Source organism: Triturus cristatus, chromosome 4_1 (genome assembly GCF_964204655.1).
Source record: "Triturus cristatus chromosome 4_1, aTriCri1.1, whole genome shotgun sequence".
Classification (NCBI taxonomy): domain Eukaryota; kingdom Metazoa; phylum Chordata; class Amphibia; order Caudata; family Salamandridae; genus Triturus; species Triturus cristatus.
In genome coordinates, this window is record NC_140585.1 from 172,448,771 (window position 1) to 172,712,893 (window position 264,123).

The 264,123-nt window shown below is 46.4% G+C and overlaps 1 protein-coding gene across 1 annotated transcript; it reads left to right on the plus strand.

Moving 5' to 3' along the window:
• Positions 1 to 18,297: 18,297 nt before the first annotated feature.
• On the plus strand, positions 18,298 to 165,151 carry LOC146853828 (membrane-spanning 4-domains subfamily A member 4A-like). The gene is made up of 7 exons (XM_085651816.1): positions 18,298 to 18,425; positions 45,365 to 45,509; positions 52,979 to 53,098; positions 57,304 to 57,360; positions 78,774 to 78,890; positions 113,151 to 113,288; positions 164,698 to 165,151. The coding sequence occupies exons 2-7, from the start codon at positions 45,378 to 45,380 to the stop codon at positions 164,908 to 164,910; spliced, it is 777 nt and encodes a 258-aa protein (XP_085507942.1). The 5' UTR covers positions 18,298 to 18,425; positions 45,365 to 45,377; the 3' UTR covers positions 164,911 to 165,151.
• Positions 165,152 to 264,123: the final 98,972 nt, after the last annotated feature.

A 264,123-nucleotide genomic window follows, 5' to 3' on the forward strand; every position in this document is an offset into this window, starting at 1 on the left:
ACTTTCCTACGGTTTGAGTATCAGTCCTCCCTGTTTCAGTCACTTATAGTGACTTGTTTCTTGAAAGGACGCCACCATTTGTTCTCATCCAAACCTACCTTATGCCCCAATAGGACCTAAATTTAGTCCTGACTTTCTTGATATGCTTGCGATTCGAGCCCCTGGACAACTGTCCACTCCATCTGTTATTGATCGCAACGTTCTTCCTGGTAGACATAACATCAGTCAGGAGGGTTAGCGAACTGTAACCACTATCAGTGCACCTTCCTTACACATCTTTTTTCCCAGACAAACTGGTTCTGAGAACATGTGCCTCCTTTCTTCCAAAGGTCCATACACCCTTTACATAGATCAGAACATCACACTACCTAACTGCTTTGCTCCAACTCATCCTCCCAAAGAAAAGGAGAGACTCCACTGAAGAAGAGAATTGTTGTTATAAATTGATCATACAAAACAATTCTGGGTAGACGATCAACTCTTCGCTGAGTTTGTCGGGGCGAAAAAGGAAAGGCTGTGCAGAAACAGACCTTCTCGTAATCGATCATGCTCTGCATTAAAATTTGCTACACACTGGCCAAGATGAAACCCCCTAAGAGCTTGCGGGTTCATTCCACCAGAGCACGCTTTATTGCTCTGTGCTTCTGGCATGAAAATGTCACGAAAAGTAACTGATGTCAGTGAGCTGGGGTGGCCCCTATATTTGGCCTGCACTCGTCACTTCCTGCGGAGAAAACACTAATGCAGAGCCAAACAACGCTGCCTGCCGGCACAAAGGGGTACTGCTTGGAAAGATTCCTTTTCATTTTGGCACTGGAGATTATTCTAAAGTAAGGAACATGTGGCTAGAAAGAGTCTCTACCAGATATTGTGTTACTGAAGGTAAGTAACTCTTCCTTTAACTCTGTAGACTTTCGTCGGAGGGTTACCAGCCTAAACGTGAGGTATACGTTCCTCAGCTGCATTTTATTTTCTCACTTCTTGCTTTTATTCTTAGCCCATGGCTAACTGAGGTTCATAACAGATCTGTTAGGGACTCTGTTCGGAAACATGCCTTCGTAGTATCTTTATTGAAAAAACTAGTGGCAATCTCCCTTCTCCCCTACCCCGCTAAGATTCAGAAAAAAATTATCAATTTCCAGTTTACCCATTATTTGGAGGGCAATAACGTGTTAGACTTCCTCCCAAACGTGATTTAAAAGTGTACTATTTCAGCTCTGCCGGCAGTGTTGTACAACATCAGGCTCCGGGGGAATGAGGGTAAATCTACTACCCTCATCCCCCTAGACCTGTTTGTTGCGTTTGATACAGTATTCCAATATTTACTGTTGCAAAGACTACATGAGATTGGCTGTTTTCTACTAACTTTATGTGGTTTTGCTGTTTTTTCAGTCATCGTTCACAGACATTTCAGCTGCTGCCTTTCGAAGTCTGTGGCGGTCAACTATGCCATTCCCCAGGTCTTGTCCCTGAGTCCCACGCTCTTCAATATCTATAGGATCACTTTGGCTGGCATTGTGGGACCCTGGGGATTAGATATTATTTCATATGCAGATTGTTAAAAATGGCCCTTTTTTCAGGGTTACCCCAACTTTTTGACTTACCATTCCTCTTTTTCTGATCTCGCTTTTATTGGCTTTAGGACTCTGGGAACTTTTTCACTGCTAACCAGTGCTAAAGTGCATGTGCTCTGTACTCTAAACATGGTAACATTGCTTATCCGCAACTGGTAAATTAGATTTTCTTATAAGTCCCTAGTAAAGTGTGTTACAGTTACCCAGGGCCTAGAAATCAACTGCTACTAGTCGGCCTGTAGCCTGTGCCACCCACTTAATCAGCACTTTAAACATGGCTCAGGCCTGCCGCTGCTATTTCAACCTTTCTTTTTATTACATATCAGTCACCCCTAAGGTAGTTCCTAGGCACCCCTGTGGGCAGGATGTAGTGCATTTAAAGAGTAGGAAATGTACTTTTAAGTTTTAGATGTCCTGGTAGTGAAATACTCTTAAATTCATTTTGCACTACTGCAAGTCCCATCTCTACCATAGGATAACATTGGGACTGCCTTACAACATTTTATTGGTGTAGTTTCCAAATGAGACAAGATAGTAAAATCAAAACACAAACCAAGGCTTGGAAGTCCTTGATATAAAGCGAAGATTCTACACATCGGAATTAATTCCTCACACTTAATATTTTTACCTGATGCTCAGAAAACGTTCTCACAAGATAGTAAAATCAAACTTGATGCCTCTGGACTTATGGTGAAGTTGGTCTTTAAGTTGCATTCTGAAAATACCACTTTTAGAAATTTGTCATTTTCATACTTAAACCATTTGGTGCCTTCTGCTTGTCTCTAGAATACATGTCTGGGATGGGTGACAGTGTGTTTCCTGCATTCCCTCTAGACAGACACACACAAAGAAAGAGTAGGTGCGACTGTACAGCAGTCTCCATGTGATTGGGTCATCCTGAGGCAGGATAAGAGGGAGGAGCTGACACTCTGCACCTGAAAGGGCTAGGTACTATCTGCACAAACACAGTTGCATACCCCTCACCCCTTGTAGTGAGTCTGGGTCCAGGGCAGGAAAGGAAGGGTCTAGTGTACTTCAAAGCATCACTTTGAAATCTCGCTACTTCAAAGGCAAAAACCAGTATAAGTACTGAACCTCTACCACCATGACTTTAGTACAGTTCTGTAACCAAGGAACATTCTGCCATGAAGAAGAAGGGCTGCTGTGCTTTAGGAGGGACTGCCACTCTGTCTATTTGCTTTGATGTGTTGGCCTGCTGCGTGCTGCCTCTTGCCTAGGAATGAGAAGGACTGTACCTGCTCTCTACATCCGTGAACCCAAGTTTCTCCAAGGGCTTACTAGCTTGTCTCCTCTTTTAATGTCTCAGGGCCATCAAATAATTCCTTCAACTTTGCCTCAGCTGCTGAACTCTGCCAACTGCAAGCCCTGCCTTGCCAAGAGGTGCCAATCCAGTCATGGAGCTTGAAAGTGGTCCCTGCAGCTGTCAACAAAACCCATACATTGTCGACTTTCCACCAACAGGAACCGGCGCATTTCCTTCGCCGACCACGCAGCTCTGCTTCGAGCACATCCCTGGATGGCTCGACACCGACGCATTGCCTTTATCAGAAGAAGCTCGATCACAACGTGAGGCCCGACTGAGAGGTTTGACAAGGATGCATCACCTTCAGTTCCTTGGAACTGACACATCTTGCACTCGCCAACTACGCATCCTCCGGTAAGGTTCTGCTTTCAGCAGAACCTGCGTGGCTCCTGTATCTGACCCACACTACATCACTGTCAGCTGGACTTTTGGTTTTACCTCTGTCCAGCGCGACCTCAAGTAATCCCTAAGCGCTATTTGTTTCTAAGCACTATATTGCAGTTTAATCTTTAAAAATGCATATCTTAAGACCTACTTATTGGATTTTTGTCGTTTTGGTCTGTTATACACATAAAAATATTCTTTGTGTCTAACCTGGTGTGGAGTAATTTTATTATGTTTTCACTTTGTTACTGTAATTAAAGTGTTGCACAAATACTTTACACATTACCTCTTGAGTTAAGCCTGACTTCTCTATGCCAAGCTACCAGACGGTGAGCACAGAGGAATTTCTGCTGTGTCTCTGACTTGCTCTGACTAGGGCTAGAGCTCGTGCTTGGACAGGGTGTATTCTCTGTCAAGCAGAAACCTCAATTGAAGACACAGATGATGGTCCGTTAATTGTTTACATTGAAGAGAACTGCAAAACTACTAGAGAGAACCTTGTGGGTTGCCTCATTGAAGTAGCAGGTTGGATGCAGTCTCATTGTCTAAAGCTCAATGGAGAGAAAATTGAGATTTTACTACTTGTAAAGTCAACAGCTTTTAGGATAATTCTTGGTGGCATGCTTATTTTGGCCCTGTCCCAAAGTCCAAAAAAGCAGTGAAGAATCTGGGCTTCATGATTGATGACTCCCTTTCCATGAAAGACCGGGTTAATGTGGTGTATGGTTGTTTTGGTATTTTGCTTTTACTTCTTAAGGTTTTTTATTGGATTCCAATTCATTGGCACAAAACTACAGTCTAGGCACTCATCACGTGTTGGCTATACTATGGTAATGCTTTATATGTAGGAATAGACGATTTTCATTTTACCTGCTTCCAAATCATTCAAAACATGACTGCGCATTTGAGCGGCAAACTTCCTGCTAGATCCTTCACATTGGCCAGCCTGAATTCTCGCCATTGGCTGCCTATATTCAAGAAAGCTGTTTTTAAATTGCTCTGCCATGTGCATCAGGCAGTCTATTCTGCCGGTCATGTGGCTCTGAGAAACAGAATCTGTTTCTATAAGCTCTCTAGATCATCAAACCAGCCTCTCACCCTTCGAAGACGCATCACTAGGGTGCGTATGGGATGATGCTCCTTTACTAATTTGGTGGCCACCCATTGGATTGCTCTCCTGCTTAAAACTATACTGGACCTCTGATTAAGCAGCATTTTGGAAATTACTGAGAACCTGGTTGTTCACTTTATAATTGTTGTAAGGAGATGCCTCTTTTCGTATGGTCACCTCCAAGGTTTCTGACTGATTCTGCTTAGTTTTGACTCTGAGAGCACACTGAGGCCTGCTAACCAGACCAAAGTTCCCTGACCTTAAAACATGTATATTTGATTGGCTTATACTCAATTGGCATAAGCTAACTTACTTCGAAGTGCCTAGTATATGATGCACTGGATATCCAGGACCTATAAGGGTCCTGGATAGGACCTAGGGGGTGTTGGACCCGGCCTCGTAGAATGGCCCTCCGTGCCCCCGCACCCCCGAAACCTGGTGCCTGCAGCCCCAGCCCACGGCCCAGCCGGCCCTTCTCACCAGGACACCCGCACCAACCCCGGACATCCCCGTCCATGGCCTCTCTCCTTTCGGCCACCCCGGGCCCGCGTGCCCACTCCATGCAACAAGATGGCCGCCCGGCCCCAGCGCGACCCGGGCCTCGAGGCGCCACTCCGGCTGGAGGACATCACGCTTCCAGGGGATGAGAGAGGGAGGAGCAGTTTCTATCGCACCTCTGAACTCCCCTGGGACGATGGGTTTCGATCGGCCCTCCGGCCTCCCTGCGGGCTGGCTCCGTACCTGCTGGGTGTCTGGGACTCCTCCCGACCCGGCCCTGAAAGGATCAAAAGACAATAGCAGGAAACCCCGACCAGCGGCCCCCAGGTGACGAGACCCCTGCCTGCACAGACTCCGGACATCAAAGAGGGGTCGACCTATAACAAGGGGTGCTCTGAGACTGTCCGGCAGATTCGACGCTGGAACAACGAGAGCCTGCGACGGGTGCATGGCTCCTGGAACTGAATCCACCTAAGCCTGCTGAGTGACTCGCGGCTTCCTGAAGATCGTAAGACCTCCGAACTTGTGCCTGGCCCTGCTGAGTGACTCGCGGCCCCCTTGAAGATCGTAACACCTCCGAACTTGTGCCTGGCCCTGCTGAGTGACTCGCGGCCCCCTTGAAGATCGTAACACCTCCGAACTTGTGCCGAAGCCTGCTGAGTGACTCGCGGCTCCTTGAAGATCGTAAGGCCTCCGAACTTGTGCCAAAGCCGGCTGAGTGACTCGCGGCTCCTTGAAGATCGTAAGATCTCCGAACCTGCATCTGAGCCCGCTGAGTGACTCGCGGCAACCCCCCAGACTCTCACGGTCCCGCCGGACCCCGACTCCGACCACGTATCCCCCAGCTCGAGGATTGTGAGCTGTGCGCCGGATCCGTCCCTGCTTGAACCGTTACCTGAGACTGTCCCGCTACCCCCTACCTTTCCGAGACTCTTGAGCCCGTGCTCACTTTGTACATATTTGCAGTGATACCTATCTGATAAAGCTTGTTTTCTGAGAATATCCAGTGTGGTCACTCTGTGTCGTGTGGTGCCAAAAGTACGATCCTAGTTGCGAGATTCCTCCCCCTGGGGGATCTCCCGCCAGTGCCCGGCTACGATACTACACGGGTGGGACTCAGGGTAGTCAGGACCCCCTTCCGGGCTCCTCTGAGGTCACCGTCTAACATTGGTGGCAGCGGTGGGATTCGGGCCCATCACCTAGAGATCGTACAGTGAACAACGGACGCACGACCAACAAGGATGGCAGAAGGAAGCGCCATGAGCTCCACAGAAACCAACGCCAACAGAGTGTTCCAGGTGGAGCATCTGGAAGAATACACACACAAAGAGCTAAAGCAATTTTGCAAAGAACTTAAAATCGCTACCACTGGCCTCAACACTAAGGAAGACTTGCAGAAAGCGCTGAAAACTTGGGTGGAGACCGGGGCCTCCCGCCCGGAAGGCACGGGGGAGCGCCCCGACGAAGCCGAACCCCCCCCAAGGGAAAGCAGCGGCAATCAGGTGCAAGGCGTCGTACCAGACGGGGGACTATCCCCGGAAGAACTCGCGGACAGAGAGAGAAGCCGCAGTCATGAACTCGAGTTAGCCAAACTCAAAATCGAGGGCGAATTGAAGTTAGCGGAGAAAAAGCTAGCGGTAGAGCAAATGCGCGTACAAGGCGAACTGGAAGAAAAGAAGCTCCAACGGGAGCACGAAGGAAGGAAGCTCCAACTAGAGCACGAACGCAGCTTAAAGGAACTCGAGCTCAAGGCCCGAAACGAGGATGGGAGGTCCTCGGGAAACCGAGAGACGACCCCCCTAGCGGAACAGAAGGTCCACATCCCCAAGGATGTGGTCAAGGAATATTATAAAAACGATGACATTCAGCAATGGTTTCGGGCCTACGAGGTCGCCATGACCTCCCATCGGATCCCACAGAAGGACTGGGGGGCAGGGCTGTGGGGGCGGTTTCTGAGCGAAGGAAGGGACACCCTGCTCGACCTTCCCCTCTCCCTGCAGACCTCCTACAGCCACATGAAAGAGGCTCTCCTCACAAGATACGGCCTCACCCCAGAAATGTACCGCCAACGGTTCCGGGACTGCAGGAAGATCCCGGGCACCACTTGGGTGGAGTATGTAAACTTTTTTAGTCGGGCCTTCGATGGGTGGGTCAAGGGCAGCAAAGTCACCACCCTTGCCGAACTCACTGATCTCATGTTATGGGAACACCTGGCTGCGAACTGCTTCATAGAGCTACGTCAACATCTGCTGGATAGCAAGCTCACAGATCCCCGGAAGCTGGCCGTGGAGGCCGACCGCTGGACCAACACCCGGGTCTCCCGGGGCATGGTAGGAGAGTACCCCCGAACCAGTCAGGGACCACCCCGCCAGAGAGGAGGAGGGAACCAGGGAGGGCCGAGAGAGTCCCAGCCTAGTCCCCCGAAGACACCACCTCCACCTTTCCCGGCGCCCCCCCCACCAGTGACCGGGCCCCCTGGGAGACGGGGACACCGGGTGACCGTCACATGCTTCCGTTGCCAGAAACCCGGGCACTACGCCAATGACCCAGAGTGTCCCATGGCCACCCAAGTCCCCCCTGCGAGGCAGATAGCCAACGTAGCCCTGGGGGAGGAGGTTGAGGAAGCCGAGGAGTGGGAACCCGCAGCGATGGCCCTAGTATCCCTGGGGGATAGGGAAATGATCCCTGGTAGCCTCCTACCCTCCAACACACAGAAATATGGGCAGCTCGTCAAAATCAATGGCCACCAGGTAGAGGCCCTGCGGGACACCGGGGCCAGTATCACCGGTGTCCTCAGGCACCTAGTCCCCGAGGAACAGATCCTCCCCAATGTCTTTTGCCCCGTGATATCAGCAGACAATAGGGAAAGTATGTGTCAGGTAGCCCTGGTGCCATTTGAGTGGGGAGGGGTGATAGGAAAACTCAAGGTGGCCGTAAGAACCTCCCAGCCGGTCGACTGCCTCCTAGGGAACGACCTGGAGAGTTCTCCCTGGAAGCATGTAGAGCGCAAGGCCCACCTAGGAATGATGGGACTCCCCGAGTGGGTGTGTGCCACCACCCGATCTATGACAGCCCGACTCACTCCCCAGAGAGAAGTCGAGAGTACCCCGGGCGAAGAAACCAGTACCGTCCCCGCCGAGGGTCCTCCCGTTCCCCCATCAGAAGGGTCCGTCGCCGGCGACGAACCCGCACCATCCGACCCCGCCCCGGTCCCCGAGTTGGGGGATCTACCCGAGTTGGCCCAGTGGCGCCACGAGGGCGGGCCCACCCGGGAAGAATTTTGCCGGGAGCAAGCCACTTGTCCATCCCTGGTCGGGCTGCGGCGCCAGGCCGAGGGCCAAGCCGCAGGTGACCAGACCGGAACGCACCGAATCTATTGGGAGAACAACATCCTGTATAGTGAACAGAAGTCGGTGGAGCTGGGATCCGGACGGGTACTGGTGGTACCCCTCCGCTTCCGAGGTTTCCTCCTGGGCTTAGCCCACGACGTCCCCCTCGCCGGCCACCTGGGTCAGGACAAGACCTACAGCCGTCTTGTGACCCATTTTTATTGGCCTAAGATGAAAGCAGCGGTAGAGGCACACTGCAAGTCCTGCCCCACGTGCCAGGCCAGTGGGAAGAGTGGGGGGAAGCGCAAGGCTCCCCTCCAACCCTTCCCGGTCGTCAGTACCCCCTTCGAACGAGTCGGAATCGACATCGTGGGGCCACTGGACCCCCCCACCTCCCAAGGTCACCGTTTCATCTTGGTCCTAGTAGACCACGCCACCCGCTATCCGGAGGCCATTCCCCTACGCACCATTACGGCCCCCGTGGTAGGCCGGGCCCTGATGGGGATCTTTTCCAGGGTGGGTTTCCCCCGCGAAGTCGTGAGCGATCGCGGCACTAATTTCATATCACGGTACATGACGTCCCTGTGGCAACAATGTGGGGTGTCCTATAAGTTCACCACCCCGTACCATCCCCAAGGGAACGGCCTAGTAGAAAGGTTTAATAGGACTTTGAAAGGGATGATCGCTGGCCTAGAAGAGCCCCTCCGGCGTAAGTGGGACGTCCTGCTCCCCTGCCTCCTGTTCGCTTACCGGGAGGTCCCCCAGAAGTCCTTAGGGTTCAGCCCGTTTGAATTGCTCTATGGACACCCCGTCCGAGGTCCCCTCAGTCTAGTTAAGGAAGGGTGGGAGGCAGCACCCCAGACCACTCCCCGAGATGTGTTCCAATATGTCCTGGCCCTCTGGAACCAGACCAGGAAGTTCCGAGAACTGGCCGAGGCCAACCTGGAGGCGAGTCAAGAGGAAATGAAGCGCTGGTACGACCAGAATGCTACTCTGGTCGAGTTCCAGCCGGGCCAGCAGGTGTTGTTCATGGCCCCCGTGAAGCCTGGCGCCCTCCAGGACCGATGGACTGGGCCCTACAAAGTGATTGAGAGGAAGAGTCAAGTCACCTACTTGGTGGACGTCCAGTCGCCTCGGGATCCCCTCCGGGTCCTGCACGTGAACCGCCTCAAGCCTCACTTCGTGCGGACAGAACTGAGCCTCCTGCTGGCCACCGATGACGGGGCCGAAGATGAGTCGGATCCCCTCCCGGACCTCCTGTGTGTCAAGGAGCAGGGTGGCTCCGTGGAGGGAGTGAACCTCTCCCCAGCACTCACTGCCCAGCAACAAGCGGACTGCCGCCAGCTCCTAAGACAATTTTCCGACCTCTTCTCCCTGACCCCCCGGGTCACCAACTGGTGTGTTCACGATGTGGACACCGGGGACAGCCCGCCGGTGAGACACCTAGCCTACCGGGTCCCTGACCGGGTCCGATCCTGCATTCAAGCTGAAGTTGCGAAGATGTTGACCCTGGGGGTGATCGAGCCCTCTGACAGTCCCTGGGCCAGCCCCGTGGTCCTGGTCCCGAAGGCAGCGGCCCCCGGTGTCGCCCCCGAGCTCCGGTTCTGCGTGGATTACCGGGGGCTCAATGACATTACCCGAGCCGATGCCCACCCCATTCCACGAGCCGACGAACTCATTGACCGACTAGGGGCCGCCCGGTTCCTCAGCACTTTCGACCTCACCTGCGGATACTGGCAGATTGCGCTCACCGAAGGGGCCAAGGAGCGGTCTGCTTTCTCCACCCCCGATGGGCATTACCGCTTCCGCGTGATGCCCTTCGGGATGAAAAATGCCCCGGCCACTTTCCAGAGACTGGTGAATAGGGTCCTGGCCGGGCTAGAACAGTTCAGCGCGGCCTACCTGGACGACATCGCTGTCTTCAGTTCAGAGTGGAGTGAGCACCTCCAGCACCTCCGGAGAGTGCTAACCGCCCTGCGCCAGGCAGGCCTCACAGTAAAAGCCAGCAAGTGCCAGATCGGGCAAGGATCCGTAGTCTACCTGGGGCACCAAGTCGGGAGTGGCCAGGTCGCCCCTCTACAGCCAAAGGTCGACGCCATCCTGGCATGGGAACCACCCATCACCCAAACGGAGGTCCGAGCCTTTCTGGGACTCACGGGCTACTACCGCCGATTCATTCGAGGGTATGGCAGCCTTGTCGGCCCTCTCACTGAACTTACGTCTAAAAAACAGCCAAAGAAGGTGCAGTGGACGGCTGCCTGCCAGGAAGCTTTCGATGCTCTAAAAAAGGCCATGTGCACTGCCCCCGTCCTCCAGGCTCCCGACTACGCCAAGGAGTTCATAGTCCAGACCGATGCCTCCGAGCATGGCATTGGGGCCGTCCTGTCCCAAGTGAATGATCAAGGCCTAGACCAGCCCGTCGCCTTCCTCAGTCGGCGGCTGCTACCCCGAGAACAGAGGTGGAGCACCATAGAGCGCGAAGCCTTTGCCGTGGTCTGGGCCCTCAAAAAACTACGACCCTACCTGTTCGGCACACATTTCAGAGTCCAAACTGACCATCGACCCTTGCGATGGCTCATGCAGATGCGAGGAGAAAACCCCAAGCTACTGCGGTGGTCAATCTCCCTCCAGGGAATGGACTTCACCGTAGAACACCGCCCTGGCACGGACCACGCCAACGCTGACGGCCTCTCCCGGTTCTTCCGCTTCAGCGAAGAGAACCCCCCAAGGTGATGGGCAGTTCTCTCCGGCTTTCAGCTGGGGGGGACGCATGTTGGACCCGGCCTCGTAGAATGGCCCTCCGTGCCCCCGCACCCCCGAAACCTGGTGCCTGCAGCCCCAGCCCACGGCCCAGCCGGCCCTTCTCACCAGGACACCCGCACCAACCCCGGACATCCCCGTCCATGGCCTCTCTCCTTTCGGCCACCCCGGGCCCGCGTGCCCACTCCATGCAACAAGATGGCCGCCCGGCCCCAGCGCGACCCGGGCCTCGAGGCGCCACTCCGGCTGGAGGACATCACGCTTCCAGGGGATGAGAGAGGGAGGAGCAGTTTCTATCGCACCTCTGAACTCCCCTGGGACGATGGGTTCCGATCGGCCCTCCGGCCTCCCTGCGGGCTGGCTCCGTACCTGCTGGTTGTCTGGGACTCCTCCCGACCCGGCCCTGAAAGGATCAAAAGACAATAGCAGGAAACCCCGACCAGCGGCCCCCAGGTGACGAGACCCCTGCCTGCACAGACTCCGGACATCAAAGAGGGGTCGACCTATAACAAGGGGTGCTCTGAGACTGTCCGGCAGATTCGACGCTGGAACAACGAGAGCCTGCGACGGGTGCATGGCTCCTGGAACTGAATCCACCTAAGCCTGCTGAGTGACTCGCGGCTTCCTGAAGATCGTAAGACCTCCGAACTTGTGCCTGGCCCTGCTGAGTGACTCGCGGCCCCCTTGAAGATCGTAACACCTCCGAACTTGTGCCTGGCCCTGCTGAGTGACTCGCGGCCCCCTTGAAGATCGTAACACCTCCGAACTTGTGCCGAAGCCTGCTGAGTGACTCGCGGCTCCTTGAAGATCGTAAGGCCTCCGAACTTGTGCCAAAGCCGGCTGAGTGACTCGCGGCTCCTTGAAGATCGTAAGACCTCCGAACCTGCATCTGAGCCCGCTGAGTGACTCGCGGCTCCCCCCCAGACTCTCACGGTCCCGCCGGACCCCGACTCCGACCACGTATCCCCCAGCTCGAGGATTGTGAGCTGTGCGCCGGATCCGTCCCTGCTTGAACCGTTACCTGAGACTGTCCCGCTACCCCCTACCTTTCCGAGACTCTTGAGCCCGTGCTCACTTTGTACATATTTGCAGTGATACCTATCTGATAAAGCTTGTTTTCTGAGAATATCCAGTGTGGTCACTCTGTGTCGTGTGGTGCCAAAAGTACGATCCTAGTTGCGAGATTCCTCCCCCTGGGGGATCTCCCGCCAGTGCCCGGCAACGATACTACACGGGTGGGACTCAGGGTAGTCAGGACCCCCTTCCGGGCTCCTCTGAGGTCACCGTCTAACAGGGGGCCACCAACTAGGATTTCAGCACTGGCTGTGCCATCCCTGGTGTGACAATGGTAAAACATGTCTCCCAGTCTGCCACTGCAGACTGGAAGGGCAGTTTTAAATTGCTAGTCTGAATTTGCCATTTAGCTGTGCTAAGTGGTGAAAGGTGCAACCAAAGTTGATACTCCAAAGTATCAAACAACACATTACATTAAGCCCGACTTGATACTCATGTTGAACTTCATGTTACTTGTTGCAGTGTGCAACTTTTACAAAGCCCCCACTTTACTGCACCGAGTCTTCTGTGCTCTCAACTTTTGTTTTTAGGGTATGTCGTCCAAACAGCTTTCTGTCCTACTGGAAAGATCTGCAAACGACTCCCAGGAAAGGACACAATAGAAGCCTGCATGGGAGAGAGGTGTTATCTCTCTCATTCAGGAAGACGCATAGGTGATAGCCCAAAAGGTGAGTAGCAAATGAGAAGCCACCTCTGATGGGTAAATGGCCAACACTTGGGAGAGAGGCTGCTCTATTTTCCATGTAGACAGGCTGGCGCTAGGGACAGGGAAGGAGAAACCAGTTGCCAAACCGGTTTCCCAGGGGCATGTAGCCCCTTTGGTAGCCATACTTCTGGATTGGGCTAGTTAGCTCTGTATGCCAAGAGAGGGGCTCTGCCATGCTAGAAGTGGGCAGAATCCTGGGATAGCCAGATTTCACACTTTGCAGGAAGGAGGGAACCTGATAGCACATTTACTACCAATCACATCATACCTTGAGGGCATTTTCTGAGTACAAAAAGGGCACCCCTGGCACTCAGAACTCAGATCTCAACAGACTGGAAGGAGGGACCAAGAAGGACTGCCCTGCTGCAGCAAATACCCAGTGAAGAGAGGCTGCACCAGCCCGGACAGCACCTGCTGCACCTGGTTGATAGCAAAGGAGGAAGGACTGTGCCTGCTGTGTCCTGCTTGTGGAGAAGTAATTTCCTGAGCTCAGTCAAAGCAAGAGACTCAAGGGGCCGTTGTCTGTCCTCCTGTTTACAACATAGGACCATAACAGCAGTAGAAGCCTGGGGCGAGTGGAAGGCTAGATCACCAGATCACTGCTCCTCATCTCCGTGCCCACCAGAGACTAGGGCCCGACTCTCCAAAGTTGCACCCAAGTCTGCTAGACCCGGGAGATTTGCCGGAGTGCACCTTGGTATCCCGAAAGGCAAGCTACAGCCCAGAGAAGGATTTGGCTGTGACCTTGACACCGGACAGTTAGTAACCCAGTCGCGACTAGATTTCTGCCAGATTGAGGGGACCTCAAGAGACAATGACCCCTGTAGCCAGGACCAACTCCCCAAGCCCATGAACCGAGGAGTAGTGAAGGAAGCCTCCATCGACCGTGTCACATCCATCGCATCCTTGTGAGGAAAGCTGTTTATTATATGGTTTGGTTGCAAGACCACATCATATAATAAACTCACTACGTGTACTTGACCCAGTTAGACTTGTTTGTAAAACCTTAGCTGAACCCTGTGTAGCTGTGGCTGTATGCAGTCTGGCTTTATCAAAGGAACAAGTGCAAAGCATTAAGAAGTACAAAAACAGACAAACAAGTAGGAAACAGGACACAATAAAAACCTGACAACAATTTATAAAAATAGGTTGTATTTTCAACTTCAAATAGACACTTCAATGCCAAAATTCCACAGGAGTGTTCTGAGGAACATCACTACTTTATCAATCAACACAATAAATCATTGTAATGGACTGTGCTTGTGGTCAAACTTTGGTGAACTTTTATAAAGTTGTAAACTATTATTCCAGCCTCCTTGGGGAGACTAACTCTGGCAGGGAGCAGGTAACAGAGGACAAAGAGGTTCGGTTGAACAGTCACTTCACAGTCAAAGCAGGCTCCAGCCCAGTGCCAAGCTCTATGCATGACCTGCCATAGGCTTCATGGGAGTAGTTCTGATGCAAGAGTTACAGGAGGCTGAATATGCTAAAGGATGTTGATGATGCTGATCCAGGGATACGGTCAAATTGGGGCTACTTCTCTGGCCACTGACACAGTAGGGTGACTTTGACCACAGGATTACTCGATGTCTGATTGAAATCCAGCCAAAATATAGTTGCTGCTGGTCTCTAGTTACAGGGCTCATGCCCACACTTACAGGCCTCTTCTTTTACAAACCACATTCACATGAACGTGAATTCTCATTTGTGTTTGTCCATTTTCTATATAATTCATTGTTCAGAATCTGGGGGTTTCCTTATGAGTGGGCAGGGCTTGCTCTAGCAATATAAAGGTGCTCTATTAGGAGGTAGTGTTGTCGAGCAACCTTAGGCTTATCAGAGAGAAGTGTGGGAAATCTGCAAGTACACACAATAGTCAGTAAATGATCCACACCAATTTATAAAAATAACACATCTCTGTATATATGTTAAGGCACCAGAATCAATACGATCAGGTAAGCATGTTTTCAAAAGAAATACTTTTGCAATTAAAGAGTAGACACTTAGGGTATTTGCCAGAGGTTGCAATATTATCATACGGAAGGAAAACAATTACAGCATACAAGTTCTTTGCAGCAACTTATGAGACCAACCTCCGGGACTTGAGAGTTGTATGGGGCAAGGTCCAAGGCAGCACCAGCTGATCACCTCCAGCGGCACGAGGGCGGCCGGGTGTAGTGATGCCAGACAGCGTCAGATGTCCAATGCAAGTCAATGGGGGTTGGTCTTTGCTAACAGATGCTGCCATATCGGACTGGAAGGCCAGTCGGGCTGAACCAACTGGAAGGTTTAAATCTTGCAATGCGAGGGGATGTGGGGATACTAATGGTTCTCCTCTCCTCATACCGGAGCGGCTGGGTGTAGACCGTCTTTAAGGTGTAGCGTTTTCTCGTCTGGGAGCCCTCGCGGTTGAGGGGGTCTGCACGCTGAGGCTGCCGGCAGCTTTGAAGAGTTCACAAGGGGTCAAACTATGGTGGACTCTGTCTCTGAATGCTAGGGACTACTATGACACAGTTGGCCCATGCTGACTCCACCTAGGGGGCTCGGGTGCAGTGGCGCTTTGCGGCGTCGGGTTTTGTGGTACCGGAGTCTCACAACTCCGTCTTTGGCAGCTGCAAGATGCAGGGGAACAGTCCTGCTATTCCACTGGAGTTGCTGTGTCTTTGGAGAAGGGCTGGCAGCCCCCCTAGGCTTTTGGGGGATCAGCAACTTGCAGGGCAAGACGACTTTGGTGCAATTGCCAAGAATAGGCGAACTGGCCAGCAAGCCTAGTGCCAAGTCAGTTGCTTCTTCTGCAGTTCTTGCTTTCCCTGCTCTTTGGCACTTCTTCTTATTTTGGTCAGCAGGATCTGCTTTCCTGATGCCAGGGTTCCCCTAAATACTAAATCTAGGGCCAAAAGGGGTGAATAGGGTAGTAGCCAATGGGCTACTTACCACTGGGATCACTATGTCTCCTAAATGACCACTTCCTGGAGCGGGCATAACCCTGTCCCAGAATTCCTATGTTTACCATCACCAAGTTGGTCGCTCTGGGAAAGGTTGCATCCACTTCAGGTAGCCCAGTTCAGGGGTAGTACTAGCCTGAGGGTGGGCACGCCTGTCTTGCCTAGTTAATTTTCCTGCCTGTCCAGGCGCCAAAGGGCTTTGGACAAAGTGGGTCAGTTTATTCTCCTGTGAGAGAAGTCAGATTAGCACTCCAGAGGCAGTGGGTCCTTTGAAGCTACCCTGCCTTGGAATGTGGGAGGAGGTTTACCATACCCCCTGCCCGAGCAGGCTTGGTTTGTGGCCCCAGAGAGCAAAGGCCCTCACCCTTGGGGTGAGAAACTTGATTCTGATGGCAGACTGGTTACCCAGTCAGTCAGCACACCAGTTGGCTGGTAGGTTTTCAGGAAGCATCTCTAAAGTGGTCTCTGGGCGGATGTATGACTAAACCCAACACTGGCAACAGTGAGGGTTTATGAATATGAGATTTTTGACACCAAACATCCCTATTTTCAATGAAGCCTTCGCATAGCTGAGGAACTCGTTTCTACCAGTGTCCAGCACATGCTTGTAAAATGGCTTCCCTGTTCACATGTACTGGCATCAATCAAACTGACCAGCACAGGGGCATACCTGCTCATGTGGCGATGCCCTCACATGTAGTATAGTGCATGCACCCTGCCTTAGGGCTGTAAGGCCTGCAGTGGGGATGAATTCCCTATACTGCATGCAGTGTCAATTGCATGTCCCACAGACTGTGGGCCGCCATGTCATGTTTTAATTTTTGTCTGCACTAAAACACTCAGCCCGCAGAGGCAGTTTGCATGAGTTTGGTGCAGGGGCCCTTAGGGTGGCACAGTTCGTGCTGCCGCCCCTAGGGACCCTTTTTAGTACCTCGGTACCAAGGGTACCATTTACTAGGGACTTTCAGAGGGTAACCAAGGTATTGCTAGTTGAGGAAAACAATGGTACAGTTTTGGGAAACAGATCTGGCATTGGCGAGCTGGTTAGCAGGAACCCAGTGCACTTCAAGTCAAAGACACATCAAATGCCAGGCAATAAGTGGGGGTGGCCATTTTGAAAAGGGCACTTTCCAACATTCTTCATACAGGCATTAGTCTGTCTCTAATTACTTCCAATTCTAAAAGGCTTTGGAACTGAGACAAAAAGAGAAAAGTGGTTTGCCAAAGACCACAGAAAGAGGTAAAGATGGGTTCAGAACTAATAGCTCCTGTATGTTTAGTGGCATCATAACAAAGGTAAATTTAGTGAATAGTTTACAGCCATATGTGATAATGACGTCAGGTAAGGAAGTGGGTGTCGCCCCTGAAGCCCATTTCGCCCCTCACAAAGGAACTCAGTCTGCACCCATGAGCAGTGCAAAGTGCATTTGTGAAAGAGCTTCTCGGCGCTTTGTGTTTTTGGGTGCTGTGTCAGACATCCTCTTGGGAGCATCCTTTAGGCAACAGGAGAGGAGTGTTTTGCTGCTGGGTTAGGTATGCAGAACTTTGGGAGGTTTCACAAAACTGAAACAAGCCCCTCAATGTTACCAAGTCTCGGCTACCATCTTGGCTCAAAGGGGCAGATTTACAAGCCCCTTGCGCCACTTTTGCATCATTTTTAACATGGGAAAAGTGACGTGAGGATGGCGCAAGGGGCTTCTAAATAAGCCCCAAACTGTATAAACAGGTACCACACTCTTTCTGATCTGTTTTGCTATTCGAGAGGCAGAAAATGTGAACATCGCCTGGGCAGAGGTCGTACATCAGGTCATACATCAGTGAAGCTGCGTCTGAACTTGTGCCACAGAGATTAAGCTCTTGATCGTCTCGATCCAATCTCCCTCCTGGCCTGACCATCCCTAAAACCTCCCCCTTGTCAGAACTTCTGTATGAGTAACCAGAGTCGGTGCTGCTGGAAGGTGGGCTTCCGAAGGTGCACTGCTCACGAGGACCTCGAACAGTAACAGCGGGTTCCATTCCACGACCCCCTCCCCCCTCCGAGTGACGCAAGCACGTGATTTACCATGGAATCGATCTGGTGGAATACCCCACCAGGTGGAGTTTCCATGCCGACTGCACACAGATTCCAAGAATTCCACAAAGTGGTAACATTATAATAGGAGTGGGTATATAATTATATACCTGGTGCCGTTTCACTACTTCGCTTTACTTAACTATTGGGAATGAAAATCGATAAATTGCTAATTCTGTGATCTAGAATAGACTTTATTATCTCGAAAAGAATACTTTAGTAAGAGTTTTTCCTCTATTGGTTTTGTGTGTATGTGTTTGCGCACCTTTGTAAATATACCCGGAAACAGATCTATGCCCGCCTTTTGTGAGTGTTGGCAGTACAGATGTGGTGAAATGTGAGATCTAGAATTCATTTTTAACGGGACTTCCCCATCCTTTTATTCTGTTGAAATGTCTGAAGCTGCACTCGGCACTGTTGTTACTTTCTTCATCTTGACTGCGCCCTTTCAGAGTTATGAAACCAGGTTCCTGCCAAATGGGAATTAGTGTAACGTCTCCCGGGGGTAACACGGTACTACATGTTCTCGCCCACATGTCGAAACATCCTGTGTTCACCCACTACAGAGTCTGTGGTAACCAGGCTCATTGGAGCAGACAGATGTGCAGCTGAAGGAGGTGTCAAGGCAGAGCCGGTGGCCACAGGAGATGTGAGTACAAGAACTGAAGTCCCTTAAACTATGGGCAATGACAAAGCCAATAGGTATTTTTCTATTTATTAAAAAGCACATGTTGAACTTGATACGGACAGGTTTTGTGCAGAATTTTGTAAGACTGTGTGAGAAAATGGAGTTCTATTTCAATACCATTTTGCCTGGCTTTTGCTGCAACTTTGACCTGCAGTCCAGGTTCCCAGTACCAGTGTTCTTTCCCTAAAACTGATCCACAAATGGTCCTAGTAAAAGGTACATGGGTACCTAGGGCATTGGGACTGGGGAGGATCCTCCAGGGATCCCTCACCTAGGCCAATGCAGACTGCCACTGCAGCATGCAAGGCCTGGTGCAGACAATACCAAGTAAACATGGCACACTGCCTGAGTGCCATGCCAACTGGCACTGCCCATGATATAGGTAAGTCACCCCTCTAGTAGGGCTTACCAGCCCTAAGGCAGGGTGCACTATATCACAGGTGTGGGCATATTTGTATGAGCACATATGCCTCTACAGTATTAGGGTCTATTCCTTAATATGGGAAGTGCCAGTGAAGCCATAGAGAGTACCTAGGCTGGAACCTTGACAACTCGAGTTCCACAGCACCATGTTGGCTTCAATTAACCCAGGAGTGTTTGGTACAAAACAACTCTTTGTACTAAATCCACTCGGATGCCAGTTTGAGTTGTACTAAACCATGTACTCAGAGGTGCCCCCTGGAAACCTACCGACCCTGGTGTGGTCATTGACTAGCTTTAGGCAGCCTGCCACAGACATATATGTTTCTGGGCCCCTGGGTGAAGAGCCTCTTCTCTCTGGGACCAGAAACAATGCACATCCTGGGCGGAGGTGTCAAACCTCCACATCCGGGATGGGTACATTGCTTTAAGGAGAAGCTTCAAAGGCCTGCCGCCTTTTATAATGCAACCCCCAGCCTCTGCAGCTAGAAGCGGATGCCAGGCACTGGTTTACACCCCCACTTTGGGCGGGAAAGCCGGCGAGAAGCCTTAGAAAGAATAGGATGGGTGCCCACCTTTGTCAACTCTGTCCCTCTGGTGGAGGAGGCGAAGTTAAGCACACTTTTCAGTCTCCTCTATCTTGAAGATGAGGGGACTCCTCCAATCACGACTAGGACTATTCCCCCCTCCCACATGAGGATAGCATAATAGAGGGTGTAGTCACCCCAGGTGAGCTGCCCATTGGCTCTATATGTTACTCCCTTAAAACACCCTTAAATTTAGTATTCAGGAGGCTCCCTCAGACTTTCAAATGAGTTACCCGTGACTTCAGAAGAAAGACAAAGAAGACACGGCTCAGTGAAGCCTGAAACAACTACTTACTTGGTCTGTCTCCGCTTCCAAGACTCCTGAGAAGACGACGCCTGCAGCCAGTGGCTTCCAGAATCTTGAGGAAGACTGCCAGAGCTTCTGCCCACAATAAAGCAACTCTAGGGACTCCAGTGCCCTGAGGATCTGCAAGTCCTGCCCACTCTGCACCCGACGCCTCTGGCCCATGCCCAGGTGGAACACTGACCCAGGACAGGTTCCCCAACAATCCTGACCTCTCGTCCAGCATTGGCTGACCCCCCCAGGACTCCATGATGACGCCTGCAGCCAGAATCCAGATGCTCTCCCTGACAGCGACCTGCTCCGGTAAGAAGACTCCGACATCGAAAGGCACCCATGCACCCAAAGTACCGACAGTGCCCCTACGGACCCCTATATTTCTACTTACCTCTGCTGTCATTGGTCTCCCTTCTGCAACCTCTGGTTCAACACCTGCAGCCTGTTTGTTGAAAGCAAAGTCTCTATTGAAAAGCATTGGGCTCCCAACGATGAAATTGCACCCTGCGCCCGGCTGCCGCAATGCCGCTGGTGGTATATATTTGGTGCTGCTTTGTGCCACCTCCCCCTGTGCTTGATATAATCCCCAAAGTTTGGCTCCTGCTATCTCAGTCACCATTCAAACACATTGAGCCAAACTCCGATTTTGACTTCTGCACCCGGCTGCCCCTGTGCCGCTGGTGGTGCAGTTTTGGCACTCACCTGACCCTTGCCCCTTGCTGACTTTTGGTCCCGAAGACTAGAACTGTAAGTTACGTACTTACCTGTATAACCACATTATAGTTTTCCTCAATAGGATAACATTGAACTGTTCAGAAATTGCACTGTCTACTTTTGAAAGTGAAAAGTATTTTTTCTTAAAATCTTACTTACTTTATTGCGAAGATTTTGGTCTTAAAATAAAACACAAATAAAGCTTATTTTTATAAAATTTTTGAGTCGTGTGTCAGTTATTGGTCATGTGTGTGCTGTAAATGACTTACACTCCTCTGTGCTAGGCCTAAGACTGCTCGACCACACTACCACTAATAGAGCATTTTGGGGTTTGCTTTGAGCTCTGTACCCTTTTGAGGAGTCTTTGGACCCTGTGCATGGTATGCCCACCTAGTGGCATACCATATACACAGCCAACTTCCTACAGTGTGTGTGTGCGGAGAGAGAGAAGGATGGTGCACTCACTACTGTTTCTTTGGTGAGGAGTAGAAGTGCTAGTGTGCGATACGCGTTGAAGGGCCGGCTCAGGGAAAGTCGCTAATTGTCCTTTGCTTTAATGGGTCAATCTAGTGAGGTTTTTGTGATTCTTCCTCTTTGCACAGCCTGCCCAATGAAGTTTCATTACATTTTCTTTTAAGGTCCAATCCAGTCCAGTTCTGTTTATAGTTCTCCTCTAAGGCGCACGTCCAATGAAATGCGCTTTTCCTTCTTGGACAATATTCTATAAAAGCCCGCCCGGTGAAGTTTTGTTTCCCTGACATTTTATTTAGTGTCATTCACAGAACTTTTTTGAACAAAGGATTTTGGCAATTGAGGTCCTGTTCATACTGGTTTTCTGAAACTGCCACAGCCAGTGAAATCGCAGTTTTTGAAAGAACCTGTCTGGCTTGGTGCTAGTTGTGTGCTTTAAAGGGCGTGAGTTAGAGACCAGTGTACTGCGCTAAAGCAGAAGAAGGCTGAGTGCTGTGCTGCAAATCAAGGCTTATAGTGACAGAGAAGGGTCTGCGTGATGAGAGATTGAGTATGTTGTGCACAGTGGTGGAATCCACTGTGAGCTCTGTAGAGTGAGTAGTGTAGTGTGAAAAGTACATTATCATTGTAGTGTGAGTATTTTAGTACAAATGTAGTACAATCAGGGGCAAATGAATAGAGTATTGTGAGCTGTAGGCATGAGTGGTGCAATGCGAGGGTAGTATGAACATAGTCCCAGGTGTTCGGTGTGACTGCAGCCAGGGCACTGCATCGCTAACAGTGGAGTTTATGCACTGAGTTGAGTCCATTGTGAGCAGTTAAAGGAGTCAGTGTGAGCTGTGCAGTGTCTCTGCATACTGAGTGCAGTCTCCGTGCTTGTCCGTGTGTGTTGTGAGCAGTGTAGTGTGGGTAGCTCAGTGAGCACGGTGTTACATAGCAGTGGGGCACTTGACAGGGTCAGAGACGAGCATAACGTAAACAAGTGATAGGAGAAATAGCTGGTTTGTGGACGGTAAATGCATTGTAATGTAGTGCTCTTTCAAAAGGTGTGTCTTTAACTTTTTCCCAAAATGGAGCAGCGTTGAGGTGGTCCTGATGGACATGGTGATGTTGTTCCAGATTTTATTTGCAGATATAAACACAATCACCATAGAATACAATCGATAGAAAAAGATTGCTGCCTTATTTTTTGTTTCTTACACCTCTTAGTCTGCAGTCTGATGGTGTCCTGGCTGCAGGCATGCTCAGAGCCACCAGAGATGGTGAGCTTGTCTACAAAATATAGAGGGTGCTGGTTGTGATGGCTTTTTAAACGATGCAGCTGGTTATGAGATGGTGGAGGCCATGGAGTGCCAGCAGGATGGTGTTCATATTTCTTCAGGCCATGGATGAGACATGCTGTGGCTTGGAGGATGCTTTTGAAGAGTGCCAGGATGGAGTTTGGGAGGTCTTGGAGCATGGCGTTATCATCCAGATACAAGTATGAGGACTTGAACAGCAGCTATGAAATTACTTTCTGTAGGAAACAGTTTCACATTCTTTAGAAGAGAGAGCTGGTACATGCTGCTATGTTTTCTGGCAATTTGTTCCTCGAGGGTGCAGTTGATGGCCTGGGTGAATCCAAGTGACTCCTGTTTGCTTAATCTGTCTGAGCAATGCAGTATCAGTGAAGTGTGAGCAATGTCATGTGGTCAGAGTAGCATAGGCAGAGCAGTGGGAGTGTATATCATGAATCAATGTAAATTATGCAAAAGGGACCCCTCGCACTACAGATTTGTCAACAATTTTACAAGGCAGTGTGATTATTTCGCGTCTCTTCTTACCAACGTTTGTTGGAAATCTTACTCCACTTTCAATTTATACATATCCTCTCACTAGTGTACCATGCATTTTGACATAACTTATAAGTACCAAAATTCCAACTGACATTGAATGCTCAAATTAGAGATGAAAGGAAAAAGAAAACTATACACTCTAAAATACAGAAAAACTTTTCCTTGTGGACTTGTCAGTCCCCAAAAGTGGATTAATAAACAAATACAAGACAGAAATTCACATAAATGATAACTAAAGACCACAAAGGGCAACATAAAACCTTACATAGATGACATGCCATGTCTGTACATATATTGATACTTTCTTAGGTTATTTAACGAAAACATCATACATAAGTGTCCAACATATACAGTGCTCTTTTCTTAATGACCAAAAGAAAGTCATCTAGTTAAAGTGTCCCATATGTAGTGGAGTTTTATTGTCACAGTATTGGATTAGTATCACAGGGGGTATATATTATTACCCTCCAATGTATAGTCCTTCAGGTACCTAGAGGCCCAATAGGGTCGGGGCACATAATGCTTTAAATGACCATAATATTGGGAGGTATGAATCCTCTCTGTCTGTCCCGTGGTTGTTCTTCACATTGTGTAGATGCTAAGTACCCTTAGAACCTTATTTACGCAGACCCGTTTCGACCTTTTGGGTGGGCCTCTTTCATGAACGTCTTCCTCCGAGCTTTGTGTTGTTCGGGACACTGTAAATGAAGCATAAAAGGGGGGGGGATTTTATTAATACATTTTATGCCATGGTGTTTAGTAACCAATGGTGTCCCTGAATCAAAATTGTACTGTATCTGTGCTCAATTTTTGATCAATGGATGTCACCTCTGGGTGATCACAAACTATAGGTGTTGCTGCCATAAGTTCAACCTCTTGTTTGAGTATTGCAGAAAAGTGGGATAGAAGATGGGCTCTGTTAGGCATCAAGGTGTTCTTCCAGTGCATGTTCATTGCAAAAGCAGGTTAGAGAAAGGGTCTTACATTGTGCATTGGAGGCTTGTGTCCTCCTGCATGAAAGTTACCCTAGGGTGAGGATACCGCGGGGTGGGGGAGATCAGTCGGCGCCCGGTGCTGGTGAGGAGAGAATGGTGTGTGGGTAAATCTCAGAATGTAACTCATCTTATGCAGCCCACCATACTGTACAAAAAAAGCATTTGAAAATATTAAGGAACTTCCTCCATACTTGGTGTACTCATGGAAATTGGTTTTGGGGACGGGCGCTGGGTGAACAACTTCAGTAGGCGCTCTGCGGTCCAATGTCATACCGCTCCTGTGACTACTGTGAAAGGAATGGTAAACAAGAAATCAATGCCTGCTCATGACTCGTGTCACAAGCCTCTGATGTATAGCTCACATGGGGCCATAAGGGCCGTTATTTAGGGGTGGGCGGAATTTGCGAAATTAACTTTCGCAAATTATCGCGAAAATGTTTTAAATTATCGCAAACAAGCGGAAATATCGCGAAGATGCGGAAGTTTTTTTCCGGCATGTTCGCGAGATTTTCTGCATGGTTGCGGGTCGCCAACTTACCCATTTGGTTGCTTGCGGGCGCGGCCATCTTGTTTTGAGTTGTCTCGCGGTGCATGATCGCGAGAAGAAAGACGTGATCGCGCGACGCATGACGTCACTGCGGGTGCGAACTGTCGCGAGACAGCGCAAATGGCTAAAAACAATACAACATCTCAAGGAGAACGCGACCGGATCAAGAAAACTTGTCGGCGAACGCAGGGATTCAGGTAAGGCGATCGCGCGCGCGCGAGAATGTATTATTTTACAGCGCGAGCAAGAAACAAATTATCGCCAAGCTGCGGAAACCGGAATTTTTTACATTTTCGCACTCTCCGTGGCACGCGAAAATGTAAAATTATCGCAATTTCCGCGAACGGAACGAAATTTTCACCCAGGCCTACCGTTATTGGTGTTAATGTTGGTATTGACCCCACCTACTTCTTGTCTGACGGCCTCCCTCCTGGTTCGTTTGGTCCTGTTTGACCCAGCCGTCTCATTTCTCTATGGTCTTCAAATGCGCCGCCGGAAGGTTATCCCACGGATCATGGGAAATGTAGTTTAACAACCCATGTGCTGTTGGCAGTGTTGCCAGACTGGGCTGTTTCCCGCACAAATGGGCGACATTTTTCGCCTTTGTGCGGGATAAAACAACCCTGGCAGGTTGTGTAAAGTTGGGCGACATTTGCCCTTGTGTGTGCAATATTTGTGGTTTCTGCAGCGCCCACAGAGAATCTGTAATAATCAGGGCCGTCAGTCATTCATAGTGCGAACGCGCTACTTATAACGGTCCTGCTTGTTGTTGCTGGCCTACCCCAGAGAGAATGGACCAATGATCTTTCGACAGGAAGGCCTGTCATCATTTTTAAAAAAGTTTTAAATCATTCAATTTGCCTCTTGGCGTAGGCGCGGCTGACTCGGAGTGTTGTCCTCGAGAGAGGAGGAGTCAGGAACGTCAAGGCAAGGACTGGTTGGCCTACCCTTCAGCCTGCTTCTGTTGCGCATGGGAGTCCCTAGGTTTATTAAGGTAAGATTAGTGGTCGAAGTGTCCACATTTCCTTCTCTGCTGCTGTCAGCTGCCTCCCGCTCTTTCTTCCTCTTCCTCTTATTCCCTCTCTTTCTGTCTTTCTCGCTACTCCTCACTCGCTGAAGCTGTGCTTGAATAACCGTCTCTTATCCTCAGTTTCCTCTACTTTCCTTCATTCGCTCCCTTGTGAAATGGATCCAAAAAAGAAAGAAACACTTTCGTTGGAAATGTTCCTGACATTTTTCTGTTCCAAAGTGCAGCCACGGGACAAAGAGAAACAAGCATTTGCAATGAAATAGGTTTCACATTTGCGAGAGTTTCAGCTATTTGCATTGTAAATGACAATGCCTTTTTTTAATGTGTTTTGAAAACCTGCAACAGGTGTGTAAACACATAAGCAAGGACTATTAGTACAAAGTGCCTGTTTACAAACCCCTTACAGGTTTTCAAAACACTTAAATAAAAGGCATTGTCATTTACGATGCCAACAGCTCAAACTCTCGCAAATGTGAGACCCATTGCATTGCAGTGGAATAATGTCGGAGTCCATGACTTGTCAATTGTTAAGAGTGGTTGAAGGCGGATAGTTTGAGACTCGCTTCTGATAAGATATGGGGTAGTAAACTGCCCTGGACAGCAATAAGAGCGGAAAGGGGATATAAATGTCAAATCATGGCTCTTCTATAAGCTCTGTGTGAGCTATACAAATACCGCTTATATGACCTCTATTATCGTCACACAAAAAACAATGAACTATGACCAGGTATAAACTAGATTATGGGCAGTTGCTGTAACTCCGTGGTAGAACTACCTTTCGCATCACCTCAAAGGGGTGTCTCTGCTTAAATCTTGCGACGTGATGATGTACTTCTGGTGGTTCGGAGTCACGCCACTGCGCTCTGTCTAGCAACATATTGGGGCTTATTTACAAGGCCCTTGCACCGCCGGTGCGTCACTTTTAACATGGGAAAAAGTGTTGTACGGGTGGCAAAAGGGGCTTGTAAGCACGCGCTGCCCAGGCTCAACCTAAAAACAGGTTCAAAATACAAAGAATAAGTAACTAATTAAAGCATTAAAGAGTGGTCGCAAAGTAGCCAGATCGGTTTTTATTCAACACAGCGCCACCACTTTACAGAGTTTGCCACTGAAGCGCTACTTTTGTTTTCTCATTGTTTTCCCAGGGTGTGGAAGTGCACCATTCCTAGAGGTTCTGAAATACCTGGTTGATAACTGAAGTGGAAAACGTTTAATGTGATCCTTATCAGCTCTTATCCTTATTTTAGTTTATAAAATGTGTACTGCGGCTCTGTGTTAGGAATGTCTTTTTAAACCATACTGCTTACATTTTGTAAGGATTTAAGCAATGGACATAGAAATAGGCCCCTTCCGGGCCCGAGAGTAATGTGCTTAAAGTTGAAGGGAAAAACACTCTTGATTTCTGAATAATGAGTGTAAAATTGTTGCGGTAACCATGTTGTTTCTACTTATATTTTGCATGCTTTACTTAATCTTGCATTCCATATGAGGGTTTGCACTTTCCAGGATGTTCTTACTTGTTTTTCCAGGCAGCATAATACTCTTGTGCATAATTTGAATTGAGTTTCATCCAGGTGTTTATAGCGGGGCACAATTGGTTTGTAGCTGAAGGCAGGGCGAGTTTCTTTCGGTGGGGCAGTATGGTTTACAGTGGGGGAAAGGTTGTGGCCCTAAGGCCAGAGCTGCCGAATTTGGTACTGGTGAACCAGGTTCAGCCTTCATGAACAGTCCACCAGACCACTCTCCTGAGGGAGCACATTCCCATGCTAGACCTTAGAAGCCCCAGCTAGACCTTAGAAGCTCTAGCTAGACCTTAGAAGCTCTAGCTAGACCTTAGAAGCCCTGGTGTCTTAGCACCTTGAAGGCCTGTCCACCACAATCCATACTGAATTTCACCTCTAGTCTTGCAGGCAGGCCTACGAAGCAGCGCACCCTAGAGCAACAATGACTCTGTCATTGAGGTCACAGGACCCTGGAGATTAGTCCGCCTCACCCATTAGTACCTCTATTGGCCTTGTTTCAGCAAGAATAGTGCAACTCACCAGGGATCGACAATGCAGGATTTGCCTGCACAGCAAACTAAGGGGCTTATTAACAAGAGAATGGCGAAGGGTGGCGTTAAGCCAATATTGCTAATGCCACGCTCCGCCATTCTGAAAATGCTGGTATGTGCCCTATTTACAGTGGTACAGTATATCCCTGCATTTTCTCTAGCACTGGCACTAAACTTAGCTGCCTAGCGCCAATGCATGTACACTTGCACCATAGTACAAGGGTGCCAGCGTGCAGGGAATGATTGTTTATGTGCAGGAAGGTTTCCCTTCCTGCACATAAACTATCCAGAATGGCGTATTGTAACTTCTATGTATGCTGCATTGTGCAGCATACATAGAAGTTGCAAATCATCATTTTTTAAATGATAGTTTATGTGTAGGAAGGGACACCTTCCTGCACATGAACAATCATTCATGACGATTTGCTGTTTTTATATGTGCTGCGCAATGCAGCTCACATAGAAACAGCAAGAACAAGGAGAAATTAAGCATTTCTCCTCTTTTCGCCATGTTAAGTCCAGGTTTTCCCTGGTCTTAATTTTGGCACTGCCTCCTATTTACGCCACCCTTGTAAATAGGGGGCAGGGTCAAAATCAATGGGTGTTGGGGCAGAACAAAGACCAGCCTTACAGACCCTCTTCTTGTTCAGGTCAGGCAGGAGCTGGACATGTGCTAAATGCGCAGACTCCTGGCTGCCTGAGCTGAACTTTGCCAGGCTGACAATTGCACAGCCCTGTGTGCGTGACCTCAGTGTGGCAAAAGTGCCTCAAGGGCCTCCTCCTTCTTATGAAGGGGAGCTCCACTGATTGCCTCGGACCTGGGCGCTTCAGCATTAAGCCTTGAAGTGCCCAGGGCAGAGTGTCAATCAGTGGCACCTAGTCAGAGAGTGGGGTGGGGTCAGCAGTCTCGCTGACCCCATCCCACTCTGTGACGAGGTTGGGCCTGATGCCTTTCAATCAGCCAATGAGGGAAGGCAGCAGCCCCAACCCTCGTGGGACCTCTGAAGCTTCCCTCTCGGAGAGCTGACGTTAAGGTAAGTTTTATGCGTTTTTTTACGTTTCATGCGTGCATGTATTAATGTATGTGTCTCCAGCTAGCACTATATAATACTCTCAAATAAATTAATAAATGTGTTAAAGTTGTGAACGGGTATGTGTGCATTTGTGAATGCATGGGTGTAAGTGAGGTGTATTTGTGCCACCGCCCCCTCCCTGGTAAAATTACTATCCGCCACAGCTTTTAACACAGAGATCCTTTTGTTAGTTGCAGCTAATATGTCACAATCCTTCTAATATAGCACAGTGAGGTACGACCCAATATCAAGAAACTGCATGCAAACTGAAGAGCATTACTTTAGTACCTTGTTTTTATCCTCAATCTTTTGTTATTCCAAGGTTGCTAAAAAGGGTGACTTTAAATAATAAAGACTTATTAGCACACTCAACAACTGCATAGCGCTTTCATCCTGACTGTGTGTTTCTGCAGACCAAGTGCTCTAATATATAATGACTACAAGTGTGCATGATATGACTCCTATACATTGTAACCATCATTTTGCACATGCATAGTAGTGCTTTAATTTACTATTGACATTTATATTACCATCGCTTCATGAGCTCTCCTAAAAAGCTAAGGATTGGATGGGCATTTAGTCTGAACACCTTAATGACCCAGTTGCAGGCACTGTGAGAAAGCAGTACTGCCTTCAGTCTTCGGACTCTCAATCGTGCCTATCATAAGTGTCTGCTCACAATCTGAACTCATCCAGTCCTGAAGGTGACTCATTTCACAATTTTTACTATAAAAGTATGTTTTGTGAAAATAAAACTCGAGAAGCACATCATCTGGATAAAGCAAATACTTTTGGGGAACACTGCATGAAGTAAAACACATGAAATGTAAACATGGACTGCTTTGCTGGCATGGATTACCTTAGGGTGTTTGCAGTCATTGCTGAGATTTTAAATTAAGAGCATGAATAATTAAATCCCTGGCTGTGTGATAGGAGTAAAGGAGCCTCATGAGAGGGCCCATGCCAATGGTGGGATGGGTGTGAGACAGTGCTACTGATGAAGGGGGAATGGAGTGGGATGGAACACCAACAGTATCAGTAGATTTGCGGGAGTGTCAGTGTTGAAGGTGTCGCCAAACGTTCTGGGAAATTCAGTGATTTTCCTTTCTGCTCCAACAGCCTTTTGTTCACCCTTCTGCTGCTTGCCAAGACTAGGAGCTTTAGTTGAGCACTTGCTGCAACACAATTAAAACAACAATGTCCTCTATACTTTTTATTGCAAGAGGAAGTGGTCACGGTAAAGGACTTTGGAACAGAGGGCAGGGAATTCACATTCATTTAAAAAACACATTTCTAAGATTATACATATCCATTAAATATCTTGTTCAGATTTAGCCAGTTATTGATCATCTCCTGCATCGGAAGATATGTTTATAGACTGACAGGAATGTTTTTTGTCTAGTAAGTGAGTTCATGGTTGCCTCTACTACTCTATGTTTTATGTACCCCTTGTATTTTTGCTAATTTGTATATGTTTACTGTGCAGAAATATTCCCTATTTCTGACAGTTCATTTAGGCCATACTCTGTCATGCGTAAACCAAGTATCATTTGTGCTTCTCAACTTATCAATATAGGTTCTGCATTTGTGGCTCTCACATGTCTTAATACTGTCCATTTTAGATCTGACAGGGGGTGGCTCAACTCCATATAATGTTGTACCATGGGTGCATTCAAGGTCTAGCCCCGGATGAGCGACTTGTATTGAACGATACATTCACGTATCTCTTGATTTGTTTTCCCAACGTAAGCCTTTTCACAGGGCAAGTAACACAGTAAACAACGTTCCTGGACTTACAGTTTGTGAATTCCGTAAGCCGGATCCTGATTTGTCTGTAGATGAACTCTTCTCCTTCAAGTGTGCTCTCACAAGTAAAACATCTCCCACATTTATGGTGTCCTCTCACTGGTGGTAGATTCAACATGGTGCTCAAGGTAGGGTTCTTAGTCCTACCCCTAACCCTCAGGTGATGAAGAGCATATGTACGTCTGCATATGCTTATGTGTGTGTGTACATGTGTCAATATACAAAAGTACCTCTAAGTGAATGAGTAGTGCACATGATCTTATCATGTGTATGTATGTTTGTGGACGTTTGTGGGTCTGGGTGGCATCAGGTGAAGTGGAGGGCATTACCCTGGCTATCTGTGCCCATCTTTGACATATTGTGCTCATTCTCAACAATATTCTGCCCATCTCTGGCATGATCACAGCTCATTCTTGACATATTATGACCATGTTAGTGAACATTATGTCTATTCCTGGCAAATGGTGGCCCATCTCTGATATATTATGTGAATTCTTGACAAAATTCAGTTTATTCCTGCCGTATTAGTGGGCTATCCTTGGCATATTAAGAGCATTCCTGATGGTGGCAGCTTAGCATCATGTTACTCTGGACAATGGCTCACTTAATCTCCCCAACGGCCCCCAGCGCCTTGAAACCCTTAAGGGTGCAATATGTTCGAGCTTTACAAATAGGAATTATTATTATGGTGATTCTGGCACAATTATATCCCTCAGTTTATTGCAGTTATTCTTGATGTAATTTTAACTATCCTTGTTGTTAATGAAAGTCCTTGTCATAGGATGGACATTTTTGTGATGTGTGACAGTAATACATGGGTTAATTTGATAAAAATGGCAAGGTAATGTTTGAGGACATAAAAATAAGTTTTGTTTATAGAGAAATAAAAATAAAATATTTAATTTAGAGGGGCTGTTCTAATATACCCAAATAAAAAACAACTGTGATTTATGGTAACGCTTCTGTATTTTCTGAAACTGCGCTGAATAATAGTATTTCTGAAGCATAATTAAAGCTGATATTTGAGTGATAATTCATCCTGAATTATGGGTGGCTTATTGGTGATATTGGTTTCTTGGCACCGGGGGGCGCTCACTTACATATCAAAATGACTTCTATCAGACTGTCTGCCAGATATGATGTAAATTCTGTGTCATTGAGTATTTAAGACTTACCTAGCTATGGTGTTGATGGGCTGTAGTTGTGAGGTTTCCATAACTTTTTTTTTAATCAACTTAACCAGTCCAAAAAGATTCTCAGTCATAACAAATGACCTGGAAAGATGGGATAAAAAAGTAAAATGAAAAAAAATCTTAAAGTTATTTGAAATATGTCAGTGTAGCATTTTATACTCAGAGTTTTGAACAGCCCCTTATTTTTACTGCTCTTTAGCCAATGTGTAGGACATCTGAATAGTTAATCATGGTATGTGAAAACAGAGCTGATGAAAATGCAATACTTGTGTGAGGGCCTTTCTTTGGGTCCTTGGAAGATAATTATTACACCACAACTGTTTTTCCGTGATAGATTGTGCATTGAAAAACGGCTTGTGAAAAAGCAAAACAAGCAGATTTCAGCGTGGTGAACAGTGAACCCAAATGCTGTACCTCGTGTTCAGTGGCAATATTTGGAATAGGAGGAATTAGTCAGTGGCAGCTGCTACAGAACAGGGTGGTGAGTCAGGTGGAGGGTGGCTAAAAAAAATCACTTACCTAGTTACGTTCGCAGCCTCTCCACTGTCCTCTTCTCATCCTCCTGACTCACAGAAGCAGGAAGCTTCCAGGCTTCCCTAAGCCAATCAAGACGCTGCTGTCACAATCATGACAGCAGCATCGTGATTGGTCTGAGCGGCCTGTTTGGCCACTCATACAGTGCCTGGGAACCTTGGGACAGTTCTCCACCCAGCTGTGCAACACAGCCGGGTGGAGAAATGCTAAGTGCTAAGTGCACATGATGGGTTGGCCGGCCCAAGACGGCTGGCCAAATCGTCATGCACACTTAGTAGTGCCTGTACCACTTCTCCTCCTGTGAATCAACCCAGCCCCGCCCCGCCCCAACCTGGCTCCGTGCAGAAAAATAACATGATAATAGCAATGTGTCTTGTCGTTTTATTTTTCCTTGTAGCACTGATCTGAGAGCAGTGGGGTGCCGCTCCTCCACCTTAGCTGCGGAGCCGGCACTTGAATTAGTTGCACCTTGTAAATGCCTCACCCCAGGCTATTGGTGTGTGTTAGACCTGGCACCTTGGCGTGGGTCTCCCTTCCACTTTTTTGCTGTTGCCTCATGTGTTTTTGCTGGTTATAGATGCTTTGGGCACTGTGCCACTGCTATTCAGTGCCACAGTGCAAGTGCTCCCTATGGTAAATTGATGTATGGATTAGTGACTTCATGATTGGCTGGTTTGGTTTACTTGTCAGACCCTAGTGCAGTGCACTGAGTGTGCCAAGGGCTTGTGAACCAAATGCTGCTGGTGGGCTTGCAGCACTGGTTGTGCCACCCACAGAAGCAGCCTATAAAAGTGTGTCTCAGGTCTGCCATTGCAGAGCCTGTGTGAAGTCTGGTACTGCCATGTTGACTTGCCAGTCCCTAAACCTTCCCTTTTCTTCATATCAGACACCCCTATGCTAGGCCCAAGGGCAGGGTGCATTGTAAGTATAAGGTAGGACATGCCCTGGTGTGTGTGGCATGTCCTAATAGTGAATTACAGCCACATTTGTTTTTCACTATTGCAAGGCTACCTGTTCCCCATAGGCCAGAATGGCCAGTTTGATTATAACATCCTATAATCCTAACTGACCCAGGGAACATGGTAGAAATTCGAGTTTAGTATGCCTGAACTCAGAGTGATAAAATACAGTTGGTTTTAAATTACAGTTGGTTTTAACATTCTGTGTTTGAAAATACCACTTTTAGAAAGGGCTGTGCCTTCCCTCCCCAATGCAGGCTCCACCTCCTGGGGTGTGTCTGATGTCCCTGGCCTACACTGTCAAAGGAAAGAAGGAGTCATGTAGACAAAGTGCTCCAGGACTGACCAGAACTGGTTTGGACTAGGCAAAGGCCTCTATGACTTCAGAGAACAAAGAGAAAATGAGTGTAAAAGGGAGATCCAGACCCCAGAACCTTAAATCACTTTGGGAAACAAGAAGAACCTTTGCTGAGGAGAGGTACCAGAGAAACTGAGGAAGAGACTATCCCTAGCTGACTGCAGTTTGGGGGATTGGGCTGCAGTGGTTGCCTGACTGCCACAGAAAGGAGAAAGGAACTTTGTGCTTTTCAAATCAACTTGTGAAGGATCTCCAAAGGCTTGAAATAGAGCTTGCCTCCTGCTAAAGTCTCAGGGACAACAGACTTCACCAACCAGCTCCCCTGCCTTCCCTTGCTGGGAAGTTAAGGACCTGCTAATGAGCTGGGCCTTCTGAGAGACTGCGTGTCGCTGGGAGTGCGACTCAAGACTAAGAAGCGTGTCGCCTCCGTTGTCGTCGCATCACCGGAGAAGAGTGTCGCAGTCGCAGCAGACGCCGTCGCATCACCGGAGAAGAGTGTCGCTGCCGCAGCTGCTGTCATTGCATCACTAAGAAAGCGTGCCGCCACTGTCGCATTGCATCACCGAGGCGCCCCACATCCCTGGAGAAGACTGTCGCCGTCGCAGCAGACGCCGTTGCATCACCAGAGAAGCGTGTCGCAGGGCCTGTCGCGGCTCAGAAGATTCATTGAGTCGCTGCATGGCCGTCGGGCGTGCACGCATCGTTGTCGCATCAAGAAGAAGACGCCCTTTTGTTTCATTGCACCAGATCTTCATCGCATCACGGCGTTGCTGGTCGCATCGCCACGGAAGCGCAGTAAGAAACCGATGCATCACCTCCCCACGCGGAGAAGAACCGTCGCATCCCCTACACAGCAGTAGGGACCCGACGCATCACAGTTCTTGCGTGTAAGGAACCGACGCATCACCTTCCCTGCTTTGCTTTTGTTGTATAGCATTACGCATCCAAAGGTACGTTGAACTTAAAGTGTCGCATTTACCATCTTAAGAGAACTGAGGGCCAGATGTAAGTGGCTAAATACCGGTCGGTAACGCCGAAATTCTGTAAATTTCAGCGTTACCGACCGGTATTTAGCCATTCCTAATGTAGGTAAAGAATCGGTAAATAAGGAATCGGTAAATACCAATTCCTTATTGCTCTTGCATTTAAGGAGTCGGTAATACCGAATCCTTAAATGCATTGTAGGAAGCACATTAAAGAGTGCTTTTGAGCCTTAAGAAATGGGTAATTACCACCAACTTCAAGTTGGTGGTAATTACCGATTTCCTTTAAAAAAATCACTTTTTTTGTTTTTTGTTAAGTGCCAAGTGGCACACATTCATGCCCTTAGGGCATGTGTGTGCGCCACATGTGCACACATGCACATTTCAGGGTTGCAACAGGATGTCCTTTTGACACCCTGGCACCCTTGAAAGTGCTCCCGCTATTAGCGATTCAGTAATACCGAATCGCTAATAGTGAATGTCTTCACATTCATTCCTATGGGCCTCCAAGCCTATAGAAATGAATGGGTAGGTATTCCTTATTACCGAATCTCAATTACCGATTCGGTAATAAGGAATATTAAGGATTCAGTATTTTTTACCGAATCTTTACTTACATAGGAAATACCAATTTCTTAATAGCGAATCGGTAAAATTCGCTATTAAGAAATCGGTATTTCAGATTTACCTACATCTGGCCCTATGTTATTTCTACCATTCTTAAAGTACAGTATTATGGATTTTTGTCGTTTGTGGTCTTATGTTAAGTCTATATAAAAGATACTTATTTACAACTTGTGTGGTGTCCATCTGTAGTGTTGTCACTGGGTTACTGTATGTGTTCACAAATGCTTTACACACTGCCTCTGAGATAAGCCTGCCTGCTCATGCCAAGCTACCAAGGGGGTGAGCAGGGGTTATTTTAGGAGTGTACCCCCTTACCCTGACTAGACGCAAGGGTCCCTATTTGGTCAAAGGTACCTACCTCTGCCAACTAGAGACCCCCAAATCTAACATTGGTGGTTAGCGGTGAGGATTCTGGACTTGCATTTGTGACTCATATACAGTGATTGGTGAAAACTAGTAGTGAGCGCAGACCAAAACGCAACCACATATGTTTGGTAGATTGTTTTTCCTGGGATTTTCTATTTTTGCAAAGAACTGCCAAGTTTAACCACCATGGATAAAGCAGCATCCATCACATCTGTTGATTATGATTGGAAAGAGGAGAAACTGGAATGCTACAATGTAAAACAGCTAAAGCACTTCTGCAGGAGATTTAAAGTTGCTATGACCGGTCTATCCAAGAAGGATGAGTTCCAAAAGGCACTGAGGGCCTGGGTGGAAGCAAGGAATACTCCTGAGAATGAGGAAGGGGATGAAAATGCAGATGAGCAGCTGGAAGGGCCATTGGGTCCAGGGGGAAGGAGAGCAACCTCCCCAGTAGGTAGCAGTGTTTCTGCCAAAGGCCTGTCCCCAGAGGAGTTGGAGGACAGAAAGGAGTGTAGGATGCATGAGATGGAGTTGACCAAGCTCAAGTTAAATGGGCAGTTAGAATTTGAATGGCAAAGTAGGAAATTGCACCTAGAGGAAAAGAGGATGCAAATGGAGCATGAGAAACGTTTGAGGGAGATGGAATTGAAAGCAAGGAGCTTAGAAATTACTCCCTCTGGTGGCAGCACACCGTCCATGCCTGTGGAAGCTAGGGTGTATATTCCTAAAGATGTGGTGAAAGAGTTTTAGAATAATGATGACATTGGGCAGTGGTTCAAATCCTATGAGGTAGCCATGTCTTCCCACCGGGTCCCTGAGAAGGATTGGGGAGCGGGGTTGTGGGGGCGGTTCCTTAGTGAGGGGCGGGATACACTGTTAGACTTGCCCTCTGAAGTCCATAATTCTTATAGCCACATGAAAGATGCATTGATGTCCAGGTATGGGTTGACTCCTGAATTGTATCGATAGAGGTTAAGAAATTGCAAAAAGTTGGAGTCAAGCACATGGGTGGAATATGTAACTTTCTTTTGCAGAGCATTGGATGGTTGGGTGAAGGGTAGCAAAGTTAATGATTTTGATGGGCTCTTTGATTTAATTGCATGGGAGCACTTGTCAAGTAATTGTTTACCAGAGCTATGCCAGCACCTGATTGATAGCAGGCTGACTAACCCTAGGAAGCTTGCTGAGGAGGCGGACAGCTGGATGAGCACTCGGGTCCACTAGGGTCACGTGGAAGACTCAGCCAAGAGTGGGCAGGGTCCCCAGCAGAAGAGTGGGGGGGGCAAGGGTAAACAGAGGGAGTTCCAGAAAGGGCCCCAAAGTAATTCCCAAGGTAACCAAGGGAAAGGTTCCCAGCCCGGGGCCCCGACAGATAGGCCTGTTCCCAGGAGACACATGAGGTGCTTTACATGTGGTGAAGTGGGCCATAACTCTATTGATCCCCGGTGCCCACAGTATGGAAAACAGCACCCACTGGTGCACCATCCCGGCAGATGGCGAGTGTAGCCCTGGGGGAGGAGATGGGTGCCCAAGGTGGGTGGGGTCCCGCAGAGATGTCCCTTGTCTCTTTAGGAGACTGTGAGGTGGTCCCCAGGACCCAAGTGTCTGATAACTTGCTATCAGTAAGAATCACTTTTTTATTTCTTTAATCAAATTTCGGACTTGGTCACTCTTTGCCTTCCAAGCCAGTAGCTTGCTGCAGCCTTACCATACTCATAATGTGCTAACTGACTGGCCTCCCACTTCTCCTTTACTCTATCTCTCAGAATTCCTGCTAAGTTTGCTTTTAAATCAATTAAATCTTCCATCTCTTTTTCACTTGCCCCCCTATTTCCTACGTCCACTAAGCCTGCCTCCAGCTTTCGAATCTGCTCCTCCAGATCCGAGACCCTACTATAATATAGTCGCCTTTTCTTAGCTGCCAAGGCTCCTAACCTACCTCGTAAGTAGGCCTTATAGGCATCCCAAACAATCTCTGTCTTAGCTGAACCCTGGTTTCTTTCAAAAAATTCGTTCATCTCCTCCTTTAAAACTTCCAGTGTCTCCTCTTCAAATAATATTGTTCGATCCAACCTCCAGATTGTACCCAATGTGCTATCACCTATTGTCAACCGGAGAGAAATAGCTGAATGATTGGATAGATGCACTCCAACATGTCCAACCTGCACTACTGAATCTACCCTCCTCTGGTCCACCAAGATATAATCAATCCGACATTTATGGTTGTATTTTTTTTATAAAAAGTAAAACCTAGCTGCTGACCAAACTTACATGTCCAAATAACACATAACCCCCACTGATTCATCAGCAATCTGACTCTATTCGACATCTTGGGATTTATAGCCGCTCTACTGTTTTCAGACCTATCTAATTTATGATCCAAAACTGTATTGAAATCACCTGCCATGATAATCTGACTAGGAAAGTTCAAAAGCTCCTTGACTAAATCCTCTAGTAGACCAATATCATCCTGGTTTGGACCATAATATCCCACCAAAATGAGGACCTGCCCAAAAACTTTTAACTTAACTATCAACCACCTCCCTGCTATACTTGAGGCCTTACCTTCTATTGAAATATTTAAACCTTGTTTAACTAGTTTTGCCACTCCTTTGGTTACTGCTGTCTGCCGCGTGTAAACTGCATGGGCCAGCCACCTTTGTGCTGAAAACAACTTCTTACTCTCCTCCTCCGTCAGATGAGTCTCCTGTAGTATTTCTCTGAGTTTTGCCAGCGGTGGAATGATGGAGATTGGACGAAAATTGTGGAGGTTAGCCTGGTCAGCCATTGTGTTTTTTTAGGATGGGGGTGACCTGCCTTGACTTTAGGGTAATCCGGGACTGACTCTTGAAGCAGGTAGGTGTTAACTATCTTCGTTCAGAGAGGGATTATGGATGATCTGATCTCCTTGAAGGGGTTCGGAGGTACGGGGTCATTAAATGGTTGGAAGGTTTCAGAGTAGCCGGGGCTTTTCGAATGGTGCTCTCATCAACGGTTTGGAATAGCCTCCAAGAGTCATTGCTTTTGGGTGGGAAAACCAGACGTTGTGGGGGCACATTCAACCCAGAGGATATAAAGGTGGCAGGTAGATTCTCACAGGCTGCCAGTAGTTCCAGTTCAATCTTTGTTGATTTATCACGGAAGAAGGAAGCAAATTCTTCACAGTCTGGCTGCTGACAGGGTCCTACGGAGGACGGAATAGGTGGGTTGTTAGATTGAAGCTTGATAAGTTCAAACAGTTTTTTGGGTCGATTTTTTGCTTTTGCTTGGTCTAGATGTTCCATGAGGTAGCTAGCTTTAGAGGATCTGATGTATTTATTATATAAGTTTCTGAGAGATTTCAGCTGAGCAAGATGGCCCATGGAGGGTGAGGATGTCCAGATACGTTCTGCTAGTCTTAGATTTCTTCGCTCCGTATTTAGGATCCTGTTGTACCAAGGTTTGGAGATTTTAGAGGGTATTCTTTTCAGTTGTAGTGGTGCCATAGAGTCTATTATGTTGGACAACGAGCGATTGTAGTGATCTGTGAGGTCATCAACAGCAAACATGTCCAGGGGAAGAGGCAGGATGCTGCCTGTGCGGGAGGACAGATCATATAGGTTAATGTTCCTCAAATTTCTTTGCCAGAGTCCAGGTTTCTGCAGCTCAGATTTAATGGTTCTCACCAGTTCAGATAGATTCAAGTTAAATGGAGCTGCTCTTGCCAATGACCAGATCTAAGGAAGCTCCCTTGTTGTGCGTAGGGCTATCACATTTTTGAATGAGGTTGAGGTCTGATATGAAGAATTTGAGGCTATTAACTGACACGTCATTTAGGCCATTCCAATGCAGGTTAAAGTCCCCCAGGAAGTTCTGGGTGCCGTGAGAGCCCACATTCGTTGAAATGATTTCCATGATCTGTTCTATAAAAGGGGAATTGCCTCTTGGAGGGTGGTAGAGCGCGTGGAATTTACAAGCATGCTTGTTGTTGCATGAGACCTCGAAGCACAGGTATTTGCACAATGACAGGGAATCAGAGTGAAGTAGTCTAACTGATAAATTGCTATGATTAATCCATGCGATGCCTCGACCAAGCCCAACCAATCTATCAAGCCTGATGATCGTATAGTTAGGGGGCACTTGAATATTGATTATCGGTACAACAGATTTGTTAATCCAAATTTCCCTCAGCACTAAAATGTCTGGATCATTTGCCAGGATGAGGTCAGCGATGTCTGCAGTGTGGCGAACTGCAGATCTGCAGTTGAGAAGCATGCATTTAGGCTGTGGTATGGGATAATCTGAGGAAATAGTGGTGGTGGGGACTATGGTGGGGTTGTTATTATTTAACGATCTAGTGTTAGCCGTAGGTACTCTAACCCAGCATGAAGCGCTGAATGAGATCCTATTGTGCATAGAGAATCTCTGCTTCCCTATTCTTCAGAATGAGTCCATAATAAGTTCCAGAACCTCAGTGCTTTATAGATGCAAGACAGAATCAAAGAAACACTTCTAAAGAATATTAGTTATAGTTGTATTTAGCATCAGAACCCCAAGATTTCTAGGAGGCAATCCAGGTACCATCTGATTTTGGAACATGCGTTTCTTTTCCCTTTTAATTAGATTTGACTCCTTGCTATATGATACTGACCCATTTGGTCCTTTCTTATTGGACAAATGGTAGATCCCTGTTTATATTGCCCTGCCTTTTTTGGTCCAATCTCTTTACCCCCACTGGTAGCACTGCAACTTGCGTCACTTCTCTCATGGAGTATTATGCCACTCACAGACTACCAACTTAAGTTTTTACTCGCTGAGTCTCAAGTTACCATTGCTAATATGAATCCAAATAACCTTGGCTCTAGGGGCGACTTGATGTCACTGATGGACTGTAATGCTTTTAACCCCTTCCCTGCGGGGGTAATTCCCCCATGGTGCGGGGGGAAGGGGAGCCGCGGTGCCGCTGTGCTCGTCACAAGCTCAGCTCGTCATGACTCACAGTGGAGCTGTGCTCATGACGAGCTGAGCTCCTCACGACGCCGCCCACTGATTTATTCTCCCACACAGGTGGGGAATTTATCGCGCGTGGGCGGGCCGCGGCCGTTATGACGAGCTCAGCTCGTCATGAGCACAGCTCCACTGTGACTCATGACGAGATCAGCTCGTCATGAGCATGGAAGGGGTTAAGATTATCTACCCTTCAATCGATCCAAGAGCGTGGCCAAGAGCTTTAAACATATTCTTCTAAAACTAAACTTGGAAACACTCATATTTGATGCTTATTATTGTGCTAATAAAGGAGCAGTGGTTACAGATCTTATCTTCTTCACGAACAGAAGAGCACAATGGAGGAGAGGTGTCACTGCACCCCTACAAATTATTACCTCTACGAAAACTCCACATGGGCTTTGCATCACCATAACTCCTTCACAGGATTTTTCTATGCGGAGGCAACGATCTCCCTATACATTAATGGAAACAATCTCATGCAATCTTCTGATCACAATCTAGAGAGCTTTGACAAAATCTTCATGAAGATCAAAAGCACAATGCCTAACAATGCCCATATCTCCTCTCATTGTCGTTACCTCCCACCACTCAGTAACTGAAACACGGGTATCTGCCCCTCCCTCTTCCATCCTATCCACAATGCCATCTCCTAACCCTCCATAATTGCTGATATTAGAAAACCTAGAAATTATAATCACTGCCCGGTATTAGTCAATAGCCCCAACTCGATGATTACACAGGCGACGATACTAGCACCTGTGCCGTTCTCAGACTCTCTTGAGCTGATCCGCCAACAACAGAGATTGCCTATCGATGTTGCATCTATTAAGATGCTGCCTAGCCTTCTCCCTACCATCTCACCCAGCAGTCTCTCCCCAGCCCTCCACTTCCAGCCTCTCCTTCACACAACACTAATGGTTCCCTTGGGCTGCAGACCTCCCTCATCACACCAGAGAGCACTCCCTCACCACCCCTAGCCCACACTATATTTCCATCCACAAGGATAAACCCTCTTCCCTTGAGGACAAACTTACTGACCTTAGTCAAGACCTTCAGTTAGTTAAAGCCAATCTCCAGAACTTTATACACATCGCCTCTAAGCTTGAGAGACACTTAAATCTTAACTTGACCTCTGGGGATAATAGAAGCCCCCACACTAATCATCCTGCTCCATCCACTAAGAAATGACCCAACATCTCTTACCATGTTTTAATAACTAACAGGAATTCATCTTTCTTGCTCTGGAACTTTCAACTCTAATACAATCCTACTTCCAGACCCGAAAGGGTCACTAAACACCTGTCCGATGTTGACATACACTCCCTTTTGCTCTCATATACCAATATTCATTATGACTTAACACCTCCGCAGAGCACCATTTAGACTACTCCCTCCAACCCACTCTCAATAACAGATCCTTGAACAAGCACAACCTTCTACAAATCCACATGACACAACAGGAGACATTAGTTACCAAATCTCATGTTAGATCTCTGCTCCTTAGTTGCAGATCGGCGGTAAAACATTCAGGTAACATCGCTCATCTCATTCTCACCCAAGACCTCAACCTCCTTATCCTTACAGAAACATGGCTCAATGATTCGTACCCGCCTACTTTTGACATAGTAGTACGACCCAACTAGAACATCATCAGACTTGATAGATCCAGTACAATGGGTGAACGCATAGCATGCATTTACCGCTCCATGCTCACCCTAAAACTATCAAAAATGGATACTATGTCATTATGTGAATATCTGCGTATAGCAATATGGAACAATAACAGATCTGTAAACTTCACACAATCTACCACTCCCTGAGTGAACAAATGATGGAGACCATCTCCTCTAACCCAGACCAACACATTAATCAGATCTTACTTGGAGATTTCAACATACACTGGAAGTACTTAAATGACCCTATTCTTAAAACCGTCAAGGCCTTCCTTACAGACCTTAACCTCACCCAATTTTGCAAAGGTCCCAAACACAATAGGGGCTCTACCCTTGATCTAATCATTGCTAAGGACAACATGATTCAACTTGATTCCATAATCTCTTGTGACTGGTCTGATCACTTCTTAATCTCCTTCCTTATTCTGGAAAATGTGCTATCTAGAAAGGTGCAACTACTTCAACACAGACAATGGTCCAGAGACCTTAGAGGGATTAAACCTACTGAGCTAATTGTTATTAGCAACAACATCCTACCTCCTCCCGCAAACATGATAAACACAAATTGCTTTTTCCGATCACTACACTAAATCCATGACAGACATAGTGGGCACTATTGCTCCAAAGCAATTTAGGAGATTACCAGGCAGACAGTCCAAACCATTGTTCAATGACAATCTAAATGAGTAAAGGCGTAATGTAAGGCTTGCTGAGAGAACGAGGAGAATCTCCCCATCTGGATCGTATCTCAAATATTTGAAGGCAGTAAGAAACTCCAACAAACACATACACACATTAAAAGCAGAATACTTCAGACTGCGATTAGATAATGCCAAAAACAGGCCTAAAAATCTTTTTTAAATCCTCAAACAACAAACGTCACTCTAAACGACACTCTGTTGACAAGGTCACACTACCAAATGGGAATGAGTTCTCTCCACTTCATCAATAAGACAAGGAAGAATGAATTGGACTTGTTACCCGCATGTCAGCTTTTGATCTGTATTGACCATCCCAGTCCTCTCCTGGTGCAACATCCAGTCAGCTCTCCTCCTGGATATTCGACTAAGAATAAAGCTACTTGGTCCTCCTTCAAAATCCCTGACAAATTCAACATATTCACAATAGCGACCTCTTTAAAACCATCTAACTTTTTTTATGATCCTCCGCCAGATAAACTTGTCAGAGAGCTCAGATTTTGCCTACTCCATTTCTGGTGGAAGATCATCAAAGCATCTCTTTCTCGGGGCATGGTCCCTGATAGCCTAATGATTGGACAGGTAAGCCCAATCTTAAAAGAACTGAATGCTGACCAATCTGATCCCAACAACATTCATCCTATCTCCAACATCCTGACTCCAGCAAAACCTTTGGAGAAATGCATACACCTACAATCCTGTGACCACATTGAACAATTCCAATTGCTAGACCAATACCAATCTGGTCATAGCACTGAAATGGCTCTAAAGCATTTTGTCAATGATGCCCTGAGATGGCTCGATCAGAATGAATCCTGTATACTTATACTCCTTGATCTCTCAACTGTGTTTGATACAGTCAAACATGACTACATGGTTGACCTCCTCACAAATAAGATGGGATATTGGGTCCCGTTTTAAAATGGTTCCCCTTTTTCCTTCAAAGCAGAACTCAGATAATCAAAATCAACCAATCATTATCAGACACTACACCAGTACCAATTGGTGTACCCCAAGGTTCCACACTCTCACCCATGATATTCAACCTGCTCATGGAATCTCTTACGGACATTTTGAAGAACTCAAACATCCATTACCACATGTATGCTGATGATACACAACTGTATCAAAACCTCTCTATACCTGAAGATATCAAAACACTGCACTGCACTCTGCCAAAAACCCAACAATGGCTGACACGCAATCACCCCATGCTCAACACCCTGAAAACGGAACTTCTTTTGATCACCCCTCACAATCTCTCGGCCCCTATAGAAGATTGGATCAAACAACTCACAGCACTCAACAACTTCCACCATATTATTGACTCTACTCGAACTCTAGGTATCCCTCTGGACAAACATCATAATATGCAAAATCATATCAGTGCAACCATCAGAGGAGCCAACCACCAAATTAAAATGTTAAGAAAACTCAACCTGTTTCTGCCCCCTATGGATTTTCAATTAGCAGTTCAATCTCTGGCCATCTCCTGATTAAATTACTCTTGCTGGCCTACCCAAGGCAAAGTTGGCCCCGTTAAAGGCCACATTGAACTCAGCGGCCAGAATCATAACAGATTCCAGAAGAATATTCCACATTACTCCAGACTTAAAACATCCTAATTTGGCTCCCATTTAAATTAAGAATCCAATTAAAGATTGCATGCATGATGCACAAAGCCGTCCATCACAACACTTCTGTATACTTGGCCAATAAACTTGAGTTATCTGGGTGGCAGGCACTCCTTAAGAAGCACCAACTCTCCTTTATTGAAACTTCAGAAGAGCAAAAAAAAGAAACCTTACAACTGCTCCTTCTCTGGCCTTGCCCCAGAATTTGAAACACTCTAGCTCTAGAAATCAGGACATACCGCTTGTCCGCCTACTTCAAAAAAGAAACAGAAAAGCTCTTGATGCTTAGATTCTTTCTCCAGGAGCGATGAAACTTCTTCAGCGTGGCTAGTGTTGGGTAGACTTCAAGTGGCTCTTAGAACTGTTACGCTAAATGATACACTGTATATATGTAACTCCATGGTTATTCCTTCTCCGCTTGTCATTAGTTTTTCTCCTTTCCCAATATTCTATGACTTTATGGCTATTTGTACAGGGCACTGACACCCGAATTGGGCAATGTTCACGCTATATAAAACGCCAAAAATAAATAAATGTGTTAAACAATCTGCAAACATTTAGTAGATTGGTAGGTGGTGGAGAGTCCCTTTAAAGCCGTTCAAGAAAAAGTTTTGCGCCCTAATGGCACCTGAAGGGACAAACTAGATACAGTATAGTCCCCATCCACTGATGCCCCACTGACAATCGCATGATCTATGAGTCGGAACTCTACCAACCTTCACTGCAGACACCAAAATCTCTGCACTTTTCCCAGTTCTTCTTTAACACAGCTTGCTTCTGGGCACAGCTGATAGTCCAATAACTGGAGACTCCAGGACCCCTGTACAGGGCTTAGTAGGTGTCACTGTTGTTTCGATTTTGCAGCATATAGAAAATACTGGCCCATGCATCACTTGCTGGGCTCCTAGTTAGCACAAAAAGAGAAGAGAAAATACAAATTGTTTTTAGTGGACGGAAGCTCTTAAATGGGTAATGTATGAACACCTTGTGATTGGAGAAATGGTATGTTTTATGTATATTTTGTATAATAACATTTCACCATAACTTTTGTTGACAGCTTCTTATTCGCTATGGCAGCACCAGCTGTGGTGACCCAATATATTCCCAATCCTAACTTCAACCCTGCTCATCAGGTGGCGAGTCCTTATCAGGGGCCTTATTTTCCAAAGAAGTTCATTAAAGGAGAACCAAAGGCACTTGGAGTAAGTACTGGGGATTTTGAAAAATGATTGTCTTCATCTACCATGGCCAGTTCTAAAATTATTTAATAACTCATCTAACACATATATGGAACTTGCTGTGCAAAGTTTTAGTTCAGGCAGACGCCAAGCATTTCAAATAAAAAATTATTAAAATCCTTAACTCAATATGGAGGGGACAGAGCAGACATGAAGTGTATTAATAGAAATCTAGGCATTTTTGTTGATGTGGTTTTCATGGTAATACCCTGTTAGAAAAGGGGTCTCTAGTTGGCAGAGGTTTGCCCTCTGTCCAACTTGGGGCCTCCACTCTAGTTAGAGTAATTAACTTGTGCTCACCCTCTTGTAGGTTGGCACAGAGCAGGCAGGCTTAACTCAAGAAGCAATGTGTAAAGTATTTGTGCAACACACACACACACACACAACCACACACAACCACACACACACACACACACAACCACACACACGCACACACATGCACACAACCACACACACACACACACAACCACACACACACACAACCACACACACACACACACACAGCCACACACACACACAATAAAAACACTGCAAACAGACTCCACATAGGTGTAGAATAAAGAGAATATGTATCTGAGTAAAACAAGACCAACATGACAAACTTCTAATAAGTGGAAGTCGAGATATGAATTTTTAAAGACTAAGGGGCCCATTAGGATCTCGAGCGGATCGCCACCGCCCGCATGGCGGTGGTGATCCGCCCGAGATCCGTCCCCGCCTGCCACCCATTTCCCCCCTGCCATATTACTATGGTGGGGGGACCGTGACGGACGGAAAGACCGTCCGCCGCTTTTCCGACCGATCAACAAGTCGACCGGGCTGAAAAGAGTTTAATATGGTGACGGTGTCTGTGAGACACCGCCAGCCATATTACTATGGGCGTGGAAACATGCCTTTCTGTGGTGGCATTGCCGCCACGGAAAGGCATGCAGGAATTGCTTGCGGGGGCCCGTTGCTGGTCCCCAGGGACTCTGGGGGGTGGGGGGTGCACATGGGGGTACTTATGTATCAGTATGCAGATGAATGCAGATAAATCACTCAGCCATTCCTTAGTGTGTGTATGTCTAGAGGGAATGCACAAAGTCTAGCTGTCACCCAGCCCAGATGTGTATTGGAGACAGGCTGCAGACACACAGAGAAAAGTTAAGAGCTGAGAAATGTCCATTTTCTAAAAGTGGCATTTCTAAAATGGTAATGTCAAATCCAACTTTACCACTAAAGAGGATTTATCACCACCATTCCAAAGATATGAAACATTAAGTAGTTACTCCTTTCCAATCAGGAATTACAGCTTAAGAGTGTTTTAAGGAACTCCCAATGCTAGCCTATAGAAGGAGTAGCCCTCTCGGCAGTGAAAAAATGAATTTATCAGTTTGTCACTGTCAGGACAAGTAAGACTTAAACGTGCATGTCCTGCCTTTTAGTTACAAAGCACCCTACCTTACGGTCACTTGGGGCCTCCCTTACGGATGACTTATGTGAAATAAAAGGGGATGTTAAGGCTTAGCAAGTGGTTTTAAATGCCCAGTTAAAGTGGCAGTGAACTGCACATACAGGCCCTGCAATGGCAGGCCTGAGACAGGTTTGTAAGGTTATACAATCTGTGCTGCTGGGTGGCACAATCGGTGCTGCAGGTCCACTTGTAGCATTTAGATTACAATCCCCAGGTATGTAGTATACCACTTTACAAGGGACTTACAAGTAAACTAAATATGCCAACTTTGCACACACAAATGTTACCAAGTTAACCATATTTATGGGGGAGAACATACACTTTAGAAGTGGTCAGCAGTGGTAAAGTACTCAGAGCCCAACAAAAAGATCACCCTAAAAAATGATGGGTCTAACACTTGTCTAACACGTGTCCCCTCCCAGCTGAAAATGAGGAGAGCTACCCAACCTCCTAGGGAGTTCTCATCACTAAGGGGGAAGAAACTGGACAGACTCTCAGCATTTGGTGTGGTCGACTCCTGGTCTTTGTTCCATCCTTAGTCTATACCCTGTAGGGAAATGGACCACCTGAACAATTTTGGATTTACACCCCTCATTTGCATGAGCCACCTGAGGGGCCTGTGGTCAGTCTGAATCAGGATTTAGTGCCAAACAGGTATTGCCTCAACTTCTTCAGTTCCCAAACCACAGCAAAAGCTTTTCTCTCTATTGCACTCTACCTTTGTTCCCCGGGGAGTAACCTCCTGGAAATGAAGGCTACAGGGTGGTCCAGGCCCTCCTCACTGAGCTGTGAAAGTACTGCCCCTATGCCATGTTCTGAGGTATCTGTCTGTACGATAAACTCCTTGGAGAAGTCAGGGGCCTTAAGCACAGGTGCTGTGCACATGGCTTGCTTTAGGGAGTCAAATGCTTTTTGGCATGCCTCTGTCCAAATCACATTTCTGGTCTGCTTCTTCGAAGTCAGCTCTGTCAAGGGAACAACAATGGTGCCATAATCCTAGACAAACGTCTGATAGTACCCAGTAAAGCCCAAGAATGCTCTGACCTCTGTCTGGGTTGTGGGGGCCGCCAGGCCTTGATAGTTTCTATCTTGTCCTGACAGGTTTGCACCTTTGCCCTGTCCACCAGGTGTCCCAAGTACAACACAGACCCCTGGCCTATCTGGCACTTCCTGGCCTAGATAGTCTGGCCTGCCTGTTGCAGGGCCTGAAGCACTTCCCGGAGGTGGAAGAGGAGGCCCTCCCAACTACCACTGAAGACAGCTACGCCATCCATGTAGGCAGATGAGAAGGCCTCCAATCCAGCAAGGACCTGGTTCACCAGCCTCTGGAAGGTGCAGTAGCATTAATTAATCCAAAGGGCATCACCCTAAACAGATAGTGGCCCTCTGGAGTGGAGAAGGCTGACCCCTCCTTGGCTCACACTGTTAGGGCGATCTGCCAGTACCCTGTTGTAAGATCAAAGGTAATTAAGTACTGGGCAATTCCTACCCGGTCAGTGAACTCACCCACTTGTGGGATGGGATGAGCATTAGTCTTGGTCACAGAATTTAGCCCTCTGTAATCTACACAGAACCTCTTTTCAGGTATGGTGCCTGGTGGGGCAGATCACCCCCAACTCCAGCATCTTAGACACTTTGCTCTTGGTGCTGGTCCTTACCTTAACCGACAGCCTGTAAGATTTATTCTTGACAGGGAGGTTGTCCCCTGTGTCCACAACTTGGGCACACAGGTGGGTAATCCCAGGAAAAAAAGAGAACAGAGAGGAGTACTGTCCCAACACTTGGTGGCAGTCTCTCTGTTGCTCAGGAGTTAGAGTGGGGGAAAGGATCACTCTTTCCAGAGACCCATCCTTCTCCTCTGAGGCTAAGAGGTCAGGGAAAGGTTCACTCACCTATTCCTCAGCCCCATCTGTCACCAACAACATGGTGAACTCAGACCTCTCAAAGTGGGGTATGAGGCAATTGATGTGAAGTACCCTGTGGGGTTACCTGGGTGTCTTCAGATCCACCAGGTAGGCAGCCTTACCCTATTTCTCAATCACATCATAGGGCCCAGCCCATCAGTCCTGAAGGGCACTGAGTTCCACGGGTTCCATCACCTACACTTTCTGTCCAGGCTGTAATTCCACAGTGGTAGAATTTTGGTCATAACACTCCTTTATCACAGCCTGACTAGCTTCTAAGTTGTCAGAAGCGTATTTCCACAACTTAGACATTTGGCTGCGGAAAGGCCAGCATGTAACTGATTACATCCTGGGGAACTTTCCTGGGAGCTTGCTCCCACTCCTCATTCACCAAACTGAGAAGTCCCCTGACAGGGTGCCCATAAAGAAGCTCAAAGGGACTGAAGTCCACACATTACAGTGGTACCTCCCTGTAGAAAAACAACAGGCAGGGCAAGAGGATATCCAACATTTTTCTCAGGCCCTCAGGCAGACACCTAATCATGCCTTTCAGGGTCTTGTTGAATATCTCCACAAGCCTATTGTTTTGGGGGTGGTAAGAGGTGGAGAACTTCTAAGTCACTCCAAACTCTTTCCATATTGACTGCATATAAGCAGACATGAAGTTTGTGCCCCTGCCCAACACAACCTTCTTGGGTAAACCCACTCGGGTAAAAATCCCCATCAGGGCCCTTGCCACCACAGGTGCAGTTATTGTCCTCAGAGAGATGGCCTCTGGGTACCGAGAGGCATGATCCACCAGAACCAGGTTAACCTGTGGCCAGAAGTAGACTGGGGATCCATAGGCCCAACAATGTTAATGCTCATTCTCTCAAAGGGGATGCTAATAACAGGTAACACAGGTTCTATAGAATGCATCTGAGGATGTCCCTCTCTAGGGCCAGTAAGAGCGGGGGACAATCCATGCAAAGTTCTTGTCTTAGCCTAAGTGTCCTGCCAGGGGTATCTTGTGATCAAGCTCCAGTAAGAAGGCTCTGTAGCATTGGGAGACAACCAGGGCCATTGATGCCCCTTGCACAGGAGCCTTAGACTCACTGTAAAAAATGTTGTCCTCCCAGTAAATGTGATAGCTCCCAGAGACATCACCTGCTGCTTGGTCTTCAGGCTGGTGCCTCATGTCCTCAAAGGTTGGACACTCCCTCTGTGGCCTACAGAACTCCTCCTTGGTGGGGCCTCCTTCCGCATGCCAATCAGCAGGTATATACAGGTCAGCAAGGGAAACCATGTCCTCCTCAGTGAGCTCCAAGGTGGCCACCGCAGGTGCCCCGCCCATCTTACTGATGGTATATTCATGGCTGGTTTCCCACGTCCTCTGCCTTTCCCCTTTTTATCAGCTGGCTGTGCCATTGTTCCAGGCTCCAGCCCCTTCTGAATCCCTTCCCGGGCAGCCATGGACCTTTTTGTTGCGCAGATCCAATCAGGTAACCCCAACATCTCTATATAAGCCTTGAGCGCCACTTCTTTCCAAATAGTGTGCTCAAGGTCATTACCCAACAAACAGTCCATAGGCATGTCAGGGCTCACAGCAACTTTCAGAAGACCTGAAAACCCTCCCCACTCAAATTGAACTAGGGCCACTGGATAGTGACCATTCCTGTTGTCAGCCACCACAACTTGGTGGAATGTATTTGGAATCACTTGCTATGGTGGCACCAGTGACTCATTACCAAAGTCATGCTGGCACCTGTGCTCATCAGTGCCTCAACCTTGTGCCCATTGATGGTGACCCATTGCCTATGCTTAGTAGTATTTGATGGCAAGTGGATTTTAGGAACCATCTAACTGTCACCCAGGGACACTCGGATAAGCTCTCTTAACTTCCCCCCATTAACTAAGACAAACTCCTGCCCAGCAGTATACTAGCCAGACCTGGGTTCTACCTCCAATGGGAGGGTGCTCTCTTTTTGGACAGTTGGGATCCTTTGGTAGTGTCCATACTCACTGCAATCATAGCACTTGGGAGTTTTGGCTGCTGACTTCTGTCAGGGTGGTTTGGTTTCTGGTGGCCAGATTGGGAATGAGAACCAGACCCTTTACCCTTTGAATTCTTTTGTGGACTTTAAGGGACTCCTTTTTTTGTCTCCTCCCTCTTTCCTCTGTCGGGGACCTTCACCAACCTTTTGGGAGCCCCCCCCAGATACCTACTTGGATGCTATGGTGTTGACCCAGAAGTCCATCTCCTCAGGAAGCTTCCTGGTGTCGGTCAGTTTGCTATCCACCAGGTGTTGGTGCAGCTCTAGAAAACAATTATCAAGCATGTGGTCCTTCAAAAATAAGAGGTACAACTCTTTACAATCATCCACTATGCTGCCCTTCATCCAGGCCTTCAGTGCCTTACCAGCATAATCCAGAAAATCCACCCATGTTTGTGTGTAGAGTTTGTGACTGGCCCTTAACCGTTGCCTGTATTTCCGAGGTGTTAACCCAAACTTGCTGACTAAAATGGTTTCCATGGCAGTGTAGTTGGTCTGGTCCCCCACCTTTAACGTAAGAACGTAAGGAGTGTGTCCCTCCCCACTGTGGGAATTATCCACCATAAGCAACCTACCCTCCCCCCGAGAACTCCTCTGGGACACTCTGCTGTTCTGAAGCCACTTCATAGGCTGCAAACCAGTTATCTATGTCATTTCCACGTTGTAACTGGGCACCATATCCTTTGGTATATGAAATCTGGACTCCTGTGAAGACACAGTAGGTATTCTGCCACTATTATTGTTTTTGCTGGCCCCCACTTGTTGGTGGCGGAACAAGGTGGTAAATTTGAGGCCAACCAATTGGCTGTTGCACATGGAGCAAAGGAGTTTCGAATAGCTGTTAAACAAAGGATGAAATGACGTTTATGGCATTGAAGTTCAAATGCTAGCATACAGGACCAAGAATTGATGCCAATAGAAGGTGAGCGTTGAAAGAATGGGAAAGGAAGGGCCTTTCATAAGAAAACATCTGAAGAAAGTATAACTCGGTACATGAAGTGATGGCTCTATATTTTAGGTGGTTTTGGTAATGTCACATAGACATTTTGCTAAAAGAAAGAGATATAGTTAATGTGGGAAAATGCAAAGTCGATGTCCTTAAAAATGATGGGAGCAACAAGAGTTGGCACATAGCAATGTAACCATTGTAGAGGCATCAAACAGTTGTACTAGGCACGTATTTGGTGTCCAAAAGAAGTGAAAGCAAAGCGCTTTATCTAAAATAGGTCACCAACCCCGCTCTTCAGTAGTCACTCCAACAGTCTAAAGCATTTCAAACTTACTGAAACGTCTGACACTAAAAAGGTGAATCTGATAGTACAAATTTCACAGCCAGTCTATTCCATCTCCAAAGACTATAATTACAACTGATTAAGGCCCCAATTACGACTCGTTTAATACATTCGGAGCTATGCTGAACTCCTGTTACTGCACATACTTAAATAATGAGTTTTGCCATTTAAACTGCATTCCCAAATAGGTATCAGTAGGTCAAATCTGCCTACATTTAGTGTGGGAAAATATCAGGTACATCCCAGGACATCTAGATTTTAGTGTAGCAAGCAAAACAAATATCAGGATTTTGAATGTATGTTAAGATGAATGTGACAATGATGACAGGAAATAAAAATATCAAAATAAACAGAATATATAGAAAAGATAAAGGAAATCTTTAAAGTCGTAAGCAATGAAAATACTGAGGAGCCGCGCAAATCAAGAGATGTGGGAAGGATGATAATGAGCAAAGTCTTGTAAACTTTTGCCAGTAAGAGTCGATGAAAGAGTGTTTGTGCAGAGATATATTAAAAACAAAGTACTTTGTGTGTTGAAGCAATAAAGTATGTGATGTCACTAGCATTGACAGTCAAGTTAGTTATTAATTGCAACTAGTTTTGAAGTTTAGATTCAGTAGTGCCTGGGCTAGTTGGAAAGTCACTGAGTTGGTAAAAGATGCTCCAGATCAGTATATGCTGAGTTCAATCCTTGTTTCTAACTTTCCTTCTCCTGCTTGTAACTTATTCATTCAATTCATTTTCGCTGTAGGCAATTCAGATCATGAATGGCATCCTGCAGATCTGTCTGGGATTTTATCTCCTCGTCACTCCCTTATCAAGGAATCCAATCCTCGTTCTTAGCGGAGTGACATTCTGGGGATCTATCTTTGTAAGTATGCATTTTTTAGAGGAAGACGCTTAACTCTGGGCACAATGAAACACGTTCTATAACTTATTTTGCAGCATTGTCTGTGGGAAATACCTTGTGTATTGGGTGAGGGGTGTGAGGCACGTGGATAGCGTGTACCCCGAACTCAGGATTGATAACATTGGCAAATTCACTAAACTCAACCAAGGGATAAATATGGGCACCTTTGAGACCAGACCAAATTCACTTAAATAAGGATTGGGTTGGTTGTTTCATAGCTCTGATTTCTCAGGACCTATGCCTTTCCTGAGGAACCAGAATGCAATTCACTAAGGAGGCAAGACAAGCTCAAAGGTATTAGCGTCTCTCCATGTTGAGTGTGTTCTTACGCACATGAGGTGACAGGAACATGAGTGAGGATGAGCGTCATTTATGAATGGAGACATGCTAGTTCAAAATTCTTTTACTGAATTTCATTTGGCATCATGGCCCAAATCCCATATGGAAGGACTTACTTGATTTGATTTGAATTTTGTAGAGTGTGACGTTCGCCCTAGGGCACCTTGGCGCTGCCTGTACAAAAAAGGAGGACCCATCGTCTGAAGTCTACAAAGAAGAGGTGAACAGTCATGTTTTAAGTGACGTTCTAAAAGCCAGGAAGTTAGAGATATTTCTTAAGTGTTCTGGCATTTGGTCCCAAAGGCAAGAGGTGACATCGGAAAATCTTCTACCTCCCCAAGAGGCTTTGTGAATGTGAGGAACCACAACTTATTTGGCTGTGAATGTCCGTGGTGATCTACTTGGAATGTACCAAAAAAATAGTTTTTAAGAAAGTCAGGCCCTTGAAGATACAATGCTTTGTGGGCAATGCAGAGTGCCTTAAAGGGAACTCTTTTTTAACAGGTAGCCAGTGAAGTTCTTCCCTGGGTTTGGAAACAGGTTTAAACTTTTTGATCTTTTTTAGATCCCTGACTGCTGCATTTTGCTGTCTTTGGAGTCTTCCGAAAACACACTGCTGGGCTCCAGCATAAAGGGTGCAACTGTAATCTAGCTTCAATATCTCTAGAGAAGTGATCACTGTCTTCTGTAGATCAAATGGTAAGAAAGGAAGAATTTTCCTAAGAACTTTTAGAATATGGAAGCATAAGGAGGTCAAATGATTAGTTTGGTCCCTGATGGAAAGCCGGTGTCACAATTATTCTGAGATTCCTTGTATTAACCACTGGGACTGGAAGAGAGCCCAGGGCTTGAGGCCATCAAGAATTGTGCCAGAAAAAGGTATCTTGCCCAAAGAGGAGAACCTCTGTCTTTCCACAGATTAATTTGAGACAATGGGAGGTCATCAAGTAGAAAATTGCACTCGTGCATTCGTTGAAGCGTAAGGCCACCTCTTCAATATTTTTTATTTGGGGGAACAATAATTTGAATTTCATCCATGTAAGACAGTGTGGAAAAGCCATACAACTGTATCAATCCCATAAGAGGGGCCGCATATATATTAAATAAGGTGGGACTTATTGAAAAGCCTTGCGGAACACCACAAGGCAGGGAGAATGACTTTGACCTAAAATCTCCAATATTGACCATTTGTTCCCTTTCATCTAGAAAGAAGCAAAGTAGCTTGAAAGCCAAGCTTTGGATATATTTCCGACAAGCGTTGTTTCAGAATTTCGTGGCTTACTGTGTCAAAGGCTGCTGATAGATTCAAAAGAACCATGGCAGCCTTATCTGCCCGGTCAAGAATTGCCCTCACCTCCTCTGAAACTGTGACTAGCGCTGTGACTAGTGCTGTCATCACACTGTGGGCTTTTCTGAACCCGAACTGGGAGTTATCCAGGATACCATTCTAATCCAGGAAAATTGAAAGTGAGTTGTTAAGATGTCTTTCTAGTCCTTTCGCTAGAAAGGGAAGTCTTGATATTGGGCGGTATTTTTTTTCTACCGCTGGGATGCGAGTTGGCTCTTTTAAAAGTGGCAAAATTGAGGCCTTTTTCCATTCCATATGTAAACTTCTGGATCTTAGGATATTATTCAACAGCAGGGAAAGTGGAGGGGCATTAAAGCCAGCTATTTTATGCAGCACACTGGTAGGGCATGGGTCCTAGGGGGCTCCAGACTTAGTTTTCTAAGTTCAATCATTCGTTTAGAAGAGATGGCCGGAAACTCACTAAAATTTGGTTTAATTTGTTCTGATCGAGTGATAGCTTGAGTTGAAAGATCATTCTTGTTGTTGACGATAAGGTCATTAAAAATCTCCTCAACTTTATTTATGAAAAAAGTCGCTAGGTTGTCACAAAACTGTCAAGTGGGAGGAGTAGTAGGAGAAACTGAGAGAGTAGAGAGGTTAGATACCCTTCAGAAAAACTACCTGGATGAGTTGGCCGCGGATCTGATTTTCTCTGCGAAAAAAAAGTTCTTCTCAGAAATAATCAGACTTTAATATTCCTCAATCTGTGATTTATATTTCTGTTTTCCTCTGGAGCATAGTTACTTCCCCAGCACCATTCCTGATGATGAGGTTTTTAAAAATTCTCTTAGTTTCTCAGAGTACCAAGGGGCTGATGGTCGCACTCCGCGATTTATAACTTTTTCTAGCTGGGCCAATTTGTTTTCTCCTTCTTGTATCTAGTGAAAATAATGGGAAGCTACAATGTCAGGGGCACCGGTAAGGGAGGGTTGGGTGGACACAAGGTTACAAAAGTCAGAATTGTTGACTTTTTTTCCAAAACCTGACCAATTTGGCTTGGTTGTTAGAATTCATGACTTTTGTCATTTGATTGAGACAAAGATTAAACTGAACTGCCATGTGGCCAGACCACTTAGACTATGGAATTCCAGAATCGATAGGGCATATGTATAAGCCCCTAGCGCTACCGCAACGTTATATGTATCGATGTTGTGGTGGCGATAAGGGCTGCGCCTATTACAAGGCAGCGTTAAGCCACTTAACGTGGCTTAACGCAGCCTTGTAAATAAGGCCCCCTTTCATGCTATGGTTAGCGTGAAAGGAGTGGTCAGTGGGTGTTGCGATGGGCGTTCCACTGCAACACCCATTCATTTTGACACTGCCCCCTATGTACAAGGGTGGCGTACATAGGAGGCAACACCAAAATTTAGACCAGGTAAAACCTAGTCTTAAGTTGGCGAAACAAGGAGAAATGCTTTATTTCTCCTCGTTTCTGCTTTTTCCATGTGTGCTGCCTTCTACAGCACACATGGAAAAAGCGAATTGCCCTGGATTGTTTATGTACAGGAAGGTGTCCCTTCATGTGCATAAACAATCCTTTTAAAAAAATTCCATTTTGTGACTTTCATGTGAGCTGCATGAAGCAGCACACATGTCAGTGACAGAATGGCATTTTAGGATTGTTTATGTGCAGGAAGGGACACATTCTTACACATAAACAATCTTCCCCTGCACGCAGACACCCTTGCACTATGGTGCAAGGGTGCCTGCGTTGGTGCTAAGTTGCTAAACTTAGCGCCATCGCAGGGGGAAACGCAAGGCTGCACCACATTCTTGTATATATGGTGCAGCCCTGCGCTTCAGAAGTGGCTCAGAGAGGTGTTAACCAGGAAGTCTAACGCCTCTCTCCGTCACTCCTTGTACATGTCCCCCAATGTTCGTAAATACTGGAACTATGAAACAAAAGAATTTCCGCTAATGTAAAACTTTATATACTAGCGAAATAATCACTGCTATTGATATCAGCTTTAAAGGTATTCTATTGCAGTCAAGAAGTTAAGTGTGATTTATTTTTTAAAAGAAACATATTGCTGCTGGAACAATTATGAATTTATTATATTACTGTTTAACACAGAACATGAAACAACATAACATAACGAGTAATTGTAAAGGGCATGTTCACCCAGAATGGTGTCTTGGAGCTGAAATAACAGATGTTCATGTTAGGCGTTATATAAAGGGGGTGGGTGACAAAAGAAATCATTTTTCATATTTTACTTTAATATAATAATAAATTATTATTATTGATCACATTGGATTCATGTAAAGCATACAAACGTTGTAAATTTCTTGCAGACCTGATTAATCATTCTGAGAGGCTTTTATTTTCAGCTCCCATGCTGCAACTCCTCACCAGAGTGCAAATAAGTAAAAATTAGTTATAGAGAAGTTGGCATCAGTTCCTATATGCTTGGTTGCAAAGTAATCAATAAAACGTGATTGTTCATAATCAATTCAAATTATTGTCTCCTCTTCCTAGTATATCATCTCTGGAGCATTGTCTGTTGACGCAGAGACAAAGGGCACCCGGAGCCTGGTGAGTTAAAATGCATCCTAGAACTTGACTTTAGCAAAGATGAGGGCTTCCTGGTTCCACGTAGAAGGTTTTTAAAATGTGAAGGGATTCTCTAGTCACATGCAAGTGTCTTAGGTATGGGTGTCCAGATGCAGGAAGGGGCTGGAAGCAGCACTGCAGTCAAAATACTGTATTCCCTCCTTTGTTCAGTAATGGATGAGTAAAATCTTGGAGATTGCTCGCTTTGGGCACTTTGTGTGTGTGCACTACTGTGCACTGTTGCAAATGCACAGGCCAGACTTTTATTGGACACACAGAGTTCCATTGTTGCATTTTGCAAGAGAATGCAACCGCGATCCCTATGCAACACTTCTATATTCTCATTTCAAAAAATCTACTTTCCCACAGGAGACATTTTGGGCCTTCTTTAGAGTTTAGCAGGCAGGATACTCCATCAAAACTGATGGATATCCCCTCTGCCTTATTAAAAGCGCCATAGGATACACTGCACGTGTAATAGGATGGACTGCACTTGTAATAGTATAGACTGTACTTGTAATAGGATACACAGTACTTGTAATAAGATACACTGCACTTGTAATAGGATGCCCTGCACCTGTAATAGAATACACTGCACTTGTAATATGATGCAATGCACTTGTTATAGGATACACTGTACCTGTAATAGGATACACTGCACTTGTAATAGGATGCACTGCACTTTTAATAGAATACACTGCACTTTTAATAGAATACACTGCACTTGTGATATGATGCAATGCACTTGTAATAGGATACACTGTCCTTGTAATAGGATACACTGCACTTTTAATAGGATGCACTGAACTTGTAATAGTATACACTGCACTTGTAATAGGATACACTGTAATTGTAATAGTATACACTGCACTTGTAATAGGATACACTGTACTTGTAATAGGATACACTGCACTTGTAATAGGATACACTGCACTTGTGATAGTATGCACTGCACTTGTAATAGGATACACTGCACTTGTAATAGGATACACTGCACTTGTGATAGTATGCACTGCACTTGTAATAGGATACACTGCACTTGTGATAGTATGCACTGCACTTGTAATATGAGGGGACGGAGGGCTAGATGTACGGCCATTCCCATTAGCGAGTCTCTGGGACCACTTCCTGCCCTTAAAAAATATTTTTGAAGCTAGTCACAAAGGGGAAGGGTTCCCATTTGCGACTCCATTACCACCCTCTTGAAGAGGATGGTAATTTGCAAATATTTTACCACCACAATTGCGGTCGCAAAACATTGGTACATGGCTTTGCGGTTGCTATTAGGAAGGGAACGCCCCTTCCTAATAGCGAGTCGCAAATCCTAATTAGCAAGTCGCAAATTAATTGTGACTCGCTAATTAGGGTTTGTACATGGCCCTTAGGTATTTTTGCATGCGCAAACAGGTCGCAAACCCGTTTGCACATGCAAAAAAAACGTCGTACATCTGGCCCGGGATATCTTCCACATTAGTAACAGAGCATCCTGTCTGCCAAACAAACTCACGCTGAGCCATTTGTCATATTTAGTCACTGCACATCCCAGGGTCTATTTGCCTTTGAAAATCAAAATTCAATATAATACTCTTGGCTTGTGACTAAATTCCAAGAGTAAGCAGGAGTAAGTCAGAAGTAGCTTGGAGCACTACAAAGGTAAGTCACATCTACTCATTACAACATCTTTGGGAATAGAGTCCATTTTTCCCACTTCAGAGAAACTGTATGCCTTGATAGTCCAGCACTTTCTCCCATCTGTGGAACTGTACACAAATCCTTGTTAAAAACACAGCTTCTCTGTGAGACAAAGCACTCCAATAAATCACAAATGCGCTCTTGAAGATAGACGAACTACCACTCACCACATTCCAGCTGTGTCTCCCAGCCAAAGAAATACTGTTTATTTTCACATTCTCGTTTCCCTCACAAACAAGTTCAGCACAACCCTCTACAGAATGAATTAGGACACAACTCACTGTCAATCTTAACTACCTATCAGCAAGACTCTGACCCATTCACCTATTCTTATGCTCTGAACCTAGCAGTATTTTGGTGTATGTATGCAATGTTTTTAATTTTATATATCATGAACCTAGCTGAGTAGCAACAACATGGTATTCAAGAATGGGGTGCTGCTGGGCTGGACTTGTCGTTTGGACCACATGGAAAAAACCCCACTAATCAGCAAACCAGTGGGCTCCTTCTAGGGGTGGATAGACAGATGGACGATAAGATCTCCATCCTGGTAAACTGTCCTGAGGATAAACACACAATTTTCTTATATACACTTATAGAATTGACTCCCCAAATTCCTGGAAATGGGTGGGTAGGCACTTTGAATAGGCGACAACGTACACAGCCCAGCTTCTGTCCATCTAGGCCATCTGTTGACCTACCAATCCACATATTAGGGAGGTTGCAAAGATGGTAGAAAAGGCGATGAATCAACAGCTCTCAAACTTTATTCATAAAAATCAGCTGTTGGTTACCACTCAGCTCTGTTTCAGAGCGGTCACAGTACAGAGACAGCTCTGATAACAAGCATTGGCATAGCCAATAGGTCTCGCCTTTGGGATCTTATAAGTGTTTAGCCATGCAACAGTTGATGTTGTTGCACCAAGGATATTGTGCTGCATAACTAAATACTTATAAGCTCCCAGAAGCGAGACCTATTGGCTATGCCAATGCTTGTTTTATTTATTTTCTGTAGTGTTTATATTTTACCTTTTTTGAAGATGGGATTTTAGGTGGTTCAGTTGCTACTAAGATCCTTAACATAAATTATATTAAAATATCGTATACATGTGTGGTGCAGATTAGCAGGAGGCAAAAATTAATTCTTCATAAAATAAACCATTCGTAAACCATTCTTTGCCTTCCACCCATAAAAGGCGTACAGGTCTGTTTTAATGGGGCCGGGCGGTGGTCAGAGCAGAGGGCTGTACATTTAAGGAGCGAAGGAAGTCGACGTCCTGTGTGCACTGGAACAGACTCAAACATCTTCTTCATAGATATAACTTTGATTTAATCGTATCGATGGAAACGGTGTGCCAGTACCATCTCTGTTCCCAGGGCGGGGAGGAACAAAACTTATTGAGCCCTTTGGCCCCTGTGGCGTCGCGGTCACCTACCATGTGATGCTAATAGACCCAAGGCCTTTGCATCTCTGTAAGGTGACCTTGGTGTTACGGACTAGGCTGCCAACAGCCACAGTGTGACACCTTCAGCCAGTGACCGCCTTTTATCCCGCAGTGCGTTTCTGTACGGGATTTGTGGTTTACATTATTAAATATTGCCTCAAAAATCCTTTCATGCAGTGCTCTTGGCTAACAACCCAGGATTGTCTAAAGGTATCACGCATAGCGTTGAGGGCCGCTGCAGTTATGTAGTTACTGGCAGCTTTATCAGAAGAGTTGTGCATTTTAGAATCTCTCCCCGCATTTTGCAAGGGTGCCCAAAAATTCTGTTATGCCAGTTTGCAACAATGCGCAGAGAACTCAACAACCATTGACACTTACTCTAAATCCAGAGCTCTAGTCCCAGGTCCATGAAAGCATAGTTTGCGGAGTCCACATTTTTTGACTTTGCATTCTGGGACTTGAAGTCCGGATTCTAAAATAGGATAAACAGGCCTACAAGCCCCGGATTGCAAAGCAAAAACTTGAACTGGATGAACTACTCACTCATGGATCAGGGTGCAGGAACCTTGATAGTTCTGCAAACCTTTAGCACAGGACAGCGCTCAGAAGGGGTCCTGGTTGTCTCTCTACATGCAAGACAGAGGCTGCCAGAGGTCAGGGATGCAGGACTCAGGGGCCGTTTAGGATGGGGGGCAGAGGGGGCATTATGTAGTGTGCCTGAGCTTTAGAGTGAACTCAGCTCTGATTCTATCAGAAGAGGAGGTAATATTCTACCATGCTAGTACAACCTGAACAAGAACCATCATATTACACAACAATCACTATACCTAATATTGTATCATTCCTCAGCAGATGCTCTCCGAGCCACACAATACTTGTGTGACATACCACATACATGCACAGCAGAGTGCATATATCCTAGGGAAAACATGGCTTCCAGTAATTGGGGAGTGGACGAATTTTACCAGGGTGAGCCCGTGAGCCTCCTCTCTAGAAGGGGAAAAATGCCTTTGGTCCGATTTACAACAGTGCTAAGAAACTGCAAGACCATAGAAGCAAGCACTATATAAATATGGAATTAATATATAGAATGGTGTGCGTGTATTAACGTTGCACACCTTAATATAGGTATGTGGCTTCACTGAGGAGCTGAACTTGCTCTGGCAGCACCCCACTGGTACTTTTAGCCTAAACTTTAAAAGATGAGGTATTACTAATAAAAAAGATCTTACATAGATCAAAGGGATGTGGGTTCTTCAAAAATGTGCCCAAAAGCATAAATCTGGCCCTGCAAAGGGGAGATGGTTGACACGGGTGGTGTGACTAGCACAAGGGCCACATTGTAAAGAGTGACCATTACAGATAACCAGCGGGATGCATTAGCAAAGCAGATTACCATGACCGTCCTGAAGTCCGCGTTTTAAACTGCAGATAGCCTGGTAAATACCACACCATTGGAGAGCCTGAATTTTTAGCAGCGTTGCTGGGTTGAGACTTGTATCCTGAATCAAGACATTGGTCTTCAGAGGTAATTGTACAGTGGGGGAAAAGTTCAGTCCCAATGCCCCTAAACGATAGTGCAGACTAACGGCTAGAGCAGTCAACCTCGAAGCTGGGGAACCGGGTTCGACTCTCGGCAGGGACGCTCAAGATCCTGTGATTTATCTCCCTGTGCCTACCAAAAAGGAATGTGTCGATCTGTAATGCAACTGGTGCTCAAGTAAAGTGCTCTGATACCTTCGTGTCGAGTTCGCGCTATATAAAACTCCCCTTCCCACCCCCCCAAAAAATAAAAATAAATTGTGCAATAGAGGAGTCGACGATATCTCCAATAAATGGGCTGTCCTGTAGCTCATGTTTACCACACCAGACTGACTCATTGTCACTCCACTGACCCCAATAAAGACACATCATCAGTTTTACAGTGTTTCGCCTTTAACATTTTGCTTAATTGATTAACTCACTCACCTCATCCAAGTAATCGAGGGGAGTTAAACAAGGACCGATGTTGAAGTAGTACTTTTGCTCCTGTAATGCTGGAATGACTTTAGGGCGGGTTCACTAGAGGCCCTCTCTGCTCGTGAAACAACCCACCTGCACCCATATACAGACGGGGCCAGGCATACACTCACACACCATCACATACACACATCAGCCCTGTTGCAAGGCAGGCTCTTCCCCTCTGACCGACTGCATTGGGCGCAACGCTTGGGGTGACACTGCTCTGTTAACCAAAGCGAATCACAAAGTGGTGTCACCCCTGACATCATGGTCCATACAGCATTCAGTGAGAGATGAGAGCTTGCCATGCATTGGGGTCATGGACGGCTGACTAGCGCGGACTGCCATCATACGAAGAGCCTGATGGTGGAGCAAATTATAAGTATTCCCATTGAACCCCACTCAAAGGGTAAAAGGAAATAGAGCAGTCACATCAGGACACAAAGCTCTCACCAGCAGGGCACAAGCAAGCGACCAATTAACCAGCCAGTCCAAGTAATGAACAATATCGCTACCCATACACCTCAGAAATACCAGCAGTACTGAGTGGCAGTGACCCCTCTTGAGCCCGTTGTAAATCCAACCAAGGATGGGGGCCCCCACACCCAGCATACAAATAACACCCACTTCCACACTGCCCTTCCCATATCTGTCCTTATGCTCTCAGGCGCTCTGCTAACTCCATCCTGGGCCACAACAGTCAGAGCCCCTGGGCAGACAAAATCAACAGCACTGGAAACCAGCACAAGCACGGCTGGCTGACGGCAGCAGGGGGAGGTGCGTGCCTCGAGCGACAGCAGGGGGGGAGGTGGGGGGCTGTGCGATTCCCTTGAGAGAGCAATAATTGCTACCATATGGTGGCGCTCGCTCCCACAAGTGAATCTCCAGATGTGCACGCGTTGCCATTGAAGGCAATGGAACGCGTGCACGTTTTTGGCTGAAAAGCCAAAGGTCTTTTTGCCTATGCAACGCATGCGCGCTGCGTAGGCGAGACCTAAAAAATGCCCATAGAAATTAGGATTACTTTGGACAAAGGAGGTAGAGCAGCCCTCATCCTGCTCGATCTTTTGGCATCCTTTGATACGGTTGACCACAATTTGTTGGCTTGACGTCTCGGGGCCATCGGGATCGAGGGGAGAGCACTTTACTTACTGGAATCTTTCCCTGCAGGGTGTATGCAAACAGTGGCCCTGGACCAATATGTCTCAAATCCCTTTTCATTTCCATGTAGGGTCCCGCAGGGATCTTCAGTTAGTCTAACATTGTTTAATGCTTATGTGACTCCCTTGACATCCCTGATTAGGTCTGTTGGCTTTGAATAAACATCTTATCTGGACAATACGCACATTGTGGTATAAATCTCTGCCAATGACAAGGGCACAGGCGAGAGATTTTATGACTGCATGTTGACCAGGTCTGGTGGCTCAGTGGACAAATGCGTCCACTGGAGGGGCCTGTGTTTGACCTCATGGTCGCAGATTCAAATCCTGGTGGGTCCACTCAGCCTTTGATCCATCTGAGGTCAATAAAATGAGTACCGATGGGTAACAATACACATCTGTTATTTGGCACCAAGATGCACTCTGCTGGGGTGATGCTATGAAGGAACTGCTGTCCTGTCTTGCTGACCTGCTGCCTGCTCTCCTTCTGGCAGGGAGAAAAGGACTGGACCTACATCTCTGGAACCCAGAGCCCCAGAGTAACTCTAAGGTCTAGCTGGCTGGCCTCCTGATCTGAAGCCTCAGGGACACAACAGGCTTCCAGCAACCTTGCATCTGCCCCTAGGCTCTGGTATCTGTGAGTATACCCCGTCAAGTGGAGCCACCCCAGTTGTGGATCCTTGGAAGTGGGCCTAAGATGCTGGACTGTCTCCGTGGATACAGTAGAACCTAAGCATTACCTCTGCTGCGCTGCGCAACCCCAAGCAGAACCGACTCATTGACAATAGTGTGTGGATTGGGACCGACAAGGAAACTCGCATCACCACCCTCAGCTCCTTCGGACCAACAGCTGTGCGACGCATCTTTGGCGCAGGTCCTCGCATACCCCATCAGCAGCAGCCTCTTTGACGATACCGTACTTCGCATCAAAGCCTTGCAGCTTTTCGGGACCGACGCATCACCCCGACTGTGCAGCGCATCCCCGATGCTAGACTTCGCATCGCAAGCACTAGTCGACGGGATCCCTGACGAAAATAGGGAATGACAGGAAACGCCTGTAGTGGTTACATATTAATGAATGATGTGCGGATAGCTGACCCAGAAACCATTGGACTAGGTGGTTGAGCAATAGCATAAAGAGTGGATGGTATGGCAGGGGCAGAAACTTAAAACATTGAAAGAGTAGCGAGGGAGGTTGTATATTCATGTGGTGAAGGCCACAAAGAACAGTGTGCACAGGATAGGTTTCAGGACTTTATTATAACGACTTTATTATGCACTGATAATAGAATCCAGCTCCAACAACTGCAAAGAGCTCCACAATATCTTCAAAGATTTGGCCACCTCCTCAGCAGCCACCAACACCATAACCCCATCACAGGATCTCTGCAACCTCTCCGACTTCTTTCACAACAAAATTCTCAAGATATATAGCAACTTTGACCCCCAACACATAACACCATCTGCCCACCAACTTAAAGTTTGACCAGCTGCTAAGAAACTGGAGCCCCCTAAACCCAAAAGACACTGCTGAAATCATGAAAACAATCTACTCAGGGGCGTGGTCTGGCCACGAACTAAAATGGCTGCTTGCTTTTGGAGCTTCGTCGAGAGACGGGCCCCGGATGGAGACAGTTGCTTCGGTGGTGTGACAGGTGTCACACCACCGAACACACCTACTGATGCCCGGCCAGGGATCTCCGAAGACCGCTGCAACCGCCAGCCCAACCTGACTCTTCTGTGACTGAGCAAGGCTGCGGGGCCTAGAGGCAGAAGCAAAGCCTTGGCTCTGGATTAGCAGCCTCACCCCTACCTCTGCAAGTGGTCCCCAGCTGCCGGCAGCCCAGCCCATGTGGCAAACCTGGTGAGCGTTGGAGACACATCGGGTGACCAAGGGCTTGTAGCCCGACCTAGACAAAGAACCCACTGTACCACAATCGAGGCAATGACAACTCATTTCCTAGACAGCCCGGTGCCTACACACAGCAGTACACCGACACCCATGGCAGCCGCAAGACCGCGAGGCCCTGGATTCGGGCCTACACCACGCGACTCACCGCTGGTAGGTGGGGGGCCATACTCCCCCCCTACACCTCACCGCCTCTCTCCTGCCATTCTGGGAAACGGGGACCCAGATAATAGGCGCACACAGGCACCAGAGTGAATGCCTAGGCCCAATTCCACCGCAGCACAGCAGCACTTTCCCCCACCATGCTACCCGGGCAAATGGCAGTGCATCTATGGTGTGGTGGGGGCCCATCGATCATCCGGCCCCCAGTCCCATCCACCACACCTCCTGAGGAGTCTAACTAGAGGTGGATTCAACCAAACCAGAGGCCGCAGACCCACGGATGAATCCTGCCTTGTCGCCCATGGCCCCACATCCTATACTTGCAGGAGCCCACCGGATCCCCATATAACCAAGTGGCATGAATCCACAGGACTGGAGTGACCCTCTATGCCCTACCTACGTGAGATAGGAGGATTAAATCCACTCTCCAGCCCTCTCATCCCCATGATTGCTGCAGAGGACCTTTCAATCCATCTCCTAGGGCCTCTAATGCCCCACAGACCACCTGCAGCCTCACACCCATCTGCCTTCCTGCCAGGAGGGCACTGCAGCAGACCTAGGTATATATGGGGCACCTATGTACTCTGCATATCTGACCAGCCTTTATGTTTGAACAGCTTGCCTGTTACGCTGGCAGTAGAGACCATAGCCAAAGAAGATAGCCTGAGGCTGGACCTTTCACGGTCATAACGAGTGGAGGGAGGCACTCCGGAAAAGAGTGCCTCAGCATAGTCACCATCCACTCATCCTAAAGGCCCTGATACTGCCTGCCTTCAAACCTCCCTGCCCAGGAGGCTATGCACTCACAGCAGCTAGGGACCTGCAGATACTCCACCAGCCTTAACATGCAGATCATCCAGGGGCGTTCCATCCTCCTACTGCCCGCCCTACAGCCATTGGAGGGCCTACAAGTACTGCTGACCTACAGTCTAAAACCAGGAGGCGCTGGTCAGTAGACACTATCCGGAATACCACCCCCTACTTGAGGCCGGACCTGTACCACGGGAGAGCTGAGTGCTCCAGAACGACCGCAGGCAAATGTCAGCTGGTACGGGCACGGGCAAAACTAAATGGCAGCTCCTCTTCATGGAAGATCTCAAACAGCCGCACACACTGGCAGCACTAAAGGGGCCCACTCCCCCCACAAAATCTGTGCCCAAGCCTCATATGACCACTGATCAGGAGAGTACCATGAAGCATATTCTACAGGGAATCTTGGTGGTGGGCCAGAGACCGGAAGGCATGGACGCTAACATATCTACCCTGACGGAGAAAACAAAGTCAATACGGCTAGACATTGTAGGATTTCAGACCCGCGTGGATGGGCTGGCTGGCCGGATGGAGGGTGATGGAGGGCAGCCTGGACAACATGCTGGACAGAGACCGAGAACTTCTCTTCCTCCGCATCAGGGGGGACAATGTCAGTTTTTTCAGATTTCCAGAAGCGATAGGGGGGTCTAACGTCAGAGGCTTTCTCAGAGACACTCTCCCAAAGCTCACGAGTGTCTCCTTTGAGCCTCCACTGGAAATGCAATGCGCTCACCGCATCGGCCCTCCACGCAAGGATCCTGTGGCACGTTCCTGACCTCTTATTGCCTGTTTCTTGCACCATGAGCAAGCTCGACAACTATTCTCGGTGGCACGGTGCCAAGGTACGCTCACATATGAGGGTCACGAAATATGCATGGGAGTGGATTTTTCCAGAGGGACCAGTGACCGCCGCAAGGCTTTTCTCGCCTTTGGCACAGTCTGCCCCAAATGGATATCAAGTATGGCCTCTTTGAACCCGCATGATTCCGCATCATTAAGGACGGCTCTCCAAAGAATTCTATGACCTGGAGGACCAGCGCCTTTTCTTGGACAGCTCTCAAATGCAGGACATGACCACCTCTTGCTCGTTAGCCGAGGCGACCCATAACACAGCACTTCCCCAACCCCACCTCCAGTGGACGGTCTCATACCAACAGTGGGTCCCAACATCGAGGCCGAGATCTCGACAGAGCAGCCTGCACCCATGGAGATAGAGTGCAGGCCTTCCAAGCGGTACCTGTCCTCACCCAAGATCAGGACAGGGACAAATCTCGCTTCCCTCTGAAACCCAGCCCCGCAACTGAATGATTGGCAAGGGACTTGTACTGTTGCCTCGCATTAGGAACGACCGGACCTGTGAATGTAAGACTGAGAAGAACGACGCCTGCCAGATGGCTGAGTATCACACCACCAGTCTTGCACACTTTGTTTACTGACTGCATTGATCATTGATATACCTGTTATAGGTATTATTGTTATCATTGTAATCTTTGTTTGATTCATATTGTACGCTTCGAGCCCTAATCTCCCACCATCCTCATCCTCTTTCTCATGAGATACCATCACTCACCCCTCTAGCATTCTGGACCTGTAGCTAGATGACAAATGGCACCAACAGGCCACTCCTCCCCCTGCATGCCCCAACCCGCCACTCCCCCTTCTCCAGGCACATCCATTGTCACCAAATACCCCTACCTGTTGCACTCTGGCCCCTCCACATCTGCTCACTATCTCAGGGAGCCTACAAACTGGAGGGCTAGGGAGTTACCCACCTCTCTACTTTACTGTACCTCTAGGAATTTGACAGCCTACTCTCTGTCCCTAGATGACAGTTGGAACTTCATCAGTCCTGCTCCACCACCTATAGGACCCCTGCAGATTCTCTGAGCCCCCTGCTCACATTGCTCACCCTGCCTACCTCCGCCAGCTTTTTGACCCAACTTTACCAGCGCCCTGCCGCCCAGATGGGGCCACTCAAATGGTACCTCTGCAAGCTTATACCAACGGTACACAGATCAGTGTTTGCAGTGCTGCATTTTTCTTAGTAGCAGTTACCTCTGATTGCTTCCCTTCCAGCCCCTCCACCCTCCTCCCCTCTCTTCACTTTTACACATATATTTACCCTCCTGATATCTGCACACTAGATACTGGTACCCATTCTCCATTTGACACTGACTGTTACACTTGAGCGTCCTTCCCCTGCGTGCCCGGGATATACCCATCCCCCCTTCCTTCTCCCAATTGTGTGACTCCTCACCTACCCACCCAATGTCCCCCCTATCCTGACAACTATTGTCCCCACCCATTCTTACCCCTCCTCCGTATCTCCAACCAGACTTAACTCCACCCCTACCCTTACAATATTGCTCCTGCTCGTAACTCTTGGCACTATCTCACCAACTAGCATGGCATATTTTAGTATAGTTAAAGTACAACCTCCTGTTACACCCCTCCTTCCTACACTTAATTGTTTAACATCCTCTCTGTAATACCACACGAGGGCTGAGATCCAGTCTACCACACCTGTCCCAGATATGTGTGCTTTTCACCTGCCGATGCTCCCACTCCTGGAACGTTAAGGTTCTCACGCACTACATCAAAAGAAAAAATTACTCTGCAGTCCAAAAGCGTACATATGGCTCTATTACAAGAGACACATTCAGATGCCCTGGAGTCTGACAAATTACGTCGAGACTGGGTAGGTAGGGTGATACACAGCAGTATAGCAGTAAAGACACCCTCCAACAGCGGGCCTCCCCGCAAATGCAGAGTTGCGATCCTGCTCTGTAAATTTCTGCCCGTCACTGTATCAAAGACATGATCCGACCCTGGTGACAGATACACATTTGCCAAACTGCACCTTGGAGATAACTCCTTATGCGTGGGATCTGTCTACACACTGACTGGGGCAAAACGGTTGTTCTTCCTTCATTTGAATCAATTATTAATGGAGATAGGAGCCTCACAATATATTATTGGTGGGGACTGGAAACTTGCACAAGACCCTGTCCTGGACTGAACAGGACCTTTAGACAGAGGCAATGACGCAGTAGGGCAATGATGAAAAACGTGATTTCGGACAACGGACTAGTAGATTACTGGCGACTAAGCCACCCAACAGACACAGAGTATACTTTCCCCTCCCCTGTCCAGGGCACGCATTCCAGACTGGCCTACATTCTCATCTCTCAGAGAACAGTCGCACTTGTCCAGGAGTCTCGAATACTAGAGGCGGCACTATCCAATCGTTCTCCAGCTACACTGTCCCTAGAGGTGGGTTTGGCTCTCCGGGACGCAAACCAAGGCGCATGAATATACAGCGTTACCGCACAACCCAGGGCAAATCCCAACTGAAAACTTACATCTCAGACAATAATAACTCAGTGCCCTCTCAGAGTGTACTTTGGGCTGCCGCGAAATCCACAGTTAGAGGTCAACTTATGAGAGCTGCCGCAGTAGCTAATAAACAGGTGGTTACCCGTAGGAAGGAACTGGAGAGGGACATTTCCTCTTATAACTGCCTCTACTCCACCCACCTCACCTTACATCACTGCAGACTCCTAGAACAAGCCTGGATGGCCCTTAACAGTCTTTTCACCTCTAAGGCCGAGTACGCTCGTCTACCGCTGAATAGGCGACATTAAAAACAGGGGGGAAAGGGCTGGGCAATTTCTGGTGGTCCAATAATGGCAACAGGGAGCTACCTTGGCCATTCCCACCATAAATTAGTCAGTTGGTGAGGTCCTTACCCGCTCCAAAGTCATTGTAAACGAGTTTGCCTCATTTTACAAAGCTCCCGGGGAGGCTTCCCTGCAGAATTTTACAGGTGGTCTGGGGAGCAGACTGTCGACACCTTGCACGCCGCATTCCAGGAGGCGGAGCAGACGTCCTCCCTAGGACTCCTATCCAATAAAGCGGTGATTGCCATCTTACCAAAACCTGGGAGAGACCCTCTACTATGTGGCAGTTACAGGCCAATTTCCCTACTAAATTGCGACATGAAAATCCTAGCCAGCATTTTGCCAGCATGTTTGAGTAAGGTTCTAACCTCTTTGATCCACCACACGTAGGTAGGCTTTGTACCAGATTGCTCCTCCAGAAATCATCTCCGCAACCTTGGCACATACCCTTTGGACAGCCAAGGACCTCCAGACCGATGTGTTGACTCTCTCCCTTGACTCAGAAAAGCGTTCAACCGCATTGAATGGGACTTCCTATTTGCTACAGTGGAACGCTTTGGTTTGGAAGACCAATTCATTGCCAAGGTGCGGTTGCTGTATGACTGTCCCACTGCCCAGAGACCCATTATTAGTCCAGATGAAATGAGTCTTCGAGAAATGGTCTAACCTGGGGTTCTTCACGTGGGGGAGAGTGCAGGTGATATGAATGGGTAAGTTTCTGCGCTCCACATACAGGCTTGGGATGCTCCTCATCCAGGTGCCTCTCATCATGCTACGCCTCATTGACTCCCAAATTCAATCCTTTGTACGGGGAACTTCGAAACCTAGACTAGCCAAGACCACACTGATGGGACGCTGTTCGTGCTGTGGCCTGGGCCTCCCATTGGTGGAGCATTACGCCTGTGCACTCCTAACTGGCATACATTTTGCCTGGTGTCCCTGACTCACCGAATGGGTCCACATTGAACGGGAAAAACTCTCTGCTGGCACAAGACTTTCTATTCTATATGGGGACCACCCTGTCAACAGGCCCTAGACACCATGTGCTACGCACTGTGCACAAGGCCTGGATGCATGCACACTACCTACTCGGGATAGACCCACGACTACATGAAAAAGGCAATGACGGTATACCCATTGACAGACATACTTTGTCTTGGACTCAATGGAAGGAAGCAGGCATTCAAACCTTAGATCAGCTCCTACTTAATGGCGATCTTAAATCATTTGATCAGCGAGATAGGAATTTGGCCTACACCTGAGACAAACTTGGCACTACATGCAAAAGCAGCACTACCTAAGTAGTTGCTTGGGCCCTCATCCCCAGTCCCTACAGTCCTCGTCGATAGTATTTTATCTGAATGTGTGGGGTTGCCACAAAAGAGTGATGTCGAGATTATATGGCACGCGCTCACCAACCTTTTCTTGCAACCCCTTTCACAAACTCTTCATGCCAAGTGGCACAACCGCCTACAGATCACCTATGAGGATGACGAGGCCCGTTGAAGTTCTGCCTGTCAAGACGTTACATGACTGGCACTGGACACAGACATAACTGAACACATCAGGACTTCTCCCCCATGAGAACTGCTGGCGATGTGTGTACACCCACTGCGATATAACACATATCATCTGTCCTACGATCCAACCCTTCTGGTTACACATCGGATCGGTCTTGAGTATCTCCATGCCAATACATCTACCACTTACCTCCTCAGTTATCCTCATCCACTACTTAAGAAACTCACCGAAACCCTCTCACCCACAGCGTGCCTCCTCGAAAGAGCCTTGGCCACAGCTAAGATATGTATTCTCCACCAGTTGAGGTCGCCAGTACCCCATCACAGGAGGCCTGGCTGGTGGCAATGATTCAAACAGCCTCACACAAAAGCGTCATTTACAACTTGCAGGACCAGACTGAGTTATTTTTACAGACGTGGGCACCCTTCCTCCGTGACAAGACCATTGACAGACGGATGTATGTCGTTACAACGCTCACTTTTACAACGCATGCACTTACAACGCATTTTTTACAACGCAACATCCACTACAACGCATTCCATTACATAGCATGACACTACAATGCATTTTTAAAAACTACCTTTACAACACATTCCATTACATCGCATACTACCTTTACAACGCATACCATTACAACGCATAATATTAAATTGCATTTAAGGTAAGTATTGGATAGTATAGGGGTAAAAATTACTATTCTAACTCCAGGGGGTGCAACAGTAGGGTAAGTGTTGGATAGTATAGGGCTAAAAATTACTATTCTAACTCCAGGGGGTGCAACAGTAGGGTAAGTGTTGGATAGTATAGGGGTAAAAATTACTATTCTAACTCCAAGGGGTGCAACAGTAGGGTAAGTGTTGGATAGTATAGGGGTAAAAATTGCTATTCTAACTCCAGGGGGTGCAACAGTAGGGTAAGTGTTGGATAGTATAGGGGTAAAAATTACTATTCTAACTCCAGGGGGTGCAACAGTAGGTAAAGTGTTGGATAGTATAGGGGTAAAAATTACTATTCTAACTCCAGGGGGTGCAACAGTAGGGTAAGTGTTGGATAGTATAGGGGTAAAAATTACTATTCTAACTCCAGGGGGTGCAACAGTAGGGTAAGTGTTGGATAGTATAGGGGTACAAATTACTATTCTAACTCCAAGGGGTGCAACAGTAGGGTAAGTGTTGGATAGTATAGGGGTAAAAATTACTATTCTAACTCCAGGGGGTGCAACAGTAGGGTAAGTGTTGGATAGTATAGGGGTAAAAATTACTATTCTAACTCCAGGGGGTGCAACAGTAGGGTAAGTGTTGGATAGTGTAGTGTAATATTATGCGTTGTAATGGTATGCGTTGTAAAGGTAGTATGCGATGTAATGGAATGCGTTGTAAAGGTAGTTTTTAAAAATGCGTTGTAGTGTCATGCTATGTAATGGAATGCGTTGTAGTGGATGTTGCGTTGTAAAAAATGCGTTGTAAGTGTAGTGCGTTGTAAAAGTTGCGTTGTAAAGGTTGTTCCCCTTGACAGACACCCTGCCCCAGGTTCTCCACCCCCTTGAGTCGTATTGAACTACATTGATTTGCGCAACTCACTATTGTTGTAAAACGGAATGCTTACTTCCCCTCCCCCTTCTAATTCATCCCCCACCCTCGGTACCTGCTTAATGAAGATGGCTGCCTCCCCTCCCCTCCCACCCTCACCCTCCCGCTCCTACCATACCTTGCCTCCCCCTCCCCAACATTTCCTCCTTCTTCCCTCCCTCCTTTCCCCCCCATTTCCACCCCACACCTCCCTCCCCCTCATGAACCGCACACCTCATCCCTCCTAGCTCTTCTTATGCTTTTACTACTCCCACCCCAACCCCCTTATTTTTGCCTTTTCGTCTTTCTTTCTGCCTCCACTACCCCCCTCATTTAACCTCCCTCCTCCCTCCCCAGACACGCGGACCCACTAAACTACACAACCCCCCCACGCTAGCACCAGACCCATCAGCCCTATCTTTTACCTCTTCGATCACGACACCACCCACCCTCCTAACAAAGCATAGGTGAATCACTGGCAGGAAGGACAGAGGGCCTCTCTTCTTTTCTCCTTGCTCTCCAACACGCTCTAGCCTCTGCCCCATCCACTGCCAGCACCATTCAACCCCCGGTGACCTTCTCACTTGCCCCACCACTACTCAATACAGGCGATGCCTCCTACTCAGGGTGCTCACCCCAACAAACTCACCCCCGAAAGCCCTAGACCCAACAGTCCTCGTCGTACATGACATATGGAGGCCAGACCTACATCAGAAAGACAGGCCCCCTTACCCTCCCCTTCCGGGTTACCACTATTGGATGTTAGTATCTCCTAGAGTATCTCTTAGTATCTCCCAGCTGTTCTTGGATATTGTCTCCCACTCTGTCTTCTGCTACTTCCCTCTTACCCCCCTCCCTTCTAAGCACTATGCATCATATCCTCCAGTCGATTACTGTTCAGAGTTCACACATCTAGCTGTTGGATGACACTCACCTATACTGTATGTCTCTTCTTTACTTAATAAACAATTTCAACACAATGCCATACCTGACTACCTCAACCACCGCCTTAACTTTCACCATCCAACTAGGCAACTTCGCTCAGCCACACACTGCCTTGTACAGATACAACACATTCACAGAAGCAAAACAGGTGGACTCTCCTTTCCTACATCACCGCCAAAACCTGGAGCAACCTTCCCCATCACATCAGGACCTCCCCATCTCTACTCGAGTTCCGCAAGAAACTTAAGACCTGGCTGTACAACTAGGACCTCCAATCAGACTACACATCTGCTCTAGCGCCGGATGTGCTATATGGTGACATTTTAAGCATTTCATTAGATCCATTTATATATTTTTTCACTACAACATATTTCCACTTCAGTCAAATTTAGCTTGTAATTCTGGTCAGAGGAAAATAAGAGTAATATTCTTTTACGTTAACCCACTTACGTAAAAACAGATGGAATTCATTTTTGTAAATCTTTAGGTCAATTGTTAATATTGTAAAGAAAGGAGATATGTTTTATTGTGTTGTAGGAATTTTCCTCTGTGATCAGTTGTCATGCCGCCACGGATCTCAATGAGGCCACTGGGTTCCAAGTGTCTCAATGACTGTTTACAGAGAGCAGGTGAGGAAAGTCCTGTAGCTGTGTTGGTGATGTATTAAACTTCAAGTACTCAACCTTTTCCAGTTTCCAGTGCTTACATCAAGCTGCATCCAGGTGCCCTATAAATTTACCCCCATAATGAAGTGACATCTTCAACTACAACAGTATGGAAACTGGGAGTAGAACTCGCCTGCTGAAAAGACTGCATTGGAATCAAGCTCTACATTCCAAGAAGAGTGCATGAAAGTGGGTGTTGTTAGTGGTGCACTTAAAAGGGTATATGCAGCAAAATGCTGGACAGCAGATACGTTTGAGAAAGGGACATTATTTTATTTGCATCTATAGAGGAGGTAGTACATGTCTTTATTTTGTGAAAAAGCTGTAAATCAACAAGAGCTTATCATGATAGCAAAGTAAACCAAATGAATACACAGAGCTACACATCATGTTACACCTACAGCCTAACACAATGACTCCCCCATCACCAAAGCTTGGTAAGAACATAAATGGAACAATATAACCATCCACAAAACACCTTGGCTTTGATTGCCATCACAGCCAAGTAATTGGAAACCATGTAAATGCACTTAGGTTGCTGACCCAAACCCCACTCCCTCTCAGTAATTCTTATTGTAATTTGTTTGAAATCAGATCTAAAAAAACTAAAACCGAAACTATTATAGAGTGGACTTGAATGAGAATGTAGTAACATAGTAACTACATAGGGTAAGCTTTTTGATCTTCGAGAAATGCATCAATATTGGAGAGAGGTAAAAAGTTCCCAGCCATGGAGCAGCGATGGAAACACCCTAACTAAATATTGTAGTTCACTGAAACAGAGTAACTTATAACTGACATATATTATTGCACCCCTTAGACCTGGACCGAATTACACAGGGACTAAAGGACAAACATCTTGAATGGGATCCAGCAAAGGTTAAAGTATGTTTTATTTGGAAGATGAATCCAATAACAGCAACCAAAAATGAGAGAGGTATGCTTACATTTACTATAAATCTACAATGAAAATGGTTGCAAAATAGAAAATAGTTTTTATAGTTGGGTAAGCATATTTTTGGAGGTCTAAAATTTGGAATGTTAATCTCATCAAGCCCGTATGTATGTAGTGCCTTAACAGCAAAAATATCATTTGAATTTCTTTTACTCTGAGCACTGATAAATCAATATAGCACAGATACAGATATGTTTGTTGGAACTTTCACCAAAGAATCCAAAGGAATGACCAAACATCACAACAGAAGCATGAAGATATACAATACTGAGGAACTACAACGATAGGAGCCTGGGTTCAAACTGAAACAACTACTTTGACACAGGACTCCCTTTTAAAAGATCTCATTGAGGGCGTGAACAGTCAGTGAGCATTCAAGGGTACAATGACATTGAGCTTCCACTATGAATGAGACACTCAGATGTGTTTACTGGGCACCAGTGAGAGGAGGGGGCATTATCTTGGACCTCGTGCCCCAGGGTGCCATGTTGCCACCAGGGCTGCTATGTTGTCATCAAACACAGTTGTTGATATATTAGACCACCAAGGAAATGTATATAGCCAGATATAAAGATCTGTTATGAAAATATCCTTGCCAGAATATTGTCTGGCACAAATATGTTTTTTTTTACTGTATTCGTTTGATTTTGTATCAAACAGTGAACACATTACAGGACAAGTTCAAGGACCACCCTTCAACAGCGGACAGTTAGAAGATGCAAGCAGGACATATCTCCTAATTCAGAGGGCAATGGTCATATTTTGTAAACTATATCACTCAGGATCTTAACACACAGGAGGCACAGTGCCTTCATAAGTGCAATGCAACATCATTTGTACCAATGCAATTGAGGGTTTACTACTGCGGACATAACAACATCCAACTTACTAATCACTGCATGAAGGTGTTGATGATGTCTAGTCCATAAAATTCTTTTCAGCACCCCCAGAGTTTCTCAAACTTGTGGGGCAGCCTCTACTTGCTTACAGCACTGAGCCAATTCGTCCTTGTGAGCTGTTGCTCTCTGCTCGGTATCAGTGAGGACACCCATAGTACTTTAAATATTATTTACAAAAAATATTTTTTAACCCCTCCATGGCTTACATCCAATGCGATGAATCTTTGCCGTTGTTTTGGAGAAGAGTAGAACCAAACATCACATAAATCATAATAACAATCACTAGTCTATTTTCAGTCAAGAAAGAGAGTTTGGTATAAGTTAAAGGTTTTTAGTAATCAATGTTTTTTAAATAAATCACTGTATTCGATCACAATATAAATTAATCAAGTTTAGTCATTAGACTCTTGTTAGAAGTCAATAATCAATCATTAAGCAATAAATTGGATAAAAAATCATTAAGTGCGTTCCATAAAGTTAAGAATCCCTATTCTAAGAATATGGGAGAAAGGTGTCAATGAGAACCCACAAATAGTGCTAGTTCGAGAGAGTGTTAGAAAAGCATAAAGCTTCAGTATTTAAGTCAGCTCAACTAGATCAAAAATATATCAAAGCAGGATGTCCCATAAAGAGAGGTTCTAGAAACTCAGTAGAGTCTCAAAGCAAGTGTCATTAGGCCGGAATAAAAATGTATCCGGAAAAAGAATGGTCTGGAAAGCTTGTAGTAACCTACTCTAGATACACGTACTTAACTAGACATCACATTCTGAAGCTTTGCAATTTCATCTCCTTTCATCTCCCATCAATCATTCAGCGTTTGATATACCCCTGGAACAGGGGCGGCTCTAGGCTCATGGTGGCCCTGTGCAGGGAGCGTAGGTAGGGGGCCCCGGAAGAGGGGGTCCGGGCGGGGAGGACTCAGCCGGAGGCTGCCAAATCCCTGCCAGGGGCCGCCACGAATATGTATTGTATCCGATTCCTCATGGCGGCCCCTGGGCTTTGGCGGCCCTGTGCAGGTGCACAACTTGCACATGCCTAAGGCCGCCCCTGCCTGGAAACACGGTCACTACTCATCTTCTTGCGATGCAACATTCCACAAACAGAAATGTTAAAATTGCAACTAAATCGTAGCAATTATGAGTTCATGTGGGTCTTGTCCAGGTCAAGTTTCCCAATTATTAAACTATATTTTTGACTTTCTGAAATATCAGGTTTATGCATTAGCTAAAAATGATCTTAGTAGAAATCGAAACATCTGAAAGGATGAAAAGAAAAAACACATTTCAGCACATCCGCTATTTATTAAAAGAAAAGTAAGTTAAAAAGTCAAGCTCGTGTTTTAAATGCTGCATCTTTATATATGAACTCATCATTACCCCATTAAATGGCAAAAACTAATCATGAGTTAACAGTGATCTTTGTGCAAATAGTAACATTCTGCAGAAATATATGAAAACATTACGCAACTATTATTTATTAAAAAACATGTTTTTGGAAAGCTCAAGAATTAAACAATTTATGCATGTTTTAGCATGATTAGTCAAGTCAGCTCTTCAAGCAGCGTTGCTTTAGCCATTTGAGGCCCATTTACGAGTAAATATGACTGTTAACTGCATTTTCATCCATCTAAACACATTATTTTATTTAAAGCTTATACGTTAATTCTGCACATTTATTATAAACTATATTATTTTCTTATTATTTTCAAAACAGCTCTCTCATAAGCAATACGAAAGACATGATATTGACTTCAGATGACAGTTCTGAACATGATATTGTAACGTACATCCAAACATGTGGTGGCAAACCATGCTACGATTCTTCCCTTAAAATAAATACAATATGGTCAACTGTTCCAAAGACTATGGTGAGATAGAGCTTGAGGTCTTTCACAAGTTGAATGTTCGGTTTCTCAGTGAAACAGACTTCCCTATTAGAGATACCTCAATTCTTTCCATTCTAATCATCATTCTTTCATTGCAGGTAAAAGGCAGTTTGGGGATGAATATTGTCAGCACCATCTTTGCTGGCATCGAAATAATTATTGTTGCAATCGATATGGGAATTGATTCACCCATTCACTGCCCATCTGAATTTTGTGTAAGTAAACCATATCAAAGTCAGATATTACTATAGTGGCTGGGGCTTTCGTATGCTTCTTTGTTCTTACATCAGCTTGTTTCATTATTCATTGTTTCCAAATTTTACATATTAAATTAATGCTAAGCTGTTTCGTTTAGAGCTGGGCGGATGTGGAGTATCAGCAAAAAAGCCATATGTACTGCTTGTCCTTCCACCCCATTTAGAGATGAAGGAAGAAGAGAGTTTGCACCAAACTCTTGACCTGCTGGCTTGTCTGTCACTAGGCTGGCAGGGATTAGAGACATGCCTTTGTAACGAATATGTGCCGTAATCCCGCAGTCTTTTTGTCCGCAGTGAATCACAACACGGTTGTTATAACGACCGCGTTGTGATTCCACATACCATTACTCCGCAAGTCGTAACAACGACTTGCGGAGGGGGGTGTTAGATGTTGGAATAGTATAATTTACTATTCCAACTCCAGTCTGGATTATTAGTAGTGATAAGTAGGGACTTACCACTAGTAATAAGGCCAAAAATATGATAAAAGGGTCAGTAAAGGTATCAATAAAGTATTCCCTGGTTCAACCCTTGGTAGCTGGCTGCGAGCAGGCAGGCATAACTTAGGAGACAGGTGTGTAGAGCATTTAAAAACAACAATACATTAAATAAGTAAGACAGAAAACACAATAAACACCAATTTATAAGAATAGATTATATTTTTATTAACAAATAGACACCAAAATGACAAAAACTCAATGTAGGGATCCAGAGATGTGAATTTTTAAAGAATAAACACTTTCTAGTGCTTTAAAACATATAACGCCACTCTGGGACATCTGGTCGTGTTTGACCGGATCTAAGGCAATGTTTGAGACCAACCGCAATGGAGCCCTACATTAAGCAGGAGGACTCAGTCAAAACTATACCATCTCACTTAGAATCTTTACTGGAGGATTTTTCTCTCGACTTCGAGCAGTCCCCTTCAGTTGGCTGATTTCTATGCAATGTCGTCTGATTTACTTTTCACAAGGTCTTGGCCAAATCCTGGAAGTCAGGAGCTACAGAGCTTTCGACAGGACAAACTTGAAATCTAGGTTGGGTCGCAGTCGACGTCGAGTCGGTCACCTTATGGAGCTTTTTCGCAAAAGTTCTCAAAACTTCACCAAACATCTGGAAGTCCTTTCAGAAGGTCTCCTTGTAGGTTCAAAGTGTTCAAAACACTAATCCAAAGGTCTGTAATCTCCTAGATGGTCTCTAGGATGTCTGGAATACAATTCCACCTGGAATACAATGCACCTGGCCAAATCCTTAAAAGTCCACTGGGAGAACTCCAGGATGGGGATCTTTGGGGATGGGATTCTTGGTGGAGATGATGCAGGTGGGCTCTGTTAACATGTATTTCACAGGGAGTCCACTCCACTTCTTAAACTTTCAGAGTCATGCAAAGTCCTTTTGGTGCAGAGTCCAACTGCGTGCAGCAGGTACAGTCCATATGAGTGCAGTTTGCTTGGTGCAAGCCAAGTAGTCAGCAGTCCTTGTTCTTCTTGTCTTCTTCAGGTAGCAGATCTGGGGAGCTATGCAGCTCTTCCATATTTATGCACAGTTTCTGGACATCAAGCAGGATGGCACCCCTGACCAATGAGATAGAAGGTGCAACTCATGTGTGGCATATACGTGACCCAGAAAGCATAATTCTCTCAAAATCCAAAATGGAGAAAGTCTCTCCAAAGGAGCTGGATCAGGCTGACCCAACCTACTGGTTTGGCTAGTCTTCCTAAACACTCCCAATCCATCCCTCTCCTAATCTAATTACAGAAGCTCCTGTGTGGCTGCGGTGGCAGGATGTGGGGGTGTTCCTGGACTTCCCCAAACTATCACTCTCCCTTTGAAGACCAGTTTGGCCACCTCACCCCCCTTCCTGCTCTCTGCTCTGCAACCTGTACTTCCCCCACCCACAGGAAAGTCATTGTTCCCCTGACAGAAAAATTTCACACCTTATTAAAGCAGTCTGGGAACAGGCTGGTCAATAATGAGAGAGCAGCTGGAACGCTGGATCTTGGCTCACAGAAACTTCTTTTCTATAATAGTTATTATACATCTAACAGTGGCAAGTTGTTGAATTTATCTTAACTATTATTTTGATACCTTGAAGTTTAATTTTACATGGCTCCTATCAATAGTTATGTGTAAATAAAATATTACAGTGTCAGCCTATGGAGCCGTTCTTTACAATGGAGAGAACAGAAATGGCAGTTTTTTACTCACTAGGGCTTATAAAACATCTTTTATAATGTCCCTGTTTATATTTACCATAGAGTATTTTAAATGATGTCATCATGAACTATGCTGATTTATATAACTGATAAAGTTCACAATTACCAACCATGATTTCTCATTATAACAGGTTTTGAGATTTGTGGCAACCATACAGTGCCTAAAGAAAGATCAATGTTTGTCTTGATAAAGATAGAAAAGTATTAGAACCATCAAAACGCGTCGATGCCCATTTATAACATAATCTGTGGAACAAGTCTACCTTATAATAATTGAATGTATCCAAGAGTAGTTCATGAAGTGTTCTGATGGGATATGTTAACTTGTGACAAAATATAGTGTCTTTATGTTTCTCTCTTACCAAACGGTGTTATTGTTGTAGATTTCTGGGGCCTAGTATGAGCATGTAACTTTCTATGAAATTGGACATTTGTATTCATTTGTTTTTAAACAGTGTTTTTTGTATTTTAACCATTTTTGTGATATAAATATTTTAATAAAATATATGATTTTAACAATAATAAGGTAAGTGTTGCTTGGGCTCTTTGAGGCATTAGGATGCATTAGTGCTGTGTTTTAGTTGTACACTCGCTCTATAGGGTTGAGCACTGGTTGAAGTGTTAACCTCTACCACTCCACCAAGGGAGTTTTCCTTTCCTACATACATTTACAAGGCACCATAGCCCTGGGGCACCTTAGGTGTGACTTATATGTAAAACTAAAGCAATTTGATACTTTGGAAGTACCTTTAATTCCAAAATCAAACTTGCAGAGCCAAGGGCAAATTCAGAGACAGTTACTACCAGTACCTAGCAAAACAAAACAAGCATTGGCATAGCCAATAGGTCTCGCCTTTGGAACCTTATAAGTGTTTAGCCATGCAACAGTTGATGTTGTTGCACCAAGGATATTGTGCTGCATAACTAAATACTTTTAAGGTCCCAAAAGCAAGACCTATTGGCTATGCCAATGCTTGTCTTCCTTTCACTCTCTCATGCCCTGGTTCAAAGACTGATGATGGAAAAGAAGTCATTCTCCAAAAACTAGTGTCTACAAACTGCAAACACACGCCCAAATTAAGCACTGAAATCATGCAATGTAATTTCAGAGGTCTCCCTGTAAACATCTGCACCAAAACCAACTGCCTCTTCAGAAAGAGCCTAATGGGGAAAAGTCTGTTATCACAAAGACTTTAGCACACCTAGCCTTTGCCACGAAGCGGCACAGCCACCGGGTTGGTACACCGTCTTTATACCATCACATTATAATACAAATGCTGACAGTATGCATGTCAAGACAATGAAATTAAGTGTTGTAGCTGACTACTGCACTGGTATTTTCCTACCTCAGTGCTAAAATTGACACACAACACCGGCTGAAGTAGAGGCCCTCACAACCCTGATAAGGAGGCCATCCCTGATAAGCCCTCTACATTTCAAGCGTGAGTCCAAAAGGTGTGCAAGGGTTAACAGAGCTTTTAAAGACTTTCCCCTCTCTTTTGGGTTACAATACAGGGTTTGCGCCAAGTTCGCCAGCAAACATACCTGTACTAACAGTTCCGTCGATCCTGGCATAAGTCACTCCGCCCCATCTCCGAATTTCCTTAAAAGGTGTAGCAGACACAGGTACCAAATAAAACCAGCACAAGCGCGCGCCTCGCGCGGCAGCAGGGGGAGGGGGCCTGCGCGATTCCCTTGCGGGAGCGTGCGACCATATGGTGCCACCATATGGCGCCGCGCGCTCCCGCAAGGAAATCGCCAGACGTGCACGCGTTGCCATTGCAAGCAATGCAACGCGTGCATGTTTTTGCCCCCAAAGCTGTGCCGATGGCATTAGGTCTCTCTCCTAAGCAGCGCATGCGCGCTGCGTAGGCGAGACCTAAAAAATGGGGGTGATCACGGCATAACGGATGCCTTTCCCACAGAGGGCTATATTTCAGCTCTTCGAGGAACATTTAATGGTAACTATACATTTTATAAACATGTGGAATTATCTGAACCAGGATTGTCCAATGAAATTTCAGGAGGGCTGGATTCAGGTAAGAATTTCCGAATATCCCCTGACTCTGTAAAAGGTTTTCAATTTAATTATATGTAATTTTATCTTCTATCGATATCCTGACCATATCTCCTGTACCTATTCACCATTGAGTTAAATCTATTTTCAGATGCAAGTTCTATATTATATATATTTATTTTGTTGAAAATGCATAGAAAGATACAAAGAGTACAAATGAATGTGAAGAAGATTTCTCAACTGAATGCAGCAATTAAAAGATGAGGAAATTTGTGCAGATTAAAGAGGCTTTGTTGCAAATACACAAAGGCTGAATGACCATGTACATCAATGGCAGAGGCAGGCCCTACAGTAGTTTCACTACCAGGACATGTACATCTAAACTGTACATGTCCCACCTTTTACATGTAATGTACCCTGCCCTCTGGGCTGTCCAGGGCCTACCCTAAGGGTGACTTGCATGTATTAAAAGGAAGGTTTGGACTAGGCAAAAGGTTTATTTTGCCAGGTCACAATGGCAGTTTAAAACTGCACACACAGGCTGCGATGGCAGACCTGAGACATTTGCTACCTAAGTGGATGGCACAATCAGTGCTGCAGATCCACTAGTAGCATTTAATTTACAGGCCCTGGGCACAGGTAGTGCCACTTTACTAGGGACTTACAAGTAAATTTAATAAGCCAATTGGGTATAAGCCAATGGTATGATCACTGGGGTATGCAGTTCCTAGTAAGTACAGAGTGTCTCCTTAGGTCAGTTAGGTTCCACAGAGTCTGCGGGGAGCATTACTCTGTACAAATGCCCTCACACACCTAGATAGGTGTCATGCTTCATCATTGGGCTTTTACTCCACGTTGGGCCGGTGCTGCAATGCCCGACGGGCACCCTCAATGGGGGCTCCCTTTCCCGGAGATCTTTTTATAAGCCGCATGGTGAAGTGTGGGTGTGTGGGTCAAATAGTAGATTGGTGTATGTAAAGTAAATATGTGAAAGAGTGAGATACAAATAGCACAGGAGGTACTCTACACAAATATTTTAATGATCGAGTCGTACTGCCTATGTTAAAATACGTGGTGCTACGTACTAGAAGTGATTATCTAAGGTAGCTGAAGGTTGACATCTTTCAAGCCTAATTTAGTCATGTGAATCGTCTAGCGGGTTTTCTTCAGGACCATAAAAACAAAATCTACACAGTGACTGGAGTTTCGATATATGAATTCATTTGTGTTACTCCCAGCCACCTATACTTCTTTATGTATCAATATAAGTAAATCAATTTTTGAGAAGACCCACTGACGGTATAAATCAGGACTACTCGAGTATTTTGACTGGTAGCACGCTTATTAGTGTGGAACTTCTGTATATCAGCACACTGGAAGACCTACTCACGCTGGATTTCCGAGGTTCCCGGCATGAATAGGTCTTCCAGTGTGCTGATATACAGGAGTTCCATGCTAATAAGTGAAAAATAACTGAAAAATAGCTTCAACTGGTCTAGACAATTGCTCTGCTCTCAGAATCAACAGGGATCCCCAGTTTAAGTGTGAGTCAAAAGGCAGCCCTAAATAATTAAAACTCACTACTTGAAGACAGTGGTGCTGTCTATAAAATGGGGTTAATCTTCAGATCTAGAGTGGTCATAAACTCAAAAAGTCATCAATTGCTCTGTGCATACTGTTTGCCGTCCGACGCCTTCATCTGCGTATAAGAGGGTTGGAATTAACCGATTATCCCCCTCAGGAAATCTAGTTTCTTCTGTAATAGATGATCTTCTAGGCCATTAATATAGATGAGATATAAAAACAGGGCTAGAATACAGCCCTGGTGAACTCCCTGGTTACAATAGATGGATTGTGTGCATTCCCATCTCGGGCCAAAGCAAATCTTAGGCGAGGTGCCCCAATGAAGACGGCATTATATTATAATTACAGCCTCTTCCACCCCGAGATTTTCAAGAATCACCCATAATTTGAAACTATTAACTGTGTCAAATGCACATAACAAGCCCATAAATGCTAAATCTAGAGATATTTTGTGGCTCTGGTGTAGTTGCCAATTAATAGGGAGAGATTCAGAAATTGTTCAACAATGCCTAAGCCTTGTCTAAAACTGTATTACACCTCAGAAAGAATATTATTTGAGTTGGCCCACTCCTCCAAATTCCGCTGAAAGAACCCTGCCTAGAATCTTTACTGTGAAATTCAGTAAAGATATTGGGCGATAACAGTGTTGTTCCTATCTTCCTTTTTAAAAATGGGGACTATTATAGCTTCTTTCCACGTTTTATGTTATGTTCTGTTAATATAATTTACTATAGCGCTCTACTCACCCGGGGGCATTTGGCGCTGTTTCAGAATCCTGACCGGAAGTGTGTACCAAAATGAAATCAAAATAAGTGTGCTTTTAGTAATTTCCTAAATTTACCATATGTAGGGATGGATCGCAGGGTTAACGGAAATTTGTTCCAGTATTTTGGCGCAAAATATGAGAAGGCCTTGCCCCCATGCGTGTTTGGCAGATACGAGGGACACACAGTAAGGCTTTCTCGTTGGATCTAAGGTTTTGAGTTGGGGTATAGGCTGTTAACTTTTTTTGAAGGTAAAATGGACCTTTGCCTTTTAAGTTGTTGAAGGTAAAACAGCAGATCTTGAAATGGGAGCGTTTCTTCACTGGAAGCCAGTGCAGTTCCCTTGTTAGGGGCGCTGAGGGAGTTCCAGAAGGGGGCTTCAGAGTGAGCTTAGCTGCCATGTTCTGGATCACCTGGAATTTGGAAAGCAGTGACTCATTGGCTTCTGCTAGGAGAGCATTTCCATAAGTCAGTCTGCTAATCACCATGGCCTGGACCAGCGTTCTCCGAACTGTCATGGGGAGAAAAGGAAAGATTCTGCGCAGAAGACGTTGATTGTAGTAGAAGGCGCTCGTTGTTGCCGCGATCTGATCTTTCATCGTAAGAGCTTGATCTAGTTTTATGCCTAAATTCGACCAGATGGAGGAGGCTTTACCCATCAGCATAATCTCTGGATTGGGCTGAAGACAGTTCTCCATCATTCAGCTGGAGATTGCTAGCACTGATGGATAAAGTTTTTTTGCTGTTATCAGGTCTTGGCCTAGAGTCAACATTAGCTGGGTGTCATCAGCGTAAGATATCATCTCAAAGCCAAAGTGTTCTGCAATCTTTGCTAATGGGGCCATATAGATATTGAACAAGGTGGGGCTCAAACATGAGCCCTTGTCCAATCTCATTTCACATGATGAGTATGGGCCCTGGATGACGGTTTGCTGTCTACCTGTTAAGAAATGCTGAAGCCAATTTAGTGCCACACCCTGTACACCGATTTCCTGCAGCTTTTCTAAAAGCCTTGGGCGAGAGATGGTAACAAAGGCTGCAGAGAGAACTAATAATATCAGTATTACAGGTATTCCTGCATCAACCCCCAATCTCAAGGAATCGGTCACGGCCAGAAGCGCCGTCTCTGTACTGAACCTAGGGCGAAAGCCCGATTGTGAGAGATCAAGAATATTGTTGGACTCAAGATAAGATCACAACTGCTTATTTATTAGGCCTTCCAGCTGTTTGCCCAGAAGAAGTAGCAGGGATATTGGGCGGTAATTACCAAGAGATTGTTGATCTAGCGTTGCTTTCTTTTAGTATAGGCTGTACATATGCTGCCTTCCATTCTGTCGGTATTTTACCTGTTTTTATTGAGCGGTTTAAGATCTCCTGGATCATTGGGGCGCAACAGGTAGCCAGAAGAGATATTATTTTTGGTGGGCAGAGATCCCAGAGGGACACAGACTTGGCTGTAGCCAGCGAACTGTGTATTTCTTCTAGTGTGGGAGGCTGGAACCTGTCTAGTGTACATAGGGGAGCTTCACGTGGAGGCTAAAGGGCCAGTATTCGCAGCTCTAAAAACATTCGTGAGCAGAGGGGCCCATAACTCAATGTTTATTTTTAACAGGTCCAAAGGAACTCTGCCTGGACACAGAGCTTTCAACATTGGCTGATCTTAATGGCTATGATAAAATCATTAACACTGATAGTGTGGCTAAACTGGAAGGCCGATTCCATGTCTCTAGCAGGGAGAACCTTATTGTAAGTAAAGTACTCAACCCAGGGTCTAGCCGAAATTAGACCGTCTATCTTATAGGAAGGCCCTTCTGTGAAAAATACACGGGTCACAACCTCCCAAAAAAGTATTGCATCTCTGGAGGGCCCTGCAGTTAAGTTGTACTAGGCGAAAGCTCCTAGTTCATCCTTCCTATCTCTCAGAGCAACTTTATAGACCGTAGGTGTTATTCTAATATTCCCCAAATTGTTCAGGAAACCCTTTAACCCGTTCTGTGCCCATGACGAGCTGGACTCGTCATGGAGCACAGTCGCGCTGTGCCCATGACGAGTCCAGCTCGTCATGACACCCACCCACGGGGGAAGCACTGGCACTCCCCCGTGAGTGTTCGATTTTTTTTTTTTTACTGGGAAGGCAGGGGAAGACCTTCCCCTGCCTCCCCCCGGCCCCCACCCCGCGTCATCAATGACTCAGTCACATTTCCCACCTCCCAGCATTCCCCTGGGTCTCCCGGTAAAAATGGTGCCTCACTTGTGTGGGAGGCCCAAGTACCCGCGACAGGCAAGGGCCCAAAACGTAGTGATGCGACATCAACATTGCCTATCCCAAATGTCGCATCACTACGTTTTGGGCACTTGTCTGTCGTGGGTACTTGGGCCTCCCACACAAGTGAGGCACCATTTTTACCGGGAGACCCAGGGGAATGCTGGGAGGTGGGAAATTTGAGTGAACCCGGTGATGCCACAACTTTCCCACACAAAAATGTGTGAAAAAAGTGATTTTTTCAGCTAAAATTGAGGTTTGCAGGGGATTCTGGGTAAGGAAACGTTGGGGGATCCACGCAAACCATACCTCTATGGAAGTCCCTGGGTGTCTAGTTTTCAGAAATGTATCGGTTTAGTAGGTTTCCCTAGATGGCCGCCGAGCACCGGGCCAAAAACCCAGGTGACCCCCCTTGCAAAACCAGGTCGTTTTGAGGTAGACAATTTTCATGTCGCCTCAATACGTTTTGGGGCCTTGCCTGTCGCGGGTACTTGGGCCTCCCACATGAGTGAGGCACCGTTTTTATCGGGAGACCTGGGGGAACGCTGGGTGGTAGGAAATTTGTGTCAGCCCGGTGATGCCTCAACTTTCCCACACAAAAATGTGTGAAAAAGGTGATTTTTTCAGCTACATTTGAGGTTTGCAGGGCATTCTCCGTAAGGAAACATTGGGGGATCCACGCAAGCCATACCTCCCTGGAATCCCCCGGGTGTCTAGTTTTCAGAAATGTGTAGGTTTGGTAGGTTCCCCTAGGTGGCGGCCGAGCACCGGGCCAAAAACCCAGGTGACCCCCCTTGCAAAACCAGGTCGTTTTGAGGTAGGCAATTTTCATGTCGCCTCAATATGTTTTGGGGCCTTGCCTGTCGCGGGTACTTGGGCCTCCCACATGAGTGAGGCACCGTTTTTATCGGGAGACCTGGGGGAACGCTGGGTGGTAGGAAATTTGTGTCAGCCCGGTGATGCCTCAACTTTCCCACACAAAAATGTGTGAAAAAGGTGATTTTTTCAGCTACATTTGAGGTTTGCAGGGCATTCTCCGTAAGGAAACATTGGGGGATCCACGCAAGCCATACCTCCCTGGAATCCCCCGGGTGTCTAGTTTTCAGAAATGTGTAGGTTTGGTAGGTTCCCCTAGGTGGCGGCCGAGCACCGGGCCAAAAACCCAGGTGACCCCCCTTGCAAAACCAGGTCGTTTTGAGGTAGGCAATTTTCATGTCGCCTCAATATGTTTTGGGGCCTTGCCTGTCGCGGGTACTTGGGCCTCCCACACAAGTGAGGCATCATTTTTACCGGGAGACCCAGGGGAATGCTGGGAGGTGGGAAATTTGAGTGAACCCGGTGATGCCACAACTTTCCCACACAAAAATGTGTGAAAAAAGTGATTTTTTCAGCTAAAATTGAGGTTTGCAGGGGATTCTGGGTAAGGAAACGTTGGGGGATCCACGCAAACCATACCTCCCTGGAAGTCCCTGGGTGTCTAGTTTTCAGAAATGTATCGGTTTAGTAGGTTTCCCTAGATGGCCGCCGAGCACCGGGCCAAAAACCCAGGTGACCCCCCCTTGCAAAACCAGGTCGTTTTGAGGTAGGCAATTTTCATGTCGCCTCAATATGTTTTGGGGCCTTGCCTGTCGCGGGTACTTGGGCCTCCCACATGAGTGAGGCACCGTTTTTATCGGGAGACCTGGGGGAACGCTGGCTGGTAGGAAATTTGTGTCAGCCCCGTGATGCCTCAACTTTCCCACACAAAAATGTGAGAGAAAGGTGATTTTTTCAGCTAAATTTGAGGTTTGCAGGGCATTCTGGGTAAGGAAACGTTGGGGGATCCACGCAAGCTATACCTCCCTGGAATCCCCCGGGTGTCTAGTTTTCAGAAATGTGTGGGTTTGGTAGGTTCCCTTAGGTGGCCGCCGAGCACGGGGCCAAAACAAAAACCCAGGTGACCCCCCTTGCAAAACCAGGTCGTTTTGAGGTAGGCAATTTTCATGTTGCCTCAATACGTTTTGGGCCCTTGCCTGTTGCGGGTACTTGGGCCTCCCACACAAGTGAGGCACCATTTTTACCAGGAGACCCGGGGGGACGCTGGATGGTTGGAAATTTGAGTGAGCCCGGTGATGCCACAACTTTCCCACATAAAAATGTGTGAAAAATGTGATTTTTTCAGCTAAAATTGAGGTTTGCAGGGGATTCTGGGTAAGGAAACGTTGGGGGATCCACGCAAGCCATACCCCCCTGGAAGACCCCGGGTATCTAGTTTTCAGAAATGTATGGGTTTGGTAGGTTTCCCTAGATGGTCGCCGAGCACCGGGCCAAAAACCCAAGTGACCCCCCTTGCAAAACCAGGTGGTTTTGAGATAGGCAATTTTGATGTCGCCTCACTGCGTTTTGGGCCCTTGCCTGTCGCGGGTACTTGGGCCTCCCACACAAGTGAGGCACCATTTTTACCGGGAGACCCGGGGGGACGCTGGGTGGTGGGAAATTTGAGTGAGCCCAGTGATGCCACAACTTTCCCACACAAAAATGTGTGAAAATGTGATTTTTTCAGCTAAAATTGAGGTTTGCAGGGGATTCTGGGTAAGGAAACCTTGGGGGATCCACGCAAGCCATGCCTCCCTGGAAGCACACGGGTGTCTAGTTTTCAAAAATGTATAGGTTTGCTAGGTTTCCCAAGGTGCCCGCAGAGCTAGGGTTCAAAAACTACAGCTAGACATTTTGCCAAGAAAGGGTCATTTTTCACTGCGAAATTGAGGTGTGACCACGTTGCGTTTTGCGCCGTTTCCTGTCGCGGGCACTAGGCCGACCCACACAAGTGAGGCACCATTTTTACCAGGAGACCCAGGGGAATGCTGGGAGGTGGAAAATTTGAGTGAACCCGGTGATGCCACAACTTTCCCACACAAAAATGTGTGAAAAAAGTGATTTTTTCAGCTAAAATTGAGGTTTGCAGGGGATTCTGGGTAAGGAAACGTGGGGGATCCAGCAAAACCATACCTCCCTGGAAGTCCCTGGGTGTCTAGTTTTCAGAAATGTATCGGTTTAGTAGGTTTCCCTAGATGGCCGCCGAGCACCGGGCCAAAAACCCAGGTGACCCCCCTTGCAAAACCAGGTCGTTTTGAGGTAGACAATTTTCATGTCGCCTCAATACGTTTTGGGGCCTTGCCTGTCGCGGGTACTTGGGCCTCCCACATGAGTGAGGCACCGTTTTTATCAGGAGACCTGGGGGAACGCTGGGTGGTAGGAAATTTGTGTCAGCCCGGTGATGCCTCAACTTTCCCACACAAAAATGTGTGAAAAAGGTGATTTTTTCAGCTACATTTGAGGTTTGCAGGGCATTCTCCGTAAGGAAACATTGGGGGATCCACGCAAGCCATACCTCCCTGGAATCCCCCGGGTGTCTAGTTTTCAGACATGTGTGGGTTTGGTAGGTTCCCCTAGGTGGCGGCCGAGCACCGGGCCAAAAACCCAGGTGACCCCCCTTGCAAAACCAGATCGTTTTGAGGTAGGCAATTTTCATGTCGCCTCAATATGTTTTGGGGCCTTGCCTGTCGCGGGTACTTGGTCCTCCCACACGAGTGAGGCATCGTTTTTATCGGGAGACCCGGGGGAACGCTGGGTGGTAGGAAATTTGTGTCAGCCCCGTGATGCCTCAACTTTCCCACACAAAAATGTGAGAGAAAGGTGATTTTTTCAGCTAAATTTGAGGTTTGCAGGGCATTCTGGGTAAGGAAACGTTGGGGGATCCACGCAAGCTATACCTCCCTGGAATCCCCCGGGTGTCTAGTTTTCAGAAATGTGTGGGTTTGGTAGGTTCCCTTAGGTGGCCGCTGAGCACGGGGCCAAAACAAAAACCCAGGTGACCCCCCTTGCAAAACCAGGTCGTTTTGAGGTAGGCAATTTTCATGTTGCCTCAATACGTTTTGGGCCCTTGCCTGTTGCGGGTACTTGGGCCTCCCACACAAGTGAGGCAACATTTTTACCAGGAGACCCGGGGGGACGCTAGGTGGTTGGAAATTTGAGTGAGCCCGGTGATGCCACAACTTTCCCACATAAAAATGTGTGAAAAATGTGATTTTTTCAGCTAAAATTGAGGTTTGCAGGGGATTCTCGGTAAGGAAACGTTGGGGGATCCATGCAAGCCATACCCCCCTGGAAGACCCCCTGGTAACTAGTTTTCAGAAATGTATGGGTTTGGTAGGTTTCCCTAGATGGTCGCCGAGCACCGGGCCAAAAACCCAAGTGACCCCCCTTGCAAAACCAGGTGGTTTTGAGATAGGCAATTTTGATGTCGCCTCACTGCGTTTTGGGCCCTTGCCTGTCGCGGGTACTTGGGCCTCCCACACAAGTGAGGCACCATTTTTACCGGGAGACCCGGGGGGACGCTGGGTGGTGGGAAATTTGAGTGAGCCCAGTGATGCCACAACTTTCCCACACAAAAATGTGTGAAAAATATGATTTTTTCAGCTAAAATTGAGGTTTGCAGGGGATTCTGGGTAAGGAAACATTAGGGGATCCACGCAAGCCATGCCTCCCTGGAAGCACACGGGTGTCTAGTTTTCAAAAATGTATAGGTTTGCTAGGTTTCCCAAGGTGCCCGCAGAGCTAGGGTTCAAAAACTACAGCTAGACATTTTGCCAAGAAAGGGTCATTTTTCACTGCGAAATTGAGGTGTGACCACGTTGCGTTTTGCGCCGTTTCCTGTCGCGGGCACTAGGCCGACCCACACAAGTGAGGTACCGTTTTTCTCATAAGACTTTGGGGAACGCGGGGTGGGTGGAAATTTGTGGATCCACGCAGATTCCGGAACTTTCCACCAGAGAAATGTGGGGAAAATTTGTTTTTTTGGTCAATATTTTAGGTTTGCAAGGGATTCTGGGTAACAGACCCTGGTGGGAGGCAGTCAAGTCACCCCATCCTGGATTCCCCTGGGTGTCTAGTTTTCAAAAATGTATAGGTTTGCTATGTTTACCAAGGTGCCCGCATAGCTAGGGTTCAAAAACTACAGCTAGACATTTTGCCAAAAAAGGGTCATTTTTCACTGCGAAATTGAGGTGTGACCACATTGCGTTTTGCGCCGTTTCCTGTCGCAGGCACTACGCCGACCCACACAAGTGAGGTACTGTTTTTCTCGTAAGACTGTCGGGAACGCGGGGTGGGTGGAAATTTGTGGATCCACGCAGATTCCGGAACTTTCCACCACATAAATGTGGGGAAAATGTGTTTTTTTGGTCAATTTTTTAGGTTTGCAAGGGATTCTGGGTAACAGACCCTGGTGGGAGGCAGTCAAGTCACCCCATCCTGGATTCCCCTGGGTGTCTAGTTTTCAAAAATGTATAGGTTTGCTAGGTTTCCCAAGGTGCCCGCATAGCTAGGGTTCAAAAACTACAGCTAGACATTTTGCCAAAAAAGGGTCATTTATCACTGCGAAATTGAGGTGTGACCACGTTGCGTTTTGCGCCGTTACCTGCCGCGGGCACTAGGCCGACCCACACAAGAGAGGTACCGTTTGTCTCGTAAGACTTTGGGGAACGCGGGGTGGGTGGAAATTTGTGGATCCACGCAGATTCCGGAACTTTCCACCAGAGAAATGTGGGGAAAATTTGTTTTTTTGGTCAATATTTTAGGTTTGCAAGGGATTCTGGGTAACAGACCCTGGTGGGAGGCAGTCAAGTCACCCCATCCTGGATTCCCCTGGGTGTCTAGTTTTCAAAAATGTATAGGTTTGCTATGTTTACCAAGGTGCCCGCATAGCTAGGGTTCAAAAACTACAGCTAGACATTTTGCCAAAAAAGGGTCATTTTTCACTGCGAAATTGAGGTGTGACCACGTTGCGTTTTGTGCCATTTCCTGTCGCGGGCACTAGGCCGACTCACACAAGTGAGGTACCGTTTTTCTCGGAAGACTTTGGGGAACGCGGGGTGGGTGGATATTTGTGGATCCACGCAGATTCCGGAACTTTCCACCACAGAAATGTGGGGAAAATGTGTTTTTTTGGTCAATTTTTTAGGTTTGCAAGGGATTCTGGGTAACAGACCCAGGTGGGAGGCAGTCAAGTCACCCCATACTGGATTTCCCTTGGTGTCTAGTTTTCAAAAATGTATAGGTTTGCTAGGTTTCCCAAGGTGCCCGCAGAGCTAGGATTCAAAAACTACAGTTAGACATTTTGCCAAAAAAGGGTCATTTTTCACTGCGATATTGAGGTGTGACCACTTTGCGTTTTGCGCCGTTTCCTGTCGCAGGCACTACGCCGACCCACACAAGTGAGGTACTGTTTTTCTCGTAAGACTGTCGGGAACGCGGGGTGGGTGGAAATTTGTGGATCCACGCAGATTCCGGAACTTTCCACCACAGAAATGTGGGGAAAATGTGTTTTTTTGTCAATGTTTTAGGTTTAGGTTTGCAAGGGATTCTGGGTAACATACCCTGGTGGGAGGCAGTCAAGTCACCCCATCCTGGATTCCCCTGGGTGTCTAGTTTTCAAAAATGTATAGGTTTGCTAGGTTTCCCAAGGTGCCCGCAGAGCTAGGGTTCAAAAACTACAGCTAGACATTTTGCCAAAAAAGGGTCATTTTTCACTGCGAAATTGAGGTGTGACCACGTTGCGTTTTGCGCCGTTTCCTGTCGCAGGCACTAGGCCGACCCACACAAGTGAGGTACCGTTTTTCTCGTAAGACTTTCGGGAACGCGGGGTGGGTGGAAATTTGTGGATCCACGCAGATTCCGGAACTTTCCACCACGGAAATGTGGGGAAAATGTGGTTTTTTGGTCAATCTTTTAGGTTTGCAAGGGATTCTGGGTAACAGACCCTGGTGGGAGGCTATCAAGTCACCCCATCCTGGATTCCCCTGGGTGTCTAGTTTTAAAAAATGTATAGGTTTTCTAGGTTTCCCAAGGTGCCCGCATAGCTAGGGTTCAAAAACTACAGCTAGGCATTTTGCCAAAAAGGGTCATTTTTCACTGCGAAATTGAGGTGTGACCACGTTGCGTTTTGCGCCGTTACCTGTCGCGGGCACTAGGCCGACCCACACAAGAGAGGTACCGTTTTTCTCGTAAGACTTTGGGGAACGCGGGGTGGGTGGGAATTTGTGGATCCACGCAGATTCCGGAACTTTCCACCACAGAAATGTGGGGAAAATGTGTTTTTTTGGTCCATTTCTTAGGTTTGCAAGGGATTCTGGCTAACAGACCTAGGTGGTAGGCAGTCAAGTCACCCCATCCTGGATTCCCCTGGATGTCTAGTTTTCAAAAATGTATAGGTTTGCTAGGTTTCCCAAGGTGCCCGCAGAGCTAGGGTTCAATAACTACAGTTAGACATTTTGCCAAAAACGGGTCATTTTTCACTGCGAAATTGAGGTGTGACCACGTTGCGTTTTGCGCCGTTTCCTGTCGCGGGCACTAGGCCGACCCACACAAGTGAGGTACTCTTTTTCACGTAAGACTTTCGGGAACGCGGGGTGGGTGGAAATTTGTGGATCCACGCAGATTCCGGAACTTTCCACCACAGAAATGTGGGGAAAATTTGTTTTTTTTGTCAATTTTTTAGGTTTGCAAGGGATTCTGGGTAACAGACCCTGGTGGGAGGCAGTCAAGCCACCCCATCCTGGATTCCCCTGGGTGTCTAGTTTTCAAAAATGTATAGGTTTGCTAGGTTTCCCAAGGTGCCCGCAGAGCTAGGGTTCAAAAACTACAGCTAGACATTTTGCCAAAAAAGGGTCATTTTTCACTGCGAAACTGAGGTGTGACCACGTTGCGTTTTGCGTCGTTTCCTGTCGCGGGCACTATGCCTATCCACACAAGAGAGGTACCATTTTTATCGGGAGACTTAGGGTAATTCAGGTTTGTAAAGAAACTGTTATTATCTATTGACTTTCGATGCATTTCTGCCTTCCAAATGAAAGATATTGTGTAAAAAAGAAGTCATTCTAAAATATGACTGATAGTTCTCATGCTAGTATGAGTATTCCCAATTTCAGAAATGTGCAAATATCTACTGTTTCTAAACTCTATATTTTGTTCCCATTTCAGAAATAAATAGGTGTCTTTCATACCGATTTTTCCATGTACACATTTTTACAGAATAATTACTATATACCCGGTACATAATAAAAAAACCATTGCAAGTTGCTGCTCAGTTTTTGGCTCTGGGTTCTTCGGGTTCTTGGTGAACCTACAAGTCCTATATATCCCCACAACCAGTAATGTCCAGCGGATGTAATGGTATATTGCTTTCAAAGAGCTGTCATAATTAGAAGAAGTTACAGGTGAAAACGTTGACACAAAAGGCTGTTTTGTTCAACTAATTTTAAATTTATCCTATATTTAACTGTTAGTTTCTATTAAAAAAAACTTGATGGATCTACACAAATGACCCCTTGCTGAATTCAGAATTTTTTCTTCTTCTCTAAAATGTATAGCTTTCCAGGATCCATTATTGCTTTTCTACCCATTTCTGCCATTAACTGGAAGGAGGTCAAAAGCACAAAAAATAGCAAAATTAGGCTATGTCCCAGAAAAATGCCAAAACTGTGTAAAAAATGTTGGGTTTCTGACAAAAGTCTGGTATCCCCGAAAAGCTGGGAAAATGGTGATTTCAACCCCACAAACCCTTTTGCAGGGAAAAACCCAGATGCTTTCATTTGCAGCCCGTTTTTGAAATTTTTCCGAAAAAAACCCAAAATTTTGCTGTATTTTGGCTCATTTCTGTGACCCCTCTAGGAGAATTCACAAACCCTGAGTACCTTTAGAATTCCCATGATGTTGGAAGAAAAGGACGCAAATTTGGCGTGGATACCTTATGTGGTCAAAAAGTTACAGGGGCCTCAGCGCGCACTACCCCAAATAGCCAAAAAAGGGCGTGGCACAGGAGGGGAAAAGGCCTGGCAGCGAAGGGGTTAACCTCTTCAATGCCTATGACGAGCTGGTCTCGTCATGGGCCGCGGTTGCGCTGTGCCCATGACGAGACCAGCTCGTCATAAACCCCGCCCGCTAATACAACGGCCGGCACAGGGCGGGGAAAGGGGCGGGCACTGAAGGGGTTAAGGAGTGCAAAAACAAACATGCTCTCTCTGCTGGTCACTATGAGCTAGAAAAACAAAACAAAAGAAAGAAAAGCAAGCTTTCATTTTTGCTCCTTTTTTCAGCTGTTTTAAATATGCTCAGTTACCTGACCTGCCTTTCAACATTGGCTGCTGGCTCGGGCAGCAGGCATTGTGAATTCAGAACTCAGCTATAATAAGCTATTACAGTTGAGTTCTGACATTTTTTCTATTTAATCAGCAACACAAATCAGCAACACAAGTCCCCCATTATAAAGAAATTAGAGATGGGTTTTATACAGGGATTGCAGAATCCCTGTATAAATCAGTAAAATTGTATGTCTTGCAAATTTAGTGGTCATTACAGTGGAAAATCTCTGTCCGTAAATGACCGTGGCTACAGTGCTCTGCTTTAGTGATATATGTTGGTGATAGCGTACTCCTAAAGGCTTCTAAATTCAACACCAGCTACCCACTACACCGTTACCACTCTCCTGGTGAGTGGGCATAGCTCATTGGAGACATTTGTTCTTTGTGTGATTCTTGGATTTTTCAGAATACCTATGAGCTCCATGATGTAACATTGATGGCAGCACCATCCGTCTGAAAATTGTTCCAGCACCACTGCCTATTAGGGCCACAGTACCTCTTACAAAACTAGGAGCTTGCTCTTAGGTCCATCTGATTGCCTCAGAGTCAAACTCTGAGCAGCAGAATCTGCTGCAGCATGTGCATGGGGAACTGCTATGGCTCTTTGCATGCACACTGAATGACCAAGCAGTGTGCATGCTAACTCTTGTAAATGCAGAGCATGCCATTCGGTCAGGCTGCCTGACGCTAGCAGAATTCAAACAAGCATTGGCATAGCCAATAGGTCTCGCTTTTGGGACCTTATAAGTATTTAGTTATGCAGCACAATATCCTTGGTGCAACAAAATCAACTGTGCCATGGCTAAACACTTATAAGGTCCCAAAGACGAGACCTATTGGCTATGCCAATGCTTGTTTCTTCTGTTACAGTTGCACAACATAATTTCGAGAAATCTGCTTGTATGTGGGTCCCATGCTCACTGTGCCACAGGACTGAAGCTGCACCTGAGTAACGAGGTCCAAATGGGCGAAACTGGCCTGGGGCTGTTAGTGCTCTGGTAGCTCGCTCCCCCCCCCGCTGCAGCTCCGCCTGCACCCCCGCTGTCGCTGCTGCCGCCGGAGTGTTCGAGGCCCTCCACCACCCGCAGGCTTCCACCTGCGCCTCATCCCTGGTGGCCAGTGGTGGCCAGTGGTGGCCTTAGGTTCGTTCGTTCTCGCTTGCTGCCTGTTGCTTTGTGACTGTAACTGTTCTGTGCCCCCTGCCCCCCGCTCGCCGCTCTGCTCTGTGCCCCTTTTATTTTCTGTACCCCTCGCCGTCCTCTTTACACTTGTGCTGACTTTGCGCCTCTGTGACCCTTGATTTTTGTGACTGTAACTGTTCTGTGCCCCCTGCCCCCCGCTCGCCGCTTTGCTCTGTGCCCCTTTTATTTTCTGTACCCCTCGCCGTCCTTCATACCCTCGCGCTGCCTTTTGTGCCTCTGTGACCCTGATTTGTAGCCATTTTTCCTCTTCTGTGCCCCGCGCCGGTCTCCGGTCCCCCGTCCCTGCCGCTGCCTCCCCTGCGGCCCCACCCCCTCCGCGCCCATTCGTCACACCCGTCCCTCGCCTCCCACCTCCCAGCTGCTCCTCACTCCCCACCTTCCCGTATATGGCGGCCGCTGCGCGGCAGGGCCGCTGGCGCGCCAAAGGCGCGCCTAAGGCAAGCCCGTCTGCGCCCGTCCGCGCCCAGCGCCAGAACCCCTGCACCAGCCAGGAAGATCGCCTCCGCTACGACGCCAAGACCATCATCGCTCTCAACGCAGGAAGAACTCACACCTGCTGCAAGGCTGCCCCGAGGCGCATCCACGGTCCCTTCACCTGCCGGAACTGCAGCTTCTCCTGCCGCGAAAGCGCCAAGACGCCCACCACAACGGAAGCCAACCAGCTTAGATGCATCCTGATCAACACCCGCTCCGCACACAAACACGCCGTCGAACTCTGGGACCTACTCGACACCACATCACCGGACGTCGCCTTCCTGACCGAGACCTGGATGAACGAAGCCTCCTCGCCAGACATCGCCATAGCCATCCCAGACGGGTACAAGATCACCCGCAGAGACCGCTCAAACAGGGCCGGAGGAGGAATCGCCATCGTCCACAGAAACACCATCAGGGTCTCAACAAACACCAACGACACCCTCAGCACCGCCGAACACATGCACTTCCAGATCCACACGGAACCAAAGACCACCCTAAGAGGCACCCTCATCTACAGACCGCCAGGACCCCGGCCTCAATTCTGTAACTCCATCGCCGACCTCATCAGCACACACGCGCTGACCTCCACCGACCTCCTCGGAGACCTGAACTATCACCTGGAGAACAACAACGACAGCAACTCTTCCACCCTGATCGACAATCTCGCCAACCTCGGACTGAAACAGCTCGTCACGACGCCAACCCACATCGCCGGCCACACGCTTGATGCCATCTTCTTCTCAAGCCCCCACGTCACCTTCAGCCACGCATCCGAACTCACCTGGACAAACCACCACTGCATCCACTTCTCCTTCCGAAAACCACCCACACACCACCGCACCCTACAGACCCCCCGCCGCCGCTGGGGCAAAATCACTGAAGAACAACTACAGACAAGCCTCGTACTCAACCCTCCGACAAACCCCACCAACCCAGATGAAGGTGCACTCGCCCTCCAACGCTGGATGAACGACTGCGCCAACACCGTCGCTCCGCTGAAAAACCCCACCAACAGAGACACCAGCAGAAGAGTCAGCTGGTTCACCCCGGAACTCCTCGACTCAAAACGCACCTGCCGGAAACTGGAAAACATATGACACAGCGACAAGACGCCAGACAGCCGCATTGCCCACAAAGATGCCATCCGCAACCACCACCACCTCATCAGGACCGCCAAAAGAACCTCCTTCACAGACCGCCTTGACAACAACGCACACAACAGCAAGGAGCTTTTCACCATCGTGAAGGAACTATCCAACCCCAGCTCCAACGCCAACGACATCCCACCATCGCAAACCCTGTGCGACTCCCTCACCACCTTCTTTTACCGGAAAATCACCGACATCCATGACTGCTTCAGACCCCAGACAACCCCTGCCGACCACACCACACCGAACCCATCGCCCACGACACCCTGACAACCTGGGTTGACGTGAGCATCGAGGACACAATCAAGACCATGGGAACAATCCACTCCGGTTCCCCATCCGACTCTCTCCCGCACCACATCTTCAACAAAGCCAGAAAGTCCATCACACCCCACCTGCACAAAATCATCAACCTCTCCTTCGTGACCGCCACCTTCCCTGAGAACTGGAAGCACGCAGAGATCAACGCCCTAGTGAAGAAACCCAAGGCGGACCCGAGCGACCTCAAGATCTTCCGTCCCATCTCCTTGCTTCCGTTCCCAGCAAAGGTCATCGAGAAGATAGTAAACACCCAGCTCACCCGGCACCTCGAAGACAACAACATCCTAGACCCGTCCCAATCAGGATTCCGCGGCAACCACAGCACCGAGACCACCCTCATTGCCGCCACAGACAACATCAGGATCCTGCTAGACAACGGCGAGACGGCGGCCCTCATCCTCCTGGACCTCTCCGCTGCCTTCGACACCGTCTGCCACCACACACTACGCATGCGCCACCACGACGCAGGGATCCGAGACAAGGCCCTGGACTGGACCACCTCCTTCCTCTCCGGCAGAACTCAGAGAGTCCGCCTCCCCCCGTTCCGTTCCGAGGCCTCCGAGATCATCCGCGGCGTCCCTCAAGGATCCTCCCTCAGCCCGACGCTGTTCAACGTCTACATGGCACCACTAGCACGCATCGCCCGACAGCACGACCTCAACATAATCTCCTACGCCGATGACACCCAGCTGATCCTCTCCCTCACCAAGGACCCCGTCACTGCCAAATCCAACCTCCACCAGGGAATGAAGTCTGTCACCGACTGGATGGAGGACAGCTGCCTCAAACTGAACACAGACAAGACGGAAATCCTCATCCTCGGGTCCAACCCCTCCGCATGGGACGACTCTTGGTGGCCCACATCTCTGGGGTCCCTCCCGGCCCCCACCGGCCACGCACGCAACCTGGGAGTCATCCTCTACTCGAAACTCTCCATGACCAAACAAGTTAACGCAGTCTCCTCCACCTGTTTCAACACCCTCCGCATGCTCCTCAAGATCTACAGATGGATTCCGACAAACACGAGGAAACCAGTCACCCAGGCCCTAGTCAGCACAGACTCGACTACGGAAACGCCGTCTACGCCAGAGCCTCGTCCAAGCTCATCAACAGACTACAGAGAATCCAGAATGCCTCTGCACGCCTGATCCTTGACGTTCCGCGCCGCGATCACATCACCCCCCACCTGAGGAACCTGCACTGGCTCCCCATCGACAAAAGAATCTCCTTCAAGCTCCTTATCCACACACACAAGGCACTCCACAAAACCGGCCCAGCCTATCTCAACAGTTGACTCTCTTACGTACCCAACAGGAAACTCCGCTCTGCTGACCACGCCCTGGCCACAGTCCCACGCATCCGGAGAACTACTTCCGGAGGCAGATCCTTCTCCCATCGCGCCGCCAAGACCTGGATCACCCTCCCCCTCAACCTGCGACAAACTGAAGACCTGCTGACCTTCAGGAGACAACTCAAGACCTGGCTCTTCGACCAGTAACAGCTCCTCCCCCTCCCCCCTCAACCCCCCCAGCGCCTTGAAACCCTCCCGGGTATGTAGTGCGCTTTACAAATTGTGTGATTGATTGATTGATTGATTGATTGATTGCTCTCTTCTGAAGGTGACCACCTTCCCTGGTTGTTCAGGATAGACTGATTCAATGAGGAACAGGTGCACCTCTGTCTAAAGAAGCATCGTAGAAGAAAAACGATTGCCTAGAATGTGATTGCAAAAGATCGCCTATGGTTGAGATTCATTCAAACATTCTACACATCACCTTGTCAGTTGTTACAGTTGATGCCCGAAGTGCGATGGGTATGCCCGGACATTGGTCCTGTGCTCACTGTACCACAGGACTCTGACTGACGAGGCGCAAATAGGTGAACCCAGTCCGGGATAGCATAGCTTGTGCTCCCTTCTAGAGGGGGCCTTGCCTGGCAGTTCGGGATAGACTATTCCCATCAGGAGCAGGGTCAATCCTGATTTGTATAAGGTGTGCCTCTGTCTAGAGTAGCATGGTGGACACGAAGGGATGGACTGTCATTTGGCCTGAATGATCGTCAGAGAGTGAGGTTAATTAAACCATTACATCGATCACCATGTCTATTTGTTGTTGATGCCCTAAGTGTGACGGGTCCCTAAATGCGACAGGTATGACCAGATGTGCTTCCCATGCTCAATGTGCAATAAAACTCGAGCTGCACCAACTGACGAGGCGAAAGCGAGTCTGGAGTTGTTTCTGCTTCCTTTTGTGGGGCCTCGTCTGGCAGTTCACTATGGACTGTTCCTAAAATTCCCAGGATCTGTACTGATTTGCATAAGGCAGGCCTCTTTCAAACAATGGACTGGAACACTGCTGCCAGCTACCGCCAGCGACGAAGATTAATTCAAGCTTTACATATATCCCTTTGGTGCTTTTTGCTGCTGATTTTGTCAACCACAGGATTACATTTCACATGTATCAGGCCACACCTCTTGTAGAGATTTCATTGATATTCTGCTTAGGCCACACCCATTTTAGGAACTACCCCCTCTTTCACTCAAAGCTCGAGGCAGAAGGGTATCACGTGTGGTGCTTATGATAAGCAGATAGTAGCAGAAAGAAGCGTCAACGGCATAAGGTATATATACTGGCAGGAGTAAAACAGGCTGGGTGCCAGCAGACAGATGGGAGCTGCTGGCTCAGAGAGATCTCTCTGCGAGTCTTCAGTTGTAGCGACAGTGTGAGATAGTTCTGAGTAATGAGTCCAACTTCTCAAGCAGCTTGTAAGGGGTTGCTGCAGTCTGGAAAAAACAGCTGCATACATAGAAATGCACTTTTCAGGGGTATCACTCTACAACTTCCTCATTAAAAAAAGTTCTGGAATAGACAGGATAATATGCAGTAAAATAGGGTGCCGTATCATTTCCAAGGTCACATGGCGCAAACTGGTAATAGTCTTGTTTAATCCGTTATAAAACTGGGAATACAGACCGCTTTAAAAACGTTCCAGGTAAGGATTCCCTAAGTCTAAAGTAAGGCATATGACCTTACCCTTGACAGCCTCACCTATAGTGAGGATTACCTGAACTTCCAGGGGCCTCTTCGACTGGGGTCAAAAAGGTTGCTTATTTGATCATACAACATCTGGCACAGCAACTGACAAATGACTGTCCGAGGAATTCTGAAGCAGTAAAAATACAAACAAAATAAGAAGAACGGTACTAATTTCTAAAAGAAAGAAAAAAAGGGTTGCAAATGGAAATTAGTCTATCCCTTTCAAAACACTAAAGTAAATAAATGTACAAGTACTCACGAGCTCAAACAACGAACCTTGCCACAACTAATCCACAAACATTGGCATAGCCAATAGGTCTCGCCTTTGGGACCTTATAAGTGTTTAGCCATGCAACAGTTGCATAACTAAATACTTATAAGGTCCCAAAAGCGAGACTTATTGGCTATGCCAAGAGGCCGTGCGGCCGCGAAAGCGAAAGTAATCGCGGTAAAGTGCGGCGCGCGCGCCCGCGCACTTGCACTGTAGCTCTATGCTGGCCTGGTTGCACTTTTTGGAGCCCTCTCAATAAGTCTCGCCAGACCAGCGCATGCACTGGGTCAGGCGAGACCTAAAAAAAGAGTAAGAAGTCAAAGAGGTCTTTGAATTCACCCCATCCGTCGAAGTCTTCTGACGAGACAAGGGAGCGTCATCATTCAAGGCCTGGCTCCACATTTTAGCCTGTGCCTGGGCTGGCTCCATGCTTCCCCAAGTTTCCAGGAGTCCCAGCGTCCCTCACCCAACTTTCACAAATTTTATGAGGCCATGCACCTCATATTTGGATGGCCCGTTCCACCTGGTGTACCTTCGGGGCCAGCGGGTTCGGGAGGGGCCCCTACTCTTACCCCCCAGCGGGTCAGGCCCCTTGGACCCACGGATGTATCTGGACTAGCATTAGTCATACCACCTGAATCTACCCTGACACTGGTCCAGATGTTGAAACTGCTGGTGCCTCCAGCACCCTACGGTGGTGCCCTCCTCATTCTTATCCCAGGCACGGAGCCCGGCAATGTGTCACCCGACACCGATACCAGCGCCGACTGGAGCCTTGCCCTCCAGACCAGAGCCTGAGCCCTATTTTTACAGGCTAGGACTTGGACAGGATTGGGAGGGGCCACTGGACCCTGAGGAAAACCAGCCCCTAGACCCCAACATGGACTGATGTGAGGACTTGGTGGACGTCAGTGGACTAGACACTTCCCCAGATACTGGCTTGGTCTCTCCTACCGTGGCTATGGAGGAGGGAGCTTCTTTTGATATTGTGGAGAGAAGGGTAGCCTAGGTCCTGGACCTTAGCCTGCCCTCAGAGGCAGTCAAGACTACTACTGTGATAGAGGTGCTTCAGACAGGAATGACTCCCTCAGACCTGCTTCTCCCATTTAATTAAGCCCTTACGGACATACTGCTTGGGACCTGGTCCAACCCTTGCACTGGGGCTCCTGTGAACAGGATAATTCTGCAGTCATCACTCTCCCCAGGTGACCCTAATTTCTCACAAAATTCCCTACCCCAGAGAGCTTATTGGGCCAAGCCTCCACATCCCATGTAAACCCTGTTACATTCCCTGCAACCCCACCAGAGAGCGAATCAAAGCGGCTGGACATCTTCGGTAAGAAAATGCTTTCTTCCACCAGCCTGGCACTGCGGTCAGTGAACACTGCATGCCTTTTTGGGCTGTTACTCCCTTGCACTGTGGTGCTGCCCAGGGTACCAGAGGAGGCCTGAGCCATACGCTTCCAGGCTATGTCAGATGGGAGAGATGCAGCCAAGTTCAAGATCAGATATGGGCTGGACACGACTGTCTCGCTAGGCACCATGCCTGGGTGAGAATGACTGGCTTTTCAGGGGATGTCCAAGCCTCACTTTTGGACATTCCTTTTAATGGCTCCTGTCTTTTTGGAGACTCAGCGCTGAAGCACTTGAAGGATAGCAGAGCTACGGCCAGGTCCTTGGGCCTTTCTATGCCCCCCCTAGCCCCAGTTTGCCTTTTGCCCTTTTGTGGCCATGGAAGGGGCTTCCAGCTGAGTCTTTACCACCCAGCCACCAAGGGACACAAGCTTCTCAGCTTCTGCATGGCTGAGGACGTTTCCCCCCAGAGCCCGTGAGATGGGCAGCCAGAGGTCAGTCCAGTACACCTCCCCCCCCCCTGGCAGCCACAACATCTAAGCCTCTTTAGTTTGCTCTAAAACCATCATGGGTAACCAGCGGGAGGCAGAATACGCCATCACCTGCACCACTTGTGGTCGATAAGGTTGTCAGACGGGGATACTCCCTCCCCTTTGCAACTACCCCTCCACCAATGCCACCCACTTGCAACAGGCTGAAGAAGGATCATCTCTCCTTACTCCAACAGGAGGTGGCAGCTCTCTTGGCCAAGGGAGCCACAAGAAGAGTGTCAATGGCAGAAGTAGGTTGTGGTTGTTATTCCCGATACTTTCTGGTACCCAAGAAAGACAAGGCCTACATCCTATCCTAGACCTGTACCCTCTAAATTTCTTCATTCGAAAAGGAGAAATCCAAAATGCTCACTCTTGATCAAGTATTGTCTGCCCTGGGCCTGGGAGACTGGATGGTAGTGGGGGACTTACAGATGCATATTTCCACATTCCAGTCCTGCATGTGGGTCATGGTGGGCCACAAACACATTCAATTTGCTCTGCTCCCTTTTGGCCTTACCAGCGCCCCTCAGGTGTTCACCAAGGTGATGGCGATGGTTGCAGCTCATCTGTGGAAATCAGGAGTACCAGTCTTTCTCTATCTCGACTATTGGCTGTTGAAGGCAGGTTCACCCCAGGTAGTCATCTCCCACCTCCAGACTACGGCGGCCTCTTACACTCCCTGGAGTTCACTATCAATATAACAAAGACACACCTGACTCCCTCTCAGATGCTGCCTTTCATCAGAGCTGTTCTGTATTTGGTGCAGTTTCAGGATTATCCTCCTGAATGGTGAGACCAGGATATTGAGGCTATGATACGGATGTTTCAGCCTCTATCCTGGGTTTTGGTAAGACTAACTCAGAGCCTGCTGTGCTTTATGGCCCCCTTCATCCTGCTTGTGACACATGCCTAGTGGCATATGTGGCCTCTGCAGGGGTACCTGACGTTCCAGTGGGCATTCCATCAGGGAAATCTTTCCGACCTTGTCCAGATCTCGGAGGAACCTGCAAAGGATCTGCAGTGGTGGTTAACGAACTACGATTAGGTCAGCAACAGACCCCTCTCCCTTCCCCAACCAGATATGACAGTGGTGAGAGATGCATCAGTACTTGGATGGGTCAACCATCTGGGAGAGGCGGAGCAAAGAGGCCTCCGGTCTCAGGTGGAATACGGACTCCACATCGACCTACTGGAGATCTGGCCAATCCTGCTTGCATTGAAAGCCTTTCTACCCTCCATCAAGGGATTCTAGTGCAGCTATTCACAGACAACACCACCGCCAAGGGGTACTGCAACAACCAGGCAAGGGTATGGAATGGATCCTTTGTCAAGAGGCCCTGCACCTCTGGATCTGGGTGGAACCTCAGTGCATATCCCTGATGGTTCAACATCTGGCAGGCCTCTGAACGCCAGGAAGGATGAAATCAACTGAAGATGCTTAGCGGATCCCAAATGGCATCTCCAACCGGAGTTGGTGCAAGGGAGAGTCTTGGTTATTTCTCTTCGCAACCGCAAAGAATGTGCAATGTCAGAATTTCTGAGACTGGAGTTTCCAAGACGGCTCTCGCTCGGAGACGTCGTTCATATTAAATGGAGCTCAGGCCTCCAGTACACTTTTCCACCCATTCCACTCCTGCTCAGAGTTCTCCAGACAATCAGGAATGACCGAGCCCAAGCCATCCTTGTGGCTCAGGACTGGGTTCAGAGAGTTTGGTATTCCGATCTGTTGAGCATGGTCATCGGTCCTCCGATCAGACTGCTTCTTCGGCAGGATATTCTGTTACAGCAGCAGGGTAGGGATCTTCACCCAAACCTGTCAGCGCTCCTCCTTCATGTGTGAAGATTGAGTGGCAAAAGTTGATAGCTTTCGACCTTCTGTCCAAACTCTGCAATGTTATCTTGGCAGTCAGGCATCCCTCCACCAAGACGGTAGACGCCTGCTGCTGGGGCAAGTTTGTGACATAGTGGGCAGAAACGCAAGTTGACCCTCTTTCTGCTCCCCTTTCTCAGGTCCTTCTGTTTATTCTTACCCTTGCCCAGCAGGGCTCTGCTTTGGTCACCTTAGAGGGCTGTTTTTCTGTTATCTCAGCCTTTCGGCAGTTGCCAGATCAACTATACCTGTTCAAATCCCCTGCTGTAAATAGGGCTATGAAAGGTCTCCAACATATGTTTCCAACTTCACCCTGTATCCTGCCTCAGAGGGATCTCAACCTACTACTTACATGTTTGATGTGCGCTCCCTTTCATCCATTATGTAACTGTCCTCTCAGGCTCCTTACCAACAATTTGGCCTTTCTAGTGGCAATTGCATCTGCCCAGAGGGTCATTGAGCTTCAGGCTTTGTCATCTAAGCCACCACACCAAAAATCCAAGCTGGTTCTTCGCATTAGAGCATCATTTCTGCTAAAAGTTGGCACTTCTTTCAAGTAGGCTAGTTCATCACCCTGCCTACTTTTTATACTCTGCCATATCCCTCTATGAAAGGACCAAAAAAGTATTGTTGTTCTACCTTGACCGCACAAAAGATTTATGGTTGGACAATCAACTATTCGTGGGGTATGTCGGAGCCAAGAAGGGAAAGGCTATGCAGAAACGGATCATCTCTCGATGGATCTGTATTCAAACCTGCTACTCACTGGCCAAGAGGTAACCTGCTGAGGGTTTGAATGCTCATTCCACCAGAGCTGGAGGCTGAGGCTACTGCGTTAGCCTGCAGAGATCCGGTCCTGGATAGCGGCCAGGCAGCAACATGGGCTTCCCTGCATATGTTCACCAAGCACTACTGCCTGGACAGTCAAGTCTGGCAGGAATGGCACTTTGCCTGTTCGGTCCTGCAGGACTTTCTAGTGTGAATTTGTTCCGCAGACCCACCTCCAGTGAGGTATTTATTGGGTATCTATTCTAAGGTTAGGAATCTTGAGCTAGGAGTCTCTATCAGATGAACAAGTAACTTGCCTTCGGTAACGCCATATTAGTTAGAGACTCTATCTAACTACAGATTCCTTACCAACCCACCCGTCCTCCCCGCTCTACGAACACATTTCTAGGGTGAAGGATGTTCCCCTTCGGGGTCCTAGTCTACCACACCAGTGGACAGTGTTCTTTGTGGCTCTGCCCTCCTAGCATGGAAAGTTGCCAAAATAAACTGATGTCAGTACACTGGGGTGACACTTATAGAGGCACTGTGCACGTCACTTCCAGCGCAGACAACGCCCATGACGCCACACGGAGCCAAACGATGTGGCCCAACAGTGCACAGTGGTACTGCTCACAAAACAATTACGGAGCCAGTCTGATGCCTGGGGATAATTCTAAGGTAAGGAATCTGCAGCTATATAGAGTCTCTACAAGATAAGGCTTTACCAAAGGTAAGTAACTTGTTCGTATAGAGCTATGGTAGGTAATTGGGGTGGGGCCTATTGTTCAGAGGGGGAATACTCTTTGTCACATACCCGTGGACATGCGACATGCAACAAGCACTAAGGAATTGATAGACTCTGCCTCGCGGAGCTGTCCGAAAACATGTAGACTTATAGACTCATGCCATTGAGAAAGACAGGACTCTGATGTACATAAAAAAAAGGAAATGCGCTATATTCTGTGCTACTGTGATGTTGAAATATATCCCATGGTGCAATGGCATCAAGTGAAATAACGAAACATGCAGGGAAAGGGGTTGATAACCAATATATGGTGATTACACCCGCTCCCGTAATTAAGAGTAACTTGCGGGAAAGAAATCCTACCACATGAGCTCATTAAGCAAGCGCAAGAGACTGCTCGTGCTGCTGTTTATGTTCTGTTGCATTAAGCACTAGTTTCTTGGAGCAAAACACAACCTTACATCCATTTTGGATGCAAGGGAGTGTATTTGCGCAAAGTAAGTAGTGCTCAATACAGAATTGCTCTTCTCGCATATTTCTGCATAATCTCACCGAATGTTTGGGTACATCCATGTGATAACATTACACAGAATTGTGAGAGTTACGTCCGCTCCCATCACTGAATCACCAACAAGTTCATTGACACTTCAGAAGAGGCTGCATCCTCACATAAAATATGGAATTGCAACCTATAGACTGGGTCCCCACAGTAGAAAGGAATGTGTTGGTGGTGGAGAAGGCCGACAGGGTTTTTTGCTAAATATGCTATATGCTATGGCAGGGACGTCTTAAGGATTTTGAGGACCCCGGGCAAAACCTAATTTGAGGTCCCCTGCTCGGGGCCCAATTTTAGCTCATTCCAGCCATGTTAGAAATTGGGTTTCTGGTTGGCAGAGTTATGAATTCTGTCCAAACAGGAACCAAAATCCTAGTCAGGGTAAGTCAGAAGCACACTATAAATTAATCTGTGCCTACCCTTTGGTAGCTTGGCACAGAGCAGGTAGGCTTAACTTAAGAGACAATGTGTAAAGTATGTGTGCAACACTTCAAACAGTCACACAGTGAAAACACCACAAAATGCTCCACACCAGTTTAGAAAAGTAGATTATGATTTCATGAATAAAAAACCAAAATGACAAAAATCCAATTTGTAGAAGTCAAGATAGGTATTTTTAAAGATTAAAAGTGTCAATAGTGCTTAGAAGCAATATGCACCTATGGGGGTTATCTGGTCGCGCTGGACTGGGGCAAAAATCAAGAGTTCAGGCCGGCCGTGATGGAGCACGGGCCAGGCACTGGAGCCACGCAAGGCCCGCTGAACAAAATACCTTGATCCTATTCGCAACAGTGAGATGTGGGGTGCAGCTGAGCGATGCGTCAGTGTCGATCCTGCAGTCGAGGTGATGCAGCAATTGTCTCCATGCAATGATGGTGATGCGCCTGTTCTGAAGACGATGACTGAAGTCGAGATGTGTTGGTTCGAAAGCCGATGCGCCATTTTTCTCCACGCAGTCAAGGGAATGCATCGATCTTCTCTCACTGCAGTGCCAGCAATGCAGTGGTTATGATGCATCGGTTCTGGAGGGAATGTGCTGGTTCTGAGTGCAATGCGCCGGTATTGATCCCGCAACAGCAGTGATACTTTGATTCTGCTTCACGCAGCAAGGGATGCATCGGTTTCACTGGAGAAAGCACCTGGATCCACATTCAAAGAACCTGACATTGGGGGCAGGAAGTGAGGCTTTGATATTCCTAAGCCTCAAAACAGGAGGCAAGCTAGCATGACCTTGGAGACCACTCTGAGTTCAAGCAAGAGTTATATTCTTCCTAAGCAGGGGCAGAGGGTAGCAGGCAGCAGGGAAGCGCAGCAGAAAAGCAGTTCTTCCAGAACAGCAGTTCAGCAGAGTGGCAGTCCTTGTAGCAGCACAGCAGTCCTTCTTACTGGCAGAGTTTCTTTACAGGTCTAGAAGTGTCCCATTTCGTGGGGTCAGAGACCCAGAAAGTATACCCTGCTGTGCCTTTGAAGTGGAGGTGACTTCAAAGAGGAGGTTTGAAGTGCACAGAAATCCTCCCTTCTCAGCCCTGGCTCCAAACTCACTTCAAGATGGTAATCAAACATTGTGGGGGGACAGGATACTGCCCATTCAGGTGTAAGTGTCAGCTCCTTCCTCCAATCCTTCCCAGGATGAGCCATCATGATGCAGATGGGCACTCAGTCACACCTACCCTACCTTTGTATGTGGCTGTCTAGAGGGAATGCACAAAGTCCAGCTGTCTCCCACCCCAGACATGTATTGAAGACAGGCTGCAGACATGCAGAGCTTTAAGAACAGAGAAATGCCATCTTTCTAAAAGTGGCATTTCTAAAATAGTAATTTATGAGAGGGGTAGGCCTCATAGTAGTGAAAAACGAATTTAGGTGTTTTCCACTACGAAGACATGCAAAACTTAAAAGTACATGTCCTACCTTTTACTTACACTGCACCCTGAACAATGGGCTACCTAGGGCCTACCTTAGGGGTGACATATAGGTAATAATAAGGGAGTTTAAGGCTTGGCAAGGGGTTTTAAATGCCAAGTCGACATAGTAGTGTAAACTGCCCATAAAGGCTCTGCTGTGGCAGTCCTGAGACATGTTTAAAGGGCTGCTTGTGTGGGTGGCACAATCAGTTCTGCAGGCCCACTAGTAGCATTTAATTTATAGGCCCTGGCCAAAAGTAGTGCACTCTACTAGGGACTTACAAATAAATTAAATATACCAATAGTGGATAAGTTAACTAAACCAGGTTTAGGGAAGAACTGCATGCACTGGTCAGCAGTAGTAAAGTTTAAACAGAAAGAATACAACAAACAGTGGAGGTAAGCAGGCAAAAAGTTCGGGAAGACCACCCTAAGGCTGTCATGTCAAACACACACCCTCAGCAACTATGGTGTGATCATTGACAACATTCTTTGTTGGCCCTCAAACCTTCAAGGGAACCCCAGTGCTTCAGGGGTCCTCCGTTCAGTGCAAAGCTTTTGAATATTTTTGAGATATTGGAGACCTTGGAGTTTCTGTCCCTATTATACAGGGGCCCTATATTTTATGCATTGTGTCACTGTCTGTAACTGTCCTGAAAGCATAATGATGGGGGCCCTAGAAAGGTGGAGGCCCTGAGCCAGAGCCCACTTTGCCTATGCCTTAAAACATTTCTGTACTCTGGGTGCATGAAGGTGGGGCATTTATTTTGGCTACAGCGGGCTAGTCCAATAGAAAAATATGAACTTTGTTGTGAAAGATTTAACGACTAATATTTCCATAACTAAGAACCTTTGTTTAATTTCTCAGTCCCTTAGTGACCTTCTCAGGTCAGACCAGGCTAATCAAGAAAGATAGACGAGGTCAGATGACCTTGACTTGTCATCAGTAAGAGGTGCAGTGGGTCTTCCACTTCAAGAAGCAATCTAGGAAGACTATTACATTGAAATAAAAGACATAAAAAGCTGAAAAAATCTAAATGGGATAGCTCTTAGAATCCTGTTCCCTATTCTTCCTGCCTTTGCCTTGATGACCTCTGCCACGAGGGGAAGCACGAGCTACACCTAGTGAAGCCTATCTGTTTCTGTACCGTTCATATTAATAGAACATGAAATAATACAATGCTTCTATGCCACCTGGTTACCAATGATAACAATGCTGACCATGAATATATGTCACTGAAGTGAGACTTTTGGATCGAATTCTGAATTCTAGAAAACTGGGGCACATAATCTCATCTTTCACACAACCCAGGGCATCAAGCAAAGTTGCTGTCCTGTGTTGTGTGAGGAGGAGACAGCAGAAATGTGACCTCTACTAAGATATAGAGCATTTTGTTTCCTCCTAGAACTGGTGCACTGTGCGTGGCCAAGGGCTACTGCCGGCATCCTTGCTCCATGGTAAAAGGGGGCCTGCATTACAGGCAAGATTATTTTTGTGCAGGAAGGGTTATCTTCCTGCACAAAACAATCTTTATAGGCACTTTTGTCTCTCTATGTGTGCTGCGTAATTCAGCGCACGTAAGAAGAGGAAATAACAAGGAAAAATAAAGATCTTTCTCAATGTTACACCTAAATTGTGAAGGAGTAGCATTTTGAGACATTCCCAAGTTTAGAAGTCTTTGTAAATCTGAGAATACACCAAAATCTATGGGTGGCTGCATGGGAACATCCATGCTCTACACATTGAACGCTTTCCAAGTTAAAATGTAACTCAATGGAGTGCAAGCAGCAGTTTTGAGATACATTTCTTTACAAACCACGCAAGGCCATGTAAATCAGGCCTGGTGTGGCTTTGTAAATAATACTGAAGCCTTTGCATTGTGCTTGCTTTGACATGAGTGACGCAAAGACAATGCAAAGGCGTCATAAATATGGGCCCAGATCCATTTAATGTGATGTGAGTTACTTTGTAGTTTTTTCTGTCATAATTCTAATTTTTTATTCCATTTTAGGGTTTCCAACAAGGCTTGGAGTCCTTGCTGTTCATTCTCCTGCTGATACTCTCAGTACTAGAGTTCTGCATCGCGTTTTCCACCTCAGTCTTTGGATGCAAGTCTGTCTGTTACTCTGGCAACACAGCGGAAAGTCAGGTAACATGGCCCTTTTATTATACAATCTCCTCTTTCTAAATATTCATTATTATTTTTTTATTTTCCCATATAAAAATGTCCAAAAGAAAACCTGTTTTTTTCTAAGAGAATACTATTGTCTCCAAAGTAATTTCTTTTGAATGTTAAAAAGATTTGAATAACTCAGTTTTGCTATATGTGGTGTCTTTTAGTGGTTGAGTGAAAGCAGTGAGAGCAGGATATATATGAGGCAAAGACTGAAAGAGCCAGGTCTTCAGTTTTGGTTGAAGGGTTAGTAGTCGTAGACACTTGTGTGGTTTTTGGACAGTATTAGAGAGATTAGGTTTATGGTCTAAGTCTCCTCAGCCGCTCATTCTAAAATAGCAACATTTTGTAGTGCTAAGAAGTTGGTCTGATGATGATATCGCGGGAAGAAGGAATTTAGGGTTCTAAGTGTGGAGCAAGAAAAGATGGCCCTATGGCTCAGACACAAGTACTTTAAAAACTGTCTGGTAAACCGTGAGCAGGTGAGGTTTGGAAATCATAGGTGTTATGTGCCGTTATCTGCATTCATTTACTACCAGCTGGGGTTGAGCAGGGATTGGGCAGTCCTTTTACCTCAAACTGTTGTCCAGCAGACACTTACTTTAACCGGGTTTACAGGGTGTGGAATTACTCCAGGTAAAATCAGGTCATGTGTTACTCAACCCAGTAATTATGCTGCAACTGGGAGTATGAGTATCTAGGCGACAACCACATAGACAGCGAAGGAGGAAGGAGTGTGTTTTCCATCAGCACATATCCCTCATTGACATCAGGGAGGTGGAAGTTATACAGTTCTACACACTGAAGAGGGAGTCCATCATGGAATTGATGGAGAATATAGCACAAGTTTCCAGTCAGCAACTGCAAGGACCAGTGCCAACCCAGCACACGTAAAATCTATTTCTATCCTACACATGTTGCCCTCAGGGTCCTACCAAATCACAGCGGCCAGATTGGCTGGCATTTTACACAGAGAATTTTCGCCCATCTATATTGGATGCCATCATAAAACTCACACCCTTGTACCTTCTCTTCCCCAAAACTATACATCAAATGGTTAAAGCAAGGCTTCTGCACCATTGCTGGATTTCCTTTTGTGCTTGGTGCCATAGATTGCACACATGCCCAATCTGTGCACCCTGCTGCAACATCGCACCTGTTCATAAACCTCAAAAATAACTACTCCATAATTGTCCAGGCGACAGTGGGCCATCAGGGAATGTTCATCAATGTCCTTGCAAAAGTTCCCAGATGTGCACATGATGCATACATCTTCTGCCACAGTACCATCGATGAGCGGTTTCAGACTGGCGTACTCATTGGTAAAGTAAACAGAAATATACATTGTACAAACTAAGATATTGTAAGGTATGACTTAATAGCCATCTCTGTCTTTGTGTCTGGATCTTATACAAATATTGTTAAACTAAGCATATGTGTCACACATGGCAGTACATCTGTAGGCTGATCAAAATATCAGGAGCACAAATGGGAGAATAACATCAAAGTTCAACAAATGTCATGCACAGAAAGTGCAGCATCAAATTTTAGTTACATTTTTCCCCAGGGTTAGACATCATAAGTTAGGGCCATATAGTAAGGCAACCTTTCACCTACTTTCATCCTACCTTTCTCTATATAATGGTTTCGGCACTGACCTCTTGTCTAGTTATGAGTTGAATAAATGCTGTGTGGTTTTCTCTGAAAACTTCCCTCATTTTTTATGCGTGAGGATTCTAAGTATCATATCTTAATCCCCTGCGCACTCTGTATAATAACTCTGTACAAAAGTCACTGCCGTTGTCATCCTTGGACGACAGGCCTGCTGTGCACAGTTAGAATTATTGATTCAGTCAATTTGCATAATTGCAACCATAACATATTGATCAAGGTAGAACCCCTGTGGGCACCTTTTTGGTATAGAAGACGTACACCAACACTTACAGTGGAGACACTTCCATGCTGACACTGGGTCCTGCATGCTGAATTATCAACATGCAGCGTTTTGACATCCCTCCCGGGGTGTCCTACTTGAGACCAAGATGGGGTCCTTCATTCTCTCCCACCCGGTAATGAGGTTGGCTTCTTTCTAGGGGATTCTTGGCTTCTACACTGACATACATACTTCTACATCTACATACATCTATTTACATTTAGATAGGGTCCGCATTAGCAGGAATACGCAAAGATTACTGTACTTTATATGCCTGCAGATATTCATTGCTTTAGCGCCATGGTAGAAATCTACCTACCATTTACTCTTGTGGTGCTTGTAATCTTATATCTTTGCTTCTGTCTATTGATTGCCTCACGACATATGTTTTACACCAGAATGATGCTGGTTCAATAAATACTTATTGAAACGCCCCATCGTACATTCTTTGTATATCTCTGAGCATAAGTGAGCACGAGTGACTGAGCGAAAAGCACTGTACTGTTTCCTCGATCCCTGAGGGGTCAGGGTTGTCATGTTCAGTAGCTGCCAGAAACTATTGGCTCCTTGGTAAGTTGGCAGGCTAAAGGTGGCACTGTGAGCTAGCTGGTCTCCAGGCCAACATATCCTGCGGGGTGTCCGGAATTAGTCTTGACACCAAGCCCTTGGTTTATGTTGTCCAACAAACGTGCAGATCCTGAGTATTCTTAGGAACTACACAACACCAGTAACATATGTGATACCAAAATGTAGCTTTGTATCCGGTATCACCAGATCTCTTGATCAGGCTGAGCCGTATCCACAACAACCTTGTAATCAGAGGCCACAGTATTGTTTCATTCAACAATTATTTTTTGGATTCTACAGTCAAAATTAATTACAGCTGGTATCACAGTTTAACAAATGTAAGTTGTTTTTATTGGTCAATATGTTTTTACTAAAGTTGACATTAGCCTTCATTAGCGTTCTGCTGCTTGACAGCTATGACCCTAATTTGCTTAACTCCTACATCAGAGTGAAGTGGTTCACTGTATTTACTTTTGAGTAAAAAAAGTGTTTAATGCTGGAAAAGTGCCCATTTCTCAGCATCAAAAATTCTTTGCATGCCGTAGTATCGCTTTGCATCATGAGAGCATTACTGGGCTGTTACGTGGGCAGATCAGCTTAAACACCCATAGGTTTTGATGCAAAGTCCAATCTGCCTCTATGGAACTGGATACATCATGATATATTTGAATGACCAAATACCTAAACATTGCCACCTCTCACTGAAGTGCAACATCAGTGAACACTCAGATTGTAATTCATTGGATGTTCAGATATGGAGCAAGCAAGATGTAGTCTTGTGGACTTGTAGGTCTGACAGTTTGCCAAATCTAAGTATTTGAATAATAAATAAATGAATACCCCAGTATTTGTAAAGTGTGAACTAATCAACCCTAAGGGTCTCAAGGCGCTGGGAGCCATCAGGTAAATTAAGAGAACTAATGTCCAGAGTCGCATGGTGCTGGGCTGTGGTGCCACCGGAGCTGGGGATCGCACCATGAGCTCCATGCTCCGGTGTCAGCTGCCCCGGCCTCTGCGCCAAGCCGCTCCCACTGCATCCCTTATATATTTGAGTGCATCTGTAACATAAAAGAGCATATTCAGCATACAAATACATTGAATGCATATAACCATCAAGCCTTATCATTCTGCTGCTCCCCTTCCTGTGCATTAGCATATTCAATAGCTTCATCTCTAATCCAAAGAAGAGAAGGAAAAGGTTACATCTCTGATGAATTCCTCTCCACCGTGCCCAGGAGTCAGTCTGTTCACTTCTCAAGTGGGCTGTGTGTTCAGTACATCATAGCAAAATTAATCTGACTATCTTCATACTGTAGCAAATGTCCCTTTTCTGGACACTATTTTAGCAGATATTAGAACTCTATGTTCTTTAACCCTGCTAAAGAGGAGTACTCCTCGAAATCCGACAGATATCCCTAGACTCTGCCAAGATGCTGTGCGCTCCTCTGTGGCCGTATATATGGCTGGGGAGACAAAAATGGAAAGTTGCAGCACAACTTGGATCTCGTACCTCAGGGCCAACAGAATCATCCCTGAAATCCAGGAGGCCGCTGATATTCACCACCACACCTCTGGGGCCATTGCACAGGCCTTTGCGGTTACCATGCTCAGCTATACTCTGCTCGCCCCTCTGAGGATACACTGGCAGCTCTGCTGGGATGTGCGGATGTCCAACTCTCCTGCCTCACGCAGGCGGAGACGATGGATCTGGACCTCCCCTTTACCTCAGAGGAGATACAGGGGGCCATCTCTTTGCTGAATCCAGGGAAGATGCCCGGGCCGGACAACTTCCAACAGGAGTACTACACGGCCTGCAGAGACTTGTTGGTGCCCCAACTGGTAGAGCTCTTCGAGCATGTCGGCGAGGTGGGCTCCTTTACCCCAAGACCGACGTGGCCACTGTTGTTGTAATTCTGAAGACCCAACCACCCTCTGCCTCCTGTGCGGAGTACCGTCCGATTTCTTTAACTAATACTGAAATGAGGATCTTCGCCACAGCCCTGGCCCAGCATCTCCATCCCCTCTTGCACAAGTTGGTCCATTCGGACCAGTGCAGCTTCATGCCAGCCCGTGGTACCAGGCACTGCATACGGCGCCTCCTCCTTGTCCTGGCCCACCGCCATTGCCTAACACTGTATCTTGCCCTCCTTCTTATAGACTTCGAGAAGGCTTTTGACACGGTGGACTGGCGATACTTAGAGGACGTCTTTCTGCCGATGGGCTTCGGTCCCTACTTCCGCCGTGTTGTCCTTGTTCTGTATTCCAGTTTCAAAGCCAGGGTCCTTATCAATGGTGCTATCTCAGAGGAGTTCCCAATCCGGAGAGGTACGCACCAGGGGTGTCCCCTCTCACCCCTCTTATTTGCACTGGCAATGGAACCCCTGGCTTGCCTCATGCGAAGCGACTCCCAAATCCGGGGTTGGTCCTGGTGTAGAAGTAGACCTCACCAAGGCCTACCGGTGCTAGGGGTTCACCCTTCTTAGAGCACTAGTCCTCAGACAAACAAGTAGAGATTGGCACGGAAGCTGTAATATCAAAGCAACAGTTTATTAAACCTCATGAGTGGAACTACATATATACTAAAACCCTCAGGCAGTGTATGAGGTAGTACAAGGAGTACAGAAACTGTGGGTCTGTTATACCCACACAAGAGCTCAAAAGAAGGTGGTACAAGTACCGGACCAGCCAAGGGGGAAATTGTAGTATGCCTTATTTCCGCAGATAAAATATGTATTATGCGATGATGTAAAACTGCTGTTATTTACTCCAGTAATATTTAAAACCAAAGTACAATCACTTTTCCCTATGGGAATTCTGCCAACACTGTTCACACACAAGTCTGCACGAGCCCTAGTAACAGCTATAAAAAATGGTCCATCACCCTTAGCAGTTCGAGTATTCAGGAAAACATAGTGTGTAGAGGAATTTCCTCTGCGATACTCATCCATCTCCCATACAGTTCCTTTAGCCTGCGGATCTCCTTCCTCATCAGGATAGCACACTTTATTTAACTGGTAGTTCAGGTTTCCCACACCAAAATCAGTGATATTAGCAATATGGGTAGCCCAGAGCAGTGCAAACCAGGCCCTCCAAGAACCATTGTGTGAAAACGGAAGAGGAATGAAAGGTGCTCCTCCCTTTTTCTGATGAGCAGGCATCATTCCACACACCCAACAGTCAGTGATGTTCGTAGCATTATGTGTGGTGTAACATCTGGATGAATGTGTTGTTGAGATAAGACTGTCTGTGCTTCTGCTCATGATAAAGGAGAGTAAAGTAATGGTGCTCAATAGGTGCTGGAGTAGTGGCAGTCAGTATTCGTCGAGCAGGAGCCACTTCCTCTACAACCCAAGTTATTACTACCATAATGATCACACTGACAGCAAACCCATCAATGCATATAGTCTTTTTGCTGCAGATTCTCACAGCAGTCGATGTCTCTTCAATAGGCATTGTTGGTTTCTTCACTGAGGGCTGAGACGGGTGTCACTAAGCAAAAGATCCCCCCTCACCATTTCAGTCTCTCACTAACCCAGGACGGTTGCTCAACCAGTCTCTTTCAGTAATGCAGTTTCTCTCCGGGGTCGCAGCTGATATCCAGATGTACCAGGGATCGTGTGGTCCGGGAAGACTTCCTCAGGTTCTTCAGGTGATGTGGCTTGGCCTCTCTCGGTGTCCAGGATCTGTCGGTGGTCGGCAAGCACAACAGGTTCCACCAGGGCGGACGGCACTTTCTTGCAGTGGGATGAGTGGACCCAGTTCTTCTGATTGGTCACTCGGACTGCAGTTCTCATCGCCAGGAGGACTTGTTCAGGACTGTGCCATCTGGGCTCCAGGCTATTCATCCTCTGGAAGACCTTGACCATTACTTGGTCACCGGGCCAAAGATCATGACAATCACCTTGCGACCTGTCAGGACGAGCTTCTCGAACCTGTTGATGAATAGAAAGCAAGCTGTCAGTCAACTGTGCTAGGTAGTCACTCGTCAAAACACAAGGTACATCAGGTATGGGGCGTGGCATAGGAATCCCCCAAATATTCTTAGGCCTTCCAAATACCACCTCATACGTTGTAAGGCCAGATCGTGTATGTGGCACTGATCTAATAGACAGCAATGCCAAGGGTAGTGCATCAGGCCATTTCAGAGTTGTGGAAGTCTGGATTTTAGCCAACTTAAGTTTGAGGGTAGAGTTGTATCGGTCCACTAGCCCTGCTGATTGTGGGTGGAAGGCAGCATGAAACTTCTGCTTAAGTTCCAATCCTTTCAAGACATACTCAACAACTTGCCCAATGAAATGGGGTCCGTTGTCACTCCACAACAGTTTGCAAACACCGAATCTAGGGAAGAACTCCTTTAGAAGCACCTTCGCTGTAGTAAGAGCTGTATTATCAGCTGTATTATCTTTCGTAGGGTATGCCTCTATCCACTTACTGAAGGCACATATCACTACTAGATCATATTCTAGATTATTACAGCGTTCAAGCTGGATGTAATCCATTTGCAGAACCTCAAAAGGTGCAGTTGGTGTAGCAAACCCTCCTGTTGGAGTCTGAGTCCCTTTTCCAGGATTGTACTGGAGATAAATTAAGCAGGAATGCACTATCTTTTTAGCTGTACCAGCAATTTCTTGATGCTCCCAAACTTGTGTAAGCAAATTCGCTATTGAGGATGCTCCAACATGTGCCGGCCCATGTGCCATGTGAATCATAGGATGTAAATAGGCTGTGGGCAATCTCCACTTAGTCATGTCTTCATTTCTCCAACAGCCCTCATCATCCAATGTTCCCTCCTTAGACCATTGCCAACGTTCAGCCTGTGACTTCACCACGTACATAGATGTGGTGCTTCACTGCATTGCAGTTTCGCGGGCTATGCGATCTGCAAAGGCATTACCCTGTCCTATTTTATCAGTCACTTTCTTGTGTGCGCTACACTTAACAATCGCTATTTTCTTTGGATATGTCAAGGCAGTCAGAAGATTATGCACTAATTCTCCATGGACTATTTGCGTCCCATGTGATGTAAGAAAGTCTCTCTCCTTCCAGAGTAACCCAAAATCGTGAGCCACTCCAAAGGCATAGCAGCTATCTGTATAGATGTTAACAGACAAGTCAGTACTAAGTTCACACGCCCTCGTCAATGCTATTAGCTTAGCTGCCTGAGCTGACTTCTGGGGAATGCGAGCTGTCTCAACTACCATCTGAAGCGTTGTGATTGCATATGCAGCAGATGTCGTGCTATCTGGTAATCTCAAACAAGACCCATCAACCCATAATTCTCCATCAACATTTGAGAGGGGCGTATCTTGCAGGTCAACACGACCCTTTGTCTGTTCCTCAGTAAGGTATATACATTCATGAGACTCTTGTGACTGGGATTTAGTAGCTGGATATGGCAATAGAGTAGCCGGATTAAGGGTTGAACATCTTTTCAAAGTGATATGAGGGGCCAAAAGTGTCAATTCATATCCTGTCAAACGAGCACTAGTTAAATGCTGCGTTTTGGTTTGGTTCAAAAGGGCATCAACTGCATGGGGTACTAACACAAGCAATCTATGTGACAAAACTATCCCTTCACTCTGACGTATGGACACAGCTGCCGCTGCAACAGAATGAAAACACCCAGCCAACGCACGAGCGACTGGATCGAGGACAGCTGAAAAATATGCACAAGAATGCTGCTTATCACCATGTGTCTGTACTAAAACTTAGTGTAGTCTGGAGTACCTAATACTGGTGCAGAACATAGAGCTTGAAGCAACTGTTGGAAAGCATTCTGACATTTATTTAACATGTTTTATATAGCACTGGCTGGACCCGGGGGTATCAGAGCGCTTTATATGAGTACTCATTGCAGTATAGAAAAATTTACAATGAGGTAGTATTCAGAACCCAATACAGAACGGTAGAAAGCAATTTAAATATTACACAATCTAAACAAACAAGTTTCCAAAGTATTACAAATAATCAAGAGAGATTAGGCTAGTGAGAGAGGGAGAGGATGTAAAAGAGGGGGAAGGGTATGGGAATGGGGGGAGGCAAGGGAGGGGGATAGTTAAGGCGATATTAGACAGCTATACATAGTAAATTAATTGAATGTAACAGGATTACAATTAGGTAGTATTCAAAATCCAACAAGAAGGTCAAAACAGCTCTAGTTTTACACCATCACATTACATGAGTTACAAAGGGTTGCCGCAAGTCCTGAGAGAATTAGCCTAGCGTGGGCGGGAAAGCATGGAGAAGAGGGGGAAGGGTAAGTGAATGCGGGGAGGCTGAGGGGGGAGGATTAGGTAATACCTGGAGGGACGGGCAGGTCCTATAGGAAAGGCTGGAGGGAGGAGTTAGTGGGCGAAGGAAGATGAAAGAGGGGGAGTAGAACAATAGGAGGTAGGGGTGGGATGAGTGCCAAGGGGCGGATTTAAGGACCCCAGTATTTGTTCAGAAGGAGAAGTTTGAGGTCTTTTTTGAAGCTGGCGTAAGAGGGGTTGCAACGAAGATCTTTGGGGAGGGAGTTCCAGATGTTAGGTGCATTCCCTGAAAAGGAGCGAGATTGTGTGGATTTCTTGTTTAATAGAGGAGGGACAAGAGCGTGGGTGTTGGTGCTCCTCAGTGATCTAGAGCAGCCGGCTTTGTGAAGTTTATCTGTCATTCAGTAGTCCATGGAAGGGGCATTGGAGTGTCTTTAGTCAGGTGGGCTAACAAGGGTTTAACAATATATGAGAAGCTAGTGATCCATTGCCTACAAAAAGAAGTAAGACCAATGAATGCACGAACATCTTTCTGGGTACTGGGCACAGGCTTGTCTAAAATAGCTTGAATGTGATCTGGTGTGAGTGCACGTCCCTCCTTAGACAGGAGGTGACCTAAATAGGTAACCTGCTGTCTACAATATTGCAATTTCTTCCGAGAAACCTTGTGATGGTGTGATGCAAGAAATGAAAGCAATGACAGTGTTCCTTCTTCACACTGTTCAGAGGTATCAGCTGCCAACAAGATGTCATCAACATATTGTATGAGAGCCACCCCTGTTGGCACAGGGAAAGAATCAAGCTGTCTTTTCAACGCTTGGCTGTAAATACTAGGACTTTCTGTATACCCCTGTGAAGCTCTAAAAACATCTGAAGGATCGATTATTCAAAGTGAAGCCGAACAAAAATCGGCTGTCAGGATGAATAGGGATTGAGAAGAAAGCATCCTTCAAATCAATCACAGTAAATGTAATCGCAGTCGGAGGAACCATGGTAAGGAGTGTCATGATGTCAGAGTCTACCGGGTATTGGGGCACTAAGATCTTATCAACCTCTCGCACATCAATGATAAACCAGTAGATTTTAGTATCAGTGTCTTTCTTCAAGATGGGAAGAATAGGGCAATTGCAAATATTGTAAGGGACTTCTTCCACAACTCCCACTTCAATCAGATCTTGAACAATACGTATTAGTGCCTCTTCACCTTCTCATGAAATTTTATATTGAGGAAATCATGGCAATGAAGCGCCTTCCTTCACTTGAATATGAACTGGTGGGATAACTATTTGCCCCACATCGGTTTATGCTTAATACTTAAGAAGACTCGCTTACCATTATCTTGGGCCTGCATTTTGTTCTAATTTTAGTAGTTAGGGTCATGTGCCTTGTGTTATAATGTATGAATGCGTCTGAGTATGAATGAGTATGTGTGATTAATTTTATTCCACAGATTGTCCATGGGCACCTATGCTTTGTAGGACAAATAGGTCCTGGGTTTTTGTTGGTAGAAAAATGGTGTTATAATGTCTGAATTTCACGTATCCATTGAATGAGTATTTTTCTAACAAGGTTAAAAATTCAAAAATAATTAAAATATGGATTAATACCTCATCTTTATGTGTTTTGTAATCCTTACACAGTCCAGTAAGAGTGGTTCTTCTTTGCTTCAGGTAACGACTTAGATGCGTTTATAAAATAACTATAGGTACAGCAGATCTGTATTGTATTTACTTGTGAATTTTCCCCTGCTGCTCTACCTCCATTCATTCAGGGGTTCCCCTTTTCTAGTGGTTTTTCCTTCCCAGCCTTGTTTGCTGTGGGGTTGTTTATGTTCATTTGTCCCTAATAGTTGCACACATCTTTTCATCCCCTGTATCCCTCTCTCTATATCAGCCTCTGACATCTGTGCAAACCCTCCCCTTCTCCTTATTATATTCCCATTTCTCCCATATCTGCCTTTTTCTCGAGTATATTACTTAACCTCTTTTCTTCTATGGACAGTATTAAAACTTTTGGTTTTTCTGATGAGGACTTTGCACGCCTCATAGGTCAAACACCTGACCCCAACAGACCCTTCTCACTCTCCAAAGGTCCCAATGAAGATTGGACCAAGTTGTTCAACCTAAAGAAGAAAACCAAACGAACGGAGTCTCATGCCAACTTCATGTTGGAGTATTTAAAGGCAGGGACAATCCCTATTGGCCTCAGAGTAAGAAACATACCAGGGCTTTTTGTTGAGATCAGGCAATTCCTCGAAAAATGGGCCCTGATATCAAACAGATGCTCTAGGGACTGGATGATCCTTATTGTAGAAACAGCTAGAGAAGTAATCCAACTCTTAAATAAGGAAATCCAGGACCTAGAAGACAAACTTAAAGCATCCAACGCCCTCGAGGAGGGTAAGAAAAAATTAGAAGAGATTACGAATGAGTTAGACTCTTTCAGTGAATATCTGCTCAAAAGGAAGACGGAAAAACTTAGGAAGGACATCAGACTCTTTTCACAGGAAAGGGCCTACCCCTACCTATCTGAAAATTTCTACTCGTCAACTAATGACAGTGTTACTGGCAACTTTGCAGGCCAGTGGAATAATAAACGTGTCATAACATTCTCAGACACCACCGATTCCGATAGTGAGGGGCCATCTTACCAAACCCCCCAATATAGATCTGATGCAGGAAGATACCAAAGTGGGAATCCTTTTTTAGGGAACCGGAGGGGCGGATCTCGCCCTCGCTTTCAGCCCCAATACCGAGGCCAATACCAGAACACCTACCAAAGGAACCAACACCAGGAACAAGCACCACAACCGAGATACCAGGAACAAACCCAACCTCAGAGATATATCAGGACCCGCCAGAACCAATATTGGCGAACATAGCCAAAATTCCAGTATTTAACCTATCAGGTTATACTATGGATGACCCTACTGAGACACTGCTCACCAAAGGTCTTTCCTTTGTACCCTCTACTACTATGAATAAATTTGAATTCATGGCAGACATGCATGCCTTCTTCCGAAAAATCAGACTCAAAAAATTCTTTCAGAATAGAAGCACCTCTGAGGACAATGATAACCGTTCAGGCCTAAAACCCCCATCCAACTTCACACCTACCATCGATCAAGTTGGTAAAGAAGTCGACATCTTCGAAAAAGCTGTCCTCAACAAGATTAGAAAAATAACAGCCTTTGTACCCTTTCCGACGAACAATATTTCTAGGGAAGAAAAAAACGCATTAAACACCCTAAAGAAAAACAACGATGTCACTCTGAAACCATGTGACAAAGGTGGAGGCATAGTCATTTTTAACACGGATGACTATAAGAACAGGATGAATACACTCTTGGGTTCACCGAGACACTACTTAAAAATTACTGTCAACCCAGAACCGAGACTAAAACGGAGAATTCTCCGAATAGTTATGTCAGCCGTAGAACGGGGAGAAATTTGTGAAAAGGAAGCAGAATATCTTACCCCCACCTATACTCGGATTCCAATTATCTACGGAGTACCAAAAACCCACAAAGACCAGAAGGACCCCCCAATGAGACCCATTGTATCCACTATTGGGTCAGCAACAGAACCCCTATCAAAATATATCGATCGTTTCCTCCAACCCCTTGTCACAATGCTTCCATCTTATGTGAAGGATACAGGGCATTTCATTTCCAAAATAGAAGGCCTTCAGTACGACCCTGAACGAGAGATATTAGTCACCATGGACATAGAGTCCCTATACTCCAACATACCTCAGGGAGATGCGTTGGAAGTAGTCAAAGACAAAATAAATTCCGTGACATCATTAGAAAACAGCACATTCTTGACCGAATGCTTGGAAGTGGTTCTGGAAGAGAACTTTTTTGAGTTCGATGGTGACTTCTACCATCAAGTCCAGGGAGTAAGCATGGGGGCAGCCTGTGCGCCGAGTGTCGCCTGTCTATATATGGGACACTTCGAAGAGCATAATATTTATAACGAGGTTGCCCCGTTCTATGAGAATGTTCGCCACTGGTCACGTTTCATAGACGATATTTTCTTCGTCTGGAGCGGTGACCGAGAGTCCCTTAATGAATTCATTTCCTGGATCAATCTAGCCGATTCAAATCTTCATTTCACGGCACAATGTAGTACTGAAAAGCTGGAATTTTTGGATGTCTATGTCAAACATGAAAGCAACCGTCTTCAGGTATCACTCTTTACCAAACCCACCTCCAGGAACACTCTGCTTCATTTTGAAAGCTTCCATCCCAACAGTCAAAAATCAAGCATTCCATTTAGTCAGTTCTTACGATTGCGCAGGAACTGCTCAACAATCAAAGATTATCTGTTACACGCTGAGTCTATGAAACAAAAATTCCTCCTACGAGGATACCCTAACAGGCTTGTTAGGGATGCCCTCAAGAGAGCCAGATATTTTAATCGGGATAACTTGTTTACACCCAAGAGGGGAGAAAACAAGATGGAAAAACTGGTTTGTGTCACCAAACACTCTTCCATAAACCATAAAATACGACAAATCATCAATTCACAGTGGCACCTCTTAAATCTGGACAATGAAGCAGAGAAGATACCCAAGCCTTTATTTGCATTCCGGAGGAATAAAAACCTAAAAAACCTATTGATCAGAGCCAAACCACAAGAGCGGAATACTTTGACACAGAGATCCCTTTTTGGCAATACCCCGGTTCTTGGACATCACCAATGTGGAGGATGTCAAGCATGCCCCAACGCTATTGTCAACGACACCCTTGTAATCAATAATAAGACCATTAATCTCAATGAAATGACCAACTGTAGAACTACCAACTGTATCTATGTTATTCTATGCCCATGCAAAACCCCCTATGTAGGAGAGACTGGCAGAGAATGCAAAATACGCATAGGGGAACATAAATCCAACATCAGGCGAAACAACCTTGCAGCACCATTGGTCAAACATTGGATGGAGTCCAACCACACTGAGAAGGACCTACGTTGGACAATCCTAGAAAGGGTCCGCATGCAAAAAGGCACTGACAGTACCCGGATACGCAAAAAACGAGAAGTCTTTTGGATCTACTTCCTGGATTCCAAGAATAGGGGGCTTAACGAGGAATTGCCATGGGAGAATGCGATTATTTAGGCATTATATTAGAGCTATGTGTCCCTCTGAAAGAGACCAAAAAACGATTTGGATCACTATTAATCTCTGTCATTAACTAACACAATAGATCCTCCATTGGTTCTCTTCGCTAAATCATTTACACACATACACAATTTTATCAAGGTGCTCTTTTCTATCTGAGCCCTTATTAGCCTATTACTGACTGCGCCGCAGAATATCTAGGACTACGGTATCAGGGTAGGTGCCGCATCACTAACAGCGATCGTTGGTTCCCTTCGCTGAACCCTCTGGACACATACACTATACTATTAAGGCGCTCTTTAACTTATCTAACCTGAGCCCGTATCTACCTGTTCTCGACTGCACTATATGAATGTCAGGGATTTCTATATCCGGGAAGGTGCCGCATCACCAACTGCGATCACTCTGGTAACCATATATTTAAAAAAAACCCCGATCCGAATCCGGCACAGAATCCACAACCACCTCTTTGATCTCACCCTAGGACGTGACGTCAGCCCCTGTCAGTATATAAGCAGCTGCTTCTAATCACACCGGTCGTTGCTCGCTTCGCAGTTAGCAGAGGACCAGCAGTGCAGCAGCATCTACCTTGATCGACGTGCCTGGAATCTAACGAACAATTGAAACCATCTAAAAGCCTCCTCTCGGTAAGCGCGTTTTAAATAGGCATTTAGGCCTAGACATCAGCTCCCTCACCCTCCCTATCTGCTCAGTTTCGTTAACTATTTATCATCCGTTCATTTCGCCCACCAGATACGGCGGAGGAACTCTATCCTTTTTTCCCCCCCGGTTAAACACATTGAACTGAAACGGTGACTAAGTAACGTGTGGAGTTAACCGCGCAATATGTGGAGCAGCGCCCACATTAATCTGTACACCTGGACGTAGGCGGAGGCCTGAACGTTATCAAAAAACCGGTAAGCACTCGGATAACAGACGGAATAACCACGACTTCAATTTCTCCGCTCTGTTGTATCAGGCTTGAGTGCTAATGCTAATTATTTTGTTAGTTGACCCTCCAGATACTGCGGAGGGATCCCATTCTTCTTCTCTCTTCATCCAGCCACGCGACGAACAGGAACTACGCCACGCCATATAAGGTGATTAATCACATCTTGGAGGTTTTCACGCTTCATACGGGGCAATGATTAGTAATTAGCTCATTCTCCATAATTAGCCTATTGCTAACCTCAATCACTTTGTCTGATTCATCATAGACTGTGGCAGAATTCATTTTCGTTTTCGCTTCCCTCACCAACCATGGAAGCGTGAGGACAGATGCTCATCTAGTTTGAATTACGGGGTGGTCTCCCCAAACCTAACAGGTGATGACTTACTTCTTCACTTATGACTTAGCTCCAGGATTCATATATACAATGAATCACCAGCCCAGTGTATTGTAACCGGTTTACCTGATCCATTGACCCTTATTCGTTACCCAAATAGTGGGAACAGGGAACCCTTATAAATTTCTGGGTTCATAAACATCTCAAATCTAACCAACTATATTTTATGTTAGTAATGTTAATCTTCCCTAATCTTCTTTCTTCCTTAGATCTCGCATGCCCAATAGTTGAAAAGTTCCTCCTCATTGCGGTCTATGTGTACCACTAAAAGTACTGAGTTTGCTTCACTTAAGGAGAAAGAGAGATAATTATTCTAATCATTCCATCTGATCCCTTGGTGAGCATGCCTCTTATCTTCCTTTTCCTGATCATGAGCTTCATGCAGATATAGCACCCGCATTTTTTATGAATCTCCTCGAAACTTATCCATCCCCCAATTGATTTCATTTTCTTGATGAATTATGAATCCCCAAATGATAGTTTTTATCAACTGAGTTTATCTAAATACTGTTTTCCAGATTTTTTGCGACGATATCTAGTCCTAGCTATATTTAGGATTCCTTATGAACAATCGCCAATATGACCTAACCAATAGTTGTATGTGTATTATTTCATTAATTCCTCTCTCATTTGATTTTCTGTTCGTAATTTTCCATAATGTGTGCAACGCTGATAATATCATTTATATGTTTAATGTTCAACCACTCAATTATCTGGACCAGTGTCTATCTTAGATGTATTTTGTATTTTGTATGTTATAAATAATCAGTATCATTTAATAGAAATGTTCAGAATTAACAGTTTTGTGTTCACTAATTGTTATTTATCACTTGATAGGTCCCATGGAACTTATGTCTGAATAATTTCTTGCCCTGAAGAAGGTGTTGCCCCGGTCATAAGGGGGCGTCACACCGAAACGCGCGTCGGCATATTGAACTGGATTGTTCACTACACAGATTTATTAATATACTACAAGAACATTTTTCTTGTTACTTCATTCTGTCTACCATATGCCATTCTTCTTTCGCACCTGTTGGTTTATGCTTAATACTTAAGAAGACTCGCTTACCATTATCTTGGGCCTGCATTTTGTTCTAATTTTAGTAGTTAGGGTCATGTGCCTTGTGTTATAATGTATGAATGCGTCTGAGTATGAATGAGTATGTGTGATTAATTTTATTCCACAGATTGTCCATGGGCACCTATGCTTTGTAGGACAAATAGGTCCTGGGTTTTTGTTGGTAGAAAAATGGTGTTATAATGTCTGAATTTCACGTATCCATTGAATGAGTATTTTTCTAACAAGGTTAAAAATTCAAAAATAATTAAAATATGGATTAATACCTCATCTTTATGTGTTTTGTAATCCTTACACAGTCCAGTAAGAGTGGTTCTTCTTTGCTTCAGGTAACGACTTAGATGCGTTTATAAAATAACTATAGGTACAGCAGATCTGTATTGTATTTACTTGTGAATTTTCCCCTGCTGCTCTACCTCCATTCATTCAGGGGTTCCCCTTTTCTAGTGGGATAACTATTTGCCCCACATCGGTATCTGACGTAGCCCACAAAGTACTAGGGAGTGATGCCAAAGCAATATCTTCTCTCATGAGATAAGACTTCTCAACCATGAGATAGTTATCATTCAAACTAACACGCGAGCCTTCTGGGGAGCAACGTATCGTGGCTCGAAAATGCTTGAGCACATCAAGACCCACAATATTGTCCGGCGTGTGAAGGGAAAGCAAAAATGGACATGCAGTGGAGAATTTATTGACATGAAATGCAAGTGGTTGTGACAGTGGGTTAAGGGAAAATGTCCCATCAAATCCTATAGATGTGATTGTTAAACCAGACAGGGGAGCCCTAGGAACCAATTGTTTTGACAGGGCGCTACGAGTATCTCCTGTGTCAACCAAAAAACGATCAGTAGAACCCAAAACGTGTGCGTTAACATAGGGACCCTTCTGATCTACTGGGACTTCAGCTGATTCCTTACCCCATCCTAGGCATGCCTATGCATAAGCAGAATCCTTCAAATCAGCAGTCGAATAATCAGACATTTGATATTGATTTCGTCTATCAAAAGTATTAGAAGGATTCTGAGTATGCTCAACAGCTTCAAACCTGGTGCGATCATCCATACCTCCCCTATGCCTGAATTCCCCGGGCAGCTTCTTCTTTGTCCTCGACCACGCTGATACTGCTGAGTATGCAAATGTGGACATTCAACAGCCCAATGTCCAATCTCCTTACAATAAGCGCACTGATCAGAAGACAGAGTAGCTCGGGGGAAAGAGGGAGCGCCAGGGCGATACATTGCACGTCCGCCTCTGCCACCACCTCTATAGGATGGACCATAAACCTGAGCTAACATAACCTTTGTTTTTAAATCCTTAGCCTTTTTATCCTTGTTGCCCTTAGCTTCCACTTCCTGACGTTCATAATACTGAGCCACAGTCAAAAGAGAGACTGGGGAAGACGTACTCCATGAACTTTCGCTGGCCTTTAGGTGACTATTCCTGGCAACATGCTCGCAACAAATTTATCGACAAACAGATGCCTGCCCGTATCATCTGTCAATGACTGGCCACTAAAGTCGTGGAATGTCACTCTTAAAACGTGTAAAGAAATCAGAAACCAACTCATCTCCCTTTTGATTACCGGATGCTAACATAGTCCAATCTATCTTTTTAGGAAGAATGAGAGTTTTCATCTTAACTATTACAGCTTTTGGGAGGTCTAATATTTCTTGGTGCAGTTTCTGTGCGGGTTCCCTTTCTGCATCTATCCTCTCTAATTCCTTCAAAATATCTCCAAAAGCTGCATGATCATCTACTTTACGAATAGATCTCCACATATCAGGGGGTAAGATAAGCCCAAAAAACATATAAATATCAGACAAAGTCATAGTACAAGAACTAATAGCTCCATCAACTTCTTCATAAAAAGCAGCCGGATTTTTCCGCGGGTCAGGCAAAGCAGCTTTAAGTGCCATCACAACTGCTCTACTCTAAGCAGTATAGACCCAATTGTAAATAAAATATCCCTTCGTATCAGTGTAATCTTTATTGTCATCCTTGCCCACACCCTTAGGAGGGACAATCAAAGGCGCAGCTTCAAGCTTTGGTTTCCCATGAACTACAATAGCCTTATCTGTCCCGGCATTGTCATCCTGTGGCACGGGGGTCCAAACTGTTTGTTCAGCTGTAGCGGCTATCTTTTTCTGCTCTCGCAAATGGATTGCATCAGCTCGTAGTTTAACCATACGTCTAATTATGTCAGCCACCTGGGAAGGGAGAAAAGACCATCATGCAACTGTTTATGATCTTTTTTTTTTATATCAACAGGCTCTAATTCTGTGGAATGTTTCCTGAACCGCTCAATTACTTCTGCAGTAAACGTCTCTGTAAAATATAACTGCTTTGACTCCGGCCATTGCTGAACTTGCGCTATAAGTTCTGGAGCAGAAGTGTCATCACAAACTGCTTTTTACGAGCAGCAGATCTAAGAGTGGCCACACGGTCAGCCGTCATAAAAGAACAAGTCTGTCGTTTAGGGTCCGATCCTGACTTTCCCTGATCTGAGAGAGAGATGTCATCATCAGAATCAAGCTTGTGGGCAGAGGGAAAAGTATAAGGAGGGGGAGAGCGATCCAATAGAATTCAATCGTCCTGTGGTTTATTAAGTAGAGGATAAAGGGGGCGCCGGACAGGGTATTGGCCATTTACCTGTAAACGACGCTCTCTATCCTCTCTCTCTTTTATTTCCTTCATTTCATTATTTTTCATCTCCAGCGCTTTGCATAGACATTTTTGCACTGTTCGTTTTCTACTAAAGCTTGCTCTCTTCTCACTCGTTCACGCTCTTCTTTCTCCCACATTCGTACACAGTCAAACATATCTTGTCTACTTTTGCGCGTAAACACACATTGGTCCACATATTTAATTTTTCTAAAATCAAATGACCCATTTATAGGCCATCGCAACTCAGGGTCCTTGCTGGTATATTTATTCCATAGTGCACAATACATTAAAGAAGAAATACCGTTTTCAATGTACATATTCCTATTTGGTGTCCCCTCGGGGTGAGCCAGCTGATTCTGTTCTAGATCCATATTGGTACCTCCAGGGAAGCAACACATTCTACGAAGTGTGCTTGAAACAGGCATGCCAAGAATATTATAGCATATACAATATTATTCGCCAAGTGATACTGAATACAATGTGTGCCGTTCAAGTTTTCAAAATTTTGAGACAAATCTCCTCATTACCTGCCTATATAAATTGCAATTCATATATATCCAAACAAATCCAAGATTTGGGCCGAACAAGCAAAAAGTGTTGTATCAGATGACCTTACCAAGCAAAAGTCTCCAGCCTCCAACTGCCAAGTTCTGAATCGACCAAATGGTCTCTGCACGACGAACGCCAGAAGGGATCTCAGTCGAGGACAGGCACCACCTGGAGGGTCAAATCAGGAAAAGCACATCGGCCTGCTAAGACACTGGTCTCCTCATGCAGTGATCATCCGTAGCGAGATTCCAATCCTCCGTCGACACTACTCCGTCAGGCATCTGAGTCACCGATGAGCCACACGTGGTGGGCGCCAATTTGTAGAAGTAGACCTCACCAAGGCCTACCGGTGCTAGGGGTTCGCACTTCTTTCTTTGTGCACTAGTCCTCAGACAAATAAGTAGAGATTGGCACGGAAGCTGGAATATCAAAACAACAGTTTATTAAACCTGATGAGTGGAACTACATCTATACAAAACCCTCAGGCAGTTTATGAGGTAGTACAAGGAGTACAGAAACTGTGGGTCTTTTATACTCACACAAGAGCTCAAAAGAAGGTGGTACAAGTACACACAAAAATAGCTATTCACATATATAGACATACAGAAAATGCTCAGTCAACAAAGTAGGAGGAGTAATGAAGTTGCTGACATCAGTTGAAACAGCCTGACATTTACAGACTAAGACAGGTGCATGAGCAGCTACAGACGTTTCTGAGCATGTGCAGTGTTACAGGAGCTAAGTATAGACAGTTATTCTAGTAAAGCACAAGGGCAGGCAACAGCGAAGATGGAAGGTGCACATGGCAAGCACATGGTCAATCAAAATGGCTGCCAAAAACAAAATGGCTTCAGCTCATGCGAACAGCGATCTCTGCCAAACTTCCACACTGGGACTCCATTCATGTGGACAAAATCGCCCTCTACGCGGGCGATGTCCTGCTCTTCTTTACAGACCCAGAATGTTGTGGTCCCCAATGCCTGAAGGTGCTCCAGGCCTTTAAGAGTATCTTGGGCCTGCGACTCAACCCAGCTAAGTCTACCCTGATTTCCCTCCATCTGTCAAGGGATTACTTTGATTGGCAGTCGAGTATCCCCATCAGGAGACTATCATTTAAGTACCTTTGAATTTGGGTGGCTCTGCTCCCAGAGCTGGAATGGGTGCTTAATATTACCCCCCTGGTCACCAAAGCCATAAACGACCTCAAACATTGGCAGACTCTACCACTTAATTGCCTTGGAAGAAGGGCTCTTTTTAGAATGATGATCCTCCCCCGTTTCCTATACGTCATTCAAAATACCACCTTTCACTTCCCCGGGGGCTGGCTCCGAGAGTTTGATGGGGTGATCACATGGTTTCCTTGGGGGATAGGGAGGCCACCTATCGTGCTGGCCCGCTGCAGGATTCCACCCTTTGTTGGAGGCATCGGCATGACGAATCTCCATCTTTATTACCTAGCTACCAGACTCCTCGTCATCCATGACTGGTTCACTGGGGGGTGGTCTGACCCAGCCTATCGGACAGAACTGAGAGACCTGGACTTTCCACATATTCAAGCCTACTTATACGGGGCACCCATACCACAGACAATGCCACCAATCACCAGAGCGGTCCTGGTGGCCTGGAACTCCGCTCTGCGACACATGCGCTGGGATAAGCGACTCACTCAATATACACCTCTCTGGCAAGGCACGTGGTTGCAAGAGGCGTCGACTCTCACAGGTTTCTGACAGTGGGACCACGTTGGGATTTCTCTGCTTGGAGATGTTTGGGTGGGTAATTACATCGGGGCCTTCCTCGATCTACAGCAACGCCGTGCCCTCACTGTATATATCCCAATAGGTACATCACTACCCGAGTTTAGCCCGTTGGAGGCACAAGTCATGATGGGCAATCTGAGTAGGGGAAGGGTGTCATGGATATACCATTGCCTGGTGAACAATGGCCCAACCTCGTTGGACTCACTCTGGGCCCGCTGGGAGGAATGGCTGGGCTCCTAGAGGACGCAGACTGGTGCAATGCCCTTATGGCTCCCAAAACCCTTACGACCTCCTCCAAACTCCGCATCATTCAAGTCTATTATCTCCACATGGCCAATCTCACTCCCGAGCGTCTTCACAGGGCTGGGCTGCGCCCCTCCCTGGACTGCACACAATGCGGCCAAGCTCCGGCCAACTTCTACCATATGGTCTGGCTTTGTCCAGGCCTTGACCCATTCTGGTCCGGGTGGAATCTGAGCTCACACACACCTTGGGTTGGCAGGTTCCACACAATCCTTACGTCTTCTCCTGGGTGTATTTGATGGTTTGGACGGCTCTAGAGCGGACACACATTTTCTGGGAACGGCGGTCGCTGTGGCTAAACAAGATATTGCAGCGGCTTGGGCCCAGCCCAACCCCCATACCCTGCGAAAGTGGCTCCGGGGGTGTGGATTGGTGCGCAGCCCAGGAGTAACCCCTCTTTGAGGCATGTGGTTGTCCCGCGAAGTTCCATTGGGTTTGGGGCAAATGGCTGAACCTACTGTTTTAAATTACCACGTTGGCTCTCCCATGTAAAAGGGTGCTGCTTTCCAGCTTGGGTGGAATGCATAAATACTCCTACCCTAACAGTGGGGTTTTTTACTGCCTGTTGGAGATGGAATTGGCTTTTCTGTGTAAGATGTATGCTGTCATTTTGCTTGTTTGTTTTTCAAAATGATAAAAAAATTGATTATAAAAAAAAGGAGTACTCCTCCTTAAATTGTGATTAAGTTGGCTTACCCCAGATTGACAGATTGAACTTGCCTATAAGTGTCTAATATATGATGTAGAAAATCTGCCACCTGTGGCATTACAGTACCTATTGAGCCATCTACAGCGTTAGATTGTAAAATATCGCTTCAGGCCTACCATGTTTAGCCTGTCTGCAGCAACCTTAAATTCAGCTATCACACTTGTCAAAATAACCCTTCTTGACAGACAGTAAAACCCGCCTTATTAAATAATAATAAGTCACGCCTAAGTACACCTTGTTGTCAGCAAAGTAGAGTGGCTGAAATTTAAAAGTCGAACATGTGTGAAGTTATAGTTGGAACGTTCATCCATTGACTAGTCGCAAAAGCTGTTTTCACTGACCGGGCGGTACCTGAATCCTAGAAAATGTCAAAGTACAGCATATAAACTCTTGAATGGAAATGGCTATAATGGTCATTCAAAGACTGTTTTTCATATTTATTAAAAATCTAAATAATTTTTTTACCTTAGATTTTTAATAAATATTTAGGAAAAAGTAACTTTAAAAAAAGTTACAGTTTCCAAACCTGAAGCTCCTGGAGCCTAATTTGCATTAGCCTGTCAGCAGCTGCCCAGCCAGTACCTGACCTTAATGAGGTGTGAAAACCTCCTCAGAACAGAACAATGGCTTCAGCCAGGATGGGGCGGAGGGGGCATGTGAGCCTTATCAGCCCAGGAAGGTCAGTTGAAGTGGCCCAGGAACTTCATTAACATGAAAGAGACAAGGGTGACACCTGCCCATTCATAGTTCAATGTAAAAGGTGACAAGAGGAAGGGAAAGCCTTTGTTCTCCCAGGCCCACACTAGCCATGCTAGCTTTGAACCGAGTCAGAGGGAATCCACCCCCAAAACCAATTTAGAGTGGACACAGGTGAGGGAACTGCTCATTTACCTGGCTACACCTTGGGGTGGATACAAGTCCTCCACACAAGAGAGGACAGGTTTCTCCATCTTGGCTTTTAGGAGTAAGGTGGTCAGTGGGATTGATTGCAGTAGAGTAAGCAGGGTTGTCCGTAGGAACTTTGATCCTATTGGTTAGGAAGGGGCCAGGAGTCACTCCTACCCATTGTCTCTTGCAAAGCATGAATGTATAACCCCAAGGAATCCTCCTTGGAGTAATCACTTTCTGGACCTGTGGAAGGGCAGAGAGGAGTGGACCCTGCTTGCTGCAACCTGAGAGGAGCACTGAAGGACCTAACCTGCACTCTGTTGTACCCAGGGCACAGAGTTGTACACCAAGGGGCAGTTGGCTGACACAACTAGCAGCAATAGGCCTTTTTTCCTAAAATTACCAGTTGACTAGTAGTACCTGGACTGGATCCTGCTGATGGCCACTGCTAGAATGAGTCTTGGCCCCTAAGTTCTGTCACAGAGTTCCTGGGAGCCAGAGGACTGCTCTATGAACATTGAAAAGTTGGAACTTAGAGAATTTTAGGATTTCTAAGACGTTTGGAGTATCAGGGGGACCTTGTAGCAAAGGAGTCCCAGAAACAGCTTAAGGCCTGCCCTGCAGGAGGATTTGGAGCTCCATGAAAACGAGTAAAAAGGTAAAATCTCTAATGAGGACAAATCTGTTTGGTGTATCTGCCCCGCTTTCTATTGCAGACGGCCTGAAAAATGCCTAAGTCCCAGTTAAAATATCAAAAGACTATCGAAGGTGTTTCATGCTTTTTGGAGCTATTTTCACTAAAATCTTAACATCTCTGGTTCTCCATATTAAATTTTTGTGGGTTTGGTGTGGTACTCTTAATCAAAATTTGCTTTTTTTCTCCAATTCAGTTTGGCATTTTTAATAGTGTTTGGTATTTTGACTTTATCACTGTTTTGGTACTGCTTTGTGCCGTAGGTACCAAGAGGTTGAGATCAGGATAATTTAGTGACTTTTGGGGCTTAGCCTGACAAGTTAATGGTATATTTACTTGAGGTGGGCTACTGCAACTGACAAGTCGCTCAATACATGGAACAGTCTCCTAAAGTTTGAGGGGGACAATTCTATTTAGGGCAAACCCAGGTGTACTAGGCAAGACATCAATTTTGAGATGGTGTAAAGCAGGATCTTGTCCAATATCTTACAGTTTATTTTGAGCAAGGACTAAATATAGGTAAAAGTTGCTAAACTTTTACTTCTATAATGTTCCATTAGTTTGCAGTAGGGCCACCACATCACCTTCTTAGTGGTAGCAGGTAAACTTCCACAAATGCCCGCCACATGTTACACCTACAGCAATTTTAGCATTCACTGATCCTGCAAGGAGTTTCTTCCTCCTAGCATGGGGATTACTAATCTTCTAATTGCATTTTTTATTTCAGTACTGTGAGTGGGGCATCCAGTTCCTCTGCCATTGCACTTGTTAGTTGAGTAAGAGGTACATATGAATTGTCCCGTTCAACGCTCTTGTAGTTAGAAAGATTCCTGGTGCAAAACCACATGTACTGTATGTCCGTGTACATATGAATATATCTTACAGGATGTAATTGGGTATCCCAGTCCTTGAATATTCAATGTAAGGAAAGTATATTACATTAGTCAAGTCATTTAGCATTTAGGGTCACATGTATTAACATGTCTGAATATTAATATTAATATTGTCTGAAGTGCTCTGAATCTGGTTTCCTATATATCAATGTTATTTTATGAATCGTTACACTTTTACAGACTCTTATAATGAAATGGCGACTGGATACTCATTCGGTATTTAGAAGAGTGTGTTTCTGGCTCTAAATCAGTAATCTATGAATCTATGCCTGGTGCCCAGAATACACTCACAATACATTGAGAAGTTACAAACCCCTAAGTAGGGGTGGTAACTCATTCGCAAAAGGGACGGAGTCTGCTTTAGACCACTTCTCCTTTGTAAATTGTGAAAAAGGATTCTGGTAGTGTAGGCAGTAGTCTACTCTAAAGAGAATTATTTTTCTTTAAAAAAAAAATAAAACAGCCCTGTTTCCTTTAAGAAATTTGGGTTGCTTTTAAAAAAAGTTTCTTCATTTAAATACAATCACAGATGTGGTGGACTGATGACCCTTGATGGCCATCATCCCTTTGATTGTATCCTATTGAAGTAAGCCACAATTTGTAAACTACCTAATGCATAGTAATTAGGTAGGTCGGATTGCAACCCACTTTGATTTACAATTTTACAAACCAACCTATTAGTACATTGGTTGGTCAACAAAATTCTGGTTTAAAAAATACTGGTTGCACATTGTGGGCAGTTTTTGTGACCAGAATAATAAAGCAGCTTGCCCGTAGGCCCAGATTCTCAAAGCTTTAGCGTCCGGTTAGCGTTAGTTTTTCAACGCAAAACCGACACTAAAATTGTTTTGGGATTGACAAACCAATGCTAATTGGTAGTAGTGTTGGCTTGTAGGGAAACGTATGGCAAAGCAGCGCAAAACACTTCTTTGCATTACTTTGTGTCAAGGGGTTGTTACATGGGTGGTTCATGCGTGTTCCCATGAAAGCACCCATGCTTTTTTACACTAACCTATTCACTATCATTGGTAGAAAGGGTTTAGTGCCAAAAATGAATGCCGCTGAAAAGCAGGCGTTAAGAATGTTTTAATTTCTCCATGCTTTTCTGACTTTGCATGCATGCTGCACTGCACAGCACAAATACAAAGTAGGAACAGCTTTTAAACTTGTCTAGGCACAGTATTTTGTACAGGAAGGCTAGCCTTCCTGTACAAAACCTATGCTAGACTCAGGCACACACCCTGGCACTATGGTCCAAAGGTGTGTACCTTCCGCCGTCAGCCAAAATCTGCGCTGGCGCTACGAAGAGGGGTGGAGTGTGCCATTTCCCTCTGTGACTATATGGCATTCTCCTGATCTCTTCCTGTCACCAATGCAGCTAAGCCGCTTTGGGGGCTGCTCTGTGTTGCCTGACAGCTATGAGAATCTGGGCCTTAGTGTTTTGTGTGTGTTGCCTCCCAACTGCGATCCCTCACAGAGCATCCTCGCACATCTGCAATGCCTTTAGTGATCCCTCATGTGTTTATACATCTGAACCTGAAAATCGAAACTGAAAATAACCCAGTGCTATCCTAAGGATTTTGGGGTTCCTGGCAAAAGACATATTTCGAGGCCCCCTGTTCAGAATGACTTTGAATTTTATTGTCCATTTCCCAATATTTAGGTTTGCTTGATGACCAACATACTTTATTGAGTTTACAAAGTGCCACGTCATCCGTGGGCTTGACTATAACCAATACCTAGACAGTTCTGCAGAGAACGAGTTAGGGGTGAAATCCCTATTCATATAATGTACATTCAGAACCCAGGCTACTGCCTGTGCAAGGCATTTATTTTTTGACATCCTCCAGCTATTATGGATCCATTGCGGTTTGGTTATCAGTCAATGTCTGTATGCTACAATAGATTAAAAAACATCCCTACTCAACCCTCCCCCCTCCCTCCCGGCTCACCCCCATTAAGTTATAGCAGGACAGAGGCTTGACTCGTCATCGATCTGTTCCTAGCTGAGGGTCTCATTCAGTAGGGCGCATTCCTAATCGCCGGGTCTTGCGGCTAGTAGGAGGTGGGGGGGGGGGGGGCGACCACGGCTACTTTCTACAGTAAGGAGACGTGTGTACTATACGCATTGTGGGACAGGGGGTTCGATTGCTTTAAGTGGCTCCATGGAGATCGGTATTTTTCATAGGCCCCTATATTCTTCCCTTCTGATGGCTGTCCTTTCTGCATTGCCCCATCGAAATGCCTTCCCGTGCCAAGAATGTATTGTTGGGGGAGGGCCGACTTCCACCTCATATTAATTGAGCACTTTGCTATTAGTAGGGCCAGGTCAGCAAATTTGAGCTGTACTTTCTGTGTCTTGTGGCGAAAACTGAATATATGTTGAAACACAAACCACACAAAACAGTTGAAATCTGGCTTGCACAGTGCCCCCAAAATCATACTGGGTAGAGAAAGACTAGAGTCAGAGGTAAAGGAAGGTAGAGAAATAGAAGAGAGAATTTACCTTCACATGGGCCCCATGAAAGGTGGCGTCGTGAGCAATTGCCCTATTTGCCCATGCCTTAAAAAGTCTCTGAAGTAACCTACCACTGAAGCCTCTCTCAGAAAGGCCAGAATTAGCGATGATGGAGTCAGCGTGAGCACTCTCGCTAATCAGCTGCTCACGCCAGCCGCGTAGTCGATCGGCTAGGCGCCCTGCGATGCTTAGGCAGACGCACAGATTGACAGCGGGAGGATCGTTAACGCCCGGCTCGGGGCCTCGGAGGAATACAGCAACGTTCTAAAAAATTCTAAATCGGAAGCCTGCAAACCTACCGCTGCTGTTGCTGTTACAGGGGTCCCTTCAGCTGCGTCTCTCCCCCGCCGTTGCCGCCATAGCATCTAGCGGCCGAGAAAGAGGGGGAGACTACAAGCCCCAGCCTTCCTTGCGGTCCCTCACGTTCTGACGCCATCAACGCGCCCGGAGGCGCACAAAAGACCGGGGCTCCCTCTGGGGAGCGGGAAAATTCTAAATCGGAAGCCTGCAAACCTACCGCTGCTGTTGCTGTTACAGGGGTCCCTTCAGCTGCGTCTCTCCCCCGCCGTTGCCGCCATAGCATCTAGCGGCCGAGAAAGAGGGGGAGACTACAAGCCCCAGCCTTCCTTGCTGTCCCTCACGTTCTGACGCCATCAACGCGCCCGGAGGCGCACAAAAGACCGGGGCTCCCTCTGGGGAGCGGGAAAATTCTAAATCGGAAGCCTGCAAACCTACCGCTGCTGTTGCTGTTACAGGGGTCCCTTCAGCTGCGTCTCTCCCCCGCCGTTGCCGCCATAGCATCTAGCGGCCGAGAAAGAGGGGGAGACTACAAGCCCCAGCCTTCCTTGCGGTCCCTCACGTTCTGACGCCATCAACGCGCCCGGAGGCGCACAAAAGACCGGGGCTCCCTCTGGGGAGCGGGAAAATTCTAAATCGGAAGCCTGCAAACCTACCGCTGCTGTTGCTGTTACAGGGGTCCCTTCAGCTGCGTCTCTCCCCCGCCGTTGCCGCCATAGCATCTAGCGGCCGAGAAAGAGGGGTAGACTACAAGCCCCAGCCTTCCTTGCGGTCCCTCACGTTCTGACGCCATCAACGCGCCCGGAGGCGCACAAAAGACCGCGGCTCCCTCCGCGTCGCGGGAAGCGCGCGGGCGGCGCCGGGCTAAGCCCGGGCAAAGGGCGGGCCCTCTGAGGCCCTCAGAGGCACAAAGAGGACGGGACGGGCCATAGAGTAAGGACCGCTAATTGACAGTTTGGCACACGATATATATTGTGCACCTTGGGTTGTTGTGGTGGAGTTTTGCTGATGTATTCCCTATATGATTTCTTCTTCTAATTGTTATATTCAATACATAAGTTTTACATAACTGATTCTGATCCTGATATATTCGTACTAGATATTTTGAGTATTGTATTTGTTATTAGCCAGGATAATCCTGTCTTACATATAGCCTGTACAGCATGTCTATGAGGGAGACCAGAAGTAAAATCGTGACTGGGGGAAACAAGCTGACGGGAACATTAGATGATTTCATTGTACGTACTAATACCCTAATAGATCAAGGGATAGTACTAATGGAGAGAAGGGTATCTCAAGATCTAGCCCTTGCCAGGAGATCATCGATGGGTAACATTGCCATGGCACGTAGCCCTGAAAATACTCTGCCTGTTTCTTCTGTACTACAAGTACATCCGCAATTACATAACAGTGCTGATACTGATTCTGCTTCTCAGAACTCTACCATTATGGGTCTTGAACCATCTAATCCTTCGGGAGAATCTATACCAGCGGCTCAGTCAGACACTGCGATTGAGATCGCAAACCCAACTCTTATGGGAAAAAAGCAGGGAGCAATCCCAAAAAAGTGTGCTAAAAATAAAAACTCAACCTGCAAAAAAGCCAAGATGAAAGTAAAAGTGTCTAAGAAGGGTGGTAGGAAAGATCCTATGATAAAAGAAATTGGGAATAGTCTTGAAAATGAAGCAGTTAACCAAAAGAAAGTCTCCTTGCCCATGATGGATGTTACTATATCAGATGAATCATTAGTTGATATCCTTCATGAGAGCATGATAGCTAATAGTATAGATGGACATGCAGATAGGGAGGATTCTATGATATATACCTTGATAACATTAATAAAATCTTTACTCGCCCCTATACAAGATAGGCTATTTGGTATAGAAAGGCTACTTCAAACACCGCAGAAGGACATAAAGATTCATCCTTCTACCCTGGAAAAAAGGGCAAATAATGAGACCATATCGGTGGATAAATTGCCGATTTTAAAAGATACCCGGCTGGAAGGGAAGAAAGGCACTCCTATAAATCCCTCATCTCAACCTATATTAAATACAAATGGCGCCGCAGTGTGCATAAACACTCCCACACCAATCCCTGTTCCTGAAGTAATCACACCTATTACAATTTCGCCTCCTGTACTCACTCCTAATTTAGATAAAATACAACAGGAGAAAATTGGAAAGCGCAGAATTATAAATTTGCCCCCAGATGCAAGTCCCTATGTGATAGTATTAACTGGGGTTCCTGAATTGGCTCCCCATATCATGGAACCCTTTGAAGCACTCAGAAATAAGGTGATTCACTGGTTAAACTCTAATTACCCTATACCTTCAAGTTTGGCCAGTAGAATCTTAATGGTCCAGAGGGTTCCATGGGTAGGCTATAATAGAAAGAAACTAAAGGGTGATTGTGTGGTTATAACTTTTGAAGTCCCGCAAACAGTAGATTATATCTGCCAGGGGTCCCCTAGGAATCAGGATTTGTCGATCACAGCAAGATCCTTATCCTATTTTTATACTCCAATTGAACAACTAGATGATAGATGGAGTTGGATTAGGAATGAAAACTGTGCTAGGGAAGGGAGGACATATTACGGAGACCCAACCTATAATAGGCAAGGATGGAGGGAAGAAGACCACTGGACATTAGTACAGCGAAGAGCTGGAAGAAATCAAAAGGGAGGCTTGCAACACTGGGGAAATTGGCAAATGACACAGTTTGCTCCTTCCTCCCTCCCATGCTATAATAGATTCAGTCCACTGGATATGGTTGACTGACGCCTAGGGATTGAAGAATTTCCCGACTTGTCGTCATCTGTAAATACTACCTCAAACCTATTAGCGTTCAGTATTTCCAAGGAAAATTTTGACCTGACTAATGGTAATGAGCCTGATAAGATTATACCAGTAAACCAAGAATCGAATAGTCTGACTAAATCTATGGTGCACGGGTACGTAAAAGGTAAAAAGGGATTACCCTATCATAGTAGTCAAAACTTAGCTAATGATAGAAAAGAACTCATGGGCGAACCCATAGTTGAAATAACTAAGACTGATAGAGGTTATGCACCCATAGACGACGCAATAATATTTAGCCAAAACAAAAATTGTTCTGTGATGTTCTGGAACGTGGCAGGCTTAAAGAATAGAATTTCTAACCCATCATGGAAAACGGCCACGGATAGTATGGATATTATGGCCTTGCAAGAAACTTGGACCATAGACCCAATACATCTAACTGGCTATAAAACTTATTGTACTCCTGCAGTAGGAGGGACATATGGGAGACCTAAAGGTGGCATAATCACCTACCTTTCAAACACCTTAACATATGAGAGGGTCCGTTTTTATCAAAACTGCAGTTTCTATCATAAAGTAGTTATAGATACTAAATCGGGGATCAGCTTGGTCATTATTAATTTTTATAATAATATCCCATGCACTGCAGTTCAGAAGATTATGAAAAGCCTAAATGAGGATCTACAAGGGGAGATAGTCAGTAAGACAAGAGAAGTAATGGTTTTATGGGGGGGGGATTTTAATTGTCATCTTTCCAAAAAGGGTCAAAAAGGTTTTTGTGGTTTGATGTTAGAGCAAGACATTAACCTTACGCATTTTGACCATACTCTAACAGGTGATTTGCTGAACGAAATACTGTTCAACTGTGATTTGGGATATGCTAACGAACTGGCCACGCGCCCAACACCTTTTGTCCCAACCTTTATTGGGAGGGGTGCATCGACTACCATTGATTTTATTATCTGTTCAAATACTTCTGGATTTAGGGACTCTAACTATAAGATTCTTGAATTACCACTGAGTGATCATTACCCACAAGTACTTGAAATTGATAGCCCATTCTCAGCATGTCAACAAAATAGCTTGCAGAGACAGGCAGCCCCGGATGTGCTGATGGGGAGACAAAATGGGTATTCCCTCAAGTGGAGCAAGGTGGTCCCGAACGAATTCTTAGCTAAACTAGTTGACATATGCACAGATAGCTTTAGAGTCTGTTTAGATGAAAACTCAAAGAGTGATAATATAATTGAACATTTTTATATCATAGCAGCCACCATTAAAGAAAACTTGAGGGTGGCTTCTAGAAAAAGACTCAAAAATGGTAGAAGATGGTTCGATAATGCATGTACTAAAGCCCTGACTGAGCTTAAACACGCTATACACCGGGAACCACGGAACCCCACCCAAATAAGAGATTTAAGGAACCGTTATAATCTTGCACTCCAAGAAAGAAAGAAAAACATAAAGAGTTTGGCCTGGGAACAACTATGCGATGCCTCACAGGCTAAAGATTTATCGGCATTTTGGAGGGTGGTTAATGCCCCCCTCCTTTTTGATAACACTAAGGCTCGCATAGAAATCGCTATTAATGAGGATGACTGGGTTACACATTTTTCCACCCTATATATGTGTCTAGAACAGTCCCCACAAAAGGTTTTTCAGTCTTTATGTGAGAACGAGATAAACACACAAAATGTATCGGTTATACCATCGGAGGATTCAAGGGAGAAAGGGGGGGTCCGTGAAAAAATAGTGGTTACGCTGCCTGAAGTTTTATTGAGCCTAAAAGCCACAAAGGGTGGAAAAGCACCAGGACCGGATGGGATCCCAGCCGACCTGTATAAAGCTAACAGTGACCTCTGGGGCCCCATTCTGGTTCAGCTTTTTAACGCAGCACTGGCCAAGGGCCTAAGCCCGTCATGGTTTACATCCATTATTGTTCCCATCTATAAAAAGGGAGACAGACAAAATTGCGCATGTTACAGGCCAATATCCCTACTTGATTCATCTATAAAAATCCTGGGTAGAGTTATTTTAGTTAAACTGCAAAACTGGGCGGAGGACAACGGGGTAATAAGTGACCTTCAGTTTGGTTTCCAAAGGGGTTTAGGAACTATAGAGCAATGCTTAAATCTATTTTTTATTCAGCAGAAGTATATAACGATAAAAAAAGAGCGCTTATACTTTGCTTTTGTCGATCTTACTTCCGCTTTTGATTGCGTGTCTCATAGCAAATTATGGAAATTGATGCAAAGGTTGGGCGTGGACGATTCGATTCTTTGTTTTTTGAAGGAGTTGTATTCTGGGGCTACAGCAACTGTTCGTTATGGAAGAGGGGGGGAATGCAGTAGACCTTTTGGGATAGGGCGTGGAGTACGCCAGGGATGTGTCCTGGCCCCCTTCCTATTCCTGATTTACATAAATGGGTTGGAAGACCGTCTACTGCAGGAGGGCAGGGATGTGCCTGTTGTTGGTAATAGGCGTATCCCTGCGCTCCTCTATGCGGACGACGCTGTTTTAATGGCGCGAACATCGAATGCCCTCCAAAACCTATTAACATCCTTCAATAAGTTCATGTACAGTCTGGATTTAAAAATCAACTGTAGTAAAACTTTCACCATGAACTGTGGAACACGATCTAAAAACAAGATGAAAACTATTTTAATAAATAATGTTAGTTTAGAAAACACGCCTGCCTTCTCTTATTTAGGCATCCTATTTCATGATACTGGTTCATGGACAAACGCGATCAAGGCAAGAACTCTTTTGTTCTCAAAGACAATAATGGCCTTAAAGAGTTTTATACAGAAACTGGGAAAAAAGCCTTTTAGGGAAATTTTAACTGTTTATAACGCAACATGTATATCGGTGGCTGTCTATGGAGCAGGACTCTGGGGGTATGCAAATATTGATGCTATCCAAATAATTGAAAATAAATTTATGCGGTACATGCTGTCTGTGCCCGATAGCACTTCAACCGTTAATTGCCATGAGGAATTGGGGCAGCCGTACATTTCAGATATAATAAGAATTCAGCCCATATTACTATGGCACAGGGTCTGGACTGCTAATGAGTGTGTTATAAATCGTGCCACACTTCGGGATGTGTTATCACTTGAAAATGTAAATACATTTAAATGGTTAAATTATGTGAAGACCTCCTTGATAGAAATGTGCTTTCAACAATATTTTGAGGATCCACTATCCATGGTACACATCTCAAGAAAATCATTGAAAAAATCCTGTATGGAACATCTCAGGGAAAAAAGACTGTGTGTGGAAAAAAACAAAAAGACAGTGTGTTCCCACCAGTTGATATTAAGTGGCGCTAGTCTACAACCATACTTACGTCTTTCCATGCCATCCTATGACAGATTCTGCCTTACACGTTTTAGGTTTAATATTGTTTTTAGATTACTAACATTCCCAGTAATGAACTCTTGGTCTAATGAATTGTGTTTATGCCCATGTGATGAATTATCCACGCAATCTGATATTCATGTACTGTTCTTTTGTAGATTCTATACCCTGCCCCGTAGGAAATTTATAGTCCCAATTCTTAAAGAGTTGAAGGTAAACAGATGTCGCCCAGCATTTTTAGAATTGCAAAGAATGGACACTGTATTTATTGTTGTTTCCTTGATAGAATTTTTTAAAAATGTTTTTAAATTACGTAAATCAATGGACAGATAATTTTTAAAACTTCGATATAGAAATTCTGACATTTTTCCCCTGTAATAATAACTATGTATTGAACTATTTTTTCTTCTTAATTGTATATGTATTATTGATGCTTTTATGGTTACTGGTTTTTAACCGAATAAAGTACTTTTTGAACTTTGAACTTTGAATACAGCAACGTTGGCAATCTACTTTCTAAACCCCGCGGATCTTCGTGTGTTGCCTGCCTGGAGCCGAAGGTTTTCACTGCTAACTCTGCTTTTATGGATTATTTCACTTTTGACCCTTGATTCGGCCGTATTCACTGCCTCGATCCTTCCGACGCTTAGCCTCCCAGGACACGAGGGAAATCGCCGGCGGCAGCAGCAGTACCATCGCAGCTCTCTGATCATGAGCAGCAGGGGAGCCAAGAAGGGCAATACATTGAAAACTGCCACCACCAACATTGATCTCAGAGATGCAGCTCCTACAGAATGCACTTCCAGATCCACACATGAGGTTAGTGGGAATAAAAAACTGTTGGGGAGACCCGGGGGAGCTGGGGTGTCTAAAGACTTAGCTGGCGCTCAGCCACCGCTTGCAAAAAAGTTTTGTGTGCCAAAGGACAGCCCTCCACTACAAACGCCAAGACCCCCTCATATACCCCCTCCCTCGAGAGTGCCCCCCTGGACCCACTAACCTCCCAACCGCCCATGTTAAAACAGCATCAAGAGACCGGCTCAGTAGAATGAAACCCAGTGGATGTGCCGCAACCTGACGTAGGAATTATTGTGGATTTACAAGGCTCAGTTAAAATCTTGAGCAATTCCCCTTGTCTTTTTGATGTCAATACTGCCAAAAGGGCAATCGAACAGGAAAACCAGCCAACTTTAGTCGCTATAACGTTGAACTCAGAAGGCTGCCCTCATCCGAGTAGTCTTGGTACTCCCTCTATAACCCCACAAACCGGTATTGCTAATTACATCCAGGGCTTGGAAGCTGCTGCCGGCGCACAAGCACCTTGGACTCCAGAAAATGGACCTGAGAACTTTTACTCGGTATCTGATGGTACAGGGACCACCTCCGACGGGGGGGGGAGTTTGACTCAAGCGAAGATGACAGCGAGGAATCGATCAAAGACACTGGAACGGTGCAGCGGCCCAAGAAAGCAAGAAGCAAGGGCAAGAGACGCAGCCAACTCAAGTGGGATTACTCTGATTCACAGATGTCTTATCCCTTGGATGAAGACGACTCTCACCTAGCAAATTGGGAAAAGACAAAGACAAAGAGTTTTCCAACGGTCACCACTGAGCCCTCACTAGCATCAATCCTAGCCTCAAGTAAAGAATTCCAGGAAGAGGTTTGGGCAGACAATCGAGCAGCTAAAGGGGCTGCTAAAAAGTTGCAAGGAGGCTTAAGACGATTGAACAAGACATGCACCGATATAAGCGATCGTGTCTCCATGATTGAGGGGCGCACCGAATGTTTGGCAATAGAGACCACGGCTGTTAAAAAACAGAGCGAGACCAATGCTGCCTGTCTAGTGGATATTAGGTCAAAAATGGAGGAGCAGGAAAATCGCCAACGCAGGAACAATCTTCGCTTGCTTGGTTTCCCGGAGGGGAAAGCAGGCGAGGACCCTAGGCGGTTGATTGTAAAACTTCTACAAGAATCCTTTCCTGAACACCGAGGCTGGGACTGGGACCGTGAGGTGCAGAGGGCACACCGCTTCCCCTTCAACATAAGGCAACAACGCGGCGGCAATAACGCAGCAGGTGGACAACCAAGGGTGTTCTTGGTATACTTTGGGAACTTCCTACTGAGGCAGCTGAGTTATGACCAGGCTCGCCCAAATTCTAAGAAGGGGGCCAATGGAATAACCTTTTTTGAAAAACCCGACTTTTGCCATCAGACAGTGGAGCGCAGATGGCGTTTGAGACAGCTAATTTCCCCATTTCAGCAGCTGGGAGCAAAAGTTTACCTCATGAACCCTGCCAGACTTAAAGTAGTCTTTAATGGGGGCTCTAAAATATTTTTGTCCGAAATCAAGGCTGGGGAATACTTGGAAGAGATTAAGTCCAAGAAGGGTCCAAGATAGAGAGTCTACCACACACACAGGCATGGGTAGGGTAGGGTAGGGGAAGTATGGGGAGGGCTAAACAGGGATATTTATGTCTTTTGGCTTTTTCCACTCCTTCTTAATCATCCTCATCCTTAATTTTCTGGGGCTTCTTTATATCAGCTTAGCTTCAGGCATAGTATAAAGTCTGTCGATTTAGTTCTACTTTAACTCTTAAGAGCGAACTAGCCGAACATATACTTAACTTATTTTAGGCGTGGTTAGCAGCTGAGACTCACCACTGACCACCATCATCCAGGTTATTCCTGATTGCTCCAAGAAAGGGGAAGGGTGGGCTGGGGAGGAGAGGGGGGTATCTAGAATGACACAGAGGAATCAAGGACACCTTCTCACGCACAATCACTCACTCACTTATACAATGGGCACGGCTAAAGAACTCACCAAGGAAGAACACTAAAGAGATCAAGAAATCTCTGGCCTATTTCACTCAAAACACCCAAATGGCTAAAATAAGTACTCTCAGGTTCATTTCTGCCAATATCTGTGGGCTGAACGATGCTTTTAAAAGGCAAAAAGTAGCGCAAGGTTTACGCTCTTTGAGGGGCGATATCATCTGTCTCCAGGAGACACACATAGAGGGATCACAAAAACACTTTTTAAACTCACTAGGGCTTAAGGTTATAGGGGCCACCACACAGGGAGCCAAAACAAAAGGGGTAGGAATTATGGTCGAAAGGAGACTTCCTTTAAAAAATCTGCGTGTTAAATCCGATTCATTGGGAAGATGGGTAATTTCCGAATGCCACCTCTCCCCTAATTCTCCTTTCACTTTATGTTCTATCTATGGCAGCAACGCTGATGACCCAGGGATCATTAACTTAATTTCTGGGGAGTTAGCTCACTGGTCCACTCCAATAATCATCTGCGGTGATTTTAACATCAATTTGCCCTGTGATTGGAAAATAGACAGCAAGTGGAGGTATAAAGGCAGAAAACCCTTAGTGTATCAAGCAATAATTAATCTAGCACAAACCAATGGGTTGAGCGACATCTGGCCTAAGCTTAACTCCACTCAACCTGGCTATACCTACTTTTCTGCCCCACACCGGTCATTTGCTAGATTAGATTATTTTTTGATTACATCCTCCTTATTAGGCAAATGCACCATAGACACGGCTCCGCGCTTCATGTCGGACCATAATCTGATTATTTTGAATATCAGGGGGCTAGAGAACTGGAAAGAAGCACCAAGATGGAGTTTCGAGAAAGCACATTTGCAAGATGTAGGCTATCAGGCTCATATGCAAGCTTGGATCCAGGAGTTTCTGGAAATAGACACTGGAACGGCTTCAACCATGGTAGTCTGGGATACACTAAAAGCGGGTATTCGGGGAGAGACCATATGGTTCTCTCTTAGGAAAAACAAGAAAGAAAAACTACAAATGATCGATCTCCAGGAAAAACTAAAAAATGCAGAAACTGAACTAGTTCAAATGGTTCAAACTGGACTGGATGTTGAGAACACACAAAATAAAGTAATACTTATCAAGGTGGAAATAGGGGCGATATTTGTGGGAAACACTGCAGCCAAGTGGGCGGCAATGCGAGAAATGAATTACGAATGTAGCGATTGCATTGGTCATCACCTTGCTGTCAAAACCAGACAGCAGGCCACAGACAGCGAAATACTTGCGATCCAACTGCCAACAGGGATAGAGACCAGTGATCCTATTAAAACACAAAAGGGTTTTCGAGATTACTAAGCCAAGCTATACTCAGAGGAGAATAGCAAGTCAGTCGATTCAGGAGATCCTGAAATCACCAACTATATAAAAGAGATAGAGCTAAGGCAGCTCAGCCAGGACAATTGCGAGCAGTTGGAGGTTACCCCGACTTGGGATGACATCTCAGAAGCCTTAGCCAGCCTGCCAGATGGTAAAGCCACAGGAATGGATGGCATTCCCGTGGAGTTCTTTAAAATATTCGCATCCTGGTCCAATACCAAAATTTCTATATTTCTTAAAAAAGGCAAATCACCCTCAGAGATGGGCTCCTACATGCCAATCACACTCATAAACTGCAATTCCAAAGTCTATTCCAAAATACTCGCAACAAGAATATCCTCTGTAGTTGAATCCCTTGTGTCAAAATGGCAACACAGATTCATTCCAAAGAAAAGTCCTACTGAACACATTAAGCAGGCCATTACTCTGTTTGACGCAGCACAGGTGACAGGAGACCCAATGTCTCTGATTCTACTAGACGCTGAAAAAGCATTTGATCGGGTCTCCTGGCGGTTCCCGTGGTGTGTCATGAAGAGAATGGGCTTTGGGCCAAAACTCACGCAAGCTGTACCAGAGCCCGACGGCTTGTGTGTCGATTAATGGGAGGTTAACCGAGCAATTTAACATCTCCCGGGGCACTAGGTAAGGATGCCCCTGCTCCCCTTGGCTCTTTGCCCTCTACATAGATCCCCTAATTAAGAAATTCGAAAAGAATCCAGCAATTCTGGCGGTAAGCATGCAGGGAATCAATACCAAAATTTTGGCCTACGCTGATGACCTGGACATAACCACCCCTGAACCTGAGAGCGCTATTTTGGCATTGGAACTGGAGGCACAAAAATGTGGAAAAATCTCAGAGTATGCATTGAACAAAAACAAAACCCAAATAATAACAAATAATTAAGTTCATTGGATTGATAGCCGGATTGTTACGCAGGCCAAATACCTGGGGGCAACTATAACTGACAACATAGACGAAATTGTAACTGAGAACCTATCTCCCCTGATTATCGAAACAAAGAAAGCCCTCAAACAAATTGACAACTTACACCTGACTCTTGTAGGCAGATGCAACGTAATCAAAATTACCTACTTCCCGAAATTGCTCTACTACTTTGTTTGTTCAGGCAAGTATCCTTTGGATACTACAAGCGCGTTAGGTTCAAGACACTGATGAACTCCTTTAAGGTCTTTCGCAACATCCGCAGAACCTACGGGCTGGGAACATTTAACTACTATACTCCTATTAGTGAGAACTGCAACCTGCCTGCTATCTTTGGCAGGTCCTATCTATTTGACTGGTATAAGGCTGGTATCACAAAGCTAGGAGACCTAATTTCCAGCAAAAGAGTTAAATCCTTTGCAGATCTACAAAGTAAATACGGACTGAAAAATCAAGACACCTTCAAATATCTTACTATTCACGACTTTCTTTCCCGAAAGGCCGGGGGACCCGCAGGATTTTCAGAGATTGAATTTATCAAAACGCTACGGGCCCCAACGATCCCCAGGATAGGTCTCATTTACTCTGCTTTAAATAGCCAAACCCCAGATGACCTGCCTAGGATGGCAGACAGGTGGCTCATAAAACTGGAGGCCCCGCATAGTATGTTCTACAACTCACTGGAACTCTCCCAAAGCGACCTGTTGTCAGCAAAACTACAGGCGCAACACTTCAAAACCATCTTCTTTTTATATATTACCCCCAGCAAAATCGCCAAATGGGGAGCAGGCAAAGGGACACTGTGCCCTCGGTGCTCGGAGTTTGGCGCTGATGCAATACACATGTTCGCCGCCTGCCCAAAACTCCCCCCTGTTCTTCTTAGAATACAGGACTTTTTTTTTCTTCAAAACTTTATTTATAAAGTTCAAACATTACAAACAATTGCAGTGTATTTAGGAACATAAGATCAGCATATTATCCATGCCGTACCCCGGCACGGTAGTCACATGTTCTTTCAGGCACAGCACATTATCATATCTGACAGAATCCAGTCTGGTCTTTCAAGGAATATTCCAGCAGTAACTTCCCATGGCATCTCAACCTCGTACTAGTACAGTTCAATCTATGTAATCACAAGGGGCTCATCCCCTACCCCCGCCGCCCTCCTCCCCAACCCCTGCCTCGGATATATGTTCCCCTCTGCGCACCTCAGTGGTGCCATCATGTGGATATGCAAGTAGATAACCCTTCAGTGGCCCCCAAATATCCCAGGGTTTAGAAGCGCTCGGCAATAGGTCCGCATATGTGCCAAGTTGTTCCTGACAATATATCAGCTCACCCAGCCACACCTTAAATTTGGGCGCCCTCCCTCTACCCCAGCGGCACGCCACACGCCTCTTTGCTAGCAAAAGCGCCAGTGCGACATACTTGCGGTGCACAGCCTTCAATGGCTTAACATAGCCCAATACTGCCAGCAGAGGCGTGGGTTCAACATGCTCGTTTACCATCAATGATTAGGCCGCAAAAACTTTCTTCCAGTAAGCATGGACACCCGGGCATTCCCAGGCTAAGTGTAAGAAATCCGCATGTGGTGCTCTGCACAACTCATAATTGTCCGTTGTCCGCAGCTTGTACCTGCACAACCTGACCGGCGTGTAATATATCCTATGCAAGAATTTATAATGCACAATGCGCAATCGGCTGCTGGCCGAAACCTGCTCCGTCTGTGATGCGCAGTACTCCCACTGCTCGTCTGTCAGCTCGGACCCAAGTTCCGCACCCCAGCCCACCCGGGCCGAGGCGGACGTTGTCTGTCTCTGTGTGTTGACAGTATTATATATTAGCGAGACCAATCGTTTCGCCGTCGCACTCTTAAGTATCAATTGTAGAGGCGCAAGCTCAGGGGGCTCAGCTGGAAAGTCAGGGGTAAGAGAGCGGACGCCCTGCCGCAGGCGGATATATAAAAACACATTGAGAGGAGTACTTGGTGACTCCCTGAGTATGTTCTCTAATGTTCGAAATTGACCATTTTGGTAAAGATCCCCCCATGTTTTAATGCGCACGCGGTCCGCAAATCTTTGAAACACCGTTTCCTGAAGTAGGGGCATCTTGGGGTGGTAGACGGGTGGCAATAGCGAGGAGTAGAGCATAGGAGCCTCCAGTAAGCCACAAATGCACTGCCATGCTTCCACAGTGCATGCAGCCATCGTCGTCGGCCTCTCCCTGCCAATATGCACATCATATAATGCTCCGTCAATCGGGATGGGATGAGCCAACCAGTGTTCTGCCGCAACTTGCGGCATATAGCGCGGCTGGCGTACCCAGAAATATGCGTAGTGTGCCTGCGCACTGAGATAGTATAGTTCAAGGTTGGGCACTCCAAAGCCTCCCTGCGAGTACCGCCTGACAAGGACATCCCACTGTAGCTGTGAGTGTTTGCCCCCCCCCCACACCAAGCGTATCAATTCAGATCTCAACGTCTTAAAAAAGTAAATACCGGGATAGAATGGTATATTTAAGAAGAGATACAACAGCTGGGGTAGAATTACCATTTTAATCAATGACTCGCGCCCCGCCATCGAGAGCGGGAGGGAAATCCAGCAGGTCACGTAATCCACAATACGCGTCAAAGCCGTGCCGTAATTGAGGCGCATTAGCGCCTCCCTATCTCTCGTGACCGTAATGCCCAGATATCGTACCTCATCCTCGCACCACTCCAGGGGATAGTCTAACGGGAACCGAGTCGCGGCGGCTGTCAAAGGGAAGACACAAGATTTATTCCAAGTTATGTGGATCCCTGAGAGTCTCCCAAACACTATAAACTCGCGGCGGATCGGATTCAAATTGACTTGTGGCTCCCGAACATACAACGTGATGTCATCCGTGTACATGGAGATTAATATGTGCCTCATGTTGCAACGCAACGCTTTATCTCTGTGATGTTGTCGTAGTTTAGCCGCTAAAGGCTCAACCGCCAGTGCAAAAAGTAAAGGGGAAAGAGGGCAGCCCTGTCGGGTACCCCTCGTAACCGAGAAGGCTCGGGACACGCGACCATTGACCAGCACCTTAGCCACGGGCATGCAATAAAGTAACCTGATCCATGATAGGAAAAGAGGTGGAAAGCCCATACGCGCCATCACCCCAAACATATAGTCCCACTCAAGTGAGTCGAAGGCCTTCGTGGCATCCAGAAACACTGCCGCCAGAGGCAGTTCAGGCGCAACATTATTCAACACCAAGAAAAGGGTGCGCAGATTATGGGAGGTCGCGCGGCCGGGCACGAACCCTTACTGGTCAGGGAGAACCAACGCCTCCATCAATAAGCTAAGCCGGTTAGCTATTAATTTGGCTAGTATCTTAACGTCGCAGTTAAGAAGTGACAATGGGTGGTAAGAGTGGCACAAGTATGGCGCCTTCCCAGGCTTCAGTAATGAAATAATCAGGGCCTCCCGCATAGACGGCGGGAGGTGCCCGACCTCCAGGGCATCTTCATAAACTTCACGTAGTATGGGGGCCATCTGGTCTATATACATTTTATAGAATTCTACCGGTATGCCATCTGTGCCAGTGGCTTTTCCGGATTGTAGCTGCATTATGGCCTCCCGCACCTCATCCAGTTGGAACGGGGTGCAGAGAAACTCCCTCTGCCTATCACTCAGCCACCCGAGCACCACATCGGCCAAATAACTATCCAGGTCTAATGCACCAGCTCTCTGCATGGTATACAGTTGGTCATAATGTGTGGCAAAGGCATTGAGGATGCTTGCCGTGTCCCTGTACACTTCCTCCCCTGGGCCCGCGAGCTCCAACACTAAGGAGGAGTATCGTGGTTTACGAATTTCGTCTGGCAATGCCTTGCCCGGACGTTCTCCCTCGCCGTACCGCCGCGCTGACCAGTATTTACCCCTAAAGCGCGCCTCACGTCTCGCCTCCTCCATATACTCGGTGAGCCCCTCTCGAAACTTGAGCCGGGTAGGACCATCCGGGCACTCAGCTAATTTGGTCTCCAAATCTTTCAGTCCCTATCCAGCCTCTTCTGTGTGCCTACAATATCTTTTAGCACACCCGCTCCCTTAGATATACAATATCCCCTGAGCGTGACCTTGAATGCTTCCCAAACGGTCTCAACATGCTCAACTGATCCCTTATTCCGTGCAAAGAAATCACTCACCTCCTCCCCCAACCCGTCCTGAAAAACCGGATCCAACAGAATAGATGCACGCAGCCTCCAACTATTGCGCGGGGGACCGTAATCCGCCCGACGACAGGGTAAGCCTAACTAGGGCGTGGTCCGAATAAGTACGGGCCAGGTGCTGCACCTGCGCTATAGCTGGCCCCAGGCCCCGGGATACAAATATATAATCCAGCCGCGCCCAAGATGCCGCTTGTGCCGTAAAATGTGTACCCTCCAATTTGTGTGGATGTAAGTGTCGCCAAGCATCCAGTAAATGATAAGTGCCAAGTATGCCCTGAAGGACCGCCCGGGTGTAATGATGCGGGGCGGGGTGGCATCTATCATGCCCCGGATCACATGTGACGTTGAAATCACCCCTCCAGATGACATGATTGGAGCCAACAGCAAACACCTTAGCCCATAAATCAGAATCGAAGTCTTGGGCATCCATATTAGGGCCATGACAACAAGCCAGGGTGACGGAGTCAGAACCCAGCCGGCCCCAGACTATGCAGTATCTTCCTTGTTCGTCCCAAGTAGCGCCCGCCAGCTGAAATGGTGTGCGTTTCTTTATAAGAATAGCGGTGCCCCGAGCAGAGGATGAGTAAGAGGAAAAAATTCGGTGTTCCGCCCATCTGCTGTCAAAGGTATTGGGGCTCCGGGGACCGAAATGAGTCTCCTGCAACATAGCGATATGTACCTGATGTCGGTCGAGGTAGGCTAGTATTTGTCGCTTTTTGCGTGCATCCCCCAACCCCCTAACATTCCACGTAAGGATGTTCAGCTTGTCCACTATCCCATCAGACATGAGTATACCTGTTCAATAATAATCAACAAGGTTTGTGCCTGCCACGCATAGTTCAGCAAATAGAAACACATACAGTACCATAGTGCAAACAATGCCATATTCTCAGGTCTGTCAGCAAGTATCGTGCCCAGTACAATTGAATGCAATCTGTCCCCTACTGAAAAGAACCAACGATTCTGATAAGTGCCCCATGAACATCCTCCCCCCCACTGAAGCAGCCCTAACTTGCCAGAAATAGTCACCCACCCTCCACCCCCTCCCAAACAATATACATAACAACAAAAAATAAAACCAACAACCCCCCAAAAATTATGCAATATAGCAGTGACCAAACCACATGGCTCAGGCCATGCAGTGTGCCACCGCAGGGGATTACCCATGGGGGAACGCCTAGGCGGCCACACTATCGCTCCCTGCTCCGCCGGGCCACCGCGGATGGTAGGTTCCAGCCACAGGCAGAGCCGAGAGTGCCCAGCCTGTCAAATACCATACTTAGAGCGATCAGGCAGGCGGACAGTAAACAACCCAGCCACTAAAGATCCACCCATCCTATCAGCACTATTGTCACCCCGCCCGTAATATAATCCAGCTCAAGTAGCTCCTGAAACAGAAAAATCAGCAATTAATAAAAGAAAAAAAGCAGTACTATAGTTACTGTGTGCCAGCATCCGCCCCCGATGGTGAAGACGGCCGTGATGCAGCGGCAGTGTCCACGCCGCGGCCAGTCCGTTTCAAATGCTTAAGAAAATCCTCCACCTGCTGTGGCGATGTAAAGAACCACTGCTGGCCCTGGTGAGTCACTCTAAGGCGCGCGGGGTACAACAGCGCATAGTCTATTTGAGCCTGCCGCAGTTTGGACTTGACCGCCGTAAACTTGCGACGCTCCTCCTGAACCAGTGGAGTGAAATCCGGGTAAACAGTAAACGTGTTGCCGTCATATGACAGTTGCTTTTTGCTTCTCGCTATCCGCAAAGTGGCATCACGGTCCCGGTAATTTAGGAGCCGCGCTATGATGGGGCGAGGTATGCTCCCGGGAGGCGGGCGCGGGCCCAGTGCACGATGTGCCCGCTCGACTATAAATTGCCCGAAGAGAGCGTGCGCCCCGATAGAGGTCAACAGCATCTTCTCCACATAGTCCTCCATCCTCCCCGTATTGGTTGATTCCGGAATACCGACGACGCAAATATTGTTGCGCCGACTACGCGCCTCCAAGTCCTCATTCTTCGCAGCCACCAATTTCAGCAATTTCTCCATGCGATTGACCTGCGTGGTAACCCTTGCAGTAGTGTCCTCAGTGTCCGAGATACGTGTCTCAGCCTCCTTGAGACGATCTTCGTGGCCATCCAATTTGTGTGTATTGGCATCTATACGCGATGACATCCCGTCCATCTTGTCCGCTATAGTAGCGAATCCCTGCCGGACCTCCCGCAGTATAGTCTGCACATCAGCAGCCGTCGCCGGCCCCTCACTCTGGGCACCCCCCCAGCGCCCAGCTCCTGATCATCCTGTGAGGCACGCATGTTCTTCTTGGGCGCCACGAAGGTCAACTTAGGCTGCCTGGCATCTGACTTGCCCATGACGTCACCTCGATGTAGTTCTCTTGCCCAAACTGTCTCTCCACCGTCGGGGCAGTATTAGGGAGCCAGGACGCGACCTGCAACTAGCACGCCAAGTGCCACTCAAGAGGAAGGCCACCACTAACCCCTCGCAGCCCGCAGTGTCTCGCCCAGCTTCTCCAGGGCCACTTGAATCAGGAAGCGCAAGGGCGTCGCGGGAGGCCCAGCAGTGTCGCAGGAGCCACAGAGCAACTGCCGGCACAGCGCACAGCAATAAGCCTTCCACCCCTCCAACTTTCCGGGGAGGCCCAGGACTCCCCCTGCACCAGGTAGAACACCCCCAGGCAGGCAGCTCAATGGGGATCCACACAAGCGAGCGAGCCGGGACCCCTCCAGATCCGTCTTCAGTCCCCACAGGCCCCGCAACATCAAGCAGATTCAAGCAGCGCTCTAGGCAGACCGGCCAATGTACATCCCCATGAGTCGCAGCAGTCACCCGGCTCCTCAATACACCTCACTGTGCCGTCTATGCTCTCCACGGATATCGGCCCCATCACCACTGCGCCCACAGGTCAGCATCACTCCTCGCAACCATCTCCTCCCTCGCCGCCGCTGTTCCGCCGACAGAAGGCGATTAGTTCTCAATCGGGGAGCAGGCCATCAGCACCTCCCCAGACAGCACTCACCGAGAGTAGAGGAGCCTCCGCCATCTCCGCACCTCACAGGGCGCACCCCCAGGCTCTAGGGGACGCGCGGGGATCTCCAAGCCGTCGCGCTCAAGGCAGCAGGAGCAGGCCGTCGCCCCGATCCTCTCCCGCCACTGCCGTAACTTTCACCACTGCCACCGCGTCCTCCCGTCTAGTGACCCTGCGAGCAGCGACCCAGCATATGCTGCCCCACGGTGCAGGGACCAGGACCATCCGCGCCGGTCCCTCCTCACATTGCGCGCGCCCAGGCCTAGTCGCCTCGTGCACAGCACCGGTCTCGCGTGCTTCCGCAAGCCGAGGGAGGGCTCCGCACCTGTTCGCTCTTCCGTCCGGCCCAAACTTCACTCCGGCATATCTCTGGCAGCACTGCTCCAATCAAGCCTCTTTCTTCACCGAGGCCAAAGTAGTGGACATGCTCTCCACAGCCACCGTCTTCGATCCGTTTCACCACCTCCAAGTAGGATAAATTAGCGGAGAAATGTGCTGGGCTGCAAAAGCCTCACAGCAGTGCGGCCATTCTGCTTGTGCGCCTCCTAGCGCCCCCCTAGAATACAGGACTTTCTTGGGAGGGTCATAACACAGGCTACAGATCTGACTGCCATAACCATACTGTTGGGGACACAGGAAGAGGTCAAAAGGGAAAAAGGTGGAGCTCTTATTTTTGTTGCTATGACAGTTTGGAGGATCTGCGTTTCGTCAGCATGGATTGAGATTGATCCACCTTCTTTTCCCCAATGGCTGGCTAGGCTAGTTGCAACCTACCATCTCAAAAAGGCTGTATATGCTAAAAAAGGCCGTAAAGGGCGAAAGAAGGGGCTAGACATTTGGGGACCTTTCACCACCTGGCTGGAACAGCCTGAACAGCCTGGGCCAAACGTCTAATCTGTCTTCTTTTTATTTTTATTTTATTCCTATGCTCTTTGCCATATTTTCTTTCTTTTATTCTCTTTGGTGATTTTGAACCCAATGTTCCCAATTGTATATTTTTCCGTGTCCTTGAAATTTGGTAATTTTGCAGTAGCAGGGGGTGGGGGCCGAAAAAGTCAAATCTCTGTATTTTCTGCACTTGAAAAATAAAACTGTAAAAAAAAAAAAAAAAGAAAGGCCAGAATTGCCTAGCGTGAGTCATGACAGCCAAAGGTGGATTGTGTTTTCTGGTTTTGACAACATGGCTCAAAATGGACAAAAACACAACATGGTACAACAAAAAAAATCAACATATTTATGTAATGTAACACAATAGACTAACACAGCAATGTGGTTGTGTTGGTGGGTTGTTGCATTTTGTTGGACTGTGTGTTTTTTTGTTTTTTGTGTACTGTTGGTGGGTTCTGTTTATTTATTTGTTGGTGTACCATATCACTGTCTTGATATGTTGTGTTCTTGGGTTATTCTTTTTTGTCGGTTGTTTGTGTATTGGGTTTATATGTTGGGTTGCTCTGTTGAAGAATTATATTAATGCCTTTTGTATTGCGTTAATTTGTGTTGTGCTCTTTTTTTTTTGCTGAACTACAAGGCTGAGTTTTTTGTGTTGTTGCTTTGGTGTACTGTGCTATGTTTAGTGCTGTCTATGTGTTTGTTATATTGAATTTAACTAAAATCAAAAGATCTTGGCTAATTTTCGACCTAAATGTTGAAGCAAAAGGATGTCAGCCCAGTCATTTTCCTGCCTCCACCAGCCCCGTAAAACTGTTAGTTGCCAAGGTCTTCAAAAAAATGGGGGAGTGCTCACTCCTCTCAATGCTCCACCACTGACAATTCATCCCATAGCAAACTCAAGTTAAGGGTGTTTGGGTCAAACTCCCCTCTTTGCCTGGTTCCACCGACTATCTCCAAGCATGCTTTTACTCTCCACCAGCACAAGGACCGAAAATTGTGTTTGATTATGTGAGAGGCAGACAAACCTCACTAGGGCAACCAAGTAACTCCCCAGGAGACTTGGTGTAAATATGCATACACAAACAAATCCCCTGATTTTTTTTTTTTACCAAATAGCAGAAGATAATATACATACTAACTTAATTGGATAAACAATAAATTGTAAATCGAACAGTTGAATGATATCTAAAATAAGGCGTACTTCTATATGTCTCAGTATTAAATACAATTTCTTATATTAGGATACAAAACCAAAAAGCAGGGTCAAAACATTAAATCAAATCACACTTTTCCATGGTAAAACTCAGATTGATTTTTTCATGTCCCAGAGTGATAATCAGAGGTGCCACGGCGAACACCCAAGAATATAGTTCACTTTTTTTCAAACCAGATTATTTTGAGGAAAGGGATTCACACCTCCTTATGATGATTGTGGTGATAACAGTATATCTTTATATAATCAATTGTATTTAATACTGAGATATATAGAAGAACGTCTTATATTAGAATTCAATTGTTTGATTTATATTTGGCATTGATAATATAAGGCATCCTTGGCATGGTTTCCCCTGTCTTTTTGCTTCTACCTCCTGTATTTATTACTCTGTACTGGACTTAGTTTTTGCTGGTTTATGTGCTCTGGGCCCTTTACCACTGCTGATCAGTGTTAGAGTGCAAGTTCTCCCGGTGTAAATTGTGATTCTGATTGTTTATTCATGATTAGCATATTAGATTTACTGGTAAGCCCCTAGTAAAGTGCACTGTGTGTGCCCAAGGCCTGTAAATCAAATGCTACTAGTGGGTCTGCAGCACTGGTTGTGCCACCCACATGAGAAGCCCTGTAACCATGTCTCAGGCCTGCCATTGCAGTGTCTGCAAGTGTAGTTTTAAACTGCCATGTCTACCTGGGAAGTGCACACACTTGCCAGGCCCTAACCTTCCCTTTTACTACATGTAAGACACCCCTAAGGTAGGCCCAAGGTAGCCCCATGGGCAGGGTGCAGGGTATGTGAAAGGTAGCACATGTGCTGGTGTGTTTTAGATGTCTTGATAGATAAATACTGCCAATTTCGTTTTTCACTATTGAAAGGCTATCTCTCCCATAGATGATCATCTGAGCTGCTTTGTAACATCTCGCATGTGTAACTTTCAATTGGGAAGAGGTAGTGATTTGAAATTTAAGCTCCCTGAACTCAGAATTTAAAGATACATCTTTTAGGGAAGTTGGTTTTTAAATTGTGTGTTTGAAAATGGCACTTTGAGAAAGTGGGCTTTTATTTGTTTAACCATCCTTAGGCTCTGCCTGCCTGTGGAATCAACTTCTGGTTTAGACTGAAAAGGGGCCTGTTTGTGCATTCACTCTAGACAGTCACACAAAGGGAGTTGAGGTGTATCCTGTATATACTGATTACCCATCACTAGGCTGATGAGTTCTCCTGAGCGAGGGTGTTGGGAGGAGTTATCACTGACACATTAATATGGCTGTGCCTGTCTTTTCACAGTGCTGTCTCCACCCCCTTGAGTGTGTATCAGGTCAAGGCAGGGCAAGGCAGGAAATTGTGAACGACAAAGACTTCTCTTTGAAGTCTGCCTACTTCAAAGGCAAAAAGAGACATAACTATTGGACCTAAAGCCCAAGACTTCTAGAACACGTCTGGATCAAGAGGAACCTCTGCCAAGGAGAAGAGCTGAAGAGCTGTGAGGAGGAGTACTGCTGTTTTTGCTGTGTGTTACTTTACTGGGTTGGCTTGCAGTTGCTCCTTCTGCTTTGGAGGGGAATGGACTGGAATTTGCTGTGTATCCTGCTTGTGAAGTTTCTACAAGGGGTTAGTGTGTGCTTGCCTCCTGTTAAGAAGTCTCAGAGCCCTCAAAGACTTCATCTGCAGCATCACTGAATTTCCCTGCTGGGAGTTCTGACCTGCCTTGTGGTGACAATTCCAGTTCTGGGCCCATGGAGGTTATTTTACTGCTTTTACTGCTGAAAATCCATGCATCACCCTTCTAGCACCTGTTTTTCTGATGCAGCTTTGCACTGCAGGAAAGGTTTCAGCGCCCGGCCAATGTGCGACCGAAGAAATCAATGCACCGCTGGACCGCAGCCAAAGAATCCACAACTGCCCAAGTACCATGTGTCTGAAATCCAAGAACACCACCCTGACTCTGATGCGGGCCCTGTTGTGCGGCTGAAGGAATCAACGCTTCAACTGTCTGCGGCTGTGGGAATTGACGCAGCGACTGTTTCGTTGGTGCATCGACCCGCAGTGTCTGGATTTTCCACGCATCGCACCTGTGCACCAAGTCTGCATCAATGCTGGGCTTCAGTAGGGAACCGAGGCCGCGTGACTGGAGAATCGACACACATCACCTCCCCATGCAGAAGTAAACCGATGTATCACCTCCCCACGCAGTAAGAAACCAACGCATCACCTCCTTTCTCAGTAAGGAACTGGCGCATCACCTCCCCTGAGTAGCAGTAAGGAACCAATGCACCACCTTCCCTGCGAGTAAAGTACCGATGCATCACCTTCCCTGCGTGTAAGGAACCGACTCATCGCTGTGTTTTCCAGTGCCTCACCTCCCCTGTGCCTGTTTGCACCAAAAGTGACACTAAATAGTTTTCTCTAACTGAACTGATTTAAACCTTTTAAAAGTGATGTTTTGATATATGTATGTTGGATTTTTGTATTTTTGGTCTTGTTTGGTTTTGATAAAGATTCTTTATTTTACTAAACTGGTGTGGTGTTCATTTGTAGGGTTTTCACTTAGTACTGTGTTATGATAAGCCTGACTGCTTGTGCAATGCTACCAAGGGGCTGGGTAGGAGTTATATGGGTGTGTAACTCCCTTATCCTGACTAAAAGGAAGGGTCTCTACTAGGTCAGGGTACATACCACTGCCAACTAGAGACACTCATTTCTAACAATTTACAATGTATTGTTTATATTATTAAGTTTGCAGGATATTTCTTTGTGTATGCATCTGTGAGAGACAGGGCAGGTGTGGGGAAATACTTCAAGCTGCTTCTCAAAGATATTTGTAATCTACATCGGCCGATTTAAACCCTTTCAACTTTGGTATAGCAATGCAAATATCAGTCATTCCCGAAGAATTCCACAGTACGCCGGCAAACATGCAATAGTAGCATGATCCTGAATTATTATTACTTGAACATGTCTGTGAATTCCAAATTACAGCCATACGGAGGCATTTCAACATTCCTAAATTGTTCACAGTGTACAACTGGGCATGGATTTAGGAGTGCAAGATCTTTCTTTGTCGATTATTTGCAGTACATGGAAGCTATGCTTAGCATTTTGATGTTGGGACCCCAACAGTAACAAGTTGATGATCTATTATGTAATGATGACACCAAGAATATGAAAATACATTGATTACAATGTCTTGTTTTGGCAGCCAGTACTTGCCGTGCAGCACAACTACCCAGCGCCTATTGGGAACACAGCGAGACAGCCAGCAGGAATGCCAGTGCCATACACAGTATCATCCACACCAGGAGCACCAGCATACGATGGCAAGGCACACGAACAAGGATTACCAACAGCGCCTGAAATGACTAGCCCGTCAACCTACTACATAAATTATCCTGGGGATGCCATTCAAAGCTGAGCACAGGCATCAAGAGGAAGGAAGCAGTAATGTGTGCTGCCAGGGACAACATGGAGGAAAGTGCTAATATTGTTAGGTTGAGATGCTGTAGCAGAAGTTGTTTTCCAAACCTTGTCCTTGTAAACAATATACTCTCAAACCTTACAAATTATGATATACCATGTAGAGTTGCGATTAGTTACCTGTACCTAGTGTGCAGATGGGTTGATATATTTCAGAATAAAATCCAATCTATAACCTTCTCGGATTTCCTCCCTAAGAGCAATCTTCACAGCAACGTCTGAATACCATAATTCCTTTTCCAAGACACCATAGAAGGACAATTCTCTATCAATCTAAATATACGGTTCGAAAACAGCTTATCCAGACCTCATCTTTGCATTTAAGGTAAAGTGTCACCCCACTTAGAGGGACTTCAATAATGAGTAATTTATTTGTAGGACAGCCTATGTCCACCTCCCAAAAACCAGCCCAAAATAGCCAGCAATGCAAGGTCTCTCCTCCAAACACACTTCCTGACCGGAGACAGTAACTATGTGAGGGCCTCCTCAATCCTGTCTGATTGGTGAAGGATAGTGAAAAAGTCACTAGTGGAAAAAATGAAATAGTACCTAGCAAACATCTTTCTCAAAGACATAAATCATGAATTGGCTTCACCATCTCACTGAATATTCCCTGTTATGTAGTGAATGGCAATCACAGACCTTTAGATGAAGTGTCACAGGCCTCCTACTCATCAATCTAGGAAGTCCTAATACTCCAAGTAGTATCTGATGTCTTCAGGCAAGAAATTGTCTCAGATAGCTCAGAGATGATTTCTTGAATCAATCCTTCTATAGGAGTGTGCACACTAGCTACGTAAAACTTGCTGTGGTCTCCTTCCAGGTCACCTGCTCATGGGAGATGCTGGGAGGTATGGGGGTTGGGGGAGTCTTTGCAGGGTGAATGTTGAGACATCTGCAATTACTAACAATTCGGCTAATATTGGTCCCTGGAGCAGTGAAAAATCGAATGCTTATTAATTACAAGTAAATCTATATGTTTATGTGTGGATAAATATGTATAAAGATGCCACACTTTGTGTAATAAAAGTATAATTATTACCTTATAGTATATTCATGTCAACTAAATGTGTATTATTGACGTTGGCTAAACTCCAAGTAAGCCCCTGCAGATCAAAAGCCATGCACTGTAAAACAAAAGGTTGAATTTGAAATGAACTTTCACATTTTCCTTCTCTTTTCAAGAAGAAAGATAAAAAGCTTAGCTGATAAGGGAGCTTAATGTTTTCTTTAGAGAATGTTAGAGTGGATAATTGGAACCGACAGCTAGTTGTCATTTACACCGTGCGTGGGAATGAGAAAGTGCCTCCTGTACCAGGCAGCTGATACAAACAAAGTCATGCAGCTGTGTGCATTTGATGACAGGCACGAGGGGAGTTTACCTGCTTGAAGAAGATGGCGAAACCTGATTGGTCCCCGTTCGGAGGAGTTGGTGGCAAGAAGTTCTACGGAGATTGCAGTCTATTTAACAGTGCCTTAGAATAGTTTTAGGAGACCCTGTCCTGACTTTAATAAGGGAAGTCCTTTACCTAACTCTGACTAGATTCCATATTCTTGGTTCTTGAATTAAACTCTTGTATGCCCTGAACCTTTATACGGTTCACTTCAGACTGACACCATCTGTTAGGATTTACCTTTTGCCATTCTTTAAATACCTTACTTAGGGAAGTTACTTAATGGAAGTGATACTTTCTTTGCTTTTTATTTTGTACTCTTTATACGATTTATGTTATCATCATCCTAATCTTATTCTCTTGAATTGAATAACTTTTTTGAAACGTTTGCTTAAACTGAGAAATGATTAACTGAATGACTAATGGCTTCCTTACGAGTTTGGTGGTCAGACCGCAGCGGCCGCATTGGCGTCGGATTGACCGCCGCACAGTTGGCAGTCCTACCGTTGAATTACGATTTTAGCAGTCTGTTGTTTGAAGGACTGGTAGAGAACCGTTGCCTCGGACAGCTGTCCTCCAACTGCTGGGACAGCGGTCTGGGGAAAGCAGCAGCCACAGGACGGTACAGAGATCTTGATCGCCATCCGTATTACAAGTTGGCTTTCCAATGATCTGACACGTGGTTGTCTGACTGGCTGCTTCGTGTTGTCAGAATCAGAAGATACAGGGTGCATACTCACCCATTTCCTCTTCTCCCCTGCAGTCTCGGGTCCCTTCCTCCAGGACCCACCTTCACATTAGCATCTTGACTCCGAAGAAAACGATCCTATTGGCGCCGAAATTCAGGTACGTCAGTTGTGCCGATTTACCCATTGACTGCACTGTGCACATATGGTCCAGACTCCACCAATGACTAAATACTAGCACAAGGCATATTTCCACGTGTCATGCATGTGTGTACATTCCACATGTTTGTTGTGAAAATGTACTCACCTACATTAACAAATTCCCAAATAAGTGCACTGCAGACAATGACACCGGCGCTGTATATGGTTTAACTTCGTAATACGGCAGGTGGAAGACTGCTGACTCGGCAGTCTGTTTCGGACCGCAGCCACGTTGGTCTGGTGGTCCGGCTGCCAAAGTCACAGTGAGGCCCTTAATCTGTAACTTTTAACAATCTGCTAATAAACCTCCATAGTTTAGAAAACATCCTTCCTATCATTCCTGTGGAACCAAATACATTTCACTTTAATTTGACTTTTGTGTACTGATGTTAGCTCTCAGGCTACACGTTCAACTGATATCTAAAGGTCCATACAACATGTGGCACAATCTATTTGACAACTACATCAGAAGCCAAAGGTATTAAAAAAATTGTGGTATATCAACCCAATAAAGGAAGATGCTGTTCTGGAAACATAGCAAATTACGGAGGCCTTCTTCAACCTTCTGCATAATGCACTGGAAACCAGCTGCCCTCAACACCAACTCTCACAGAATTCTACCGAACATTAAATGCTTCCAAAATGGCAAGGAGTTTCAGATATAACCATACTGGGGGGAGGCTGAGGATAAACCAATCACACTGAAACTCCATATATTATCAATAATGCTCAACATTTCCTTCTTGATGGCAGTGGGTGGCATTCCACTTGTTGGAAAGTGGGCTATTGGCAGTGGTAAATATGCATCTACCACTGGTAATAAGCCACTGACACAGTCTAGTGCTCAGAATAGGTCTCAGTAAATTATTCCCATGCTCAACCCTTGGTAGATTGGCTGTGAGAAGGCTGGCTTAACTTAATGGACAGGTATGTAAAGTATTTTAAAATGCCAATTCAGTAAATAATTAAGACACAACACACAATAAAAATCCCACACAAATTTATAAAAATAGGAAAAATTATTATCTTTAAAATGACACCAAAGTGACAAAAATCCAATGTAGGGAATGTGAGATCTGAATTTGAAAGATTTAGCACTGTATAGCATTCAGAAACCTATAGTACCACCTTGGAACATCTAGTTGTGCTTGACAAGGACAAAGTCAAAGTTTCAGGCTGACCGCGATGGAGCCCTGCTCAGACACCCCTGGCGGTAGGCCTAGGTCGAGATTTTACTTTGGACGTGGAAATATTTCTAGAGCGTTTTCTGCCTGGGTCCCTCAATGCTCTTCACCAGTCTGGTTTCTGTGAGGGTTCGCCGGATTGCTTACCAGGGAGCTCCCAGTCAAACTCTGGGAGTCAGTCCTCCGAAGTTTTTCAGTGGGACAAACCAGCATGTCAGATCAGCTCGCAGTTAAAGGTGGCCGGCTTGGCTCTCGCCGTTGAGTTGGTCCCCCTCTGGAGATTTTTTTAAAAGTTGCTCCAAACTTCTGGAACTTTTTCTTGAAGCTCCTCTTGGGGGTCCAAAGTGTCCAAAACACAATCCAAGGGTCTGAAATTTTCAAGATGGTCCTTGAAAGGTTAGAACTTCAGTTCCCACAATCGACTTGGACAAAACCCTCACAAATCCACTGGACGCACTCCATGCTGTGGATTCTTGGTGGTGATGGTACAGGTGAGCTGTTTTAACTTGTAGCTTGCCGGGAGTCCACTTTTTATTCCTCTTGAAGCAAAGTACATCGAAAGGGCTGTAGATCAAGATGATGCAGCAGGCACAGTCCGTCAGCATGAAGTGTATGATGGTGCAAATGAAGTTTCCAGCTTGGTAAGACTTTTCTATCTCTTACTTTCAAGCAGCAGATCTGAGGTGCTCTGCTCCACTCACATGTTTATTCAGTGTTCTCTGAGGTCAAGCAAGAGACCACTCCTGTCCAATGATGTGCAGGGTAACATACCAGAGCATGATAACTTCCTCCAAAGTGTGGCATATCTTTTCATAGAAAGCACTATTCTTCCAAAATTCAACATGGCTGAAATCTCAGCAGTGGAGCAAGAACTAACTAAACCAATCTCCAACATGGCTCATTTCCATAGCTCTTCTCCCCCAACCATCTGCAAATTCCTGCCTTAAGCCTTGGGAAGCACTTTACTACAATGGGAGGAGTGAAATGTGCACTTTCTCTATCCCCAGGGTATATAAAACATCTTTTATAAGGGCCCTATTTATAAGTAATTGGCCCCTACCCCTGGGACACCTAAGGTATACCCTGGGGGTAACAGATATTGCAGCTTTTCACTTTTTAAGTGCCCCTACCACCAAAGTCTAGTTTAGGCACACTTTGCATTTAAAAGCAGTGCTGAAACACAGGGCTATTTTTAAAACGACCAAAAGCCTCTAAATGGCCATGCCCTATTATGTATTAGGGACTAAAAGGTAGTTTTAATCCCCCTGCCATATTATGTACTAGGGGCTTATAGGGTAGGTCATGCCAATTATAAGTGTACCCTAATATATAGTGTACCCTCATGTATGTGTGTATGTTTACTCTGTTTTCAACATAGCACTGGCCCTGGGCCTGGTTAGGCGGAGCCCAGGGACAGTCAGAATCAGTTACCACCAATAGCAGTTAGCTAAAGGGCCTTACCTTGAACTGAAAATGTCCCTCTGGTGTGGAAAATGTTAACATTCCCTTTGCTCCATCTGTGAGGGCAATCTGCCAGTAGCCTGAAGTCAAATCAAAGGTACTCAGGAACTTAGCAGCCCTTAACCTGTCAATAAGCTCATCAGTTCTATGTATAGGGTGAGCATTAGTTTTTGTGACTGCATTACGTCCTCTGTATTCCATACAGAACCGTAACTCTTCCGCTCCCCCCTGGACTGTCAAAAGGTTTAATTTACCCCAACTCCTGCATCTTAGCAACCTCAGCCTTGATGTCTTCTCTGACATGGTCAGATAACCTGTACAGTTAATCTTTGACAGATGGGCTATCATCAGTGTCAATGTGGTGCACACACCGCTTAGTGATACCTGGGGTCAAAGACAACAGGCCAGCAAACTGCTCCAGCACCTGCTTGCAGTCTCTGTGCTGGTGGTCCATCAATTCTGGAGAGAGTACCACTCCCTCCACTGACCCATCTTGCACATTGTTGGAGAGGAGCTCAGGCATAGGCTCAGTCTCTTCCTCCACTCCCTGATCTGTGACCAGTAACATGATCATGTCTGTTTGAGGATTAAGCGAAGGTCCAGAGATCCTAAGACTGAATGATATAGCCATTGTCAGTTAGTAATTTTTAAGAGGAGCTTTACTCGAGGCACTGGACCTTTCCAGCCTCATATTCATAACAGTTTAGTAAAGGTTTGAGAGTTTGCTCCTCTTTTGCATAATATAAGTGATTTCAACCACACCAAAGGTATACTTTTTGGTCTGTTCCAAAGAAAACAATTGTCATATGTTATCTTGAAGAAGGTCTTTATTGATTACATTTTTGTATTCTCCAAGTGGAATATTTATATTTGTGCTCTGGAGGTGCAACAGCCGACACGTGTTTTGCCCACTCTGTTCAGTGCGACCTGGGCTTCCTCAAGGCTCCCACAATTGTACTTAGGATCAGTGAGAAAATCTCATAGGATACAGAGCATGGGTCTTCATAGCAAATAGACAGATAAATGTTGATTTGCAAGCAGCAGAATGAAAGTCCCGGGACAGCTCGCAAAGGAAAATTACCATGAGGGATTGACCTGGGACTTTCATTCATAGGGAGCCCTCTCTCCACCTCTGACCACTTAGATGCTTTGAGATCATTGCCCAGTAAACACTGGATGACACAGCTACTTTCAAAGGGCCAGTCACACCTCCTCATTCCAAATCCACCATAGCCATGGGATTGCATTTGGTTCTGCTGTCTGCATTGGTGACCCGGTGAAACTTACCAGGTAGCAATCTCTCTTGAGGCACCAGGATATTTAGGACCATGATCACACTAGCCACTTTGTCTCTTAGAGACTCAACCTCAGTCTCGTTAACTTGAGGGCTCTGCCTGTACTTATCCATGTTTGGAGGTAAGGTTACTTGGGTTGCAATATTTACCCCACCCAGGGACACTTAGGTTTTCTCTGCCACTTCCCTACCTCTCTATGGGACACTCTCCACCCCCTCATATACACTGGCAATTCCTGGGGATGGCCCACTTGTAGGGGGCTTCTTTGTGCAGACAGCAGCTCCCTTCTTGTGCCCTGGCTGATTACAGTCAGATCACTTTACCGTCTTTGAGGGATCAAAGAAATTACAATTCTTTCCTTTATTCCACCTCTCTTTGAATTTGGGTTGGCTCGGGCCCCCCTCTTGGTTCAGGTTTGTGGGTCTTTGGAGGACTCCTGTTTTTGACCTTCTTTCTCCTGGGGGACCTGTCCTCCCTTCTTTCGATCACCCCCCTGGAGCTGATTGGAAACCCAGGTTCTTACCCACTCATCAGCTGCTTCCCCCAGCTCTCTGGGGTCTGTTAGCTTAGAGTCCACTGGGTACTGGCATAACTTCTCTTCAGCCAATGAGGAAAAATGTGTTCTTTCAAAAACAAATTACACAATTCCCCATATGTGTCTACTTTGTTACCAACAATCCAGCCTTCTAGTGCCTTCATTTAAATGTCCATAAGGTCAACCCAGGACCGTGTGCTCACTTTCTGGGTGTCTCTGCACTTCACTCTGTACTGTCCCGGAGTCAGTCCAAACTTCTTGACTAAGCATTGCCTGATGTGAGAGTAGGATTTTGCCTCATCCCCCTTCACGATCAGGTGCCTATCCCTCCCAAATGCTGGAATCAGTTTCCACAAGAATGAACCCTAATGTTTGGGGCAGACCCCCACATCTCTTGGGCCTTTTCAAATGCAGTCAGCCACTTGTCAATGCCATCCCCCTCTGTGTACCTGAGTACTATACCAGTGGGAAGTTTGTGGTCAAACCCACCACCCATGGACATCTCCATCTCTTCATCATTATAACAGCTACCATTTCTTCTTGCTTTCTTCTCCTCCTACTTCTCCATTTCTCCATAGCTAACTCATATTTCCTCTCTTCTATGGCTAGCCCCCTTTCTCTTAGGGACATCGCTAGACCTAGTGTGAGAGAGGAAATTATGTACCTACTACTGAAACCAATGGAGTAGGCCTCATCCTCTCTCTCCTGGATGACGCTCGGAAAATCATTCTTCCCCTCCCCTTAAATCTCTGCAGCTACCCCAGTCAGGACTTCAGGGACTTAATCAACCCTCCCTTCCTAATCTTTTTGAATGCCGGTAACCCCCAGGCCCTACCTGTACCCTATGCTCAGCCATTTTGAGTTTATTTAGTTAAGATAGGTCTAGTGCCATGGTATCCCTAGTTTTGGGTCACAACAACTTGAAATCAGACTTAGAACAATTTTGGAAAAATCAAAACAATGGATTAAATATCACTGACCAGTTTTGTTCGAAGACAATTTATAGGATTTTTAAAATCTTAATTCACTTCACTGAAAGTTGTACTTTTGTTTATTATTTTCTTATTTATTTTTTTCCTTCCAAATTACATATAAAACAACAGTCCCACCACTCCACCCGCCCTACACATTAAACAGCAATCTATATAATTTTATCACGTCTCACCACAGTTTTAAACTTTACATGAACAATTCATTAAGGGCATTAAGTGGAAAATTAATTGTAAAACCTTAATCCAATATAAACGTTGAAGATGACCAGTGCTGTCTAAAGTGCTTAGTGTGTAATTATCTCACTATGTAGATAAAACATCAATGACCAGATCTTCAACCTGCCTCCATCCAATTCGTTCCACCTTCTCACCCCTTTTTTTCCCCAGCTCGTACCCCTCTCCTTGAGTATATCACTTTTTCAAGATTATATGCTGCCAACACCTGGACTAACCATTGCTGAAATACGGGTGGATTCGGATCCAGCCAGGCAGAGGTGATGCATTGTCAAAAAATGGTCATAGAGATAAATAGAAGGGATCTACCTCCTTCACTCCTCTACCATTCTTGTACCCCTGGTATGAATATTGATGGGGTTCAGGATGCATTATTCTCAACTTATCATTAAAAACATCTAGCGATCTCCTCTTTCACAGCTGATAATACTCCACAGGTAACAAACATATGTACAATATGTACACCATACTGCTGACACCTGGGGCATTGCGACCCTTTACCATCCCCTCATTTTATAATCCTACTGGGTGTATAGTATAGGTTAAAACATGTTTCATAATATTGCACTTGGAGCTTTGAAGACATCAGAGTTGATCTTGCTAATGAAAAATATTCCAGAAAATTCAACTCAGGAACAATCAGTTTAACAAGATCACCTTTCATTAACAGATTCAAAAAGCCATAGATAACCCCACTGGGACATCGTCTGCTGATCAATAAATGCAGCAGGTCGACTCTATAAAACCCCACTGGATCCCCCCCCCCCCTTTTCGTATCAGAACCTCCCACACTTGGAGATACTTAAAAAAATCATTACGACCAATGACCAATATTAAAATCATTTCTAAGTTCTTCAAATAAAGCAATCCCCATAATAGAAAAGAAATGCCCCAATCTATTTAGCCCAGCACTATTCCAGCGGGAGATATTTTGATCGCAAAACATATCTGGTAAATTCCCATTATTCCATATAGGCGTGTAATAATTCAATCTTCCAATCCCCATCATTATAAATACTGCCGACCTAGCTTTAAAAACATTTTGGAGATTCTTAAAATGAACTCTTATATAATACCTGAACTCGAGCTGCCGCCAGAGACATCCCCAAGCATCCGTGCCAATTAGCAATTCAAAGGAGGAGGGGATATATTCCCTATCTGCCCTGGCGACCTTTCTTGCAACAGGACCAAGATGTATTGGAGCATGGTGGCCCTATAATATAATTTAACATTGGGAAGGGCCCACCCACCTCTCTCCCTTGTCAGTGTGAGATACTTAAAAGCTCTTCTGGATTCAGCATTGGCCCAAATAAATTGCGAGATCAAATCCTCCAGTTTTCTAAGCCACATTTTCTTGAGTTCCAATGGAATGGCTCAGAAAAAATACTGAATTTTGGGGAATAAAATAATTTTTATAATATTGCACCTTACCTATTAAGCATAAATGTAGATTGTGTAATCTTCTCAGATCTCTCTTTACCTTCTCAACAGATGGACTGAAATTTTCCTTTATTATTTCATCTAAGTCTGACGATATATTTACTTCTAAGTATACTGCACTCTTTACAACACGTGTATCTGATAACACAATCTTTTTGTTAATAACAATTAACCTGTTTTCTTTATTCAGTGAGTATCCTGAGATATTCCCAAACTGATCACCTCTGGCACTACCTCTTTGAGTGCAGCCACCTGGTCCGGGGTCACAAGTGCCATATCGTCAGCATATGCTAAGTTCCTGGTATCCCTTACCTGAAACAGCATTGGACGGATTAGAATGTTACTTTCCAGTCTACGTGTAAGGGGGTCGATATACATTGCGAACAGTAGAGGTGAGAAGGGTCTCCCTTGTCTTGTCCCCCTTGATATCTTAAATGACTCAGACAAGTCCCCTACTACAGAGAATCTAGCACCTGGTTTGTCATATAAAGCCTTTACTGCCTGTATTTATCCAGGCCCAATACCCACTCTCTGCATTACTACCCAGAAGTATTGCCAGGAGACCCTATCAAAGGTTTTTTCTGCATCCAGCAGAATCAAAGCCTTAGGGTCCCCTGACACCTGAGACGCGTCGAAAAGGGTATTTACCCTTCTAGTATGATCTGTTATGCCTCTCCCAGGGATAAACCCATGTTGTCGTCTGGATTATATCTTGCTTATTTTCTGGGACAAACAAGAGGCCAAGATGTTTGAATAAACTATAGAGTCACCATTAATCAGAGTAATTGGCCGATACGATCCAAGTTCTGTTACTGATTTCTTCTTCTTGGGGAACACAACTATTTTAGCGAGTGACTAAGAGCTCAGTGGACTGGTATATTTTGAATATTTGCATAAACAAGTTTGTAAAACACTCTTTCAGAACTGGCGCAAATACACCGGTGGGAATGCTATGTACCTGCAGCTTTCCCAGCGGGGAGGTGACCCAATGCAACCAAAATGTCTTTCCACGAAGGAGGCCCCTCCAATAGCTCTTGTTCTTCTCTGCTAAATTTAGCTTAGGAAGCGGTATCCAGATAGTGAAGCATATTCTCTTCGCCTCCCTTGATGCTCTCTGTAAAAAGGTTTTGATAATACCTCTGAAATGCCCCTGTGATACCTGCTGGGTCAGAGACCGTCCCCCATCTCAAATCTCTTATTTCCTGCACCTCGCTTTGTGCACGCCAGATAATGTCTGCTCACTACATTCATATGCTTTTTCCCTCCACGCCGCAAATGTGTCTGCTAATTTTCTTGCTGAAATTTCATTAATCGCTGCTATGGTGACAACTACCTCCTTTTTTGTGTCAACTAACTTATCTCTCTGCTGTGTGGCCATGATTAATTTTCTTTCTTCTGCAGCTAATGCTGCATATAGATCTCTCACTCTTCGTTTCTCCTTGTTCCCTGGACTGAAAGTTAACTGCAGAGCATGAGCACAGGACGACAGATTGACACGTCAAAATCCGTGCGACTCCATCTAGTGTCGTTGGTGGTGTAAGACAAGGAGGCAAGGACCCCTGAGTAGTCACCACATCCTAACGTATTATCCAAAATTATAAGATTGCACGTATACTCCATGGGAGAATATTATATTTGTCCTGAAGAAGGTGGTTTTTTATGTTTGGACTCCCACCGAAACGCGTCGACGCAAGTCTAGAAGGAAGACTATAGATTCTATCGACATCTGCTTTCCGAACTATTAAGTGGCATTACTACCTAGGAAAGGAGTTGATCTTGATCATATGTCTTCCATCTTTGCTGATAAGAAAACATTTTTTCTTACCACTTCTCCCCATGTCTTTGTTTGTTGAGTATTCACGATTATGCACATTTAATTGTGTTTTTAATTTTTTAACTTTGTGGTGTATGAATTTGTTGTATAAAGCTATATGACTAGTTTTTAATAAAATACATTGATTTTTTGCATATGAATATTGGATTAGGTTCAATTTTTGGTGTCTTGTTCTGGTGACAGAATGTGTGTGAGTCTATAGAAATTTAGTGTGCCAAGAAGGGGAACTTTGCTTGTGACAAAAGTATGCGAAACCAGTAAGAAATCTAAGCAAACGTGTGGTTGATGTTGCGCAGAGAAGAATGTGAACCCATATTCGGTGGGTCTTCTAACCTGCCATACATCTGTCAGTCCATGGTCTCTACAGAGGCCTCTCAAGAACTGAAATACTTTATGTTTCCTCTCAGTGTAGGATGGTAGGTAAAGGCCAGAGTGCTAGTTCATTCAAGAGCCAATCAATTAGCCCTGGGTCTTCTGTAATACACCCATAAGCAGAACATAAGGTAAATCTTTTCTTGGAAGATTGGAATTCCACTATGACCCACTTCCCATGCTTAGCCACAACTGATCACATGTATTGTGGGCTAATATCGCAACTCCTTAAGTACGTGTCCCTTGCATTGTTTCCCTAATTAGCTAAAACCCGAGTTTGTCCAACAACTGCAAATATGATTCTTCAATATGAGTCTCTTGGAGACATTTAATAATATCAGCATTTAGCATTTGCATCTCTAATGCAATTCTACACCTTTTTTTCTATCATTCAGGTCACATATATTAATAGTCGCAATAACCAATTTACTAATATCAGGTCTTAAGCTTCGCCATCCAGCTTTACTTTTCTCACAATAAAACCATCTGAACAGGACACATAGAGTCTAGAAAATACCCACCTATCCTGTTTAGGCATGTTTCTGCTGTTTCTGTCTGTTTATATGTGTAGTCTCCCCCATCCCCTGCCCTCTGAACCCCAAACCCACCCGCTCCCCAGAGCCCCCTCCCACCATGGTGATATGAGCAGTCAGGCCCCATTCCTGAATGATGACACCCAAAAGACCCCCCCACAACAAAACCATCTGAACAGGACACATAGAGTCTAGAAAATACCCACCTATCCTGTTTAGGCATGTTTCTGCTGTTTCTGTCTGTTTATATGTGTAGTCTCCCCCATCCCCTGCCCTCTGAACCCCAAACCCACCCGCTCCCCAGAGCCCCCTCCCACCATGGTGATATGAGCAGTCAGGCCCCATTCCTGAATGATGACACCCAAAAGACCCCCCCATCACCTGCCCCCCCCTTTACGTCATACCTCATCAAGTGTACATCTTTGCCAAAAAAAAGCACCAAAAAGCCCGAACATCAAACCAGCATACACAATACTCTGCCCCTTCGTCCTCCTTCATGTAAACTCAGTATTCAATCAAAGCTAGACATAAAGCGGAGGGAAAGAAAAAAAAGAAAACAAATATTATATATGATATGGGTGACAGACCCTCCACTAAGCTCCGTTAAGTATTCCTGGACCTGTATCTCAGAGATGAAACTACAAGTATGACCATTATAAATGACTTTTAGCCATGCAGGGTTTTAAAGGAATACTTCAGCCCTGATTTTATGAAATGGACTGAAGTACTGTTGTATCTGCCACTGTCTTTCTACAGTAGCATGCGCAAAATCGGGTATGACAAAAAAGGAAACCCCTTCATACTCTCTCTTTGCATTAGGATGAGCCAAGTCATAAATTTCTTGTTGTAACAGGAAGTTACCAAAGCAAACTCGGGGACTCTCTACTTTGTTAGACTGACGTTTTGTCAACATTAGAGGAAATCGATGAGCACGTTAGATTTCTAAATCCCAATTCCAGTTGGTCTTTTCTGGGACTGCCCTTTTCAATAGAGTCACCATGTACACTCTTGTGTCTTTGGCCTCCACCCCTTCCGGGATCCCCAACAATCTTAAATTGTTCCTGCGTTGTCTGTTTTCTTGATTTTCCAATTTCCAAAGAATGTCTGTCATTATTGCTTCTTGGGAAGATATCTGGGTTCGCCATGTATTCATCTTGGTCTCTAGACACTCTGTCTGCCCTTCAACCAAAGTGGTCCTTTCTGCAATGTCGAGCAGGTTTTGTTAACTTTTCTGATAGTTCCATGCAGTTTTTTTTAAGCAAGCCGAGCATGACGACTTTCACTCTGGGTTTCTTCCTGCAGCTGCTTGCTAGATTGGAGAATCACTGCCAGAGTTGAATCTACTGTAGATGGGCCGGTTGCTGTACTCTCAGAGGCCTTGCTGCTTCCATTCAGTTATTTCTCATTTTTCTCCTCTGAGTATACCAGTTGAGTAGCTGAATAGTCCAATCTCAGGTTCTCCATAGCAGTTCCCTAAATACTCCCGCCCCTACCCTGTTCAAAACACTTCTCTCCTTTCTTTTTCTTCTTTAACATTTTACATTGGGTGAGAATAGCAGATTTATCCAGATGCACTGCTCATAGATGAATCAGAAGCCAGATCATCTATTGGGGATGATGAGGTGCTGCAGAAATTAGATCGTTTCGAGTCATCGGTCAAGGAGAAAAACCTCTCTCTTGTATCAGGGGACCTGGCTGCATTGTTTTTTTTTTTTTTTTTTTTTTTTTTTTTAAAACCTTTATTTAGCACTGTGTACAAGACAAATACGGGCCTACAACCATCCGGCCGGCCTCGACACTTCTGATGCTTGATAGCAAAGTATACGTCCACTCGGTGGCACGGCAGCACATAAAAGCATACGACCTATGTTGCAAAATCCACGTGCACTGAGTGGCAGGAGCCAGTAAGGTTAATTTTAAAAAGTTTTAAATTTAAGGAGATACAGAGCTAGAACGGATCAGTGCACAGAACAGACGAACATACGATAAATGGGTAACATCCGACAGGAGAGTCAACTAACAGTGAACATATCTAAAATGGCGGCACGCAACTATAATACCAGGATATAGATACGCAGCGAAATGTGCCTCCCAGCCGCTACCCTCCTAACACCATTCCCCCCCACTGACCCTAGAAAAAGACGTAGGAAAAGGACGGAATAAAGAAAAAGAAGGCCCATAGTAACAAAAAAACGTATCGAAGAAGACCCCCCACCCTACACGCATGCCGAGGCTATGGCCTACCCCCCCCCTAGCTACGTGTCTGTCGCCCCATAGGAACCCGAAATATAGAATTAGGGAAAGAAGAAAGGAAAAAAGACCATAAAGCGGGGAGGAGCCCACCACACTGCCGAACTCCCGGACTCCCGCGCCGCCCATACATCCTGCGCCATGTACAGCACAGTATCAAAAGACCCACGTAAACCCGGTAGTCCCGATTCAATAACACCCAGCACTTCAGCACTTCGCAAGGCCTCCCCCCGGCAGAAGAAGGAAACAGGAGGCGAAATCACAGCGACATGTAACAAAAACTGGTCATTAAAGACTACTCATCCAAAATTACAAAACGTGTATCAGTCCAGGGCCCCGTATGCCGATCCAACCAAAGCGACAACCAGCATGCCATCACCCCTGTCCGGACCAGCAGATATGATTCAGGCCCGTCCATTGCTGCGAGTCACCTTCAGCCAGGACAAAGAGACAAGATGGCCGCTCTCGAGGAAAGGGGACAATGAAGACGTATCGTACCACAGGGTCCCAAACGCAGCAGTAACATGCCACAGAGGCTCGAGCGATAGGTGCATTCAGGGTAACATCTGGCAAGGGAAGTGAAAGGCTAGGTCTCAGCAGGTAGTTCGTAGGCAGAGTCACAACGTTCAAGGTGAAGGGTGTCCCTGCAACTGTATCCGTGTCGATGGGTTGACGTGTTACATTGTAGCCAGGAGGACTCCGCGCCACCGTCCCCCCACTCTGCGACATTGTTTCACCTCCAGGAGAAAACAGGGGCGGCGGGGGATCCTCCAGCCGGGGACGTCCCGTTGCAAACAGTGCCTCATCGATTCTCCGGGTCAGCGCCCGGCAAGTACTCTGCATTGCCACTTTTAACGCCACGAGGGCGGCCAATACATCCCCACAGGTCGGGTCCCTCTGTACCAAGCATCGGTCCGCACTATCCCGCTGTTCCTCCGATGCGGCAATCAGCTCCGGGGCACATGGGCGCACAGACACTGCGAGTCCAGGGTCAGCCAGCGGCTCAGCAAGAAGAGCAGACGCCATTGTCGTCTCCACTGCGGGCAATTAGTGTCGGGACAAAAAAGACTATGATCCGAAGATGTAGACACCGGAAAAGCGTCGTGCTCCACTCGGGAACCGCACCGGGCGAGAGCGCCCCACGGCCACCGCGAGAACCGGCCGTTCGCCGCAGGAAGACACTACAAAATGGAGTCCGCTCGCTTGTCTTCAGGGTGGCGGAGGAGAGCTAGTATTAGGGGGCTCCGACGTCGTCCACACCACTGCCGGCGCTCGGGGGAGTCCGACCCGGACGTAAGGGTCCGACTCCAGTCGCACGGCCAGCGTTTCCTCCCCCGCGATCACCCGCAGTATTCCAGCTCAGCACCCCGTCCACATCCCTCGGCGTCCAGCGGCGGCCATCTACGCAGGGACCCGTGGGAGCGCCGGAGGTCGTAGTAGACACCGAGTCAGCTACCAAACCCGCCGACAAAGGTGTCAGGAGAACGCCAGTCACTTCAGTGCCGGTAATCCGCGGCGGTTGGGCGGCGCAGGTCAGGAGAATTAATCAGGATTAACAAAAGAAGCCAGACGGTCCACGGAGCCGGGAGCTCAGGCGTCCGTCCCGTCGGCCATCTTGGCTCCTCCCCCCTGGCTGCATTGTTTATTTTCCCATCATTCGGTTTCCGGTCTTGTACAACAACTACCGATGCTCCTTGGTTACATTGGATCACAATGCTCATATCACCTTCGCACGCTTCTCTCCCAGTAAAGAGGGTAGTATTATCCTGTGGTTCTCACTCCTCAGCAAAAAATTCCCTCTTGAACTTTACTGAGTATGCCTACCTGATTTGACTGCTGCTGACTTTCTGAGGTTTGACTTAAATGCCTCTTTCTTTCCTCCTCTACAGTTGTCGTAGAAAGGGGGACCATCCAAGGAACTTCCTCCTCGCTCGTAGGGACCTTTTCCACATTTCCTTCCCCTGCGGCTGAGTCAGAGTTAACAGTGCTTGCCCTCCCATCTTGGATTTTGACTTTTTATTACCAATTAGGGGGAACAGATTTGAAATCAGGGGCTGTGATAGCCTGACGTCCCCATGCAGCAAACTCCTTGCTGGCCTTGGTGCAGCCCTTTTTGTTACTTGCAAACCTGATTCAAATTTTCCCGTTTTTCTCGTTAACTACGACCTCCTCTCCTTTCTTCCCCCCTTTGCTCCTTACCGGATTTGCAGCTTGCAGTTGAGAGGGCGGGGGCAGCAACCGCGCTTGCAGGCACTGACCGTTTGGCTCCTCTGCCCGGCATTTTATTTTCTAGACGGCCCGAGAGTGTTGGAAAGAAGAACCTGGCCAGCTGAGTGACAAACTGGACTGCTTTGGCAACCACAGTGATCATAATGCGGTAGAGCAAGTTTCTGTCTCCGATATACACGGGTGAATCTTCTGCGGCTTCTCACTAGGGTCCAACCTCCAGCACTGACTCGTTTGTGCATATTCTGTACAGCCGCAGGCAAGCAGACGAGGCAAATCGAGGCGGGGTGGAGCAGCAGGCAACTCAGCATATCACTCGGGCGCCGTCTTGCTTGATCTGAAGGTGAAAGGTGTACTTTTAAACACAAGCCCTCATCCACACCGCTGAGCTCCAAATGTTGGAAAGTGGGTTATTAGTAGTGGCAAATATGCATCTACCACTGGCAATAAGGCCACTAACACAGCCTAGGGCACAGAATAGGTCTCAGTTAATTATTCCCTTGCTCAGCCCTTGGTAGCTTGGCTGCGAGCAGGCAGGCCTAACTTAAGAGGCAGTTATGTAAAGCATTTAAAAACACCAATTAAGTAAATAATTAAGACACAGCACACAAAAATCCACACCAATTTATAAAAAAGAGATATTTTTTATCTTTAAAAAAATACACTGTAGGGACCCAGAGATGTGAATTTTAAATATATAGCACTATATAACACTAAGAAACCTATAGCGCCACCTTGAGACATCTGGTCGCTTGACCAGGACAAAATAAAAATTTCAGGCTGACCACGATAGAGCTTTACTCGGATGCCCCTCATGGTATGCCTAAGTCAAGATTTTACCTTCTGACTTAGATACGTTTATGGAGCTTTTTCTGCTGGGGTTCCTCGATGCTCTTCACCAGTTTGGGTTTGGTGAGGGTTTGTCGGCCTACTCTCTAGGGAGTCCCCAGTCAAGCTCTGGAAGTTGGACATCCAGAGCTTTTCAGCAGGAGAAATCAGCAGGGCAAGCCAGCTCGCAGTTGAATTCGGCTGGCTTGGCTCTCATGGTTGATTTGTTTCCTTATGGAGCATTTTTCCAAAGTTGCTCCAAACTTCTTGAACTTCTTTCTGAAGTTCCTCCTGTGGGTCAGAATTGTCCAAAACACAATCCAATGGTCTAAAATCTCCAAGATGGTCCTTGAAAGGTTGTGACTTCAATTAATGAAATGAAATAATACCAGTATTTGTAAAGTGCACAGCTACCTCCGAAGTGGTGTCCCGGCGCTGGGGGCCCTCGGGAAGAATAAGCGAGCTATTGCCCAGAGTCACATGGTGCTGGGCTATCCTTCCGCCGGCGCTAGGGATCGAATCGTGAACCCTGTAGTCTGGAGTAAGGCACCCTGGCCGCTGCGCCACACCTCTTCACCCACAATCCACTTGGTAAAAACCCTTAAAAAGCCACTGGACGTACTCCAAGCTGGGGATTCTTGGTGGTGATGGTCCATGTGAGCTCTGTTAACCTAAAGCTTGCAGGGAGTCCACTCTTTATTCCGCTTGAAGCAAGGTACATGCAAAGAGCTGTAGTTCCAGATAATGCAGCCAGCGCAGTCAGTCAGAATGCAGGGCCTGATGGTGCAAATCAAGTTTCCAGCTTGGTGAGCCTTCTTCTCTTAGTTTCAAGCAGCAGATCCAAGAGGCTCTGCTCCTCTCACATATTTATTCAGTATAGGAGAGCACTCCTTTCTAATTATGTGCAGAGCAACACCCCCAGAGCATGGCCACTTCCTCTAAAGTGTGACATAATCTTTTCCCACAACCTATTCCTCCAAAATACAGTATTGCTGAAATCTCAGCAGAAGACCAAGAACTAGTTAAATCAATCTCCAGTATGTCTCATTTCCATAGCTCTCCTCCCTTAACCATCTGCAAATTCCTGCCTTAAGCCTGACATCTGGCTGGGTCAAAGGAGCTGGTGGGTATATGGGCTGGTATTCCCTCTCTCTCCTATCCCCCTTTGAAGCTTCATGCTTTACAATCACTCCCCCCTGCTCTGGCATTCCTGTGTAGCAGAGCTCTATCTAACAGATCCATTCTCTGGGTGAGTCACTTATCACTTCATAAAAGCAGCCTGGCTAATCCTGTTAACTCTGACCAATCAGGGAAGACCGCAGGAAGGCAGAAATGTGGCTTATAGACAAGAAAGATGTTTAACTTATTTTCGGAATATTTTAGGATAAATTCAACAGTAACATATTGTTGGATTTATCAATACAATTCTCATAAGTCCTTGAATGATACTTTTTGTTAATTCCTAGCGATAGTTATGCATTTATCAACTATTGCCATGCTATCCTATGTGGCCGGGGGATCTACAATTTGGAAAATGAAATGTGCAATTTCTCCAACACCAGGGCATATAAACCATATTGTATAAGGGCCCTGCTCATAGCTACATGACCCCTCACCCCTGGAACAGATAGAGGAGACTTTAGGGGTTCTGAATATGTAAAAATAATGTAGCTCCTCATTCCACAGTGCTACTAGCACCAGAGTCGATTTTGGGAAGCACTTTACTACAACGGTGGAAGTGAAATATGCATTTTCTCAATCCCCAGGGCATATAAAACCACTTTTATAAGAGCCCTACTTATACGTACATGACCCCCACCCCTGTGACACCTAAGGGAGACACTGGGGGTACCTAATAGGACAATAGTTTGTAGGGTATCACTTTTTAAGGGCTCCCACCACCAAAGTCGAGTTTGGGCACAATTTATTTTTTAAAAGCAGTGCTGCAACACTGGGCTGCTTTTAAAATGACCTTAACCTCTCAGCAGTGCACACATTAAAGTGCAGAAAGGGCTGCTGACCTCTAAACTGTCATGCTCTATTATATACTCGGGACCTAAAGGTAGTTTTAATCCCCCTGCCCTATTATGTACTAGGGACTTATATGGTAGGTCAAGCCAATTATAAGTGTATGCTAATATATAGTGTACCCTCATGTTTGTGTGTGTTTTCACTGTGTTATCAACATAGCACTGGCCTACACTTACTACTTTTGGTATTCACAGAAGGCATTTAGTAGTAGTAAAGTTAGGTCTCCTAACTTTACTACTACTAAATACCTTTTGTGAATACCGAAAGTCGTAAAGTTAGGATTTTGTCTCAGTTTAGTAGTAGTAAAGTTAGGCGTCCTAACTTTACTACTACTAAATGCCTTCTGTGAATAACAAAAGTAGTAATTTGGGGATTTTATCTCAGATTAGTTCTGTGAATCGGTCCCATAGATTCCAGATCAGAGACTGCAGGAAGGCAGTTAATGAGTGGATGACTACTAACGGCCTAAAACTAAATTGTAGCAAAACAGAGGTCATTGTTTTTGAAAATTCTTCGTCCTTCTGGTCCCCCGCCTACTCACCACAAGAGCTAGGAACCCTTCCAACCCCAGTCGAATCGACCCATAACCTTGGAGTGATTACTGATGAGAGATTTGCCTACAAGGAGCAGGTTAATTCGGTATCTTCTTCTGTTTTTTATACCATCAATACACTAAAAATGGTCCTTCTTTTTCTACCAATTACTTTGCAAAAAACAATAGTCACCTCTATGGTGCTTTCAAAACTTGACTATTGTAATGGACTATATTCCAATACACAACAGCAACATTTGAATAAATTACAGACTATACAGAATGCATCTGCACGGCTCGTTCTGGGCATTCCTAAATTTATATCGGCTGCCAGAGCGTTAAAGCAGTTACACTGGTTGCCTTTAAGACAGAGAGTGGAATTCAAGGCCCTCTGCATTGTCTTTAAAGCCCGGCATGGGATGGGCCCCGACCACTAAAGAAAAAATTTATTTGGTACAGGCCATCAAGAACCTTAAGGTCCTCCACAGCCAACAATGTATACGTTCCAAAATTCAGACTCTCTTCCTGTGAGAGAGATGCTTTATTCACAGCGCTTCTCGCTCCTGGAATGCCCTTTCAATTCATTAAAAAAAATATGAACACTCTCTTGGCTTTGAGGAAAGCTTTAAAAACCTGGCCTTTTAACTCCTTAGGAATCACATCTACTTAGGCTCGACACTGTTGAGGTAGGTTCTGCTCGAGCTTAGCGCCAAGACACGTCCGGGTAATCGTTGCGCTTTATAAATAAAATTAGCATAACAAATTAACATTAGTGTATAACAGCAACATAAATCACCAAGAACGATTATTGCTTGACCATCCAGAGTAATGTCATACATTGGGAGGGTTGCATTTTCAACACCGCTCTTAATCTGAAACACCATTTTATTCATGATGTCTTCTAAAGCTTCAACCTTGTTCACCTTCCTTAGATTCTTACAAACTTGAGGTAAAATTCCCTAGTTTAACTCTTTCCCTACAGGTGGAGGCTCTTTCAACACCCGCAGCTCTGTATGCAATGTACCCTTTGCTGATCCTGTGTTAACATTTCATCTTAGAAACAGCATTTGTCATTCTAGATGCAGCCGAGGATCCTTTCTGTATGCATGTCCCTGGGCCATGCTTCGTACTATTGCTGTTTAATAAGACCCGCTGATCACTGAGCACCTTCTTTCTTTGGCAGAGTCTGCTGTAAGTTCAATGTCCTCAGCTATTGCTATAGCATCCGTTAAAACTGGATTGTTTGCTAGAGGCTTTCCTGGATACATGGGTTATTTGTGTATGTGGCTATTGGAGTTCTAATTTGAGAATGACATATTTCTCCAAAAGCATGTGTTGAGAACAGCTTTGTTACTTAAGACATTCTAACGGTTGCATCCTCGCAAAATCTGCTCTTTTTATAGCAACCTTTATTCTAGCCCTACTATGTTCCTATGACTTTTTGAAAGTGGTTTGAAAATCATCTCTGGTTTCTCGAAACAGCCTCTTCCTGGAGTGGCTCAAGGAAACTTTCTATTACCCCCCCCCCCCACCTGCTGAAATTGAATCATAAAATGTTTGCTTGCTGAGATCTTTGTCTTCAAGAATTGGAATGAACTATGATTTAAGTAGCTTAACCAAAAACGCACATGGACAATTGGATCCCCCTGCTTCTTTGAGGAAAGGAGGGTGTTGGGACACACCACCAGCAGCTTTTATAAAGTCTGCAAAATTTGCAACAGGCAAGGAGAAAGAAAAAACATTAGATTCAAAATGATATATATAATTACCAACAAATATGTATTTTTCAATCAAAAACGTTAATTAAACATGAGCACTCCGCCACTCAAGTTAAATTGAAATTACAGAACTTGTTGCTGAGCATTCTAGTTTTGTAAACAAGTTTTCTTATATTATCTATCCTTTTCACTGATTGCGGGGGTAGGACAGGAGGGGGAAATGAGGCAAAGACATCCACAAAGATCTTGTCAACAAGTGTGGCACTGAAAGTAATTATTACCGGTGTTCCTCAAATCAGATTGGATCCTACCAGGAATACATAATTTATATTCAAATGTAAAAGGTTCAGGTCGAAGCTCAGTCCTGGATTCTGAACAAAAAACGCAGCCCAAAGTGCGCACAGAAGTAAACAAGCATTTGCAATGGAGTCGGTCTCTGCTGTGGGACCTTATAAGTATTTAGCGATGCAGTGGGTCCACTCAAGATGGTTGTAGACTAAAGGGATTTGCGTGGGCAGGCTTTAGGTAGAACGAGTGCAGAATATCAGATAAACTCACAGTAGTTGTTTCGCACTGAAGGTAGGACCAATCAAAGCACACATTTTCTTTTAAATTTGAACCCGGTGTCACTCCTGATAGAGGGCATCTTCCCAGGCTTTTCAGGGGATAAGGAGAGGAACTGGCACTAAAAGGTCAAGATATTCACTCTATATCAGCTTTCCTCTATAGAAGGCACTTTCAGCCAAGATCGCAGGGTGGTTGAGGACATCCCACACAACACAACAAGGGGCTGTGGTAGCTGAGGGGCAATAGCAGTCACAAACCGGCTGGCAAAGAGCAGATGTACCTTCTCCCAGCCCAATCTTTGCCTGCATAGCTCACGGGCAGGGTCTCAAGGACAGTGTTCATCAACGGTGTCCCATAGCAGATTAGGGTTGTAAAGATGACAACGAGAACCTGGGCACAAACCTCCACATTGTGAGGAACTCACCGTCCTCGAGAGGACATCATTTACCCAGTGGCACACAGCTAACAAGTTACATACCACAAACAACATAGCACAAGGCCCAGCTATGGAGGGGACGGGATGGGTTTTACAAGGAATTGACATACACATCCTTTCTCTACCAGGGCTACAGACAAAAAGGTCAATGATGCTGGGTCCATGAGCAAGTATTGCCAGCAATCAGTTATCACATAGCCTTGTGGGGTGATGGGGGCGGGTGAGTAGCCACATCGACTATAATTAGGGCCATAGACTTTGAAACAACAAAAAAAACTAAATGGAGCACCTCCAGTGACTCACCGCTTGACAACCAAATTGGATGAAAACACTGAGGACAGAAAAAAAATCAAATAAGGGGAAGGCCAGGATAGCAGTGTAGCCATACCATCCATACTCTCTACCCACCACTCATCCCTACACCACTAGGTCCATTATAAACACTCACCACCGACTACTGAACATGAAACATAAATCATACTCCAGTACTTAAGTTCAGTATCTGGAGATGGTTGACCTCATAAAAACACTATACACTTGCATTCCCTTCTCTCAGCAAATAAATACTAACACACACCCTCGAACCCACCACTCAGCCCTAGTGATGAGTTCAGTGCTACACCCCATACATAAATTTACCTCTCACTGCCGTACTTGGACCCACCCACTGCTGTATATGGCTTTACCACTCACCCCTGTCTGTAGATTCAGCAAAGAACCTGTATATGAGGCACCACTTTCACTATTGATTGAACCAACCGCTCACCACTGAATACAGCCCCCCCTCTCCTGGAATCTGGATCCCCAGACACTACAGCACACGCTCACCTATGTGCTTGAAGCAACAGTAAAAGGGTGGTGTGCATTCTTGCGCACTCATATGAATCTCCAAGCTCGCGCCTCTATATGGATGCACCTTTAATCTGCCGCTCATGCAAGAGGGAACCAACCGAAAATACCACTGATAATAAGAAGCACTAAACAAATGGTAAGAAGTGCTATACAAATGTAATAATTGCCATACACATGTAATAAGTGCTATACAAATGTAATAATTGCCATACACATGTAATAAGTGCTATACAAATGTAATAATTGCCATACACATGTAATAAGTGCTATACAAATGTAATAATTGCCATACACATGTAATAAGTGCTATACAAATGTAATAAGTGCTATACAAAGGGTAGTAATCACTATACATATGCACATAACCTAACCTATGTGTAGGATTCTACTACTAACCCCTTGCACTCAAATCTACACATAGCCATGATCATGCAACCAGCACTTGCCTTAAGAAGAAACCACAAAATCACAAGAGAATGTTAACATATGGTAATCAGAAAGGTTGCTATGTTTTTCTTTGCTCGATGACATGGTATTACACCCAGCCTAAGGGTGAGGATCTATGGAGCGGATGCTTCTGACATGCCATCAAAGGTATGCACGTCCTTTCACGGTTCCAAATGCAGTGACTTCTGAACAGCCAAATTAAGACAGTTTTCGGTCTCACACAACAGGCCTTCTGTGGTAGCTGTCGTTGTCCACGCCTGAATGATCACTAATAAGGCAAAAGTCAGAGACTCCCTTCAAGAAAGAACTTTAAAATCGAGACAATCTACGTGAGTCCCGGTGGAGTGGAGTAGCTCAGGTTCTGTGTGTTTATATATCACCGTATTATTTTGTCTTCCACGTTCATCTCAAGGCCACACTTCACCAAAGCGCAATTCCATCACTTTCGTAATTTTTTAAAAATATCTGATGGATTATTACCTTTCAGCAAAATATTCCCGGACAGGGAGTTAGAATAAAAAATAAGCCTCGGAGACTGTTTTGGGGAAGGCTGCACTGCTCCCAAATATTCCATAAATGCCATACAACCCCTCTTGCCATTTGAGGAGACATCCGTGTTCAGGGGCTAGGCCTCCTCTGTTTTATGTTTATAGGTTTCTCAATCTTGAATCTTAAAAAGTTTTAATTCTAACCCGGTATTGCGCTACCGCTTTTCTTGATCTCTTAGTTCCTTTTCTGTTATGGCACAACCGGTCGCTATTGCGCCTCCGAACCGCGCAGCGGTTACAGCATTTTTAACTGGACACGGAGTCCCTGTTGCTGGGGCTGATATTGTTTTCGCGGTTCAGGCAGATCCTGCCTATCGCTATGAAGTTTTTTATTCTTAGGTTACTTTTCCTGCTGTGGATGGCAATGATAATTTCTTTCATGAATATACAAGATCTGCTGTTGCGAATGCTTACCGTCCATATTCTTTGCTTGAAGTTCCGTTGACAGCTTGGAAGCCATACCATTTGATTTACTGGCGCCCTTCCTCACCCTGATGCTCCTGTTTGGCTTGGCCCTTTGCCTTTTGATGGGGCCACTTGGCTGGTTTTGGCTGGTTTTACTCCGCATCCAAATTATATGTATGCTACACTTGCAGAGCTGCATCAATTTCATACAAAAAGGCTTGGAATAAGTGGCAGTAACAACAGAAGCCTAGTTTACGTGCAGGTTCGCATCCACCTGACACTTCTAAATGTAGATATGATTTGCGCGACCGCTCTAAAATTAAAGATGCACAAAGAACAATTGATGGACAGAATGCAGAACAATGTCATACATTTACCCCAGTACAGAGATCTGGGCCTAAATCCATCGTTTTTTTCTCACAATGCCATGTTCCCATCAGGCACAGGGTCAAAACTGATTTAACCCAGATCTCTTGACTGGGGGTGAATGTTTTGATTTGTTCTGCATTGCGTCCATCAATTGTGTGTCTTTTGCTTTCTCGCCCTAATTGCGCCAGGAATGCCCAGATGTGGGTCCTGGGCTCACTGTGCCACTGGAATCCAGCTATCCTGGCTGAAGTGGGTGAAACCCCGAAACCGGTCTTAGGATGCTTGTTTCCGGAACAGGGAGGACCTGGCTTAGCAGTTCGGGCTGGACTGTTCCCATGAGGCACAGGGTCAAGACTGATTTGCATATGGCCAGGTCTAAACTAGGATGGTATGGTGAGCAAAAGAATGATGGATTTAACCCAGATCTCTTGACTGGGGGTGAATGTTTTGATTTGTTCTGCATTCCATCCATCAATTTTGTGTATTTTGCTTTCTCGCCCTAAGTGCGCCAGGTATGCCCAGACGTAGGTCCTGGGCCCACTGTGCCACTGGAATCAAGCTATCCTGACTGAAGAGGGGTGAAACCCTGAAACCAGTCCTAGGCGATGGTTTCTGGTCCAGGGAGGACCTGGTTTAGCAGTTCGGGCTGGACTGTTCCCATGAGGCACAGGGTCAAGACTGATTTGCATATGGCCAGGTTTTAACTGGGGCGGCATGGTGAGCAAAGGAATGATGGATTTAACCCAGATCTCTTGACTGGGGGTGAATGTTTTGATTTGTTCTGCATTCCGTCCATCAATTGGTGTCTTTTGCTTTCTCGCCCTAAGTGCGCCAGGTATGCCCAGACGTGGGTCCTGGGCTCATTGTGCCACTGGAATCAACCTATCCTGTCTGAAGAGGGGTGAAACCCCAAAACCGGCCCTAAGATGCTTGTTTCCGGTCCAGGGAGGACCTGGCTTAGCAGTTCGGGCTGGACTGTTTCCATGAGGCACAGGGTCAAGACTGATTTGCATATGGCCAGGTCTAAACTGGGGTGGCATGGTGAGCAAAAGAATGATGGATTTAACCCAGATCTCTTGACTGGGGGTGAATGTTTTTATTTGTTCTGCATTCCATCCATCAATTGTGTGTCTTTTGTGCTCTAAAATTAAGACACCAGAGAGCTTCCAGGTCCCTGACCCTTTTACTCCTTGTTCCTTTCAGGAATCATCGGATCAGCAGTTCGGTGGAGGGGGATGTCAGGATCGCAGAAAAGGGGAGTCTCTGCAAACCGGACATGACCTGCACCACCAGTTTGATGTGAAAGTTAAACAGGAGGGACCACCTCCTTATCGCGCCCCTTTTCAAAAGAAAAAAGTTGCAGCTTTGACAGCAAGGTATGCCTCAGACGGTGAGAACCCTACTCCTGGACTGGAGCGGGCGGTGACCTTCCTCGACAGCGCAGCAGAGATTACCATAGTGCGGCAGATACTCCACCAGCGTCTGGAGGCGAGAGCAACTGATACTGACATTACAGTTGAAAAAGCTGACACAAGAGTTGCCCCACCTGATAGGCTCTATGAAATAGACCTCCAAATTGAAGGCGATATTAAACGCACTATTAAAGCGGTCTTTTGGGATAATCTTACTTCTTCTTATGATATTCTTTTGGCGGAGGTTGATTGGCCTCCCCCATTTATTCTTGCTTCTTCTAAAGAGGTGGATGTTATTCTCCCGAGTTTTTTGCAATAAACTTGCTTATGCTTTGGAGTGGGCACTCCCGCGTCGTACATAATGAGGTGGTTTGGGACAGAGATTCACCTGGGCATGTAATTTCTTTGCGTTCTACACCTCAGCCCTAACCCCAGTACCCAATAAAGCGTGACGCAAAAGCATCCATTAGTGACATTCTTACCCAATTGGAATATCAGGGTGTGATTAAACCCTGTGTTTCATCAATGAATAATCCTCTTTTTCCGATAATGAAACCGGACGGTTCATATTGCATAGTTTTGGATTATAGGTATTTGAACAGTCATGTTGGTCACCTTTGCGGTACAGAACACTCACAGCTCTGCATTGATACATAATATTGTTCTCAAAAAATGTAAAACAACTTTGGATATTTCCAATGGATTTTACAGTTATGCTTTGGCTCTTGAAAGCTGTGACTTGACAGTATTCAGTGCGTTAGGCAAGCAGATATGCAAGGTTGCCTATAGGATATAAGAATAGTCCAGGTGTGTTTGTGGCACGCATTGTATAGATTTTGCATGCGATTGATGCAGATGCTTTCTCGTACGTTGATGATATTTACTTGACAGACGATGAGTTAAATCCACATCTTGTTCATGTGGACCGCATTATCACACATTTTGCTAAATTAGGTTACAAATTTAATTTTGCCAAGTCTCATAGTATTACTGTCAGTGCTTTTTCTTGGTTAAGAACTCAACAATGAAGGTAGGGGGTGGCCCCCCACTTTCTGGAGAGATGTGCACAATTGCAACCTCCATCTACACTTGCAAAATTGCAGTCTTTGCTGTTTTTTTTTAATTTTGGGAGGGCATATATTCCTGATTATGCCAAGCGTATCAAACTGCTTTACGCATTGATACAACCCTCTTTTTCTTCTTCCTGCTGGCTTCCGGAACACACCAAGATTCTTCGGTCGCTGCAGTCTGATCTGCTTGCGACCAATTTCTTGTTAACACTCGACATTTCTAAAAATGTGCGCATAAAAATTGTACCTGGTGCGTTAGGTTTCACTTACTTGACGTTCAATGAGGGGGATACAGTCCCCAATGCTTACAAATCACATTTTTACACTTCTGCTGAAATGCACTTTCTCCTACTGAATTTTTTTTCGACTGCTGTGCAGATGGCGATTCTGAAGGAACGCTCTCTGGCAAAGGGAAAACGCATTCTCGTGGTCACGCTCGTGCCAGCTTTGGAAGCTTTCATGAAGGCGAGTGTTCCAAACTCTAAGGCTTTACATCCCTGTTAGAGTCAATGGGCAAGTTCATTGACATTGGCTGATGTCACTTTTCTATTTGACCCTTCTTTGCAGACACAGGTGTTATTACAGTATGAACACGTCCATCTGGCTCCATTGTCTCTGCTTCGTCTAAATCAGTATAAGTGCATTATTTACACTGATGGTTCTGCTCAGCCTGCCGTTGGTTCAAAACATGCGTATTCAGCTGACTGCGCAATTGTGGCGGGCACAATGGTTGATGATGAGTTTAAATCTTCTTTAGTGCGCACTCAGTCACTGAGTGATTGCACAGCACAATTGGCAGAGTTACATGCTTTGGTTTTAGCCCTTGAGTTTGCTGAACCTGATGTCCCCACACTTATAGTGTGCAAATCTTTTTACTGTGTGCAATCTTTTAATGACTACTTGTTCTTTTGATCACAAAATGATTTTCGTGATTCTAAAGGTAGTGCAATTAAGCATAAAACACTTTGTGTCCGGGTGGCCACTCCGAGGGAACGATTGCCACTCACACATGTTATTCATATGTTAGGACACCAGCTTGTGGGAGCAAACGCTGTCGGAAATTCTTTGACTGATGAGGCAGCCAAATCTACAGTTGCCACATGTTTAGTAGCAGCAGTCACTAGGTCCATGACCAAAATTGAGAATGATATTCTTGTGGCTATTACTGCTACGAAGGATGGGACTGAGTTCCTCCAAGGTTTTCCTTCACGTTATTCATACCACTTGTCTTCCGAACAAGTCCCTTTTATCACTATTCCGTCCATTGGGGATCGGCTGTTTCCCAACGAAGACCACAGGCTTTCTTTGATCACTGCTGCACATGAAGGCCTGGCATCTGCCCACATCGGAGCATCTGCGGCAGTTTTTTTTGTTACAACAACATTTCTGGTGGCGTGGTTTATATCAGCAAACCCGTAGTATGTTCTTTCTTGTGACAGCAAGGGAATTAGGTAATGGCAGGGGCTGGCTGACTCATCTTTATGGAGTACAGCGTGCATTAAATAATCTCCAGAGAAGATCTCTGTGTGGGTGGACCCCATACGAGTTGCTCTTTGGCATCAAAATATTTCTGCCTGACCTTGATAGTCCAGACGTTGTGGCGCCTGCCGCAACTTTCAACGTAGATAACCAGTCTACTATGTTACAGGATCTACAAAGACTCGTGACACTCTTGCAAATAAACATATGCGCTCGTCCACTGAAACAGCGTTGCTGATTCCGGTTACTGTCTGGCTTCCTAAAGTTGGTGATCTGGTCCGAGAAAAAGTGGAGAACAAAAAATAATTTGGTCCTTCCTATCATGCTCCAGTCATTGGATTGAATGGTACTCGCACTGTGATTTTGCAACCAATGCCTGGTCGCAAGGCGAATCGCTTTATTTCCATTGAACATGTCAAAATACACCATGTGGCTGATACTGAATAGTATGCCTAGAAGCATTCCTCTGCGGGAGATTTCTCTGAGTCCTCAGACTTCCCCTACTACTGCTTTACAACCGGAGAGTGAAGTGGAGACTTCAATCGATTTATTGCCTGTATTACTGTCAATGTCAATGACTTAGTCATATGAATATGCGTCTCAACCAGTCGAACGTACTGTTGACATTCCTGATACTCAAATCCATTCATCTTCGACTTCGGATTTACCGCCGTTATTTTATCTGGGTTTTAGTGGTTGTTATATGGACAGAGATAATTCTTCTACGGATTCATCTTCTTCTTTTACTTCCACTGTGGCTGAGCCTCCAAGTTGTGTTTGCAGTTTTATCTTCTGGTTTCAAACAATTTTTCTGGTTCCACCTTCTGCATACATACTACATACATCGGGCTGGAGCTCATTATGATTTTGCTCTTAATGTGGATTGGTTTGTGACAGTTTTTTTCCTTTTGATCAATGACCATTACTTGCCGGAACGCTCTGCAGTTCATCTGGTGGATGGTGTTTTGCTCCCACACATTTCGTCTCATAAAACGAGGAGAGATCAAGCTTTCGTAAACATTTCAGCTTTTCCAGTAGTTGATGGTATAGTGTGGGATAATGTTCCATTCTAAGTCTACGGTGCGACAGAGACGATTAAGGTGCCATACGTCTTCCACGTTTCTATAGGTGATGTAATCATGCCAGGAATACATTCGGACGAATGGGATGCCAACGCTCTTCATTCTCTATTTTCAGACTTAAAATATTATACTGCTTTTGAGACTAAAGATTTGTATTTAAATTATGCAGATTTATTCTGTTACCAACGTTATGGTCATCATTGTTTACACAGATCAAGTACAGTCAGAAAACCAGTTAATTATACACAATGGGAACGTTGTCCAACACTTTCGGAGGGGAGTTCTCAGACACAGAGAAATATGTTTGCGTACTTTAAAGGTTACAATCTTTCTGACCCCGAGTCCTATAAAGTAAATGCCTAGACTCATACAAAATTAATGCTTGCCCATACTAAATTGGTCTATTCTTCAGCTTTCGTAGCAGATTTGGCCTTAAAAGGTTACGATTATTGAAAAGAAATCCTTGATTTGAACTCCATATAGGGTACCAAAGATTGGCAAGTACAGAGTACTGAATCTCTCCATCGTGCATGTTTAATTCCGTCACAGCTGAAATTCCTAAATCATACTGTCCAACAGACTACATGTTTTGGTTTGGCCCCTGTAAAAGATTTAAATACTCCCTCAGTACCGTCTTTAGCTGCCTGTGATGCTTGGCAGCGATACTCCAATTGTTCTGTAGATGATTTAAATTATATGATCCAAAATGGTACTCTTAACTCGTCCAAAATTGACCCTATGGGTTGGTTAGTGTTAGTACTAATGCATGTCAGTTACGCTTTTCCAATGCCTCTGGTGGGGTTACGCTTAGTAGACCTGATCCTCGTTACCTGATTCCCATACAGTTACAACATATTAATTTGGGAAACTATGTCAGCTATGGTTAGAACACTCCTCACTATCCTCTGTGAAACAACATCTTTCTCTGTTATCAGGGGACATTGATTTGGCAGATTTCCTTTCAGCACCAAAATTCCCGCATTCTAAATGTTTTGTGTATGCTGCATATAATGAATTTTGAAGCTGTCCCAAATGGAAACGGCGTTCCACTTAAGACAACTTGATGAGGACAATTTGAAAAAGTTCTTGACATGGTTGATAATAGCATTAACACCTTATCTTCTCGCATTTACATATTGGATAATATTGTTTCATATGTTATAGACATAGTGCAAACTGATGTATCTGTATTGTATCATGGTCAAAATCAATAACGCTCTGTAATGCAATTTGGTTGGACATTGCAGACAGTGAAAAGTGGGAAATGCATCTGCCCTGCTTTTACCATTCAATTTGACAGATAAACAAAAGCTTATGTCGATGGAAGATGCTACATATACTATGTTGCACATTGAAAAGTTAGAACAGTTGCCATTTTCAATAGCGGAGACTGATTCTTCGGTATGGTTAATACACAGGGTTATCTCACTGTCCATCTCCTTTTTAGGTCTCGCCTACGCAGCGCGCATGCGCTGCATAGGCAAAAGACCTTTAGCAATCGCTTTGGCTTTCCAGCTAAAAACGTGCACGCGTTCCATTGCCTTCAATGCCAACGCATGCACGTCTGGAGATTCACTTGCGGGAGCTAGCGGCTGGCGCCATGTCATCAATTATCGCGGTGCCAGCTGCTCGCTCCTGCAAGTGAATCGCGCAGGCCCCCTCCACGCTTGTTTTCTGTAGTTTTAACTAGCGCGAATGACCCAAACGTATTGGACCGCTTTACATAAGGCCCCCGTTATGTTACACAAAAAGTCTCTTACTGCATCTCTCTTCTATTTGGTAGAACGTGGAGCTCGGAGCGACAGAATTCTGATCACCAGTAAAGGATCCGAGAATGCTCCAGAACATTTCAATATAAGAAAATACTCCAGATGTCTATGTTGTAATACGCTGAGGATAAACAGTCACTTCCGGGTAAAGAGTGCAGTCCCTTGTAGAGCGGCTGGTTGGTTCATCACGAGGGCGGGCTTTTCCGGAGCAACTGGGCAGTCCATTCCGGGGCGGCCCTTTCCTTTCTAACCAATTACGGTCTCAGTGTGGCATTTATGTCACTCAACCCATCCAAGTACTGGTCCCTAGCTTGCCTGTCATTATAAACGTAGCTTTCCGATTGACTTCTTCTGCTTTCAGTTTTTGAAGTAGTAAACAAGTTGAAAACAAGGCAGACAAGCAACCAGAATTTTAAGAACCTCCACCAGATAAGAGGCAAGATCTAGGTGTAAACCTTTCGTAAATAAATTTGCTCGATCTGTAGTACACAAAATTAACGCTATACACCAGAAGCACTCATTCTTCTTACTCGGTAGCACCATATTGCAGTCCTTCAATGTATCTGTATACGGGTTGCTATGCTTCATTGCCATACGGCTAAAGTTATAGGCACGTGTGTACATACATATGTTTGTGCTACTGCCCCGCTAAAATATTTGTTTTACTTGTTGCCCTGCTTGTAGTGCATTATCATATTAGAACTGAAAACTCACAGCAGTTAACATATCCCATGGTTGCTTAATCATTGTGCAGTTATCTTTTAATTGGAGGACTGTATTTATCTGTACGCATAAGATGGAATATGACCTCGTTTCTACAATTACGTTTTTCAAACTTTTTTTATAAACCTTTTCAGTGGATACTAAAAGGTGCTCAATAGAGCATAGAATTATGACTATTTAAGTAATTACAACTGCCCTGTATGTACTGCGCACGTGTCACTATATATCACTTTTAATTTGAGTTTTAGTCCAAATTGTGATGTTACTCAGTAATTCACATATAAGCTTTCATTGAGGTATATTTATGGGGAATGTGAACATGTACGTTGAAATAAGGCATAAAGTATATGTAATCAAAAAGCTGTGTTATTTCGTCTGCCTTTTACTTTAGTTTCAACCTGTTTCTCGGGCAGAGAAAGAGACTTAAGAATGAAGATACACATTTAGAGCGGGGAATTTACGAGTTGCATTCTTGGGTGATGCCTGGGGAATGTCATAATTTCTATTCTCTGCCCCTTCCCCAGTTACTAACCTCTACTTATTTTAAATATCAGCTTGACTCATGAAGCAGAATTTCGGTGGAACTTAGCGGCACATTATGTACGGAGAGGAGCTTCCTGGTCCATCAGAACCCCCTGTATTAACTATTTGAGGTTGCAGTGAACTCAGAGCTCTGTTCAAGGCAGTGGGAGGCAATGCCATTTGTGTATCGGTAGCCCCTTTGATTTTAAAATATCATTTGGCTTTCATTTATAAATTCTGCGTTATTTACCTTTGTGTGCCTCACCTACAGTTCTCTGTATCACTTTTTGTATTTCTGGGGGAATTCGTAGGAGTACGTTTCACCCAGGCAGAGAGTCTATTGATCAGTGTTCTTGCTGCCTCTTTCCAGGTCCCAGGATCCTGCCTTGTTGCTAGCCACCCCCTTCCGCATCCTTCACTGTTCTCCTCAAACGTCCAGCGTCGCTTGATGCCTCACCTCCTGCCTCCTGTATTGTGTAATGCCCGGTCCGTGCCTTCCTGTTTTTTATTTACCTATAAACTTGTGATGAAATCATCTGAGGTATAAACACTACTGTTGGTTATGTCAGGGCTACAGATTTCTGCTCTGGTTCCTTTTGCCTATCCTAAAGGAAGCAAGCATTAGCATAGCCGATAGGTCTCGCCTTTGGGATCTTATAAGTTTTTAGCCATGCAACAGTTGATGTTATTGCACCAAGGATATTGTGCTGCATAACTAAAAACTTGTAAGGTCCCAAAAGCGAGACCTATTGGCTATGCCAATGCTTGTATTTATTTTACTTTTTAGGTCTCACCTACGCAGCGCACATGCGCTGCGTAGGCAAAAAGACCTTTTGCAATCGCTTTGGCTTTTCAGCCAAAAACGTGCACGCGTTCAATGGCAACGCGTGCACGTGTGGAGATTCACTTGCGGGAGCGCGTGGCGCCATATGGTAGCAATTATCGCTCCTGGCGCTGCTCGCTCTCGCAAGTGAAACGCTTTCACTCGCCCCATCCTCTTGCCCCTGCCCCTGCTGCCTCCTTTTAGCGCGAGGAACGCGCTTGTTTATATTGTTACACGTAAATTGCATCTTTTCTGTTTGCTAGCTTTTGGGACTGAAGATTTGTCAGAATTCATGATCAGGAATGGAACAGAATACTATGTTAGTCACAAAAGTAACACCAACAAGCTGCTCTTTTCCTCGCGTGTGCACGCTGCAGGTCGGTTTAGGTCATGTCAGCGCGCGCTGCTGCCTCGGCCTGGCCTCCACATGCCAAACGCCGCCTTGACGCAGTTCAAAACACCTGAAAGCCGATCCCTGCTGGTTCGTGGACTGCAGCTGGCTGCCAATGCAGGGGGATTATTTTAAAGTCTCAACACATGAAATTTGATTCGGGGCTAAACGGTGTCAGCTTCGAACTGTGGATAAGGAGAGAGGTCATTGGAGGAGGCCGTGAGTGCGGGAGGCGGTCTGTCTTGGGGGCGGTTAACTGAGGGGAGGCGATCGCAGCAGGTGAGGTCGAGATAAACCAATGAGAAGGGTGAGGAAGGGCTTTAAGTGGGATGAAAAAAACAAGGGGGTCTCTCAAAGGGCATGGCCAATGTAATTAAGGGTACAGCTTAAGAACAAGTAAACAAAAAATCTGTGCTTTGCATAATGTGCCGCCCGACTTGTATTTGGCTATTTCTGTCATTGCATCCAGATATATGATACAACAAGTATGGAAAGGTGCCCTCCTATATAGACCCCCAGGAATTAAAACGAACTTTGTAAACAAACTTACCGAAACCATCGCTTCGCATGCTCTATCCTCGGCGAATTTCTTCTTACTGGGGGATTTCAACTACCATATTGAACTCTCACAAGACCTACACACCACTGATCTTATCACCAGTATGAATGCACTAGGTCTAAATCAGCTAGTGATCGGCCCCACCCATTCTGCCGGTCATACTCTTGATCTACTATTTACAAACTCCAATAAAATAACTATTGACTGTCCTGTATCCGTCCTCTGGTCCGACCATTTCAAGATCAATTTTCATATTCATCTTAACTCACTTCCACCCCAACCAAGGATGGATCCCAACATGAGCAGACCTTGGAATAAGATTAGTCCTGAAGCATTCTCTTCACACTTTTCCCCCGCACCCATCGAATCGCTCACTGATCCCAACCTGGCAGCGATTAACCTAGATCTAGCTATCACTACTACCTTAGACATCATCGCCCCTAGTAAACTAAATAGATGTCCTAACAAACTGTCTCCACGGTTCACCACAGAACTTAAAACTACGAAATTGGTCGTAAGGGTCACGAACGTAAATGGCGTCATACAAAAGATCCTTATGACAGATCACAATATAAAAAATCCCACCGTCAATACATGAACGACATTGCCCTAGCCAAAAAAGTCTATCTGGGGCATAGGATAGACCAGGCCGCCAATTCACACAGAGAACTAGTTAAAGAGTTCTCTAACCCCCCTTCCTGCCAGCCCGCTACAACTGCGTCCCGCGAATGGGTTGACACCCTTTCATCTTTTTTTTACAACAAAATCAATGATATCTACAAGACATTCACCAATCTCACTGTTATTGTTCCATCTCTCAAGCAGACCCTAACATAGCCCCTCCCGCTCCCATTGCCATCTTAAATGAATTTCACTCATTTTCGGAAGACGAAGTAACTCTCACTATTAATAGAATTAAGTCCGGCTCCCCAACAGACGCGGCTTCTTCTTTAATTTTGTCCAAAGTCACCCCCATCTTTACCCCTCACCTGACCAAAATCTTTAATCTCTCACTCTCTCACTCGACGGTTCCTTTACATTGGAAAGAAGCCGTCGTCAGACCGATCTTGAAAAAACCTTCTGCTGACCCATCACAACCTCTGAACTATAGGCCCATTTCCCTCCTTCCGATGTTCGGCAAAGTCTTGGAATCCCTAATTAACAACCAACTTACCAAACACCTTGAGTCCAATAACTTATTAGATCCATCCCAGTCAGGATTTAGGGCATTTCACAGCACCGAAACAGCCCTACTTGAAATGGTCGACAACATCAGGTTAGCTTTGGATGCTAAACAGTCCGCCATCTTGATACTACTTGACTTATCCGCGGCCTTCGACACCATCTCACACAGCATCCTGATAGAACGGCTGGCAGAGGTTGGTGTCGAAGGTTCAGCTCTATCTTGGATCAAAAGTTACCTGACTGGACGGAGTTCTAAGGTCCAGATTGGCAAATTCTCGTACGTAAATCAGGAAGTATACAAAGGCGTACCGCAAGGCTCTATACTGAGCCCCACGCTTTTTAACCTTTACGTGTCTCCCCTTGCAAGATTAATCAAAGCCCACGGATTTGAAACCGTGTCCTATGCAGACGACACACAAATCCTTATCACCTTGGGACCCAATCCCACCAACGCCAAACTGAGGTTCCAAAAATGCATGCTCGCAGTAAAAGATTGGATGTCAAACAACTACCTTTTACTCAATGCGGCCAAAACAGAGATTTTGCTTTTTGGAAATGCTCATAGGCATTGGACAGACGAGTGGTGGCCAGCATCGTTGGGAGCTTGCCCCCTTCCCAAGGCAGCAGCCCGTAACTTAGGGATAATGCTAGACAACAAACTCACCTTCGCTGACCATATTAATAACATCTCTCACACCAGCTTTGGACTTATGCGTAACCTAAAGAAAATCTTCAAGTGGATTCCTCTTTCCTCTCGTCTGCCTTTAATCCAGGGATTAATTATTAGCCGCCTGGACTACGGCAATCCTCTTTTCGCCTCTATAAACGAGAATCTCTTGAACAAACTTCAGGTCCTCCAAAACACTGTAGCCAGGATGGCTCTTGATCTCCCCTCTCGCACCTCTTCCGCCCCCTGTTTGTGGTCGCTTCACTGGCTCCCCATAAAAAAGCGTATTAAGTTCACATTCTGACACTGCACGCACCTTTTTCCCTCCTGAGGCGGAAGCCGGGAGGTCTCCTGTCTGTCCCTGTGTTTTTAAATTGCTTGTAATTCGTTTTTTATTAGCGTCGTATATGTTCCTGCTTTTGCCCCACACCTGATCCTAGAGGTGGGCTGAGACCCCCCAGCGCCCAGCAGCACCCAGAAGTCTACTCTTACCCGTCTTGCTGTCCCGGCCCTGCTCTCGGCTGAGAGCACCGGGCACCGGTTTTTGGCGGCCATCTTGTGTTGGCCTGGGTTGGGGACGCCATTGAGAGTACTATAAAAGGCGCCTGGTGCAGGTTATCGGCTATTCTGACACTGCACGCACCTTTTTCCCTCCTGAGGCGGAAGCCGGGAGGTCTCCTGTCTGTCCCTGTGTTTTTAAATTGCTTGTAATTCGTTTTTTATTAGCATCGTATTTGTTCCTGCTTTTGCCCCACACCTGATCCTAGAGGTGGGCTGAGACCCCCCAGCGCCCAGCAGCACCCAGAAGTCTACTCTTACCCGTCTTGCTGTCCCGGCCCTGCTCTCGGCTGAGAGCACCGGGCGCCGGTTTTTGGCGGCCATCTTGGGTTGGGCTGGGTTGGGGACGCCATTGAGAGTACTATAAAAGGCACCTGGTGCAGGTTATCGGCTATTCTGACACTGCACGCACCTTTTTCCCTCCTGAGGCGGAAGCCGGGAGGTCTCCTGTCTGTCCCTGTGTTTTTAAATTGCTTGTAATTCGTTTTTTATTAGCGTCGTATTTGTTCCTGCTTTTGCCCCACACCTGATCCTAGAGGTGGGCTGAGACCCCCCAGCGCCCAGCAGCACCCAGAAGTCTACTCTTACCCGTCTTGCTGTCCCGGCCCTGCTCTCGGCTGAGAGCACCGGGCGCCGGTTTTTGGCGGCCATCTTGGGTTGGGCTGGGTTGGGGACGCCATTGAGAGTACTATAAAAACGGGCAGGGATGACTCCGCGCAGCGGACGCGATCAGCGGGCGCGCCGGATCTGCGCCGGAGTCGTGCCAGAGTCCTGCCCGTCTGCGCCCGTCCGCAACACGGCAGCGGACGGCGCGGCGGCAGGCTCTGGCCATAGGCTTTCCTACTCTGCAGTGGATCTACTCTCATTTAACCTTAATACCGCTACCTGTCGGTATGTCTTTCCCGGCCGATTCAAAGGTAAATGCTGCTGTCCAGGTTGTGGATGGTATCCCAACATTTACCGGGCTTCTGAGGGTTCCCGTCCGCTCCCTCCCAAACAGTTTAAGTGCTTATTGCTTAACACCCGTTCTTTACATAGGCACGCTTTGGACATCTTTGAGCTACTTACCTCGGAGAATCCACTCTGTCTCTTGCTCACAGAAACATGGCTCTGTGAGTCGTCTAATCCTGACATCGCGGCAGCCTTTCCGCCAGAGTATATTGTTTACAGACAGGATAGGACAGTGGGTAAAGGTGGTGGTGTTGCACTTGCAGTTCTTAGATCTTTTGCCTGCACAATTATCCCATCTCTGCCTATTTCTGGCTGCGAATCCCTCGCCTTTTCCATTGCACTCTCCCCGCATCAATCTTTTTCTGGGCTTTTGGTCTACAGACCTCCGGGTCTGCGGGGTTCCTTCTTTGACGACCTTCAATCTGCTATTACTGCTCTTTGCTTGAAGGTGGAAAACTGCATAATGTTAGGGGACTTTAACATCCATATGGACGTTGAGTTGGACAGTGAAGCGGTCAAAATCAAGGACATCCCTGCTCCTCTTGGTCTAACTCCTTACATCTCAAGTGCGACTCATGATAAGGGTCACACGCTTGACCAAGTGTTCTCCACCTTTCCCCTTATTATGTCCCATCCCACCCCTGTTCTCTGGTCCGACCATTCCTTGATTAGTTTTTTTATTCAGGGCAGAAGTAAAACATCTTATACTAACCCTGACCACCTTAGGCACCCCAGACGACCTTTGCATAAAATCACCCTTGAGAATCTTGCTCAAGCGCTTCACGAATATCCCTGTATCCTATCCGGCCATCTGGAGAGGGACCTTGAAACTTTCCAGGAATGGTTAGTTGAAAGGCTTGATGATCTTGCTCCTCTTTCTACCCCCTCTTCATCTGTCAAGCGCAGTTCGGCTCCTTGGTTCTCTAAGTCACTTGCTCTGGCACGGCGTAACTGTAAGTTAGCCGAAAGACTCTGGCGGAAGCAATATGACCAAGAAGCTAAGTCTGCCTATAAACTATCTATTAAATCTTACCACTCTGACATTCTTGAGGCCAAAAAGAACTATTTTGCAAATAGAATTGAGTCTGCTTCAAATTCCAGTAAAGAAATTTTTACCATTGTTAAAGAGTTTATCTCTCCTAAATCTAGCATAGTCCAGCATAAGTTCTCCGAATCTTAGGTAAAGGAGCTGGCCATTTTCTTTAATACGAAAATCAAATTGATTCAACAATCTTTTCCACCAGCTGCCCCAAGTGCTTCATTGCATGACTCCTTTCTGATGACTTTACCTCCTGATTCCTGCCCCATTCTATCGGAGTTTCCTCCTTTATTGGAATCTAATTCTCTGGATCTTTTACTCAGGATTAAATCTGGCTCTCCGCTCGATCCGTGCCCGGCGAGCTTTTTAGCCAGGACTGCCAAGATTCTGAATTCCTTAATTTCTCCTGTTTTGAACCTATCTTTGTCCAGCGGCATTGTTCCGCCAGCCTGGAAGAAGGCAATGGTCGTTGCCCTTCTTAAAAAACCAGGCCTTGACCCAGAGATACATGCTAACTATAGGCCCATTTCTCTCCTGCCCAGCTTGGCTAAGATCGTCGAGAAGCACGTCCACTCTGTGCTTTCTTCCTTCCTTGAAGACCATGGGTTACTCCACTCTACCCAATCTGGCTTCCGCTCCAACTTGAGCACGGAGACCGCTCTTTTGGAAGTTAATGAAGCCATTAAGGAAGTTCTCGACTCAGGCGGAAGAGCAATGCTGGTGATGTTGGATCTGTCGGCGGCCTTCGACACCGTCCCGCATGAGGCCCTCTTGAGAAGACTTCACGAGATCGGTCTCAGAGGGACGGTGTTGAGCTGGCTGAGATCTTACCTAGCGGGTCGTCGACAAGTGGTCTGGGCCCCCCCGTACTCCGCCGAGGTGCCGCCTATGAATGTCGGAGTCCCACAAGAGTCGGTGCTGAGCCCGACCCTTTTTAACATCTTCATGACTCCATTGGCGATACTGGCGGAGTCGATGGGTGCCCAGATCATATCATACGCTGACGACACCCAGCTCCTCTTCACCTGCAAGAAGGGCATGGAGTTTGACGGGGAGAGCATCCGTGGTTGCCTTGGGGCTGTCTTCAACTGGTTTCAGCGGAGCAGCCTCAAGTGCAACCCTGATAAATCTGAGGTGCTCTTCTTCGGCTGTCAGGCAGAACCGCCCTGGCAGGAATGGTGGCCGGTTTGCATGTCCCCCCCTTCCTCTTCCTCTTTGGTTGCTAAAAACCTTGGGGTCAAAATCGATAACACCCTGGCTATGAAAACACAGATCACAGGTCTCACGGGTACCTGTTTTGGTCTGCTTAAAATGATGCGTAAATTCCTTCCTTTGCTCCCTTTAGCTCACAGGAAGCTGACAGTACAAGCTCTGATCTGTTCCAGGCTTGATTATTCGAATGTCCTCTACCTGGGTTTGCCGGACTATCTCTTGCATAAACTCCAGGTTGTACATAACTCTGCCATCTTCGGCCTACCCCGGCAAGCCAGATCATCTGAGTTGCTTTCCTCCCTTCACTGGCTTCCGATCAAGAAGCGAATCACATTCAAAGCTCTTACACTGGCCCATAAGGCACTCCATTTGGTGGGGGGCCTCCTACATTCAGAAACGGCTTTCTTTCTACAAACCCACCAGATTTCTCCGGTCGGAAAATCTTGGCCTGGCAATGGTGCCTCCCATTAGGAAAGTCAGAATAGGTGGCCGTTCCTTTAAATATCTCGCCCCCAAACTATGGAACTCCCTTCCTGTTGATCTCCGTCGCATTCCCAACCTGTTTGCCTTTAGAAAGGCCTTGAAAACCTGGCTTTTTAATCAGTAATTCTGTTATGTTTCTGTTGTCTTTTCTCTTTTTTCAGTAATGGGTCAGAAAGCGCCGGGACACTCCTTGGAGTAGCCGTGCGCTATACAAATCACCCATTAACATAACAATGTGCTGTCTGGTACACAAATCTCTGAACGGCCAGGGTCCAGTTTATCTAGCAAATAAACTGACAGACTATCGCCCGACCAGAACACTCAGATCCTCCAGCATGCACCTTCTTACTGTCCCCAAAGTACGAACTGTCAGAAACGGAGATAGATCTTTCTCCAAAATTGCTGGAATGCTCTTCCCTTATACATTAGACTTGAACCCAACCATCAGAAATTTCGTAAACTCTTGAAAACATGGCTATTCTAATACTGCTAGACCGTACGCCTATCATCTGAGTATCTGCTGACGCTATGAAACCTTCGGGTGATATATGCGCCTTATAAATGCCAATACATACATACATACAAGTAACAGCATACCTACAACAAGTCAGGACTATTAGCTTTGTCAATGGTTGTTAGTTGGATAAGATAAATAAGCAGCAACTATGGTTTGTATATAGTATTGAAAAAGCTTCCACTTAAAGCCCTGGTGACACCATGACAATGTTGCTGCTCCTGAGTTTCAAAAAGAGAAGGGAAATCCAGAGAGAAAATTACTCTCTTTAAAGGATTTCCCTACCCCTAAAACGCTCACCTGGCATGACTTCATGCCGTAACGTCTCCACTAGTAAGAAGGGAGCAGTGTGAGCACTCTCACATCGATGTGCCTGCTGTCACTGCAATCCAGAACAAGCATTGGCATAGCCAATAGGTCTCGCCTTTCGGACCTTATAAGTGTTTAGTTATGCAGCACAATATCCTTGGTGCAACAACATGAACTGTTGCATGGTTAAACACTTATAAGGTCCCAAAAGCGAGACCTATTGGCTATGCCAATGCTTGTTTCAGTTTACTGCTTGAATGAAACATTATCCAATTGGTAGATTTGAGCCTCTTGGAAGTACTTTTATTTGCAAATTGTGGTCGTTACACTTTACATTTTGCTTTCAGCGTGAGGAAAAGAAGTTTTCCTGACAGGGGAGGACTGTGCTTCAACTGCGGGACATTCTTTTGTTTGTACACAAGTTAAGTTGCACGAGGCTTGTAACGTTTCCGCCCCTAATTTAGCCTTTTTTTTTTCATTACAGGAACCCTAGTCTCTGCTATTATTCCTATGCTCAATCTCCTTTCTAACGGAAGTTATCATATTCTAAATAACCACAACTGCTGGGGTAACGGGCAGGCGTCCCATATATAGTAACTGTTTCACAACATGTTACATGTTGCAGCAATGTCCTTTTTCCTCCCCCACATGGGATTGTAGATAGTTTGCTGTGGCCTTCCATTCTTACTTTAAAAGCAGATTTCAATAAGCTAAGCAGAGTCAGAGAGCTATTATTTGAACAGAAAGTCGCTCTCACTTCAGCTCTTGAGACCTTCGAATTGTAGGTGGCTTGAACATCGAGTGAGATTCAGTCACTGCTAAACACAAATCTCCCTCTTCATTTTGGGGAACTAATTCACCAAATATTTAATGCATCTGAAACCGAAGGCCTTGTACACTTTTTTAAATCTGTGGACTCCGGCCTCGTTACATCCTTTCAGACTATTTTTGGTGTAATACCAGTCTTTATTCATTCTACCTTTTCCAGTGCCTTTGGCGAGATTCCCCTGATTCTCTTGCTGGTTTGCGGGGTGCTGGTTCTTCTGCTACTACTACTCAATGGCTGCCCATCCTGTGGTCCAGCCCAGCCGCGGTCAGTTGCAACTGTACCATAACAGACAGCAGCAGCTTTTTGGAAGCTTGCCGTTGGCAATGCTTGGCATCAGCTATAGGCTAACCTTCCGTTACACCTACTTCACCTGCGTGCAACCTGTGTTCTACTGTCGTCGGTGCCCCTTTGAATGGGCCCTGAATGTCTGCCTCTCTAATACATCTTGCGCTGATCTGGATTATGAACTGTTGGTGGGTCCTTTGTTGGCCCATGACCAGGACTGTTCCGGAGATAGTCGTTTGAGGGATGCATTTATTTATATGTAACCACACTATCACCAGGAAGGTCCTGAAGAATTGGCACATTTTGGACAGTGCAAAAAACAATGGGAACCTCCACTGTTTGTGTTCAGGAGAAACAGATGTCTACGGGACGAGTTGGTGTATGCAAAAACAAAGACCCAGGAGAGGGAAGAACAACCCACACTCTGGAATTTACAGAGACTGACAGGACACTACCCATGTGGGGAATGCGTCGCATGCCCACTAACTACTACTACTAAAGAAGTGGACATAGCCACTACTAATCCCTGGAAACTTAAAAGTTTCAGTAACTGCAACACAGAGAATGTAGTATATCTCCTCACCTGCCCCTGTGGTCTTATGTATGTGGGTATGACTACTAGGAAAATTAAGGTCCGCATAAATGAACACCGGAGAACCATCGGATGCAAGAAAACCAACACAAAATCGACGAGGCATTATGTAGAACAAACCACAAGGACACCGATCTGAAATGGGTAGTCCTAGAGGTAATGAAGAAATGTAAGACGGACTTGACCAAACCCCTTGATACTAGGGAACAGCGGTGGGTCTACCGCCTTCGGTCATGGGAAAAGAGACTCAACGATGAGATCCCATGGTTACATTTGGGACGTTAACCAACTACCCCTTCTGTCCACACACTATGATAACATTGACCAACTATCCCATGAACGTGTTTACGCCCTCTGAACATATTGCCGCAATATAGAACAGCGCTGACACTGCACTCCTCTTTTGTACTTTCACTGGAAACCCTTATGCGGGTTTCAAATTTCAAGAATAACAAACTTTGTTATTAGCCACTCTGAATGATCCTTTTTACAATATGGAACATCGTTGAAGATGCTGCTCCTACACTATTGGCTGCTCCTGCTATGTAAGTCAGTGTGGGTTGCGCATTCGTGAGGCCACGCACCATATTCATTTCTGCCATCCTGCAGCATACACGATTACAAGTACATGTGGGCTCGGTTACGCCCATTACCGTAAAGTCCCAACACCACTGACACAAAGAGAACGCTTCAAGGCTCAGGTAGCAGCCTGTCACTCAGGTGTTGGTACCGCTGACAACGCTGCTCCTACACTATTGGCTGCTACGTGAGTCAGTGTGTGTTGCACATTCGTGCCCCACATGCAGTTCTGCCATCCTGCAGCATACACGATTACAAGTACACGTGGGCTTAGTCACGCCCATAGCCATAAAGTCCCAACAGTATTGGCAAACGGAGAACGCTATCAGGGTCAGGCAGCAGCCGGTCTCTCAGTTGTTCGTACCGCTTGGACACCAGATTTCCGGATCCGACTACGCGACAACAGGGGAGACTATTTTGAGCAGGTCAGGCTGCGCAAGAGCATATTTATAGCGACGCACTTTGGGACACCGGATCTCACAAACTGGCAGCCACTTTACTTAATCAGGGCGCTTAATTACCTTTCACTGTCGATTGAGAGTGCTATAAATATCAGAAGCCTTTCCCTCCCATTTACCGACGGGGAGAAAAGGATCACACACCTAGGTGCAAACACGGGAGACGCACCTTGAGGCAGAAACAGAGTGTTGGTGGGGGTGCTTGAATGACTGAATGTGGTTGTGAGAAAGGGAATATTTACAGGCTCCCAGTATGCCAAAAGCTTTCTGCTGATTTTGTGCTACATGTTGCACTACATGTTGCTTTAGTTTCCTACCATTTTTAGAGTTTGACTACAGGGGTCTTCCTCCCCCTAGGGTAAGATATTTAAGATAAAATATTTTGATACACAGATGAACGTCAAGTGTCACACATATAGCCACTCACTGTAAAGAACGTGCATGTGGTTAAATAACCTTTATTTTGAAAAAGTGAACCAGGTAATTCTCATTTTATCCTCTATGTATATTTTTTCTTTCAGGCTTAAAAAACACGCAAGCCCTTTTGAAGTGGAGAGTGACATAGGTCACCCCACGAAGTTGTATCCTCTCACCACTATTTGGTAAGAACGGAGCCCCCTTATTTTCTATAGGTTCTGATGAATCATACGGACCCAACTGGGCCAAACAGGCAGAAACATGTCGACCATATTCACTACGGTGGGGAGACAATAAAATCCCCATCACACCATTCACCTGTTTTTAACACCATATAACTGACAGACACATTAAAACTTATTTGGCAACCATAATGGTTTTTAATTTCACTCACTTCTTCACGGGACCCCACTTTGTTAAGAAGTGCATCCCTGTTGTCAGGTGTATGCCTGCTCTCTACCAAACCAAGTTTCTAGAGGGCGAAGACTGGCCAATGATGAAGCATGACACCTGGTTATGTGTGAGACCAGTCCTTCACTTTTTGTGAGATGCCCACACATTCACTATTTAATACTTGAAACACCTTGGTCACTATACTGGGAGCGGCCCCATTTGTGTTAAACATGCATTTATTTATGGCAGACTGGCTTGCTGGTGTACCTGTGCTCATGCGCAGAGCCTCCTACAGCGCACCTTCATCGAATATCACGCAGGTTGCCCGGAAATGTTCCTGTTGGCACAGGATTACAAGGAACATGTCTGTTCGTTCACCTCGCTCAATTGGATGGCGAACCTCTTTGCGGAGGAAGGTACAGATGGCCTTTTGGAACTTAGTGCATTCTACGGTGCTTGTGATCTTATGGAGTTCTATGGATCACCATGAAGGATTGGGGACCCAATTGGGGACGCAAATCTTTTCGCTATTTTTGTTTTCTCAGACTCCCCCTTGTCCTTCTTCCTTCCTTTTTGATTTTTTTCTTTCGTTCTCTCTTCCCATAGAATTTGGCTGTTTTGCATTTGCTTTGACTCTGCTTACCTTTATGTTCTGTTTCCTTTGGTGCTACAGACCCTGCCAAGGGGAGGGTGTCAAATGGCCGTTGGGGACATTGTCGACATCACTAAGTTAGCATGACCACTGCAGCCATTATGCTACTTTTGCGCACGTTACTCCATGGTTGTTTTGCAAATAGCTTTGTTTATGATTTTCACATGAGAACTGTCTTCTGTTCAGAACTGTTCTGGTCAGGCCCTAGCACCTAGACAAAACATGCCAATGCAGATGCGGTTGAACACCTGTACTTTTGATATGATGAGGAGGCGTGCATATTAGCACACCCTTGGAGAGGGACCTTTCCATGGAGAAGAGTGAGACAGCACCTGTGATGTAGACTTACCATCTATAGGCTGAGGTATGGGGTCTGCTGGCAAAGCCCAGAGATCTTCTGATATATAATAATACTTTTCCTAGCAAGGGGAGGGAGGATAGGCTCTATAGTCTTTTCCCTGTTGTACTGTTAGCATGACATCTGCCTTTATGATATACATACTAGTTTCTATGCCAGCTGTTTTTGTAATATGCAGTTTCCTGCTTGTTGTGGCAGGTATACTGCATGCTAGGGCACGTTAGTTAAAATAAACATTTAAAAAAAAAAAAAACATATTTTTTTTCGCAATTTGCATGTATTGCGCAGGGCTGTGCCAAAGCAAACCAAAGACAACCATTACAGCAAACGACTCCCCCCCACCCCATGAACAACAATACAATACATAGGAGCATTTGACGATATGTCACCCCACCCACAACTCACCCCACCCATTTCCCCCCCAAAGATCGCACAGGTCCATACCATCTCATCCGTAACATCAAAAAGATCAAAAGGTCCTAATCCAGGCTCGCCAACCCCCTGCTCCTTCCCTCCCCTCCCCCTATGCTGGACCCCAGACTTAAACAGACATCAAAGGCTCCTCTATCGCCGGAGGTTCCAGCCAGAGGCCCCGGTACTCCACCCATCGCTTCCATATTTTATAGTGTTTGCGTGGGCACCCCCTGGCCACAAAAATGGGCTGCTCCAGACCCATGCAAAAGTCCAGACCATTTTTCCAGGCAGCCACCGAGGAACCCTCGTCGCCTTCCAGGCTTTGGCAATATCTTGTTTTGCCAGAATCAGGCCTAGGAGCATGAGGTGTCGTTTATAGGCATTGCCCCCAACCCCCTCCATAACATGTAGCAGTGCCAGCTTTGGTGTGCGGATAAGCTCCCAACCCAGGACCTCTGAGAGACAGGCAAAGACCCCCCACCAGAAGCGGTCTAACGATGTGCAGTGCCAAACCGTATGTATAAACGTACCCTCCGCCCGACCACAGCGAAGACACTCCGAGGAGGCGATCATCCCCGCCTGCCACAATCGTGTCCTAGTAAAGTGGACCCTGTGAAGGTATTTGAATTGGACTAGACGAAATCGTATCGCTATGGCCGCCCCCCGCGGGGCTGCCAGGGACTCCGTCCAATCCTCCTCTTCCAGCCCGCCCACATCTGCCTCCCAGTCCCCTTGGAGTTTCTGGAGTGTAGGGGAGCAATGCGTGACCAGGGACTGATAAATACGCGAAATCTTTTTGTCTTGCAGGTCCCCCATAAAGACTTTCGCTTCAATGGGGCTAAACTCGGGTATGGACTCAAGGCCCTGCAGGCTAGGGGACAACGCGTGGCGCAGCTGCAGATAGAATTGAGCCTGAGGCATATGGAACTCCTCTTGGAGATCGCGAAAGGATTTTAGTGTCATGCCCCTCAGGACATCACCCAGGGTGGAGATACCAATGGCGTCCCATCCCCGAAACCCCGGAAGGGACGCCAAGTGGGGCAGGCGCCCATTATCCCACAAAGGAGTCTCCCGGTCAGGACATTCCACCAGCCCATGCGCCGCAGCGCCTGCCTCCAAACCATGAACACCACCCGTGTAGCTGATGGCAGCGTGCTCCGTAGCCGTGCCGAGTATAAAAGTGTATGTAGCGTGTGATGCCCCATAAGATAGCTTTCCAGTGCGTACGCCGGGTCCCCCCTCTCTCCATACCACCACTCGTTGAGGACCAGCAGGTGCGAGGCCTGATAATACAAGAGGAGATCCGGGGATGCCCACTCGCATCTTCCCTCCTTCCTACAGAAACTGCCCCAATATAGAATTTACCAGTCGGAACCATCTAGGCGGGATCGGATACGGGTGATTCTGCAGCAAGTAGAGAAGTCGGGGGAACATCACCATCTTGAAGATCGCTGATCTGCCAAACAGTGTCAGGGGCATGCGGGACCAGGACTTAAGGTCTGCCCGAACCCGATCCCACACAGGTGTCAGGTCACGCTCCCAGGCCACAGCCGGTACATACGAAAGTACCACCCCCAGATATTTCAAGCCACCTGCAGCCGACTGGACCGCGGTCGCCCACGAGCCCACCCCCGTCTGACCTCCCAACACCCACAATGTGGATTTGCGGGGATTCATGTACAGACCCGACGTTTCCCCGAAGATCCGCATTATACGCAGAAGCCGTGGCCCCGTCCTGTCGACTGGCATCAGGAAAAAGAGAACGTCGTCCGCATACAGCGCAATTCTATCGGAAAGGCCCGTGGCCCATTCAAATCCCCGTACCTGGGCGTCCATTTTAAACTGTTTCGTGTCTCTGTCAGATCTTATTGTGGACAAGTACAAGAGTGAGGGTGAAAGAGTGTCTTGTTACTGCGATTCCTGAGAGATCTGGGAGTGTTGTGTTCTGGGGTGTCTAATCACTTGTTTCTCTGTGAATGAGTAGGAGGGCAAATGAGGCACTATAGCTAATCAGTCCTAGGCTTATGGGTACTCAGGTTGTAGGATGATGTAGTCCCTGCTTACCAAAGTCCTACCATAGTTCTGTTCATTGGCAGAATCCATGCAACAGCACAACAGGCAAAGGCAGTGCAGGGCAGTGCAGGGCAGTAACGTCCCGTCGTGAACCACTCTCGTGCAAACTCCGGATCGGATAACATGAAGAGGAATGCCACCCAACCAGTCTGGGGCAGAGGGGCACCGGTCGAGAAAGTGCACAGACTGAAGTTCTCTGCCACGAGCCTTCCTTTCGCTCAGCAGCACGTTCTCAGCAATTTCAGTTAAATACAAAGTTGGCAGGAAAACAAAACAGATAAATCCTTTTTATTTTGCATACAAATCTGTTTTAAGTAGGAAGTTTGAGCATTGGCAGGAACCCACCGAACATGCCCAACAGAGGAGAGTGATGCTCTGTGGCTCCTGCTGCCCCAACCCTCTCTCACTCACTCAGCTCTCAGCAGAGAGGCACTTACTGCTGCACTCCACGTCCAAGCAGCACTTCAGGTCCAAGGACCTCTAGTCCACAGTCATTCTTCTTGCCCAGGCTAGGGTAGCAGCAGAGCAGGGTGGCCAGGAGCCAGAGGAGGTGCCCTTCTGCAGCCATGTTGGCAGCAGCGCCAGCTGGAGCGTGTCATGTTAATGTTAAAGGGGCGCCATGCTAGAACCTAAAGCGTGGCCCCTGCGGGCTGGAGGGGGCTGTGGACGGCAGGCGCCATTGTTGATTTCGTGCTGTGTAGCTCATTTGAATAGAAAAACAATGTTTGAGGACCGGGTTCACAAGAAAGGTTCGAGAGCACCATATTAAAGATGTTATGTTATGTTATGGAGACTTCTAAAGCGCACGACTCACCCTGGGGCATCTCGGCGCTGTACCTAGTTGAAGACTAAGGAGGATAAGAGAAACACGTGACGGAAGGGAGAATTCCCAGTGATCAGAACAAAAAGGTTTTCAGTTGTTTCCTGAAAATACTAATGGAAGAACATCCACGAAGGGAAATAGGTAGCATATTCCAATAGAGAGGGGCAAGATATGAAAAAGTCTTTCCCCCGGAGCGGGAGAGACGAATTCGAGGGACCTTCAGGAACCCAAGAGTGTTTGATCTGAGGTTGCGGGACTAAATCTGTTTAGTGAGCCTTCTTAACAGGTATTTGGGGCCTTTGCCGTTTAGGGCCTTGTATGTAAGACAGCAGGTCTTGAAGTATGATCGTTTCCCGACCGGGAGCCAATGAAGGTGTCGCAGCGTGTTGTAAAAAGAAAACATTTTTTTCTTACACTGCGACCGCTTGATGTGTAAACGTAAGAAATTCACTCCAATTAAAGCATGGCGGGAGGAGGCTGCAGGCGGCAGCCGCCATTGCTGATTCTACACCCAAGTAAGATTTCATTAAAGAAAGTAGTGCCCACAGACATAAAGAACACGCACCGTGTAACAACCGAAGTAAAGAGGCCAGTCACTATGGGAGGTTACAGATGACGACAAGGCGGTACTAAGGAAGGACTAACAAGCCTATTAAGGAATCAGAAGTCAGCATTTACGAAGGACAAAGACACAAGCTGATTAAAAATATGGTCAGAGAGTGGGCGGGGCTTCCAGTCCATACTCCACTACAAGTCTCGCAGAGCAGCGCATGCGCGCTGACTCAGGCTCGACCTAAAACGGAAAAAAAGGGAAAATTCCAAAAACACAGGCTGGTCTGAAAGCAACTAAAACAAGCAAGGGAGTGGGAGGCACGGCATGGGAAGCAGGAGTAACAACACTGTGGTGTTGAGTAGTGCGAGGAAGAATTATATATTTAAATGTAAGCAGCTAGGACATTGAAGCATGAAAACAGACAAACTGTAACAGAAGAGGAAACCAAGAAAAAAATAGTCCCCCACAGAACAGATAAAGAACCAGATCGGAATGAGACAGAACTAGGGGCTTCATTACGACGATGATGGATGGAGTTCAGTCCGTCTGCCATCGTCTCCTATCTGGGACCGCCTGCCAACCGTGCAGCAGTCCCACAATAGGAAATAAGATGCGACCGCCACCTTGGCGGTTGCATCACCCACCTTTAACATTGGGGCAGGTGCTGCTGGCTGCAGCACCCGCTGCAATGTTAAAAAGGGATGTTGTATACATCCCTGCGGTGCCTGTCACTTGGTACAGAGATATGTACAGGGATATGCCCCCCAAAACCCAAAAGAAAGGTCCAGTGGGAGGGGGGGCCCATAAGGGGCTCCAATGTCCATCCCCGCCTGCCTTTTCATGGCGGTTGAACCGCCAAGGAAAGGCTGGCATGGATTGACATCCTAATCTGACCGGCAGTGCTGCTATTCTGGGCCGTGCGGGCGGTCGGATTCAATCCGACTGCCAGAACCGTGGCTGTCGGATTTTCCGACTACCACCAATCGGACTGCCATCATAATGTGGCGGTCTGATCGTCCCTTACGATTGGTGCAGGGGCCCAACACCGACGGGTTTGTGGTGGTGGTCCTCCCGCTATTGTAAAGAACCCCTAAGTCCCTGCTCTGTAGGAGGAACAGAAGAAAGAAATGAGGGACAAAGAGGCAGGACTGACCACTGGCATGGATTTTTAATGGACACTGACAGTGACAAATGAAAAGCAATGGCAAAAAAGGGGATGGACTTGATGCATACAGACTGATTACAGCAGGTCTTGAAGAGACGGCATGTGCTGTCTAGCTCAACCTAAATAGTAAGTGCTTGTGCCCAAAGTTAGTTTTTGTTAGGAGCCTGCTGCTAGGACAGGGGAATGCTGGGCTTGCTAATACCAAGGTTATCTAGCTCTATTTCCACCTCATACCTCCTTCTCTTGCCCCAATACAGGTCATCTCTCTTTGTTTTGCAGATTCTTTTTCATTCCTGCTCATTTCCTTTGTCACTGTTTTCAAATCTGTCTTTCCTCATTTCCTTTTCTCTTTCCTGCCTTTATCTTTCTCTGGGCCCAAATTGGATGATGAAATCTAAGTTCAGGTCCCCTATAATGAGTGCCTGTGCCCACCACGTGACCACCTGCACAGATTATTAACTGTCTTTTTGTTGCCCCGTGTCCAAGGTGATGTGTTTTGTGCTGCATCCGTGCCTTCTGGGTTTAAGGGCTACCCACAGTCCTTCAGCCTTATCCTTCTCTTTTAGCCTCATCGCAGACGTGAATTTGTCCTGTGCTGGCATCGCGTCCCCGTTCTTGGAATGTCTCCCCTCTTCCCTCACACGAAGCAAGAAGTGCGGGGGAGGAACTGTGCATCTTATACACTACTTTGAAGATCCTTCTCCCACCATACCTAGTTGAGCTGTTAATCCTCGGTGCTTCACACCACACTCAGGCACAGTGCCTCAGATCTCAGCCTGAAGACCCCTCCTCATCGCCGGAGGCCCCTCTGCTCTGGAAGCTCTTACCTGAACACCTCCTCTGACCGGCGCGAGGATAACTCATCCTAACGTCACATGACTCTGTCACAGATTGTTCTATCATCCATTTCCACACTGGAATTTTTGTGTTTTGTTATGCAACATCAATGACACCCTTCAAGTAACAGTGTGTGTGTGTGTGGCCGCCCAAGAGATTTTGTGTCTGCGTGTGTACAATGTTAGTGTGTTGGGAACATACACTTTGTCAATATTTGTGCACACCCCTGTGCACCTCTATATATATTGGGCTGATGATGAGTGTAACTGGTTAATATAAATATGCTTGTGTGAATTAGTTCACATGCTCACCATATGCGCGTGGGTTGGTGCGTGCTGTGTGCTTGTGAGTTGTTGGCATTGTTGGGGGTTTCCAAAATGCTTGTTTTTAAGTACTGAGATGAATGTTCTGCGTCTGAATCTTTTTTCTTTTATTCTGTGTGTCTTTTGTCTTATTCATCCTCTTCATGTTATAATTTCTGGCCTAGCTATAAAAAAAATTAAATGGTGGTTTTCCACTGCAACCTTTCATGTTTAACCTTTATTGATTCCTTTTATTCATATGACCTTGTTTACCTCTCCTGTGAGAAATGTTTTGGCGAAGTCCGTAACGCGACTGGTGCTCATTTAAAGTGCTCTTATACCTTCGTGGCGAGTTCGCGCTACATAAAACTCTCTACAGAATTTTTTTTTTTTAAATGCTACCATTTTTAAGATATGGAGCTCAGTGCTACAAACTTAAAAAAAAGCATTTGCAATGCAATAGGTCTCGCAATCGCGAGATGTTTAGCTATTGGCATTGTAAATGACAATGCCTTTTATTTTTATCCAAAAAATAACACATAAATAAAAGGCCTTTTCATTTACAATACCAATAAGCCAAAGTTTTGAAAATGCAAAACCAATTGAATTGCAAATGCTTGTTCTAGTTTGTGTGGTACCGTCCACAAATATTTGTCATTTGTATGCTTGCTAGCTAGCGAGCACTGCATGTACGACCTTGGGATAGTTTTATATTGACACACACAACACTGTATGCATGGCACGCCATCCCCAGTGAGCCATGTTCTCACTGTACCCAAACAGTTTTACATTGGCACATATACCTTTCCCAGCGAGCGCTGTATGTAATGAGTCTGGATAGGTTTACATTAACTCATACAGTTCTGTATGCTCTGCACTCAGATAGGTTTACATTGCCATACACGTCTTTCCTAGAGAGCTCCGTATGTGCTGTGTCTACAGGACAGAACAAACGCCGTTTGCATGAGTTGCGTACACAAATGCTATTCAGCACATTAAAGCTAGTCCTCCTGGCATTGCCAATAGTGGTAAAAAACAAAGGATGACTTTCTGCATATAGCACACACAGGAGATAAGAGGTAACTTGACACTAATGATTTAGTATACTTTTCAGTGTTATGCACTTTACAGTGTTTACTATTGTCTCTTATTATCTTATTTTGGCACTGACTTACATATAAACCCAATTTTTCATTGCACTAATTGTGGCACTTTTTTACTCCTTTTTTGAATGGGACCACTGTTCCGTATAAATGTGTACCTGCCCGTGGTCCCTTCTGACTCCTAGGGTTTCCTTGTTCCTTACCTCGTATCGCGGTGTGTAACAGTGTCAAAAATGTAATCAGGAATGCTTCACGGGGCAGCAAAATCATTGCTGGCTAAAATGTTTTAATAGGAATGTGAAGCTGTAATTGCAGAGGAAGGTCACGATTGCGAGCACCCTGTGCCTTGACATCCTGTATGAAACTAAATGGACGGAAATGTGTCTGGGCCGCCTTTAAGCATAGCAGCTAATATGTTTCCCTTTCAGTCGCCTTGCTGCGCAGTGCCCGCGTAGCAGGAAATTGAAAAATAATAGATTTCAAGCCCTTTCTGTAATGTAATCTACGGATCCCTCGTGAGTCAAAAGCAAGACTGCATATGGGGCGAATACCAATAACAGATAAGCCCTCGAGCGAATGTAATAAAAAAAAAGTGTCGGCAAAAGTGAAAGCGTTTCCCTTGCAGGAGTGAGCAGCGCCAGGAGCGACAATTGCTAATACATGGCGCCAAAGCTCGCTCACACAAGGGAATCGCCAAACGTGCACGCGTTGCCATTGAAAGCAATGCAACGCGTGCACGTTTTTAGGGCAAAAAGTGAATCGATTCCAAAAGGTCTGTTTCCTAAGCAGCGCATGCGCGCTCCGTAGGCGAGACCTAATAAATGTTGAAACTTCTTCTTGAAGCCTCATGTCCGACCACATTAGTAACGTGTCTATCTTTGCATCTGCTAACAGGTGCTATAAGATTTACTGGCCGTGCATTAAAGTGCATTTACCACGAGTGAACAGCGATAAAAGGCCTTGCAATCAATTACAGGGCAGCGGTTCTTGTGCAAGAGAACAGGCATCGGGGAATAGGCACAATTAATTAAGATGAAACAAGATGCAACGTCATCTGTATTCCAAATGACAGAAGTTAGACAATGAGCCGGCGGCGAACCACAGTAGGAAAAACAAGCGGCTTCAACACTGCCAAAACAGTTAGAGAATTGAAAATTTAAGCCTGTGTTTGTAGAGGCAATCACAGGCAGACCCCGAGGAAGTGGCCGAGCCCAGGAAGGGTGGAAATAAAGAAAACAACAATATAAAGGCACAAAAGCACCGGGCGCGCTGCTGCTCGCTCCCGAGGCAATACTCCATGGGAGCTAACTTTTAAAACAAGCATTTGCAATACAATAGGTCTCACATTTGTGAGAGTTGGAGCAATTGGTATTGTAAATGACAATGTCTTTTATCTATGTGTTTTGGTTCAGAGTGGAGTGGATGTATGTTGTTTTGGGTGAAATTATGTGGTTTGAATTGGAATTGTTCGTGGAATTGTGTGGGATGGATTATGGTTTGGTGTGTAGTTTATTAGTGAGAGGGATAGGTAGTTTGTGCATTAAGTGGTGATTGAACTCTACATTGAGGAGCAGAAAGAGTGAGTGAGAAAGAGAGAAAGAAGGGGAGAGTAGGATATAGATGCATAAAGAGTGTACGCCGAAGAGACCCTAGGAAGCGGAGGAGAGCATGGGTTTGAGGGATGGAAATGTTCAGAAGGCACGGGAAGGAAATTGTACTTGAAGACCTGAAGTGAACTTCAGGGAAGAGAAGAGTGCGTGAGAGTGATGGAAATAGTGCGTGAGAGAACAAAAGAGGTGTGAGAGAGAGGGATGAGAAGAAGGGGTACCCAGAGGGTGGGGGGGCGAGAGGTGAACTTTTGCAAAGTGCAGGGTGGTACAGGAAGGTAGCATGTTTGAGTAGGCAATATAAAGAGGAGAAAGGGAGTGTTGAGAGGGAGTAGTAGAATTGCGATATGAGATAGAGTAGTGGCAGTGTGATGAGAGGAGCAGTCGGTGTGAAGTGATGCTGAGGAGATGTTGTAATGGTGCTGGGTGTTGCTGAGATGGTGCAAAGTGATGCTGAGATGATGCTACGGTGGTGGTCATTTAACATTTGAAAACTGCTGAGGATCATAACCTAGAAATCTGAAAACATCTTTACATATTGCAAATTGCCTAAGTTCATAAAGAATGTAATCTAGTGACTACCAATATTGATGGAACACAATGAGAATATGACTACCAGGTGTGATCTACGTGGCATGTGATCTATGCATGAACTTGCATCCAATCAGAACGTATTAGAAAAAAAACCTACACCTTTGTCTCACAGCATCACGATATACCACCACATTACCTTATGACTTTTGAAAGCTCTGTGTCTGCTATTTGAAATTTTAGAATTAAAAAAACCAAGCCCTCTTTACATGTGTGTTGTAATGAGCCTTGAAGATATATTATAAGTGCATCTTCATATCCCACCAACGTTAACAACAAACAGGACAAATCTAACCGATAACAGATATTTAGACTTCTGTTTGTTTTAAATACATCCCAGTTTTTCCGGACTCACCCCAGAAACAAGCATAATTGTGAAACAGGAAATAAACCTTCCATCTTGGCAAACACATTTATTATCAGGGTGCATGAAGCTGCATGTTGAGCAAGATTCCCTTCCCTGATAAGGCAGCCCTGAATAGCAGGCAGTGTTAAATGAAAGCACAAGGTTGCAGTTCAGAATGGAAAATAGGCAGGTAAGTGGTAGAACTTAGAAATAACGCAGTGTGTTTGTAGTACTGGTCTTGACTTATTATCTTAAGATCCTGTAAGGTATAAACAGGGTTTGAGCTTTTACTTATAGCAGATCTTCCAATGAGTCGAGGTTTTTATATTTTCATTAGGAATATTTCATTGATTGAGTCCCACGGATCATTGGTTTGGTGACTTTAAAATGGAGCTGGAAATATGCAAGGCAGCCTTTGTCCAACATTTACATAATTACTATGCAAATAAATGCTTCCTCCTTGTGCCCCGGGCATTTTATCCCGTCTTCTCTGCAGTATGTACCACCTGAGGAGGTTTTACAGCACAACTCACCTCAGACTCGTTGGACATTGTGCAGGACTGTGCTGTTGTGACGAGTACGCCTTTACTTTAGTTGATAAGCTTCTTAAGTAGCTCTGCCTTTGATGTACTTTCCTGTACGCAAGGAGCGTGCAGTAATCATTGCATGGGGTAAAAATAATGTGTGCATGTTCTTAAAAGATGAATCTAGCAGTGTATGTATCCCAAGGAGCAACGGGCGGGTGGTGGGGGGGGTGGGGGGGGACGACAGAGATGTGCACCAACACGAGCATGAAGCAATGCAATTCAAAAGGGATGTATGACGTAACAACGCGTGCAGTTACATCGCGGTCGTTACAACGACTGCGATGTTACTACGCTATGCCATTACAACGCAAGTCTTTACATCGACTTGCGCTAGATGGCGTGCTAACAATAGAAAAGTGTAATTTACTATTCCAACTCCAGTCCACTTAACAGTAGGGAAGGTGTTGGAATAGTAAACTACACTATTTGTAATGTTAGCACGCCATCTAGCGCAAGTCGATGTAAAGACTTGCGTTGTAATGGCATCGCGTGGTTACATCGCGTTCGTTGTAAAAGTTTCGTTGTAATGGTAGTGCATAGTAAAAGTTGCGTTGTAAAGGTTATTTACCATTCAAAACAAGCCAGGAACATATATTTTTGTTCTTCAAATCGGAAACCTGTACTGACAGACATAAGGAAAGCAAAACTTAAAATGTACATCACAACATCTAATGCACATGTGTTGTAATGACAGGAACCTCAAACAATAGCCCTAACACAAACTGTCAACGCACAGGCTTCTTGGCCTCTTGTTATTTGTAATTAAGGGGTTACCAGTGCATCTCCCGAGGTACATATAACATTTGCTGAACCACTACGATAACGGACATGTTACTGAACTAAGAGTAGAGATTGGACAACAGAATTAAACAAGCATTTGCACTCCAATCGGTCTTGCCTTCGGGACCTTATATGTATTTAGCTATGCAGCACATTAGCCTGGGTGCTGAAACATCTACTGTTCTTTAACATGCAGGGAAAGTAAGCACCAAACTGCGTGACACGCCAAGTATGGGAACACATGAAGAGCAATATTGCCTTTCAGCAGAAAATGGTATAGTCCAAAGTTCTGTGGTTTAATATAAAATCATGGCCTTAGGTGGTCATATCACTGAAAATACAAGATTTGAAAAAATATTATTTTCTACGGGTGCTCGTGAAAGACAATTCTATGGACTGGAATCTAGAGAATGCTAAAGTGATGCTGGTATTTTACGGACCTCTGCTGCTCGTTCTCTATCAAGAAAGTTAAATAGAGGCAGTTGCTAGAAAAATAAAAAAAGGAAAGTCCCTCAGCAGAAAGCAATTCTGGTATTTTACTGACCCCTACTGGTCGATTTCTATCAAGACAGTTAATAGAGGCAGTTGAACAGAAAAAAAGTCCCTAAGCGGAAGCAGACAAGTCCTAGGGCTGATCTCCAGAGCCCACAAAGTACATACACATATAAGTATATACTGAAGTATATACAAGAGGTCTTGAATGATAAGAAATGGGCTGGCCCAAAACACACACTAAGAAAAAATTACTGTATACAATAGGTCTTTGACAACAAATGACTAAAGTCTGAGAGACCGACCTAAAAAGGTACACAATCAAAACAAAATTCTTCTGCTTTGAACATGGTTGCCTGTTAAGATTATATTATGGGTTACCAATTCTGACCTATCATACAATCTCACCTTTTGAGGAAAAAGCCTTGCTACGAATCTCACAGACCATCACATTAGCCAACTTTCACCTACTGCCCACAGGTAACATGTCAGCTTGCCACACAAGCTGCCCAGTCTCTGGAACCACAGCTAATCTCGTCAGTTGAAACAGAAATAAAAATATTTCCTCTTTACAAACCTATGGAATAAAGTCAAAAAGTCAAAAACCTATTGTTCAGCGAGGATGTGTGACACAAATAGTTCAAGCTATCACTTTTGAAAAAAGAATAATAGGATGGGAACCAAAGCTTTAAAGTGAAAATATTGTAAAGGTATATATTAAACATTGTAAAAACACACTGGTTTGCCTTGCACTGTTATGATGGAGCCTTCATCTTGCCTTTCTGAAGGTAACCTTAGCATATTTAAGCCTCACAGTACTAGGCAAAGGGCATTGTTGGATGGAATCTTTCCAGCTGTTGCATGTTTTCCTCTCATTTTCTGTTACTTTGGTTTTCGTACTGTGCATAAATATCCATGAGGGTTTCAGTGGTCCCTTTACCCAAAAAGTCACGCTTAGAAAGAACATGAATGGCCATTTGGAATCCACGCTTTCCATTTGATCTTTCAATGGATTAAGTCAGGTGTTTGTATGTTCCATGTTAAAATATCAATGTTAATAATATAGATGAAAATAATATCGATGTAAAAATATTGATAACAAAAATATCGACTCCCTATACCTAAACAGGTAAGTACAATAATATCGACACAAAAATATTGTTGTAAAAAATATAGAAGTAAAAAATATTGACTTAAAAAATTACTTAACTTAAATAAAATGAATTAAATATTATTAATATTATTAACAAAATAAATTACATTTAATATATTTTAACTAATTATAGTAAATAAACTTTATTTAATAAATATAAACTGAAAAAATGTGTACATATACATATATTTACCTAAATACATTTTATTATCTATTATCTTTATTTAATTTTAAAAATGTTTATATTATATAAAAATTAAATCAAAAGCCAGTCCCGATAAAGACGAAGGCTGTCTGTTAGGACGGTCCGTGTCGGGGTAATCGGCAACCCCAATTATGAAACTCCTCACACTTCTTCTCCAGAAAGTATACACGGACACCAGGGAGATTTGCAGTTTCCAAAATCGGTTTAATGGACTGCACACACAACGCGTTTCAGCTTTCGCCTTGTTCACGCTAGATCATAGTTTTTTTTGTGTAAAGTTAAATACAATTCATAAACGCAAAATAGACAACAGACTCTTCGCACCAAAAGAATGTAATGCAAAGGATTGGTAAAGTGGCGGCCATCTTAGCCTAGTGCAAAAATTCACTCAGATAGTATAAATTACCCAATAGCATATCTAAGAATACAATACACGCATAGTAGCATGTATTAAATTGCATCAAATTATCAAAATAACTGTATATCCAGTACAATATTGGATAAAGGGTGCAGGCTAGATCGCGCTGCCGTATTGGCAATCCACAATTCACCATAAAATAGTAAACAAACATTTGGCCCCAGTGGGCAAACCTACAATGATGTTCCAACTGATATTATTAGTATACACCCCAACCAAATTGATAGCCTTGTCATGGATATGCCACAATACCAGGGACGGACAGAGCAATACCAAGACCAAACTGGTCAGAGAGGCAGAGGGCGAGGCGGCAGAGGAAAAATCAGAGGAACAAACAGGCCAAACAGAGGAGGAAGAAAAGAAGTAGGAAGCCCGATGGGAATGATGACAAGGGGCAAAAAAGTTCAACAATGACTGTCATCAATCTCTCTAAGCGTTCTCTATCTGAAGATGAGAGAGACCTCCTTGGCCTAGGTTTGTCCTTTTGTCCTACTTCCAATTTTAACTATGTTCAAACACGAATTGATTTGTTTTATTTTTCACGCAAGTTGAAATTGAAGAAATGGTTTGAAACTAAACACAACAAAACTGATATGACACTCATGAGTATGCCTTTGAGTAACCTCAATGTTGATGATATTGAGGTTTTACATGCAATATCTAATATGGAAAATTGTGATGTTGATTATTGTTTGAATTTGGATGAATTTGCAATTGACATGAATGTTAATCCAGGTAGTCATTTTAAACCCAAATCTGTATTCTTTTTTTTTTTTTAAAGAATTTTATTGTTTTGTAAAACAGTGAAAACAGTAGGACATTGAAGCGAGCCTTGTATACATATCCATAAAAAGAGCATCACCCCATTGCACAATCCCTCAACCAACCCAAGTTCTAATGCATTTCGAAATACCCTAATTCCCCATCCCCCCACCGCCCCACAGGTCCCCTTAGCCATCTGAGTCAGAGGATTCCTCATCGGAAAGAGGCGGTGGTTCGCATATTTCTCCCCTGTACTTGTTCCATGCCCCCCAGACCTTGGCCCACTTGCGGGGACACCCCCGTCTAAGGAACACAGAACGCTCCGCAAACATGGCTGCGTCCATGTCTTTGCGCCACTTGGACAGCAGCGGCACCTCCTCTGCACCCCATTTTTGGGCTATATTTCTTTTGGCCGTTATGATGCCCAGCGTCACCCAACCCTGCGTCTGACGGTTAAGGTCATTGGGCTCCCACACATTTATCAAGCAGCGTCTGGGTTCCGGCAACAGTGAGATCCCACACGCCTGTGACATTGTACGCAGCACTCGTTTCCAAAAGTCTTGAATGATTGGGCAGTCCCAGATAGTGTGATAAAAGGTTCCCTCCTCCCCGCAACCCCGCAAGCAGAAGGGATGTGGCGCCCTGCCCGGCTTGTGTAGTAAGCATCTGGTGTAGTAGGAGCGATGCAATATACGAAGTTGCACCAGTCGCAGCCTCGAGGGTATACCCGCCTCGCGCGGCGAGGCCAGTGCCTCACGCCACTCTGGGTCATCAAGATCGCCAAGTTCGTCAGCCCACCGCTCCCGCAGGGTCCCCATAGGGTCCGGGAGATTGTTGACCAGCTTGCGGTACGTGAAGGAAGTGGCCCTCTTTGGCATATATTCCGTCAGCAACCTGTCCTCCAGCGGGGACGCCTCCGGAACCTTCGCTCCAGGAGCCAACTGTGTCATTAAGGCATGCCTCATTTGGAGGTAGCGGAACCATTCCGAGGGGGCCAGCTCGTACTGCTGCTGTAGGCTCGCAAACCGAACAACCTCCCCCTTTTGCCACACATCGCCGATCGTCGATATGCCAATGGTATCCCAAGCGTCGAAGCCCTTGCTGTCTCTCAGACGTCCCAGCTTCCTGGCATCCCACAGAGGTGTTAGCTGAGTCAAGACTCCTCGCCATCCCAACTTGGCCTGAGCAGCATGCCAGATGGATATAGTCTGCCGCAGAGGGCCGACCATCCTCGATATCAGTCGGGTGTCATACAGTGGGGACAGCATACCCCTCTCACCCAGTACGTCCCTATCCGCCTTGAATGCCGGGTCAGATTGAGGCGCGTGGAGCCACTGGTTGATCACCTTCAGTTGCGCCGCCCAGTAATACAGCTGGATATCCGGGAGCGCAATTCCCCCATCATACCACCCGCAAACCAGCTTAGACTGCACTATGCGCGCCGGCTTGTTGCCCCAAAGCAGGCTGGACACCTGCGCCGCTATCGCACGGAAGTAGGCCGGAGGCACCTGGAATGGGGTATTCTCCAGTACATAGAGAAACCGCGGCAGAGCCATCATCTTGAAGAGCGCCGCTCTTCCGACCAGGGTCAGGGGCAGCGCTCCCCAGTACTGCAAGTCCCGCTTAAGGCGGTCTATCTGAGGGCTTAGATTGCGCTTGAAGAACTCCGTCTGATCCAGCGTGATATGTATTCCCAGGTATTTGAAAGACTCCTCCGCCACCCGGAGCGGGCAACTCGACGGTAGCCGCGGAAGTGGGCCCCGTAGTACCAGGAGGACCGACTTCGACCAGTTGATCGTGTACCCAGACGCCCGGCCAAAAATCTCGCAGATGTTCAATAGCGTTAAGATGGAACTCCTCGGGGAGGACAAATATAGCAGTATGTCATCCGCGTAGAGGGAGACGCGGTCCTCCCAGTCGGCAGACCACCGGAGGCCTCGCATCATGGGCTCCCAGCGGATCCAAGCCGCCAACGGCTCCAGCACTAGGGCGAAGAGCAGAGGTGACAGAGGGCAGCCCTGTCTCGTGCCACGCGTCAATGGGAAGTCCTCCGACATGTGTCCGTTGGCCGTGACATGGGCTAGAGGCTTAGTATAGAGGAGCTGGACCCAGGCACAAAATTTCGGTCCGAACCCCAGATGTTGGAGTACCGCGAAAAGAAAGGGCCACTCCACCATGTCGAACGCCATGCGGGCGTCAAGGGAAAGAATAACAGCCGGTTCCTGCAACCGCTCCACGCGGGCCAGCACCCCATGTAGCCGCCTCAGATTGTGAGACGTACTCCTGCCAGGCATAAAACCGGATTGATCCGGGTGTACAATGTCAGATAAGTGAGGCGTGAGCCGAGCGGCCAACGCCTTCGCTAGGATCTTTGCCTCCGCGTTGATCAGTGAAATGGGACGGTATGAGGTGCATCGGTCCATCGGCTTACCCGGCTTCGGGATTACCACAATGGTGGCCATCCGCTGGTCCTCAGGGAGTTCCCCCACCTCAAGGCAATGCGTGAACATATTCAGCAGGTGCGGGGTTAACGTCTCGGAGAGTCGTTGGTAAAGCTCAATTGGGATGCCGTTCGGTCCGAGCGCCTTACCGGGCTGCAGCGCGCCGATAGCCGCCTGGAGCTCCTCCACCGTGAGCTCAGCCTCGAGCATCTCTCGAGCCTCAGGGGAAAGCTTGGGCATCTGCAGGTCCTTGATGTAAGTCAGTGCCATCTCCACCGTCATGGTCGAGCTGGAGGAGTAGACTTCACGGAAGTGCCCCGCCAGAGTGCGCACTATTACTCGCGGGTCCGTTACTGTCAATCCCTCGTCAGTGCTCAACTGCGCAATCCCCCTGGCGCCATCATCGCGCCTGTCAAGCCACGCCAGTAACCTGCCAGTTTTGTCCCCCACATCATAAACTGTATGCCTCGAAGCCTCAAGGCGCTGCCGGACTCGCTCAGCGAGGTGCTCTTTGTATTTCGTCTGAGCCACATAGAGGTCGTGCGAGGCCGCACGGGAGGGAGCCGCGGCCTGGCGGGCCTCCGCCGCCCTGAGCTCGGTTTCAAGCGATTGCAGTTCGGCCACCTGTTCGCGCTTGTGTTCCGATACGGCCGCCATCGCCGGCCCCGCACCACCGTTTTGTACGCCTCCCAGAGAGTCACAGGGGAGTCAACCGAAGTCGCATTTTCCTGGAAGTAGAATTTTGTCGCTTGCACTATGGATTTACTGATCTTTGGTAGGCGAATGTAGCTAGGGCGTAGCGGGTAAACGCGGCGGCGCAGCAGGTGATGACTGGCATATTGCAAGAGGATCGGGGAGTGATCAGATATGCCTCTGGGTTGAATGTTTATGTTGGCAACATTCTGGAGACAACCAGGGGAACCTAGAAAGTAATCAATGCGGGTGAGACTGTCATGTACCCCGGAGTGATACGTGTAGTGCTGTGCCGTCGGATGATGCAGCCGCCATATGTCCGTTAACCCGATCGCCGTCGCGAAGCCCGCGAGGCGGGACACTCCCCCAGTCTTTCCCCTAGGTGGAGACCGATCAGTGAGGTCGTCCATTACCGCATTGAAGTCGCCACCCAATAATACCTCCCCCTCCGGTAGTGCGAGCAGGAATTCACTGAGTGCCGGGAGCGCCGAAGCATGCAGTCCGGGCGGGATATAGACAGACACTATGTTGATGGGCCGGCCCTCCCATTGTACGTGCGCTGCAGCGAAACGCCCAGCCCCGTCTGTGTGTACACTCAGCACGATCAAGGGGGACCGACACCGCAGCAGGATACCAACCCCCCGGGACCCAGAGGTGAATTCAGAGTGCGCCACCATCTTATACCCCCATCTGTCAAGCGCTTTAGTGGTGGAGCCAGTTAGGTGGGTCTCCTGGAGCAAGGCCACCGTCGGGGAGCATCTTTTGAGGCTATGCAGGACCAGGCCCCGCTTAATTTTATCTCCCAAGCCCCGTACGTTCCATGTGAGTAAGGAGAGGGGTGGCGCCGGAGTCAGAGCGCCGGCAAGGGGTGGGTCGCGCTGCGCCTCAGACATTACGGTGGTTGGGCAAAGTGACGGAGCATGGTGCGGAGAGCGCGGCGTGATGCATGTGCCATGCAATGAAGGTGTGGTGAGTTTAGGTCAAAGGCCCGTGTCCTACAGAACCTCAACAGAAAAACAGAACTACATAACATTCCCCACTCCCCCCCCCCCTCCCTGCCTCCCTGCCACACGGACTCAGAACTGCCTGCCACCCCAACTCAGCAGAGTGCTTCATTCCCAAAACCCCAACCAGTACTTGCGCTGTAAGGAGCGTGGGGTCCGAGGAAGACCATGACATCCCCTGTCCCCAGGTCCCATCGTTCACACCCTCTGGCAATAGGGCGTAGGTCAGTCCAGCATCGGCAGGCACCAGTTATTGGTCTCCGGCTTCACGCCGCCGCTGTGGCATCAGCCGTCGGGTTCCCCCTCAGTCTCCTCCGTACGCCGGTCGCGGCCCTCAGAGTCCTCCTCACTCCCCATGCGTCTCGTCCTGCGGGCCGAGCGGCCACCACCCGCAGCCGGGCGCCAGCCCTCCAGCCAGTCATGGGCCTCCTCCGGTGTGTTGAAAAATACAGTTTTGCCATCCGCCACTACACGGAGTCGCGCCGGGAAGAGCATAGCGTAGGGAAGTTCCCGGGCCCTCAGCTTCTTTTTGACCTCCAGGAAACTGCGGCGCTGGGCCGCCACCGCCGCCGTATAGTCCGGGAAGAAGGACACTGTGGAGTTCTGGAGACGGATGGGTGGTGCCACCCGCGCCGCCTGAAGAATGGCATCCCTGTCGCGGAAATTGAACAGGCGGGCCAGGACGGGCCGCGGGGGCGCACCCACTCGTGGTCGGCCGCCGGGCACCCTGTGGGCGCGTTCCACTGAGAAGAAGGTGGACAGGCCTCTGGGTTGCAACTTGGACTTGATCAAGTCTTCAATGTAGAGGTCCATGGCTGGGTGTCCTTCGCTTTCGGAGATCCCTGTAATGCGCACGTTGTTGCGGCGAGAACGCCCCTCTTGATCGTCCAGCCTGACCGCCATGCGCTTGTTGTCCGCCTCCAGCTGGGATACCTTCTGTAGGAGATAACTCGAGTCTTTCGCTAGTGTCTCCGTCACCTGCTCAACATCCGCAATCCTGGCAGACATTTTTTGGAAGTCCGCTCGGAGAAGGGACACATCCGTGGAGATGGACCCCACCGTCGTCTGTACCTGTGCCAGGGCAGCCATGATGTCTTCCAGCGTTACTTTAGGCATCTCCTTGTCCGTCGCCATCTTCTCAGTGCGCCCGCCACGGTCAGGCGTCGCGGAGGAGTCCTTATTATAGGCGAATTTATCAAGTCTGCCCTGCGAGTTCCCTTTGGGCCCCTTCCCGCTCATAGTCGTAGCCGGTGGCCTTCTCCCTCTCGCTCGCCACTGATGCGCAGGTGAAATGGACCTCGTTGACTGGGTAGCGTCCGGCTCAGGCAACACTACGAAGCGCCCAGGTCTCGGAGAAGTCCGGCAACAGGCGGTCGCACTGCCCCTTTACAGCCAGCCAGGGCGAGCAGCACCCCCCCTCCGGTACACTCGATGAGCCCCGCAGCCGGGGGCGGACTAGGATCACCGGGCCCGATTAGTACTTTTCCGCGGGGCCACTCGCTGCGATATATCACTGTCCTCACCCCTCCACTCAGGCAACGGCTGGTCAGAGGCCGCAGACACCCCGCCTTCGCCTCAGAGATGGCCGCCCTCCATCGTGGGCATCTCCGTCACTCAAGGCCCCGGCTTTCAGCGCCGATGTAGGCCGCCACTCACCGGGTCTCGTTGTGCACGGTCTGGGCGTCCGGGCAGCTCCGGATCGGGTCGGTCGGCACCGCGCCGCCTCCGCCCGTAGCAGCAGGGCAGCAAGGCAGCCTCGAGTCCCCACCAGCGCAGCAGGCAGCCAGGATGGTAGCACCTCGGTTCCACTTCGCCGGCCCTTCCTTGCAGCAGGGGCCGATCAGGATCGCTGTGCGCAGTTGCGCCGCCTCCGCAGGGTTACCCTCAGCAATGTCGCACAGGCCTCGCACCTTCGCTCAGGCGTTGGTCCGCCCGGGGCCGCAACCACGCCGCCTCCGCCCCGGAGACAGCCCCTGAGCCAGCCCGGCTCCGATCCGGGCACCTCCGTCACTTGAGGCCCCGGCTTCCAGTGCCGGCGTAGGCCTCGGATCTTCGGACCTCGCTGTACGCGCCCTGGGCGTCGGAGAAACTTCGGGGTCGGATCGTTCGGTGCCGCTTCGGTTCCGCCGCCGGTACTAGGACCTTGGAGCCGGATTACTGCTCGGATACTACACGGATGTCAGGGGAGTCGATCTCACCCTCGGAGCCCAACTAGGCTGCGGCCATCTTGCTCGGCTGCAAGCCACGCCCCCCAAATCTGTATTCTTGCCGAATATTGAATGTGATGCCATGGAAGTATTCGAGAGGGGTTTAAATGACTTAAAGAAAATGAGACATGGGAAGATTCCAGCTTGTGAGAAAAATCTAAACTGGTATCAAATTCAAGCATTGCTAAACTTAAAGGCCGACAAGCCATTGTTATCCGCCAATCGGATAAAGGTGGCAATGTTGTGATTCTGGACAAATCAGCCTACTTGCGTGAGGGAGTCAGACAACTGAGTGACCAGACATGTTATGCAGTGTCGGACAGAAGGACCATTGCAGCATCTAACGTGAAATACGGGGAACTTCTAGTAGAATGGAGAGAGAAGGGGTTATTAGAGTGGGAGGAGTACAACTATCTAAGATGCCCTCACCCTCGGATACCTGTGCTATATTTACTTCCTAAATTGCACAAGGACCCGGTTAATCCCCCTGGCAGACCCATAGTGTCATCTATTGGGTCTCTATTGGAGAACACTTCCCGTTATATCGATCATTTTTTACGTCCTTATGTTGTTGCTTTACCAGCTTATCTACGCGACACTACCCATTTTCTAACAATCATTGATGGGATTCACTGGGAACCTGATTACACCTTGGTTACCCTGGATGTTGGCAGCCTTTATACTAGCATACAACATCAGCTAGGTTTGAAGGCTGTACAACATTTCCTCAAGACTCGTTCCATTTCTTTTTTGCATCACTCAGAAATGATCATGGCTATGATCGAATACTGCTTGACGAACAATTGCTTTCTGTTTGATGATGTCGTCTATCCGCAGTCGCAGGGCACAGCGATGGGCACCTGCTTCGCCCCCAGCTATGCCAATCTTGTCATGGGCTGGTGGGAGGAGCAGGTGGCCACACAGCTGGAAGATTTTTCTAACTGTGTCCTGTGGCTCCGATATATTGACGACATCTTTTTAATTTGGAATGGTGATTTGAACTCTGCCACTGCGTTTGTGAACATATTGAATGACAATCCATATAATTTGGTCTTCACGGAATACGTCAGTAGGACCTCTGTTGAATTCCTCGACGTCACTGTGGAGATCAAAGAACAATCTATGCACACACATCTGTACCGAAAAAAGACCGCTGGGAATAGTATTTTGAGTGCCTCTAGCTCCCATCCTCGCAAGCTAGTGTACAGCATCCCATATGGGGAACTACTGCGTGCTAAACGCAATTGCAGTACGGAGAGCAGTTATGAAAGTGAAAAAAACAATATGATGCAACGCTTCAAAGACAGGGGTTACAATCCACGTACGATCAAAGAAGCGTGCAGTAAAGTAGATGATGTTGCACGTAATGAGCTACTGCATCCTGCGCCACGAACACCGGAAACTGAGAGTCTACGTTTTATCACTACATACTCAGGACAAGCGCATGATTTGTGCCGTGTTCTAGATAAACACTGGCATGTCTTGTTAACTGACAACAATCTAAAAAAATACTTGACTAGCCACCCGCAAGTTACATTTAAGAGAAGTAACTCTTTGAGAGATGAGCTAAGTCCCAATGTAGTAACTAGCGTAATACCTCTAAAGAGTGGTGGCCGGCCAGGATTTCGCTGTTGCAAAAACTGCAAGGCTTGTAGAAACAGTGTGGACTGCATGGAGGTACAATTTTCCAGTATGTATAGCAAGTTTATCATTAAGAAAGCCCTAACTTGTAATACTATGTACTGTGTTTATGCGTTAACCTGTCCATGCAATAAGGCATACATTGGCAGCACAATCCATCGCGCAAACAAAATGAGTGTTAGAACATATAAGGCCTTTACGCCACAACAACAAACAATATCCTGTTGCCCGACATTTTTTTGAACATCATGCACAAAATGAAGGATTGTTGAAAATGGTGGTGATTGATGCTGTCATTGACACTGTACGTGGGGGTAATAGATTGCTCCATCTTAGACAATTGGAGTCTAGATACATCGTGGACTTCAATACAATGTTCCCTAAAGGGTTGAATTCTAGTGAAGAATTATCTGTACATTTGCATAAGTAAAATGTGGAATTGTCATTATGTGTATACTGTGGTTCTATCTGTGATATACTAAAACTTATCTTATTTTCATTTCGTTTTTTCAGAGATTGGTATTGAATCATGCTCTGGCCCTTCTTGAACTTCGAGTTATATTTATATTTTCAACATCAATTTACTCTTTCATTATGCCCACTGGGGCGGTATTGTGGCATATCCATGACAAGGCTATCAATTTGGTTGGGGTGTATACTAATAATATCAGTTGGAACATCATTGTAGGTTTGCCCACTGGGGCCAAATGTTTGTATACTATTTTATGGTGTATTGTGGATTGCCAATACGGCAGCGCGATCTAGCCTGCACCCTTTATCCAATATTGTACTGGATATACAGTTATTTTGATAATTTGATGCAATTTAATACATGCTACTATGCGTGTATTGTATTCTTAGATATGCTATTGGGTAATTTATACTATCTGAGTGAATTTTTGCACTAGGCTAAGATGGCCGCCACTTTACCAATCTTTTGCATTACATTCTTTTGGTGCGAAGAGTCTGTTGTCTATTTTGCGTTTATGAATTGTATTTAACTTTACACAAAAAAAACTTTGATCTAGCGTGAACAAGGCGAAAGCTGAAACGCGTTGTGTGTGCAGTCCATTAAACCGATTTTGAAAACTGCAAATCTCCCTGGTGTCCCTGTATACTTTCTGGAGAAGAAGTGTGAGGAGTTTCATAAAAATTAAATATACAGATATATAAATAATTTAAAATAAAATAAATATTCTATATTTAATTAACACATTAAACTATTAAAAAAAGAATAAAACATACATTTAATAACAAAATAAACACAATAGTAGTGAAAACGTTGGTTAGCGAGGGGGTAAAAATTACTATTCCCACTCCAGTAAGTGCAACAGTAGGGAAAGCGTTGAATAGCGTAGGGGTAAAAATTACTATTCCCACACCAGTGAGTGCAACAGTAGGAAAAGCGTTGGATAGCGTAGGGGTAAAAATTACTATTCCCACACCAGTGAGTGCAACAGTAGGGAAAGGGTTGGATAGCGTATAGGTAAAACTTACTATTCCCACTCTAGTGAGTGCAAAAGTAGGGAAAGCGTTGGATAGCGGAGGGGTAAAAATTACTATTCCCACTCCAGTGAGTGCAACAGTAGTGAAAGCGCTGGATAGCAAAGGAGTAAAAATTACTATTCCCAGTCCAGTGAGTGCAACAGTAGGGAAAGCGTTGGATAGCGTAGGGGTAAAAATTACTATTCCCACTCCAGTGAGTGCAATAGTAGGGAAAGCATTGAATAGCGGAGGGTTATAAATCACTATTCCCACTCCAGTGAGTGCAACAGTAGGGAAAGTGCTGGATAGCGGAGGGGTAAAAATTACTATTCCCACTCCAATGAGTGCAACAGTAGGTAAAGCGCAGGATAGCAAAGGGGTACAGAGATGCACAAAGGAAGATTGTCAGTTCATCCACCCATGTGGCCATGACCAAGCTCAATATCACATGCTAGATCATGACATTACACAATGTACTGAGGTGTGTGCTGTTGGGCATGGACACATATGTCACCTACATGACCACCACCTCACATCTCAATTCTACATGTCCACATGAGTCCCATGTAGTGCAATGGCCAATCATCTGGCTGTGTCACCCAACCTATGTTCTGCTGCAACGTTCAAAACACACACCACAGTGACAAGTGAGGCCTGATGTCTCCCAGGCATCACAGATCTTTGCCATGCAGAAACACAGGGTCCCTGTATTGCCACATCGACACAGCAATGGACATAGCGTAGCACGTACACACTACAAGGCAAGCGTAAGTCCCACAGGTAGTGGCCACTGTTGTTCCTGCCGGCCCTACATGTACATCTCTAAGACACACACACCATCAAGGTTGATGCATATACCACATGGATGTGGAGACTGTCACCCATTGGGCACATTTGATGAATCACATCTGAGACACAACATGCACACAGACTGTGGTTGCACATCAGTATTGTGGCTACAAGTCTCACTGTGACGTACATGCCATCACCCCCAGGACTCAGGGTGTATGTGACATGTCCTAAACATATCCAACCTGAAACTGTGTCTGTGACTTATGCCCATTACTGTACAATTGCACATCACAGTGGTAATGTGCACAACACACAAAGGATTCTGCCCCCATGTACACGTGCACAGCCTGGGAGTGGCTGCACAAAAGTGCCACCCAACAAACCAAATGTGAACCCCCCAAACACCCAGGGAATGCAGCCTTACATGCCATGGGATACTGTGTGGCCAATTTTGTAGTGTGGTAGGTGTGCACAGGTGTCCCTGGAAAGTAAATGTGTGTTGCATCCGTAGAATAGTCACACCAATGAGGCCCGACACGGGTGACAATGCGTACGCATTGCACGGTTCATGACCGAGCCGTGCGTATGCTTTTCCATTGCCTGCAATGAGGTCCGATGCGGGTGACAATGCGTACGCATTGCACGGTTCATGACCGAGCCGTGCGTACGCTTTGCCATTGCCTGCAATGAGGTCCGACGCGGGTGACAATGCGTACGCATTGCACGGTTCATGACCGAGCCGTGCTTACGCTTTGCCATTGCCTGCAATGAGGTCCGACACGGGTGACTATCATGCATACGCATCGGGCAGGCATGGTCTGAGACAGGCGTAAGCCTTGGCCATTGAATTGTATGGAGACGGGTGCATGTGTATTTTCAAAATACGCGTTGTATAGTCATTTGAACGAGCCAGGCGCACCCATTGGCTCCAGACTGTCATGGAGACGGATGCGGATTCAAAACTTGTACGTGTTGTGCACTGGAAAATCAGTTGGATGCCTACAACAATGTTGCAATTTCAAGTGTTCCATGAAGGTGAAGATTTGAACGATGCGGAAGGCGTGTACGAGTCATACATTTAAATGGATTGGCCAGATTCATAGAATGCAATCGTGTTGGACCCATCACTTGTGACACATGGCACAGATTCTGCCTCTGCAGCACAGATAAGGCTGGCTGGCCCCCAGGGAGCTCACTTGCCTACACTACATGCTACTGGACCACATCCCTGCTTCCACTGCTGCTGTCTCTGCATCCTCTAGCTCCTGCTATGGCACGTACTCTGGAGATGGCCCCAGCCTTCACTGAGGAGAACCAGGCCCTGCTGGACGGGCTCCTTCCACAGTACAGCAAGCTCTATGGGAAACCAGGGGAGCAGGTGAGTCTGCAGCCCACTGCCTTCCTAATTATGCATGTTGTCTGACTAGCAGTGTGTACACCAGTGGCAAGCATTCTCACTGACTACTTTCATCCCCCAAAGTGTCTAGGTACATGTAATGAACAGGTGTCCTGCTGATAAAGTGCATTAGTGCAAGCTTAAATTATCCAGACATTGTTAACATGTCAGACATGCAGGGCATGTGTCCTTCACCATGGTTGCACTACCTGTATAACTCATTTCCCTTTGTGATGAGGACCTGTCTATCCAAATGTGTGCAACACAAATATGGGGCATGTGTGTTAATGTACTTTTCACTTTGTCATCCTCACAGTTTGATGCCCACCAGAAGCAGGAGATATGGCTGACCATTGCCCGGGCTGTTAGTTCGGTGGGGGGTCTACAAGCGCCAGATCCGCAACTGCCAGAAGAGGTGGCAGGACCTTCGGGGCTGGACCCGGAGGATAGCTGGAGTCCAGCTGAAGCTGTAACCTCCACGCAGGAGGGGCGGACACCGGACCCTGACTCCCCACATGCTCCGGATACTGGCAGTGGTCTTCCCGGACCTGGATAGGCAGCTGAAGGCCAGACAGCAGCAGGAAGTCCATGCCTAATCTGTGTACAATGTCTGACTTGCTAATTGCAGTCTTTTGGCCTGGTCACACTTCCACATTACGTAGGTCTTGTAGTCCAATACTCAGGTCCCTCAATTGTGTGATGCACCCTCCTCATCTGTTCCACAGGTGTGGCCCCTACAGTCTGTTGCTTGTGTCACTAGGGTACTGTGTCCCTGCAGTCAGCTATGCTTCAGCTACCGGACAGCATCTGTTCCCGTGACTCTGCGGTGGGTATCATGGGTGGGTCAATTGTTTACCCAATGCCTGAGATCTGACATGTGATCTGTGTGTGCCCTTGAGATGTGTTCCAATTGCTGGTCTGACTCGCCACATGTGGCTGGGGTATTCCAAACAAACCCATGCAGCAGCGGACTCCAATTTTGGGGCCTCAGGAGTATGTATATCAAGTATGTCACACTTGCTTAGCCACCTGACTACTGTCCAGGGCCAAACACTGTTTCACGTAGACCTGGCCAGTCATGCCTCCTCAAGGACATTTAGAAACACTCCCACTCCTGTGTATGAAATTGCAGTTTGTGCTTAGTGACATGTGCCCTCAGGTGTCTGCCTCTGTGTCATTAGGGTGTGGCTTGTTGTTACGTACAACTGGGGTGTCCATGATTCAGAGGGTCAGCATGACAGCTGAGATGTGACTGTGAGAGACAAGACCTGTGTGACATATAGGTGTGTGATCATCTGACAGCGCACAATGGTGTATGCAACTGTGTCCTTCATGCAGCTGGGTTACATGCATGGCAGACTGTGGTGTGTTAATGTACAGGGAGTTGTGTTTGCAGAGACTCATATGTCTGATTTGCATGATGTAGGGTCTTCTGGGTCCTGTATATGTTGTTTGCAGGGGATGGGCAATGCGCCAGTCATCTGCAGAGTTAGCTATACTGCTGAGCTAGGATTGTGAGTCAGTGCATATTGTTGTTTGGAGGCCCTGCCCCTGTGACAGGAGACAGTGTTGACTGACTTTCAGGGCATCCCAGTGCCATGGCATTTAACTTGCTATGAGTGATCCTGCATTGTGTTCAAGTGTGCACCATGCACCCCATTGTGGCAATGCCCATCAGGACATGAGAACATCATAGTGTGTGTTGCTGGCATGCATCACAAGCATGTGAAATGAGTCTCTGCCCATCCCTTCATCCGGACACCTATACTGAGTCAGTAGCAAGAGATGTGCTCAGTGACATACTCCTACATGTTCACTTGCATGTCGAACTAATGTGTGGGTGGTGCATGTCGGCACATTGGGGTGTTAGCATCCAACATGCAACAGACATATGTGTGAAAGTCAAGGAGGGATATGTGTACCATGGTTGATGTTGAGAATGACAATTGGCTTATTCTAAACAGTGTTGGCACTTTGGGCTGTGTTCAGCTGATGCTGCCAGGGTTTGGCCTGTGATGTGATGTACTCACTGTGGTGTGTGCAGTCGATGCAGGTGACTGATGTTGTTCTCTTACTTCCGTTCCTATCCAGATACATCCACGGCCACAGGAGGGGACAGCTCCATGGACCAGGAGGAGCCACAGAGTCTGACAGGGACAGAAGTAGAGGAGTCGGGGGGACCCAGTGGCACGGAGGGCGAGTGGAGCCACACAGAGGAGTCGTCAGCACCATCCCCCCCAGTTGAGGGCCACAGCAGCTCTGAGGATGACTCCATTGTGGAGGCGGGTGTCAGCAGCCACCAAACCCCAGCTAGTGAGGCTGTCCCCGCCACAGCCACCACCACCACCCTCCCATTGGCTCCCGTCCCAGAGGTCCCTGTAGGCTCCGTATTCGTGAACATGTCTCCTTTGTACCAGGCGCCGCACCCCCTGCCCCTGTGTCCTGCTGAAGGTCCTCCATGCACACACAAGTCTGTTGACACAACTGGTGTCGTTCATGGAGGGCATTTCCTCGGGCATGTCTGCCCTACAGAGGACCAATCAGTCCGTGGCGTCCTCCCTGACGGCAGCAGTGTTCCTCCTCCAACAGTCCCGCACCCCTCCTACCCCTGCACCACCCATGATTCCTAGCAGCCTACCTGTCCCAAGCAAACAAACACCCAAACCAAGGTCTAGACGTGCACACAAGCAAGCGCAGGGGACTGATACCACACTCACAAGGGCTGGTTTGCAGACACACACAGTCATCCACAACCACTCCGCAGTCCTCCAAGACCTCTATCTTCCAGCCCCCTTCCCTTGCATCACCTGCAACCCCATCTCCCCAGAAGCTCTTCCTCTATGACCTTGGCCTCTTCCCCACCGACCCAGCAGATCCGGATTACAAGGGGAAGAGAATTCCCCACACACAGAGGGGAGTACCCCTCACACCCGGACACCCTCCCCCAGGCCGAGTCAGACTGAGACCCCCACCCGCAAGTCCCCCCGGAGCCGGAAGTGCAAGACCCCCCCGCCACCATGCAGCTCCAAGGCAAAGTCTCCGTCATCTATCCCCCAGGCCACCACTCCAGAAGTTCCCCCACCACTCCCTGACCCGGGCTCCCCCACCCACAGATACACCATCCCCAAAATGCTAAGGCCATCCCCCCTACCACTTTCCCCTCCACACCTGGTCAGACGGTTAGTGCCACTGATGTGGGGACCGTGTCCCCCTCTGTCCTGCCGACCTCACCTGCCCCCCATTCTGCTCCCATGGATGTAGGCACTGCAGTGGAGTCCACGACCACCCCGTCTGACATGGGCACTGCAGTGGTGACCCAATCCACTCCATCTGACCTGCCCACTGGAGTTTTGCCGGGACCCACCCCATCTGACTTGTGCCCCACAGTTGTGACAGCACCCAACACTTCAGTCAGCTCCACTGCAGTTGCAAGTGTCTCGCCTGCATCCACCACCTCTTCACTGCCTCATTCTGCTGCGCCCTGATCCTGTCCCTGTAGTGCCTGGCCTGCCTCCAAGTATGCCCCTCCGAGGGGATGACCCCGGTCCTTAGCAGTGCAGGCAAGAAAGGTGTGACAGTTGCCACTCTAGTTCGCTCCTTGGCATTTGGACATGGACTGGCCATAGGCATTTTGTTTGCACAGACATTATGTTGATGATGTTTAACATGCCCTTGCATCTGTGATGCTTGGTTTCCAATGTTGAATACTGATCAACTATTTGTGAACATCTCTGTGAACATTTCATTTGCATGGTCACATCTCTGGCTTGCACCCATGCACATGATGTGCTTCCCATTGTCCAATTTGTCACTTCCACAGACTTTGTGCGCATCACCACTAGACCTACAGGTGTGGGCATCATTGGTTTAGGAGCAACTGGGTCCTCTGTGCAACTTGCTCGACATATGTTTTGAGTATGTGCAGATGACTTAGGGGAGACTCATGTACCCAGGCTAATGTGACCAGAGCCTTCATTGTGTGGTAACTGATGGCTGACTGACCAAGTGTTCTGCAGACATGAGTGAGACGTGCTGTGAATATGTTTGGCACAGCTGGGCTTCCACAGGAGCTGGGTCCCCTCAAGTAAGTGTGTTGTCCCGTGACATAGACTTGGCCCATGGGGTGTGTTGTATGAGCATGTGTGTGTGTCCACATCCCTGTTCATACACAGACAGTGTTCCCTTGATATGTTCCTGTTGTTGATGCTTGCTGAGTGGTACTGGGTTCATCCCACTACTTTTCCAATGGGCTACCAGATGTGTGGGTGCATGACACACTACTGTTAATTGGTGTCTCATCATTGGGATTTGTCAGTTCTGAGTGGTGATGATGTTGTCAGACACAGATAGGACACAGTCAGTGTTCCCCAAGGCACCGGTTTATTTGCAAAATCATGTAGTTGTCTCTAGGTGGTACCTTTCAGTGATTGAGACATTTGTATGTGTGTGTGACTGCTCCCACTTGTCGGGTTCATGGCTGCAATGTTGGCAGGTGTCAACATGTGTGCCTTGTGGTTCTCCTTGGCTTCTGCATTGTCCTGGGACTGTGGCAGGGATTCTGAAGGTTACGTGAGCTTTGAAGTCATGGCCATGTACCGCATACTGTGCAGTATGTCTGTCATTCCCCAGGGTTGTAAACTGTCCTTGTGTGATGTGTCTGTACACCTTAGTTCCTCCCAACATTCCTGTGTTTGTCATGGGTGCATGTGCAATGTCACCTGTCCATGTGGGCTTCACAGATGCACATTGTTGCAGTTCAGGGTGTGTGGTGTTGCGGGTGGACTGATGTATATTTTTGCATGGATGGTCCCCTAGCTCCTGTTTGTCCATGGATGAGGGGCCATGCTGAGTGATTTTTGTTTGTGTATGCGTGATGTACGTTTGTGGAATAGGACACATGTCTGGGTTTCCTAGTTTCTACGACATCTGCCTTTGTCATCACAGTGGAGGTGTCATGCATGCTTGTGTCACCCCAATGTCTGTTCCCTGGGGGTAGTGCTGTTGTGTGACAGTCTCTTGCTGTGTTAGTTGGTGTTCATTCCAGCTTGTGTCACATGTGTCTTTTGTGCTACCTCTTATCTCCCAATGCCTGATTGCCCACTAAGGGTGTCCTAATGATGGTTTACTTTTGTATGGCACTGTGTCCACATCTGTGTCACTGTGGTTCAGCCCCCCTCATGTGTTGTGTAGTTGCCCGGGGATACTGTGACACACACACGCTGTGTCAGATGTGCAGTATGAGGTTGCCTGTTTGTGCATCTGCACCAGCGCATTGGTATTGCTGTTGTGGGCCTTTGTCTGGATGCTGTTTCTGTGATTTTCCCTGCTGTCCCTGTGAGTCGTATCACATCATTGTGCACATTCATCCTGGTTGTTAGGTGCCAGTGCTGGCATGGAATGTGAGTTTGTGAGCTGACAGCTAGTCTACACAGGTTGTTTTGATTAGTGTGTCTATTTTAGAGATGTGTGTATGCTTGGTGATGGTCACTTCTGCTCTTGTGTCATTGTACACTGTATGCATTGACAGCCCCCATGTGTGTTGCTTGTCTGCATATGGCCGAGATTGTGTCAGGTTTTCACAGCACTGTTCGCCTCACCACATCTCTGTGGGAATGGGACACAACCACTAGTTTGCCCCAGAAGTGTTTAATGTGTTGGGAGCAGGGATCATACATGCTGTTTGTTATTTGCAGCTTTGACCATGATGACACTTACCTTTTGGTCACTGTGATGAGGGGGGGTTTAGACCCCATCACCACATCTGCTGCTCAACATCTGCTGCAGTTTGGAAGCCCACACTTAACTTCTGTTCTACACAGTGAGGGGGTGTTCTTTTTACATTGCCACAGTGCTAAAGTGATGCTTGCCTTGTGTATGGCACACTCATTTGTTGGTCACACATGTGCTGTTAGTTACATTGTATGTTCGAAGTCATAATCACTGTTGTGGGTATTTGCACAGACTACACACTGTTGTCATGACGTTAGGGGGATGTATTTTGCTGACATACCTAATGTTGGAGTATGATGATGTGTAGCGCATCACCCACCCTATGAGTGGGGGTGGCAAGGGTGATGGGCAACAGATTCCCTATGGGTGGGAGTGGCAGTAGTGATGGGCAACATAAGCCATCTGGCTGGGTGTGGCAGTAGTGATGGGCAACATAAGCCCTATGGTGGGGGGTGGCAGTAGTGATGGGCAACAGGTCCCCTATGAGTGGGGGTGGCAGTAGTGATGGGCAACAGGTCCCCTATGAGTGGAGGTGGCAGGAGTGATGGGCAACATATGCCCTCTGGGTGGAGGTGGTAGGGGTGATGGGCAACATAAGCCCTATGGCTGGGGGTGGCAGGAGTGAAGGGCAACATATGCCCTATGGGTGGGGGTGGCAGGAGTGATGGGCAATAGGTCCCCTATGGGTGGGGGTGGCAGGGGTGATGGGCAACATAAGCCCTATGGCTGGCAGTAGTGATGGACAACAGGTCCCCTATGGCTAGGGATGGCATTAGTGATGGGCAACAGGTTCCCTATGGGTGGGGGTGGCAGGGGTGATGGGCAACATGAGCCCTAAGGCTGGAGGTGGCAGGAGTGATGGGCAACATGAGCCCTATGTCTGGGTGATGGGTGGGGGTGGCAGTGGTGATGGTCAACATGAGCCCTATGTCTGGGGGTGGCAGGAGTGATGGGCAACAGGCCCCCTGTGGGTGGGGTTGGCAGTAGTGATGGGCAAAAGGTCCCCTAAGGGTGGGGGTGGCAGGGGTGATGGGCAACATGAGCCCTATGGCTGGGGGTGGCAGGGGTGAGGGGCAACATAAGCCCTATTTCTGGGGGTGGCAGGGGTGATGGGCAACATAAGCCTTATGAGTGGGGGTGGCAGTAGTGATGGGCAACAGGTCCCCTATGGGTGGGGGTGTTAGTGGTGCTGGCAATGCAACCACTATGGTGGGCTGTTGTTAGTGGCCAGGATGTGGATCCCCTGTGTGTGTGTGTGCCATTTTGCGGGTACGTGTCGTTTGTTTATGTGGTAGGTGTCTGACTTACCGCCTGCGCCGTCGGTTCCTGATCTGGTCATAGCTGTAGAGTACTGGTATGACCTGCGTGATGATGTGTTCGTGTCGTACACGCTGCTTGTTGCTCCGTCTCGTACCCGCTGCAAGCTGGTCCGTCTCGTAGCCGTGGATTGAGTTGTGGCACGAATCGTAGCTGATATGCTTGTTTTACAGATGCTGGGACGTCCCATACGTGGCGACCCGTCCGACGCGTAGGAAGTATGCATCGTACTTGTCAGGCCGGAAACTGCTATGGATACTGCTTCCGGGCGACTCGGTTCAGCGTTAGGAGTTACAGCTCAGATGGAAAATGGAGCTTGTATTACAGCCTAAGTGTCGGTTGTTTTTTTGGCAGTTATGCGCATCGTACTTCCTCTGCAGGACGGACCAGCTATGGGTACATGTCAGTCGCACGGTAAGGCAACGGACAGCTCTTGGAGAGCTGTCCGACCCGGTATCAGAATCGACCCCTAAGCGTTTATTCTAGTTACGACCTCATGCCTCTACATAGTCTATTAGAATAATGTATGGTATTCAAGTCCTTTACGTTCTGACAGCCAAAAATACCATAAAAGATAAATACAAAAAAAATTAAAGTTAAACGTGGCCTGCTACACTCTACTTCTTCACTGCAGATCATACTTTATGAAATTCATGCAGATCCCAAAATCAACCATTCGTCTCTTACAACTTATTGGGACTCAATCAAGCAACAGGCATTTAACAGCAACCAAAAACATGGCAGCTAAAAAAAAAAAACATATCATTGTTGCCAAACAGCACAACTGCATGGTGTACATATTACAACTCCTAAAAACAGATGCAACCTATACCCTCAAGAGACATAGTAACATTTCTCTTTCTTGGTGGGAGAGTAAATGTTTACTAATAGCACATCGAGTTAATTTTAATTGACCTCCTGATGTTACCCACTTTTTAAAAGACTGTCCTGGACAGACAAAGAGCAAGGGATGGATAATCTGCTAGTGTTAAGATGGCTACGCTTCCCGGGATCATGTACCAACTTCAAAATTATCTATACACAATTCTTGCAGGTTTTTTTTCTCAAGACCTGCTCAATGCTGAGGGACTTTCTTTAGGATGGGAGGGCAATGACTAAGTTCTACAAGTTGGCGTATGATGGGGGTGTTGGGACGGTGTATCTGGAGTGATACTACCGTACTGCACACTTGGCAGTTGTTAACGATTAGCTCTATGAGCCGCTAACTGATTCGACATATGCCACTGAGAGATGGATTATAGAACGGGCACATATTCTACATTTCTTTAAATGATGGTATGGTGAATCCGACCCATTGTTTACACAATAGATCACATTTAAGTACCTCAATGTCCAGTCGGTGTTTTAGTTTATGAAAAGAAAATAATGTTTATAAACATGTAAATACTACTCGTGAAATCACAACGACAAACAAAAACTACAAAGTGCTAGCACCTTCGGACCTGAATGCAACTCAAAATTTCTTTGTTGCCCCACTGTGCTAGGTCCCAAGTTCTCCCTTGGCATTGAGCCAGATAGCCAAAATGATCCCATGGATAGAATGCTTGAGTGGACTGTTAACTTAAGAAATGTTCACGTCTCTCTAAGTCACAAGGACATTTTCTGACTGGATATAGCTACGGATACTAAACGAGAGTTTTACTTTGCTTCCCTCATTAAAAATGCCTCTACTGAAAAAAAAAACACACCCCAACCTGCATTGGTCTGTTCTTTTATAACGCTCAATAAAGAAATATGAAACAAAAAAAACAATTCATTACATTTATATAGACTATACCAACACATAAATTTAATATATCAAGTGAAACACATTCGAAACCACTAAATTAGTGAAAATGATATTCATATAAATATTATTTACAATATCAATTTACCTCAAAAAACTATATTCTTGTCAACGATATTTGTGCACCATGATTGTTGTGTGTCGCGATCTTTAATTTTCGATATTTATGTCTCCTGATATTTTTAAATCAATATTTTGTCCAAAGCCCGTAATCCCTCATTGGGACCCACAGGATGCTCAAAATCAAAATATTTCCTTCCAGTTTTAGCATTAAAAATGCCTCTACTGAAAAAAAAAAAACACACCCCAACCACACGATTCCTATGGGGTCTGTACTTTTTTTTTTTTTTTTAAATAGTGGGCTTCCTATTGCTCCTGGGACGACTCCATAAAGCACTACCTTGATTAACAGCTCTGTTGATGCTGTGTGAGTTCCATGTTGCACACTCTTGGTTGCTTAACAGTGCTTCCAATCGTTTGGGTTTTGATGCCAGTAAGTTGAAACTCTATTGCATGGGTACTGACAAGCATTTGCCCAGGGGCCACAAACCACGGTCTGTGGTGTGAGGGCCGCACTCATTCCAGCAGGGTTGCGGTAGTGGGTCTGGGTGGGTCAGGTATTGTGCAAGGAGGTCTACAAAAAATGAAATAAACGGGCAAGCATTTATTTGCAGGTTAATAAATGCTTGCCCGTTTATTAAACATTTCTTTCTGAATATTAGTGCTCAGCAACTAGACACCAGGGGGGCTGCATGTAAAGGTTAAGAGGGCAGCAAGCGGCCCCGGGGCTATACTTTGAGTATCACTGCCCTATACCCTACTTACCCAACTGCCACTCATCAACAGTAAGTTCTACCTTGATATGGTTCACAGTACGTACCTGCATGTGTAACAATATCTACACCCTGCTATCCCCCATGCTTATTCACCGCATTAGGGGGCATATTATCAAGCCCCTATCGCCACCACAACGTCACTTTTTGAGACGTAGTGGTGGCAATAGGGTCAGCTCCCTATTATCAAGGCAGCGTTAAGCCACGTTGAGTGGCTCAACGCTGCCTTGATAATAGTGCCCCTTTCACGGTAAGTTTAGCGTGAAAGGGGTGACCCCCACACACTCATAACTCTATATGTTCCACCTCACCTCCCTTCCAGACACATCCTGTCTAGACCATCTGTCACCCCCACTCATTCCCTACCTCCTAGAGCCACCAACCACCCCCTAGACCAACTTGTGACTATGATGGCCGAGGGATGTCGGGTTAAACACATAAGGTACTCCTGCACCGCCTCATCATAGGGACATCTATCTACCCCCACCGCCCCCTCCTCTCTCCCTCCTTACGCTTCCCATTCATGGGCAAATCACCACCATCACCCACTGCATGACCCCCACAGGAGGACAGGGACCCTTCATTATGGATTGCACCCGATACCCTGAACTAGCCTTTTGCAAACCACTGGTCACAATATTAGGACCCAATTCTACAGACAACCCTTATGTCACACACTATGAAGGATGACTATTCCCCACGCTCCTTGTTTTCTGTTTTCACCCCCTTTTGTACCCTGAATCTCTGCCTCCTCCCTATCCTTTTTGCTCAGTTTTTCTTCACAACGGCTCAGATATATCTGTAACGACAATCGACCTCAGTCAATATGTAACGCTGTGAGTCACCTGCATTGGTCTGTTCTTTTATAACGCTCAATAAAGAAATATGAAACAAAAAAAACAATTCATTACATTTATATAGACTATACCAACACATAAATTTAATATATCAAGTGAAACACATTAGAAACCACTAAATTAGTGAAAATGATATTCATATAAATATTATTTACGATATCAATTTACCTCAAAAAACTATATTCTTGTCAACGATATTTGTGCACCATGATTGTTGTGTGTCGCGATCTTTAATTCTCGATATTTATGTCTCCTGATATTTTTAAATCAATATTTTGTCCAAAGCCCGTAATCCCTCATTAAGAGAAAGTACTGCAATGCAGCACAAACCGCTTTTTGTACTGCGAAGAGGGCACCGCTCTGTTATAAGATACTGTCAGTGCTGGGAAGTATATATCTGGCAAGAACATGCGCTGCTTTGTGTCAATTTGTTTGACTTTGCCATGGGGCGTACCATTAGTAAACTCGGGCCAAAATTTCAGTTAAGTCTTTTCAGTTGTAGAAGTAGAAAATTAGCTGTTTTTTTAGGAGCACAATTATTATCGCAGGATTTTTTGGGGGGGTAAAACTTTCTATTGAATTTTCTTAAAGTAAGAAATGCAGCGGCAGCCAGTATACATACGGATCCACGATCAATATTGCAGACTCCCAATAATGTCTCACACTATAAAACTATAACATAACAAAAACAAAAGGAAAACAACACCACACCATGGCCATTCACATCACAGCTGTTTTCCAGGACTAATCCATGACATGAGCATCACCACCCACCCAGGGCACTCTCCCCCCTTCTCCTACCCGCCCCATCTCAAGTCATGTACCAAACGCACGTATTTCGGCCTCGAGTGACCACTGTGGTAGGGGCAAGGTGCCAAGTGTATTCCTCGATATGCAGCCAAATCCTCCCCAATGTGATAATACTTTCTGGGGCATCCTTTGGCTCTGTAAATCGGGCATTCCAGCCGTATACTGCGGTCCAGGCCTTCCTTCTAGACCTCCAGGGAAGGTGCCTTGGGATCCTTCCAGGCACTCTGTGTGTCTCTTTTGGCGATAACAAGACCTGACCAAAGCAGGGCACGCTGATATCTGTTGCAATCGATATCATCTGTGATATGCAACAAGGCAGGCCATGGAGTCTGCGGCCAGGCCAATGCCAGAACTCCCTCCAGGCAAAGACCTCTTCCCTTAAGGGATTAACACTCTGCATCCCCAAATCGTGTCTAAAGTCGCTCTTCTCTCTCTGGCAGCACAGACAGTTTGCAGAAGAAAATCAGCCTTTGCCTCCACAATCGCTCCCTGGTAAAGTAAACTGTATTGAGATGTTGTAGTTGAATTAGCAGATACTGGGACATGGTAGCTGTCTCCCTCGGCGAAGACAGCGCCTCCCTCAGCTCTCATCCTGCAAGGGGCCTATATCTCCAACCGCGCCTCCCACAAGGGTCTGAAGGAGTTGGGTGCATTAACCACCAGGGATTTGTAAATGCTGGATATCTGGTGTTCCGAGATATTGGTTGATAAGGTCTTACCCTCCACGGGATTGAGCTTTGGTTTTGCAGACGAGGTGGAAAGGTAGGGTGTGCGAGATCACTGAAGCTGTAAGAACTTGAAGAATTGAGTGCATTGGAGGTTGAACTCTTCCCGGAGTTCGCTGAATGACTTAGGGGAATTATTGTGGAGCACGTCACCCAGCGAAGATATTCCAATAGGGTCCCAATGGAGAAAGCCCTGCAACCTCGCCACAGAGCAGTACCCACTCAAGAGTCTCCACTGCGAGCCGGCCCTTCCATTGCATGGCTGCCATCAATTCTCTCCAAAACCTTAGAACCACCCCAGTAGCTGGAGGCAGCCCATGGGGCTCCGTAGCCCCCATATTAAGTGTTGGAGAGGAGGTCTCGCCAAGTGCCCAACCCTCTGTCACAGAGGCAAGATCTTGGAACCCTCCAAACCACATAAAATTCAAAACTGCCAGCTGAGCCGCCCTGTAAAAGGAGTGGATATTGGTGTGGCAATACCGCCATCATAGGTCGATTTACAGCATTTGGACAATGCAACAGGTGTCAGACCTTGGCTCCACAGAAAAACCTGCTAAAGCAAATCTATACATGCAAAGAGAGATGCACGGATGGGGAACGGGATGTTTAGTAGTTGATATAACAAGCAGGAGGATTGCCATCATTTTGAAAATAGCAGACTTCCCCGGCAAAGAGAGGGGCAGGGGAGCATGAAACTTGAAATTCACAGTCAGTCTGTCTAGTTGGAGCTGAATACTGACCTCCCTCACCCTGGCTTCATCTCTAGTGACGTACACCCACAAATATCAGAACCCTTCCAGCAAAATTGTCAGCACCGTTGCCCACATCAACTCTGGAGCACCATTAACCACCACGTAGACTGAGAACTTGCTAAGGCTAACCCATAGCCAAGAGAAGTCTCTGTAGAACTGCAGCATGTGAAGCACGCGTGGCCCCGACAATCCAAGGTCAGTGAGGAACAAAAGCCCATCATCCGCATATGAAGCGATACATTTCTCCATCCCTGAACTCCATTCAATCCCCTCAGCTGTGCATTCAATCTGGCCCATTCTGCCAAAGGATCCATTACCAGAGAGAAGAGATGGGGGTGACAAGGGGCACTCAATACGGAAAATCCCAGAGGTGGCCCCTTTCGCCCCTTACCCGGGCCATAAGATCTGTGTCTAGGAGGCCTACATAACTGATGTACTTGGGTCCAAAGTTCATTTTGTCAGGAAGGAAAACAAATGGCCACCCCACAGAGTCAAAAGCCTTTATGTTATGTTAAGCGCACGGATACTCGGAAGTGTCCCGGTGCGAAAGCCAAATGAAGGAGATAGAGGGGCATGGACCAGGCAAGAAGGTTACTTGAAAACCAAGGTTTCTAGATGCTCGTAGGGCAGAGCATTCCAGGCCTTCGCTGCTCTGACAGAGAGGGAGCTACCTTCCGTTCTGACAAGACGGTACCTGGGTATAACAGCGAGGCACTGTCCCGTGGAGCGTAGATGTCTAGGTGGCACACAGAACTCAAAGCGTCTCCTGAGATACACAGGCCCCGCATTGTAGAGAGCACCATGGGCAAGCATAAGGGCCTTGAACAAAACACGTTGGACCACCAGAAGCCAGTGCAAATCCCCAAGTCTGCCTAGTGCTAGACCTGCCAGGAATACCCAGTAATGCTCTAGCAGTCGCATTCTGGACAATCTGCAGCTTTTTTTAGCTGATATACAGGAAGACCAATGTAAAGAGCATTGGCGTAATCCAAAAGCGAGAGAATGAGAGCACGGGTCACCATTTCTTTAGCCACTTTGGGCAGAAGACGTAGAACTCTCTTTAGGAGTATCAGTGTGCCGAAGCACACTCCAGTTAATTTATTAATCTGAGGTAGAAATCTGAGGTCCTCACTGAACCAGACCCCCACGTTTTTTGCCGGACTCCCCATTGACTTAGGCATGGGGTAACCCAGGGGCCAAATGCCCTCTCTAAAATGCGTGGGAAAGGATCCGTAAAGGAGCACCTCAGATTTCTCCTCATTACCTTTGAGTTGGGCCTGCGCTAACCATTTAAAAACTTCCGCAAGGCACTTTTTGGCAACATGCGGGGATGGATCATTTTTTCTTCGACGTGAAGAGGAGCTGGGTACCATCAGCATACGCTATGATCTTAGCACCCAGCTGCTCTGCCAGATATATGAGCAGCGTCATATAGACATTAAACAGAAGAGGACTCAAGGTAGAGTCTTGAGGAACCCCTGTAGTCAGTAGGAGAATGGAGGCAGACACACTTGCTGTGTTCTATTCGCCAGAAAGGATTAAATCCATTCCCACACCAAATCAGAGATGCCAATGTAAGACAGCCAGGCCAAAAGTTGACGGTGCGGCACGGAGTCAAGTGCGGCAGAGAGGTCTAATAGAAGGAGTAGTTTCTTACCTGTAACTCCAGTTCTGTAGTAGGGTATCTCTGTGATAGTCATAATCACGTGAATAGTCCCGCCCATGTGCGTGGACCCCGCAGCACTTCAATAGATATATAGTCTCTTAAGGTGTCTTCCATTGCAGTCCTGCATAGACACTTAAGAGATAATAAAAGACAATAATGCAGCCTGAAAACACCAGGCTACTCTGGCCATTACTTCATCCTGAATTGAAAAGGATAGCCAGGTAACTGTCACATTCAACTATTTCACTAAGTTCCACTCATAGAGAAACTCCCCTTCACAAAAATCCCTTTTCATGATAGAGATGAAGGGTTGGACAGACAAGCCCAATAGGCTGCCATTATATGTCTGCAAGTGGATACCGTGCCTTTAAGGATCCTTCCAGAGACCCTCGGTATCCCATGATGTACAGCCAAAGGCCAGTTACTTTCAGTTCTTTTTGAAGGTGTATAAATAAAGGCCTGGTGCATCAGGATATCACTGTTTAATCCACCGGGGAGGAGGGCGGGTTGCTTATGACTATCACAGAGATACTCCTACTACAGAACTGGAGTTACAGGTAAGAAACTACTCCTTCTGTAGTAGGGGATCTCTGTGTATAGTCATAATCATGTGAATGGAATGGCAAGCCCATCCAAAAAAACAACCCCAGCAGTGAAAGAAAAAAACACACCCACTAAGGTGCAAATAGAATAAGCAGCGAAGCCTGCCCAACCTGAGCATCTGCCCTGGCATCAGAGTCCAGGCAGTAGTGTTTAGCAAAGGTATGGACTGACTTCCAAGTGGCAGCCTTACAGCATTCCAAAATAGGTACGCTATGAAGTACAGGCGCAGCAGCTGCTTTACCTCAGGAAAAATGAGCCCTAGGCTCACTAAGCAAAGGCTTGTCAGCTTTCTGATAACACAGCTGAATACAGGAAAACAAGCAACCCAGAAACAGATAGTTCGGAGGTAGCTATACCAGTTCAAACTGAGCCATAAATCACAGATAGCTGTTCTGAACTACGGATATCGTAATTCTTGTCCAAAAATAGAATTACAAGACCCTCCTAACATCAGGGAAGCAAGCTCTCTCAGCAAGAGAAGAGGGATTCTGACAAATAAAATTGCAGGCAGTGTAACAGTACTTGTTACATAAAACTCTGACACAACTTTAGGAAGGAACCAAGATTGAGTCCTCATAACTACCCTTGAGGAATGAAAACCGTATAAGGTTCTGTACAACATAAGCCTGAAGCACGCTGACCCTGCGGGCAGAAGTTACAGCCGCAATGAAAGCCGTCGTCCAGGTCAGATGCTGAAGAAAAAACCTTACGGAAGGGTTCAAAGGGTTCCTTCATCAGTTGTGACAGGGCTACATACAATTCCCAGGAAGGAACACTTCCGTCAATCCTTCAAGAAAATCTCCAATGACTGGGATTTTCAACAAATTTTTGTGAAGGACATTTCCTATAAGCAGTCAAAACCGCCAGATGAACTACTATGGAATGACAATGAAAACCAGAGCAAGCCAAGAGCGGTAAGTAAGGAAGGAGGACATCTTCCTTACAGGAGGCAGGATCCAAGTCCTTAAAAACACACCAGATGTAAAATCTGGTCTCTTATGCGCATAGGACATGCGTGTAGATGGAAGCTTGACCTTCATCCATTTTTTTTAATAAAATCTCCATGTCCGCACTGTACGGGCTCAGGAGCCCTGCCGCTAAATGCAACAACAAGAGGCCGGAGTGTACCCTCTGTCCAACAAACTACTTCAGAAGGTCCGGCCTGCACCAAAGACGGAGAAAATGACAGAAGAGACCGGTGGAGTGGGTCTGTGAACCACAACTGACAGGGGCTACACCAAAGCCATAGGGACCATATAGGCCCGTAAGAGAGAGAACTTGATCAGCACCGTCTGAATCAGAAAAATTGGCAGACAAGCGTAGATAAAAACCGCCTGACCAATCGAACCATAGAGCCTACCCCAGAGTCCCTGGGTGGCAGAACCTGAAGGCGAAGTCGCGGCATCTGCTGTTTCCTGCGGCAGAGAACCGAACGACTCCCGTAGCATCCCATCCTTCGAACATGTCATGCACCATTTCATCAGGCCATGTGTGGTTTACGTGAATGAGTCTGTCGAGGGCGCCTGCCTGAGCATTGTGAATACAGGGAAGGAGAAGTGCCATACTGGTCAGGCTCATGGCTAACAGCCAAAGCCATACTGTCTGGGATCCCCAAGAAAACACTCGAGAACTGGATCCACCCCCCCCAGCTAGTTGGGGCAGAACAGTGTCGTCGTATTGACCATCTGGACAAGCAGGAAGTAGGTGTGAAAACCACGGCTGGGCGACATTAGCGCCATCCGGACTGCTCGAAGCTCCATGAAGACGATGTGGAACCTGGTCTCATTTGAGGACCATGTTCCCTGTGTCCGAAGGAGGTCAGAATGCGCACCCCAGCCATGTAGAAAAGCAACCAGCACTAAGGGTTGCATGGGCATCTCCTTGCGGAAGGGAATCCCCCAGAAGGGATTTCATGGAGAACACCACCAGCGGATGGACTGTAGAGCTTTTCGTGACAGCTGAATCCAGTCCTCTCAAACGTCCAGTGTCTGGTCCACTGAGCCTCCAGACATCCCTGCAGGATGGAGGCATGCATTGGAGAGGGGAAGACACAGAGCTCTAAATCCCAGGAGAGACGAGACCGGCCCCACCGTTGTGGAGGGCATGATCATGAGAGCTTGAGCCTTCCGAAGGATCGAAGAGCGTCTCTCCTCCGAAGGACACACATTTGTTGTGCGTGCATTGATAGTGGCTCTGAGGTGCTGTAGACAGGGTACAGTAGCCGAGACAGACCTCGTGAGGTTGATGCGGAGACCCAAACGAAGTAAGACATTGGAAGTCCGATTGAAATGCAGGCGCGCTACCTGAAATTAGCTGCCTTGATCAACCGGTCGCCCAGATACTGATAGTTGAAGACACTGTTCCCTCTCAGATGCGCAGCCACTACGTCCTTGCGTATGGAAAATTCCGAGGTGTTGACTTCAGGCCGAAAGGCGGCACGAAGTAATGATAATGGCTGTTGCCCACTGTGAAACGCAGGAACTTGCAATATTTTCCCCGCTATGGGTACATGAGAATCAGCGTCGTGCAGATCTAATGCGCATAGTCAGCTTCCCTGATGAAGTTGAGGGGAAATCTAATGCAGGGACAACCACCGGAATTTTTACTCTTTGAACCCACGTGTCAGCTTGTCGCAAGTCGAACACTGGTCCAAACTCGGTCATATCTCTCTTGCACACTAGAAGGAACAGTGAGTACCATCCTGTTCCCTTCTGTATCAGGGGAGCCGATTCTATCTTCCTTTACTGGATGAGGGCGTTGGCCTCCTTCTACAACTCGTGTATGTAGCATGATCGAGTTGGAGGGATTGAGGGGGGACAACTGGTAAAGTCACGTATCCACTGCGCACAATATTCAGCATCCACTTGTCCTGAATTAGTCAATGGCGGCCCGAGACCGCAGAAAAAATCTGGGACGAATAACGCCACTGGAAAGGGCGGAAGGCCTTAAGCCGTTCTCCATGCTTCTCCAAACCGACAGCCTTCAAAGTCTCCGCTTCGGACTTCATGCGGGTCACCTCGCTATCCGCATGGGAGTCAAAGAGTTGCGCCAGAGAACGGGAGATTAGAAACACACTGATGAGCCGCAGGCTTCTGAGATGTCAGATGAATACAAGTCTGTCGCCGTAGAACAAAACCATGGCAATACCCGGGGGTGGCCAGGAGCGAAATATCCGCTGCAGCGCCGATGATTAGATCCGAAACCATGAGGCCCTATAGACTATCTCCTGTAGGGCTTTCCTCCTGTCCTGTAGGGCTTTCCTCCTGTCTCTGGGAAGGAGATCCACAAATTGGTGAAGGAACTCAAACAGGGATCTATCGCAACGGCCCAGCAAGAGCGGGCCACAGTATGCTGTTTGCATGCCACCACCACTGTGACAAAGTCAGGAGTAGGGTCCAACCGGAGGAAGGAAGGGTCCGACTCCGGAAAAAATTAAACGGTACTACCGCTGGTTCCTCCAAACCCGGCACCAATGGAAGCAGTGGACGAAAAAATTCTCTCATTCTTTCGTTTTCTTTTTTTTTGTATGTTTCATCTGGAGAGTCGAAGAGCACCTCCCCGTACTCGTGGAAGATGCATCCCTGACATGCCTAAACCGAGACCTTCCATAACGGTGACGACGGGACCTTATGGAGGACAGCAGAGCCCATGTGACCAACGCCCCAAAACGAGACCTTGTTCTAGATCGTCAAGTTCCACGGGGGTTCGCAGGCTGAGGAGCCACAGGCCCCAGAGGCAGCGGGTGGGAGAGGAGCCGGAGAGAATTCTGAGGCATCCCCGGTGGTATCACCAGCAGGGGCGGAGCAGAAGGCGACCTAGATGGTGAGTTGGTACGCAAATACTTCAAACTAAGCGAAGGGACCAACGTCCCTCGCTTACGAGCAGACCACGTGTAAGTAGCCCCAGACTCCCCATCAGAAGGGTTCCTCGACGTCGATCCACTGCTCGACGTCGAGAGTCGACGTTGCCGGGAACACGAAGTCCCCACCGACGATGATAGGCTCACCACGGAGCGAGGCCCGGAAAGGGACCTAGACGTCGAGCGCCGGTAATGACCCCTTGACGTCAATTTTATTTATTTATTTTTCGATACACCCATGACGCCGACATCACTACGACGTCACCATCATGACGTCACCATCACTACGACGTCGACCGTCACCATGGTGTACAACATCACTTCACCCCGACTTGGACCTTCACTTCGACGTCGAGCAGCACTTCGACATCGATGTCGAGCATCACTATACTTCGACGTCGAGCATCACTTTACTTCGACGTCGAGCATCACTTTACTTCGACGTCAAGCATCACTTTACTTCGACGTCGAGTCCACTTCGACGTCGAGCACTAGTCCACTTCGACATCGAGCACTAGTGCACCTTGACGTCGAGCATTACTCCACTTCAACGTTGAGCACCACTTTGACGCCGACCCTCACTTCGACGTCGATCATCTCCACGGCATCGAGGTCCTCCAGGTCTACTCCTAGATGTCGGCTTTTGACGTCGCGTCGACCGAAGTTTTGGGTCGACGGAGAGCATATCGGTGCCATACCTGCTCCCGACGTCGCCTTCCTCGACACTGATCGGAACCGCGTCGTTTTTCAGTCGCGTTCCTACTGGGGAGAAACCCAGAGGTCATAGCATGGGACTTGGTAGAGGACCTACCCTCTCCTTACCCAGAGGCTGAAGAAGATGCCTTCAATCTTCCCTGCTCCAACCCTGGGAGCCGAATCTTCTCCCTGTCCGCAGGGTGCCTGGAAAAGATTTTATAGAGAAGACAGGTGTCAAAGACATAAGACACAGGCAAGCGCAGAATACAAACTCTGAGCTTCAGCTTTGGCCTTTATTTCAACTGCAGAAAGTCTGCCAAAAAACAACAGCAGAATGTAGATAAAGGCCAAAGACGTCGAGTGAAACTGCAAACATCCAACCCTGACCAACCCTCAAAACTGATTCTGGTCAGTTCTTCCCCTGGTCTTGGCTCCAAACTGTCTAGGGTGACAAAAGGTCAGGTTCCTTTATGTGTGTGCTGCAGGCAGTCCTTTGAAATGTAATCACAACAGGGCCCAACTCCTCCCCAGACATTCTGTCAGCAAGCCCCTCTGACTTTGTTCCTATGTCTGGAAGCAATTCACAAAACACCACAGGAGAGCCATGCAAAATCATGTGAGGCAGAACACTGGCAGAAAATGGCAGTTTAAAAATGCACAACAGGTTGCAGTGGTAGGCATGATGCCTGATTTCAACGGCTGCTTTAATGGCCGTTTTGTTATGTAGACTTGTAGAGCGCACATACCATCCGTGAGGGTTTCCAGGAGCTAAAGCAGATGTGTATGCTGATCGGGAGCTCAGAGTAGTACTGCGGGAAAGAAGGGGATCTAGTTGAAGAGCCAGGTCTTCAGTTTCTTGCAAAAGTTGAGTAGGGACGGAGAAGTCATGATGTGTTGGGGATGCCCACTAACAGGATTTAATTTACAGGCCCGAGTACATGTAGTACCATATACTAGGGATGCACAAGTAAATTAAATGTACCAATCAGGTGCAGGCCATTTTTACAATATCTTAAGGAGAGAGGTCAAGCACGTCAGCACTGATTGTGCACTTTTTCTCCGGCTAGAGTCCTAAAAGTAAAATAAAATGGGTTCAGCAAAGGAAGGCGAAAATCTGGGGTGACTGTGCAGAAAAGGGCCAGCACATGTGAATTGAATTTCAGACAGAAATTGCATTAACTGTTGTGATGGAAAACTGTCGCTAATATGGTAACTCACGTCAGCCTACAGCAGATCATTATGTACCATTTCCTGAAGGAGAAAGTAAATGCTGCGAAGACAGGTGAATTTAATTATTAATTAAGCCTTATTGGCAGTGACAAATTCCAAGTAAACAAACAGCATTTTCAATACTGTAGTGTCCATATAGATATCACATTTTGTTGTGGGGTGGAGTGACACACAATCATTCTTATATTTTACTAAATCATGCAACTCAACAAAAATATCCATTAAAAAATAGTTTAGTCGATTGGCTTTTAAAAATACAACTTTTTTTTCATAATATAAATTGTTACATATTTTACGGATAATGCCCTAGGTCTATTGGTTTAGACCTCTAGCCCAATTACATAAGGACTGAGTTCAATACACTATGCTGAGAAAGGCAAGTCTGCAAGTCTTGCAGGTGAAGACCTGCATTCTGATTCTGGTAAACAAAACATCCCCTCTCCTGGGGATGCAGTGGCATTCAGGAAACACACCTTTCATACTTAGAATGTCACCCTTAAACATCTGTACTAATAATGACACAATGAAGGTTTAAAAACTTTTATTGCAATATTCAATGAAATAATACATGTGCTATGACCACAGAACATATGAGGCAGACTGCTATAAGAGTTACTAGAAGAATGAACACGATGAATGCTTCTACCATAGCTCACAGCACCAGATTTCCTAATTCCCACACCCACCCTTATCACTCTCCATGCACTACTCTGTGAGTATAAGAATAATATAACATTGCCTGCAGGGGAAGTGCTACAGTTTTCACTCTGCATACCTGCCACAGAGGGCCTCTGTGTAATCAGACTTTCAGCCGTCAAGGCATGGCAGGGAAGAGAGAGTCTCCTGTGATCAGAATTCAGCTGAACTCAATTCTAGCTCCATGTGTCCAACCCAGGAAGGACAGCAGCCAGTAATCTGGAATCAGATGTCTCTCTGGACAGGTCAGTGCGAATACCTCTCTACCCTTGAATGGTCCAGCCCCAGTTTTTATATAACAAACTGATTATTGCCTAATCTAACTGTTTGTGGGCGACAGACAGGACAGTGAAGCAATGGAAAATTACAACCAGATCCAGTGATTGAGAGGAGTTACCTCTGTGCATATATCATTGTTAAATCTCGCATATGTACCAGATGACCTTGTAACACAGATATTCAAGGATACTTTGGTCAAACTCCTGTCTCGTATGCTACTGATAAATTAACAGGAAAATGTTATTGTTTAAGATGAATTGCTCATGTCATAAGAAAAATGTAAAATTACACAATTAAACCTGACAGAGGAGAATCACTAGAATCAGGATGCATGCTTTTTAGGTCTCGCGAGCCAAAGGCTCGAAGAGACATTTTGTATGTGGGATTTTCAAAGTGCTACCCACAGTCTTTTGGCTGGCCTAAACCTTGAGTGCACGATCACATGCACGTGCACAGCTGCTCCTCTGCTCATTGCATTCCCCCCTCCCTTCTCACCCAGCCCTTTGATGCTCTGATTGCATCTCCCTTCTCCTCCTCTTTTTCTCACTTGTAGTCTGGCTCCTCACATTCCCCCCTCCCTTCTTGCCCAGCCCTTCTTGTTTGCCTTGCATTTACCCAGCTCCTCTCACAGTAAAGCTTTGAGCTTCGGCCGAGAGCCAAGCTTGCCGTATGGAGTTTTAGCTCACCTTTGTTATAAATCGCAGAAGTTAGGTGTTGTGCAAGCCTCGGTTATAGTACAAGACATTAGTTTCTTTCTCAGCTCTAGAAGATCTTCACAACATGTATAAAGAAGGTTTCTTTAATCCCCCTCCTACCCTTCCTATCCATAATCGCTGCATAAAATGCATGTCAGCTACAAACAGCAGATTACTTAGTCTTCACCTCTGCTCTCACTCGCGTTTCCTCTTGGGCAAGTCAGATGTTTGCATGCTTGAACTTTTACTTTCATTTTCACTATCTGGCATGCCTTTGAAGCACTCCCTTTTACCCTGTTCCTTATCTACGCACAGTCCTGACATGTTCATCGCCTGTGATGTCAGCTTTCCTGAAAGAACGGCTCTCGCTGGTGGTGGCGACTCACAGACGCGCCATCGCCGCATGGAATACTAGAGTCAGCTCATCTAAGGCGAAATATCTCAGAAACAAAAGGTCAACTAGTGACTTCAGAAAGATGGTAACTGAGTGCATTTCTTTATTGGCACGCGGCAGGCAAAAGGCACAGTACAAGTAGGCAGAGCGTAACTAAGTACATTTCTTTTGTGGCGCGCGGCAGGCAAAATGCACAGTAACAATATCTTTTTATAGAGAAAAAAAAGCACGCTCTGTTGTAGGGCTGCACGTTAAACTTTCAAACATTCTTTGTAAAACAACTGCGCATAAAGATGTATCCGTCAGTTGCTTCCCTCATCTCTCGTTTCCTCAGCCAGAAGCAGTGTGAAGATATTCGGTGCTGCAGCGCAATCGAATTTTGCCAGCTATATGACACGCCATTCACAGAAGGAGGCATTTTTTTGGCCTTTTGGTTATGCCATAACCCGAGATAGTTTCTTTTTCCAAAAATATAATTCTATAAACCAGGCGCGCAACACCCATTGGACTGAAAGGGCTTCAGCCCCCCCCCCCCCCGTCATGTGTGGCAGCCCGGGCTGAGACAGCTTCCGGGCACACACACAGCCGCACCCGATCACTTCACAGGTCTTTAAAAGACCATTTGTATGTTAATGAGGCCTCGCTGTTGTTTCACCCCTTCTACGAGCCCCTGCAGCTCCATTTTGCCTATTGCTTAAAGTTTCAGCCCCCCCCTAAATTTTTTCTTAGCCCCCACCCCCCGAAATTTGCCTCTAGTTGCGCCTCTGATATAAACACACAGTGGTCCTTGAGTCATCGTTCTTCAGCCATTTGTTTCTCTGGCCTAGAACCCTTCAGCCATTGGCTTGACGCGTTGCCAGTCACGTCTTTGATAAGTAATGCAATGTTTTACTCTAAGCTAAGTACTGTCTGTCATCACACAGTAAATATTTTATTCTTTACTTTCATACTGTTCTCTAAACAGTCATTTGCAAACTTGACACAGATGGGTGGCCATATTTGTGCCAGACTGTGTGAGTTAACTGGAGGTGTTTGATGGCACTTCGGAGTTCTGATGTCCTTAAGTCATTTATCTGGACGGTGTTGGGTAGGTGTTATTAACTCTATGTGTGTGTGCTGCTGTATGATCGTAAGATGGCGCCGATAACTCCCTCGGGAGCTTGTGAGAAGCCTAGGTGCGGGGATTTTTGTACTTCCAGCACAACGTCTCAGCAGCCCAGGTAGGAGTGTGCAGTGACAGCAGGGTGGCACTTACATCCCTAAAAACACTGAAGTAATAAATGTAGAAATGGGCATGTGGGACCCTTCAGCTGATAGAGGCTGGAAAAGATGCCCAGCAACCTCCCCTCATATCTGAAACCCATAGCATGACATAACATAACAGAGCATAGCATAGCATGACATAACATAGCATAGCATGACGCAACATAACAGAGCATAGCACGGCATAGCATAACATAACAAAACATAAAATAACATAGCATAGCATGACATAACACAACATAACAGAGCATAACATAGCATAGCATAGCATAGCATGACACAACATAACATAACAGAGCATAGCGCAGCATAGCATAACATAACAAAACATAAAATAACATAACCTAGCATAGCATGACAAAACATAGCATAGTATAGCTTAACATAGCATAGCATGACATAACACAACATAACAGAGCATACCATAGCATGACACAACATAACATAACAGAGCATAGCGCAGCATAGCATAGCATAACATAAAATAACCTAGCATAGCATGACAAAACATAGCATAGTATAGCTTAACATAGCATAGCATGACATAACACAACATACCGTAACATAACATAGTACAGCTTAGCATAACATAACAAAACATAAAATAACATAGCATAGCATGACATAACATAACAGAGCATAGCATAGCATGACGCAACATAACATAACAGAGCATAGCACAGCATAACATAACAAAACATAAAATAACATAGCACAGTATAGCTTAACATAACATGGCATAGCATGACATAACATAACACACATTATAGAAGATGAGTAAGTGATTTGGTGCAGCCCTCCAGTCTCATCCACCAAACTCCAAAAAATGTCACCCACAACTTGTACTTAACAACAGTCACCTAACAGAGGAACTTTTCTATTGACACTTCTGATAAGACTTCATCACAAGCTGAATTGTACTCTAGGGTGATATGGAAATCTTGGGGCAGTTTGGAAAGTCATCCCTGGGCCAGGCCTGACAAAGGCTTTCGCGGGGTCTGGGTCACAACCTTCAAGCAGGGTCCCTCTGAGGCCTTACTCTAGGTATAAACGAATATCCTCGAGAAAAGTAGAGGGTATGGCAGCTGAATCATCTGCCACCATCTAGTGGTGGGCTATGGTAGTTGCCACTACACTAGTAAACAACTCACGCTTGCATTAAAAGGCTATAAATGCAGTAGAAGGGTGGGGGCCTGAAAAGCATGAAAGTGGGGGTATGGCGCCCCCTCTGGCATGTGAGGGTCCTACCGGAGACTTATGAAAGTGCTGCAATGCCAAGCCAATGGCAGATAATGCGTCATAAAGATGGCAGGGATGTATGTTCGTACATCGCAAACGATTTCAACGCATGCATTTACCACGCGTGTAAAACATCGCAATGACCATTACATTGGCATTTTTAACAACGAACAGCGTTTCAACGCCAATGCGTTGTTTCCTATTGAAAGTACAATACCTCGCACACAGCCAAAGCGCACGCCATTACAACGCATGGTTGTTTAGGAACGCATGGTTATTTTGAAAAAGCGTGATCCCGCCTCTAACCCCCGACCCCCCACTACCTCCCCCCCCCCCTTCCCACGACGCTGATTCTTTTCTATTTTTCTTATTTTTTTGTTTGCGGCCAATAATTCTACAATTGAAAAGCGTACATTACCTCAATGTTTCCCTTCACCTCCCTAAAAACTTCATGGGGGGGTATAAAATGTGTCGGACACCGTGTTTCCAGCCATTTGCGACACCATTGCTTATTAGCTATTATCTTTGAAATGTATTCTGGCTGTCACGTCGTTGCAGTCTTGTGAGCCTCTGATTGTCTGATCATCTGCCAAGGAATATATAACGAACGACGTCTTTTAGTTGTATCGACATCATGTCCAAACAGTATTCACTTTCCCAGAATTCCTCTCTCTTGAGCTGCATGCCAGCGGCTTGACAGACACCAGGATCTGCATGGCCCCCCTCCCCCCCAGCAGTGCTCTGAGCATGACAAAAGAAAATCGGTCTCTGACAGCATGTCACCGAAACACCCAACCCAACTTTATTTCACAAACATGATTTTTATTTATAAATACAATTAATGTAGTGAGTGTCAAAACATTACATTAGTTTCTCAACGTTAATCTTTCTTGTTGCAGCGCTGTAGACAAAAAGTAACAAGCATTTGCAATGCAATAGGTCTCGCATTTACGCGAGTTTCAGCTATTGACATTGCAAATAAAATGTCTTTTATTTTTGTTTTCGTTTGTAAAACATAAATAAAAAGCATTATCATTTACAATGCCAATAGCTTAAACTCTGGTAAATGCGAGACCTATTGCACTGCAAATGCTTGTTTAAGGATGGAGTCTGGTGCAGGAATGTATATCATCCCCCTCCTTGTGCGTC

Coding starts and splice junctions, on each gene's coding strand:
- LOC146853828 (XM_085651816.1), top strand. CDS start 45,378: ATGGCAGCACCAGCTGTGGTGACCCAATATATTCCCAATCCTAACTTC. Junction 53,099..57,303: donor CATTCTGGGGATCTATCTTT/GTAAGTATGCAT, acceptor TCCTCTTCCTAG/TATATCATCTCTGGAGCATT. Junction 57,361..78,773: donor CAAAGGGCACCCGGAGCCTG/GTGAGTTAAAAT, acceptor CTTTCATTGCAG/GTAAAAGGCAGTTTGGGGAT.